General features: G+C 45.2%; 1 protein-coding gene across 2 annotated transcripts; it reads right to left on the bottom strand.

Annotated features, from left to right (window-relative positions):
- Nucleotides 1-20,036: 20,036 nt before the first annotated feature.
- lrrc73 (leucine rich repeat containing 73) lies at nt 20,037-192,642 on the bottom strand. Of its 2 annotated transcripts, XM_078542801.1 has the most exons (6): nt 192,286-192,642; nt 171,972-172,132; nt 167,892-168,014; nt 123,747-123,847; nt 52,235-52,424; nt 20,037-20,635 (listed from the first exon to the last, which is right to left on the bottom strand). In XM_078542801.1, the coding sequence occupies exons 1-6, from the start codon at nt 192,555-192,557 to the stop codon at nt 20,565-20,567; spliced, it is 918 nt and encodes a 305-aa protein (XP_078398927.1). In that variant the 5' UTR covers nt 192,558-192,642; the 3' UTR covers nt 20,037-20,564. The 2 variants fall into 2 exon arrangements, with proteins under 2 accessions (XP_078398927.1, XP_078398928.1); XM_078542802.1 differs by lacking the exon at nt 167,892-168,014.
- Nucleotides 192,643-243,793: the final 51,151 nt, after the last annotated feature.

Here is a 243,793-nt window from a genome sequence, read left to right as displayed (position 1 = left end):
GTCTGCATTTGTTTTAAATGTGCCAGAATGTTTTCAGTACATCTTGAGGTCACTCAACACTAACTCAACAACTGACTCAGGTTAATTACACTAGAGAATTTTAAAGAGTTTTCTTGTGATGAAGTGTTCACTTGCACCATTTTTTAATAGGCTGAAGATTCCAACTTTGCTCTTAAGTGTTTGTCAATTACCTGCATTCTCGCAGTGTCCTTTTTTTTTGGCCTCTGGGTATGCCTCTTCATACTGTCTAATGACACCCTCTGTAAGTTTTCACTTGCTGACCCTATGTGGAAACATCAGGGTGATTCGATTGACTGAGGCCTCTTTCAAATCAGGTGCTGAATAATAAATTACTGCCAGTAATCTGCTGTCAGTTAACCCCCATGACTAAAATACAAATCACCAGCTGTTAGATCAGGAAAGTACATAGCACATGCTGGAAGTCTGAGGCTAGCTGAAGTGGTTTAATAACTATGGAGTATACAGATGGAGTAATGTACACACTTATCTCCAGTTATCCACTAGAAAATCATTGAAGCTGGTTGTGCTTTTCTTAAGGGGCATGAATCACCACATACCATTGTATTCTTTGGTATGATGTATCTTTTGATGTCTAATTGTGATACATCCAGTAAAATATTTCTTTGTGTGAGAGTGTTGACTTTTCAGTGTTAACTTGTCATCATCATAACTCTCAATGTATAGTTATGGGCAAGATCTTAAAGCTTATTCATAGTCCTGCCAAGTAGCTTATAGCATTCAGTTCCATGATGTAACTGATATACATTTCTGGATTGAGTCTGAGATTAAACTGAGTGGGCAAAGTTTATATTTAATCCAAAACATGGGCTGTTTTTACTTTGTGTACAAAGAATAATCTTCTGTTGTGGAGTGAAAATCTTTGTGCAAAATTGGCCATAAACATCTCAAGCTGACCCTTACCTGATGGTTCAGCGATTATCCTAGTCAGCCATGTGCAGGAGCTCAGAGTTAATTTTGCTCATCAATCAATGGGCTGACTCTCAAGTGTTAGTGCTGTGGCATCAGCATTGTGTTTAGTAATCTGGGATGCAATGTTCCATTTTTCAAGATCTCTTCAGCTTCTCCAGGTTCACTTTTTCCTGCATGATTGTCAAAGCTTTACTAATAAAATTGACCAAGTGACTGTATTGATGCAAATACTTTGCACCTCGAACTCTACACACAGTGCAGTGATCCACATTTCCCTCGCCAGTTTGGAAGGCCCACTTCCTTCATGTTGACCGAGAATGGTCCTCTTTAAATTGCTTTGAAGTGTAGTGGTTCATTAGCTTCGAAGTAATGTTGATGTTTCGCATTGTAACTAAGTGAGGGACCAATATTCTGTTTGCACATCCACCTTCCTGGCTGAAGGAGGTTTTGCGGAGTTGAGAGCCCAGCAGGACTTAGTTTTCAGTTATACTGAAATTTTTATCGAATGTTGTGATTAACATTTGTCTATATATGCACCATTCAGAATTGTATGGAGAATGAAAATGAACATTTTTAGTGCTTCCGATCCATTTCTCAGTCATCTTTTAAGGACAATCTGAGTTGTAGAATTTTGTAGTGAGTTGCCCCTTTGTCTCTCTGTACAAGACTGTTAAACCTTTACTAATTTTATTTTCTCAATTTCTAAGACTGAACTGATGTATATTTTAAACAAAATAAACTATTTTAAAGTTAACTCTTCACTGCATCTGATTCTTTTTTATTTACAGCAAAATTTGTTGGAAATTATCTTTGAGATATTTGTGTACGCATTCTGCACTAGGACAATACTAAAACCACCCCAGAAATAATGGAGAATCAAGGGACTAGTGTAAATGAAGAACTGCAAGATATTAATACTAGTTAAAAAAAAAGTACGAGACAAATTAATTGAGCTTAAACTATATAAATCCTCTGGACCTAATGATCTACATCCCGGAGTGTTGAAAGAGGTAGCTGTAGAGATAGCAGATGCATTGGTGGTCACCTTTCAAAATTCTGTAGACTCTGGAATGGTTACTGCAGATTGGAAGGTGGCAAATGTAACCCCATTATTTAAGAACATATGAAATAGGAGCAGAAGTAAGCCATTCAGCCCCTTGAGCCTGCTCCACCATTCATTAAGATCATGGCTGATCTGTTTGTCTTTCGAGTTCTACATTCCCATCTATCCTGATAACCTTTGACTCCCTTGCCTAACAATATCTACAACAAAAACAGAATTACCTGGAAAAACTCAGCAGGTCTGGCAGCATCGGTGGAGAAGAAGAGATTCGACGTTTCGAGTCCACATGACCCTTCAACAGAACTATCTACCTCTGCCTTAAAAATATCCAATGACCCCACTTCCACTGCCTTCTGAGGCAGAGAGTTTCAAAGTTGCACAACCCACTGAGACAAGAAAATTCTCCTAATCTCTGTCCTATAAGGGTGACCCTTAATTTTAAAACAGCACCCCCTAGTTCTGAACTCACCCACAAGAGGAAACATCCTTTCCACATCCACTTTGTCAAGACCATTCAGGGTCTTATTTATTTCAATCAAGTTACCCCTCATTCTTCTAAATTCCAGCCTGTCCAAACTTTCTTCATAAGACAACCCACTCATTTCAGGTATCAATCTAGTAAACCTCCTCTGAATCGCCTCCAACATATTTATATCCTTCCTTAAATAAGGAGACCAAAACTGCACATAATATTCAAGATGCAGTCTCACCAATGTCCTGTAGAACTGAAGCAAAGAAGGGAGAGAGAAATTTAACTGCTTGACATCAGTAATAGGGAGAATGGTAGAATCTATAGGTACAGTAGGGGCTCACAAGGAGACTACGCCTGATTGAGGAGTTGGGAGTTTAGTTCATATTGTAAGCTCTGGTATGTTTTCTAAACTTTGAATATAGATTGTGTGACAGAGTCTAGAATTAACAAACTATAAGTGAGTTAAATAGCCTTGCTAAACAGAGCTGTCAGTTTTTTAAAAATTCATTCACAGGATTTGGGCTTTGCTGGCTCAGCCAACATTTACTGGTGGTGGTGAGCTGCCATCTTGAGCCACTGCAGTCCATATGGCGTAGGTACACTCAGTGCCATTGTCATTTGCAGTGCTGAGGTTGATGCCAGGTGGTCTGTCCAGTTTAACTTTTTTGAGACTTTGTATAGGGTTGATACAACTGAGGCCATTTAAGAGTCAACCAGACCAGGTTTCCTTCCCTAAAGGGACATTAGTGAGCCAGATGGGTTTTTAATTCCAGAGTTTTATTGAATTCAAATTCCACCATCTGCCATGGCGAGATTCAAACCTGAGTTGCTGGATTACTAGTCCAGCAATAATACCACTACGCCACCGCCTCCTACAGACAGTTATCTGTCAATCAGCTGAAATGAGTTGGTTCAATTGGTGTTAATTACTGTAGCAGGAAACTTAAGTAGATAGTAACTCATCAGAAGCTCTTTATAAGAGACTGTTCTTCAAACTGCACAGACAATAATGGGTGCGATGGGACAGGAGACAATGCTTGAGTATGGAGTTGGGAATTTGGGCAAAAGAGGTGCTCCATCTGATAGCTTTATCAGTCTGGAGTAGTTGGAACAAGACGAGGAGCTGATTAGTGAGTAAGTCTTCTTTCTAGTCTCCAGTTTATAGTAAATAGTTGAAAAGTAAGCATAAGGTATGGCAGGGCAGCTCAGCCATGTGGAATGCCCATCCTGTGGCATGTGGGGAGTCATGGACATTTCACATGGCTTTGTCAAGCACATGTGCAGGAGGTGTCATCAGCTGCAGAAACTTGAGGTCCAGGTTTTGGAAGTCGAGCGAAAGATGGAGTCACTGTGACACATCCACAATGCTGGGGACTAGGCAGATAGTACATTTAGGGAGGTAGTCACACTACAGGTTAGGAGCGTGCAGAGAGGGAAGGGGTGTCCACCAAAAAGACTAGGAGGACCAGGCAGGTAGCACAGGAATCCTCTGAGTCTATCTCACTCATGAACCAGTTTTCTATTTCCATTTTGGATGCCAGTGTCGTTTATATAAATGACAAATAATTGGGGATCCAGCACAGATCCCTGTGGTACACCACTGGACACTGGCTTCCAGTCACTAAAGCATCCTTCTGTCATCACCCTCTGCCTCCTACAACTAAGCCAATTTTGAATCCGCCTTATCAAATTACCCTGTATCCCATGTGCATTTGCCTTCTTTATAAGTCTCCCATGTGGGACCTTGTCAAAGGTTTTGTTGAAATCTGTATAAACTACATCAACTGCACTACCCTCATCTACACACCTGGTCACCTCCTCAAAAAATTCGCAACAAGGTAGACAAATTTACAGTGCAAATAGATGCAAATGGGCACAATGTGATTGCAATTGTAGAGACATGGCTTCAGGGTGGCCTAGGTTGGGAACTGAATATCCCAAGAGTACTCGATATTTAGGAAGGACAGGCAAAAAAGAAAAAGAGGTGGTGTGGCATTGTTAGCTAAGAATGAAATCAGTGCATTAGTGAGAGAGGGTATTGGCTCATAAAATCTAGATGTAGAATCAGTCTGGGTGGATCGAGGAAGCAACAAGAGGTGGGAGTTGTCAACAGGCCTCCAAACAGTAGTGGTAAAGTAAGGGATGGCATTAAACAGGAAATTAGAGGTGCATGTAATAAGTGTCTACAATAATCATGGGTGACTTTAATCTACACATAGACTGGGCAAACCAAATTAGCAATAATACTGAGGTGGATGAATTTTTGGAGTGTGTACGAGATTGTTTTTTAGACCAGTACGTCGAGGAACCAACTAGGGAACAGGCTACCCTAGATTTGGTATTGTGCAATGAGAAGGGGTTAATTAATAATCTTGTTGTGCAGGGTCCTGTAGGGAATAGTGATCATAACATGATAGAATTCTTCATTAGGATGGAAAGTGATTCGAAATTAGGGTCCTAAATCTAAACAAAGCAAATTATGAAGGTTTGAGGCGTGAGTTGGCTAAGATAGGTTGGAGAACTTCATTAAAACGCATGTTGGTGGATATAAGGAATTACAGACCGGTTAGCCTGACATCCGTAGTATGTAAAATGCTAGAGCCTATTGTAAAGGACGTGATAACTAGACACTTGGAAAATATCAACAGGAATCAACATGGATTTATGAAAGGAAAATCATGTTTGACAAACCAACTAGAGTTTTTTTGAGGACGTAACTAGCTGAATAGATAAGGGATGTGGTGTATTTTGATTTTCAGAAAGCTTTTGAAAAAGTCTCACGTAAGAGGTTAGTGTGTAAAATTAAAGCACATAAGACGGAGGTAATATATCAGCATGGATTGAGAATTGGGTGGCAGAAAGGAAAAGATAAGGAATAAATGGGTCTTTTTTGGAATGGCAGGCAGTGACTAGTGGGGTACCACAGCGATCAGTGCTTGGGCCCCAGCTATTCACAATATATATCAATGATTTGGATGAGGGAACCAGAAGTAATATTTACAAGTTTGCTGATGATGTGAAACTAGGTGGGACTAGGAGTGGCGAGGAGGATGTTAAGAAGCTTCAAAGTGCTTTAGACAAGGTGAGTGAGTGGGCAAATACATTGCAGATGCAGTATAATGTGGATAAGTGTGAAGTTATCCACTTAGGTAGGAAAAACAGAATGGCAGCGTATTATTTAAATGGTGATAGATTGAAAAATGTTGATGTAAAAAAGGACCTGGGTGTCCTTGTATACCAATCACTGAAAGCAAGCATGCAGGTGCAGCAAGCAGTTAAGAAGGCAAATGGTATGCTGGCCTTCGTTGTGAGAGGACCTGAGTAGAGGAGCAAGGATGTCTTACCGCAGCTGTACAGGGCTTTGGTGAGACCACACCTGGAGTATTGTGTGCAGTTTTGGTCTCCTTACCTAAGAAAGGATGTACTTGCCCCAGAGGGAGTACAGCGAAGGTTCACCAGACTGATTCCTGGGATGGCAGGATTGTCGTATACAGAGAGATTGGGCCAACTGGCCCTGTATTCACTGGAGTTCAGAAGAATGAAATGAAATATCATTGAAATATATAAAATTCTGACAGGGATGGACAGACTAGATGCAGGGATGATGTTTCCTCTGGTTGGAGGGTCCAGAACAAGGGGTCACAGTCTCAGGATACGGGGTAGGCCAATTAGATGAGGAGAAACTTCACTCAGAGAGTGGTGAACCTGTGGAATTCTCTGGGCAGAATATTACGTTCCATGGGTGGGAGGGCACCCAACCCGATTAGGTGTAAAATCTGGGTGGGAGGGCACCCCACCCGATTAGGTGTAAAATCGCGTGAGATGACATCAGGCGGGCATCCCAAAGTCATCGCGTACTCGCAATATTTCGCTCGGCGGGCACACACAAAAGTCGGAAGTGCGCCCGCTGACAATTAAGCGGGCAATTAAGCCCATTAGCGGTGCAATTGCCTCCAATTTTTCACGGCCCATCCAACCTTCCAGTTTGCAGATGGGCGAATCGGCCAGGCGGCCTTAACATTTTTCATCAAGCCTCATCCTAGGGCAGGATAAAATCTAGGTATATTTTCAGGTGCTTGATTGTGATGCATGGACATTGTTTTGCAGCTTTTTAAATCTTTATTTCACCATTTGAAAGTCTGCAGATCCCTGAGACAGCTGTCTACATTCAGGGAGCTCTCTTGGAACATTCGCCCGTGCCCACAGTGACATCATCGCCCACCTTCATCCTGACCCCCCACCCCTGCAGTGTTGAGCTTTTCAGCACACGTTTCACGCTGGTTGGCTGTTAATTGGCCAGCCAGTGTGAAATCACGGTCGGGGGCCGATTGCAATCAACAGTCGTATCATGGACGCTTCCGGGCCCACCGATCACGTGCGCCCACCAAAGGTAAAGTTCAGGCCTCTATCACAGAAGGCTGTGGAGGCCAAGTCACTGAATATATTTAGGAAGGAAATAGTGTTGTGAGGGTGGCCAAGTTCCTATTATCGAAACAGTTGATCTGCAGACGCTTCTTGGATGGAAACATTAAGTTTATTTACAATGTACTCAGCAGCACCTACATGTGTGTTTTCATCTCCAACTCCGTCTCTACACTGACTGCTGAGGTATCCTACGCTACTCTCCTATTGGTTACTACACATCATGTGATCTTCCTTAACAAGCATTATTCTTATCGGGACATTACACACTAAATAAAACTATAATTACTACACTCCTCCTCCTTTAACTTAGCTATAGTCCTCCTTCTTTAACACGGCTATACATATATTTACAAGCACAGGGGGAAGCGATGGTGTAGTAGTATTGTTCCTGGACTAGTAATCCAGAGACCCAGGGTAATGCTCTGGGGACCTGGGTTTGAATCCCGCCACAGCACTGGAATTAAAAAGTCTAATGATGGCCATGACAGCATTGTTGATTGTTGTAAAAACCCATCTGGTTCACTAATGCCTTTTAGGGAAGGAAATTTGTCATCCTTACCTGGTCTTACCTACCTACATGTGACTCCAGACCCACAGCAATGTAGTTGACTCTGAAATGGCCTAGCAAGCCACTCAGCCGTAACAAACCACTACAAAGTCACAAAAAAGAAATGAAACTGACAGACCACCCAGCATCGACCGAAGTACCAGAAACGACAATGGCAATCACAGCCTTGTCAGCCCTGCAAAGCCCTCCTCACTAACATCTGGGGGCTAGTGCCAACATTGGGAGAGCTGTCTCAAAGACTAGTCAAGCAACAACCTGACATAGTCATCCTCACAGAATCATACCTTACAGATAATGTCCCAGGAACCACCATCACCATCCCTAGGTATGTCCTGTCCCACCGGCAGGACAGGCCTAGCAGAGGTGGCAGCACAGTGGCAAACAGGAGGGAGTTGCCCTGGGAGTGCCCAACATTGACTGCAGACCCCATGAAGTGTCATGGCATCAGGTCAAACATGGGCAAGGAAACTTCCTGCTGATTACCATGTACTGTCTTCCCTCAGCTCATGAATCAGTGCTCCTCCATGTTGAACACCACTTGGAGGAAGCACTGAGGGTGGCAAAGGCACAGAATGTACACTGGGTGGGGACTTCATTGTCGATAAGACCATAAGACATAGGAGCAGAAATTAGGCCATTCGGCCCATCGAGTCTGCTCCGCCATTCAATCATGGCTGATAAGTTTCTCAACCCCATTCTCCCGCCTTCTCCCCGTAACCTTTGATCCCCTTACCAATCAAGAATCTATCTCAATGACCTGGCCTCCACAGCCTTCTGTGGCAATGAATTCCATAGATTCAACACTCTCTGGATAAAGAAGTTTCTCCTCATCTCTGTTCTAAAAGGTCTTCCCTTTACTCTGAGGCTGTGCCCTCAGGTCCTAGTCTCTCCTACTAATGGAAACATCTTCCCCACGTCCACTCAGTATTCTGTAAGTTTCAATCAGATCCCCCCTCATCCTTCTAAACTCCATCGAGTATAGACCCAGAGTCCTCAAACATTCCTCATATGTTAAGACTTTTATTCCTGGGATCGTTCTCGTGAACCTCCTCTGGACCCTCTCCAGGGCCAGCACATCCCTCCTGAGATACGAGGCCCAAAATTGCTCACAATATTTTAAATGTGGTCTGACCAGAGCCTTATAAAGCCTCAGCAGCACATCCCTTCTTTTATATTCTAGTCATCTTGAAATAAAGGCCAACATTGCATTTGCCCTCCTAACTACCGACTCAACCTGCAAGTTAACCCTAAGAGAATCCTGGACTAGGACTCCCAAGTCCCTTTGCACTCCAGATTTCTGAATTCTCTCCCCATTTAGAAAATAGTATATGCCTCTCTTCTTCCTACTAAAGTGCATGACCTCACACTTCCCCACGTTGTATTCCATCTGCCACTTCTTTGCCCATTCTCCTAACCTGTCCAAATCCTTCTGCAGCCTCCCCGCCTCCTCAATACTACCTGTCCCTCCACCTATCTTTGTATCATCTGCAAACTTAGCCAGGATGCCCTCAGTTCCTTCATCTAGATCATTAATGTATAAAGTCAAAAGTTGTAGTCCCAACACTGACCCCTGTGGAACTCCACTAGTCACCGGCCGCCATCCTGAGAAGGACCCCCTTATCCCCACTCTCTGCCTCCTGCCAGACAGCCAATCTTCTATCCATGCTAGTACCTTGCCTCTAACACCATGGGCTCTTTTCTTACTGAGCAGCCTCCTGTGCGGCACCTTGTCAAAGGCCTTCTGGAAGTCCAAGTAGATAACATCCATTGGCTCTCCTTTGTCTAACCTACTCATTACCTCCTCAAAGAATTCTAACAGATTTGTCAGGCATGACCTCCCCTTGATGAAACCGTGCTGACTTTGCCCTATTTTACCATGCACTTCCAAGTATTCTGAAATCTCATCCTTAATAATGGACTCTAAAATCTTACCAACAACCGAAGTCAGGCTAATCGGCCTGTAATTTCCCATCTTTTGCCTCACTCCCTTCTTAAACAGGGGGGTTACATTAGTGATTTTCCAGTCCTCTGGGACCCTCCCTGACTCCAGCGATTCCTGAAAGATCACCACTAACGCCTCCACTATCTCTTCAGCTATCTCCTTCAAAACTCTGGGGTGTAATCCATCTGGCCCAGGTGATTTATCCACCTTCAGACCTTTCAGTTTTCCTAGCACCTTCTCCTTGGTAATGGCCACCATACTCACCTCTGCCCCCCGACTCGCTTGAACTTTGGGGATGTTACTCGTGTCTTCCACCGTGAAGACTGAAGCAAAGTACCTATTCAGTTCCTCCGCCATTTCTTTGTTCCCCACTACTACTTCTCCAGCGTCATTTTCCAGCGGCCCAATGTCCACTTTTGCCTTTCTCTTACCCTTTATATATCTAAAAAAATTCTTGCAATCTTCTTTTATATTACTGGCTAGTTTACCCTCATATTTAATCTTCTCCCTCCTTATTTCTTTTTTAGTTGTCCTCTGTTGGTCTTTGTAGGCTTCCCAATCCCCTGGTTTCCCACTGCTCTTCGCCACATTGTATGCTTTCTCTTTAGCTTTTATGCTGTCCCTGACTTCCCTTGTCAGCCATGGTTGCCTCGTCCTCCCTTTAATATGCTTCTTCTTCCTAGGGATGAATTTTTGCTGTGTCTCCCAAATTACTCCCAGAAACTCCTGCCATTGCTGTTCCACTGTCCTTCCTGCTAGGCTCATCTTCCAGTCAATTCTGGCCAGCTCCTCCCTCATGCCTCTGTAGTTGCCTTTATTCAACTGTAATACCGTTACATCTGATTCCAGCTTTTTCCTCTCAAATTGCAGGGTAAATTCTATCATATTATGGCCACTTGCTCCTAAGGGTTCCTTCACCTTAAGCTCCCTTATCAAATTTGCCTCATTGCACATCACTAAATCTAGAATTGCCTGTTCCTTAGTGGACTCCACCACAAGCTGCTCCAAAAAGCCATCTCGTAGACATTCTACAAATTCCTTTTCTTGGGATCCACTACCAACCTGATTTTCCCAGTCTACCTGCATATTGAAATCCCCCATGATCACTGTAAACTTACCTTTCTTACACGCCTTTTCTATCTCCTGGTGTATCTTGTGCCCCACATCCTGACTACTGTTCGGAGGCCTGTACATAACTCCCATGATGGTTTTTTTACCTTTGCAGTTCCTCAACTCTACCCACACAGATTCTACATCATCTGACCCTACGTCATTTCTTGCTATCGATTTAATTTAATTTCTTACTAACAAAGCAACCCCACCCCCTCTGCCAACCAGCCTATCTTTTCGACAGGATGTATATCCTTGGATATTTAGCTCCCAGTCCTGATCCCCTTGCAGCCATGTCTCCGTGATGCCCACCACATCATACCTGCCAATTTCAATCTGCGCCACAAGCTCATTTACCTTATTTCATATACTGCGTGCATTCAGATACAACACCTTCAGTCCTGTATTTCCCGTCCCCTTTCTCATTGTCGTCCCTTTATCTGATGTGCTTGAAGTTAGATTCCTAGCCCTTTCCAAACACTCTGTCCTATTTTGTGTTCTGGGGACTTTAATAGCCTCTCCTGGTCTCTCCTTTCTTTTCAGTTTTTTCATAATTTTCCATGAAGTTGAATCCACCCCCCCACACGCTAACCTGCTGCTTTGTTTCCCATTAGTCATACTTCTTGGAGTTTTACCCTTCCCTCCCCCCCACCCCACTTTCTAGTTTAAAGTCCTGTTGACCACCCTATTTACCCTTTTCACTAGAACATTGGTCCCAGATCGGTTCAGGTGGAGACCATCCCAACGGTACAGATCCCTCCTGTTCCAATACTGATGCCAGTGCCCCACGAAATGGAACCTCTCTTTCCCGCACCACTCCTTTAGCCATGTATTTACTTCCCTTATTCTCGCGTCCCTATGCCAATTTGCATGTGGCTCAGGTAGTAATTCGGAGATTATAACCCTTGAAGACCTGTTCTTTAATTTAGTTCCTAGTTCCTGATAATCACCAAACAGGTCCTCTTTCCTAGTCATCCCTATGTTATTTGTCCCGACGTGGACCACAACAACTGGATCCTCCCCCTGCCTCTCCAATATCCTTTCAAGCCAGTCAGAGATATCCCTCGCCCTGGCACAGGGCAGGCAACATACCATGCAGGACTCTCGATCCTGCTTACCAAAAGTGGCTCGGTAGCACCACTCCTGACCGAGCTGGCCGAGTCCTAAATGACATCGTTGCTAAACCGGGTCTGGGGCAGGGGGCAAGGGAAAAACATACTTGACCTCATCCTCACCATCCTGCCTGCCGCAGATGCATCTGCCCCTGACAGTATCGATAGGAGTGACCACCGCATAGTCACTGTGGAGACGAAGTCCCACCTTCACATCGAGGATACCCTCCATTGTGTTGTGTGGCACTACCACCGTACTAAATGGGATGGATTTCAAACAGATCTAGCAACTCGAGACTGGGCATTCCTGAGGTGCTGTGGGGCATTGGCAGCAGTAGAATTGTATTCGAACACAATCTGGAATCTCATGGCCCAGCATATCCCCCACTCTACCATTACCATCAATCCAGGGGATCAACCCTGGTTCAATGAAGAGTGCAGGGGGACATGCCAGGAGCAGCAGCAGGCATACCTAAAAATGAAGTGTCAACCTGGTGAACTATAACACAGGACTACTAGCATGCCAATCACCATAAGCAGCAAGTGATAGACAGAGCTAAGTGATCTCACAACCAATGGATCAGATCTAAGCTCTGCAGTTCTGCCACATCCAGTCATGAATGGTGGTGGACAATTAAACAACTCACTGGAGGAGGGGGCTCCACAAATATCTCCATCCTCAATAATGGAGGAGCCCAGTACAGCAGTGCAAAAGATAAGGCTGAAGTATTTGCTACCATCTTGAGCCAGAAGTGCCGAGTGGATGATCCATCTCAGCCTCCTCTGGAGGTCCCCAGCATCACAGATGCCAGTCTTCAGCCAATTCGATTCACTCCGCATGAAAGCACTGGATACGGCAAAGGCTACGGGCCCTGACGATATTCCGGCAATAATACTGAAGACTTGTGCGCCAGAGCTTGCCGCGCCCCTAGCCAAGCTGTTCCAGTACAGCTGCAACTGCTACCAGGCATGTCCTGTACACAAAAAGCAGGACAAATCCAACTCGGCCAATTACCACCCCATCAGTCTACTCTCCATCATCAGTGAAGTAATGGAAGGGGTCATCATCAGTGCTATCAAGCAGCACTTGCTTAGCAATAACCTGCTCACTGATGCCCAGTTTGGGTTCCACCAGGGCCACTCAGCTCCTGACCTCATTACAGCCTTGGTTCAAAAGAGCTGAACTCCAGAGGTGAGGTGAAAGTGACTGCCTTGACATCAAGGCAGGATTTCACTGAGTGTGCCATCAAGGAGCCCTAGCAAAATTGGAGTCAATGGGAATCAGGGGGAAAACATTCCGCTGGTTGGTGTCATACCTAGCACAAAGGAAGATGGTTGTGGTTGTTGGAGGTCAGTCATTTCAGCTCCAGGAGATCACTGCAGGCGTTCCTCAGGGTAGTGTCCTCGGCCCAAACATCTTCAGCTGCTTCATCAATGATCTTCCTTCCATCATAAGGTCAGAAGTGGAGATGTTCAGCACCATTTGCGACTCCTCGGATACTGAAGCAGTCTATGTCCAAATGCAGCAAGACCTGGACAATATCCAGGCTTAGGCTGACAAGTGGCAAGTAACATTCGCACCACACAAGTGCCAGGCAATGACCATCTCCAACAAGAGAGAATCCAACCATTGCCCCTTGATGTTCAATGGCATTACCATCACTGAATCCCCCACTATCAACATCCTGGGGGTTACCATTGACCAGAAACTGAATTGGACTAGCCATATAAATACTGTGGCTACAAGAGCAGGTCAGAGGCTAGGAATCCTGCAATGAGTAACTCCTCTCTTGAGTCCCCAAAGCCTGTCTACCATCTACAAGGCACGAGTCAGGAGTTTGATGGAATGCTCCCCACTTGCCTGAGTGAGTGCAGCTCCCATAATACTGAAGAAGTTGGACATCATCCAGGACAAAGCAGTCCGCTTGATTGGCACCACATCCACAAACATTCACTCCCTCCACTACCGACACACAGTAGCAGCAGTGTGTACCATCTACAAGATCTACTACAGGAATTTACCAAGGCTCCTTAGACAGCACCTTTCAAATCCACGACAACTACCACCTAGAAGGACAAGGGCAGCAGAAAGATGAGAACACCACCGCCTGAAAGTTCCCCTCCAAGTCACTCACCACCCTGACTTGGAAATATATTGCCCTTCCTTCACTGTTGCTGGGTCAAAATCCTGGAACTCCATTCCTAACAGCACTGTGGGTGTACCTACACCACATGAACTGCAGCGGTTCAAGAAGGCAGCTCACCACCACCTTCTCCAGGGCAACTAGGGATGGGCAATAAATGCTGGCCCAGACAGCAAAGCCCACAAATCGTCAATTAAAAAAAAGAATAAAAAAACATATTTTTCAAGACAACACAATATTTACACTGTGTAAGGAGTTTACAAGTTCAGTCTTTCAGGTGGTTTCTTGATACGTGTCGAACATTGCAGCTCCATATCTTCAGATGCTTTGTCAGGAACCTCCTTTTCTGGAGTTGCCTGAACATCAGGTGCTTCGGTGGGCACTTGCAGTTCTGTATACTCAACTCCTACAGGAACATCAGACACGTCTGTCCTGGGTCGTAAATGCCGTGCTGTTATCGGAAACGACTACTTCTGGTAATCTGTGAATGGCAAAACTTTGACATAGTGTTTCAATTGTAGCGGTCGACATTGGTGACTTCACCTCATATGTCCAACCATTTTGTATGGGCATCGACAATGAGCTGAAACATTGTTCCCAGGAAAGGTCCAACGTAGACAATGTGTAACTGCACCCAGGGTCTACCTGGCCACTTCCAAGGGTGTAACAGAGCTGTTGCTGGCAACTTTTGCAGTTTCTGACATTGCACACAGTGCTTTACTAAACTGTCTATTTCGCCATCCATCCCAGGCCACCATATATAACTGTGTGCTATGGTTTTCATTCGGGAAATTCTTGGGAGTGCACTGTGTAGCTCAATTAAAAGTGGCTCCCTTCCCTTTGGTGGAACTATCACTCGTGCTCCCCACAATAAGATGCCATCCTAGCTGGTTATTTCATGTCTTCTTAAGTACGGTTTAATTTCATCCGATGCAGGCTGCTGTGCCCAAACATGCTGCACTTGTTCTCATACTTGAGATTGGACTGGGTCCCCACTTGTCCAGTCTCTCATCTGTTGAGCGCATACTGGCGAGGAACCAAAGAAATTTAACAGTAAAACAAGTTCCTGTGGAATTGGGACATGCTCATCATTTTCTTGTAAAGTCAAACAACTAAGTACATTGACATTTGCAATTTGATTGCCAGGCCTATGTACGAAAATGTATTTGTATGCTGCCAGAATTAAAGCCTATCGTTGTATTCTTGCTGAGGCTATGGGTGGTATCGCCCTGTCCTCACTAAATAATCCTAGCAATGGTTTGTGGCCTGAAATGATTGTAAAATGGCAGCCATGTACGTACTGGTGAAATTTCTTGACAAAGATGATGGACAGGCCTTTTTCTATCTGGGAGTATCCCTTTTCCCCTGTGGTGAGCGTTCTTGACACGTATCCTATTGACCGTTTTGTGCCATCGTCCATCCGATGAGAGAGTACTGCTCCCACTCCGTAGGGAGGTGCATCACATGTTAGCACCAATTTTTTCGCCTGGTCAGAATGCACTTTCAATTGTTTTACCTTTATGAAAGCTTCTTCCTGGGGCATCTCCCAAGACCAACGTTGGTTCTTTTTGAGTAGAGAATGCAGGGGGGCCAGCACTGTAGACAAATTGGATAAGAACTGCCCATAATAACTGATCATCCCTAGGAATGATTTGAGCTCTAAGATGTTCTTTGGTGTAGGTGCATCTCTGTGTAGTTCAATTAAAAGTGGCTCCCTTCTCTTTGGAGGAACTAAGGCTCTCACTTTCTCCTCAACCAGGTGGAGGCCCTGTGAATCTACCTGGTGACTCAAATAGATTACCTCCCTCGCCTGGAATGTGCACTTTTCTTGTTTTAGACACATTACAGCTTGCAAAAAATGTTTAAAGACTTCTTCTTTTGCCAAATGCTCTTTTTCAGTGAATCCTGTCACCAATATTGTCTAAATAGGCTACAACCTGGGGCAGTCCCTGCAGTAAGCTTTCCAGTGTTCTTTGAAAGATGGCGCAAGCTGAGGAGACACCGAAAGGCAATTGTGTATATTGGTACAACCCTTTGTGGGTATTAATTGTGACAAATTCCTGGGAGGCATTATCCAAATCTAGTTGTTGATAAGCATGACTTATGTCAAGCTTCGTGTAGGTGGTCCCTCTTGCCAGCTTGGCATACAGGTCTTCGATTTTTGGAATGGGGTGCCTTAGCTACTTTATTAACCGTGAATTTGTAGCATCCACAAATTTGGATGCTTTGGTCAGTTTAAGGATGGGGAATATGGGTGCTGCCCATTCTGAGAACTTCACAGGTTGTATAACACCCAGTTTTTCTAGTCTGTCCAGTTCAGTGTTGACTTTTTCCTTGCAGTGCATATGGCACTGGTCTCACCTTCTTGAAATGAGGGGTCACTTCCGGCTGCACATTAATCTTTGCCTGCAGGCCCTGGATTTTACCAAGTTTGTCGTTGAAGACGGTGGCATACTTTTGAAGTAGCTCTGGTAGCCCACTTGCTCTCAACTGGAAAATTTTAACCTATTCTAACTTAATCTCCTTCAACCAATTTTGCCCCAGGAGGCTTGGCCCTTCACCTGCTACCACCATCAAGAGTAGCTTCATAATGGAGAGTTGCTCTGCTTATGCCTTTTACTTGAATGTCTTCACCCGTGTATGTTTTGAGCTTGGCAGCTGTTTCTTCTAAACTTAATTGATGTTCACCATTATTCAGCTATCCGAAGGTATGTTCCCCAATTACTGTAGTAGAAGCTCCCGTGTCCACTTCCATTTTAACAGGTTTGCCATTTACTTTCAGTGTGACAAATATTGGTTCTGTCTTTCCAACTTTCAGATTAAACAATGAGTAAATATCTGAATTTGTCGTTTCAGGCTCTTCTACATTGTAGATTTTCATTGTGCTTCTTCTTTTGTTTACAAGCCTACTTGAATCTTTCCTTGCACTGCCTCATTATACGCCCATTTCTGTGACAATAGCAGCACTCAATTTTTTTAAACTGCCAATCGCTAAAAGACTGCTTGTTTCCATCTCTATTGAAATTATTCTTCAATTTCGCTGTTAAGTTATTTTTCTTTATTCTTCGGCTAGCAGGGGCTGTTTCCCACTTCTCAGCAGAGTCTTGCATTTTCACGCCCTTTTCGGCTGGGATTTCCCACCCGATGTGGAGGATGGTGCCATTTTGCGTGCCCTGTATGGCTCTTGAATCTCTTACTGTGCTTTCCATGGCCAATGCTATCTCTAGAACCTTCTTGAACTCCAAATTCACTTCGGACAATAATTTTTTCTGAATAGTGTCCTCATTTACACCACACACTAAACCACAGACTAAATGATCTCTGAGCATGTCAATTAGAGTCGTACCTAACTCACAATGTTCTGTTAGCTGCTTCAAATCTGCCACATAGCATGCAATTGTCTCATGTGGGGCTCTATTTTGCAAATTAAACCTGAACCTCTGCATTGTGACTGAGGGCTTTGGTTGATAGTGACCCTTCACAAGGTCCACCAATTCATTGAGATTTTTTGAATTTGGGTCACTGGGTGTCGTCAAACTTCGAATCAGGTTTATCTCCCACAAGTACTCAAGAGGACCACTCGCCCCTTCTCTTCCCCCGTAATCTTGTTCACTTGAAAAAAGAACGTGAGGCGTTCTATGTAATGAGACAATCATTTGTGGCTGGTTCAAAAGAATCAAGTCTCCCGAATTGTGGCATTTTTACAGGGGATAACTTATTCAATTCTAACAGAGCTTGCTACTTACAATCACTGGGCGAGGTACAGTGCCGATTTCTTTTCAACTTGATTTCTTCTGTTCAATCCTGTTTTATCCTTGTTGCCAGTTTGTTGTGAGGGCGGCCGAGTTGCTACTATTGATAGAGTTGATCTGAAGACACTGCTTGGGTGGAAACACTAAGTTTTTTATACAACGTACCCAGCAGCAACTACACATATGCTTTCAACTCCAACAACATCTCCACACTGACTTCTGAGGTAGCCCGGCTACACTCCTATTGGTTACTACAGATCATGTGTTCTTCCTTAACAAGCAATATTTTTAAAGGTACATTACACACTAAATAAAACCATAATTACTACAAATAGATAGATTTCTAGACTCTAAAGGCGTCAAAGGGCATGGGGAGAGAGCAGGAATATGGCGTTGAGATGGAGGGTCGCCATGATCATATTGAATGGCCGGAGCAGGCTCGAGAGGCCAAACGACCTATTCCTATTTTCCTATTTTCTATGTTTCTATGACAACATGACAGGTAAGGTTAGCTATGACAGAGCAACATTGGGACCCTTTGAGATCCGCCATGAAGTCAAACAGGTTTGTGTACTGGCACCAACACTCTTTGACATATTCTTTTCTTTGATGCTGTTGTATGCCTTGAAGTTATCTACAGTGGGTGTCTACTTACATACCGGAACTGACAAAAAGCCTCCCTTGGTTGCCTGAGATCAAAGACACAGGTGTGTCAAGTCCTTATAGAGTTCCTCTATGCTGTTGATGCTGCACTAGCATTCCATACTGAGGAACATCTGGACCAGCAAATGGACAGAATCTCTCACATCTGTAAAAAGTTTACTTTGACCATCAGCATCAGGAAGGCAAATGCCATGGTCTGGGATGTTGCCATTGCGCCATCTATCAGCATTGACAATGTAATGCTGGAGGGTGTTGATAGCTTCACATATCTTTGTCCACAATTGCCAGAAATCTGTCACTTAATGCTGAATTCAACTCATGCATCACAAAAACTATGCCCAATCTGAGTAAGAGAATGTAGAACAACAGCAACCTGACTAAGAACACCAAGCCTGCATCCTCAGCGCACCCCTGTACATTGATGAGGCCTGGATCCCTATGCTAGGAATGCAAAACATCTGAATAGTTTACACCTTCTCTGTCTCAGACGTATCCTCGGCATCTCTTGGCAGGACAAGATCACCAATTCGGAGGCCCTGGAGTGTTCTTATTCCATCAGCATACACTCATTGCCAAGCCAATGACAATGTGCTGACTCGGCCACATTCACCAGATGGATGAAGACCATATACCCTTCTGAATGCTCTGAACTGGCCACTGGGTCATGACCTGTTGGGCATCCATACCTCTACTACAAAGACACATGCAAGTAAGATATGAAGGTAGGGGACATTGACACTGGTGACTAGGAGACAGTCACTAATGTCTGTGACCTCTGGAGATTGGCTGTTTGGATGAGCATTGGAAGAGGTAAGCAGAAATGAAAAGCTCAGCTAGCCAGAGAAAACAACAAATCATACACCTTCTCAATCCACTATCTTCTTCTGCAGCCAAAAAGGCAGAGACTGCCATGCCAGAGTCTTAGAAGACAGAAGGCTGCCACAAAAAGATTGTGAATCAGGCAAGGCCTGTGTCATTTTGGCTGTTGTTCTTTTTCATTCTTGGCATGTAGGTTAGACCAGTATTTCTTGACCATCTCTCACTGACCTTGAGGAGGTGGTGGTGAGCCACATTCTTGAACTGCTACAATCCATGTGGTTTAGGCACATCCATATTTTGTTAGGGAGTTCAAGGATTTTGAACCAGTGGTGCTGAAGCAATGGTAATTTATTTGCAGTTAGATTGTGCGTGACTTGGAGGGGTCCTTCTCATCTGCCTGTGGCTGAGATCGCAAGTTTGAAAGGTGCTATCAAAAAAGCCATGGTGAGTTGCTGCAATGCATCTGGTAGATAGTACACCCTGCAGCCACATTGTGGATGGAGTCAATGTTTGAGATGGTGAATGGGGTTCCAATCAGAGAGGATAGTTCTATTCTGGCTGGTATTGAGCTTTTTGAGTGTTGCTGCAGTTACACTCATCCAGGCAAGTGGAGTGTTTCATCATGCTCCCGGCTTGTACTAAGGATTTGGGAGTTGAGGTGACTCACTCACTGCAGAATATCCAGCCTCTGACCTGCTGGAGTAACCACAGCATTAAAGTAGCTGGGCCACATGAATGGGTGCAGTTTTCATTGATGTGTGTCAAGTAGGGCCCAAAATACTCTAACTGGCACAGTACCTGCTTACTTACTCAGTGTTTGACTTCTGCAATGTGGGAGATGAAAATGTGGGAGATGAAAGTAATAAGCTGTGTTACAGTGGGAAGGAATTGTTTTCCCTTCTTGTTACGGCACTTTGTTTTCTTATCACTCCTGGCTCATCCTAAGCAGGCAGAGAGCAAGAATTAGGAGCTTCCTTTCGTTAATATAGTTAAAAAATATTTACTCACAAGACATCATGGAAACAAAACTTTATTGAGCATTTCTGACTTGCTTATTTCAGAGACAGCACAGCTATCAGACTGAGTAAAGACAACTAAGCTAAAGCCAGGCCCGTTATAATCTGTTTCATAGAGTCATTACAACACAGAGGAGCCCATTTGACTCATCAAGTTCAAGACATTCATTAATTAATGAATTAACAACTGCATTTACACAATGCCTTATCACATCAAAACTTGTCAGTGCTTTACACAGTTAATTACATTTTCAATGTGATGAATTGTTATAAGACTAATTAAATGTAAATAAATTCTTAAATAAACACCAGAAACGTAAAGTAGCATAATGTTACGTGATTGGAGGGTGCTTATTAAGTATTTGTAGGGTCACTGTCACATAGGGGTTATAGCACTAAATGATCCAAGTGGTGAGAAACCAAATTCAGTAAATTCCAACAGCAGCAGCCAAAGACATGGGTCAGTAGGAGCGCAATATAGCCCAAGTCAGTGGGTGTCCCTCAAGACATGGTTCATCAGTAGGCTGTCACATTTCTGTTTCTGCCAGCAAGGAATCTTCGAGTCCTGTTGACATGAGGATAGTCTGTGATCCTGAATCTGTCAAGAGAGAGGGTGCAGCAGTCAGAACCAAGTAAAACAGGACCTTAATCAAAATGGCACCTCTGACTTTTTGAAGAAGCTTGTTCTTTGAAGCAGCATGATGCTGGATAGGCTGCAAGCATTTCTCATGGCCGTTGTGACAGAGTGAAGGATCAGCAATGGAGAGAGTAGGAAACAGAGTGAAGGATCAGAGATAGAAAGAAGGTGAAATAGAGTGAAGGATCAGAAATAAAGAGAGAGGGAGAAACAGAGTGAATAATCAAATATAGAGAGGGAGAAACAGTGAAGGATCAGATGTAGGAAATAGAGATAAAGGAAAGAACAGAGTGAAGGATTACAGGGAGAGAAGGAAAAACAGAGTGAAGGATCACAGATAAAGGGCAAAACAGAGTGAGGAATCACAGAGAGATAGAGGGTGAACCCGAGTGAAGGATTAGAGAGAGGGAGAGAGAAACAGTGAACGGTCAGAAATGGAGGGAGGGGGAGAAACAGAGCGAAGGTTCAGATGTAGAACGAGGGAGAAAAAGTGAAGGATTAGAAAGAGTGAGAAACAGTGAAGGATCAGAAATAAAGAGAGAGGGAGAAACAGAATGATTAGACATCGTGGGAAAGGGGGAAAGAATGAAGGTTCAGAAATCGAGAGAGAAACAATGAAGCATCAGACATAGAGAGGGAGAAACAGTGAAGGATCAGAAATCGAGAGAGAGAGTGAAGGATCAGTTATAGAGAGGGAGAACCAGAATGAAAGATCAGATGTAAAGAAAGAGGGTGAAATAGAGTGAAGATTCACAGATAGGAAGTGGGAAGAACTGTGAAGCATCAGAGATAGAGAGAGAAACAGAGTGAGGATCATTGATAGAACAGAGCAAAGTATGAGAGAGAGAAAGAGTGTAGGATCAGAGATAGAGAGCATGAGAAAGAGAGATTGAAGGTTCAGACTTGGAGAGGAAGGGCAAAACTGAGTGAATGATCAGAGTTAGAGGGTGATACAGAATGAAGGTTCAGAGATAGACAGGGAAAGGAAGAAAACATGTGAAGCATCAGAGATGGAGAGAGAGAGAGAGATGGAGAAACAGAGTGAAGAATCAGAGGTAGACAGAGAGGGAGAAACAGCATTAAGGATCAGCGATAGAGAGGGAGTGTGAAACACGTTGAAGGATCAGATAGCGGGAGAGATAGAAACAAAGTGAAGGATCAGAGATAGGGAAAGTGAGGGAGTAACAGAGTGAAGGATCAGAGATGGACAGAGAGGAAGAAAAAGTGTGAAGCATCAGAAATAGAGAGTGGGGGAGAAACAGAGTGATGGATAAGAGATAGAATGAGGGGGAGAAACAGTGAAAGATCAGGGATAGATTGAGTTGGAGAAGCAGAGTGAAGGATCAAAGAGCAAGAGAGAGGGAGAGTGAAGGGTTCCAGAGATAGAGAGAGAGAAACAGAGTGAAGGATCAGATTGAGAGAGGGAGAAACAATGAAACATTGGAGATAGAGAGGGAGAAACAGATTGAAAGATCAGGTATATAACGGGACAAATAGAGTGAAGGATCAGATGTAGAGAGAAAGGGAGAAACCATGTGAAGGATCAGAGACAGAAAGAGGGAGAAACAGAGCGAATATGAGAAAGGGAAACAGAGTGTATGATCAGAGATAGAGCACGAGAGAGAGTGAAGTTTCAAATGTAGTGAGGATGAGGAAGAAACAGGGTGAATGATCAAGGAGATTGAGAGGGAGAAACAGAGTGATGATCAGAGATAGAGGGTGTTACAGAATGAAGGTTCAGAGATAGTCAGAGAGAGGAAGAAAACATGAAGCATCAGAGTTGGAGAGAGAGATGGAGAAACAGTGAAGAATCGGGAGAGAGGGAGAAGCAGAGTGAAGGATCAGAGAGAGAGAGAGAAATGAGTGAAGGATCAGATACAGAGAAAGAGGCAGAAACAGAGTGACGGATCAGAGATGGAGACAGAAACAGAGTCATGGATCAGAGATAGACAGAGAGAGGAAGACAAAATGTGAAGCATCAGCGATAGAGGGCAGAATTTTCCCAAATTTTCACTAAGTGCAGTAGTGGGTAGGTAAAACAATGTTTTCGCGCTGTATCATTCCAAACCTGCCTCAATATTTATGGACTCCTGGGAAACATGCCGGACTCTCATTTGCCCGCCCGTCATCATCCCGCCGCTGCATCACGCTGGACGCCATATTTAAAGTCCAAACGCATGCACACATCTCAGTGCTTCCAGATCATCACTGCTGCATGGAAGACATGACCCTGAAACCGAAGAAGACTGCAGCCCCCTGGTTTAATGACGGGTCTCTCAAGTGACTTTTGGATGCCATGGAGACCCCCCGGGATGTCCCGTACCCCTGCTCTGGCCGCAGGATGGGCAGCAATGTGACCAGTCTGGCTTGGGAGGCGGTGGCAGCGGTGGTCAGCACCAATGCCCTACAGAAGAGGGCAGCCACCCAGTGCCACAAAAGGATGAATGATCTCCTCCATTCCACCAGGGTAAGTCACTCTTTTCATCACTCTCAACGCACACACTCACAAACCCAGCACACATCCACAGGGCCCTCACTCACTGCCAGTTCAAGGGACATCACCATTCAGCCTCTCACACTCACCTCATACCATACCATCTGGCCCGGCAGGCATCCTGCTTACACTTTCTCCATCTCTATCCATGCAAGACAAGCTGGCACACAACAAGAGAGAGGTTGCAGACCGGTGGCGGAAAGCCCGAAATCAAGGTCCTCACGGACTTTGAAAACAGAGCCATCCAGCTGGCCGGCGAGGATCTGGAATGGTCCTGTGCTGACATTGAGGTCAGCGCTGCTCTACCAAGTGAAGATCCAGCAGTGCAACATCCATCAGACAACCATGCTGTGAGTGATGTGTCCTCTTTCACAGGCCACTGCCATGCAGTAATTATCTCCCCTTGCTTTCGCAGGTACATCTGCCAAACAGCTGACAGAGTCCATGGAACACGGCCTCCAATCAAGGCCCGAAGAAATCTCTGGAGGAATCTGGAGGCACCCTCCCTGAAGTCCCATCACAGCGCTCACCTACACCCTCCCCTAGTGCAGACGTTGGTGGGACCTAGCTTTAGAGTTGCCCCGGGATCACAATCTGGTGAGCACATCGCACTATCTGATCCACTGCAGGCCGCAGCAGGGACTTCCCAGGTGTCCACCACTTCAACGACTGATGGAGACCAGAAATTTGCTGAGTCCAAGTCAGATGATGAGCCTGTGGACTTGTTCATGTCACAGTTGCTGGAGCTACAAAGGCAAGCTTGGGAACATCAGGAAGGGATGTCCGCTGCATCCACAGATTGCGAGGCACGATGGAGGAGTCCATCCGCCTTCAGTCTGAGGTGATAGCGCTGGGATGCCAATGCACCGAGGTCAACACTGATAGGATGGCGGCCGCCATGGAGACCTTGGTCCAGGATTTAGCTCCTGCCCTGCTGCACGGGCTCAACTCCATCGCTGCTGCCATAGATGGCCTCCAACACTGTACACGCGAGAGGGGTGCAAGGCAGCTCGATCTCACTCCAGCTATTCCTGCTCTTCAAGGAGCCAGCTTGGGGCCCCTAGGCACCCATAGAGAGGAGGATCCGCAGGTGCACAATCTGGACCCATCCATCCAGGTGACTCCGAGAGTGTCCAGCCCATCTGAGCCCACTCTTCCTGTGACCTCAGCAGCTCTAGCTCCACAGGCCGAGGAGGGTGTCACTGCCACACAGAAGAACCTTGAAAGCAGGCCGGGGCTCTCCAAGTCTTGGCCCTCCAGAGGACACCCACCAAAGTCGTCACAGACATCACACCTCTGCTGCGGATGGCCTGGGAGCACCAAGACATAGCAGCAGGGTTAGGACAGTTAAGGAAAATTAGTTGCACAGCCTGGGCACGGGTGTTAATCACTTGTACATGCTGTTCACAATTGTTAATAAACTCCCAAGAATGTCTCCTTGCCCATGGCTGCATGGCTCCTTGTTCTAATGAGCAGTGTTCTTGTCATGCAGATGTGAAACCTTTCTGCACAATATAAAGGCAGGTATCTCAGTCCAGGGCCTCTTCCCTGTGCTCTGTGCAGCCTTCAGACCACAGTGACAGTCTAGCCTAACACTCCCTGGAAACATTACTGATGCCTGCACCTTGGAGGTGCTGGTCATTGCTGCCAGAATGTAATGGGCAGGCGACACAGAGTTCTCGCATTCTCTTGGTGTGCTCTCACTGTGCTCTCAGTACCTTTAAGGAGGGGGCTGGCCCCCATCTCTTCAGCATCTGTGACCGCTGATGCTGTGCTCCAGCTCCTGAAGGGCACAGGTGCTGAAGGTGGAGAAAGCATCAGATGCTTCTAAAGTTTCATGGCAGCACCTCTATGATATGACCCTGATCACAGAGTGCAAGCGAGCTACCCTCGGCCAGGCAGAAGTCAGACATACTCAGAGGCCATGTGAAGATTTATGGAGTGTCCTCAATGCATGTCGTCAACATCCTCCTGGAATCAAATGACTATTAGGACCTCCACCGCCTCTCCAAGACAGGGGCATTCTCACAGAGGATATTCACGCTGCCATAAGCCAGTCTGGAGTCAAACATTCACAAAAGCAATGGAACAAATGTGAGGAGCAATGGGGTCACCTCACTGCATGTCACCATCATCCTCCACAAATCTAGCAGCTATGAGGGCCTCCCAAGTGCATCTGCCTCGTCTTGCCAGTGCGAGGGCCTCATCACCATCATCGTCGCCTTCGAGGACCTCCTCAGCTTCATCCCCGTTGGCATCCTCCTCATTGAAGGAGACGTGCAGCTCCTCCACCTCCTCCTTAGCCAGCTCTCTCCCCATTGGAGTGCCAGATTGTAAAGGGCACAGCATATGACGACGATGCATGACATCCTGTGTGGACTGTATTGCAGGGCTCCACCAGACCAGTACAGGCACTGGAACTTCATCTTCAGCATCTCGATGGTCTGCTCCATCAAGTTGCGAGCTGCAGCATGAGCCTCATTATACCGTCGCTCTGCTGCAGCCTGAGGCCACTGCACGGGTGTCATCAGCCACAGGCTCTGCGGATAGCCCTCCCCCCTGAGGAGCCATCCCTGCAACCTTTGTGGACCCTGGAAGAGTCCAGGGATCTGTGACTAACTGAGGATGTAGGTGTCGTGCACACTCCCTGGAAACCATGTGTACATCTGCAGGATGCGTTTTTGGTGGTTGCACATCAGCTGCACATTCAGCAAATGGAAGCCCTTGTGGTTGATGTAGTCCACCATGTGTTGCGATGGAGATCTGAGCACCACATGAGTACAGTCAATCACACCCTGCACCTGTGGGAAACCTGAGATCTGGGCGAGTCCAATCGCTCTTACATCATGGCTGTCCTAGCCCTGGGCAATATGAACAAAGTTGTGTGCCCTCAAGAAGATGGCATCCATGACCTCATGGATGTGTTTTTTGGTGGAAGCTTGAGAGATCCTACAGAGGTCACCTGAAAGGAGCTACAGGCATAGAAATTGAGCGCTGTGGTCACTTTCACAGCCACTGGCCGTGAATGCTCTCCATGTCCCCATGGCGCTAAATCCTGCAGTAAATGGCAGATGTGGGCGTCCAGTTCCCTAGACATGCGCAATCTTCGGAGACAGAGGTTCTCAGTCATCTGCAGGAATGAAAGGTGGCACCTATAGACCCTGATGTCACTAGGCGTCGACCAGCTCACTGGTCCACTGTGGCTGTTGGGCGGCGTGTGTGGGAGCCCCAGCCGCCCCTTCTTCCTGACGTTGCTGTTCCTGCCTCTGTGTAGCCAGGAGCCTCAGTCGCACTCTCCTCCATCTTCTCTGCACTCTGTAGGCCATCAGGCATACAGCTAGTTCACCAGGCTCCATGATCCTGATGTACTCCTCCTGCAGATTGAAAGAGAGAGACACATGGGTTAGCAAGGGTGTACTAAGAACATGTCCTGGTTAAGTGTGACAGCCCCTTAACGCTTCCCAGAGAGTGCTGGCCACCACTTGAATGGCCAGAGATTAGTGCGCTGCAGGGCTGCCCTGTTAGCTTGAACCATGGAGGAGACTGGTCCAAACTTGAATGCTGATATTGCAAGAGGCTGTGAGTGCATCCAGCAGTGTCTGCTTCATGGCTAGCTTTAGCGAGGAGATTGTACAACGTGTGCAGTCCAACTGCTCTGCAGTCCACTAAAGTGCTTGTGAATTTGCAGCCTGTGCCTGGGTGGGGGGAAGCTCTGCAGAATTCTGTGGCACTTTAATGACTCCTCGTTGCTTGAGTGGCAGCTAAACTAGGAGCCCGACCCCAATCATATCAATGTGGCTGCGCCTGAACTGTCTGAGTTGCAGGGAAAAGGTCACTTTCTACAGGTTTCCCAAATGAGTGGCCACTTCTCTAACCCACCCTATCCCCCCCCAGCCTGATTTCTTGGGCGCTATATTCAACAGCAGGGCTGCCCTTACCCACCCACCCCACCACCAGTCACCTCAGAGGCAGGGCTGCCCTTAACCACCACCCCTTCCCTCCACCAGTCGCCTCAATGGCAAGGCTGTACTTGCAGCCTGCTCCCCCTCACCCTCATAAGTCACCTCCGAGGCAGGGGGACACTTGCTCCCTGCTTCCCCTTACCTTCAAAAGTCACCTCCGAGGCAGGGCTGCACTAAATCCCGACCATCCACCCCCCACCCACCCAGTCAACAGGCAACCCTAGCGACCTCTGCAGTACATTGCAGTGCACTCACCTCCAGTTCACCTAAAGTACAGGCCGCCAAGTGCACATCATTCATGTGCTGTTCTGAAACATGATGCGGACGGACAATCCAGTGGGAGTGCAAGAGCCTGGCGGGATGGCCTGATAATAATATGCTGATGTATAACAATAAGGTTCCTGCCGACCAATGGTGGAAAACGCGGCCCACCGTTGGTGGGCTGAGCGTACAATCGCGACCTGCCTCCCCGTCCTTGTGAAACTGATTGCACCATATTGTCCCCTCACACCACCTATCACGCCCACCACCAACGGGCACGGAAAATTCCACCCAGAGAAGGAGAAACAGAGTGATGGATCGGGGATAGATTGAGTTGGAGAAGCAGAGTGAAGGATAAGAGAGAAAGAGGGAGAAATAGAGTGAAGGATCAGAGATTGAGAGGGAGGAACAAAGAAGCATTGGAGATAGAGAGAGAGGCAGAACCAGAGTGAATGATCAGATATAGAGAGAGGGAGATCCAGGGTGAAGGATCAGAGATAGAGAGAAGGGTGGAAACCGTGTGAAGGATCAGATATGGAGGGAGAAACAGGGTGAAGAATCAGATTTAGAGAAAGAGGCAGAAACAGAGTGAAAGATCAGAGAGAGATTTAGAGGGAGCAGAGTGAAGATCAGGAATCACAGGTGATACAGAGTGAAGGTTCAGAGTTAGAAAGAGAACGAGAATAGTGTAAAGCATCAGAGATAGAGAGAGAGGGAGAAACAGAGTGAAGGATCCGAATGAGAGAGGGAAGAACAATGAAGCATTGGAGAGAGAGAGAGAGAGATAGAGGCAGAGACTGAGCAGAGATAGAGGGAGAACAAGAGTAAGGATCAGATGTAGAGAGAGGGAGAAAAACTGAGTGAAGGATCAGATATAGAGAGGGAGAAACAGCGTGATGGGTAGTGCTAGAGAGAGAAAAAAAGAGTGAAGAATCAGACATCGAGAGAGGGAGATACAGAGTGAAGGATTGAGATGAGGGGAGAGAGAGAGAGAGAGGGCGAAGGATCAGAGATAGTGAGGGAGAGAGAAACAGTGAAAGATCAGAGATCCAGAAAAAGGGAGAAACAGAGTGAAGGATCAGAGAGAGATTGAGAGGGAGAAACAGAATGAAGATCAGACATCGAGGGTGATACAGAGTGAAGGTTCAGAGTTAGAAAGAGAGAGGAAGAAAAAGTATGAAGCATCAGAGATAAAGAGAGGGAGAAACAGAGTGATGGATCAAGATAGAGAGGGAGAAACAGTGAAGGATTAGAGATAGAGAGAGAAAGAGAGTGAAGGGACATGTTTAGAGAGAAGGGGAGAAACAGAGGGAAGGATCACAGAGGGAGAGGGAGGAACAGAGGGAGGGATCACAGATGGAGAAAGAGGGAGAAAGAGAGGGTGGGATCACAGAGAGAGGGAGTGATGGATCATTGATAAAGAGCGAAACAGAGTGAAGAATCACATGAGGAGTGAGGGAGAAACATACTAAGGATCAGGTGCAGAGAAAGAAGCAGAAACAATGTGAAAGGTCATAGGTAGAGAGGGAGTGTGAAACAGAGTGAAGGATTAGAGGGAGGGAGAGAGAGAGAGAAAGACAGAGCGAAGGATCAGAGATAGACAAATGGTGAAGCATCGGAGATAGAGAAAAAGAGGGAGGGGGAGGGACAGAGTGAAGAATCAGGGATAGATTGAATGGGAGAAGCAGAGTGAAGGATTAGAGATGGAGAGAGAGAGAAACACAGTGAAGGATCAGAGATCGAGAAAGATGGAGAAACAGAGCGAAGGGTTAGAGAGAGAGCAAGAAACAGATTGTAGGATCGAAGATAGAGAGAGAGAGATTCAAGTTTCAGATGTAGAAAGAGGGAGAGAAACAGTGAAGGATCAGAGAGAGACTGAGAGGAAGAAACAGAGTGAAGATCAGGGACATAGGTCGATACAGAATGAAGGTTCAGAGATAGACAGGAAGAGGGAGAGGAGGTGTGAAGCATCAGAGATGGAGAGTCAGGGAGAAAGAAAGTGATCAATTAGAGATAGAGTCAGGAGGGGAAACAGAACGAAGGATCAGAGATAGAGGAAGAGGGAGAAACAAAGTGAAGGATCCAATATAGATTAAGTGGGAGAAGCAGAGTGAAGAATCAAAGAGAGAGAGAAAGAGTGAAGGATTGAGATAGAGGGAGAGAAATAGAATGAAGGATCAGAGTTACAGAGAGAGAGAAATAGAGTGACAGATCAGAGATACAGAGAAAGGGAGTGAAGGATCAGATGGAGAAAGGAGAAACAGTGAAGGATTGAGATAGAGGGAGAGAAATAGAATGAAGGATCAGAGGTACAGAGAGAGAGAAACAGAATGAAAGATTAGAAAAAGAGAGTGAAACAGAGCGAAGGATCAGATACAGAGAAAGAGGCAGAAACAGAGTGAAGGATCATAGAGAAGGATTATGAAATGGAGTGAAGGATTAGAGAGAGAGCAAGAAACATTGTAGGATCAGAGATAGAGAGAGAGTGAAGGTTCAGATGTAGAGAGAGGTGGAGAAACAGTGAAGGATCAGAGATAGATTGACAGGGAGAAACAGTGAAGATCAGAAATAGTGGATGATACAGAGTGAAGGTTCAGAGATAGAGAAGGGAGTAAACGTGTGAAGCATCAGAGATGGAAAGAGAGAGAGAAAAAGAGTAATGGATCAGATGGAGAAAGAGGGAGAAACACAGTGAAGGGTTAGAGAAAGTGGGAGAAGCACAGTGAAGGATTAGAGAGAGAGAGAGAGAAAAACAGTGTAGGATTGGAGGTAGACAGAGAGAGAAAAAGAAAGCATGAAGGTTCAGATGTAGAGAGGTGGAGAAAAAGAATAAAGGATCAGAGAGATTGTTTCACCCTCTCAGAGTGAAGGTCAGAGATAGAGGGTGATACAGAATGAAGGTTCAGAGATAGAGAGAGGGAGTAAACGTGCGCAGCATCAGAGATGGAGAGAGAGAAAGAAATAGAGTAATGGATCAGATGGAGAAAGAGGGAGAAACACAGTGAAGGATAGACACAGAGAAAAATGCAGAAATAGAGTGAAGGATCATAGTTAGAGAGGGATTGTGAAACAGAGTGAAGGATTAGAGAGGAGTGATAAAAACAGAGTAATGGATCAGAGATAGACAGAGAGGGGGAGAAAAAATGTGATGCAGAGAGAGTGGGAGAAACAGAATGAAGGATTAGAGATAGAAAGGGAGAAACAGAGTGAAGGATCAGAGATCAATGAAGAGGGAAAAACAGAGTGAAGGATCAGAGAGAGGGGAGAAACAGAGTGAAGGATCAGATACAGAGAAACAGGCAGAAACAGAGTAAAGGTGAGATGTAGAGAGGGAGCAGAGTGAAGGATCAGAGAGAGATTGAGAGTGAGAAACAGAGTGAAGATCAGAGAGAGGGAGATACAGAGTGAAAGTTCAGAGATTTTTTAAATTTGTTCAGGGGTTGTGGGCATCACTGTGGACAGCATTTATTGCCCATCCCTAATTGCCCTTGTTCAGAAGTCATTTAAGAGTCAACCACATTGCTGTGGGTCTGGAGTCACATGTAGGCCAGACTAGGTAAGGACGACAGATTTCCTCCCCAAAAGGACATTAGTGAACCAGATGATTTTTTTTTAAAAGAAGGAGAAACAGAGTGAAGGATCAGAGATCGATGAAGAGGGAAATACAAAGATGGAGATACAGAGTAAAGGCTTAGAGAGAGAGGGAGAAATAGAGTGAAGGATCAGACTTAGATAGTGAGAGAGAAAAACAGAGTGCAGAATCAAAGAGAGAGAGTCGGAGAAAGTGAGTGAAGGATCAGAGAAAGAGAGGGAGAAATAGAGTGGAGGATTGGAGATAGGGAGAGAGGGTGAAGAGTCAGATGTAGACAAAGAGGGAGAAATAGAGTGCAGGATGAGAGACTGAGAGAGGGAGAAACAGCGAAGCATCAGAGATAGAGGGAGAGGGAGAAACAGAGTGAAGGATCAGATGTAGAGAGAGGAAGAAACAGAATGAAGGATCAAAGATAGAGAAAGAAAAGCAGAGTGAAGGATCAGATGTAGAGAGGGAGAAAGAGAATGAAGGATCAAATGCAGAGAAAACAGGAGAAATAAAGTGGAAGATGAGAGATTGAGAGAGGGAGGAACAATGAAGCATTGGAGATAGAGAGTTAGAGAGAAGCAGAGTGAATGGGCAGAGATAGAGGGAAAACCAGAATGAAGGATCAGAGATAGAATGAGAGGGTGATACAGAATGAAGGATCAGAGATAGAGAGGGCGAAACAGAGTGAAGATCTGAGATAGAGAGGGTGAAACAGAGTGAAGATCAGAGATAGAGTGAGAGGGTGGTACAGAGTGAAGATCAGAGATAGAAAGGGTGATACAGAGTGAAGGATCAGAGATAGAGAGGGTGAAACAGAGTGAAGATCAGAGATAGAAAGGGTGAAACAGAGTGAATATCAGAGATAGAAAGGGTGATACAGAGTGAAGATCAGAGATGGAGAGGGTGAAACAGAGTGAAGGATCAGAGATAGAGAGGGTGAAACAGAGTGAAGGATCAGAGACAAAGGGCAATGAAGAGTGAGGGTTCTGAGATAGACAAAGAGAGGCAGATAAAGTGTGAAGCATCAGAGATAGAGAGAGAGGGGGAGAAACAGAGTAAAGGATCAGATATGGAGAGAGTAAGACACAGTATGAAGGATTAGAGATAGAGAGAGAGAAGCAGAGTGAAGGATTAGTAATAGAGAAGGAGAAAGAGAATGAAGGATCAGATGTAGAGAAAGAGGGAGAAATAGTGTGGAGGATCAGGGATTGAGAGAGGAAGGAACAATGATGCACTGGAGATAGAGGGGGGGTGGGGAAACAGAGTAAATGAGCAGAGATTGAGGGAGAACCAGAGTGATGGATCAGATGTAGAGAGAGGGAGAAACAGAGTGAAGAATCAGATACAGACAAAAAGGCAGAAATGGAGTGAAGGATCAGAGAGATTGAGAGGAAGAAACAGAGTGAAGGTCAGAGATAGAGTGCAATGCAGAGTGAAGGTCTCAAGATAGACAAAGAGAGGGAGAAAAAGTGTGAAGGACAGGGATGGGGAGAGAGCAAGCAACAGAGCGAAGGATCAGAGATAGAGTGAGAAAAACAGGGTGAAGGATCAGATGTAGAGAAAGAGGAAGGAATAGAGTGGAGGATCAGGGATTGAGAGAGGGAGGAACAATGATGCATTGGAGATAGAGGGAGAAACAGAGTGAATGGGCAGAGGTAAAGGGAGAACCAGAGTGAAGGATCAGATATAGAGAGGGACACACTGGGCGAAGGGTCAGATGTAGAGAGGAAGCAACAGAGTGAAGAATCAGAGATTGAGAGGGTGATACAGAGTGAAGGTTCAGAAATAGACTGCGGGGGAGAAAAAGCGTGAAGCATCTGAGATAGAGAGAGAGAGAAAAACAGAGTGAAGGATCACGGATACAGAGAGAGGGAGAAACAGATAGGGATATCACAGATGGAGAGAGAGGGAGAAAGAGAGGGAGGGAATCACAGACCGAGAGTGGTATGATATGGTAGGTGGCATTTGCCAGGCTGTCCAAATCCCAAAGGGAAACTTGGCCAGGCTATCACAACGATTTTCAATTTGCATTTATTACGAGAGGGTATGTACATTGAAGTCAGAAGTAAAGAGTCCGCTACCACCTTTGGAGATTTTAAGGGTTAAATTTAAACATGTTTTAACGAAAGAAAAGAAAAAAATTAACACACACAAGATTGCACATTGACTTTGTGTGCCCAAACATATTACAATGGAAATATGTAAGCTTTCGAGTATCACTTCTACCCTCTGTACCCGCCTTTCTGGCCTGAGGAGAAATTTCTTGAGAATTTCCACCTGCCCCTTTTCTTCCCTGAGTACCTGCCTTCCTTTCAACTTCCCACTCTATCCTTCTTCGATTTAAAAGGGTGACAAAAAAAGGGTTTGATCTATGGACTAGCCCATAATCATCAGCTGTCTCTGCTGCCTGCCTAGCTGTTTTAACCTTCTGTTCTTCTACATGAGTTTTAACTCCTGAAGGAAGTGAATCTTTAAATTCTTCCAAAAGAATTACTTCTCTAAGGGCTGCATATGTTGTCTCTACTTTTAATGCCCGTATCCATCGGTCAAAATTACTTTGTTTTACTTTCGAGCTTGAAAAGGGCATGGAAAGCGGCGAGGACTTCAGTTTGAGAAGGGCGCAGAGAACGAGAGAGACTTCAGTTTTAAATGGGCGCAGAGAGTGGAGGGACTTTAGTTTAGGTGCCTTGTTGGGAGTCAGAGCAGAGCAAAGCAGAGTGGACCTGCAGGAGGCATTGGGAGCTGAGCAGCTGTTTCACTGTTTCAGCTGCTGTGAGGCTGCAGTCTGGGAAAAAGAAAAAAAGCAACTGTGACGTCACAGGAAGTTAGTAAGTTGATTGGCCGGTAAGTGCTCAGTCTAAGGGACAGTGTGTGATAAAAACCAGCTTAGGACAGGCGAGTTCAGGTAGATTTATAAATAAAAAGAACTAAAACTTTAAAATAATAAACCAAAATTTGAAAACATTAAAATTAAAATCAAACAATAAAGATAAAAAAGTAATTTAAACAAACATCTAAAACGCACAACTTGTAGTTAAGAAGCATATAACCTTAAGTTGTCAGTGGTACTAGCATTCAATAAACACAGTAAATTGTAGCATACATAGGAAGAAAGTAATTAAAATAAATTAACTAAGTAACCTAAGTTAGAATGGCGGGACAGGTGTTATGTTGCAGCTGTGAGATGTGGGAACTTTTGGATGCCAAGGTGATCCATGACAAACACATCTGCAGGAAGTGTAAGCAGCTTGAGGAATTCCAGATCAGGATTATTGATCTGGAAGCCGAAATGCAGACACTGCGCAACTTAAGGGAGGGGGAGAAATACCTGGATACTTTGTTCCAGAAGACAGTCACACCTCTTAGAGCAGGGTCATCTGTTTTGGTCAGCAGTGAGGGACAGGTGGATGTGACTGTCAATGAAGCAGGTACTGAGACAGCAGGGGAGGAGCCTCAGGCTTTGCAATTATCAATCAGGTTTGAGGTGTTCACAACCTGTGTGAATGAAAGCGAAATCTGCAATGTGGATGAGCTGGCTGGCCATGGCACTGTGGTACAGGAAGCCATTCAAGCGGGGGGAGCAAAAAAGAATGCAGTGGTAGTAGGGGATAGTATAGTGAGGGTGATTGACACTGTTCTCTGCAGCAAAGAGCAAGAGCCCAGACGGCTATGTTGCCTGCCTGGCGCCAGGGTTTGGGGCATCTGATCAGGGCTGGACAGTAACATGCAGTGGGCGGGGAGGATCCAGTTGTTGTGGTCCATGTAGATACCAATGGTATAGGTAGAACTAGGTAAGAGGTTCTGCAAAGTCAGTATGAAGAGCTAGGTACCAAATTAAGAAGCAGAACCTCAAAGGTAATAATCTCTGGATTATTACCTGAGCCACGTGCAAATTGCCATAGGACAAATAAGATTAGAGAGACAAATGCGTGGCTCAAAGACTGGTGTGGGAGAAGTGAGTTCTGGTTTGTGGGGCACTGGCATCAGTACTGGGGAAAGTGGGAGCTGTACTATTGAGACAGTTTACACTTGAACATTGCTGGGACGAGCATCCTTGCAAATCGCATAACTAGGGAAGTAGAGAAACTTTAAACTAAACAAGAGGGATGAGGGATCAAGCTTGGGTAGAGGTAGCAATTCAAGGTGTCGAGTCAAGACAAGAGACCAAAATAGTAATATGAGAAATGAGAGTCAGAGAATGGCAGGAAGGGACAGAGAGAAAAAACCTAAGAATATTTCAACCGTCAAGACTAGATGTTACAAAGGGAACAAAAAGACAAAACTGAAAGCTCTCTATCTGAATGCACGTAGCATTCATAACAAAGTAAATAAATTGATAGTCCACAGTGAAGTAAATAAATATGATTTGCTAGCAATTATGGAGACGTGGCTGCAGGACGACAATGATTGGGTCCTTAATATTAATGGGTACACGACATTCAAGAATAGGAAGCTAGGTAAAGGTGGAGGGGTAGCACTGTTACTCAAAGAGGGCATTGGTACAATGGTTAGAGATGACCTTGGTTCAGAAGATCAGGATGTAGAATCGGTTTGCGTGGAGATGAGGAATAGTAGGGGAAAAAAGTCATTAGTGGGAGTGGTCTACAGGCCCCCCGAACAGTAGCCAAAGTGTAGGACAAAGTATTCAAGAGAAAATATTGTGTGTTTGTGATAAAGGGACAGCAATAATCATGGGTGATTTTAATCTACACATAAACTGGAAAAATCAGATTGGCAGTAGTAGCCTGGATGAAGAGTTCTTAGAATGCTTTCAAGATAGTTTCTTAGAGCAGCATGTTCTGGAACCAACCAGAGAGCAGGTTATATTAGATTTGGTATTGTGTAACGTGACAAGATTAATTAATGACCTCAGAGTAAAGGCAGCCCCAGGTGGGTAACATATGAGCAAGGATAGAAGATTGGCTGGCTGGCAGAGAGCATGCATAAATGGGTCCTTTTCCTTCTTTTTATTCATTCATGGGCTTCACTAGCTGGGCCAGCATTTATTACCCATCCCTAGTTGCCCTTGAGAAGTTGATGGTGAGCTGCCTTCTTGGACCACTGCAGTCCATGTGGTGTAGGTACTCTGTTAGGAAGGGTGTTCCAGGATTTTGACCCAGCGATAGCGAAGGAACGCCAATATATTTCCAAGTCAGGATGGTGAGTGATTTGGAGGTGAACTTCCAGGTGGTGGTGTTCCCATCTATCTGCTGCCCATGTCCTTCTAGGTGGTAGTGGTCGTGGGCTTGGAAGGTGTTGTCTCAGAAGCCTTAATGAATCCTTGGTGAATCCCTGTGGTGCATCTTGTAGATGGTACACACATCTTGTAGATGGTCAAGCTTCTTGAGTGTTGTGGGAGCTGCGCTCATCCACGCAAGTGGGAAGTATTCCATCACACTCCTGACTCGTGCCTTGTAGCTGGCAGACAGGCTTTGGGGAGTCAGGAGGTGAGTTATTCGCTGCAAGATTACTAGCCCCTGACCTGCTGTTGTAGCCACAGTATTTATATGGCTAGTTCAGTTCAGTTTCTGGTCAGTGGTAATACCCAGGGTGTTGATAGTGGGGGATTCAGGGATGTTAATGCCATTGAACATCAAGGGGTGATGGTTGGATTCTCTCTTGTTGAAGTTGATCATTGCCTGACACTTGTGTGGGACTGTTACTTGCCACTTGTCAGCCCAAGCCTGGATATTGTCCAGGGCTTGGTGCATTTGGACATGGACTGCTTCAGCATCCGAGGAGTCGCAAATGGTGCTGAACATTGTGCAATCATCAGCGAACATCCCCACTTCTGACCTTATGATGGAAGGAAGGTCATTGATGAAGCAGCTGAAGATGGTTCGGCTGAGTACGCTACCCTGAGGAACTCCTGCACTGATGTCCTGAAGCTGAGATGTCTGACCTCCAACAACCACGACGATCTTCCTTTGTGCAAGGTATGACTCCAACCAGCGGAGAGCTTTCCCCCTGGTTCCCATTGACTCCAATTTTGCCAGGGCTCCTTGATGCCACACTTGGCCAAATGCGGCCCTGATGTCAAAGGCAGTCACTCTCACCTCACCTTGGGAGTTCAGCTCCTTTGTCCATAATGAGGTCAGAAGCTAAGTGGCCCTGGCGGAACACAAACTGGGCATCAGTGAGCAGGTTGTTGTTAAGTAAGTGCCACTTGATAGCACTGGTGATGACCCCTTCTATTACTTTACTGATGATGGAGAGTCGGCTGATAGAGCAGTAATTGGCCGGGTTGGATTTGTCCTCCATTTTGTGTGCAAGATGTAGCTGGGCAATTTTCCACATAGCTGGGTAGATGCCTGTGGTATGGCTCTACTGGAACAGCTTGGCTAGGGGCGTGGCAAGTTCTGGAGCACAAGTCTCCAGTACAATTGCGGGAATAGTGTCAGGTCCCGTAGCTTTTGCAGTATCCAGTGCCTTCAGCTGTTTCTTGATATCACGTGGAGTGAATCGAATTGACTGAAGACTGGCATCTGTGATGCTGGGGACCTCTGGAGGAGGCTGAGATGGATCATCCACTAGGCACTTCTGGCTCAAGATTGTAGCAAATGCTTCAGCCTTATCTTTTGTACTGATGTGCCGGGCTCCTCCATCATTGAGGATGGGGATATTTGTGGACCCTCCTCCTCCAGTGAGTTGTTTAATTGTCCACCACCATTCATGACTGGATGTGACAGGACTGCAGAGCTTAGATCTGATCCGTTGGTTGTGGAATCGCTTAGTTCTGTCTATCACTTGCTGCTTATGCTGTTTGGCATGCAAGTGGTCCTGTGTTATAGCTTTGCCAGGTTGAGACCACATTTTTAGGTATGCTTGGTGCTGATCCTGGCATGCCCTCCTGCGTCCTTCATTGAACAAAGTTTGATCCCCTGTCTTAATGGTGATGGTAGAGTGGGGGATATGCCGGACCATGAGGTTACAGATTGTGTTCGAGTACAATTCTGTTGCTGCCGATGCCCCACATCGCCTCATGTATGCCCAGTCTCGTGTTGCTAGATCTGTTTGAAATCCATCCCATTTAGCACAGTGGTAGTGCCACACAACACGATGGAGGGTACACTCAATGTGAAGGCGGGACTGTGCGGTGGTCATCCTACCGATAGTGTCAGGGACAGATGCACCCGTGGCAGGCAGGATGGTGAGGATGACGTCAAGTATGTTTTTCCCTCACCCCCTGCCGCAGACCCAGTCTAGCAGCTATGTCATTTAGCACTCGGCCAGCTGTGGTGCTACTGAACCACTCTTGATAATGGATATTGAAGTCCCCCTCCCAGAGTACATTCTGTGCCCTTGCTACCCTCAGTGCTTCCTTCAAGTGGTGTTCAACATGGAGGAGCACTGATTCATCAGCTGACGGAGGGCGGTACGTGGTAATCAGCAGGAGGTTTCCTTGTCCATGTTTGACTTGATGCCATGAGACTTCATGGGGCCCGGAGTCAATTTTGAGGATTCCCACGGCAACTCCCTCCCGACTGTATACAACTGTGCTGCCACCTCTGCTGGGCCTGTCCTGCCGGTAGGACAGGACATACCCAGGGATGGTGATGGTGGTGTCTAGGACATTATCTGTAAGGCATGATTCCTTGAGGATGACTAAGTCAGGCTGTTGCTTGACTAGTTGTGAGACAGCTCTCCCAATGTTGGCACTAGCAGCCTGATGTTAGTAAGGAGGACTTTGCAGGGTCGACACGGCTGAGATTGTTGTTATCTTTTCCGGTACTTCGGTTGATGCTGGGTGGTCCGTCCGGTTTCATTCCTTTTTTGTGACTTTGTAGCGGTTTGTTACAACTGAGTGGCTTGCTAGGCCATTTCAGACAGCATTTAAGAGTCAACCACATTGCTGTGGGTCTCGAGTCACATGTAGGCCAGACCAGGTAAGGACGACAGATTTCCTTCCCTAAAGGGCATTAGTGAACCAGGCGGGATTTAACAACGATTGACAATGTTTTCATGGTCATCACTAGACTTTTAATTGCAGATTTTTATTGAATTCAAATTCCACCATCTGCCATGGCAGAGTTCGAACCTGGGTCCCCAGAGCACTATCCTGGGCCTCTGATCCAACGACAACACCACTATGACATCACCTCCCCATAATTGGCAGGATGTGATGAGTGGCGCCCACAGGAGTCTGTACTGGGGCCTCAACATTTTACGATTTACATCAATGACTTAGATGAGGGCAGTGAAGACATGCTAGCTAAATTTGCAAATGACACAAAGATAGGTAGGAAAGCATATTGTGAAGAGGACATGAGGAGGTTCCAGATGAATATAGATATGTTGAGTGAGTGAGCAAAGATCTGGAAAATGGAGTTTAATGTGGGAAAATGTGAAGTTGTTCACTTTGGCAGGAAGATCAAAAAAGCAGAGTATTACTTAAATGGAGAACGGCTGCATAATTCTGAAGTGCAGAGGGATCTAGGTGTTCTAGTGCATGAGTCACAAAAAGTTAACAAGCAGATGCAGCAAGTAATTAAGAAGGCAAATAGAATGCTATCCTTTATTACGAGAGGGATTGAACATAAAAGTAAGGATGTTATGCTTCAGTCATACAGTGCATTGGTGAGTCTGCGCCTCAAATAGTGTGTGCAGCTTTGGCCTCCTTGTTTAAGGAGGGATGTAAATGCCTTGGAGGAGGTTCAAAGGAGGTTTACTAGATTGATACCTGGAATGAGTGGGTTGTCTTATGAGGAAAGGTTGGACAGACTGGGCTTGTTTCCACTGGAGTTTAGAAGAGTGAGGGGCGATTTGATTGAAGGATACAAGATCCTGAACAGCCTTAACAAGGTGGACGTAGAAAGGATGTTTCCACTTGTGGGTGACTCCAGAACTAGGGGGTACTGTTTTAAAATTAGGGGTCGCCCTTTTAGGACAGAGATGAGGAGAATTTTTTTCTCTCAGAGGATTGTGCGACTTTGGAACTCTGCCTCAGAAGATGGCGGAGGCGGGGTCATTGAATATTTTTAAGGCAGAGGTAAATAGATTCTTGTTAAGCAAGGGAATCAAAGGTTATCAGGGGTAGATGGGAATGTGGAAATCGAAACACAATATCAGCCATTATCTGACTGAATGGCAGAGCAGGCTCAATGGTCTACTCCTGTTCCTATTTCTTATGTTCTTATGTTCTCAAACTCAATATATGTCTGTCCAGGCTGTTTCCTTATATTCCTAAATTTCTGCCTATACACCTCAGGAACCAGCTCAGATGCACCCAGAATAGCCTTTTTTACTGCATCATAATCCACAGATACTTCTTTTGACAGTGATGCATATACCTCATGAGCTCTACCTACCAACCTAGATTGCAAACGCAATGTCCAGATTTCTTGTGGCCATTTAATTTGCTTGGTTATCTTCTGAAACAAAATAAAGATTGCCTCTACATCCCTTTCCTCAAACTTCGGAAGAGCCTGTACAAATTTAAATATCTCCCCACTGGGTTTTGAGTTGAAGGTGGTTATTTCACCATCAGAACCTTCCTCAGCATCCAAGTTCTCTTTTTTAAGGTCCAGCTTTCAAAGCTGGTAATCTCTTTCTCTCTCTTTCCTCCATTGCTAACTTCTCCCTTTGAAGGCCAGGTTTTCATATTTCTATTTATCTTTCCTGTTTCCTTTCTCTCTCCTGCCTTTCTGCTTGCTCCCTTTGAATTTTTAAAAATATTCATTCATGGGATGTAGGCATCGCAGGCTAGGCCAACATTTATTGCCCATCCTTAATTGCCCTTGTTCGGAGGGCACTTAAGAGTAAACCACCTTGCTGTGGCTCTGGAGTCACAAGTAGGCCAGACGAGGTAAGGAGAGCAGATTTTCTTCCCTAAAGGATATTAGTGAACCAGATGAGTTTTTACAACAATCAACAATAATTTCATGGTCATCATTAGACTTCTAATTCCAGATTTTTATTGAATTCAAATTCCACCATCTGCCGTGGCAGGATTCAAACCCAGGTTCCCAGAGCATTATCCTGGGTCTCTTTTTTTTAATTCATTCACGGGATGTGGGCTTCACTGGCTGGGCCAGAATTTATTGCCATCCCTAGTTGCCCTGGAGAAGGTGGTGGTGAGCTGCCTTCTTGAACTGCTGCAGTCCATGTGGTGTAGGTACACCCAGTGCTGTTAGGAAGGGAGTTCCAGGATTTTGATCCAGCGATAGTGAAGGAACGGCGATATATTTCCAAGTCAGGATGGTGAGTGACTTGTAGGGGAACTTCCAGGCGGTGGTGTTCCCATCTATCTGCTGCCCTTGTCCTTCTAGATGGTAGTGGTCGTGGTTTGGAAGGTGCTGTCTAAGGAGATTTGGTGAATTCCTGCAGTGCACCTTGTAGATGGTCCACACTGCTGCTACTGTGCGTCGGTGGTGGAGGGAGTGAATGTTTGTGGATGTGGTGCCAATCATGTGGACTGCTTTGTCCTGGGCAGTGTCCAGCTTCTTCAGTGTTGTGGAGCTGCACTCATCCAGGCAAATGGGGAGTATTCCATTACATTCCTGACTTGTGACTTGCAGATTGTGGATAGGCTTTGGGGAGTCAGGAGGTGAGTTACTCCTTGCACGGTTCCTGGCCTCTGACCTGCTCTTGTAGATACAGTATTTATATGGCTAGCCCAGTTCAGTTTCTAGTCAATGGTAACCCCCAGGATGTTGATAGTGGGGGAATTCAGTGATGGTAATGCCATTGAACATCAAGGGGCGATGGTTGGATTCTCTCTTGTTGGAGATGATCATTGCCTGACCTTGTGTGGCGCAAATGTTACTTGCCACTTGTCAGCCCAAGCCTGGATATTGTCAGGGCTTGCTGCATTTGGACATGGACTGCTTCAGTATCTGAGGAGTCACGAATGGTGTTGAACATTGTGCAATCATCAGTGAATATCTCCACTTCTGACCTTATGATGGAAGGAAGGTCATTGATGAAGCAGCTGAAGATGGTTGGGCCTAGGACACTGTCCTGAGGAACTCCTGCAGTGATGTCCTAGAGCTGCGATGACTTACCTCTAACAACCACAACCATCTTCCTTTGTGCTAGGTATGACTCCAACCAGCGGAGAGTTTTCCTCCTGTTTCCCATTGACTCCAGTTTTGCTAGGGCTTCTTGATGCTAGACTTTGTCAAATGCTGTCTTGACGTCAAGGGCAGTAACTCTTACCTCAGCTTGGGAATTCAGATCTTTTGTCCATATTTGAACCAAGGCTGTAATGAGGTCAGGAGCTGAGTGGAACCCAAACTGGGCATCAGTGAGCAGGTTCTTGCTAAGCAAGTGCCGCCTGATAGCACTGTTGATGACCCCTACCACTGACGATGGAGAGTAGGCTGATGGGGCGGTAATTGGCTGGGTTGGATTTGTCATGCTTTTTCTGTACAGGACATACTTGGGCAATTTTCTATATAGCCGGGTAGATGCCAGTGTTGTAGCTGTACTGGAACAGCTTGGCTAGGTGCGCGGCATGTTCTGGAGCACAAGTCTTCAGTACTATTGCCAGGATATTGTCAGGGCCCATAGCCTTTGCAGTATCCAGTATCCTCAGCCGTTTCTTGATATCACGTAGAGTGAATTGAATTGGCTGAAGGCTGGCATCTATGATGCTGGGGACCTCTGGAGGAGGCCGAGATGGATCATCCACTCGGCACTTCTGGCTGAAGGTTCTTGTGTATCCTTCAGCCTTATCTTTTGCTTGTGTTGGGCTCCTCCATCATTGAGGATGGGGATATTTATGGAGCGTCCTCCTCCAGTGAGTTGTTTAATTGTCCACCATCATTCACAACTGGATGTGGCAGGACTGCAGAGCTTAGATCCAATCTGTTGGTTGTGGGATCACTTAGTTCTATCTATCACTTGCTGCTTATGCTGTTTGGCAAGTAGTCCTGTGCTTTAGTTTCACCAGGCTCAAACCTCATTTTTAGCTATGCCTGGTACTGCTCCTGGCATGTCCTCCTGCACTCTTCATTGAACCAGGGTTGATTCCCTGGCTTGGTGGCAATGGTAGAGTGGGGGATATGCCAGGTCCTGAGGTTACAGATTGTGTTTGAGTACAATCCTGCTGCTGCTGATGGCCCACAGCGCCTCATGGATGCCCAACTTTGAGTTGCTATCTCTGTTTGAAATCGGTCCCATTTAGCACGGTGGTAGTGCCACACAACATGATGGAGAGTATCCTTAATGGGAAGGCAGGACTTCGTCTCCACAATGACTGTGCATTGGTCACTCCTACCGACACTGTCATGGACAGATGCATCTGCGGCAGGTTCCCTCACCAACTTGTTGGTTCCCTCACCAACTGCCGCAGACCCAGTCTAGCAGCTGTGTAAGTTAGGACTAGCTAGCTCGTCAGAATTGGTGCTACTGAGCCACTCTTGGTGATGGACATTGAAGTCCCCTACCCAGAGTATGTTCTGCGCCCTTGCCACCCTCAGTGCTTCCTCCAAGTGATGTTCAGCATGGAGGAGCACTGATTCATCAGCTCAGAGAAGGCAGTACGTGGTAATCAGCAGAAGATTTCCTTGCCCGTGTTTGACCCGATGCCACGAGGCTTCATGGGGTCCGGAATCGATGTTAAGGACTCGCAGGGCAACTCCCTCCCCCAGACTGGACATTTGCCCTGATGCGTATATCTGTGGACAATGTCTATCACCCCCCCCACCCACCCCCCCACCCCCCCGACCTTAAAACCCCCCCTGCCCCCCCCGACCTTAAACCCCCCCCGACCTTAAAACCCCCGCCCCCCCCCGACCTTAAACACCACCCCCCCACCACCCCCCCCCGACCTTAAACCAGCTTATATTTCACCCCTCTCCTAACTTCACTCAGTTCTGCTGAAGGGTCATGAGGACTCGAAACGTCAACTCTTTTCTTCTCCGCCAATGCTGCCAGACCTGCTGAGTTTTTCCAGGTAATTTTGTTTTTGTTTTCCATCACCTAGAATGGCTCGGTTGCACCGCTACTGACCAAACTGGCCTAATCCTAAAGGACATAGCTGCTAGAATGGGTCTGCAGCAGGTGGTGAGGGAACCAAAAAGTGAGAACCAAAAAGAGGGAAAAATATACTTGACCTCATCCTCACCAACCTGCCTGCTGCAGATGCATCTGTCCATGACAGTATTGGTAGGAGTGACCACCGCACAGTCGTGGAGATGATATCTCAGCCTTCACATTGAGGATATGCTCCATCGTGTTGTGTGGCACTACCACCGTGCTAAATGGGATAGCTTTCGAACAGATCTAACAACTCAAGACTGGGAATACATGAGGTGCTGTGAGCCATCAGCAGCAGCAGGATTGTACTCAAACACAATCTGTAATCTCATGGCCCGGCATATCCCCTACTCTACCATAAGACCATAAGACATAGGAGCAGAAATTAGGCCATTCAGCCCATCGAGTCTGCTCCGCCATTCAATCATGGCTGATAAGTTTCTCAAACCCATTCTCCCGCCTTCTCCCCGTAACCTTTGATCCCCTTACCAATCAAGAACCTATCTATCTTGGTCTTAAATACACTCAATGACCTGGCTTCCACAGCCTTCTGTGGGAATGAATTCCATAGATTCACCACTGGCTAAAGAAGTTTCTCCTCATCTCTGTTCTAAAAGGTCTTCCCTTTACTCTGAGGCTGTGCCCTCGGGTCCTAGTCTCTCCTACTAATGGAAACATCTTCCCCACGTCCACTCTATCAGGCCTTTCAGTATTCTGTAAGTTTCAATCAGATCCCCCCCTCATCCTTCTAAACTCCATCGAGTATAGACCCAGAGTCCTCAAACGTTCCTCATATGTTAAGCCTTTCATTCCTGGGATCGTTCTCGTGAACCTCCTCTGGACCCTCTCCAGGGCCAGCACATCCTTCCTGAGATACGGGGCCCAAAATTGCTCACAATATTCTAAATGTGGTCTGACCATTACCATCAAGCCAGGAGATCAACGGATGGTTCAATGAAGAGTGCAGGAGGTCATGCCTGGAGCAACACCAGGCAGACCTGGTGTCAACCAGGTGAAGCTATAAAACAGGATAACTTGCGTGCCAAAGAACATAAACAGCAAGTGATAGATAGAGCTAAGCGATCCCACAACTAATGGATCAGATCTAAGCTCTGCAGTCCTGCCACATCCAGTCGTGAATGGTGGTGGGCAATTAAACAATTCACTGGAGAAGGAGGCTCCACAAATATCCCCATCCTCAATGATGGAGGAGCCCAGCACATCAGTGCCAAAGATAAGGCTGAAATATTTGCTACAATCTTCAGCTAGAAGCCCAGAGTGGATGATCCATCCCGGCCTCCTCCAGAGGCCCCCAGCATTACAGATGCCAATCTTCAGCCAATTCGATTCACTCTACATGATATGAAGAAACAGCTCTGAAGGCACTGGATAGTGCAAAGGCTAAGGACCTGACAATATTCCAGCAATAGTATTGAAAACTAGTGCTCCAGAACTTGTCAATCCCCTAGTCAAGCTGTTGCAATACAGCTACAACACTGGCATCTACCCAGCTATGTGGAAAATTGCCCAGGTATGCCCTGTCTACACAAAAAGCAGGACAAATTCAACCCAGCTGTTTACCACCCCATCGGTCTACTCTCGATCATCAGTAAAATGATGTTAGGGGTCATCAATAGTCCTATCAAGCGGCACTAGCTTAGCAATAACCTGCTCACTGATGCCCAGTTTGGGGTCCACCAGGGCCACTCATCTCCTGACATCATTACAGCCTTGGTTCAAACATGGGCAAAAAAGCTGAATTCCCAAGGTGAGGTGAGAGTGACTGCCCTTGACATCAAGGACGCATGTGACCTGAGTGTGACATCAAGGACCCCTAGCAAAACTGGAGTCAATGGGAATCAGTGGGACAACTCTCCACTGGTTGGAGTCATACCTAACACACAGGAAGATGGTTGTGGTTGTTGGAGGTCATTCATTTCAGCTCCAGGGCATCACTACAGGAGTTCCTCAGGGTAGTGTCCCATGCCCAACCATCTTCCAAGGGATGGTAGGGATGTTTACACTAGCATCAAAGTGATTTGAAGAAGCTATTGCAATCACACAAAGCTCTTTGTGGGAATAAGCTGGGGAGGACAAATATAGCTACACATGATGTAAATGTCGAGGATTCAGTTTCAAAATAGGAACATCCTTATACCTTAAGTCCAGCAAAATTATCACAAGTTAAGAAAGAAATTGAATTCATGCTTCAAAATTACGTCATTGAGTCTAGTTACGGTAACTGGAGTTTGCCTAGTCTGATGGTCCTGAACTTGGACAGAACACAAAGACTGTGTGTGGATTATCAAAAGGTAAATGCAGGGGCAAAAGCGGATTCATATCCCATGCCACAGATGGAAGATTGCATTGAGAAAGTGGGACAATCAAAGTTTATCACAAAGATTGACTTGCTGAGAGGATATTGGCAAGCACTGTTTTTGGAGAGAGCAAAGGAGATGTCAGCTTTTGTGATGCCAGATGGCCTATATCAGTTCAAAGTTATGCCATTTGGTATGAAAAATGCACCAGCAACATTTCAAAGTCTGACTAACATATAATTGCAGGACTGGAGAATTGTGTTGTTCATATTGACAACTTGATAGTTTTTAGTCAAACATGGGAGGAGCATTTACAACATCTGGAAGAACTGTTTAATCGACTGCAAGAAGCTAATTTGGTGGTGAACTTGGCTAAGAGTGAGCTTGCAAAAGCGCAAGTTACATATCTAGGTCATATCACTGGACATGGTGAGGTGGCTTTGAGAGCTGTGAAAGTCAAAGCCGAAGCCATTGTGAATTTCCCCATGCCTGCAAAAAAATGTGAAGTTTTGAGATTTCTGGGCATGAGTGGGTTTTACTGGAAGTTTGCATCAAATCTTAGCCAAGTGGTTGCTCCACTGACTGAACTATTAAAAAAGAACAAGAAGTTTCACTGGACACAGGAGTGTCAGAAGGCATCTGACAGTTTAAAAATTGTATTGACTATGATACCAGTTTGGCAGAGGCTAATTATGCCAAGCAGTTTAAGTTAGCAGTTGACACAAGTGGTGTGTGCATTGGTGCCGTACTGCTGCAAGAAGATGAAACTGGAATTGAGAAACCAATAGGGTATTTTTCACGAAAGCTGAATGTAAAACAGATAAGATATTCAACCATCGAAAAGGAGACTCTGGGTCTGGTGTTAGTGTTACAGGATTTTGAGGTTTATGTTGCAAGCAATTCATCAGAAGCAATTGTTTATACAGACCACAATGCTTTAAAATTTCTGGACAAATTTCGAGATCGAAGTGCAAGGCTGTTCAGATGGAATTTATTACTGCAACCATTTAATTTACAGATTATACATATGGCTGGATGAGAAAATCTAATTGCAGATGCATCGTTGAGAGTTTAAATCTTAAAAGGAAATTGGACATTTAAAGCTAGACTGAAATGACCTCTGTTGATACAAAGGATTTGTATGTATATATTGTCATGCTAATGCATGCATCTGGTAATGTAATAGTTAGGTTATATAGATAAGTATAATAAGTAGTGTAAGATGGGTTGAGAAAATTAAGCCGTCTTTTAAAATTATGACAGTTCATTTTTCCATAAGGATGGAGGTGTTATGAAAGTATAATAATTTTCATAATATTATTCTGGTTTATTGTAAAGTAGGTTTATGGGTGTGAGTGTAGCTGATTCTGTTTGTGTGATTTAATTACATTGGAGTCAGGTAGACTGCAAGCTTGAAATTATCAAAAGAAGTTAGGTGTAGAATGTACTTGGAATGCTCATGAGTAAATATGGATGGGGTCTTAAAGTGTAAGGTGTGAAGAGAATTTGCATTTTTAGGTAAGTGAAGGGGTTGTTTGGATTTCAAAAAGATGTTAGAATGTTTACAACTAGCCACATAAGCAAGGCTAAGTAGTATGTTTATTCTTCCAAAGGTTACTGACAATATTGGCAACGTGAAAGATTTTTATATTACAGGAAAGATAAAGTTCCAAAGACATATGGAACAATGGAATTTACATATTAAAGAGAGAGAAACATATATAAAGGAGAATGAAAGGCTATGTTGAGGGGTGGGACATGTCAGATCTAACAGGAATGCGTGAAACAGTCTTTGGGAAGCCTCCAGCCATGTCTGCATAAATCTGCTATGTCCAGTAACTAAAGTTGGAGAAAAGCTTTTGGGAATTCCGCTGTCAAGTGGGTACCATGGTAACTTGCTGGTTTTTTTAATTTAAAGATCTATTTTGGACTGTTGCCTTAAAGGGGGTATCTAATTGGGAGTCAGGTTAATTAGGAATTTTAGGATTTGTTTTAATATTAAGTAATTGTAGTTTTATGTATGCGCCTGAAATTTTTTCTTTTGTTAATAAATATTTTAATTTAATTTTTAAAATCATTGCTTCTGAATTCAGTGCACACATGTTCTCATAATAAATACAAATTGCAATGCCGTTGTGATAGCATGGCCAAGTTTCCCTTGTGAATTTGGTCCGGCGGGCAAACATCATTTGCCACGTCACAACAAGGATTAGAGAGAGAGAAGGAGAAACAGAGTAAAGGATCAGAGATAGAAAGATTAGGAGAAACAGAGTGAAGGATAGAGAAAGGGAGAAACTGAGTGATGGATCACAGGTATATATATATATATATATATATATATATAGAGAGAGAGAGAGAAAAACAGAGTTAAGAATCAGAGATGAAAGAGTGAAGGATCAGAGATCGAGAAAGAGGGAGAAACAGATTGAAGGATTAAAGATAGGGAGGGAGAAACAGAGTGATGGGTCAGAGATAGACGGCAAAACAGTGATGGATTAGGAGGAGAAGGATCTAAGATCAAGAGAGAGGGAGGTGCAGACTGAAGGATCAGAGATAGAGAGGGAGAAACAGAGTGAAGGATCAGAGATGGGGATAGGGGGAGAAACAGAGTGAAGAATCGTAGATAGAGAGAGGAGAAGCAGAGTGAACGATCAGAGATAGCATTTTAAACTTAAGTAAAGGCAATACGTGGGAATGAAAGCAGAGCTAGCTAAAGTGAGCTGGCAAATAAGGTTCAGGGATGCAGTGGCGGGCATTTAAATGGATACTTCAGAATACACATAATAGATACATTCCAACAAGAAAGAAAAATTCCAAGGGGACAACCCACTATCTGTGGTGAACAAAGACAGTATCAAACTTAAAGAAAAAGCATATAATTGTGCAAAGATGGGAGGTAGGTCAGAAGTTTAGACAGAATATAAAGAATGACAAAAGGATTAATAGGGAGGGAAAAATTAGAGCATGAGCAAAAGCTAGCTAGAAATAAAAAGATGGATAGTAAGATGTTCTACAGATACTTAAATCAGAAAAGAGTTAAAAAACTGAGTGCTGGACCTATAGAAAGTGAGTCTGAGGAATTGATAATGAAAAATAAAGAGATGGCAGATGAATTGAACAGATACTTTGCATTGGTCTTCACTATAGAGGATACAGGTAACAGCCCAGAAATAGCTGTAAATCAGGCAATGGAAGGGAGGGAGGACCTCAAGAAAATTACAATCACCAGGGATGTAGTATTAGCAAATTGTTGGAGCTGCAGACTGATGAATCCCAGGTCCGGATGGGCTTCATCTGAGGGTCTTAAAAGAAGTGGCTAGTGAGATAGTTGACGTGTTGGTTTCAATTTTCCAAAATTCCATAGATTTGGGGAAGGTTCCATTAGATTGGAAGACAGCAAATGTAACTCCATTATTCAAAAAGGGAGGGAGACGAAGGCAAAAACTATAGGCCAGTTAACTTAACATCTGTCATAGGGAAAATGTTGGAAGCTATCAGTAAAGATGTTATGATAAATTCAAGGCAATCAGGCCAAGTCAACATGATTTCGTAGAAGGAAAATCTTGCTTAACCAATTCATTGGAGTTCTTTGAAGGAGTCACATGTGCTGTGGATAAAGGAGGACGGGTGGATGTACTGTACTTAGATTTCCAGAAGGCATTTGCAAAGGTGCCGTATCAAAGTTATTGTGAAAAATAAAAGCTCATGGTGTAGCGGGGACATATTGGCATGGATAGAAGATTGGCTAGCTAACAGGAAACAGAGTAGGCATAAATGGGTCTTTTTCTGGTTGGCAGATGTAACGAGTGGTGTGCCACAGGGATCAGTGCTGGAGCCCCAACTTTTTACAATTTATATAGATGACTTGGATGAAGGAACCAGTATAATTGCTAAATTTGTTGATGACACAAAGATAGGTAGGAAAGTAAGCTGTGAAGAGGACATAAGGAGGCTACAAAGGGAATTAGATGGGTTAAGTGAGTGGGAAAAGATCTGGCAAATGGTATATAATGTGGGAAAATGTGAAATTGTCTAATTTTGGCAGCAAGAATAAAAAAGAAGCATATTATTAACTGTTGAGAGATTGCAGAGCTCTGAGATTTGGAGGCATCTGGGTGTCCTAAAGCATGAATCACAAAAGGCTAGTACGCAGGTACAGCAAGTAGTTAGGAAAGCTAATAGAATGTTATTATTTATTGAGAGGGGAATTGAATATAAAAGTAGGGAGGTTATGTTTCAGTTGTACAGGACATTGGTGAGACCACATCTGGGGTACTGTGTACAGTATTAGTCTCCTTATTTCAGGAAGGATGTAAAGCATTAGAAGCGTTTCAGAGAAGATTTACTAGACTAATACCTGGAATGAGTGGGATGCCTTATGAGGAAAGGTTAGACTGGCTAGGTTCGTATCTGCTGGAGTTTAGAAGAGTAAGAGGTGAGTGAATTGAAGCATATAAGATCATAAGGGGTCTTGACAGGATGGATGTGGAGAGGATGTTTCCTCTTGTGGGAGAACTTTAAACTAAGGGTCACTGCTTAAGAATAGGGGGTCGCTTATTTAAGACAGAGATGAGAAAAAAAATTCTCTCAGAGGGTCATGAGTCTTGGAACTCTCTTCCTCAAATGGCAGTGGAAGAATGTTTTCCAAGGCAGAGCTAGATAGATTGTTGATAAAAAATGGGGGAAAGGTTATTTGGGGTAGGTGGGAGGTTATAATCAGATCGGCCCTGATCTTATTGAATGGCCAAGCAGGCTCAAAGGGTCAAGTGGCCTACTCTTGCTCCTAATTTGGATGTTTGTATGTTCATACATTCATAGATAGAGAGAGATGGAGAAACAGAGTGAAGGATCAGAGATGGACAGCAGGAGAAACAGAGTTAAGGATCAGAGAGGAAGAAACGGAATGAAGGATCTAGATAGAGAGGGAGGGTGAAACAAAGTGAAGGATCAGAGTTACAGAGAGAGGGAGAAACAAAGATAAGCATCAGAGTTAGAGGGAGAGAGGGAGAAACAGAGAGCAGGATCAGAGATGCAGAGAGAGGGAGAAACAATGTGAAGGTTCAGAGATGGAGACCGAGGGAGAAAGAGTGAAGGTTTAGAGATTAAGAGAGCGAAAAACAGAGTGAAGGATCAGAGATAGAGGAAGAGGGAAACAGAATGAAGGATCAGAGATTGAGAGAGAGAGGAGATTGAGAGAGAGAGAAACAGAGTGAAGGGTCAGAGGTCAAGAAAGAGAGAGAAACAGAGTGAAGGATCAGGGATCAAGAAGGAAGGAGAAACAGAGTGAAGGATCAGAGATTGATAGTGTGGGAGAAACAAAATCAAAGATCAAGAGGGGGAAACACTGTGAAGGATCAGACAGAGTTGGATAGGGAGAAGCAGAATGAAGGCTCCGTGAGAGAGGGAGAAGGAGAAACAGAGTGAAGTATTAGAGATGGAGGTAGAAACTGAGTGAAGAATTATAGATAGAGTGAGATACAGAGTGAAGGATCAGAAATTGAGAGCGAGGGATAAATGGTAAAGGATCAATGATGGAGAGAGAGGGAGAAACAGAGTGAAGGGTCACAAAGACGAACAAGGTGACTGGAGAAAAGGATTTTCAGGAACACAAAGCATACCTGCTGAATTGCCAATATGAGTTTTAGACCAATAAAAAAGAATGACTGGTACTTATCTAGCACCTGACCATATCTCTCAGAAATATCCAAAAGCATTTTGCATTCAGCTAATTCATTGACTGTAATTCACATCCACCCCCTCCAGGATTCAAGTCAGTCCAATAACTTTTTTCCACCTATTAGAACCCACTCGCCTCCCTCTATTCATCCCAGATCCTGTGCCCCACTTCTGCTCCCCGCTAGTATGTTGTCAGAGATGTTCTTTGCAATGTATGACATAGAGTCTTTGGCCAATTTTGGTCCAACACCCACAATAGCTGAGACAAATTTAAATATAATTCCTCACTGCACTGAGAAATCCAGATTTCCTTCTCTCTTTCTGCATCTTCTTGCCCTTCATTCTCATTTTCCTCCTCTTCCTCTCCCTCAGACAACAGATCCGAGATTTGCTGTTGTAGTTCCAAGCTGATGTTGTTTTCTGATAGGATGAGAGTCCGCATGGAAGTGGGATAATTCTCCACCATGTCCAGAAATATCTGAGAGAGACAGAACAAATGCAGAATTATGGCACTGACCATTGGGCAGGGAGGGGAGGTCACTGCACAATATACCATAATATATCAGCCCAAGTTTATCATGGGCAGCATCCACTTTCATGTTACGATTCTATTAAGTACTTCCCAATGTATGGTTAGTATCACTAGGACTTACAGATTAGAAGATTTCAGTTGGTGCAACACATTAATTAATCGCAATGCTACTGAATCTAGTGTTGGTCCTCTGGAGAGTGAGTCTGGGGGATTGATAATAGAAAACAAAGAAATTGTGAAAGCATTGAACAGGTATTTTGTGTCTGTCTTCATGGTAGAGGACTTAGAAAACTGCCTTAGAAAATCAAGAGACGATAGGCAGGGATGAACTTAATAAAATCACCTTCACCAGGGAAAGGTTGCTAGGAAAACTATTAGACCTAAAAGCTGACAGGTCTCCAGGACCGGATGGGCTGCATTCTAGGGTCTTAAAGAAAGTGGTGACACAGATAGCAGATGCATTGGTTATAATCTTCCAAAATTCCTTAGATTCAGGAAAGGGTCCAGTGGATTGGAAAATAGCTAATGTAACATCTTTATTGAAGGAAAGAGGGAGGCAGGAAGCAGGAAGCTATAGGCCATTTATCCTAACATCTGTCATAGGGAAAGTGCTAGAATCCATTAGTAAGGAGGTTATAGCAGGATACTTAGAAAATCATAATGTGATCAGGCAGAGCCAACATGACTTTGTGAAAGGGAAATCATGTTTAACTAACCTGTTAGAGTTTTTTGACGAAGTAACATGCAAGGTCAATAAAGGGGAACTGGTAGATGGCATTTATACCACGTCAAAGGTTACTACACAAGTAAGAGCACATGGTGTAGGGGGTAACATATTAGCATGGATAATAGATTGGTTGGCTAACAGGAAGCAGAGAGTAGGGATAAATAGGTATTTTCCGGATTGGCAAGCTGTAATTAGTGGAGTGCTAGAGGGATCAGTGCTGGGTCCACAACTATTTACAATCCATATCAATGACTTGGATGAAGGGACAGAATGTATGGTAGCTAAATGTGTCGCTGACACCAAGATATCTCAGAAAGTAAGTTGTCAAGAGGACATAGAGAGTCTATAAAGGGATATAGACAGGTTAAATGGACGAAAATTTAGCAGATGGAGTACATGGTTGGTAGATGTGAACTTGTTCACTTTGGCAGGAAGAACAGAAAAGCAGTATACTATTTAAAAGGAGAAAGATTGCAGAACTTGGTGGAACAGAGGGATCTAAGTGCCCTGGTACATGGTCACATAAAGTTAGTTTGCAGCTGCAGCAAGTGATTAGGAAGGCAAAACATTTTTTGGTGTTTATTGCAAGAGGAATGGAATATTAAAGTAGGGAAGTTTTACTCCAGCTGTACAGGGTCTTGATGAGGCCACATCTGGAGTAGTGTATGCAGTTTTGGTCTCCTTATTTAAAAAAAGATATAATTGCTTTAGAAGCAGTTCAGATAAGGTTCACTGGACTCATTCCTGGGATGAAAGGGTTGTCTTATGAAGAAAGGTTAGGCCTATATCCATTGGAGTTTAGAAGAATGAGAGGTGATCTTGTTGAAACGTATAAGATCCTGAGGGGAATTGATAGGGTGGCCATCTGGAAGATGTTTCCTCTTGTGGGGGAGACTAAAACAAGGGGACATATTTAAAAATAAGAGGTCTCCCTTTTAAGACAGAGATGAGGAGAAACTTTTTCTCCCAAAGGGTCATTGATGTGTGGAATTCTCTTCCCCATAAAGTAGTGGAGGCTGGGTCTTTGAACTTACTTAATGCAGAATTGGACAGATTTTTGTTAGGCAAGGGGGTCAAGGGTTGTAGGGGGGGCAGACCGCAAAGTGGAGCTGAGACCGCAGCCAGATCAGCCATGATCTTATTGAATGGTGGAGCAGACTCGAAGGGCCAAATAGCCTACTCCTGCTCCTTTGTTCCTAATTCCTTCCTGTGCTGTCGAGATGTTGCCTGTTATTATCAAGACAGGATTGACACGCAAAAATATCTGGTGGAATCAGAGAAAAATATGGAAAGAAACAGATAGAAGAGAAAATAGAGAAACAGCAGAGAAAGAAGTAGAAAAGGAATGAGTTTAAGATGCAAAAGACTAAAAGTGCTCTCTTGTGACTCAAGTTGGATACACAGCAATAAATGACTATTGGTCAGTTTCTTCATTAATTCAAAGACCATCAAATGTAACATTTCTGTTGTATCATGAATTTTATAAGGCAGATTTACTGCAGAGTGTTTTGATTCAACAGGAATACAGTTAGTGCTCACTTAACATTTTCTTTGCATTCCTGAAAAGTGTAAATTTAAGTTAAAGAATATTAAATGAATCAGATTTTCTCATCACAACTAATGTAAAATGCTGTACTTAGGTTCTGTAGGACCTTTCTCATCAGAAAAAATATTAAAACATGCCCTGTTAGCTGAAATACTTTACACTGATAAATTCCTATCAGACCATAAGGCCATAAGACGTAGGAGCAGAAGCAGGCCATTTGGCCCACTGAGTCCGCTCCGCCATTCAATAAGATCATGGCTGATCTGATAATCCTCAGCTCCACTTTCCTGCCTTTTCCTCATAACCCTAATTCCCTTACTGATTAAAGATATGTCTATCTCAGCCTTGAATATACTTAATGGCCCAGCCTCTACATCCCTCTGCGATAAAGAATTCCACAGGTTCACTACCCTCTGAGACAAGAAATTCCTCCTCATCTCTGTTTTAAATGGGTGCTCCCTTACTCTGAGATTATTCTCTCTGGCCCTAGACTCTCCCACAAGGGGAAACAACCTCTCAGCATCTACTCTGTCAAGCCCCCTAGGAATCTTATATGTCTCAATAAGGTCGCCTCTCATTCTTTTAAACTCCAATGAGTACAGGCCCAATCTACTCAACCTCTCCTCATAAGAAAATCCATCCATCCCCAGAATCAACCTAGTGAACCTTCTCTGGATTGCCTCCAATGCCAGTATATCTTTCCTTAGATAAGGGGACCAAAACTGTTCACAGCATTCTAGGTGTGATCTAACTAATGCCTTGTATAGTTTTAGCAAGACTTTCTATTTTCATACTCCATTCCCTTTGAAATAAAGGCCAACATTACATTTGTCTTAACTATTACCTGCTGAACTTGTATGCTAGCTTTTAAGGATTCATGCATGAGGACCCCCAAATCTCTCTGTGCTGCAGCTTTCTCCAGTCTTTCTCCATTTAAATAATATTCAGCTCCTCTATTCTTCCTGCCAAAGTGCAAAACCTCACATTTTCCCATATTATATTCCATCTGCCATGTTTTTGCCCACTCACTTAACCTGTCTATATCCCTCTGTAGACTCTTTGGGCGGAATTTTCCGAGCCTGCTGGTGGTGGGCATGATAGGTGGCGTGTGCGGAAATATGGCGTGATCCACTTCACGAAGGCATGAAGGCAGGTTGTGATCTTGTGCTCAGCCTGCTGAAGGCGGGCCGTGTTTCCCGCCATCGGCTGGCAGGGAGCTAATTGTAATACATTAGCACATAATTAAAAGGTCATCCCGCCAGGCTCTTGGAACCCCGCCGTATCGTCCTTCCACATCGGCGGAAAGGACACTGATGTGTTTCACAACTGCACACAGGCGACAAGCACTTGGCGGCCTTCACTTTGGAGGAACTGAGGTGAGTGAGCAGCAGTGTTCACCATAGCTTGCCCCTTGTTTACAGGCCTAAGGGGCGCCAGGGGACGAGGGAAACTGATGCCCGGCCCTGCAGGCGACTGCTGAGGGGTGGGGGTGTCTGGGGAGCAAGTGCTGGCCAGCCTCAGAGGCAACTGCTGAGGGGTAGGGGGTGTCTGGGGGCAAGTGCTAGCCAGCCTCAGGGAGACTGATGAGGGGCGGGGGTTGTCTGGGGGCAGTGCTGGCCAGCCTTGGAGGCGACTGCTGAGGGGGGGTCAAGTGCTGCCCTGGCACTGCATCCCATGCACAGGCAATCGAGGTGGGGGTCAGCGTAAGCGATGGAAACGGCCTCACATTAGGGTCACTTGTATAAACTAACCAACCTCTGCAACTAAGACAGATCAGGTACAGCCACAGTGATATGATTGGGGTCAGGCTCCCAGCCTGCCTGCCCATGCAAGCATTGTGGAGGCACCAAAGGGCCACCAAGCACTCCATACCTTACCCCCCTCCGCCCCTCCACCCACCCCAGCACAGATTTCGAATCTGCCACCACTTTATTGCAGCACAGAGCAGATGCACACCTTATACAATCTCCTCGCCAACACTGGCCATGTAGCAGTCACTGCTGGAGGTGCTCACAGCCCCTTTCAATCTCAGCATCCTGGTTTGGGCCAGTGTCCCCCATGTCGCAGGTTGACAGGGCAGCCATGCAGCGCACTCATCTCTGGCCATCCGAGTGGTGATCAGCACTCTCTGGGGAACATTAAGGGGCGCTCACACAGGGCCAGGAAAGGTACTAAGTACAGCCATGATAACCACGTCTCTCTCTCTCTTTCATGCTGCAGGAGAACCACTTCAGGATCATAGATCCTGGTGACCTAGCTGTGCCTGATGGGTTACAGAGACCGTAGAAGACGGAGGAGAGACTGAGGCACCTGGCAATGCAAAGGCAGGAGCAGCAACCTCATGAAGAAAGGGCAGCAGGAGCTCCCACACACGCTGCCCAGGAGCGACAGTGAGCTGTGGCTGGTCAGAGCCTAGTGACGCCCAGGGGCTATAGACACCGCCTGCCATTCCTGCAGATGGCTGAGAACCAGTGTCACTGACGACTGTGTCTAGGGACCTGATGACTCACATCTGCCACTTACTGCAGGACTTGGCGCCAAGGGGACATGAAGGGCATCCAATGCCAGTGGCTGTGAAAGTGACCGTGGCGCTCAATTTCTATACCAGTGGCTCCTTTCAGGGCTCCACAGGTGTCCTCTATGGGATTTCACAATTCGCCACCCACAAATGCATCCATGAGGTCACAGATGCCATCTTCTCCATGGCACACAACTTTATGCATTTCACCCAAGACCAGGACAGCTAGGATGGAAGGGCCATTGGATTCGCCCTGATCTCGGGATTCCCACAGGTGCAGGGTGCGATTGACTGCACATACGTGGTGCTCAGGTCTCCATTGCTACACTCGGTGGACTTCATCAACCGTAAGGGCTTCCACTCACTGAGTGTGCAGCTGGTATGCGATCACCAGAAACGCAACCTGCAGGTATGCACACGGTTTCCAAGGAGTGTGCACGACAACTACACCCTGAGTCGCTCGCAGATCCCTGCAGTCTTTCAGGGCCCACAGAGGCTGCAGGGTTGGCTACTTGGGAACAAGGGCTACCCGCAGAGGCCATGGCTGATGACACCCGTGCAGCAGCCTCAGACTGCAGCAGATCGACGCTATAATGAGGCTCATGCAACAGCTCGCAACTTGGTGCAGCAGACCATTGGGATACTAAGGATGCAGTGCCTGGCCCGGTCTGGTGGAGCCCTGCAATACAGTCCGCAGAGGATGTCACGCATCGTCGTCATCTGCTGCGCCTTATACAACCTGGCGCTGCAACGGTGTGAGGAGCTGGCTGAGGAGCAGATGGAGAAGCTGCATGTCTCCTCCGATGAGGAGGATGCTGACGGGGATGTGGGTGAGGGGGTCCTCGGTTGTGACGATGACGGGGATGAAGCTCTCGCACTGGCTAGGTGAGGCAGGCGCACTTGGGACGCCCTCATAGCTACTAGATTTGTGGAGGATGATGACGACATGCAGTGAGGTGTCGACATAGATCCTCACATCACAGTTGTGAACATTTGACTCCTTTCTGGCTTATCTCAGTGTCAATACCCTCTGTGAGAATGCTCCTAATAGTCGCTCCATGGCTGGAGGATGATGACAACATGCAGTGAGGACACTCCATAGGCCTTCACATGGCCTCTGAGAATGTCTGACTCCTGTCTCACCGAGGGCAGCTCGCTTGCGCTCCATGATCAGGGCCATCTGAGAGACGCAGCCATGAAACTTTAGATGCATCTGATGCTGTGTCTGTTTTCAGCACCTCAAAACTTCAGGAGCTGGTGCACAACATCACTGGTCGCAGATGCTGGTGTGATGGGGTCCAGCCCCACCTTAAAGTGCTGAGAGCACATAAAGAGTATGAGAGAACTCTGTGGTGCTTGCCCACTGCATTCTGGCAGCAATGACCAGCACTGCTTAGGTGCAGGCATCAGTAATGTTTCCAGGGAGCGTGAGGCTAGACCATTACTGCGGTCTGAAGGTGGCACAGAGCACAGGGAAGAGGCCCTAGACTGAGACACCTGCCTTTTATCTTGTGCAGAAAGGTTTCATATCTGAGTGACAAGAACATTGCTCATCAGAACAAGGAGCCATAGGCAGGGAGACATTCTTGGGAGTTTATTGACAATAGTGAACATTATGTACAAGTGATTAACACCCGTGCCCAGATTGTGCAACTAATTCTCCTTAACTGTTCTAAACCTGCTGCTATGTCTTGGTGCTCCCCGGACATCCACAGCAGAGGTGGAGGCAGCCTACTGATTGTGATGCCCTGTCTATGATGACTTTGGCGGATGTCCTCTGGAGGACCAAGGCTTGAAGGGCCCCAGCCTGCTTTTGGGGTCCTGCTGTGTGGCAATGGCACCCTCCTCTGCTTGTGAAGCTGGATCTGTGGAGGTCACAGGAGGAGGGGAGTCAGATGGGCTGGTCACTCCCAGAGTCACCTAGGTGGAAAGCCCCAGAGCGTGCACCTGCTGAACCTCCTCCCAGTGGGTGCCCAAGGGCCCCTGGCTGACTCCGTGAGCGGAAGGGGTAGCTGGAGTGAGATCGAGCTGCCCAGCACCCAACTTGCATACACACTGTTGGAGGCCAAGTATGGCATCAGCGATGGAGCTAAGCCTGCGCAGTAGTGTAGAAGTGACGTCCTGGATCAAGGTCTCCATGGCGGCCGCCATCCTGCCGGTGTTGACCTTGGTGCGTTGCAATGCTATCAGCTCAGCCTGAAGATGGATGGACTCCTCCATTGTGCCTTGCAGTGTGAGGATTGCAGCGGACACCCCTTCCTGATGTTCCCAAGCTTGTCTTTGCTGCTCCAGAGGCTCGTCATCTGACTCAGACTCAGCAACATTCTGGCCTCCAGCAGTCCTCCAAGTGCTGGGGATGTGGAAAGTCCCAGCCTCCGCCTGCTGTGGATCAGAAAGTGCGATGTGCTCACCAGATTATGATCCTGAGGCTACTCTAAAGCTAGATCCTACCGAGGTGCGTGTCTCTGTGCTGGTGCATTGTGTGGATGAGCGCTGTGACGGGACTTCAGGGAGGGTGCCTTCAGGTTCCTTTTCGGAGGTTTCTTCGGAGCTTGCTTGGAGGCTCTGGGTCGTGAACTCCATCTGCTGCTTCTCAGGTGTGCCTGCGAAAGCAAAGGGAGATAATTCGTGCATGGCAGTGACCTGTGAAAGAGGACACATCACTCAGTATGGTTATCCGATGCATGTTGCACTGCTGGACCCTCACTTGGTAGAGCAGCACCAAGCTCACTGTCAGCACAGGACCGGTCCCAGTCATTGCTGTCCAGCTGGATGGCTCTGTTTTCAAATTCTGTGAGAACTTTAAATTCCAGCATCCCTCCACCTATCTGTGGTCTTTCCCTCCTGTTGTGAGCCAGTTTGTCCTGCATGGATAGAGATGGGGAGAGTGTATCAGGATGCTTACCAGGCCAGGTGATAAGTATGTCTGGCCTGTGTGGGTGGTGATTGGTCCCAAGGATGGGATGAGGACAGTGATGGTGTGTATGAATGGTGATATCCCTTGCACTGGCAGTGAGTGAGGGCCCTGTGGATGTTTGATAGGTTTGTGAGTGTGTGAGTGGGGAGTGATGAAAAGAGTGACTTACCCTGGCGGAATGGAGGAGATCATTCATCCTTTTGCGGCACTGGGTGGCTGTCCTCTTCTTAAGGGTGTTGGCATTGACCACTGCTGCCACTGTCTCCCAAACCGGGCTGGTGACATTGCTACCCAACCTGTGGCCAGTGTGGGGGTAGAACACATCCCGGCGGGCCTCCACGGCATTCAGCAGTCGCTTGAGGGACCCAGCGTTGAAGCGGGGGACTGCAGTCTTTTTGCCTTTTCTGGCCATGTCTCCCAGGCAGCAGTGGTGAGCTCGTGGCGATGAGAGCTTTGCTGGCAGCTGCCTTTTAAAGATGGCGGCTGGCGCAATGCAACAGTGGGGGTGATGGCGAACGGGCGCCTGCCATGGAAACGGCGTGTTTCGCGGGAGTGAATATATGATGAGGCCGGCTTGGGAAGAAAAGGTGTGAAAACCCACCATTTTCATCGGCAAGTAGGACTCCATTTTACCCGCCTGCTACCGTACTTAGTGCAATTCTGGCAAAATTCAGCCCTTTGTCACAATTCGCAAATTAAATAACTTATAAAATAAAATAAGTTTAAAAGAGAAAAGACATATGCTAACCCTTTCTACTTCACAGAATTGTTACAGCACAGAACGTGGTCATTTGGATTGTTGCGTCTGTGCCGTCTCACATAGGAGCAATTTATCTAGTGGCACTCCCATGCCTTCTCCTTACAGGCCTGCACATTCTTGCTTTTCATGAAATAATGCAATTCCTTCTGGAATGCCTTGATTGAATCTGCTTCCACCACACTCTTGGCCAGTGCATTCCAGATCCTAACCACTCGCTGCATGAAAAGGTTTTTTCCTCAGGTTGCTATTGCTTCTTTTGCCAATTACCTTAAATCTATGCCCTCTTGCTCTTGATCCTTCTAGGAACATTTTTCCTCATCAACTCTGTCCAGTACACTCATGATTTTGAACAGCTTTATCAAATCTCCTCTCAACCTTCTATTTTCCAAGAAAAACAGTCCCAATTTCTCCAATCTATTTATGCAATTAAAGTTCCGCTGCGGCCATTCTCGTGAATCTTTTCTGTACTCCCACTGATGCCTTCATATCTTTTCTAAAGTGTAGTGCCCAGAATTAGAAACAATACTCCAGTTGAGGCTGAACCAGTGTTTCATACAGGTTTAACATAATTTCTTTGCTTTTACACCCTATGTCCTTATTGATAAAGCCCAGGATGCCATATGCTTTGTTAACTGCTCTCTCAACCTGTCCTGCCACTGCTCTCTCAACCTGTCCTGCCCCCTTCAATCATTTATATGCATATACATCCAGCTCCCTCTGCTCCTGCAGCCTCTTTGGAATTGCACACTTTATTTTATATTGTCTCTCTATGTTCTTTCTGCCAAAATGAATCACTTTGCACTTCCCTGCATTAAATTTCATCTGCCACTGGTCTGCCCATTCCACCCACCTGTCAATGGCTTTTTGAAATTCTACACTATCCTCCGAACAGCTCACAATGTTTCCAAGTTTTGTATCATCCACAAATTTTGAAATTATGCCCCCTAGACCAAGGTTCAGGTCATTAATATATTTCAAGGAGAACAAGGGTCCCAATACCAATCCTCAGAGAACTTCATTATAAATCTTCCTCCTATACAAAAAACATCCACTAACCATTAGTCTCTGTTTTTTGTCACACTGCCAATTTCATATCCGTATTGCTACTGTCCCTTTTATTCCATGGGCTATAATTTTTCTCACAAGTCTGTTGTGTGGTACTGCATCAAATGTCTTTTGAATGTCCATTTATGCCACATCAACAGCATTACTCTCATCAACCCTCTTTGTTATCTCATCAAAAAACTCCAGAAAGTTAAACACGATTTTCCCAAAACAAATCAATGCTAACTTTCCTTAATTAACACGCATTTGTCCAAGTGACTATTAATTTTGTCCTGAATTATCGTTTCTAGAAGATTCCCCACCACCAAGATTAAACTGACTGGCCTGTATTGCTGGGCTTATCCTTATGCCCTTTTTTCAACAAGGGTGTAACATTTGGAGTTCTTCAGTCCTCTGGCACCACCCTGAGTCGAAAGAAGGCTGGAAAACAATGGCCAGTGCCTCCTCAATTTCCACCCTTGCTTCCCCTAGTATCCTCAGTGGATGCATCCCATCTGGTCCTGGTGCCTAACGATTTTAAGTACAGACAACCTATCAAATACCTCCTCCTTATCAATTTTAAACCCTTCAAATATCTGAATTACCTCCTCTTTCACCATTACCTGCACATCTTGTTCCTTGGTAAAGATATGCAAAGTATTCATTTGATACCTTCGCCATGCTCTCTGCCTCCAACTGTAAATCCCTTTTATTGGTCCCTAATCACCCCTACTCCTCCTTTTATTACAATTTTACAATTTATATGCCTATAGAAGACATTTGAATTTCCTTTTATATTAGCTGCTAGTCTCTTTTCATACTCTGTCTTTGCTTCTCTTATTTGCTTTTGCACTTACCCTCTGAACTTTCTATATTCAGCCTGGCTCTCGGTTGTATTATTGAAATGACATCTGTCATAATCACACTTTTTCTTTTCATCTTTATCTCTATTCCTTTTATAATACGGGGAACTCTGGATTTGTTTGCCCTGTTTTTCCACTTTGTGGGAATATACCTTGGCTGTGCCACAATTTCTCTTCACTAAAGGCAGCCCATTGTTCAGGTACTGTTCTGCCTGCCAACTTTTGATTCCAATTGATCTGGGCCAGATCTATTCTCACCCCATTGAAGTTAGCTTTCCCCAAGTTAATTATTCTTACTCTAGATTGTTCCTTGTCCTTTTCCGCCTCCTCCCGCTTGCCAGCCCTCCAGCTCACTGCCTTTCCTGTTCCTCCCACCTCCAGCTTGCTAACCTTCCAGCTCGCCACCTCCCCTGCTCGCCAACCCTCCCACTTGCCACCTCCCCTGTTCACCAACTCCCCCTCCCACTTGCCACCACTCCCACTCACTAACCCTGCAGATCACTGCCGATTGTGCTTGCCCAACCTCCTGCTCACCACACATCCTGCTCCCGACCCTATAGATAAAGGACAAGGAACAATCCCAGAGTAAGAATAATTAACTGGGGGAATGCCAACTTCAATACGGCGAGTCGGCAACATTGGCAAGAAGGAGGGTCAGCAGTCACTGTGGGGGCGGGGGGGAGGCTGGTCAGTGAGATGGAGAGTTGGGTCTTAGGAAAGGCCACTTCAAAGTGGCATCGATCAGGTCATGCAACCCTACGTCAGACTCGGCACAAATCAACGTTAAAACGAAACTCCCTACGTTAAACATGAATACTGGCGTTTGCAGATAATTGGCAATGACAAGCAATATTGTAACGTATTTGTGTGTCAGAGCTACTTAAATAATACATATTGAAACCACTTAAAATCAGCAGCTCAGGTGGTTTGTACTTGAGATGTTAACGTCTTTATTAACAAACAGCACGCATTTTTCGAACATTAACTGTTCTCGTGTAACCATTAACTTATCGTTCACAGACATTATGGGAACAGCCTGGTTCAAAAAGGTTTTGCATCATTCTTACAGTCCCTTTACTTTTTTTTTAACTGCACAACATTAAAATAGGGCAACTTAAAATGGGGCAATTTAAAACAGGGATTTCACTCTGTTGGACAACATAACATTGAGCCATAGCCTTATCCCAATGACGAGTGATGCAAATGTTTAAAATACTTTGTTTAAACTTCTCATTTTACTAACATTAAAAACGAAAGAGCATTTGAGCACCATTTGGCGGAGCTCTGTGAAAGTGCTCATATGCAAAAAATTGAATTATACAATTAAAGGTTAAATTCCAAAACCAATTAAAATGTATATGCCTGCAAAATAAGGATACTGCAGCTGTAACAGTTCCAATGAGATTGTAATGAGCACATTGCTGACATAAAAATGATTGTTGAAAATTCTGATACATGAAGAGCGAGTTGTCACTTATACGGAGATTGGTTACACATTCATTCAAAGATTGTGTTGTTATGGTAAACTGGTGAAGAATAATGAAGAGCACTAGAATTATGTGAAGGAAACAGACAACTACACTCAAGAGTGTAATCAACTCATGGAGAAAATGGCTTTGAAAAAAACTTTGAAAATCAAGATAAGGAAGAACAACAGACACATTTTGGTTGGGGAGGAGGGAGATGAAGGGAATGGACAGAATTGTAGGCTGACAAGGTGAATTTGTTAGTGGACAGCAGGATAAAAGGACTGATTTTGGTGGCATTTCAGGAAGTCTGCAGCAACCCTTTAACTTCTGCCTTTAACTGCAGTGTTAACTGCAGGAGGTGGAAAACCCCCATAGGACAGGCAGGTTAGTAATTTAAATGTGGTAAGTGCTCTTTGTCAACTTTTTAAACCCTGATTTCTGACTATAAAGGAGGGGGGAACTTAAAACATTGGGTGGGATTTTATGGCCCTGTTGGGGACAGGGATGTAAAATACAGCAAGCCATTCAAAATTCCATTGACTTCGGTGGGACTGTAATATCCTGCTAGCGTAAAATTCTGCCTAGTTAACTATGACTAGAGAAAAAGTACTAGGATGACTAATGGAACTAAAAGCTGACAAGTTCCCTGAATCCTAGGATCTTAAAAGAAGTGGCTGTGGCGATAGTGGATGCATTGTTTGTAACCTTCCAAAATTTCCTAAATTCCGGGAAGGTGCAGCAGATTGAAAACCCCCAAATTTAACACTCTATTCAAGAAAAGGGGGTGACAGAAAGCAGAATACTATGGCCAGAATTTTACGCGCTAGTAGTGGGCATGAGCCTGACCCAGAAGAATGTTAAATTTCGCAAGAGGCCGTTGGGCACGCGTCCTGACGTCATCGCGCACTCGCACAATATTTCAGTCGACAGGTGCACACAGGACTCGGAAGCGCATCTGCTGACAATTATTCAGCCACTTAAGGCAATTAAAATTGCAATTAAAGTCAATTTTACTTGTCTGTGCGATTTTGTGCTCATCACACGGGCAATATAGGCAGGCGGCCAACTTGTTTTTTCACTTTTCTCATCCAAAGGCGCGATGAAAGGGGAGCGGAGTATTGCCTGTGTGAGTTGTTAGTTCAGATGAGAGTTTGCTGTTGCTTGTTTGTTGAAATTTCAGACTTTTTCCTGTGGTTTCTTCTGAAATATTTGCTTTGTTAGCTTTGTTTTGAGGACCCTTTCGTTTTGTCAACTCTTTTGGACCATTTCTGCCAAGTGCAGCCTTCAGTGCACGGGATAGTGCCATCTGCATTTCAGCAGATGGGGATTGTGTACTCTGTGGGAGGACGTGCTCTGAGGAGGAAGAGAGGGGCAGAAGGGACGGGAGGTCAGCTGTCCGCAGGCAGCTCGCAGGCACAGACCTGTCGGAGGAGAGGTACTGGCACAGGGGGTGCAGGACCAGCAGGGAGAGCAAGGCAGAAGGGACCGCAGAAGACACCACTATTCTGCTGCCAGCTACCTCAACATGTCTGAGGTCCAGTGCCGCAGGAGGCTCCACCTCTCCGCCATGACATCAATATGCCAGATGATTGGTCCTGAGATCACCTCCAACTGTGTGGGTGGGCACCCAATGCCAGGGCTCTGAAGGTCACAGTAGGCCTCGATTTTTCTGCTTCTGGGTCATCCCAGAGGTCAGTGAGGGTCTGTATGGGGTGTCCCAATCAGGTGTCCACAGTTGTGTCAGGTTCATCACTGACGCTTTATTCAGACGGGTCCTCACATTCATTCATTACCGGACATACCAAGCCAATCAGGCTGAGCAAGCCAAAGGCTTCGCAGCTATTGCTGGGTTCCCCCACATTCAGGGTACCATAGACTGCACTCATGTGGCCATCAAGGTATCAGCAGGTCAGCCAGGTCCTTCGTGAATAGAACAGGTTACCACTCCATGAATGTGCAGATAGCATGCGACCATAAGACCCAGATTCTGAAAGTCTGTGCAAGGTACTCTGGCAGCTCCTATGATGCATATATCCTGTGACACTCCAAGGTGCCAAGGCTGTTCGTGGTTCCAGCTCAACTGGAAGGTTGGCTGTTGGGTGACAAAGGATATCCCTCAAAAGATGGCTCATGACGTCGCTCCAGCACCCAAGGACAGTGATGGAAGAGATATACAATAGGAGTCATGCCTCCACAAGGGCAGTGGTTGAGAGAACCATTGGGCTGCTGAAGATGAAGTTCCGCTGCCTGGACCGATCAGCGGGTGCCCTGCAATACCCTCCGAGTGCGTGTTACTTGACGTCGTCGTCTGTTGCGTTCAGCATAATTTGGCACTGGCAAGGGGGTACCCACTGGAGGATGAGGATAGCAAGGCAGCTCCACAGGCTTCAGAGGAAGACTCTACTAATGGGTGTGATGAGGAGCCTGGGCAGGCACAGGGTGAGGACATGGAGGCAGATTTATGGAATCTTCAGGGAGGCAGTGACACCAGGGAGGCTTTGATTCAACACATCTTCAGCTAGGCTGCCAAGTTATGGCTTTGCTTTCTTGGCAGGGGCACCGCCTCCTTCACACATTTCTGAGAAGGAAATCCCATGACCTGACCCCAATGTTGCCCCACAACCTCTGTAATAAAGTTTGCTGCCCCTGCCGCCCATCATAAGGTACTGATGAGGCCTGCACCTATGGAAAACAGGAAGGCACTCAGGGTATTGAAACAGAAACTAAATTTACATCTTTTCCAGAGTTGCAAAAAAGGAACATGGCATAGGGCGGAATTTTATGGCAGTGGGATTTTACATTCCCGCCGAAGTCAATGGTGTTTAGAATGGCTTGCTGCATTTTACAGCCTTGTCCCCACCATGAGGGGGATGTAAAATTCCAGCTATAATTTTGTTGCTACTGTCACACAACGGGGGACTGCAGCAGTTCAAGCAGGCAGCTCACCACCACCTTCTCAAGGGCAATTAAGGATGGGCAATAAATGCTGGCCTAACCAGTAATGCCCACATCCTGTTAATGGATAAAAAACAAAAACAATACATAACACTAATGAAATGAAAGAATGTCACCCATGCCCCCCCTCTGGCAGCGGCATTGGCGGCAGATTGCTGACTATGCTGTCCTATCGGCCTTGATGACCTTCGCAGTCATCCTCTGGCCGGGAGGATGCGACCAGCAACATGTCTGGGCACTCATCAGTCATCGCAGCCTTAAAAGATGCCACAGTCACTGGCAGAAAGGCAGAGAAGCTGCCGCTCTCATCCGGAGCACCGTGACAGGAGCCCACAGACATCTGTACCTCCCTGCTCATCAGTGATGGACAGGCACCTAGCAGAGTGACTAGGTGCCTCATCCATCTCACACTGGCAGCAGCCTCCTGAGGCCACTACCGATGTATGGGAGTGCAGGTCTGAGCACAACCCCAGGAACTCCTGATGCCCTGTATGGAGTATAGAAAAGAAGATTGGGGAGTTACAGGCGCAGATTGCCATGTGGAAATATGATGTTGTGGTGTTAACAGAGACCTGGTTCAAGGAAGGGCAGAACTGGGTGTTAAATATTCCCGGGTACAAGGTGTTCAGAACAGATGGAAAAGGAAGGAAAGGAGGAGGGGTGGTAGTATTGGTTAAGGAGAGCATTGCAGTGCTGGAGAAAGAGGATGTCCCAGAGGGTTCAAGGACAAAATCAATTTGGTTAGAGCTAGGGAACAAAAAGGGTGCAATTACATTGCTCAGTGTAGTCTGTAGACCACCAAGTAGTGGGAAGGACGTAGAAGAACAAATCTTCAGGGAAATTACAGAGAGATGCAGACATTATAGAGTAGTTATAAGGGGGGACTTTAATTACCCGAATGTAAACAAGGGCAGTGGTAGTGTAAAGGGCGGAGAGGGGCAAAAGTTCCTAGATTGTGCTCAGGAGAATTTTCTACAACAGTATGTGTCCAATCCACCCCACGAGAGTTGCACTTTGAGTGTCCTGCCATCCATTCTTAATTAGCATATTCTCTTAGATAATATCACCACCTTTAACACCTCTCTGTTCCTTTGTATGTGACATCTTTTGATTATCTGCTCCTATCACTGCTTGCTTGTCCCAACAACCACCCGCCCCCAACTTCTCTTCCCCACCCCCCCGACCTTAAACCAGCTTATATTTCACCCCTCTCCTAACTTCACTCAGTTCTGCTGAAGGGTCATGAGGACTCGAAACGTCAACTCTTTTCTTCTCCGCCGATGCTGCCAGACCTGCTGAGTTTTTCCAGGTAATTCTGTTTTTGTTAAGAAAAGACGCACTGTTGGACCTGGTTCTTGGAAATGAGGTGGGCCAAGTAGATCAAGTGTCAGAGGGGGAACATTTAGGAGACAGTGATCATTGTATTGTGCATTTTATGATGATGATAGAAAAGAATGATAGGCAAGCCAGAGTAAAAATAATTAACTGGACAAGAGCTGACTTCAATGGGGCAAGAACAGAGCTGGGCCAGATAAACTGGAACGAAAGATTGGCAGGAAAAACTGTAGCTCAACAATGAGCTACCTTCAAAAAAAAATTGGTTTGGGCACAGTCAAGGTGTATTTCATCAAAAGAGTTGGTGCAGGAGGGAGGGTTTTAGGTTCCTGGATCACTGGGACCGTTTCTGGGGAAGATGGGACATGTACAAGCGAGATGGTCTACATCTGAACCAGAGCGGGACTAACATCCTTGCGGGCATGTTTGCTCGTGCTGTTGGGAGGAGTTTAAACTAATTCGGCAGGGGGAGGGGACACAGAATGTTAGCACAATAAGGACACATCATAATACAGTAAAACAATCAAGTCAGAGGGAGTACAGCTGCAATAAGCTTCAAGGGGGTAAGGCAAGGCTGGATGGCCTCTACTTTAATGCCAGGAGTATTACAGGTAAAACGGATGAGTTAAGGGTGAGGATTGACACGTGGAATTGTGATATAGTAGCCATCACTGAGACGTGGTTGAGGGAAGGGCAGGATTGGCAGCTCAACATTCTGGGATATAGAATCTTCAGGTGAGACAGGGGAGAGGGTAACAGAGGAGGAGGCATTGCATTATTAGTTAAGGAGTCCGTTACTGCAGTAAGGCGAGGTGATATCTTTAAGGGGGCATCAAATGAAGCTTTGTGGGTAGAGCTTAGGAATAAAAAAGGGGCAACCACGTTATTAGGTGTTTATTATAGACCCCCAGATAGTCAACGGGAAATTGAGGAGCAAATATGTGCACAATTTGTGGAGGTGTGTAAAAACAATAACAATAGGGTAATGAAATTAGGCAATTTCAACTTTCCCAACATTAACTGGGATAGACATAGTGTTAAGGGCTTGGATGGAGTGGATTTCCTGAAATGTGTACAGGAGAACTTTTTAGGTCAATATGTAGAGGGTCCAACAAAGGACGGTGCATTGCTGGACCTAATTCTGGGGAATGAAGCCGGACAGGTGGCTGAGGTGGTGGTGGGTGAGCATTTTAGTGATAGCGACCACAACATGGTACAGTTTTATCAAGCTTCTGGGAGGGAGAGGAAGGTGTGAGGGCGGATTTGCAGGAGATGTCCGGACTCGGTTGAGGGCCCTGTCAACCACCATGGGTGGAAAACCTCGGTCAAGGAAGAAGGAAGACATGTCAGAGGAACTGTTTTTGAAAGTGGCATCATCAGAACAGATGCGATGGAGATGAAGAAACTTCACTTCCAATTTCCACCCCTCCATCATTTTCACATGGTCCATCTCTGACACTTCCCTTCCCTTCCTTGACCTCTCTATCTCAATTTCTGGTGATAGACTGTCCACCAATATTCATTATAAGCCTACCGACTCCCACACCTACCTTGACTACAGCTTCTCACACCCCGCTTCCTGTAAAGAGTCCATCCCGTTCTCTCAGTTTCTTCGCCTCCGTCGCATCTGTTCTGATGATGCCACTTTCAAAAACAGTTCCTCTGACATGTCTTCCTTCTTCCTTGACCGAGGTTTTCCACCCACGGTGGTTGACAGGGCCCTCAACTGTGTCCGGCCCATCTCCCACGCATCCGCCCTCACACCTTCCTCTCCCTCCCAGAACCATGATAGGGTCCCCCTTGTCCTCACTTATCACCCCACCAGCCTCCGCATTCAAAGGATCATCCTTCCGCCAACTCCAGCATGATGCCACCACCAAACACATCTTCCCTTCACCCACCCTGGCGGCATTCCATAGGGATCGCTCCGTCCTGGACACCCTGGTCCACTCCTCCATCATCTCCTACACCTCAACCTCCTCCCACGGCACCTTCCCATGCAACCGCAGAAGGTGCAACACCTGCCCCTTTACTTCCTCTCTCCACACCGTCCAAGGGCCCAAACACTCCTTTCAAGTGAAGCAGCATTTCACTTGCACTTCCCTCAATTTAGTCTACTGCATTCGCTGCTCCCAATGCGGTTTCCTCTACATTGGAGAGACCAAACGCAGACTGGGTGACTGCTTTGCGGAACACCTTCGGTCTGTCTGCAAGCATGACTCAGACCTCCCTGTCGCTTACCATTTCAACACTCCACCCTGTTCTCATGCCCACATGTCCATCCTTGGCCTGCTGCATTGTTCCAGTGAAGCTCAATGCAAACTGGAGGAACAGCACCTCATCTTCCAACTAGGCACTTTACAGCCTTCCGGACTGAATATTGAGTTCAACAATTTTAGATCATGAACTCTTTCCTCCATCCCCACCCACCTTTCCGATCCCCCTTTTTTCCAATAATTTATATAGATTTTTCTTTTCCCACCTATTTCCATTATTTTAAAATCTATTTCCATCCATTGTTTTATCTCTGCCTTTTAGCCTATTTCGATCCCTTCCCCACCCCACCCCCAATAACGCTATCTGTACCTTTGTTATCACATTCCTTAGATAATATCACCAGCTTCAACACCTCTTTGTCCCTTTGTCTATGACATCTTTTGGTTATCTCCACCTATCACTGGCCCTCTATCCAGCTCTACCTGTCCCACCCCCCTTAAACCACCTTATATTTCACCTCTTTTCTATTTTTCCTTAGTTCTGTTGTAAAGTCATACGGACTCGAAACGTTAACTGTGTTCCTCTCCGCAGATGCTGTCAGACCTGCTGAGTTTTTCCAGGTATTTTTGTTTTTGTTTTGGATTTCCAGCATGCGCAGTTTTTTGCTTTTATCTTATGGTACAGTTTAAGTTTGTTATGCACAAAGGAATAGACAAGTTGCAAAAAAATGTTTTGGATTGGGGGAGAGTGGATTTTAGTAAAATAAGGCAGCATCTGGCCAAGGGAGACTGGGAACAGTTACTTGTGGGGAAATCTACAGAGGAACAGTGGGGGGTGTTCAAAAAGGAAATGGGGAGGGTACAGGCTCAACATGTTCCCTCTAGGGTGTTAGGAAGGAGTAACAAGCCCAGAAAACCATGGATCACCAGAGATATTCAGGTTACGATGAGAAGGAAAAGAGAGGCTTTTAGCAGGTACAAGGGAAGCAAATCAGCAGAGGCATTAGTGGAGTGCAGAAAGTGCAGGGTGGAGCTTAAGAAAGCAATTAGGAGAGCAAAGAGGAGATATGAGAAAGCTCTGGCTGGTAAAAGTAGGGAAAATCCCAAGAAATTCTATAAGTATATCCATGGGAAGAGGATAACCAGGGAAAGAGTAGGGCCCATAAGGGACCAAGGGGGAAATCTATGGGTGGAGCCAGAGGACATCACTAGAGTGTTAAATGAATACTTCACGTCCGTCTTCATCCAAGAGAATGAGGATGAAGGTATTGAACTCGGGGGAGAGACTACGAGATTCTTGAGCAAATTGACATAGGGAGTGACAAGGTATTGGATGTATTGGCAGGCTTAAAAGTGGACAAATCTCCAGGTCCAGATGATTTGTGTCCCAGACTGCTGAGGGAGGTAAGGGAGGAGATCGCAGGGGCTCTGACTCGAATTTTGAATTCCTCTCTGGCCACGGGGGAGGTGCCAGAGGACTGGAGAACAGCTAATGTGGTTCCGCTATTTAAGAAGGGTTGTAGAGATAAGCCAAGGAACTACAGACCAGTGAGTCTCATGTCAGTGGTAGGGAAACTATTGAAGAAAATTCTGAAGGAGAGTATCTATCTCCACTTGGAGAGGCAAGGTTTGATCAGGGATAGTCAGCATGGCTTTGTCAGATGGAGGTCATGCCTAACAAATTTGATTGAATTTTTTGAGAAAGTGACCAGGTGTGTAGATGAGGGTTGTGCAGTTGATGTAGTTTATAAGGTTTTCAGCAAAGCCTTTGACAAGGTCCTACAGGAGAGACTTATAGAGAAGGCAAATGCACATGGGAAACAGGGTAATTTGATAAGGTGGATTCAAAATTGGCTTAGTTGTAGGAGACAGAGGGTGATGACAGAAGGATGCTTTAGTGACTGGAAGCGAGTGTCCAGTGGCGTACCACAGGGATCTGTGCTGGGTCCTCTATTATTTGTCATTTATATAAATGACATAGATGACTATGTGGGGGGCAGGATTAGTAAGTTTGCAGATGGCACAAAGATTGGCCGGGTGGTTAACAGTGAGGCTGAGTGTCTTGGGCTACAGGAAGATATAGACGGGATGGTCAAATGGGCAAATAAGTGGCAGATGGAATTTAACCCTGAAAAGTGTGAGGTGATACACTTTGGAAGGAGTAATTTGACAAGGAAGTATTCAATGAATGGCATGGCACTAGGAAGTTCTGAGGAACAAAGGGACCTTGGCATGTGTGTCCATAGATCTCTGAAGGTGGAAGGGCATGTTAGTGGGGTGGTGAAATAGGCATATGGGACACTTGCCTTTATCAATTGAGGCATAGATTACAAAAGTAGGGAGGTCATGTTGGAGTTGTATAGAACCTTGATGAGGCCACAGCTGGAGTACTGTGTGCAGTTCTGGTCACCACATTATAGGAAGGATGTGATTGCACTGGAAGGAGTGCAGAGGAGATTCACCAGGATGTTGCCTGGGATGAAACATTTAAGTTATGAAGAGAGGATAGACTTGTGTTGTTTTCGTTGGAGCAGACAAGACTGAGGGGCGACCTGATCGAGGTGTACAAGATTATGAGGAGCATGGACAGGGTGGATAGGGAGCAGCTGTTCCCCTTAGTTGAAGGGTCAGTCACAAGGGGACATAAGTTCAAGGTGAGGGGCAGGAGGTTTAGGGGGGATCTGAGGGAAAACTATTTTACCCAGAGGGTGGTGACAGACTGGAATGCGCTGCCTGGGAGGGTGGTGGAGGCGGGTTGCCTCGCACCCTTTAAAAAGTACCTGGATGAGCACTTGGCACGTCATAACATTCAAGGCTATGGGCCAACTGCTGGTAAGTGGGATTAGGTAGGTAGGTCAGGTGTTTCTCATGTGTCGATGCAGACTCGATGGGCCGAAGGGCCTCTTCTGCACTGTAATTCTCTAAAAAGGGGAAGGCAGGGCAAACAAATTCAGAGCTCCCTGGATGAAAAAGGAGATTGAAATTAAAATAAAGAAGAAAAAGTGCGCTTATGACAGGTGTCAGGTAGAAAATACAATTGAGAACTAAGAGGAATACAGAAGGTCCAGAAGGGAGGTGAAAAAGCGTATTAGAGAAGCGAAGAGGAAATATGAGAAAAGACTGGCAACCAACAAAAAGAGGAATCCCAAAATCTTCTATAGGCATATAAATATTAAAAGGGTGGTAAAAGGAAGAGTAGGGCCGATTAGGGACCTAAAAGGGAATTTACACGTGGACGAAGGGGCCATGGCTGAGGTATTAAATGAATATTTTACATCCGTCTTTACCAAGGAGGTAGATGTTACCCAAGCCATGGTGACAGATAAGGAAACTCTGTCACAGAATGGTTCAAAATTGATAAAGAGGAAGTGTTGAATAGACTGTCATTACTTAAAGTTGACAAGGCACTGGGACCGGTTGAGATGCATCCAAGGATATTGAAAGAAGCGAGAATAGAAATTGAAGGGGCGCTGGCCATAACCTTTCAGTCTTCCCTAGACTCAGGGGTGATGCCAGAGGACTGGAGAACTGCAAACATTACGCTCTTGTTTAAAAAAGGTTGTAAGGATAAGCCCAGCAATTACAGACCAGTCAGTTTAATTTCAGGGGTGGGCAAGATTCTAGAAACAATTATTCGGGATAGAATTAGTAGTCACATGGAAACATATGGGTTGATAAGGAAGAGTCTGCATTGATTTCTAAAGGGGAAGTCATGTTTTACTAACTTGCTGCAGGTTTTTTGAAGAAGTAACAGAAAAGGTCGATGAGGGTAATATTGTTGATGTATACATGGACTTTGAAAAGGCATTTGACACAATGCCACACAACAGACTTGTGAGAAAAGTTATTGCTCAGGGAATAAAAGGGACAGTAGCAACGGGGATACAAAATTGGCTGAAAAATAGGAAGTAGCGATTAATGGTCAATGGATATTTTTCAGACTGGAGGTCCCCAGGGGTTGGTATTGGGACCCCTGCTTTTCCTAATGTGTATTAATGATATTGGTGTGCAGGGGACAATTTCAAAGTTTGTGGATGATACGATGCTTGGGAGTGTTGTAAACTGCGAGGACAGTGTAGAACTTCAAAAGGGCATAGACAAGTTGGAGTGGGCAGATAGGTGGTAGATGAAGTTTGATGTGGAGAAGTGTGAGGTGATGCATTTTGGTAGGAAGAACATAGGCAGACAATATAAAATAAGGGTGAAATTTTGAAGAGGTGGCAGGACAGATGGAGAGAACAGTTAATAAAGCACATAGTATCCTGAGCTTTATTAATATGGGCATAGAGTACAAGAGCTAAGAGGTTATGCTGAATTTATGTAAGATGCTCATTAGAACTCAGCTGGAGTACAGTTCTGGGTGCCACGCTATAGGAAGGATGTGAACACATTGGAGAGAGTGCAGAAGAATTTACAAGAATGGTTCCAGAGATGAGAAACCTCAGCTATGAGGACATATTAGATAAGCTGGGACTGTTTTCTTTGGAGAGGAGAAGGCTGAGAGGAGACCTGATAGAAGTTTTCAAAATCATGAGAGGGCTGGACAGAGAAACTGTTCCCATTAATAAAAGGATCAAGAATGTGTGGGTGCAGATTTACAGTGATTTGCAAAAGAAGCAAATGTGATATGAGAAAAAACTTTTTCATACAATGAATGGTTCAGGTCTGGAATGCACTGCCTGGAAGTGTGGTGGAGGCAGGATCAATTGAGGCATTCAAGGGCATTAGATGATTATTTGAATAGAAACAAGGTGCAGGGGTACCGGGTAAAAGCAGGACAATGGCACGAGATCATAATGCTCAATTGGAGAGCTGGTGCAGACACGATGGGCCGAATGGCCTCCTTCTGTGCCATTAGGATTCTGTGATTCTATGATTCTGTGATGCTGTTCCTGGAGTTGCCTCTCCATGATAGTTGCCACTCTCTCAATGGAGGAGGCTACGTGCTCGGTGCTCAGGGTCAATGCAGTGCTCAAACTCCTCAAGGACTCCTCCATGACAGAGACCATGGCATGCAAACCCTCAGGGATCTCTGCCAGATCTTCCAGACATCCAGCATCTGCCTCCTGATGGATGACTCCAGGGGCTCATCATCTGCCTAGGGCTCAACATCGTCCTGGTCTCCAGCAGCCAGCAGTCCTCTGTCAGCTGGCACCCTGGGCAGTCTCTGCCTCTGCTAGCTCCTCATGTGAGTGTGCCGTGATCTCCCCACAGTGCACAACCATCTGAGCCGACGGACTACAGCCTACTGACGTGCTTGTATCTGAGCGAGAGAGGGTGTGATGTCGGTGGATCTGTGTGTGGCTCCTCCTCCAGTGTCAATTGAGGGCCCTCGGGGTCCTGGATGCCTCTAGACGATGGTGCATCTGAGGGAGGAAGACAATATGTCAGTGGTATCAATCATCACATATTCAATGTGCATGCTGGGTGGCCTGGTGAGACTATGGACAGCAGCATCATGGTGCCATTATTATTGCTGGATTATTGGGGACTCTTGATTAGAAGTTATCTTTTGAGATGAGAGGACCGTACATTGTTTGCAGTCTTTGCCTGCCCTGCATCTGTCCGTTGGACTCTTACCTTCTGAGATGCCTGCCTCTCTATGACCTGATGACCTTCGTGCACATTCGCACTCGTGCTCTAGGGCTTCCGTCTCACATTTGTTCAGGGTGAGCAGGTTGGCCACCCCACCACCCGTTCTTGTATGCTCAGTGGCATTATGGCTTCTCTTCTCCTGGACGGACAAAGGTCCATTCATTAGCCCATCCTCTACCTGCAACACCATACCGGGCTCACGCTCCCAACTGGGAAGCAGATGAAATGCCCCTCATATTTGCACACCTGACCCTTATATGCACCCAGGGCTATCGGTCTGATCTCCTAGCCTTAGCAGGCCTTCTGTTACTCAGAGCTTTACACCACTGAGTGCCACAGTGGATGGCCACCCTTCAAGATTTCTCCACACACTACCATGCTAAATTGGTACTCACCTTTCCCAAGCATGGAAGATCATTAAATGTTTTTGAGCTCATGGTGTTGGGGTGGTATATGAGCACTGAACCCAGCTGTGGTGCACCACATTGTTCCCGCTGACCTGGGGCGCCACCTCTGCCCAGACCTTCTTTGTTTGGTGGGGTGGTTTCCCCTTGCCACCCCACAGCATCAGGATGTCCCGACTGGCACTCTCTGCCTCCACAAGCATTCCTCCGAGGAACGGGGGGGCTGATAGCTCAGCTGCATTGCCCTCAAGCCTGGCATGTCCGGTGGGTGCTGAAGTCATATCTTCAGCTTAGATTTGGACAGCTCCCTGTTCCTTCTATGGAACTCCTGGCAGCTTTCAGGGCGCTGCCTCATCTATTTTAAAACTCCCCACCGGGTCCCCATTGGACTGGGCACCCACCATGCTCCCGACCCTGCTGGCAGTCTTCCCCCAATATGGGGATGCCTTTCACACTGGCAGGCCCTTAACTGGCCAGCCAATGTGAAATCGCGTTCTTCTGACGTTTGCGGGTGGAAGTGGCTTCTGGGCCCGCCGATCTCATGCGCACGACATGGGCAAAATTCAGGCCTATAGGTCAGTTAGTCTAAGATTTGTCATTGAGAAAATGCTGAAATCCATTAAAAAGAAAGTAGTAATAGAATATTAAGAAAATCATAGTATCATCAAGCAGGAACAACATGGTTTTATGAAAGGGAAATCATGTTTAATGCATTTATTAGAGTTCTTTAAGGATGTAACAAGCAGGGTGGATGAAGGGGAATGAATAGATGTGGGGCAGGATTATCCCCCTGTCGGGAGCGAAGTTGAAGTGAGGGCGCGCACAGGCGTGCCTTCGATCAGCGTCCCCGATTGGGGGTGCGGCGCCATTGGCCCACCCAGCATGATGTCCGCACGGAAGTGCTGAGTGCTCCCTGTGCGGGCGGAGGGGAATCCCTAAACCGAGAGTGCGCTCTTTCGCGCATGCGCATGAAAGAGCACACTCATCTCCTGAGGCTAAGTGCTGCCTCAGGAAGATTGGCTCTCATGTCAAAAGTATTAAAAACAGAAAAAAAAATTCCCTGACATGTCCCCTCATGTGACACTGTCACGAGTTGGGACATGTCTATCATTTTTTAAAAAACTTTTAACTAAATCTTTTAAAACCTACATGAAACTTCATCCCGCCCATGGATGAGGTTTCATGCATTTTCTAATTCCCGCCAGGGCTCCTGGCTTGCCCGCCAACCTCAATTGGCCAGTGACAGGTCGGCGGGCACTCAGCTGATTTTGCTGCGCCCCCGCCTACCGGAAAATTTACATGGAGCTCGGTGACGTTGGGAGTTCCGCCCGACATCACCGCTCATCATTTTACACGTCGGCGAGCGGGCCCCACTCCCCGCTCGCTGATGGGAAAATCCTGCCCGTGGTGTATTTGAATTTCCAAAAGATATGCATATGAGATAAAAGATAAGAGCTCATGGTGTCGGGGTGATATATTAGCATAGTAGCATAGGCAGAGGGATTGGCTAACTAATATGAAATAGAGAGTCGGGATGAATGGGTCATTTTCAGTTTGACAAACTAATTAGTGGGGTGTCACAAGAATCAGTGCTGGGGCCCCAAATATTTACAATCTATATTAATGACTTAGATGAAGGGACTGAGTACATTGTAGCCAAATTTACTTATGATACTAAGATAGGTGGGAAAGGAAGTAATAAAGAGGACACGAAGAGTTTGTAAATGAATATGTTAAGTAAATAGACAAAAAATTGACAGATGGGGTATAATGTGGGAAAATGTGAGGTTATCTGTTTTGGTAGTAAGAATAGAAAAGCAAAATACTATTTAAATGGAGAGAGGCTACTGAATGCTTTGGGACAGAGAGATCTGGGTGCCCTAGCACATGAATCAGAAAAAAGTTGGCATGTACGTACGGCAAGTAATTAGGAAGGCAAATGGAATGCTGGTCTTTATTGCAAGTGGAATAAAATATAAAAGGAGGGAAGTCTTGCTACAATTGTACTGGGTGAGACCACATCTAGAGTATTGCATATAGTTTTGGTCTCCTTATTTAAGGAGGGATAAATTTGCATTGGAGGCATTTCAGGGAAGGTGCACTAGGTTGATTCCTGGGATGAAAAAGTTTTCTTATGGAGAAAGATTGAGTGGGTTAGGCTGATACTCATTGGAGTTAGAAGAAAGTCTTTGGGAATGCAGCCATCATCCATTCAGCTCACATGGCCCGGCCAACAAAGTTGCCACTGATTCAAGAGGGTAAAGATCAGAGGTGAGCTGGCAAGATGGATACAGAATTGGCTTGGTCATAGAAGACAGAGGGTAGCAGTGAAAGGGTGCTTTCCTGAATGGAGAGCTGTGACTAGTGGTGTTCCGCAGGGATCAGTGCTGGGACCTTTGCTGTTTGTAGTATACGTAAATGATTTGGAGGAAAATGTAACTGGGCTAATTAGTAAGTTTGCAGACAACACTAAGGGTGGAGGAGTTGCAGATAGTGAAGAGGATTGTCAAAAGATACAACGGGATATAGATCGGTTGGAGATTTGGGCGGAGAAATGGCAGATAGAGTTTAATCTGGACAAATGTGAGGTAATGCATTTTGGAAGGTCTAATACAGGTAGGAATTATACAGTAAATGGCAGAACCCTTAAGTGCATCGACGGGCAGAGGGATCTGGGTGTACAGGTCCACAGGTTACTGAAAGTGGCAACGCAGGTGGATAAGGTAGTCAGGAAGGCATATGGCATGCTTGCCTTCATTGGCAGGGGTATTGAGTATAGAAGCTGAGAAGTCATGCTGCAGCTGTATAGAACCTTGGTTAGGCCACACTTGGAATATTGCATACAATTCTGGTCACCACATTACCAGAAGGATATGGAGGCATTGGAGAGGGTGCAGAGGAGGTTTACCAGGATGCTGCCTGGTCTGGAGGTTATTAGCTATGAGGAGAGGTTGGAGAAACTCGGATTGTTCTCACTAGAGCAACGGAGATTGAGGGGCGACTTGATAGAAGTTGAGTGGCATGGACAGAGTAGATAGTCAGAAGATTTTTCCCAGGGTGGAAGAGTCAATTACTAGGGGACATAGATTTAAGGTGAGAGGAGATAACTTTAGAGGAGATGTGCGGGGCAAGTTTTTTACGCAGAGGGTAGTGAGTGTCTGGAATTCGCTGCCAGAGGAGGTGGTGGAAGCAGGTACAATAGTGGTGTTTAAGAGGCAGCTTGACAAATACATGAATAGGATGGAAATAGAGGGATACGGACCCTGGAAGTGCAAAATGTTTTAGTTTGACAGGCAATATGATTGGCGCAGGCTTGGAGGGCCAAAGAGCCTGTTCCTGTGCTGTACTTTTCTTTGTTCTTTGTTCTCTTTGTTCTTTGCAAACAGGCTGTGTGATAGCCCCCGTATTATTAACAATCAATCTGACAGTGGCTATTCACCTCAGCAAAGATCAACTGCCCTCTGATGTTAGAATTAACTACCGTCTAGGTGGAAAACTCTTTAACCTCAGTTGCCTCCATGCCAAAATTAAATTGACAATAGAAATACACAATTTACAATTTGCAGTTGACTGAAGTGTCATTGCCCACTCTGCACCAGATTTGCAAGCTGCTCTTGATCTCTTCAATTTTGCATATAAGAGACTCGGCCTGTCCTTGAATGTTGCTAAAACAAAACTTATATACCAAGCCAGACCTGGTCAGTAAAACATTCCATCTCCATATACGTTGAAGGGGAGACTCTGGAATATGGTGAGCAATTCCCACACTATGGCAGCCACCTCTCTCAAAAGGCCATCATTGATGAAGAGATCAAACACTGGATCAGCTGTGCCAGCTCAGCCTTCTGCAAAGTATGGCAGCAAGTGTCTGATAACAAAGGCCACTGCAAGCCAACAAAAGTTCTACTGTACAGAGCAGTTGATGTCACCACACTCATGTACTGCAGTGAGACCTGGGCTGTGCATCAACAACACATAGGAGCACTAGAGAAATTCCATCAGCCATGCCTCCAGATTCAATGGGAGGACCGTAGAAAAAGCACTAGCATCCTTCTTGAAGCCATCTCCACAAGCATTCAGGAAAAACTCCTGCAAAATCAACTATGATGGACTGGTCACTGTGTCCAGATGGCCGAAAAGCGTCTCGCCTGCCAGGTCATGTCTTCTCAACTCTCAAATATGAACATACAAATTAGGAGCAGGAGTCGACCACTCGGCCCCTTGAGCCTGCTCCACCATTCAATAAGATCATGGCTGATCTGAATGTAAACTCAACCCCACATTCCTGCCTACCTCCAATAACCTTTCATCCCCTTGTTAATCAAGAATCTATCTAGCTCTGCCTTAAAAATAGTCAAAGACTCTGCTTCCGCCGCCTTTTGGCGAAGAGAGTTCCAAAAACTCACAACCCTCTGAGAAAAAAATTCTCCTCATCTCTGTCTTAAATGAGCTTCCCTTTATTTTCAAACAGTGACCCCTAGTTCTAGATTCTCCCACAATAGGAAATACCCTCTCCACATCCACCCTGTCAAGACCCCTCAGGATCTTAGAGGCTTCAATTAAGTCACCTCTCACTCTTCTAAATTCCAGTGGATACAAGCCTAACCTGTCCAGCCTTTCCTCATAAGACAACTCACCCATTCATGTTATTAGTCTAGTAAACCTGCTCTGAACTGCTTCTAATGCATTTACATCTTTCTTTAAATAAGGAGACACAGTACTCCAGATGTGATCTCACCAACGCTCTGTACAACTGAAGCATAACCTCCCTACTTTTGTAGTCAATTCCCCTCACAATAAATGATAACATTCTATTAACTTTCCTAATTACCTGCTGTACCTGTATACTAACCTTTTGTAATTCATGCACTAGGAAGCCCAGATCCCTCTGAATCTCAGAGCTCCTCAATCTTTTACCATATTGATAATAAGCTTCTTTTTTAGTCTTCCTGCCAAAATGAACAATTTCACATTTGACTACATGATACTCCATTTGCCAGATCTTTTCCCACTCACTTAACCTATCTATGTCACTTTGTAGTCTTCTTACGTCCTCTTCACAATTTACTTTCCTACCTATCTTTGTGCTGCCAGCAAATTTAGCAACCATTCCTTTGGTCCCTCCATCCAAGTCATTTGCATAAATTGTAAAAAGTTGAGACCCCAGCACTGATACCTGTGGCACTCCACTCCTCATATCCTGCCAATCATTTATGTCAACTTTCTGCTTCCTGTTAGCTAGCCAATCTTCTATCCATGTTAATATGTTCCAAGGGAGTTTCCAGCCCCCAATGTTCCAGGGGAGGATAAAGAAAACACAAAAACACTTGGAGTCTCTTCTTGAAATGCAGCAGCATTTACATTGATGACTGGGAGGAGCTTTCTATCAATTGTTCAAAATGGTGAGAACTATTCCATCAAGCTGCATCATGGGTTGAGTCCAAATGCCTTAATGAAGAGGCAGAGCAGTGGCAGAGAAGGAAGAAAAGGAAGCAAATCCTGCACTCTATATATCACTACCTTGTGGAACGTCCTGCCCATGTGTCCAAAGAACTGCAGCTCGAGAATTGACCTGTCCAGTCACATGAAGACCCACAGCGGAAGCTCATGACCCCAAATAGACATCATCCTCGAAATGAAGGATAGCCAATGACACCTGGTGCTGGGTGAAACATAATCTCAGTCTTTGAAACAATGATTTTGAGATGAAAGTGTTTGACAGTACTCAATAATTTGATTGCCATAGTATGGATGTCTTCCTTGCTGTCAGCAGCTAGAGTACAATCATACACGTACAGAAGCTCTCTGATTATAGACTCATAGATGTTTACAGCACAGAAGGAGGCCATTCTACCCATCATGTCTGCGCCGGTCAACAAAGATCTGACTACACTAATCCCATTTTCCAACACTTGGCCCATAGCCCTGGAGGCTATGGCAACGCAAGTGAATATCTAAATACTTCTTAAATGTTATGAGGGTTTCTGACTCAACCACCTTTTCAGGCAGTGAGTTCCAGACTCCCACCACCCTCTGGGTGAAAACGTTTCTCTTCAACTCCCTCAACTGTCTCTCTGACTTTAGTGGAGGCACACATATTGAAGAGCTGCAGGCATATCTCTGGTGGCTTCCTTAAGATTTTCAGAGATTGGATTGGGTAGCCTTGACACATTGTTGCTTTATGCCGCTGGTTTCCGTAATGATGGAATACTCCCCACTTACCTGGAGCATTGTTCCACAGACACAACACATCTAACCATTCAACCATGTAGTTTTTAAAAAATTCATTCACAGGATGTTGCCCTTGAGAAGGTGGTGGTGAGCTCCCTTCTTGAACCGCTGCAGACCATGTGGTGTAGGTACACACACACTGCTGTTAGGGAGTTCCAGGATTTTGACCCAGCAACAGTGAAGGAACAGTGATATATTTCCATGTCAGGATGGTGAGTGACTTGGAGGGGAACTTCCAGGTGGTGGTGTTCCCATCTATCCGCTGCTCTTATCCTTCTAGATGGTAGTGGTCGTGGGTTTAGAAGGTGCTGTCGAAGGAGCCTTGATGAATTCCTGCAGCGCTTCTTGCAGATGGTACACACTGGTGCTACTGTGTGTTGGTGGTGGAGGGAGTGAATGTTTATAGATATATTGCCAATCAATTGGGCTGCTTTGTCCTGGACGGTGTCAAGATTCTTGAGTATTGCGGGAGCTGCACTCATCCAGGTAAGTGGGGAGTATTCCATCACACTCCTGACTTGTGCCTTGTAGATGGTGGACAAGCTTTGGGGAGTCAGGAGGTGAGTTACTCGTCGCATGATTCCTAGCCCCTGACCTGCTCTTGTAGACACAGTATTTATACGGCTATCCCAGTTCAGTTTCTGGTCAATGGTAACCCCCAGGATGTTGATAGTAGGGGATTCAGTGTTGGTAATGCCATTGAACATCAAGGGGCAATAGTTGGATTGTCTCTTGTTGGAGATGGTGATTGCCTAACACTTGTGTGGCACAAATGTTACTTGCCACCTGGCAGCCCAAGCCTGGATATTGTCCAGGTCTTGCTGCATTTAGACATGGACTGCTTCAGTATCTGAGGAGTTGTGAATTGTGCTGACCATTGTGCAATCATCAGCGAACATCCCTTTGACCTTACGACGGAAGGAAGGTCATTGGTGAAGCAGCTGAAGATGGTTGGGCAGAGGAAACTACCCTGAGGAACTCCTGCAGTGATGTCCTGGAACTGAGATGACTGACCTCCAAAAACCACAACCATCTTCCTTTGTGCTGGGTATGACTCCGACCAGTGGAGAGTTTTCCACCTGATTCCCATTGACTTCAGCTTTTCCAGGGCTCCTTGATGACACTATCGGTCAAATGCTGCCTTCATGTCAAGGGCAGTCACTCTCACCTCACCTCGGGAGTTCAGCTCTTTTGTCTATGTTTGAACCAAGGCTGAAATGAGGTCAGGAGCTGAGTGGCCCTGGCGGAACCCAAATTGGGCATCAGTGAGCAGGTTATTGCTAAGCAAGTGGTGCTTGATAGCATTGTTGATGATTCCTTCCATTACTTTACTGATGATCGGGAGTAGACTGATGGGCTAGTAATTGGCCGGGTTGGATTTGTCCTGCTTTTTGTGTACAGGACATACTTGGGCAATTTTCCACATTGATGCGTAGATGCCAGTGTTTTAGCTGAACTGGAACAGCTTGGCTAGGTGCGCAAGTTCTGGAGCACACGTCTTCAGTAGGCACAGGACTTCGACAAGCTTGTCCGGACATCCTAGCTTAGAGAGCAAGTGCCATAGACTAGCTTGGCTTACACTTTCAAATGGTTTAGTTAGGTCTAGGAACAGTGTTATGATCCTTGGCCAGACCCCCAAGTATCAGTTAGGGACAAATAATGCTTTGTTTTAAGTAGACAAATTTTGGGATTCAAGACACTTGCTCAGTGAAAAAGCCCTCCTCGCAGGGTTTAAATCTCATTTCCTGAGATTCTGATCCCCTGGATTCCTGAGTATAACTCAAGCACCAATTCGCAAGTGCAACCTAAGATCTTCGGCCGTGCTGAACAAATTATTACTGCTCCAAAGAGGTACCTTTGCCCCATTGGTCCGCAGCGCAGAGTCACCAATCTTTGGCTGCGTTCTTTACTTAAAATCTGCTCCCTGCAGCCCTTTTCCTGTTTGGTGTCAGTTTCTCTGCTCCTTTCCTTTAACTAAACTGGGACCTTTTCCACTCCCTGGCCCCTCTCTGAAACTCTTCTTTTGGGATCTCTCCCTGTCCCTTCTCCCCTTTGAGGCCTCTCCATGTCCCCTCTCTCCGTTCCATGCCTGGAACTCTTCTTCACGATGAAGCTCCACTCCTGGTCACCTCACCTGAGGTTTCACACTGATTTCTTCTAGCACAGGCGCTCTGGGACTATAGGATGTGAAAATGCTGATCTGCGCATGTGCAGCCCATTCTCGGTCTGTGCATGTGCAAAAGCTCTGGGAACCATTGAGAATTGAATTTCTAGACCTCCGCTCTCAACATTAAGGTAAGTTTGACTTTCATAACAGCAGCATGTGTAGATCTTGATGTATCTCCCTGTACTTTTCTTGCAGTTTTTCTGATACAAACATCATCTCGGCTCTCCCACGGTTAGCACCAAAGCCATACTGTGATTCCTGAAGGACATCATCTATGAGGCTGTCTAGTAAACTGTTTAAAAATTCATTTACGGGATGTCAGCATCGCTGGCTAGGCCAGCATTTATTGTCCATCCCTAGCTGCCCTTAAGAAGGTGGTGGTGAGCCGCCTTCTTGAACTGCTGCAATCCCTGTGGCTGTAGGTACACCCACAGTGCTGTTAGGGAAGGAGTTCCAGGATTTTGACCCAGCGACAGTGAAGGGACAGCGATATATTTCCAAGTTAGGATGGTGAGTGGCTTGGAGGGGAACTTCCAGGTCATGGTGTTCCCATGCCTCTGTTACCCTTGTTCGATTAGGTAGAAGAGGTTGCTGGTTTGGAAGGTATTGCCGAAGGAGCCTTGGTGAGTTTCTGCGGTGCATCTTGTAGATGGTACACACTGCTAACACTGTGCGTCAGTTAGTGAATGTTTGTGGAAGGGGTGTCAATCAAGTGGGCTGCTTTGTCCTGGATGGTGTCAAGTTTCTTAAGTGTTTTTGGAGCTGCACTCATCCAGGAAAGTGGAGAATATTCCATCACACTTCTGACTTGTGACTTGTAGATGGTGGACAAGCTTTGGGGAGTCAGGGGGTGAGTTACTCACTGCAGGATTCCTAGCCTCTGACCTGCTCTTGTAACCACAGTATTTATATGGCTAATCCAATTCAGTTTCTGGCCAGTGGTAACCCCAGGATGTTGATAGTAGGGGATTCAGCGATGGTAATGCCATTGAATGTCAACGGGAGATGGTAGGATTTTCTGTTGCTGGAGATGGTCATTGCTTGGCACTTGTGTGACACGAATGTTACTTGCCACTTGCCAGCCCCAGCCTGGATATTGTCCAGGTCTTGCTGCATTTGGACATGGACTGCTTCAATATCTGATGGAACATTAGAAAGAGAGAAAGGAGTTAGGAAAGAGAGAGGGAATTGGAAAGAGGCAAATCAGGATGGCCTAGAGCAAACAGCTTGTACTTTTGATTTGGCAAGGGGTATTCACTTGGTAAATTTAGTGGGGAAGGAGTAGAAATGTACTTTGTGTCATTTGAGAAAGTTGCTACAAAACTGAAATGGCCTCAAGATGATTGGACTGCGCTCCTGTGGAATATTTTTGTCGGAAAGACTTTGGAGGTGAACTCATCTCTTTCAGAAGAACAATCACATGACTAATACAGACTAAAGAAAGAAGCCTACAGACAGAAATTTAGACTTTTGAAAAGAAAACAGGGACAAACCCTTCATGGAATTTGCTAGAGAGAAGGAAATGGTATCTGATAAGTAGTGTAGATCGATGAAGGTTGAACAACATAAGAACATGCGAATTAAGAGCAGGAGTAGGTCATTTGACCACTTGAGACTGCTCTGCCATTCAATAAGATCACGATTGATCTGATTGTGGCCTCAACTCCATTTTCCTTCCTATCTCCTTTGACTCCCTTGTCAATCAAGAATCTATCTAACTCTGCCTTAAAAATATTTAATGAACCAGCTTCCACCGCTCTCTGGAGAAGAGAGTTCCACAGGCCAACCACCCTGTGAGAGAAAAACATTCCCTCATCTCCATCTTAAATGGGAGACCCCTTATTTTTAAACTGTGTCCCCTAGTTCTAGTCTCTCCCATAAAGGGAAATATCCTTTCAGCATCCACCCTGTCAAGTCCCTTCAGGATTTGATATGTTTTAATGAGATCACCTCTCAATCTTCTAATTCCAATGGATATGCACAGCCTGTCCAGCCTTTCCTCGTAAGATAACCCTTTATCCCAGGAATCAGACAAGTGAACCTTCTCTGAGTTGCTTCTAATGCAATTATGTCCTTTCTTAAAAAAGGGGACCAAAGCTGTGTGCAGTACTTCAGATGTGGTCTTGTTGTAGCAATCTTTTTGCCACAGCTGTAGCAAAAAATCCCCACTTTTATATTCTATTCCCCTTGCAACGAACAACAACATTCCAATTGCCTTCCAAATCACTTGCTTTACCTCTATACTAACTTTTTGTGATTCAGGATTGTGATTTTGTGTACCAGGACACACAGATCCCTCTGTGCCTCGGAGTTCCACAATTTCTCCCCATTTAAATAATATGCTGCTTTTTTTAAATCTCCCTGCCAAAGTGGACAAGTTCACATTTTCCCACATTATACCCCATCTGCCAAATATTTTCCCATTCACTTAATCTATCTATATCCTTTTGCAGACTCCTTATATCCTCTTCACAATTTATTCTCCTACCTATCTTTGTGTCATCAGCAAATTTAGCAACCATATATTCAGTCCAGTCATCCAAGTTATTAATTTAGATTGTAATTAGTTGAGATCCCAGCACTGATGCCTGTGGCACTCTACTCATAATATCCTGCCAACTCAAAAATGACTCATTTATGCCTACTCTCCTGTTAGCTAACCAATCCTCTATCCACACTAATATGTTACCCCTACACCATGAGCTCTTATTTTGTGTGGTAACCTTTGATATGGCGCCTTGTGGAAATCTAAGTGCACCACATCCATGGGTTCTCCTTTATACACATTGCTTGTGACTTCCTTAAAAAACTCTAATATATCAGTCAAACATGATTTCACTATCACAAAACCACATTGACTTTGCCTGATTGTATTGAGATTTTAGTGCACCTCTATAATCCTTAATAATAATCTTCTGCGGCCCCTTCCGCCTTGGACTTCCCGTTGGCCCTGCGCCCCTTGCACCTCTCCTCCCAAAGGTGGCTCCCCTGGAGGCTGAATATGGATTCCTGGCCTCCTCCCCCTTCTGGCCCTCTCTTCCTCCTCAGAGGAGGTGCCTCCAGTTGAGAGCACAACTCCCATTCCCAGAGTAAGGGAAGGCTGCCTGAAACCTGCAAGGCCCCAAGAATTATATTTCCTCCAGAGTCCTGACCTGAAGTATAAAATTATGAGAGGCATAGATAGGGTAGACAAGAAGGAACTTTTCCCCTTGGTGGCGGGATCAATAACCAGGGGGCATAGATTTAAGGTAAGGGGCAGGAGGTTTAGAGGGGATGTGAGGAAGAATTTTTCACCCAGAGGGTGATGGGAATCTGGAACTCACTGCCTGAAAGGGTGGTAGAGGCAGAAACCCTCATAACATTTAAGAAGTATTTGGGTGTGCACTTGCAATGCCATGGCATACAAGGCCTAGTGCTGGAAAATGGGATCATAATAGTTAGGAAAACTATTTCACTCCTTTCAAGTGAAACAGCATTTCACTTGCACTTCCCTCAATTTAGTCTACTGCATTCGTTGCTCCCAATGCGGTTTCCTCTACATTGGAGAGACCAAACGCAGACTGGGTGACCGCTTTGCAGAACACCTTCGGTCTGCCCGCAAGCATGACCCACACCTCCCTGTCACTTGCCATTTCAACACTCCACCCTGCTCTCATGCCCACATGTCTGTCTTTGGCCTGCTGCATTGTTCCAGTGAAGCTCAACGCAAACTGGAGGAAGAGCACCTCATCTTCCAACTAGGCACTTTACAGCCTTCCAGACAGAATATTGAGTTCAACAATTTTAGATCATGAACTCTCTCCTCCATGCCCACCCCCTTTCTGATCCCCCCCCCTTTTTTTCCAATAATTTATATAGATTTTTCTTTTCCCACCTATTTCCATTATTTTAAAATGTATTTCCATCCATTGTTTTATCTCTACCTTTTAGCCTATTTCGATCCCTTCCCTTCACCCCACCCTACCCCCACTAGGGCTATCTGTACCTTGCTTGTCCTGCTTTCTACCCTTAATTAGCACATTCCTTAGATAATATCACCACCTTCAACACCTCTTTGTCCTTTTGTCTATGACATCTTTTGGTTATCTCCACCTATCACTGGCCCTCTATCCAGCTCTACCTGTCCCACCCCTCCCTTAAACCAGCTTATATTTCACCTCTTTTCTATTTTTCCTTAGTTCTGTTGAAGAGTCATACGGACTCGAAATGTTAACTGTGTTCCTCTCTGCAGATGCTGCCAGACCTGAGTTTTTCCAGGTATTTTTATTTTTGTTTGGGATTTCCAGCATCCGCAGTTTTTTGCTTTTATCATAATAGTTAGGTACTTGTTTGACCGACGCAGACTTGATGGGCTGAAGGGCCTTTTTCTGTGCTGTAGACCTCCATGACTCTATGTAGCCTGTTATTCCTGTCGAAGCAGCTCTGAAGAGAATTGAAGTTCTCCTGTTCACACAAGCAAGTAGCAGTAAGTTTAAAAAGTAAATTATCAACAACTCGTATTCGTGAGCCCACTCACCCCTCTTATCCTGCCCGTGGGTGAGGTTTTTAAAAATATGGCCTACCCGCCTGCCCCTTGCGCCCATGTGATGCACTGAAAATTGCACGGGCTGTGAAAAATTGCTGTGTATTACTGCCTCAAGGGTCTTAAGTGGCCCGTTAATTAATGGTGTGCGTGCTTCAGAAGTCATAGATCGCCTGCCCTCCGAAATACCACGGACGCATGCCCGATGTCATTGCACATCATTTTATGCGTCGGCGTATCAGGCCCGCCGCCGCACACTGTCAGCAAAATTCTGCCCCTGGACTGAGACACTTTATTATGTGCAGGAACCAAGGTTTCACATTTGGTGACAAGAACACTGCTCATCATAACAAGGAGCCATAGGCAAAGAAATATTCTTGGGAGTTTATTTACAATAGTGAACATTACGGACAAGTGATTAACACCAGTGCCCAGACTGTACAACTACATCTTCCTTACCTTCCTAACCCTGCCGCTACGTCTTGGTGCTCCCCTAACCTCCACAGCGGAGGTGGAAGCAGCCTGCTGACTGCTGCGGCCTGTCCACAATGACCTTGATGGGCGTCCGTTGGAGGGCACCAGCCTGCCTTTGGTCCTGCAGTGTGGCAGTGGCCCCCTCCTCGACTTATGGAGCTGGAGCTGCTGGGGTCACAGTCAGAGGGGATTCAGGCGGGCTGGACATTCCTGGGGTCACCTGGGTGGATGGCCCCGAAGTGTACACCTGCTCATCCTTCACCCTGTGGGTGGCTGAGGGTCCCTGGCTGACTCCTTGAGGAGAAGGGAAAGCTGGAGTGAGATTGAGCTACCTCTCAGCCCTCTCAACACACTGTTGCGAGCCAACTACGGCATCGGCGATGGAGATCAGTCCGCATAGCAATGCAGGACCAATGTCTTGGATCAAGGTCTCCATGGCAGCCGCCATTCTACTAGTGTTGACCTCTGAGTGTTAGCATGCTGGCACTATCATCTCAGACCGAAGGCAGACAGACTCCTCCATTGTGCCTTGCAATCTGAGGAGTGCAGCGGTCATCCCCTCCTGATGTTCCCGAGCTTGCCTTTGCAGCTCCAGAAACTGAGATATAACTGGGTCCAGAGACTCCTCACCTCACTCGGACTCAGCAGATTTCTGGCCCCCAGCAGTTCTCCGTGTGTGGGAAACCTGGTAAGTCCCTGCCGCCGCCTGCTGTGGATCAGACAGTGCAACGTGCTCACCAGATTGTGATCCCAAAGCTACTCTAAAGCTTGGTCTCTGCGCTGGTGGAGGTTGTGGATGAGCGCTGTGACACGTCTTCAATGAGGGTGTCATCAGATTCTCCCTACCGAGGTTTCTTCAGGGCTTGACTCGAGGACCTGAGTTGTGGACACCTTTGGCTGATTCCCAGCTGTGCCTGTGAAAGCATGGAGAGATAATTAGTACATGCAGGGCACTGCAGAACAGGGGAGCTCACTCACAGCATGGTTGCCTGATGGATCCTCACTTGATTGAGCACCGCCGACCTCACTGTCAGCACAGGAACAGTCCAGGTCCTCGCCGGCCAGCTGGATGACTCTATTTTCAAAGTCCGTGAGGATCTTGATGTCAGGCCCTCCTCCATCAGTCTGCAACCTCTCCCTTTTGTTATGTGCCAGCTTGAATACAGGTGGAGAGAATGTAAGCAGGATGCCTGTCAGTCCAGATAGCAAGGATGCCTGGCATGAGTGTGGGTGGTGACTAGTGCCATGGACGTGATGAGGACACAATCCGCAGGGCAGATGAAGGTGTGTGTGAGAGAGTGAATGGTGATGTCCCGTGAACTGGCAGTAAATGAGGTCCCTGTGGTTTGTGAGGGTGCGAGTTTGGAGTGATGAGAAGAGTGAATTACCCTGGTGAAACAGAGGAGATCATTCATCCTCTTTCAGCGCTGGGTGGCTATCTTCCCTTGCTGGGCATTGGTGTTGACCACTGCTGCCACTGCCTCCCATGCTAGATTTGTCACCTTGCTTGCTGGTCTTCGCCCAGAGTGGGAGTAGAGGACCTGGCAGAGGGCCTCCGCTGCAGCAAGTAGACGCTCGAGGGAGGCGTAGCTAAATTCGGAGGCAGCATATTTCCTCCCTTTGGCAGCCGTCAGTTCCCAGCAGCTTGCTAACCCTTGAAGAGTGCTAGCTCTGTGCGGGGGCAGCCTTTAAATATGGCGCCCAGTTACAGAAAGCCTGAGGTGATGGCGGGGCAGGCGAATCAGAGGCTGCCCCACCAGTGACCTGTCATGTTTCCCAGGAATGAGTTATTAATGAGACGGGATATGCCGGGAATGGGATGATATGGCGTAAAAAGTTGCCATTGTGGCCAGCGGGTAAAACATCCTTTTTCCCGCCTTTAGTGCAAATCTGGGATGATTCCACCCTATATGTAGATGTCTATAGATATTTACATATATCTCTTTGCAAAATCACCCATGATTATTACTGGACAAGATTCTGAGAACCTTAGGGAAGTGATTCTGGTAGGAGAATTTAAAAATAGTGTCCCTTTGAGAATGAGGTTCCACCTAGGCAATTAGAGTTTGTAAAATAAAGGATGCTGCAGAAATGGTAGATGATTACGAATTGACTCACAAGCATAGTAGTAACAGACCCCAGTTTGGAAACTCACAGAGAAACTGGTGAGATAGGGGGTTTGATAGTGAAAAGAAAGCTGATTCTGGTGAGAGAGATGGCAAAGATAAAGATGCAGGCACTTCTCAGGTTAGTAAAAGAGAATCTGGACACTATGTCTGATTCGAGGGGACTGACTTGTTATTTTTGTCATAAAAACGAACACAAGAGTTCAGAACAGGACTCAGTCAATCATCCCCTTGAGTTGCTCTAACATTTAATAGGTTCATGGCTAATCTGAATATGGCCTCAATTCCACCTTCCTTCCAACCTCTTAAACTCTTTGACTCCTGATCAAAAATCTGTCCAACTCAGCCTTGAATATATGTAATGACCCAGACTCCACTGCTCTCTGCGGAAGAGAATTCCACAGACAGGCTGTCTGAGAAAAAAAAATTCTCCTTAACTCAGTCTTAAATGGGAAGTCCCTAACTTTTAAATTGCGTCCCCTAGTTCTAGATTCCCACACAACAGGAAACCTACTTTTAGCACCACGCTGTCAAGTCAGGACCTTGTATGTTTCAATAAGTTCACCTTTCATTCTTTTAACTCCAATAGGTATAGACAAAACCTGCTCAATCTTTCGGCATAAGATGATCCCTTCATCTCAGGAATGAGTCAAGAGAATGTTGTCTGAACTACTTATAATGCAATTATATCCTTTCTTAAGTAAGGATACCAAAACAGCGCACAATATTCTGGGCGTGGTCTCACCAATGTCCTGTACAGCTGCCCTTCCCATCTTTTATACTCGATTCTCCTTGCAATAAACACCAACATTCCATTTGCCTCCCTAATCATCTGCTACATCTGCCTCCAATCTTTTGTGATTCATGTACCAGGACATGTAAATGCTGAATGTTGGGAGTAGAAAAGCAATTCTGTAACATTAATGATGTTGCACAGTGTCCCTCCAGAGAATACTGTCCGAGTGGGTAAAGCTTATGATAAGCGGATAGGTTCTGCTGAGTTTGCTGATGGAGTAAATCAGGGAATTATAAAATAATTTCTGACTAAGGGTGAAGTGTCCCCAGTTTTGACTGGTGAGGCAAGCAAGTCGGTCGTTATCTTCCGAGATACAGGAGCAACAGAGTCACTGATGGTGACAGGTGGGAAACCCGCTCCCAGAAGTTCACTAAATAAAAAAGTATTGATACAGGGTATTGTGGGAAATTGTTTATCTGTTTCTTTGTATAAGGTTATTTTAAAATATGACTATGTTAATAATCTTCTTACTGTGCGGGTTGTTCCTAATTTACCTACAGAAAAGATGGATTTCTTATTGGGAAATTACTGGGCTGGGGATATAGGGCTGGATTTTCATGGAGTCGGGAAGACTCCGCAGACCTTTAAAATTGGCGGAACCGACCTGGATCTGGAAGTCCTACCCTCATTTCCAACAGATCCTATTTGCGCTCGTAGGGGAAAGAGGGCAGGGCATGACTCATACAGGAAAGAAACCTGAATTCAGAGGGCATTTGAACTCATTGCTGAGTTCAAACTGACCCCATTTTTACTGTTGCAAGGCTTTATTCCATCGTCTGGGAGTCATAAATTTATGGAAGAGACGTAACTGCTCGTGAAGGGCGGCTAAGATATATAGAATTGTCAAGCTGTCAAGTTATTTAAATCCCAACGCCTTTAAATTTTTGGGAAAAAAGCTTGCTTGTATTAGTGAGAGTTAGGAAAAATCTGTTCTAGCAGTTACGATGGACTGGATTCTACATTGCTGAATCAGGTGCAATGCCCACCTATCAACAAAATCTTCAGTGTGATGACGCCAGTCTGCGATAATACAGAAGGTGCACGGGTGCCAAAATGAGCAACCTGCCAGCCATTTTTTACAAAAAACAAATTAAAGATCAATTCACTTTGTTAGCAAGGCAACTGACTCTGATTGTACCTGGCCCACTCCATTTTTCGCTAAGCATACAGGAAAAACACTGGGATGAGTCACACCAGGCCTGAGGAGGTGTTGCAAGCGCAGTTAAAAAGGCCTGTGAGTGGGACCATGGCTGCATTTAACAGCAAAGTCTTTCAGTGAAGGTGGGAGCATTTGCCGGTTTTTTACTTCATAGATTATTCTTTTTGAACATCCCATAAGAAGGATTGAGAGAGAAGGGGACCTACAGATTGGACTATGCTTGGTTTTTGGAGACAAGGGATACCCGCAGAAGAGAAGGCTCATGACCCTGGTGAGAAATCCACCATTTGTTTGTTCAAAACGAGATTTCAATGCTTGGACCATGCAGATTGCTCTCTGCAATATTCTTCAGCTCGTATCTCACTAGCCCTCATGGTTTGCTGCACCATGTACAATCTGATGCTCCAGAGAGGGGAGGCCCTGGCAGAGAATGAGGGTAATGCATTTGATGTGGTCTACATGGATTTTAGCAAGGCTTTTAATAAGGTTCCTGGTGGCAGACTGGTCAAGAAAGTAAGAGCCCATGGGATCCAAGGCAAAGTGGCACATTGGATCCAAAATTGGCTGAGAGGCAGGAAGCAGAGGGTTGTGGTAGAGGGTTGTTTCTGTAACTGGAAGTTTGTTTCTAGTGGGGTTCTGCAGGGCTCGTGGCTGGGGCCCTTGCTGTTTGTGTTGTACATAAATGATTTGGACTTAAAGATGTTTGATGGCCAGCACGGACATGATGGGCCGAATGGCCTGTTTCTGTGCTGTATAACTCTATGACTCTATGACTATGGTTGTAAATGTAGAGGGCATGATCAAGAAGTTCATGGATGACACGAAAGTTGGTAGGGTGGCAAATAGTGAGGAGGATAGCTGTAAATTGCAGGAGGATATCAATGGGGATATCCATTAGTAGAGGGGTCAAATGGGCAGAGCAGTGGCAAGGGGAGGCGGTGGCATAGTGGTATTGTCACTGGACTGGTGTTCCAGAGACCCAGGGTAATGCTCTGGGGACCTGCGTTCAAATCCCACCATGGCAGATGGTGAAATTTGAATTCATTAAAAAAGTCTGATGTTGACCATGCAATGATTGTTGCAAAAACCCATCTGGTTCACTAATATGAGACTCCAGACCCACAGCAATGTGGTTGACTCTTAACTGCCCTCTGAACAATTAGAGTTGGGCAATAAATGCTGGTCTAGCCAGTGATGCCTACATCCCATGAATTAATAAAAAAAATGGAATTCAACCTGGAAAAGTGCAAGGTAATGCACTTGGGCAGGGCTAACAAGGCAAGGGATTACACTATGAATGGTAGGACCCTGGAAAGTACTGAAGATCAGATGGACCTTGGTGTGCATATCCACAGATCCCTGAAGGTAGCAGGGCAGGTAGATAAGGTGGTTAAGAAGGCATATGGGATACTTGCCTTTAATAGCCAAGGCATAGAATACACAAGCTGGGATTGTTTTTCTTGGAGCAGTGAAGGTTGAGTGGGAATCTGATAGAGGCAAATAAGATTACGAGGGGCATAGATAGGGTGGATAGGATTGCGCTTTTTCCATTAGTAGAGGGGTCAATGACCAGGGGGCATAGATTAAAGGTAAGAGGTAGAAGGATACCACCACCTTCTCAAGGGCAACTAGGGATGGGCAAAAAATACTGGCCCAGCCAGCGAAGCCCACATCCCATGAATGAATTAAAAAAAGGTAAGAGGGGAGTTGAGGAGAAATTTTTCCCACCCAGAGGGTGGTGGGAGTCTGGAACTCACTGCCTGAAAGGGTGGTTGAGTCATAAACACTTGTAAAATTTAAGAAATATTTAGATATTCACTTGCGTTGCCATAGCCTCCAGAGCTTTGGGCCAAGCGCTTGAAAATGGGATTAGTGTAGTCAGATCTTTGTTGACCAGCATGGACACAATGGGCCGAATGGCCTCCTTCTGTGCTATAAATGTCTATGAGCCTATGAGGATGATCCAATGCAGCGAGCTGCATCCTCTGACAATGAGTCCCAGGACAAGTCTCAGGATGAGGAGGGGCAGTCAAGCCAGCCAGCTCCAGAAGCTGGTGTGCAACAAGCTTTGGATGACAGAGAGACACAGGGGCCTCTTCTAATATGAAGATTTAAAGTAGGTTTAGTCTGAGTGGCTCATTTTTCGGCTGGCATAGGTATTGATGGGCCAAGTGGCCTCTTTCTGTGCTGTAAACTGTCTATGATTTAACTAGTAATATGGAAATCACTATGATAACATCTTCTGCACTCACCTCTTCTTGGTATCTCCCACGCATCAACAACAGGACCATGTGCATGTGCCAGTGGTGAGGCACAAAATGAGGCTATTCAGAGGGGCCCACATGAGCATAAACTCTCTTGTCAACCAAAGTCTAAAGCATGAAACACAAATGAAGCAGGAGCATCAAATACACATAACACCATAATATAATGAATAATAGAGGCAGGATTTTTCAAAGAAAATACTGCAAAATCACCCTTGTGAACCCACGTGTGCCTAATGCGTTTTCTTAAATCTTTTCATGGTGCTCCCCCAGTCACCGCCAACCTGTCTAGGCTGCTGACCCTTATGCCCCTTTGCCTGAGATTATTTTTGTGGGCATCCTCAGGTTGGCTGAGCCTGCGAGAACTCCGGTGTGGTGGGGGTCTCCTGCAGAGTGGTAGGAGTCTCATCTATCAATGTGGCATTAGTGCCAATGGCAGAAGGGCAGAGGAGAGGCTGTCCCCATCAGGAGCACCCTGAGAGGTGCCCCTGATGGCAATAGCAGCTGCTCATCCGCCGATCTGGGGTCCATTTGGCTCTCCTTGCTTTCCTGAAAGGAACCAGGGCCTGGATGTGACCCTTCTTGCCCTGGCTCTGGACACTGGAGCTCAGCTACATGGAAATGGAGTCTGTACTGTGTCCGATCAGTGAACTGCTAGGTTTGACAGACGCCAGTTGCTCGATGGAGGAATCCACACATTCTGAACAATGGGCGATCGCAGTACTCTTGGCCTGAATGGACTCCTCCACTGTCCTTTTACGTAACCCCTCTGGAAGCTCTGCCACATCTCCACATACCTCACGCTACAGCATCTGCCACCTGACAGGTGACTTCAGAGGCTCATCATCAGCTTGGGGCTCTGCATCTGGGTTACCGAGTGCCAGAGCCCTGCATTAGCTCAGTCTCCAGAAACTGGCCTTGTGACTGTAATGTGATCTCACCAGTGTCTGGATCCCTTTCAGCCAAGTCACGCATACCCACTGAGGTGTGTATGTTTACGTTAGTGCTAGGTGCTGTGCAAGTATGTGACGGTGCATCTTCTGAGGCTCCCTCTTCCTCCTCAGAGGTTAATGGTCCATCCTCAGGGATGGTGGCTGCAGCTGCTGAGGTTTCACCTGTGGGGGAAACAAACAAGGATTATGAAGGGCACCATCATGATTTGATATGAATTCAGAGATACACGCTTCCTGCACACACATAAAAACACACATGCTCCTTTCAAAATTGAGACGCATGTTCCTCCCCAAATGCTCCAAGCCTCCAAAGTCAACCCATCACTGTTCTCTGCCCACCCTCTTCCTCAATTTAACCCCACTTTTCCTTCCGCATAATAATTCCAGGAGAGAGCTGTTAGGCTCTTGCAATCTCACTACTCCGGGGCCATTTTCCAGCCTCTCCACAACCAATGGTCCTACACCGTTGGTTGGTGGTCAACTGCAAGACCTCCTCCTCCCCAGGGGTCAAAATGGCCAAGTTTGACACTCCTTCTCTAGTCCTTGCCCTCTCATGGGCATTATGTACCCTATTTTCCTGCAAAGTAAAAGGGACATAGTGATGAATCTGCTGTGGAAAACTCTTGCTTTTATTTGTCTGCCCAACATGTCCATTGTTGGTGGCTGACATGTTGCAATGATCCTTGCAAACTAACAGACCTTGCACTTCAGAACACCTAACCCCCCACCCTCCTACCACCCCAGAATCTCCTGGTGCAATGCAACATGGCATGTCTGCATCATACCACCTTGGGTCAAATGACTTTCTTCTGTGCTCTAACAATGCTGTGATTCTGCAAGTGGCCCAGACACTAGGCAATTCTACATCACACTCCCACACCCTCCCATATAGGTCCATTTGCAAAATAGTTGTACACACACCCTTGTAGATTGTAAGAGGTCGTTCAACCTCATACAGCACTGCAAACAGGTCCTCTGGATGACTGCACAGCTGCTGACCTCTTATGCAACCTCCATCCAGGCTTGTTTGGTCTTGTGGGGGGGTCTCCTCTTCCCAATCCTATGCATGCTGATCACTGGAGGGGACTTACAGTGAGTCATCATCGAACCATGGGGCCATCCTTGGTCTGGGCCCCGTCATTTGCCCTTACTCCATTATTTCTACAGTTGAGGGTGTGAGAGTGCGACAAATCATCAGGTTGAGTTTCCTCCTATATGAAGAGACAAACATAGTTAAAGGGTAGAATATGAGCCTTTTACTGAACACCTCTTATTCTGAAGGGGAATGGGACAGGTGTGCTTGGGTGTTCTTTACTCACTGGCAAAGGTCCTGAAAGAGACACTTCTGGCACAATAGCCATCAAAATGGAAAGCATGCTCTTACAAGCTGCTGATCCAATACCTCAAAGGGCTTAACAATCTTCTTTCAATTCACTTCTTACAAAGGTGTATCTCTTCTGTAGCTGTCACCAAACCGTGCCAAGCAGCCTTTAAATGGGTGGCCATAACTGACTTCCGGTTCACAGCCTGACCCCTCTCCCATGAGACGTCCCACCATGGAGATTGGGCACAGAGCCCACCCTTCTCTCAGCTGGTTGGCTGCCTTCTCACCAGGCAGCCACGAATTGGCTGCAATACACTTTATTCAGCGTGATGAAACAGCAGAAGCAGGGATGAGAGGGTCATGCACTTCCAGGAGTACCTCCCTCACCCCGCCGTGTAGCATAAAATCCAGTCCAATTGCTGTTTGTTGACATTACCATAAGGGCTATCATTATAATTGATTAACTGCTTCCCACAACCTAGAATTATCCCAGCCAGGGGAATAGGGAGGAAGGGTGTGGGGGATCGTGTTGTAAGTTCACAGTTTGATTGACAGCTCAAAGAGGTTATTAAAAGATTAGCTGTCTGTGATTCTTTGATGTGGGGTTATGAAATAGAAAAGTAGCATATTATTTAAATGGGAGAGATTGCAGAAATCTGTGGTACAGAGGGATCTGGGTATCCTGGTACATGAATCAGGAGAAGTTAATATGTAGGTACAGCATGTGATTAGGAAGCCAAATGGAATGTTTTTATTGACTGCAACAGGAATGGAATATAAAGTAGGGATGTTTTGCTACAGTTGTACAGGGCATTGGTGAGACCATATCTGGAATACTTTGTACAATTTAGGTCTCCTTATTTGTGAAAGGATATAAATGTATTAGAAGCAGTTCTGAGAAAGCTCACTAGACTGAAACCTGATGGAGGGGGTTGTCTTATGAGGAAAGGTTGGGGAGGTGATGGCATAATGGCAGTCGCTGGACCAGTAATCCAGAGACCCAGGGTAATGCTCTGGGGACCCAGGTTGAACCCCGCCACGGCAGATGGTGGAATTTGAATTTTAAAAAAAAACCTGGAATTAAAAGTCTAATGATGGCCATGAAGCCAATTGTCGATTGTTGGAAAAACCTATCTGGTTCACTTCAGCTTAAGGAAATCAGCTGTCCTTACCTGGTCTGGCCTACATGTGACTCCAGACCCATAGCAATGTGATTGGTTCTTAACTGCCCTCTGAACAAGGGGAATAAATGGGCAATAAATGCTAGCCTAGCCATTGATGCCCACATCCCATGAGTGAATCAAAAAAAAGCTGGTCCTGTATCTATCGGAGTTTAGAAGATTGAGTGATGATTGGAGCCAGTCAGAGCAGCAGCGGGAGCGGAGTGGAGTGAACCTGGGGTTGAACAGCGCCACTGGAGCTTCTCAATAAAAGCCTGAGGGTCGAGGCCCAGATCAAGCTAGTCGGAGCAGCAGCTAACCCCAACAGGAACCCTGCCAGAATTCGAAAAAGCTGACGAAAGCCATGTCAGCGCAAAGCAGACAGCTGATTGCTAGGTAATGGGTAAGTTATTTTTCTCCATTTTAAAGCTACATTAAGGAAAGGTAAGAGCTCTAGCTCTTTTTTAAAGAAAGAAAGAAACATAAATAATTTTCTACTTGGCTTAAATTTAGGGTAAGAGTATTTTAACTAAAGGTATGGCAGGGGAGCTCAGTCCCGTGTGTTGCACGGCCTGCAGAATGTGGGAAGTCTTAGATGCTCCTGGCAGCCTGGATGACCATATCTGCAGGACCAGCTTGAGCACCAGGTTTCGAAGCTTAAGCGTCAGATGGAGGCACAGCAGTGCACCCACGAGGCTGAGAGTTACATGGATAGCACATTTTTAGATGTGGTCACCCTGCAGCTTAAGGAACTGCAATTAGAGAAGGAATGGGTGACCACCAGTCAGAAGAAGGGTGGCAGGCAGGTATTCAAAAAAGCCCCAGAGTGCATCTTACTCAAGAACAGTTGGAAAACGGTGAGAGTAATGGTTCCTCTGGAGAATAACAAGGGGGGAAGAGAAAGAGAGAAAGAGCAATGATGGTAGGAGACTCAATGGTGAGGGGTACAGACAACCTTTTTTGTGGCCGCAGACGTGACTCTAGGATGGTGTGTTGCCGCCCTGGGGCCAAGGTCAAGGATGTCACTGAATAGCTGCAGGGCATTCTGAAGGGGGAGGGCGAACAGTCAGAGATCACACTGATTCACACTGGTACCAATGACATAAGTAGAAAGAGGGATGAGGTCCTGCAACATGAATTTAAGGAGCTAGGCAACAGATTGAAAAGCAGGACCGCAAAGGTTGTAATCTCTGGATTACTCTCGGTGCCACGTGCTAGAGAGTATAAGAATAAGTGGATAGAAAAGATGAATGCATGGCTGAAGAGTTGGTGCAGGAGGGAGGACTTTAGATTCCTGGATCATTAGGTCCATTTCTGAGGAAGGTGGAACCTGTATAATTCCAACAGGTTGCACCTGAACCGGAACAGGACCAACATCCTTGAAGGGGTTTGCTAGTGCTATTGGTGGGGGTATAAACTAATTTGGCAAGGTGATGGGATGCAGAGTGGAAGTATAGTAGGGGGTGATGTACAGACAAATATAGAAGAAAAAGCAAGTCAATCTGGAAGGCAGTGTGCATATAGTCAAGTTAAGGCACAAGGGAACATGGCAAGGCTGGATGGCATTTATTTTAATGCATGGAGCCTTGCAAATAAGGCAGATGAGTTGAGGGTGTTGATTACACATGGGTATACGTTATCATTGCTATCACGGAGACATGGTTGAGGGAGGGGCAGAACTGGTGGCTCAATATTCCAGTGTATAGAATCTTCAGGTGAGACAGGAGGGGAGGGGGTGGTGTAAAAGAGGAGGTGGTTTTGCAATATTGATCAAGGAGTCAATTGCTGCAATAAGGAGGGATGATATCTTAGAAGGTTCCTCAAATGAGGCCATATGGGTAGAACTTGAAAACAAAAAGGGGGCAATCACATTGCTGGGAATGTACTATTGACCCCTAAATAGTCAGGGAGAGATAGAAGGGCAGATATGTAGGCAAATCTCAGATAAGTGCAAAAATAATAGGGTAATAATCATAGGGGATTTCAACTTCCCCAATATTAACTGGGGTAGACAAAGTGTGAAAGGCTTAGAGGGGGCGGAATTCTTAAAATGTATCCAGGAGAGCTTTTTAAGCCAGCATGTAGAAAGTCCTACAAGAGAGGGGGCGGTGCTGGACCTAGTTTTAGGGAACAAAGCCAGGCAAGAGGTAGAAGTGTCAGTGGGGGAGTATTCGGTGATAGTGACCATAACCCAGTAAGATTTAAGGTAGTTATGGAAAAGGCAAAGATAGACTGGAAATAAAGATTCTGAATTGGGGGAAGGACGATTTTAATATGATAAGACAGGGTCTAGCCAAAGTGGACAGGGAGCAGCTATTTATAGCAAAATCTACATCAGAGCAGTGGGAGTCATTCAAAAAGGAAATAGTGAGAGAGCAAGGCCAACATGTTCCTGTAGAGGTGAAGAGTAGGACCAACAAGTCTAGAGAACCCTGGGTGTCAAGGAATATACAGGATTGGATAAGGAGAAAAGGGGAAGCTTATGATAGATACCGAGGGCTCAAAACAGTGGAAGCCCTAGAGGAGTACAGAAGGTGCAGGGGGTTGCTTAAAAAAGAAATTAGGAGAGCGAAGAGGGGGCTTGAAAAAACACTGGTGGGTAAAATAAAGGAAAATCCAAAGGCGTCTTATAAGCATGTTGGGGCAATCTGTGTGAGGAGCCGGAAGACATAGGTGAGGTTTTAAATGAGTACTTTGCATCTGTATTCACTATAGAGAAGGATGATGTAGATCAGGGAGGGGTACTGTGATATACTTGAACAAATTAGCACTGAAAAGGAGGAGGTATTAGCAGTTTTAGAAGGCTTAAATGTAGATTAATCTCCAGGCCCAGATGAGATGTATCTCAGGCTTCTGTGGGAGGCAAGGGAGGAGATTACAGGGCCCCTGACATTAATTTTCAAATACTCTCTGGCTACAGGAGAGGTGCCAGAGGACCGGAGGACAGCTAATGTGGTACCATCATTCAAGAAGGGTGGTAGGGATAAACCAGGAACTATAGGCCAGTGAGTCTAACATCTGTGGTAGAGAAACTTGGAAAATATTCTGAGGGACAGAATTAATATCCACTTTGTGAGGCAAAGATTAATCAGGGACAGTCACCAAGGCTTTGTCATGGGGGAATCATGTCTAACAAATTTGATTGAATTTTTCGAGGAGGTGACTAGGTGTGTAGATGAGGGTAGTTCAGTTGATGTAGTCTACATGGACTTCAGTAAGGCTTTTGACAAGGTCTCACAAGGGAGATTGGTCAAGAAGGTAAGAGCCCATGGGATCCAGGGCAATTTGGCAAATTGGATCCAAAATTGGTTCATTGGCAGGAAGCAGAGACTGATGGTCGAAGATAGTTTTCGGGACTAGAAGCTTGTGTCCAGTGGTATACGGTTCGGTGCTGGGTCCCTTGCTTTTTTGTAGTGTACATTAATGATCTAAACATGAATGTAGGAGATATGAGCAGTAAGTTCACGGATGACACGAAAATTGGTGGTGTGGTAAATAGCGAGGAGGAAAGCCTTAGACTACAGGATGATATAGATGGGCTGGTGAGATGGGCAGAATAGTGACAAATGGAATTTAATCCTGAGAAGTGTCAGGTGATGCATTTTGGGAGGACTAACAAGGCAAGGCAGTACACGATGAATGGTAGGACCCTAGGAAGTTGAGAGGATCAGAGGAACCTTGGTGTGAATGTCCATAGATGCTTGAAGGCAGCAGGACAGGTAGATAAGGTGGTTAAGAAGGCATATAGGATACTTGTCTTTATTAGTCGAGGCACTAGGTGGTGTTTGGCCTGGAGGGTGTGATGGCAAAGGGTGGTGGTTGGAGACATGGGTTGCCATGAGTTGGCATGGGAACTGTAAGGGGCCATGGGGGGATTGGTTAGGGGCGTGGAGGCTATAAGGGGCCATTAAGAGGGTGGAGGGCATGAGTTGGCATTAAGTTGGCATGGAAGCTATAAGGGCCCATGGAGCGTGGGTCAGGGAACATGAGTTGGCATGGAAAGTATGAAGGGCCATAGGGGTGGCTGGCACCATGAGTTGGCATGGAAGGGACAATGGGGAAGTGATGGGGTGTGAGGGGTGAAGGCTAGAGGGCTTAATATTTAACAAAACACTGGCACAAGTCCCAGAGAACCAAGGTGGGGTTTTTAACCAGCCCGCATCAACACTGAGCAGTGCCTGTGGCCACCTCCAATCTGTACCCTGGGGAAGGCAGGCCAACCTCCATCTTGTACCCACCTACCTGGAGCAAAAATCATGTCATTCGGACCACTTTGTCCCAAAGTAGGTGCACCGAGCTGAGAAAATTCCCAACTTAAGTTTCCAGCCTTGGGAGCAAAAATCTGGCCCAAGGTATTGCTGTCTCCAGTGGTTTTGGGAAAGCCTGCCGAGCCTGCTGAAAGTGAAGTTTTGCAGGGAAGTTTGAGCACCTTGGAAAAAACAATTACTTTCTGTAAACCCCGATGTTAAGTTGATGTTCTGACTAGAGATATGTTGGAGGAGTGAAAAACACAGCCTGTTTATTTAAAAGGGACATCGGAGCCTCAAGCTTTCCCTAATTTTAAATTAAATTAATTTAGATTAAGGGTTGGGTTCTGACTTTCATACATTGTTAGTTGAATAGCCAAGTTATAAAGTGAGCAGACTGAAGTGGCAGTTATCTGTGAATCAGCTGAAAGTAGTTGCCCTCAATAGGCATTAATTACTATAGCAGAAAGCTGAGCTAGCTAGCGACTCATCGGAGGCTCTATAAAAGCAGAGATATTTTGAACAAGCATACAAAATGTGGTGTACGGACATGATACTACGTCTGAGTGAAATGTAGATTGAGTGAGGAGCTGGGAATTTGGTTCAGGTGGGAATTCAGTGCAGAAAAGGAAAGCAGTGCGCCCTTTTCTACTTTCTTCAGCCGCCAGTGGTTGATAGTTTCCTTCCTTTTCTCTAAGCTAGGTGAGTACAACTTGCTATTACTTTATCTATGTAAATTATTAATTAATTGACTAATTAAATCGAAAAAGTTGGACGGGAATGGCAGGGCTGCTGGTGTGCCGTGACAGCAGCATGTGGGAATCTGTGGAATGCATTGTAATCCCAGACAACCATATCTGCAGTAAGTGTCTGCAGTTTATGCAACTTTGGTTCTGAGTTGCTGACCTGGAGTCTGAGTTGAAGACATTGCAGGTCATCAGGGAGAGGCAGAGTTACCTGGACACTTTGTCCAGGAGGCAGTTATTCTCCTTAGGTTAGGCGGAACTTTACAGTTGGTTAATGGTCAGGGTGAGGAGGATGTGACTGCAAGTCAGGCAGTAAGGGGAACCAGCAGAGTGGATGGAGGGTAAAGGTCATGTTGTATACCTTTATTGAAGCTACAGCAATGTGTATTACCAGATTTCTTTTATAGTTAACATCTATAAGGGAGTGTTGCCTGAAGGTGTTTACTTGCGGGTCTGACCAAGTAAAGAGTCTTTTCGGGGAATGTTTTGTAAGACTAACCTTAATTGTGTGACTGTGATCTTGTGTGCTTAAGTTTTCTTTTATTCTTGTTAAAAAACTTGTACTTTTAATTGTTAAAATCCCAAAAGTGTCACTGAATCTCTCACTGCTGAGATTGGTAGGTCTTGACATAAAGGAGAATTAGTGGATGTGGTGTATTTGGATTTTCAGAAAGTTTTTGATAAAGTCCCACATAAGAAGTTAGTGTGCAAAATTAAGGCACATGGGATTGGGGGTAATACTTTGGTATGGATTGAGAATTGGTTAGCAGACAGGAAACAGAGAGTAGGAATAAATGGGTCTTTTTTGGAATGGCAGGCAGTGACTAGTGGGGTACCACAGGGATCAGTGCTTGGGCCCCAGCTATTCACAATATATATCAATGATTTGGATGAGGGAACCAAATGTAACTTTTCCAAGTTCGCTGATGATACAAAACTAGGTGGGAATGTGAGTGATGAGGAGGATGTTAAGAGGCGTCAAGGTGATTTAGACAAGTTGACTGAGTGGGCAAATACATGGCAGATGCAGTACAACGTGGATAAGTGTGAGTTATCCACTTCAGTAGGAAAAACAGAATGGCAGAGTATTATTTAAATGGTGATAGATTGGGAAATGTTGTTGTACAAAGGGACCTGGATGTCCGTGTCCACCTATCACTGAAAGCAAGCATGCAGGTGCAGCAAGTAATTGAGAAGGCAAATGGTATGTTAGCCTTCATTGCAAGGGCACTTGAGTACAAGAGCGAGTCTGTCTTAAGGCAGCTGTACAGGGCCTTGGTGAGACCACACCTTGAGTACTGTGTGCAGTTTGGTCTCCTTACCTAAGAAAGGATGTACTTGCCATAGAGGAAGTGCAGCAAAGGTTCATCAGATTAATTCCTGGTATGGCAGGATTGTCGTATGAGGAGAGATTGGGCTGACTAGGCCTGGATTCACTGGAGTTTAGAAGAATGAGAGGGGATTTAATTGAAATGTGTAAAATTCTGACAGAGCTGGACAGACTGGATGCAGGGATGATGTTTCCTCTGGCTGGATGTTCTAGAAGAAGAAGTCACAATCTCAGGATATGGGGTAGGCTATTTAGGACTGAGATGAAGAGAAACTTCCTCACTCAGAGGGTGGTGAACCTGTGGGCTGTGGAGGCCAAACCTCTAAAGGTATCAAAGGGTATGGGGAGAGAGTGGGAGTATGGCATTGAGATAGAGGATCAGCCATGATTATATTGAATGGCGATGAAGGCTCGAAGAGCCGAATGATCTATTCCTGCTTCCATTTTCTATGTTTCTATGTTTCTTCTCATTTTCAGAATACAAAAAAATGGGTATGGCCTATAGGCCAGGTTTTCCTCTGGGATTTGGTTTGCGCAACAATTAACACCTGCTGTGGTCATAATACATCATCCCCACCAACCTGCCTGCTGCAGATGCATCTGTCCATGACAGTATCGGTATCGGACCTCACAGTCCTTGTGGAGATGAAGTCCAGTCTTCTAATTGAGGTCAATCATCTTGTGTGGCATTACAACTAATTGGGATAGATTTTGAACAGATCTAACAACTCAAGAATGGGCATCCATGAGGCACTGTGGGCTATCATCAGCAGCAGAATTGCATTCAACCACAATCTGTAACCCTATGGCCCGGCATATCCTCCACTCTACCATTACCACCGAGCCAGGGGTTCAATGAAGAGTGCAGGAGGGCATGCCAGGAGCAACACCAGGCTTTTAAAAATAACCTTTTAAAAATAAATGTTAGTCTGTGGGTGTGTCTTAATTGAATTAAAGCCAGCTAGCCTGGGTGCTTTAATGTATACTAGGTTTGAGATGTAAGGCAGAGTGCATTTGCATTTTGTGGAATACAGCATTCAAGAAAGGGAGTGAAATCTGGCACCTAGCTAGCAGAGGCCAAGCAATGCTTATATTACTAATAAAATTGGTACTATGAAAGGGGTTTTATTAGAAGAGGGAAATTCAAAGGGGCTGGTGATACAATGAGAATTTACATTCAATGAGATGTGCTAGGTATATCAGATAGTAGTTTCATGTGTACAGGGCAGAGGCCATGCAAGATCAAAGCCTGTAAGCCTACCATTGTGCCTGCAAAGGAACCAAAGTGAAAGGAAACTCATTTTGAATTTGTAAGGTGAAAATGCTTTGCCTGGTGTCTGCTTAAAGTCTATAGCCTGAATTTTTCCTGCGTCGGACAGGCTCAGCGAGAGTGGGCGGGGGGGAACTGCCACCCATGATTGGGTCTGCACCACCATTTTATGCAGGCGAGCCAATTAAGGCTTGCCCAGCGTAATGCCCGTCTCTGGCATCAGCTTGAAGGGGCGGGCGGGTGCGGGAGCTCAAAGGCCACCGTGTCCAATGGCGACCTGGCGGCCTATTCAGGTAGCCACGTGAAGGATGCCATTGACTTTGTAGTACCATTGCGATGCAGAACATAGTTGTAGAACAGGGCAAGGGGAGGGCAGGCCGGCGGGGCAGACGGCCCTGAGGTTTTCTGACGAGTGTCTCGCTGCCCTCCTGGAGGAGGTGACAGCACGCCCGGATATCCTTGTCCCAAGGAATGGGAGGATGAGGCCCTCCTACCTCACAAAAAATGCCTGGGAGGTGGTGGCATCGAGGGTCAGCTCCCATGATGTAGCGAGGCGCACATGGGTGCAGTGCCGCAAGCACTTAAACGACCTCCTGCGATCGGGAAGGGTGAGTACCGTGTTGGCATGGGTCACTTAGCACAGCAATTAGGAGCGGTCCCCGCAACCCCCCGGACCTCAGAGTTCTTAGAGTGTGAGTGGCAAATGTCAATGAGGCAGCATTTGGGCAAGGGGGTGAGCCCTGGCTGCTTGGAATGAGTGTCTTGCGGCTCCATGGTCATGAATCGGCTGAGCCCTGCAAGGCTTTCCTCAGGTGGGGTTGGCCAGGCTGCAATGGCAATGCAGATACAGGGTGGATTAATCAATGCTCCTCTCTGCTTTCAGAAGAAGACAGCTCACAATAATGCTGAAAGGCTGTGAACTAGCGGAGGACTGCCCCACCTTCTAATCTTGACCAGATACGAGCAGGAGGCACTAGAGCTGGAGAGGCGCTATGTGCCTAGGTCAACCGGCCGGGTGAGATTGGGGTGCTACAGGGAGGTAAGAGTGCAGTGCAACCATTCCAACATCCACTATATTGGCATGAGCCCCGAACATAGAATTCCCACTAATAATGGAAAGATGAGGGCACCCTGATCCGGGTGCCAGGCATGCATAGTAACGGTGTAACGACTTCAACTAATGACATGTTCTTCCTCTCAGGCTCACAAGAAGACCCTCGGGGTCAAGAGCCTGAAGGTCCGCCGCTCACACCAGAGGATACAGAGGATACACCAGTGTCACACCCTCTCAGCCAGGCAGGCACCAGCGCAGGTACCAGCACCTCGCTCAGATTTAGATTGTTGGCTAGTATCTCGGCGCACAGCGGTGAGGCCACTTCACATCCGCCTGAGGTGCATGCGGATGCAGAGAGTGCCCACGGTGCCAGCAGACAGAGGACTGCTAGGGGCCAGGAACATGCTCAGTCAGATGATGTACCTCTGGGGTCGTCCCTGAGGCAGTGGATGTTGGAAGTGCAGCACAGTGTGTGGGGGGATCTGGCGGAGATACATGAGGGAATGTGTGCCATGGTCTCCATTGTGGAGGAGTCCGTGCAGAGCATGAGCAATGCAATGACCCTCATGGCCAAGCGCACTGCCTCCTCCATGGAGAGAGTGGCGAACCTCATGGAGAGGCTCCTCCAGGAGAACAATCAGGGCTTCCTGGGGATGCGCTCAGACCTGCAAGCCCTCACACCAGCAATAACCTCAGATGGTTACTGTCAGTGTGGGAGATGAATTGGGCACCCAGTATCCCAGCTAGGTGCCCAACCATCAATGGTGAGCAGGGAGGTCCAAAGCGACCTGACGTTGGTGCATGAGCTGCTTGTCATCTCTGCGGGCTCCTCCCAGGGCGCTCCAGATGAGGGCAGCAGCTCCTCTGCCCCTCTGCTAGTGACTGTGGCATCTGATGAGGCTGAGGCAACTTGGGAGATGCTAGCTGTGCCACTGGCTGCTCCCTCCCAGGCGGGGCAGCACACATTCCATATGCCAGAGAATGCCCGCCAAGGTCATCAAGGCCAACAGGACAGCAGGGTGAGCAGGCTGTCTCCAATGCCAGTGCCAGCGAGGGGGCAGCACCTAGATGTAGCACCTGTAAACACAAACATAAATCACCTTAGGCACAACACGGGCTTATCACTGGTGTTATTTTTTTGCCCCACATTTAAGTTCTTTCTAAGTAGGTGTGATGGAGATCACCTTTACATTTAATTTGAGTTATGTATGCCAGGCACCACACCAGTAAATGTGTTTGTTTTCAGCAAGCCTCTGGGTGCTTCATTAGTTGTGGAGGTGAGGGGTAACCCATGATGTTATGAGTGACTTGTTTGTCATGGAGCTTTATTGAAATGGCACATAGTGCATGTTGTTCACCAAGCAAATGTTCCTGTCAGGTATTGAATATTGAGCCTGCAGCCCTGGCATGTGCTGGTGTTTCATCTTTGGTAGGCTAGCTGAAGGACCATTGGATCAAAGCCTCTCAGGTGTCTCTGCCTCCCTGGAGGTTGCCCATGTCAGCATCTATCCCCTCAGTGTTCTCTGAAGCGTGCTCATCCTCAGACTCACTACTGGACTTAACGTCTGCAGCCAGAGCAGCTGCGTCAACATCTTCTTCCTCAACAGCGTCCCCGCTTTCCAGTGCCAGATTGTGGAGGGCGCAGCACGCAACCACTATCAGCGACACACAATCTGGGGGAGTATTGGAGTGCGCCCCCTGAATGGTCCAGGCATCGGAAGCGCATCTTGAGAAGACTGATGGTTCTCTCTACCACCGCCCTTGTGGAGGCATGGCTCCTATTGAACCACTGCTCGGCTTCTGTTCTTGGATGGCAGGGAGGTGTCATGAGCCACCTTTTGAGGGGGTAGCCCTTGTCGCCCAGCAGCCATCCACGCAGCTGGGCTGGAACACTGAAGAGCCTCGGCACCTGGGAGTGTCTCAGGATGTAAGCATCATGGGTGCTGCCTGGGCACCTTGAACAGACTTGCAGAATCTGCATCCTATGGTCACACACTAGCTGCACGTTCATGGAGTGGAATCCCTTCCTGTTGACGAAGACACCCGGCTCACCCGCTGGCACTTTGATGGCCACATGCATGCAGTTGATTGCACCCTGGATGTAGGAGAACCCAGCAATTGCTGCAGAGTCTCTGGCTCACTCTGCCTGGCTGGACTTGTCCATGATGTAGTGAATGAAAGTCAGTGCACGCCTGAACAGAACATCTGTCACCAACTTGACACAACTGGACAATTGGGAGACTCCACAAAGATCACCCACCGACCCCTGGAAAGAGCCAGAGGCATAGAAGTTGAGGGCCACCGTGACCTTCAGTGCCACTGGCATGGGGTGCCCATGCACACAGTTGGAGCTGATCTCAGGTCCAATCATCTGACAGATGGAGGTCACTGTCTCCCTTGCAAGGCGGAGCCTCCTTTGGCATTGCACCTCAGACATATTGAGGTAGCTGCATCGCCACCTGTAAACCCTGGCAGCAGGATAATGGCATCTTCTGTGGCCCCTTCCGCCTTGGACTTTCTGTTGGCCTTGCGCCCCTTATGCCTGCGCCTCTCCTCCCACAGGAGGCTCCCCTGGAGGCTGAATAGGGACGCCTGGCCTCCTCCCCCTTCTGGCCCTCTCTTCCTCCTCAGAGGAGATGCCTCCAGCGGAGACCACAATCCCCATTCCCAGGGTAAGGGAAGGCTGTCTGATACCTGGGGAAGGCCCCAAGTGTTATGACTCCTCCGGAGTCCTGGACTGAAGCCTCTTATTTCTGTAAAAGTAGCTCTGAAACGAAATGAAGTAGTCCTGTTCACACAAGCAAGCAGCAGTAAGTTATAATCTAAAATACTAGCAACTCCTATTAACAAGCCCATGCACCCCTCATCCCGCCCATTTTGAAAATGTGACCTACCCGCCTGCCTGTTGCGCCCATGCGACGCCCTGAAAATCTCATGGGCTGCGCAAAATTGAATTAAATTGGTACCTCAAGGCCTTAACTGGCCTGTTAATTAATGGCAGGCGTGCTTCCGTCCTCATAGCGCGCTAGCCTACCAAAATATCGCGATGGTGCACGGTGACGTTGGGATGCACGCTCGACGTCATCGCATGTCATTTTACGTTCAGGCTTGTTGGGCTCGCCGAATGTAAAATTCTGGCCTATGGGTTGCTGTTGCATTAGTGGAGATTAGTTTGGGAATTTATTAAAAGTTATGATAGTAGTAATTTGTAGCCATGTGTATATACTTAACTTATGTTAACAATTAACAAATTAACGAATTAACGAATGTCCCATGTAGCTTGATATGAAAGCCTCTCGAGAACTGGTGGTCTGATTCATGAATTTAGAGCTGCATCTCAAGCATATCACTTAAAATATACGTTATGACACTTGTTTAAATTTTCTCTCTGGGATTTTTTAATAACTCAGCTTTACCAGCTACTGGGTCATAACACCAAGTGATATCAAGGAATGGATGTAGGCACTGGATACTGCAAAGACAATGGATCCTGACAATATTCTGGCAATGGTACTGAAGACTTGTGCTCCAGAACTTGCCGCACCCCTAGCCAAGCTGTTCCAGTACAGCTACAACACTGGCATCTATCTGGCAATGTAGAAAATGGCCCAGGTATGTCCTGTACACAAAAAGCAGGACAAATCAAACCTGTCCAACTACCGACCCATCAGTCTACTCTCGATCATCAGTAAAGTATTGGAAGGGGACATCAACAGTGCTATCAAGCGACACTTGCCTAGCGATAACCTGCTCATTGATGTTCAGTTTGGGTTCCGCCAGGGCCACTCAGTTCGTGACCTCATTACAGCCTTGGTTCAAACATGGACTGAGGTAAGAGTGACTGACCTTGATATCAAAGCAGCATTTGGCCAAGTGTGGCATCAGGAAGCCCTAGCAAAACTGGAGTCAATTGGAATCGGTGGGGGGAAAACTCTCCACCGGTTGGAGTCATAATTAGCACAAAGGAAGATGGTTGTGGTTGCTGGAGGTCAATCATCTCAGTTCCAGGACATCACTGCAGGAGTTCCTCAGGGTAGTGTCCATAGTCCAAACATCTTCAGCTGCTTCATCAATGACCTTCCTTCCATCATAAGGTCAGAAGTGGGGATGTTCGCTGATGATTACACAATTTTCAGCACCATTCACAACTTCTCAGATACTGAAATAGTCCATGTCTAAATGCAGAAAGACCTGGACAATATCCAGGCTTGGGCTGACAAATGACAAATGACATTAATACCAAATAAGTGCCAAGCTATGACCATCTCCAACAAGAAAGAACCTAGCCATCGCCCCTTAACATTCAATGGCATTACCATCACTGAATGCCCCACTATCAACATCCTGGGGATTACCATTGACCAAAAACTGAACTAGATTAGCCATATAAATACAGTGACTACAAGAGCAGGTTAAAGGCTAGGAATCCTGCGACAAGTAACTCCCTGACTCCCCTAAGCATATCCTCCATCCACAAGGCACAAGTCAGGAGTGTGATGAAATACTCCCCACTTGCCTGGATGAGTGTAGCTCCACCAACACTCAAGAAGCTTGACACCATCCAGGAAAAAGCAGCCCACTTGATTGGCACCCCATCCACAAACATTCTCTCCCTCAACCACCGACACACTGTGGCAGCAGTATGTACCATCCCCAAGGTGGACTGTAGGAACTCACTAAAGTTCCATAGACAGCACCTTCCAAACCTACGACTGCTACCATCTAGAAGGACAAGGGCAGTAGACACTTGGGTAGGATTTTGCCCTCATTGGGTGGGCACAGCAGGCGTGTCCGGGAGCCACAGTGCCACGGTCTGCTGCCCGTAATTGGGCCCCAACTGCGATTTCATACTGGTTCGTCAACTAATAGCCAGCCAGTGTGAAATGCGTGCTGATAACATCAGTGCTGCCGGAGTAGAGGTGGGAGGATCACGAGCGCTGAAGTGTGCACGTGCGCCAGGGAGTGTGCACTGATAGCTCCCTGAAGCACGGAGCTGCCCCAGGAAGCTGAAGGATTTTAATATGAAAAATAAACTTCTTACATATGATATAAACATGCCCCCAAATGTGACTCAGTCACATGAAGAGGAACTTGTAAAAAAGGATGTTAATAAATTTCTTTTTTTTCAGTAACCATTGAAAACCTCATCCTGTCCACGGATGAGACTTTGTTAAAAATGCAAAGGCCGCCTGTCCTACTCGCCTGCCTGCCAACTGAACGGTTACGCTGGCAGCGTAAAATGATACTTAATTAATTACTTGAGGGCTGTGGTAGGCCTCTTAATTGTCGGTAGGCACGCTGCTACCTCTCGCATGCACTTGCTGACTGAAAGATCGTGAGAGTGCGCACTATTTCACTCCTGTTCAGATTGGGCACATACCTGCCCGCAGGATGAACGATCCTGCCCATGGGAACACCACCACCTGGAAGTTCCCCTCTAAGCCACTCACCAGCCTGACTTGGACATAGATCGCTGCTCCTTCACTGTTGCTGGGTCAAAATCCTGGAACTTCCTCCCTAACAGCACTGTGGGTGTACCTACAGAGAGACTGCAGCGGTTCAAGGAGGCAGCTCACCACCACCTTCTCAAGGGGAATTAGGGATGGGCCGTAAATGCTGGCCTAGCCAGAAATGCCTATATCCCATGAATCAATTTTAAAAAAGGCATTTGATATGGGGCCACATCAAAGGTTATTGCGGAAAACAAAAGCTCATTGTGAAGGGGGATATATATTTGCACGGATAGAAGATTGGCTGGCTAATAGGAAAAAGAGGGTAGACATAAATGGTGATTTTCTAATTGGCCAAGGTGTAATAAGTGTTGTGCCATGGGGATCAGTCCTGGGGCCTCAACTTTTTTCAATTTATATGAATGACTTGGAGGAAGGGATCGAAGGAATGATTGCTAAATTTGCTGACGGCACTAAGATAGGCAGGAAAGTAAATTGTGAAGAGGACTTGAGGAGGCTAAAAAGGGATATAGATAGGTTAAGTGAGCGGGCAAAGATCTTACAAATGGAGTATAATATGAGAAAAAGTGAAATTGTCCGCTTTGCAGGAAGAATAAAAAAAAACACATAATCTAAAAGGTGAGAAATTGCAAAGCTCTAAGATGCAGAGGGATCTGGGTATCCCAGTGCACACATTGTAAAATGTTTGTATGCATTACAGCTAGGAATTAGGAAAGCTAATAGAACGTTATCCTTTATTGACAGGAAAATTGAATACAAAAGTAGAGAGGTTATGCATGGGTTATACAGGGCATTGGTGAGGCCACATCTAGAGTACTGTGTACAATATTGGTTTCCTTATTTAAGGAAGAATGTAAGTGCGTTGCAAGTAGTTTGGAGGAGGTTTACTAGACTAATATCTGGAATAGACAGGTTGTCTTATGAGGAAAGGTTGGACATACTAGGCTTGTATCCGCTGGAATTTAGAAGAGTAAGATGTGACTTGATTCAGGGTCTTTATAGGGTGGATGTGGCAAGGATGTTTCCTCTTCCGGAAGAATCTAGAACTAGGGGTTACTGTTTAAAAATAAGGCGTTGCCCATTTAAGACAGAGATGAGGAGAATATTTTTCTCTCAGTGGGTCATCGGCCTTTGGAACTGTCTGCCTCAAAAGGTGGTTTAAACATTTTTGAGGCAGAGCCAGATAGATTTTTGATAAGCAAGGTGATGAAAGGTTATCGGGGGTCGGTGGGAATGTGGAATGGAGGTCACAATCAGGTCAGCCATGATCTTATTGAATGGCGGAGTAGGCTCAAAGGGCTGAATTGCTTACTCCTGCTCCTAATTCATATGTTCATATGTCAGCTAAGCAGGAAAAATCAATGACAGTTTGAGAAGTTGAAAAACAGGCCAAATTAAAAATGCAGAGAAAGCATGTGCGATATGTGGTAAAGCAAAGACAGTATTTCCACCTAATGATGAGAGGAAAGGCATGTTTTGATGGAAAATGGAAAAGTTAAGTCCAGTGTTAACACAACAGAGCTTCAGAAATGAATATTTGGTTTCGAACATAAATTAGAACTTCAGAAAGTAGAAATGGAAACTTTTACAAAAATGGAATTGGACAAAGCTCAAATTCATTGGAATAGGGAGAAACAGGGAAATTTAAGGAAAATTTGTGAACTGAATAAAAAGCACTTTCTGACTTACTTGGCTGAACATAAAAATTACCTCAATGAAGTTTTTAAAGCACTTCATGGCTCCCCAAAGCCTTTCCACCATCTACAGGGCACAAGTCAGGAATGTGATTGAATACTCTGCACTTGCCTGGATGAGAGCAGATCCAACAACATTGACACTCAAGAAGCTTGACACCATCCAATACAAAGCAGCCTGCTGATTAGCACCCCATCCACCACCTTCAACATGCACTCCTGCCACCCCCAACACACAGTGGCAGCAGTGTGTACCATCTACAAGATATACTGCAGAAACTCACAAAGGTTCCTTTGATAGCACCTTCCAAATCCATGACCTCTGCCACCTAGAAAGACAAGGCAGTAGATGCATGAGAACACCAGAAGACACAAAAATCATTTCAGGAATACTTGAAAATCAAGAGGTAAAAGGGAGGGAAGAACTTAAAACATTATTAAGGAGGTAATAGGAGGACACCCCCCTGTAAGTTCTCCTTCAAGCCACACATCATCCTAACTTGGAACCATATCGCCATTCCTTCACCGTCACAGATCAAAAATTGGAACTCTCTCCCTAACAGCACTATGGCTGTACCTACTTGTTACTTCATAAAAAACTTTTTAAAAAATCAGTCAAACATGATTTCCCTTTCAATAAACCATGTTGGCTCTGCCTGATTATCCTTCTATTTCCTCCTTAATAATGTTTTAAGTTCTTCCGTCCCTTTTACCTCTTGATTTTCAAGTATTCTTGGAATGTTTTTTGTGTCTTTTATGGTGGAGAGAGGCGCACAATGCCTGTTTAACGCTTCCACCATCTCTTTGTTTTCCATTATTAATCCCCAGTAGACTCATAAACTCATAGACGGTTACAGCACAGAAGGAGGCCCATAATGTCCACGCCAGTCAACAAAGATCTGACTACACTGATCCCATTTTCCAGCGCTTGGCCCATGGCCCTGGAGGCTATGGCAATGCAAGTGAATATCTCAGTCTCACCCTCCAAGGGACCAATGCTCATTTTAGTTACTCTTTCCCTTTAAAATCCTTATAGAAACACTCACTATCTGTTTTTATATTTCTAGCCATCTTTCTCTCATACTCTAATTTCTCCCTCATTATTTTATTTGTAATTCTTTGCTTGTTTCTAAAATCTGTCCAATCTTCTGACCTACTACTAATCTTCACAGTAATGAATGTTTTTTCTTTCAAATATTTTGCTTCTATCTTCACTATACAGGATACAAGAAACATTCCAGTAATAGCTGTAAATCAGGAGGTGGAGGGTAGATAGATTCTTGTTTAGCAAGGGAATCAAAGGATATCGGAGTGGTGGTGGGGGGCGGGGGGGTGGTGTTAGATGGGAATGTGGAACTCGAAACACAAACAGATCAGCCAAGATCTCTTGAATGGTGGAGCAGGCTTGAGGGCTGAATGGTCTACTTCTGCTCCTATTTCATATGTTCATATGTTTGTATCCTTAATTTCCTTAGCTAGTCACAGATAATAAATTCTTCTCATAGGGCAGAATTTTTCGTTTGCCGGTCGGGCGGGTGGCCGATTGCCACTGAAGAAATGGGCCGCACTGCCATTTTCCGCGGGCAGGCCAATTAAGGCCCACCCAGCAGGTTAGCGACTCCCATGTAGAACGGGAAAATAGTCGCGGGGGCGGGCGGCCTCAGACTGCCAGTTCCAATGGGGAACTGGCAGCCTGTTTAAAGAGTGGCCAGGCAGCCTGCTTGAGGCAGTGCACCATGGCCACTCGTGGGGAGAGGGAGGGAGGTGTGAGTGGAGAGCAGCATGAGCAGGAGGAGGGGGGCAGGCTGCAGGAGAGGCCACTGTGCCCCCCGATTTTCCGATGCATGCTTTGCTGTCCTTCTGCAAGAGGCAGGCATCCGTCGGCACCTTCTGTATCCGGAGGATGGGAGGAGGAGGACCCCCCATGTCACCAGCCAGGCGTGGGAGGAGGTGGGTGACGCTGTAAGAACCCATGATGATGTGCGGCGCACTGGCATCCAGTGCCGAAAAAGATTCAATAATTTGCTGCGCTCTGGAAGGGTGAATACCGTGTCTGTCTTGGCCATTTGACCCAGAAGGCAGCCTTAGCCTTTGACACCCCCCACCATGTCTTGCTGTCGTTACTGCATTGGGCATCTGTCGCACGCTGTGTGGGCAAATGGGTACTGACCATGCGTACACCAGCCTTAGTGGTTGAGGAGAAGAAGGGTTCTCCCCGCAGCATATGTTGGTCTTTGTGGCATTTGAGTAGATTGGGGGCAACCTGCGGGGGAGGCTGCATGACACATACTCAGAACTCCAACACATGTCATATTGATGGTAATGAGATGGTGCAAGGGGAGCCTCAAGGTGTTTTGGGTAAGTGCCATCTGCTGGCCTCGGCGCCGCACATCATCATGGGTTCTTACAGTGTCACCCACCTCCTCCCACGCCTGGCTGGTGACATGGGGGGGGTTCTCATGGCGCTAAGAGCCGTGTGATACTCAAAGTGATGGACGCCGAATGTGTCCAAGGTGGTCATTGGGGGAGGGGGTTGGGACCAGCCGTATTATCTTCTGGGGACTGACCACCAGTAGTGTGGACAGGAGCCAGTGAAGGCCTCAGATGGGCCACTGTGGTTGGGGTGTGGCGTACGCGTGCAGACTACATGAGCAAGCAGCCCCAATAAATCCTCCTTCTCTGTTTTGCAGGCAAAAACTCACCACAATGCCCGGGAGCACCAGAGGACTGGAGGTGGGCACGCCCTCCTGCAGTGCCTCATACCTTTTGAACAGCAGGCCATGGAGCTGGGCAGGAGTCAGGAGGCCAGGGCGGCCGCGGGCGGTGAGGCTGGGGTCCGGCGGGCAGGCATTTGAGGTCCACAGTCCAATCCACTCTGTCTGCCCACCATCCAAACCACTAATGGTTACTGCAATCATTAATGCTGAAACACAGCTCATTCACAGACTGAGACACTCTGACGTGTGGGTCATACAAAAGGGACCTTCGTCCCCTTGAGGAATCGCGTCTCCACCACCTTCCAAAGTCACCTTATCCCATTTGTGACCACTATCACCAAGGTCTAACATGTCATTGGATCGCTGCTGCACAGCCAAAGACTTATTTCATCTGAGGGGGTTTGGGACCTCCAGCGCCCTTTCAGCCAGTGCGCCCCACATTACTTTGTCCAAAAGGTCCTCAGCACCTCAGCTGTGAACATCATGGCACTCAACTTAGATAAATGCCACCACACACCACATTACTCATCCCTGCACCAAGGGGAAATGTTGCCTTCTGCCCACCTGGTCTATGCCCCTCCTTACGGAATGAAGGCCAATAATGTGACCTCTCAATCTCCTGCGATCAACGGCAAATGTCGCTAGTGTTTGCGATGTTTCTTCAGCCCCGCAACTATCCAAGCCAGAATGCATCCAGGTCAGGTACCTCTGCACTCTCCCCACTCCTATGGTACATAATATGTCATGTGGCATTCCTGAGGCCATCTGACCAGCTTGTCTGCATGTGCGATTAATGTTTGGGGCTCATCTTGACTCTTTTTCACCTCGCCAATGTTCTTCTCCTTAGGGTCTTGAAGGGGGAGGGACTTATGAGGCTGGGGGGGGAAAGGGATGAAAGGTTGAAGTGAATGCACGCTAAATGATGCACTGTCCTTGTTGTTAATTTCAGCATCACCACCAGAGCAACCCTCACCTCGACACCGCGGCCCCCCCTCCACACCTGAGGGCCAACAAGTGCAACTTGCAGCACATCATTTCAACCAGCCAGACACCAGTGCAGACACACACACCTCGGTGGGGACTTTACCATTGGCTAGTGTCCCGGGTCACAGTGGAGAGGGCACATCACGATCGCTGGAGGAGATGGTAGGGGCAGAGAGTGCCGATGGCTCCAGCAGCTGGAGGGCTGCAGGGGACAAGGCACATGCTGAGTCCAGCACTGATGACGTGCCTCTGGAGTTGTCCCCATTGCAGCAGCTGCAGGAAAGGCGGCAGGAAGTGTGTTTGTATCTGGCAGGGTTGCATGAGGGAATGGTTCAGTTGCTCTCTGCAATGGAGGAGTCCAGGCAGAGCGCACGTGAAGAATCCGCCCTCAGGGCAGAGCATCAGGATTCCTTCAATGAGATAAAAACAAAAAACTGCGGATGCTGGAAATCCAAAACAAAAACAGAATTACTTGGAAAAACTCAGCAGGTCTGGCAGCATCGGCAGAGAAGAAAAGAGTTGACGTTTCGAGTCCTCATGACCCTTCAACAGAACTTCAATGAGAGATTGGCGACTCTCATAGAGAGGGGCTTCCACCAAATGGATCAAAATATGATTGGGTTACGCTCTGACCGGCAAGCCCTCACAGCGGTTCTGGCCACAGGTGGTGTTTCCCATTGTGGGAGATGTTGTGGACACCAAGCGCCAGCACTCGGTGCCCATGCATCTGCGGTGAGCAGGGAGGTAGATTTGGACCTCATGTCGGTGCAGCAGCTGCGTGCCATTGCTGCGAGCTTCTCTCATGGTGCTCCGGATGAGGGCAGCAGCTCCTCCGCCCCTCTGCCAGTCAATGTTTCTTCTGTTGAGGCTGTTACAACTGGGGAGGTGCCAGTTCTGGAACTGGCTGCTCCCTCCCAGGCAGGGCCATCACAGGCTCCACGGGCCAGAGGACGCTGGTCAAGGTCATCGAGCCCAATAGGACAACAGAGTCAGCAGGCTGTCTCTCATGCCACTCCAAGTGATGGGGTGGCACCTAGACGTAGCACCCGAAAACGTAAGCATAAGGCACCTTAGGCACTCCACGGGTATGTCACTGGTGGTTTTGTGTTGGCCTTAGAATAAGGACCCATATTTTTGTGATCGCTAACAAGTGGTGTGTGTTTTTGTTTTGGACAAAATAATGTCCACCTTTGTTACCATGGCTGAGGGTCTTTTGTTTGTGGTGCATTTTTCTTTTTCACATATTTATCATGAGTGTTTGAGTGGACATTGATGTTTCTGTACTAAGCCTTTTTTTGCAGCTGAACAGGTGGAAGATGTGGCACCTAAGTGCCACATGTGGAAGTTCCAGGCAATGCTGTTCCTGCTGATCCATGCGTGTGGAGCTAGCTGAAGGTTCTTTGGATTAAATTGTCGCGGGTGTCCCTGCCTCCTTGGTGTAAATGCGGGTCGTCGTTCTGCCCCTCATCATCGCCCTGTGCTTCCTCATCCTCTGAGGCACTGCTGGATTCATCATGTGCAACCTCATCCAGAGCGTCAAGGTCTTCATCGTCAACTACATCCCCCCTTTCCAGCACAAGATTGTGCAGAGCGCAGCAGACTACCACTATCAGAGAGACGCGATCTGGGGGTTACTGGAGTGTACCCCCTGAGCGGTCCAGGCAACGGAAGCGCATCTTGAGAAGACCGATGGCTCTCCCCACCACAGCTCCTATTGTACCGATGCTCAGCTTCTGTTCTTGGACGGCATAGTGGCGTCATGAGCCACTTTTGCAGGGGATAGCCCTTGTCACCCAGCAGCCAACCATCCAGCAGAGCTGGAGCACTGAAGAGCCCCAGCACCTGGAAGTATCTGAGGATGTAGACGTCGTGGGAGCTGCCTGGATACCTTGCACAGACTTGTAAAATCTGCATCCTGTGATCACACACTATCTGCACGTTCATGGAGTGGAAACCCTTCCTGCTGACGAAGGCACCAGGTTCATCTGTTGGCGCCTTGATGAGCACATGTGTGCAGTCTATAGCACCCTGGACACGGGGGAAGCCAGCAATGGCCGCGAAGCCTCTGGCTCACTGTGCCTGACTTGCCTGGTCGCAGCGGAAGTGGATGAAGGTGGATACCCGTCTGAACAGAGCATCTGTAACCTGCTTGACACAAGTATGGACAGCTGATTGGGAGACACCACAAAGATCACCCACCGAGTCCTGGAAGGAGCCAGGGGCATAGAAGTGGAGGGCAACTGTGAGCTTCAGAGTCGCTGGCATGGGGTCACTCAGGGGAGATTTCAGGGCCAATCATCTGACAGATATAGTTGACTGTCTCCCTTGAGAGTCGGAGCCTCTTTCAGCACTGCACCTCAGTCATATTGAGGTAACTGCTTCACCACCTATATACTCTGGCAGCAGGATAGTGGCGTCTTCTGCAGCCCCTTGCACCTTGGACAACCTCTTGGCCCTGCGCCCCTTGTGCCTGCACCTGGCCTCCCAAAGGTGGCTACCCTGGAGGCTGATTGTCCTGTCCTGGCCTCCTCCTTATTCTATCCCTCCCTTCCTCCTCAGGGGAGCTGCCTCCAGTGGAGAGGTCAGAACCCATATCCCCAGACTAAATGGAGGCCTCCAGAAAGCTGCAGGCACAAGAAAGATTACTGTCTGCAGACTGGTTTCAAAGTACACAAGAAGCTCTTGGAAATCGATGAGAACTGCTAACAATCACACAGGCAAGTTTTAAACATTTTCAACAATTATAACTTTGTCAAAAACATGAACAACCCCTCTGAGTCCTCATATCCCGACATTGCAAAAGTTTTCTTAAATAATTTCCAACCGCCTTCCCGTTGGGCCCGTGCGCCGACCTGAAGTTCGCACGGGCCCCTCAAAATCGTACACAATTGGCAAGTTAAGGGGCTTAACGAGCCCTTCAATTAACGGCGGGCGAACTGATCGCCTGCCCACCAAAATATCGCGATGGCTTGCACGACGTCAGTGCGCATCATTTTATGCGCTGACGTGCGGGCTAGGCCATCTGCACGTCAGCTGGAAAATTCTGGCCATAGAGTCTTTCTTTCTCAATGGAATATATCTTTGCTGAGAGTTAATAAGTACCTGCTTAAATGTCTGCCGCTGTTCTAACCTGTTTTAACCTATTTTAACCTATTTTCCCAGTTCACTCTTGCAAACTCTGTCCTCATACCCTTCTAATTGCTTTTATTTATGTTTAAGACACTAGTCTTACACCCACACTTCTCACTCTCAAACTGAATGTGAAATTCTATCATGTTATTATCACTGCAGGCTAGAGACTCCTTTACTATGAGGTCATTAATTAACCCTGTCTCATTGCACATTACCAGATCTAAAACTGCTTGCTACAAAGACAGAAAATGCTGGAAAAACTCAGCAGGTCTGGCAGCATCTGTGGAAAGAGAAATAGAGTTAATGTTTCAAGTGCAATATGATTATTCTTCTGAAATCTTTCACTGTTGTCTCTAGGTTACCCTACTTCTGGAGTGCAAATTGTGCCTTCTAGAGTTACTAGAGGCATGTGAACCAAATTCCCAACTTCGCATTCCGCCTATGTCACACTCCAGCATAGTCTCTTTTCCTTGTGTCCCCTTCCTGTGAGCACAGAACATCCCTCTGACATCCCTGTGGAGCTCGTTTCTCCTTCCAAGCACCTTAGATGTGGCAACTCGCAGCAGGAAATCCATTTGTGTCAGTAAACATACAGGGGGAAAAAAATATATTTGCAAGGTTTGCACAAGGTTCATGAGAACCTAATTGCTGGCTGAATATTTTTAAGAAAAACTGGCCAAGAACAGCCCAAAAATGTTGAATGAATCATCTAAATTACTTACTTCTGTGTAGCTCAGTGTCAAGAATGTCCATTTATATCCTGAAAATTCAAAGTGGATTATAACCATTGTAATGATGAAAGTACTGTTATGTTACCATGTGCAAACTCCCACCTGTGTCAGATGAGAGCTTCTGACAGTTATCCTTTTGTCTACTGGAAAAAGGGCACGGTGTAAAACAAAAGGGTATAAAGTTAATGTTAATTGTCCTTGACCCCTTTTTCTATGCATAGAAAACACTCCTGATTTGGGCCTTGTAGATGGTGGGCAGGCTTTGGGGAGTTAGGACGTGAGTTACTCGCCGCAGAATTCCGAGCCTCTGACCTGCTCTTGTAGCCACAGTATTTATATGGCTAGTCCAGTTCAAGTGCCTGTATACCTGAGCAGACTGATTCGTGAGGCCAGTTCCCTCCAGGTCCACCACTTCCAGCGTCCGACTAGAAGCCACAGCGACTGCCAACATCCCAGCAATGTGATCACCTGCAGAAAGAAGAGCAGAAACTGGGTCAACTAGGGAATCAAGGGATGAAATACAATTGCTTGGATTTCGCAATCAGCAGTGAAGCGATGAGACTTACTGTTGCCTTGATAGCAATCTCTCTGGAATAATTTGAACCTGACACTGGCAAAGGGGACTTATAGGTCTTCAGCAACAGTGGTGTCATCACATAGGTAGCACCTAATTACATTGATGCATTCTCACAGACAAATGAGGAAGTAAAGTGCACTGAATTTTTCACTTTTCATTAAAATTTTCCAGACAGCACAATAAATGATTTGGTCATACACATGAGATTAAGCTAGAAGTTGAAATATCTTAAACAACTTTTTAAACTTTAAATTATTTAAAAAGTAAGGGTGGAATTTTCTATGCATGCTGGTATCGGGTGTGTTTCGTGTGTTTTGAGTGGACAATATGACGAGAAGGACAAAAATCGGTTTTACAGTGTCGTCAAATGGTGGGCCGAGTTTCCCACCATCGGACAACAGGAACCTCATTGAAATACATCTGCATATCATTATAAGGCCAGCCTGCTGGAATAAATCCCACCCCCCAACCCCGCTGGATCATCACACAGCATATACAAGCCCCGTGCACTTGACAAGCTGCACTTTGAGGGGAACTCAGAGGTGAGTGTACAGTAACATTGCACAGTGCTCACGAGGGTCACCTGTTGGACTTCAAGGTTGAGGCGAGTTGGTGGGGGCAAGGGCTGCCCTGCAGTTGAGGGATGTTGGAGCGGGAGCAAGGGCTGTTCTGCGGTTGAGGGATGTTGGAGCGGGGGCAAGGGCTGTTCTGCGGTTGAATGTAGAGCACAAGCACCTGTGGGGTTGTGGGGAGGGAAGTGGCCATGCATTAGGGAAACCTTGTATAAAGTGACCATTCCTCTGCAGCTCAGATAGTTCAGATGTAGCCACACTGACATGCGTGCAGTCGGGTCTCTAGGTTATCTGCACACTCAAACAACGCAGGGGCATCAAAGTGCACCAAGTGCTCCAGAGCTTTTCACCCTCAGACACAGACTGCAAATTAATGAGCATTTTAGTGGACTGCAGAACAGTTCGACGACTAGGCAAGTTGTACAATCTCTTTGCTAAAGCTGGCCGTTGAGCAATCATTGGTGAAGCGGCTCACAGCCCTTTGCAATGTCGTCGCTCAGGTTTGGACCAATCTACCCCATGGTACAAGCTAACAGTGCAGCCTTGCAGTGCGGGTCAGGAGAATGCCTGCAGCTGAGCTGAGAGCACAGCATGCAGCCCAATGGGCAAGGTTGCCAATCGGTCAGGCGGAGTGGGCGGGGTTTCAGGCAGCCATGCAGCACATTAAACTCTGGCCATCCAAGTGGTGGTCAGCACTCTTCTGGATGCATTAGGAGGCCTTCAGACTTAACCAATAAAGGTTCTTAGAACACCCAAGCTAACCCACTCATTTCTTTGTTTCATCCTTCAGGAGGAGTACTTCAGGAGTATGGAGCTTGGTGACCTAGCTATATGCCTCGTGGCATATAGAGAATGATGATGATGGAGAAGAGAGCGATTGAGGTGCCTGGCTGTGCAGAGGGAGGAGCAGCACCCTCAGGAAGAAGGGGCACTGGGGGTCCAGCACACGCAGCCGAATAGCCACAGCGAGCCATCGCTTGTCGGCTCCGAGCTAGATCCAGGGTCTATAGACACCGCCTTTCATTCCTGCAGATGACCAAGAACCAATGTTGCCAAAGACCCCACATGTCTAGGGAACTGGTCAGTCACATCTGCCAGCTACTGCTGAATTTGGCGCCACGGGTGCATGGAGGGCATCCACTGCCAGTGGCCATGAAATGACCACAGTGCTCAATTTCTATGCCAGTGGCACCTTTCAGGGCTCCACAGATGACCCCTGTAGGGATATCACAAGCCTCCAACCACAAATGCATCCATGAGGTCACGGATGCCATCTTTGCGAGGGCACACAACATCGACTGCACTCATGTGGTGCTCATATCTCTGTCGCAATAAGCAATCAACTATGTCAACCGCAAAGGCTTCCATTCACTGAATGTTCAGCTGGTGTGCGACCACCACAAACGCATCTGCAGGTCTGCACATGGTTTCCAGGGAGTATCCACAACTCCTTCATTCTCAGTTGGTCACAGATCCCTGACGTCTTCCAGGGTCCTCAGAGGTGGCAGGGATGGCTCCTCGGGAACAAGGATTACCCGCAGAGGATGTATCTGACGACACCCATGCGGCATTCTAGACTGCAGCCAAGTGAATTCGAAACTTTGTGGAGCAGACCATTGGGATGCTGAAAATGAGGTTCCAGTATCTGGACCAGTCTGGTGGAGCCCTGCAATATAGTCCACAGAGGGTGTTTTTTTTATTCATACATGGGATGTGGGCTTCGCTGGCTGGGCCAGCATTTCTATCCCATCCCTAATTGCCTTTGAGAAGGTGGAGGTGAGCTGCCTTCTTGAACAGCTGCAGTCCATGTGGTGTAGGTACACCCACAGTGCTGTTAGGAAGGGAGTTCCAGGATTTTGACCCAGCGACAGTGAAGGAACAGCGATATATTTCCAAGTCAGGATGGTGAGTGACTGGGAGGGGAACTTCCAGGTTGTGGTGTTCCCATCTATCTGCTGCCTTTATCCTTCTAGATGTAGTGGTCGTGGGTTTGGAAGATGCTGTCGAAGGAGACTTGGTGAATTCCTGCAGAGCTTCTTGTAGATGGTACACACTGCTGTTACTGTGCATCGGTGGAGGGAGTGAATATTTGTGGATGTGGTGCCAATCAAGCAGGTTGCTGTATCCTGGATGGTGTCAAGCTTCTTGGCTGTTGTGGAAGCAGCACTCACCCAGGCAAGTGGGGAGTATTCTATCACACTCCTGGGTTGTGCCATGTAGACGGTGGATAGGCTTTGGGGAGTAAGGAGGTGGGTTACTCATTGCACGATTCCTAGTCTCTGACCTGCTCTTGTAGCCACAGTATTTATATGGCTAGTCCAGTTCAGTCTCTGGTCAATGGTAGCTCCCAGGATGTTGATATTGGGGGATTCAGTGGTGGTAATGCCATTGAGCATCAAGGGGCAATGGTTGGACTCTCTCTTATTGGGGTTGGTCATTGCCTGGCACTTGTGTGGTACGAATGTTACTTGCCACTTGTCAGCCCAAGCCTGGATATTGTTCAGGTCTTGCTGCATTTGGACATGGACTGCTTCAGTATCTGAGGAGTTGCAAATGGTGCTGACCATTGTGCAGTCATTAGCAAACATTCCCACTTCTGACCTTACGATGGAAGGAAGGTCATTGATGAAGCAGCTGAAAATAGCTGGGCCTAGGACACTACCCTGAGGAACTCCTACGGTGATGCCCTGGAGCTGAGATGACTGAACTCTAACGACCATAGCCATCTTCCTTTGTGCTCGGTATGACTCCAACCAGCAGAGAGTTTTCTCCCTGATTGCCATAGACTCCAGTTTTGCAAGGGCTCCTTGATGCCACTTTCTGTCAAATGCAGCCTTGATGTCAAGGGCAGTCACTTTCACCTCAACCTCTGGAGTTCAGCTTTTTTGTCCATGTTTGAACCAAGGCTGTAATGAGGTCAGGAGCTGAGTGGCCCTGGCGGAACCCAAACTGGGCATCAGTGAGCAGGTTATTGCTGAGTAAGTGTCGCTTGATAGCACTGTTGATGACCCCTTCTATTACTTTACCGATGATGGAGAGTAGACTGATGGGGCGGTAATTGGCTCGGTTGGATTTGTCCTCCTTTTTGTGTACAGGACATACCTGGGCAATTTTCCATATAGCCGGGAAGATGCCAGTGTTGTAGCTGTACTGAAACAGCTTGGCTAGGGGCACGGCAAGTTCTGGAGCACAGGTCTTCAGTACTACTGCCGGAATGTTGTCAGGGCCCATAGCCTTTGCAGTATTCAGTGCCTTCAGCTGTTTCTTGATATCGCATGGAGTGAATCAAATTGGCTGAAGACTGGCATCTGTGATGCTGGGGACCTCCAGAGGAGGCTGAGATGGATCATCCACTAGGCACTTCTGGCACAACATTGTAGCAAATGCTTCAGGCTTAACTTTGGCACTGATGTTCTGGGCTCCTCCATCATTGAGGATTGGGATATTTGTGGAGCCTCTTTCTCCAGTGAGTTGTTTAATTGTCCACTATCATTCATGACTGGATGAGGCAGGACTGCAGAGCTTAGATCTGATCTGTTGGTTGTGGGATCGATTAACCCTGTCTATCACTTGCTGCTTATGCTGTTTGGCACGCAAGTAGTCCTGTGTTATAGCTTCACCAGGTTGACACCTCATTTTTAGGTATGCCTGGTGCTGTTCCTGGCATGCCCTCCTACACTCTTCATTGAGCCAGGTGTGAAAAGCTGGTTGATGGTAATGGTAGGGTGGGGGATATGGTAGGTTATGATAAAAAACAAAAAACTGCGGATGCTGGAAATCCAATACAAAAACAGAAACAGAAATACCTGGAAAAACTCAGCAGGTCTGGCAGCATCGGCGGAGAAGAGCACAGTTGATGTTTCAAGTCCTCTTGACCCTTCCGCCGATGCTGCCAGATCTGCTGAGTTTTTCCAGGTATTTCTGTTGGTGGGTTATGAGGTTACAGATTGTGTTTGAGTACAATTCTACTGCTGCTGATGGCCCACAGCGCCTCCTGGATGCCCAATTTTGGTTGGAGATGAGGAGTCACAAATAGCTCTGCCTTTGTCCATAGTTGGCTGTTGCAGACATCTTGTCTACTATCCTCTTTATTGGCTTGGCTGGAATGTTTATACAATGCAAGGAGTGTTACATTCCAAGGGTTCGATGTGTTAGCCTCTTTCCGTTTTTTAAAATTCCAGACCTAATATCATGTGATGAGTGGCAGCCATTTTATCAATGCAGCCATTTGTCCATTTTAAAATAAAAATAACAACTTTATAAAATAGCCAGGGTGACGTAGCTATATTTTCTCCTTCATGTCTTCTGATCATGACAACATCCAGGGCAATACGGCCTACTTTATTGGGACTCCATCCGCCAACTTCAACATTCACTCCCTCTGACAATGGTCGCAGTGTATACCCTCTACAAGGTGTACTGCAGCAACTCATCACAGCTCCTTCAACAACACCATCCAAACCCACGACCTCCACTTCCTAGAAAGACAAAGTCAGCAGATGCATAGGAATGCCACCACCTGCAAGTGCCCTCTAAGCCACATACCATCCTGACATGGAACTAGATTGTTGTTCCTTCACTGTCACTGGGTGAAAATCCTGAAACTCTCTTCCTAACAGCATTGTGGATTTACCTGCAGCACATGTACATCAGTGGTACAAGGAGGCGGCTTATCACCACTTTCTGAAGAACAATTAGTGATGGGCAATTATGCCTGGCCTAGCCAGCGACATCCACATCCTGTGAAAGAATACATTTTTAAAAAATTCAGTTCCCAGCCTGGTCACCTTGCAACCATGTGTCTGCAATGGCTATCGTATCATACTCATTTATTTCTGTCAAATCAACTCAAATGTTACAAATGCTGCATGCATTCTGATAAAGAGCCTTTAACTAAGTCTTTTTTTTTACCATTTTTTCATATTCTGACCCTATTGGCTGGTGCACTGTTATGTTTGTTGCAAATTAATGCTCTATCCCTTCCTGTCACACTTTGCTTATCATTCCCTGTATCACTACCTTGCATCATTGCCTTGTCCTTTCTCGTTAACTTTCTAAATCTCCCATCTACAAGATGCCGTGCAACAACTTACCAAGGCTCCTTCAACAGCACCATCCAACCCCACAACTTCTACCACCTAGAAAGACAAAGGCAGCAGATGCAGAGGGAGACCAACACCTGCAAGTTTCCTCTGTCATGAAAATGTGCTTCATGTGAAATAAGTATTTTTAATCCACCAGCTGGAAGCCTGAATTGTAATTTCAACACAGAGACTTTTTAAATGCAGAGACTAAAGGTGACTTGAGTTCGTAGCTATAGATGGCTACCCAATTTACATCCCTGTGTTATGACACAGCAGCTTGTAAAAGCTGAGTTATTTAAAATCCCAGAGGGAATCTTTAAACATCTGTCATAACCTATATTTTCAATTGGTATGTTTGAGTTGCAGCTCTAAGTTCAGGAATAAGACCACCAGTTCTCAAGAAGTTTTTATATCAAACTAAATGAGACATGTATTAATTTACAACAAATTAAACACATACGCATGGTTACAAATTACTGCTATCATAACTTTTAACAAATTCCCAAATTGATCTCCACTAAGGCAACAATAATCAATAGACTGAATCAGACACCAGGCAAAGCATTTTTCACCTTACGAATTCAAAATGAGGTTCCTTTCAATTTGGTTCCTTTGTAGGCTTACAGGCTTAGATCTTACACGCCTCCGACCTGCACACACAAAACTCCCTTCTGTTGTACCCAACCTTCCCCTTTGAATGTAACTTTTCATTATATCACCAGGCCCTTTGAACCCCTTTCATAGTATCAATTTTATTAGTAATATAAACACATTGCTTGGTGTCACCTAACTAGGTGCAAGATTTCACCCCCAGTCTTTGAATGCTCTATTTAAAAATGCAAATTGCCCCCATGTTTATCTAATTATCATTTTAAATCTACTTCTTTCTATGCATCAAAGTAACCAGACTACCCAGCTTTAATCCAATTAACACACACTCTATTAAAAAAAATTTTTCCAATAACATTATATACATTATGAGTGAACCACATATCCTGTCCCCATTATCATGACATCAAGGCTATCATCTGAGGTATTCAACTGATAGAGACAAACCACTAAGTCAAATCACTGGGACAATAAACCTTAGCTGAGAGGGGTCCCCAGACATGAACCATCGAGCTATTATATGAACGCTTTAAACACAATCACTTGAACATAGGACCATAGCTGTAAGAAGAGGATTCTAAAGTCGACCCTCCAGTAATCAGATTGGATAATACGGAGGTGCTTAAAATGTTAGATGTAATATTAAGCTATCTCCCAGAAAACTGTCAAGGTGACTTACAAAAGCCATTACAAACTCATGAATTGATTAGTGTGAATAGGCCAGGGAAAATGTCTTTGGCTATACATGATGTTAATGTAGGGGATGCATTACCCATAAAGCAACATCCTTACAAACTAAATCCAGAGAAGTTAGCCCGAGTGAGGGAAGAGATCAAGTTCATGATGGAAAATGACATTATTGAACTGCGTAACAGTAGCTGAGTTCACCTATTGTAATGGTACTGAAACCAGATCGGTCGCAGCTATTATGTATACATTATTGCAAAGTTAATGTGGTAACAAAGGCGGATTCGTATCTAATTCCACAGTTAGAAGACTGCATTAAAAGGTCTGTCCAGGCAATGTTAGTTACAAAAATTGATTTATTGATGGGATATTGGAAAGTTCCATTGACCCATATGGCCAAAGAAATATGAGTTTTTGTGACCCTAAATGGACTTTATTAATGCAAAGTCATGCCATCAAAATGAAAAATGCACCTGCAAGTTTTCAAAGCTTAAGCAACAAGGTCATTGAAGGGTTGGACAACTGTGTCAAAGATATTGATGATTTGGTTGTCCAAAACAAAAACAGAATTACCTGGAAAAACTCAGCAGGTCTGGCAGCATCGGCGGAGAAGAAATCAGTTAACGTTTCGAGCCTTCATGGCCCTTCGGCAGAACTGAAGCATAGTTAGAAGAAGGGAGAAATATAAATTGGTTTAAGGTGGGTGGGGTGGGGGGGAGAGACACACATTGAGGGTGTGGTGATTGTGGAGATGAGCAGATAATCAAAAGATGTCACAGACAAAAGGGTCAAAGAGGTGTCGAAGGTGGTGACATTTGTCTGAGAAAAGTGCTAATTAAGAATGGAAGACAGGATATTCAAAGTACAGCTCTAGTGGGGGTGGGGTGGAAAGACTAACAAGGTTTTAGTTTAGATTTAAAAATAATGGAAATAGGTGGGGAAAGAAGAATCTATATAAATTATTGAAAAAAAAAGGGGGGGGGAAGAAACGGGGTGGGGATGGGGGGAGGGGGAGTTTAAGATCTAAAATTGTTGAATTCAATATTCAGCCCGGAAGGCTGTAAAGTGCCTAGTCGGAAGATGAGGTGCTGTTCCTCCAGTTTGCGTTGGGCTTCACTGGAACAATGCAGCAAGCCAAGGACAGACATGTGGGCAAGAGAACAGGGTGGAGGGTTAAAATGGCAAGCGACAGGGAGGTTTGGGTCTTTCTTGCGGACAGACCGCAGGTGTTCCGCAAAACGGTCGCCCAGTTTGCGTTTGGTCTCTCCGATGTAGAGGAGACCGCATTGGGAGCAACGAATGCAGTAGACTAAGTTAGGGGAAATGCAAGTGAAATGCTGCTTCACTTGAAAGGAGTGTTTGGGCCCTTGGACGGTGAGGAGAGAGGAAGTGAAGGGGCAGGTGTTGCATCTTCTGCGTGGGCATGGGGAGGTGCCATAAGTGGGGGTTGAGGAGTAGGGGGTGATGGAGGAGTGGACCAGGGTGTCCCGGAGGGAACGATCCCTACGGAATGCCGTCAGGGGGGGTGAAGGGAAGATGTGTTTGGTGGTGGCATCATGCTGGAGTTGGCGGAAATGGCGGAGGATGATCCTTTGAATGCGGAGGCTGGTGGGGTGATAAGTGAGGACAAGGGGGACCCTATCATGTTTCTGGGAAGGAGGAGAAGGCGTGAGGGAGGATGTGCGGGATATGGGCCGGACACGGTTGAGGGCCCTGTCAACGACCGTGGATGGAAAACCTCGGTTAAGGAAGAAGGAGGACATGTCAGAGGAGCTGTTTTTGAAGGTAGCGTCATCAGAACACATGCGATGGAGGCGAAGGAACTGAGAGAATGGGATGGAGTCTTTACAAGAAGCGGGGTGTGAGGAGCTGTAGTCGAGGTAGCTGTGGGAGTCGGTAGGCTTGTAATGGATATTGAGCTTTCTTCCACGCACTCTCTCTCAATGACTCAGCTGTCAACAGTACACCAGTGCTTCACATCCCCATAGCAAAGAGTTACAGACCTTCAGTTGTCTCTTTGGAACTTCTGACTTCTCACAAGCCTTTATATCACTTTAACTCTGCTTCCTGCAACTTGAAACTTTAAGCTTGAAGCTTGGAGCCTCTCTCTGCCCCTCACTCTTTACTTAAAACAGGATCTTTTCCAGGTTCCCATTCTTCCTTTGACTAGGAGGTCTGCTTGGGATTTTCTCCTGTTCCACTCCCCTGGAGATGGGGACTTTCTTCTCTAGCTTCAGACTAGCTATCTGTCCCCTTTGTACCAGTCTCTCTCTGGCAGTTATTTTCAACCAACTTTAGCTTGGAACTGGCTATCTGAGCCTTCTAGGCTGCTTTTACCTGGCAGCTGTCTTCAAAACTGAACTGAAAACTGCTGTTTCTTTCTCTGTTTGTGTCGTGTGTGTGTGTGTATGTGTGTGTGGGTTGTGGGGGGCACCTCTCTGGATCTCTGCTGCTTGGCAAAAGCCCAGTATTTTTCTACTCTTGTTTGCTTAACTTCTCTTTAGGAGCCATAAAAGTCATTAGAAATGCAGGTACGTTTTAAAGTGAAATTAAAACTCAACTTGACCTTTTCTTAACACATAAATACAGAAATACAAATCAAACTTATACTTTAAAGCTAAAACTCATTCCTAACACACACAAATACAAATTTAACGTATTTAAACTATCTCTATTTTCTAACATATTCAACTGTGAAAAAAGTGACTTTGAATTCTATCACTGGCTTCTTGTCCCAACAACCACCCCCCCCACCACCCCCCACCCTTAAACCAGCTTATATTTCACTCCTTTCCTATTTTTACTCAGTTCTGTTGAAGGGTCATGAGGACTTGAAACGTCAACTGTGCTCTTCTCCGCCAATGCTGCCAGACCTGCTGAGTTTTTCCAGGTATTTCTGTTTCTGTTTTTGTTTTGAATTTGGTGTTGGTTCTACAACATTTTGAAATCTACATCTCTAATAACCCTGCAGAGACTATAAGGACCATAATCCTCTAAACTTTGTGGAAAAAATTCATGCCAAGAATCTGAGACAATTTCATTGGAGTTTAATGCTGCAATCATATAATTTGAAAATTATTCATGTAGCAGGAAGAGATAATATCCTAGAAGATGTTTTATCAAGAGTTTAAATGTGGAGGAACGTGAATGTTGTGATCAGAATAAACTTGTGTGAAATATAATTTTTATTGAAAAGTCAGATATACTTGTATATTTGATGTAAATATATTCGGTGGACTTTTCTGAACCCACTGGCAGCGGGTGTGATCAGTGGCATGCGCGGAAAATATGACAGGACCCACTTCACAATGGCGTGAAGGCAGGTTGCGATCTTCCGCTCAGCCTGCCAGCATTTCCCACCGTCGGTCGGCGGGGAGCTAATTGTATTACATTGGCATATAATTAAAAGGCCATTCCGCCAGGGTCTTGGAACCCTGCCGTATCATCCGTCCACACCAGCAGGCAAGAACGCTGACGTGTTTCACAACAGCACACAGGGGACGTCCACTTGGCGGTCTTCACTTTGGGGGAACTGAGGTGAGTGAGCAGTAGTGTTCTCCATAGCTTGCCTGTTGTTTGCAGGCCTCAGGGGCACCAGGGGGTGGGGAAAATTGAGGTGACATGATTGGGGTCAGGCTCCTAGCCTGCCAACCCATGCAAGCAACGCAGAGGTACCAAAGGTCCACCAAGCGCTCCATACCTTGCGCACCCTGACTTCCCCCAAGTCCTGCAACCCCCCCACCACGGTACAGACTTTGAGTCACAGAATCACACAGTGCAGAAGAGGCCCTTCGGCTCATCAAGTCTGCACTGACACGTGACAAACACCTGACGTACCTACCTAATCCCATTTACCAGCACTTGGCCCATAGCCTTGAATGTTATGACATGCCAAGTGCTCATCCAGGTACTTTTTAAAGGATGTGAGGCAACCCACCTCCACCACCCTCCCAGGCAGTGCATTTCAGACTGTCACTACCCTCTGGGTAAAAAAGTTTTTCCTCAGATCCCCCCTAAACCTCCTGCCCCTCACCTTGAACTTATGTCCCCTCGTGACTGGCCCTTCAACTAAGGGAACAGCTGCTCCCTATCCACCCTGTCCATGCCCCTCATAATCTTGTACACCTCGATCAGGTCGCTCCTCAGTCTTCTCTGCTCCAACTAAAAAAACCCAAGTCTATCCAACCTCTCTTCATAACTTAAATGTTTCATCTCAGGCAATATTCTGGTGAATCTTCTCTGCAACCCCTCCAGTGCAATCACATCCTTCCTATAATGTGGCGACCAGAACTGCACACAGGACTCCAGCTGTGGTCTCACCAAGGTTCTATACAATTCCAACATGACCTCCCTACTTTTGTAATCTTTGCCTCGATTGATAAAGGCAAGTATCCATATGCCTTTTTCACCACACCACTAACATGCCCCTCCGCCTTCAGAGATCTATGGACACACACGGCAAGGTCCCTTTGTTCCTCAGAACTTCCTAGTGTCATGACGTTCATTGAATACTTCCTTGTCAAATTACTCCTTCCAAAGTGTATCACCTCACACTTTCAGGGTTAAGTTCCATCTGCCACTTATCTACCCATTTGACCATCCCGTCTATATCTTCCTGTAGCCCAAGACACTCAACCTCACTGTTAACCACCCGGCCAATCTTTGTGTCATCTGCAAACTTACTAATCCTACCCCCCACATAGTTATCTATGTCGTTTATATAAATGACAAATAATAGGGGACCCAGCACAGATCCCTGTGGTACGCCACTGGACACCGGCTTCCAGTCACTAAAGCAGCATTCTGTCGTCACCCTCTGTCTCCTACAACTAAGCCAATTTTGAATCCACCTTATCAAATTACCCTGTATCCCATGTGCATTTGCCTTCTTTATAAGTCTCCCATGTGGGACCTTGTCAAAGGCTTTGCTGAAATCCATATAAACTACATCAACTGCACTACCCTCATCTACACACCTGGTCACCTCCTCAAAAAATTAAATCAAATTTGTCAGGCATGACCTCCCTCTGACAAAGCCATGCTGACTATCCCTGATCAAACCTTGCCTCTCCAAGTGGAGATAGATTCTCTCCTTCAGAATTTTCTCCAATAGTTTCCCTACCACTGATATGAGACTGATTGGCCTGTAGTTCCCTGGCTTCTCTCTACAACCCTTCTTAAATAGTAGAACCACATTAGCTGTTCTCCAGTCCTCTGGCACCTCCCCCCCGAGGCCAGAGAGGAATTAAAAATTTGGGTCAGAGCCCCTGCGATCTCCTCCCTGGCCTCCCTCAGCAGCCTGGGACACAAATCATCCGGATCTGGAGATTTGTCCACTTTTAAGCCTGCCAACACATCCAATACCTTGTCACTCCCTATATCAATTTGCTCAAGAACCTCACAGTCTCTCTCCCTGAGTTCCATACCTTCATCCTCATTCTCTTGGGTGAAGACGGACGTCACCACCATCACTTTATTGGACTGTGGAGCAGTTGGACTGCACACATTGTACAACCTCCTCACTGACAATGGCCGTGTAGCAGTCACTGCTGGAGGCGCTTACGGCTCCTTGCAATCTCAGCATCCTGATTTGGACCAGAGTTCGCCATGTCTCAACCATGCAACGCACTCATCTCTGGCCAGAGGGGTGACCAGCAGTATTCGGGAAGCATTAAGGGGCGCTCACACAGGGCCAGAAAAGGTGCTAAGTACAGCCATGATAACCACATCTCTCTCTCTTTCATGCTGCAGGAGGACCACGTTATGATCATGGTGACCTAGCTGTCTGCCTGATGGCCTACAGAGACGGTAGAAGACGAAGAAGAGGAGAGAGCGACTGAGGCAACTGGCTGCGTAAAGGCAGGAGCAGCAACCTCATCAAAAAGGGGCCGCAGGGGCTCCCGCACACTCTGCCCAGGAGTGACAGTGAGCTGTGGCTGGTCGACACCTAGCGACAACCAGGGTCTATAGACGCCGCCTGCCATTCCTGCAGATGACCAAGAACCAGTAGCACCGATGACTGTGCATGCCAAGGGACTTGATGGCTCACATCTGCCACTTACTGCAGGACTTGGTGCCAAGGGGACAGGGAGGGCATCCACTGCCAGTGGCTGTGAAAGTGACTGCGGCGCTCAATTTCTATGCCAGTGGCTCCTTTCAGGGCTCCACAGGTGACCTCCGCGGGATTTCACAATCCGCCACCCACAAATACATCCATGAGGTCACAGATGCCACCTTCTCCATGGCACACAACTTTGTGCATCTCATCTGGGACTGGGACAGCCAGGATGGAAGGGTCATTGGATTCGCCCTGATCTCGGGATAACCACAGGTGCAGGGTGCGATTGACTGCACTCATGTAGCGCTCAGGTCTCCATTGCTACACTCAGTGGACTTCATCAACTGCAAGAGCTTCCACTCACTGAATGTGCAGCTGGTATGCGGCCACCAGAAACGCATCCTGCAGGTATGCGCACGGTTTCCAGGGAGTGTGCACGACACCTACACCCTGAGTCACTCGCAGATCCCTGCAGTCTTCCAGGGTCCAAAGAGGCTGCAGGGTTGGCTTTTTGGGGACAAGGTTTACCCGCAGAGGCCATGGCTGATGACACTTGTGCGGCGGCCTCAGACTGCAGCAGATCGACGCTATAACGAGGCTCATGCAGCAGCTCGGAACTTGGTGCAGCAGACCATTGGGATGCTGAAGATGCGGTTCCGGTACCTGGACCAGTCTGGTGGAGCCCTGCAATACAGTCCGCAGAGGGTGTCACGCATTGTCGTCATCTGCTGTGCCCTTTACAACCTGGCACTGCACAGGGGTGAGGAACTGGCTGAGGAGGAAATGGAGGAGCTGCACGTCTCCTCCGATGAGGAGAACACTGAAGGAGATGAGGGTGAGGGGGTCCTTGGTGGTGACAACGATGGGGATGAGGCTCTCGCACTGGCTAGATGAGACAGGTGCACTCTGGAGGCCCTCATAGCTGCCATATTTGGGGAAGATGATGACGACATGCAGTGAGGTGTCCCGATAGATCCTCACATTGCAGTTGTGAACTTTTGACTCCTGTCTGGCTTATCGCAGCGACAATATCTTGTGAGAATGCTCCTGTCATGGAGATGCAGTGGAGGCCCTAATAGTTGTTCGATCGCAGGAGGATGATGACAACATGCAGTGAGGAAACTCCATAGATCTTCACATGGCCTCTGAGAATGTCTGACTCCTGTTTGGCTGAGGGCAGCTCACTTGCTCCATGATCAGGGCCATCTTAGAGGTACTGTGTCCGCCTTCAGCACCTCAGCCCTTCAGGAGCCGGTGCACAGCATCATTGTTCGCAGATGCGGTGTGATGGGGGCCAGCCCCACCTTAAAGGCGCTGAGAGTACACAAACAGTGTGAGATAACTCTGTGGCACCTGCCCACTACATTCTGGCAGCAATGACCAGCACTGCCGATGTGCAGGCATCAGTAATGTTTCCAGGGAGTGTGAGGCTGGACCATCACTGTGGTCTGAAGGCCACACAGAGCACAGGGAAGAGGCCCTAGACTGAGACACCTGCCTTTTATCTTGGGCAGAAAGGTTTTACATCTGAGTGACAAGAACACTGCTCATCAGAACAAGGAGCCATAGGCAGGGAGACATTCTTTGGAATTTATTGACAATAGTGAACATTATGTACAAGTGATTAAGACCTGTGCCCAGGCTGTGCAACTAATTCTCCTTAACTGTTCTAACCCTGCCACTACATCTTGGTCCTACCCGGACTGCCACATCTGAGGTGGAGGCAGCCTGCTGACTGTGACGCCCTGTCTATGACTTTGGCGGGTGTCCTCTGGACTGCCGAGACTTGGACGGCCCTGGCCCACTTACGGGGTCCTGCCGTGTGGCAGGGCACCATCCTCGGTCTGTGAGGCTGGATCTGCGGAGGTCACAAGAGGGGAGTCAGATAGACTGGTCACTCCCAGAGTCACCAGGGTGGAAGGCCCTGGAGAGTGCACCTGCTGATCCTCCTCCACATGGGTGTCCAAGGGCCCCTGGCTGACTCCATGAGTGGAAGGGGTAGCTGGAGTGAGATCGAGCTGCCCAGCACCCCTCTCACGTACACACTGTTGGCCAACTATTGCACCAGTAATGGAGTTAAGCCCGCGCAGCAGTGTAGGAGTAACATCCTGGACCATGGCGGCCACCATCCTGCCAGTGTTGACCTCGGTGCATTGCAATGCTGGCGTTATCACCTCGGCCTGAAGACGGACGGACTCCTTCATTGTGCCTTGCAATCTGAGAAGTGCCTCCCTTCCTGTTGCCTTTGCAGCTCCAACAACTGTTACATGACTGAGTCCAGAGGCTCGTCATTGGACCCGGATTCAGCAATGTTCTGGCCTTCAGCAATCCTCCACCTGCTGTGGATCAGAAAGCGTGATGTGCTCACCAGGTTGTGACCTCGAGGCTACTCTAAAGCTAGGTCCCACCGAGGTGTGTGTCTTTGCGCTGGTGAAGAGTGTGGGTGAGCGCTGTGACAGGACTTCAGAGAGGGTGCCTTCAGATTCGGCATCAGAGGTTTCTTCGGTGCTTGTTTGGAGGCTCTGGGTTATGGGCTCCATCGGCTGCTTCCCAGATATGCCTGCGAAAGCAAGGAGAGATAATTACTGCATGGAAGTGGCCTGTGAAAGAGGACACATCACTCACGGCATGGTTGTCTCATGGATGTTGCACTGCTGCATCCTCACTTGGTAGAGCAGCACCAGGCTCACCGTCACCACAGGACCGGTCCTGGTCATCGCCGGCCAGCTGGATGGCTCTATTTTCAAATTCTGTGAGAACTTTGAATTCCAGCATCCCTCCACCTGTCTGTGACCTTTCCCTCCTGTTGTGAACCAGTTTTTCCTGCATGGATAGAGATGGGGAGAGTTTATCAGGATGCCTGCCGGGCCAGATCATAAGTATGTCTGGCCTGTGTGGGTGGTGAGTGGTCCCATGGAATGGATGAGGACAATGACTGTGTGTGTGAAAGAGTTTTTTTTATTCATTCACAGGATGTGAGCTTTGTTGGCTGGACCAGCATTTATTGCCCATCCCTAGTTGCCCTTGAGAAGGTGGTGGTGAGCTGCCTTCTTGAACCGCTGCAGTCCACGTGGTGTAGGTACACCCACAGTGCTGTTAGGGAGGGAGTTCCAGGATTTTGACCCAGCGACAGTGAAGGAATGACGATATATTTCCAAGTCAGGATGGTGAGTTACTTAGAGGGGAACCTCTAGGTGGTGGTGTTCCCATCTATCTGCTGCCCTTGTCCTTCTAGGTGGTAGAGGTTGTGGGTTTGGCAGGTGCTGTCTAAGGAGCCTTGGTGAGTGGTGATGTGCCTTGCACTGGTAGTGAATGAGGGAGGACCCTGTAGGTGTGTGCTGGGTTTGTTAGTGTGCGAGTTGGGATTGATGAAAAGAGTGACTTACTTTTGCGGAATGGAGGAGATCATTCATCCTTTTGCGGCACTGGGTGACTCTCCTTCCCTGCAGGGCGTTCGCGCTGACCACTCCTGCCACCACCTCCCAAGTGGGTTAGTGACATTGCTACCCATCCTGCGGCCAGAGCAGGGGTAGAGCACATCCTGGCGGGCCTCCACGGCATCCAGTAGCCACTTAAAGGACCCATCGTTGAAGCAGGTGGCTGCAGTCTTTTTCCCTTTGCTGGCCATGTCCCCCAGGCAGCGGTGGTGAGCTGGTGGCGATGAACGCTTTGCTGGCGGCTGCCTTTTAAAGAAGACAGCCAGCATGATGTAACAGCGGGGTGATGGCGAGTGGGCGAATGAGAGCCCGCCTGCCATGGAAACAGCATGTTTTGGGGGAATGAATATATAATGAGGTGGGCTCGGGAAGATAAGGCGTGAAAACCCGCCATTTTTATTGGTGGGTAGGACTCCATTTTACCCGCCCTTAACCCCACTTAGTGCAATTCTGGGAAAATTCAGCCCATTGTTACTGCGAGGATAAGGTCTGTATAATTAAGATAGAGTTAGTTAAAAAGGGGATTGTTTAACAGAAAATGAAAATGCCTCTTAAGGATGCCATTTCATTTATTTTCTGCAGGAATGTGTTATGAACAATGCATAATTTTAAGTTGAATATATATATATATATATATATGTTTGTGACTTAAGAAAGGTAAAATGTTTTAGTTTCATTTAGGTTTTGTTTATGAATCTTGGTGCCTGGCTTTCTGCATAGACTTGTGACTAAAGGGTTTCGGGTCTTTTGGATTTGTTTGTATATATATATTTTTAATGAGGTTTTACAACCCCTGAAGTTAAAGAGATGGGCTAAAAGGGGTTAAAAGTTCAGTGATCCTGGAAAACAAAACACAAAGTAGAAAAGCTTTACTATTGCTTAGCAACTGTGATTCAGGGACACAGACACAGAAAAGACAGGAGTTGAGGGTGGAATTCAGTGTGTGTCACAGAGAGAAGGTAAGGATTTGAATCCCTCTGAGAAGAGAACTAGAAATCTAGTGGGACAGTAGTTAACTGAATAATCAGTTATGGGACTCAGTAAAGTGATCAGTTTAATGGAGCTGCTACTGAAGACTGAATTGAGGGAACTAATTTGTTTGCTCTACAGTTGAAGAAACAGTGAGTTTAGAGTGTGGTTTTTGGGCATCTCGAGGAGAGATATGAGTTGAGTGAGACACATTAAGTGAATGCTCAGGGATTCACAGGAAGAAAACCGTTTGCAACTGTGCCTGCCCCAAGCGAGAAGTCTTTGTGTCAAGCTAGTGGTAACTCTTCGCTGGTTTATGTCTCTGTAAAGATATTGCTGGGGTAAAGGAATAGTGAGAATTTGAATTGTTTTCTTGTGTTTGTATTGAGATCTTTCCAACCTTTTGTCTGGTCTAATATAGTTCACTTTTCTTGTTTAATAAATATTCTATTATTTGCATTAAAAATTCATCAGCAGATTCCTGTGAATTTGTTCAGTAACTTTCCTCAATGGTTTCTAAAACAAAATTAGGATCTATCAAGCCAGGTTTCACTTGAGGATCTGACTTGTCCAGTATTAACAGCAGCTGAGTTCGTAATAATTGGCAAGTGTATCCTTTTCAAAACAAAAATACCTGTTGTGGTCAAACAAGGAGAGAGAAAAGAGCAGAGGCATTGAGCACCTCTTGAATGCCTTTATTGAACCTGCTCCACCACATTCTCAGGCAGTGCATTCCAGTTCCCAACCATTTGCTGCATAAAAAAGGTTTTCCGCATGTCGCCATTGCTTCATTTGCCAATTGCCTTAAATCTGCGACCTCTCATTCTTGATCCTTCCACCAATGGGAATAGTTTTTACCTGTCTACTTTGTCCAGGCCCCTCATGATCTTGAATACCTGTATCAAATCTCCTCTCAACCTTCCCTTCTCCAAGGAAAACAGTCCCAAACTCTCCAATCTATCGAGCTCGCTGAAGTTCTTCATCCTTGAACCATCCTCATAATTTTTTTCTGCACTCTCTCAAATACTTTCACATCCTTCCTGCCAACTTCAATGACTCATACATTCAGGTACTTCTGTTCCTGCACCCTCTTTGGAATTGTATCCTTTATTTTATATTGTCTCTCTGTGTTCTACCTACCAAAATGAATCACTTCACAATTGTCTGCATTACATTGTATCTGCCACTTGTCTGCCCATCCATCTACCTACCTATATCTTTTTGAAGTTCTGCATTATCCTCCTCACAGTTCACAATGCTACCAAGGTTCGTATCATCTGCAAATTTTGAAATTGTGCCCTGTATACCAAGGTCTAGGTCATTAATATATATCAGGGAGAGCATGGGCCCTAACTCCAACCTCTGGGGAACTCCACTACAAACCTTCCTCCAGTTCAAAAAACTCTCATTCACTACTCCACTCTGTTTTCTGTCACTCAGCCAATTTCATATCAATGTTGCTGCTGTTCCTTTTATTACATAATCTATAAGTTTGCTCACAAATCTGTTGTGCAGCACTATATCAAATGCCCTTTGGAAGCCCATGTACAGCACATCAACAGCATTGCCCTCATCAATGCTCTGTTACCTCTTTGAAAAACTCCAGCAAGTTAGTTAAACACGATTTTCCTTAAACAAATTTGTGCTGGCTTTCCTGAAGTAACCTGCATTTTTCCATGTGACTACAGTAAACTTTGTGTTATTTGGCACTCTACCAACCAAAATTCTCTCATAATCAGAATTTCTGACATCTCAATATTTTTTTAAAAGCCGATCACTTTCAGTGTTCAGATAATGTTTCTTTAAAAAACTAAGAATAGATTGTCAATTTGCAGAAGTTGTTCTTAGGCATTACAATGAAATGATTAAATTATTGGATCAGTTTTGATTATACTGCTTGAACAAAGATGTACCACACTTTGTTTGGTAACCGGAGTAATGTAACTTCCCACTAACCGGCATTTTTGTTTCACTGGCATCACCCATTCCGCGAGCATGCCGGATAACAAAGATTTTACTGTATTCACTTTGTCCTGAATTATTGTTTGTAGAAGATTCTGTAAGAAATTGGGGTCTTCAATAAATGGATATTTTCTGCATTTTATGGGGTTAGCTTAGCAACATTGCTTCTCTCTCTGGAAAGAGAATTTCGAAACACTTTGACCTCTGAACAGTCTTCAGGAACAGCAAGGTCATTTAGTTCATGCTGCCATGTTGTCTGTACTTAAAGTTGATAAGGTACCAGGACCAGGTGAGATGCATCCATGGAAACTGAGGGTTTCATTCTTAGGAATGTCCCATTCCTAAGCTGGTAGAATGGTGCCTTCAGGACCCCCTTATCTATGCAATTGAAAGGACTAGGATATGACCCTCAGTTGGATGTAAGCTAAAAAGCCTCGAGTAGGATGACGAACAGGGGAGGTGGTAACTGCCTTGACAGTCTGGGGACCTGCCCTGTGTCCATTGGTCAGAATAGTTTGAATAGATGATTGACCCTAGGTAAGCTACCAGCCCCCAACAGAAGGGTATATTAACAAGTGCTCACGCACAGCGGCCAGGTGCAGGTGAGGCATATACTGCTGAGGTGCTGGGGGCTGAGGTGCTGGTGAGGTGGCAGTACTCATTGAGCAGCTGCCTTCTTCAGATGGAAGATGGACCAGAGGAGGAGGAGGAAGATTGAGAGATCGAGGGAAGAGTTTCCTAACGCTTCGACTAGAGAGCGGAATGCAGTTATCACAAGTTGTTACGTGTTATATACTTTTTTTTCTGTCTAATTAGTTAACGTATCATATCTAAACTGTTGTTTCTTAAGTTTAATGAAGACTGGAAAATTATGGCCAGTGCCTCCACAATTTCCACTCTCACTACCCTCAGTTTCCATGGATGCATCTCACCTGGTCCTGGTACCTTATCAACTTTAAGTACAGACAAACTATCCAATACCTGCTCCTTATCAATTTTAAATACTTAAAGTGTCTGAATTACTTCCTCTATCACCATAACCTTAAGAGCCTCATATCCTTGGTAAGGGCCAATTACTGCCCCATCAGTCTACTCTCAACCATCTGTAAATTGATGAAAGGGGTCATCAACAGTGCTATCAAGCGGCACTTAGTTAGGAATAACCTGCTCACTGATGCTCAATTTGGGTTCTGCCAGGATCACTCAGATTCTGATCTCATTACAGTCTTGATTCAAACATGGAAAAAGAGATGAACTCCAGAGGTGAGGTGAGAGTGACTGCCCTTGACCTCAAGGCAGCATTTGACCAAGAGTGGCATTAAGGAGCCCTAGCAAAACTGGAGTCAATGGGAATCAGGGGAAAACTCTCCAGCCTGCTCTGCCATTCAATAAGATCATGGCTGATCTGACTGTGGTCTCAACTGCACTCTCCTGTCTGCTCCCCATAACCTTTGACTTCCTGAGAGAAAAAATTCTTCTCTATCTCCATCTTAAAAGGGAGGCCCCTTAATTTTAAACTGTATTCCCTAGTTTTAGTCTCCCCATATAAAAGAAAACATCCTCTTATTATCCACCCTATCAAATCCCCTCAGGATCTTACATGTTTCAATAAGATCACCATTCGTTCTTTAAAACTTCAATGGGTAAAGTCCCAACCTGTTCAACCTTTCTTCATAATTTAGGTCCTTCATCCCAGATATCAGTCGAGTGAACCTTCCTTGAACTGCTTATAATGCAGTTATATCCTTTTTCAAATAATGTGGAATTCTCTTCCCAGAAAGCGGTGGAGGCTTGGTCATTCAATTTATTCAAGACGGAGTTAAACAGATTTTTGATAGACAAGGGAGTCAAGGGTAATGGGAACAGATAAGAAAGTGGAGTTGAGACCACAAACAGGTCAACTATGATCATATTGAATGGCGAAACAGGCTGAAAGTGCCAAATGGTATACTCCTGCTCCTCAGTCTTATGTTACACCAGCGTTTAAACAGTGAAACAATATTAGGATAAGTATCTGGGTAAGTAGTGCATAAGTAGCTCAGGGTTGGAGGCATTCTCGTCATGTCCTGGGTAATGCAAATACGCTCATCAGAAGTTTAAACTTCTCGGGCAATTATTGCGCAAGTATGCGCTTCAGGACATCCAGTGGGTCCTAAAGTGCACAGCGGCAGACTTCTCAACATTTGCCACTGTTGGCACTGAAAGATCTGACCCAATATGTTAAACTAATTTTCAGCATCAGGCTACTCCATAAGACCATACTCACCCCATACTTACTAGAAAATTGCTGTTCTCACCAAATTCCCAACTACCATACACGGTTAATGATGCACTCTTATTAATGGACACTCTGTGGAACCACTGTGCTTCAGCAGATACTGTAATTGTATGCACTATTTTGAGCCACGCACAAGTTACATCAATTCACATTCCAATCGCAAATACCATAATCAACTTCTCCATCATAACTATCCTTATCAACTTCCCAATCCCTATCTACCTTAAACAACTCCCTAATCCCAACTACCATAATCACTTCTCAATCACCAATTATATCTTTTCCACCCTCATCAATTTCCCAATTCCACTGCTCTCATCAGTTTCCTAATCCCAACCACCCCAATCAGTTTCTCAATCTCTATCCATTCTAATCAACTTTTCAATTGTCCTTACCTGCATCCCTATCCCAAATACCCTGATGAATTTCCTAATCCCCATCCACCCTAATTAACATCCCTATCCCAACTATTCTAATCAGTTTCTCAGTTCCAACTACCCTGATAAGCTTCCCAATCTCCATCCACCCAAATCAACTTCCCTGCCTCAACTACCCAGATCAGTTTTCCAACCTTAAATACGCTAATCATCTTCCCAATCCCAACTTCTCTAGTCCACTATTCTAATCAATATCCCAATCCTGTCTACTCCTTCCGCCTGCTCAAGAGAGCAGGTTGGTGCTAAGAGAGTAGAGTTAGCATACCAGAGGACAATGTTTTGTCGGGCAGAAAGGTCTCCCCTTATTTTTGACTGCTTTTGTTCTGATGCAATGCCAAATGTTGGCATTTAGCTTCTCTACAGCAATATATGCAACTGTACATTACTCTACATTAGGGAAATATGGCATAGTGGTAATGTCACTGGACGAGTAATCCAAAGGACTGGGCTAATGGGGACACAGCTTCACATCACACCACAACAGCTGATAGAATTTGAATTCAATTAATTAATAAATTCAATTGATTAATTTAAAAAATCTGGGAATCAAAGCTGGTCTCAGTAATGGTGACCATGAAACCATCATTGATTGTTGTAAAAACCCACCTGGTTCACTAATGTCCTTTAGGGAAGGAAATCTACCATCCTTACCCAGTCCGGCCTACATGTGGTTCCAGACTCACAGCAATGTGGTTGACTCTTAACTGCCTTTTCAGTTCAAGAAGAATAGGGATGGGCAATAAATGCTGGCCTGTCAGCGACGCCACATTTCATGAAAGAATTAAAAAAAATCAGTTTTTCTGAATAAAACTTTGAATTACATTTCTGTTTCTTAATTAATATTGAAGTACTGTCTTTGCGTCCTGTTTGTGGGTTAGAATTAATTTAGGCAAATACTAAGTGCTGCCCCAGAAACCTGCTGTTTGATGTCCCTCTCAGTTGCTAGGCTACATGATTTTTGGATGGTATGAGGAATATTCATTAGTTTAAAAATAGCCTGTTCACAAGCACAGATGCTCTTAGAGTAGATAAAGTATTATCGGATGAAGCTCACAAGATCCAGCTGAGTCCCACTCAAGCAATGGTCTCTGTGCTCTATTAATAGAACTTTAGTAATCTCGTGGAAAAAGTTTAGATTAAATCAATTTAAATAACTGCTGAAGCTGACCTTAATGACAACAGGATCAGTCAAGCAGTCAGATCCAAACCAGTAATCTAGCCAGTAATCTAGATTAAAATAAATTGTTAGTGCTGACATTATAATTAAACCTTTTAGGCAATGTTGACCCATTCAAAAACAACTTTGTTCTTTTATCAAATCAATGCAAATATTATCTTATGTGAAATGACAATAATACACACAGGCAGCTAGCTAATCATGAAGTCGTGATAAAATACTGCCCTAAAATACCAGAATCTTTAAAATATACTTCACCCAACTTCAATGGGAGATAACTGTAGAATTAGGGTGTTCAGGGTTGGAAGGGTTAATGTGTTGGACTGGAGAAACAGTGCCACCTTCATGATGATGTAAAAGAGAGACATATGACTGAATCGAGATGGAGAAATCTCATTGCTTAGACTGAGTTAACACCTTAGTAGTCTTGTATATCTGTAAATAGCTATGTTCATCCAATAAACCAGCTTTTGTTCAGACATATCCATGTCTCTGCAATTGTTCCTTAGCCAATCCCAAGCAACATTCAACATGGTAGCAGCTGTGAAGGACCCCAAATTTCCAAAAGCCAACTTAAAAAAAGTTTGCAAGTCTGACCTGAAAGAAGGCGCCAAAATTGAAGACTTTGATAAGACATTTGAAAATCTCCAAAACAGCTCCATAAAAGACATGGAAGCAGAAAGGCAGAGAGAAAATGAACTCTCAGCTTACTAAGAGCTGCACATTGCATGTGGTGGTCCGTGAAAAATCCCAATCCAGCACCAGTGTCAGAGAACCAGAGATCGAGGAAGGGTGAGCAATCCTTGAAAAGGGCTCAAAATCTTCAAATTAATAGCGCAGTAAGCAGGCAGCACTGGGAAAATTCCATTTTTAGTGAGCACTGGTTTTGATACACCTTGCAGTCCAGTTCTGAGGTCACATGGCAGCAATTGAAAAAAAAATTGACTGCTTAAACATGATTCCACAGCGGGAGGAAAGCTGTGAACAGGGTAAAATAATAACTTACAGGATTTAGTTTAAAAATTCTGCAAAGTTTAGGAACGATTACCAAAAAGGGTCAGCGACTGCAAAGGGATTCAGTGAAAAGCTGATCGGTGCAGGAAAGCTCCATTACTGCAACAGAAGTTTAAAAAGTCAAGGCAAACCTCCTAAAAGTTTAGAACAGCTATAGATTCCAAATTCTACTTGCCAGGCTAATTTGGGCATATGGAAGGGCCAGATCAAACACAGAATAAGGCACAATGCAGGATGGGATTTTTAGGATTCAGTATTGCATCCAGATTGAACAATAAGTCAATACATTATCATACTCTATTAGAGAAATTGCTGATGATGTGATAGCAAGACGAGGCATAAATGAAACATCTGACAAATTTGAAGAACTCTTAAAAGCTTTTGATAACTATTTTAATTTAAGGAGTAACAAGATATTAGAAAGGGCCAAGTTTAATCTGGAAACCAGGTGAACCAAAATGCCTTTATCAATGACCTGTATCGACTGGCTGAAGGTTGCGAATATGGTAATCTTAAAAACTGAACTGATACAAAGCTGCATCATAGTTGATGTTACCGATGACACCCTATCTGACCTACTTCAATCCAAAGAAGACTTAACTTTGGAGAAGGTGATACAGTTGGTGAGACAAACAGAGGTCCACAAACAAAACAGAGCCATTCTCAGAGGAGAAGACAAACTGTGGTTCAGAAAACTCCCAATGATGGTACAACTTATCAAAAAAATGTTAAAGACACTCCAGGGAGGAAGACACCTTATGGAACAAAAGCTCAGGACACCATTAAATTGTGGCAGCATTGTGCGCCAAAAAGCCCCACAGGTGCAAACATTGTCCTGCAAGAACTACAGAATACTCTCGTTATAAAAGGCTTGAAAGCTTTTTGGAAAAATGTGCAGAACTAAAACCTCTAGATAGACAGAGGATAATGAGAGAATCTTTTCACACAAGGCCATTAATGAAATTGAAGAATCTCAACAAGAAGAGAAACAACAATGTTTTCATAATCAGATCATTTTTTTTATTCCTTCACAGGATGTGGGTGTTGCTGGTTAGGCCAGTATTTATTGCCCATCCCTAATTGCCCTTGAGAAGGTGGTGGTGAGCTTTCTTCTTGAACAACTGCAGTCCATGTGGTGTAGGTACATCCACAGTGCTGTTTAGGGAGAGAGTTCCAGGATTTTGATTCAGCAACAGTGAAGGAACGGCGACATAGCCTAAGTCAGGATGGCATGTGGCTTGTAGGGGAACTTCCAGGTGATGGGGTTCCTATTGATCTGCTGCCCTTGTCCTTCCAGATGGTAAAGGTTAGGGTTTGGAGGTGCTGTCGAAGGAACCTTGGTGAGTTGCTGTAGTGCATCTTGTAGATGGTACACACTGCTGTCACTGTTCATTGGTGGTGGACGGAATGGATGTTGAAGGTGGTGGATGGGGTGCCATTCAAGTGGGCTGCTTTGACCTGGATGGTGTCAAGCTTCTTGAGTGTTGTTGGAACTGCATTTATCCAGGCAGGTGGGGTGTATTCCATCACACTCCTGACTTGTGCCTTGTAGATGATGTAGGTTTCAGGGAGTCAGGAGGTGAGTTACAGAGCCACAGAATTCCCAGCCTCTGACCTGCTCTTGTAGCCACAGTATTCATATGGCTGGTCCAGTTCAGTTTTTGGTCAATGGTAACCCCCAGAATATTGATAGTGGGGGATTCAGCGATGGTAATGCCATTGAATGTCAAGGGGAGGCTGTTGGATTCTCTCTTGTTAGAGATGGTCATTGCCTGGCACTTGTGTGGTGTGATTGTTACTTGCCACTTATCAGCCCAAACCTGAATGTTGTCCAGGTCTTGCTGCCTATGGGCACAGACTGCTTCAGCATCTATGGAGTCGCAAATGTTGCTGAACATTGTTCAATCATCACAAACACCCCACTTCTGACCTTATGATGGAGAGAAGGACATTGATGAAGCAGCTGAAGATGTTTGGGCCTAGGACACTACCCTGAGGAATTCCTGCAGTGATGTCCTGGAGCTGAGATGACTGACCTCCAATGACCAAAACCATCTTCCTTTGTGCTAGGTATGACTCCAACCAGCTTCTGCTGTTTGGCTTGCAAGTAGTTCTGTGTTGTAGCTTCACCAAGTTGATACCTCATTTTTAGGTAGGTCTGGTGCTGCTCCTGGCATGCCCTTCTGCTCTCTTCATTGAACCAGAGTTGATCCCCCGGCTTGATGGTAATGGTAGAATCGGGGCTATGCCGGGCCATGAGGTTACAGATTGTGGTTTATATAATACTGCTGCTACTGATAGCCCACAGTGTCTCATGGTTGCCCAGTCTTGAGTTGCTAGATCTATCCCATTTAGTATGGCGGTAGTGACAAATAACATAATGGAGGTATTCTTAATTTGAAGATGGGACTTCATCTCCACAAGGACTGTATGACGGTCACTCCTACCAATATCGTTATGGACAGATGCACTTGAGATAGATAGGTTGGTGAGGATGAGGTCAAGTCAGTTTTCCCCTCTTGTTGGTTCCTTCACCATGTGTTGCAGACCAAGTCTAGCAACTATGTCCTTCAGGACTTGGCCAGCTCAGTCAGTAGTGGTGCCATTGAGCTACATTTGGTGATGGACATGGTTGTTCCCCACCCAGTGTACATTCTGCACCCTTGCCATCCTCAGTGCTTCCTCCAAGTGGCATTCAACATGGAGGAGTACTGATTCATCAGCTGAGGAGGTGGGGGGGGTGCAGTAGGTGGTAATCAGCAGGATGTTTCCTTGTTCATAATTAACCTGATGCCATGTCATTTCATGGGGTCCAGAGTGGATGTTGAGAACTCCCAGGTCAACTCCTGTCTGACTGTAAACCACTGTACCTCCACCTCTGGTGTGTCTGTCCTTTACAGTGGGATAGGGCATACCCAGGGATGGTGGTGGTGGTGTCTAGGGCATTATTTGTAAGGTATGATTCCGTGAGTATGACTATCTCAGCCTGCGAAATAGATCTCCCAATTTTGGCACAAGATCCCAGATGTTAATAAGGAGGACTTTGCAGGGTTGAGTGGGCTGGGTATGCGCTTGTCGTTTTCAGTGCCTAAGTCGATACTGCATGATTCCATTCAGTTTAATTCCTTTTTGCAGCCTTTCTACCAGCTTGATACGACTGGGTGTCTTGTTAGGCCATATAAGAGGGCATTTAAGAGTCAACCATATTGCTGTGGGTCTGGAGTCACATGAGGACAGCAAATTTCCTTCCCCTAAAGGACATTTTTGAACAATTGACAATGGTTTCATGGTCACTATTACCAAGACTAGATTTTTAAAAAAACAAATTCTACATTTATTGCTTCACCACCTACTGTGGTAGGATTTGAACCAATATCCCCAGTACCTGAGTCTCTAGGTTATTAGTCTGGTGACATTACCACTACACCACCTCACCTTTTCTATTACACACACTAGGGTTATATTCCCTGGAATTAAGGCTCCTTAGCCAGCACTTTCCAAACCCACTACCATTGGCATCTAGAAGGACAAGGGCAGCAGACACATGGGAACACCACCGCCTGGAAGTTTCCCTCCAAGTCACTCAGCATCCTGACTTGGAAATATATTGCCGTTCCTTCACTGTCACAGGGTCAAAAACCCTGGAATTCCCTCCCTAGCAGCACTGTGGGTGTACCTACAGAGAGACTGCAGCAGTTCAAGAAGGCAGCTCACCATCACTTCCTCAAGGGCAATTAGTGATGGGCAATAAATGCTAGCCTAGCCAGTGACGCCCACATCCTGTAAATTAATCAAAAAAGTGAAGAGATGATTTGGTTAAAGTTTTCAAGATATTAAAGAGAGCTGATAAGGTAGATAGAAACTGTTTCTGCTGGTTGAAGCCTAGGACTGGGCGCATAGACTCAAATTTAGAGTTAGACATTTCAGAAGTTAAATAAGGAAACTCTTCTACACACAATATGGCTGAGGTTTGGAACTTTCATTTGTAAATGGCAATTGATGCTAGATCAGTTGTAAATTTAAATCTGAGATAGATAGATTTATGTTAATCAAAAGTATTATGGGATTTTGGACAGAGGCAGTTTATGGGGTTAGGTTAAATGCTTGAGGGGCTAATTGGCCTACTGCTGTTCCTATGTGACTTTTCTTAAATAGCAGAGTGACAGTTCCCAAATCAAGAGAACTGTGGAAGTCTACAATAAAAAGAAAATACTGGAAATACTCAGCAGGTCTGGCAGCCTCTGTGAAGAGAGATTAATGTTTCAGGTCTGTGACTTTTCATGATGAGAAGTGAGGAGGTGAGGACCATGAGTAAACTCGGGAATTAGCATGTTAGGTTTTTTATCCAACATTTAATTGCTATAGCCATGGCTGCAGGCCATCCAGTGGAGGGTTTCCTCCCCAACACTGATTGCCTGGCAGCTGTGGTCACAATGACCTTTTAAAATATCATAATATTTCCTTATGGTCTCCTGTCTGCCTCAACAGTGCCCACCTCTCCTGGTGGAGCTACTGGCAGGACATGGCTGCAATGTTTCCCATTAATCCTGCCAGTTCCCTGGTCTGCCCGCTGTCCTTATATGAATGGCACTTCATGAGGTGGCTTCTTAATTGGCTGCCTCCAGGGAGATCTCTATATTGCTCAAACAGCTGTCACCATTGGGGTTAGGACCTGCATTTATTATCAATGGCAAAATAATTTTAAGGATAGGCAGATCATAAAATCCTTATAGGAGGGAGGTGATGGTGTTGTGGTAGTGTCACTAGTCTGTTAGTTCAGAGGTCCAGGCTAATGGTCTAGTGATGTGGGTTTAACTACCACATTGGCATGTGTGGAATTAAATTCAATCAATTGAAAAATCTCAAAGTAATGGGAGCCATGAAATAATTGTTGATTGTTGTAAAAAAAAAGATCTGGTTCACTCATGATCTGTAAGAGAGTCAATGGTCAATGGTCATGGGGGAGGGGGGAAGTGGAGCTAAAGCCACAACTAGATTAGCAATGATCTTATTTCATGGCAAAACAGGCTCAAAGGGTCAAATGGCCTACTACCAGTCTGATTTCTAATGTTCTTATCTTGGGCTCAATAACTCAAAGTATTGAGTATAAAAGCAGGAAAGTTATGCTGAACTTTCATAAAAATATGGTTACACAACTGGAGTATTTTTTCTATCCCTTCCTGGGATGTAAGCATCGCTGGCAAGGACAGCATACATTGCCTATTCCTAATTGTCCTTGAGAAGGTGGTGGTGAGCCATTGCAGTCCATCTGCTGCAAGTACAGCCACAGAACTGTTAGGAAGGGAGTTCCAGGTTTTTCATCCAGCAATAGTGAAGGAATGATGAAAGAGTTCCAAGTCAGGATGGTGAGTGGCTTCCAGGGGAACTTGCAGGTGGTGGTGTCTCCATGCATCTGCTGCCCTTGTTCTTCCAGGTGGTAGAGGTTGTGGATTTAGAATATGCTGTCGCAGCAGCCTTGGTGAGTTGCTACAGTGCATCTTATATATGGTGCACACATTGTGCAGTATGGAGAGGGTGAATGTTTAAGATGGTGGATGGGTTGTTGATCAAGTGAGCTGCTTTCTTCTTGATGGTGCTGAGGTTCTTGAGTGTTGCTGGAGCTGCGCTCATCCAGGCAAGTGGAGAGTATTCCATCACACTCCTGACTTGCACCTTGTAGATGGTGGACAGGCTTTGGGGAGTCAGTAGGTGAGTTACTCACTGCAGAATTCCCAACTTCTGACTTGCTCTTGCAGACACAATATTTACATGGCTGGATCATTTTCTGATCATGGCTGGATAATTTTCTGATCAATGGTAACTCCCAGAGTGTTGATAGTGAAGGATCCAGCGATGATAATGTCTTTGGGTGACAAGGTGAAATTATCTCTTGTTGAAGATGGTCATCTCCTGCCCCTTGTGTGGTGTTACTTATCTCTTATGAGATCAAGTCTGAATGTTGTCCAGGTCTTGTTGCATGCAGGCACGGACCGCTTCAGTATCTGAGGAGAATGAGAATGGCACTGAACACCATGCAATCATCAGTGAACGTCCCCACCGCAATGAAGGAAGGAAGGTCACTGATGAAGCAGCTGCAGGTGGTTGGGTCTAGAAAACTGTCCTGACAAACTCCTGCAGCAATGTTCTAGGACTGAAATAATTGGCCTCCAACAACCGCAAACATTTTCTTTTATGCTAAGTATGACTGGGAGGTATAGTGGCACAGTGGTTAGTGTGTCTGCTTCTGATTTAGAAGCTTTGGGTTCAAGCCCTACTCCAGGCCTTGCTGGCCAAAGAAGGTGTGTTCATAATGTGGTCAAACAGGTTGAGTATCAACTTATAAATCCTTCCTTCATATGCCAACTTCCTAGTCAGCTGTGTGATGGAAAGAAATTGGAGTCTCTACCATCACTATCCATGGCTGAAGGCTACAATGTACATGTAAAAATGTATGTTGGGCTTCTTGGGGGGGTGCTGATTGGCTGCTGGGAATCAGATTGGGGTGGGGTAATGTCATTGGGCTAGTAATAACAACACATGCCAGAGGCCTGGGCTAATGTTCTGGGACATGGATTCAAATCCCACCATGGTAGTTGGTAGAATTTAAATTCAATTGATAAAAATCTGGAACTGAAAGCTAGTCTCAATAATGGTGGCCATGAAACTTGGTTGTTGTAAAATGGTTCACTAATGCCCTAAACAGTTAAGAATGTACATTATGCTACAAAATATGTAGCATGGGGTTTGATCCCTGATCCCTGGGGTGGATTTGGGATCTGTTGCCTCTATCCATGGTGGAGATCACAGTGTTGTGGGCCGAATCTACCATTGGGCAGAGAACTTGAAAAGAAGAAGGCCTGACCCCAAACAATGGAGAGTTTTCCCCTGATCCCCATTGATTTCAATTTTGTTAACGCTCTTTAAAACCACACTTGATCAACTGCTGCCTTGATGTCAAGGGCAGTCACTCTCGCCTCACCTCTTCACATGTTTGGACAAAGGCTGTGATGAGGCCAGGAGCTAAGTAGCCCCGGCAGAACCCAAACTGAGCAGTAGTGAGCAGGTTATTGCTGAGTCAGTGCCACTTGATAGCATTGTCAATGACACCTTCTATCACTTTGCTGATGATAGAGAATAGACTGATGGGCAGTAATTGGCCAGGTAGGATTTGTCCTGCTTTTTGTGGACAGGACATACCTGGGCAATTTTCTCAATTGGTAGTGCCAGTACTATAGCTGTGCTGGAACAGCTTGGTTGAGGCATGGTTAGTTCTGGTATACAAATCCTTAGTCCTACAGCTAGGATGTTGTCAGGGCCCACAGCCTTTGTTGTACCCAAAGCATTCAGCGCTTTCTTGATATCGCACAGAATCAACTGAATTGGCTGAAGACTGACATCTGTGATAATGAGGATCTTAGGAGGATGCCTAGATCATTGAGTGTGGCTACAGTCTTGTCTTTTGTACTGATTTGCTGGACTCTTCCATCATTGAGCATGGGGATGTTCACAGGGTATCTTCAACCTAGTTGTTTAATTGTCCACCACCATTCATGACTAGATATGGCAGGGATACAGAGCTCAGAACAGATCCATTTGTTGTGGGATCACTTAGCTCTGTCTATTGCTGCTTCCACTGTTTAGCATGCAGGTAGTCCCATGTTATAATTTCAACAGATTGGCACCTTATTTTTATGTATGCCTGGTGCTGCACTCCTGCACTTGTCATTGAACCAGGATTGATCCCTGGCTTGATGGTAATGATAGAGTGAGGGATGTGCCAGTTCATGAGGCTACAGGTTGTGATTGAATATAATTCTGCTGCTGCTGATGGTGCACACACCTCATGGATGCTGTATTGAGCTGCCAGATCTGTTCTGAATATATCCTATTTTGCAAGATGGTAGTACCAAACAACATGATGGAGGGTATCGAAAGTGTCAAAATGGAATTTTGTCTCCATAAGATTTGTGCAGTTATAACTCCTACCATATTGTCTAGGACAGATGCATCTACGATAGGTAGACTCATGAGGACAAGATCTAGCAGATTTTTACCTCTTGTTGGTTTTCTCACCACCTCTCGCAGGCCAAACCTGGTAGATATGTCCTTCAGGCCTCGGGCAACTCAGTCCCTAGTGATGCTGCTGAGCCTCTCTGGTGATGGACATAATAACATAAGAGCATAACAAATAGGAGCAGAAGTAGGCTATTCAGCCCCCTCGAGCCTGCTCTGCCATTCAATAAAATCATGGCTGACTTTCTGTGACCTGAATTCCACTTTCCTGCTTGCCCCCCATAACCCTTGACTCCCTTGTCAATAAAAAGTGTCTAACTCTGTCTCGAATATATTCAATGACCCAGTCTCCATTTCTCTCTGTGGAAGAGAACTCCAAACACTAACAACCCTCTGAGAGATGAACTTCCTCCTTATCGCTGTCTTAAATGGGAGACCCTAAGTTTTAAACTGTGCCCCCAAGTTCTAGATTACCCCACGAGGGAAACATCCTCTCAGCATTTATCTTGTCAAATACCCTGAGAATCAATAAGATCACCTTGCATTCTTCTAGGCTCCAACGAGTATATGCCCACACTGCTGAACCTTTCCTCATAATTCAAACACTTTATCTCAAGAATCAGCCTAGTGATTTTTTTCTGAACTGCTTCCAATGCAAATATGTCCCTCTAGGTGTGGTCTCAGCAATTCAGATGTAGCAAGACTTCCCTACTTTTATACTTCATCCTTCTTGCAATAACACCAACAACTAAGTCCCCCACCAAGAGTACATTCTGTGCCTTTGTTAACCTCAATTCTTCTTCCAAGTGATGTTCAACATGGAGGAGTACTGATTCATCAGTTGAGGGTGGGTGGTTGCCTAAGTTTGACCTGATACCATGAGCCTTCATGGAGTCCAGAGTCAATGTTCAGGACTCCCAGGGCCACACCCTCTTGACTGGTTCTGATTGTGCCACTATCTCTGGGGGGTCTGTCCTCCTGGTGGGGCAGGACATACCTAGAGATAGTGATGGGGGTGTCTGGGGTATTGGCTATAAGGTATGATTCAGTGAGTATGACTATGTCAGGTTGTTGCTTGACTAGTCTGTGAGACAGCTCTCCCAATTTTGGCATTAGACCCCAGCTATCTGTAGGGAGGACCTTGCAGGGTTTGCTAGGCAGGGTGTGCCTTTGTCACTTCTGGTTGTCTGCCTCATTTTATTCTAGTTTGACTTTTCTGTCACAGGTTGATAAGAGTTAACCATTGGACCTAGTTCTGGCCAGTTCTGGTCACCACACTTTAGGAAAGATTAAGGGTCCTTGACAAGGTGCACAGGACATTTGCCAGAATAGTTCCAGGGATGAGGGATTTTAGCTACAAGGTTAGGTTGGAGAAGCTGTGTTTCTTCTCCTTGGGGATAAGGAGATTGATGGGAAATTTGATGGAGGTGTACAGATTATGATAGCCTTAGATGAAGTAAATAAAGAAAAGTTGTTCCCATTAGAGAATGGCACAGAAAGGTGTAGGTGACACAGATTATGGTTTTGGGCAAGAGATCGATACTTTCAAAAGGAAATTGGATGGGCGCTTGAGGGAAATAAAGTTGCAAGACTACAGGGATATGAGGGTAGGGGAAGGGAATGGGACTGACCGGATTGCTCAACAGGGAGTTGGCATTGACCCAATAGGCCCATTCATGAGTTTGCATGGTATACAGTGAGTGATCTGATTAGCCATTATCCCACAGAATAGCTTCGATACGACCCTAATTCAGCATCAAGCATGGACAGTGAGCAAATGGTTCGGGGTCTATTTACAAGGTTTCTGATAAGGCTAGTCTTACAGTGGATGGAATTGTAGGAATCCCAACATGTATATTGACCAGTGAAGGTAGGCTTGCAGTAGAATGTACTAGAACCTACTAGCAGATTTCTCAACTAGCACATTGAGGAAATGGAGCTCATTTGACTTCTCCATTTCAAGGATGAACAGGATGAAGCCCATTAAGGTATGTAAGGAAGTTCTTACATGCAGCTGCAGATTAAAATATAGTAAACGTATCATCTATGTGTCAGAAGTATGCAAGGTGAAAGAAATTGGGGCCTTTAATAAGCAGGTATTTTCTTAGATTTTATGGGATTAGCTAAACAGCCTTGATTTTCTCTCTGGAAAGAGGATTTCTATACATTTTGACCTCTAAACAGTCTTAGTTCAGGCTGCCATGTTGACATTCCTAAGCTGATAGAATGGCATCTTGTGCACCCCTTTATCTGTGCAGTGCTCGTTGGGCACCTTCTTCAGATGGAGGATGGACCAGAGGAGGAGGAGGAAAATCAAGAGATCAAAGGAAGAGTTTCCTAACACTTTGACTTGACAGCGGAATGCAGTTATCACAAGCTGTTACAGGTTGTATATATTTTTTTCTGTCTAATTAGTTAATGTATCATATCTAATCTGTTGTTTCTCAATAAACTTAATAAACCATCTTAAAATTACTTATGACCAATCAACTGCCTATTTAGGTGTCTGTGGCCCCAAGCTCCAAAATCTTACAAAGGAGTTGGTGGTTACGTGTCATTCCATCGAAGATGCATTTCTCGTGGAAACCGACTAAGGTATTTGCAAGAGGCCTACAGCAGATCCCATGGCAACACCATCTATTTGGGCATACATAGTGTCGTTAAAACTGATCTCAACTGCGTGAGTTGCTGATTCATAAGTTCAATGAATACAGATTCAGATATTAGTGGTGCATCTAGGTCACCATGATATAGTAATGCGCTGCAAATGTCTCTGGTTCCTTCACTGGTGAATAGGTTAGCAACGTCGAACAGGAACATGGACACTGCATTGCTATTGATATACAATTACTGTATGGCCTTTGCAAAGGTGAGCAATGTGGTATATGAATTTCAGTGCTGGTGTGATGTGTACATAGGCCGCATGTCCCAATGATCGGTGGATCGTATCAAACAGCACATCACTTCAGCTGTTCACAACAAAGTACTTACTGACTGTACTCAACCAGCCTGTGCTTGCAAAAACTCAAAACATAGTGTCCAACATTAGATATGATTCTGTGATTGGACAACACAGGCTAAACAATCCTGTTATGCTAAGAATGACACTGAAAACCATTAAGATTTAAGATTATCAGTCGGGCTTGCCATTTGGTTCACTTATGCATGCTCGAAGCAGCATATATTCACACACAGAATCTGTTCTTTGCAGATAAAAGGAGCGTGTTTACACATTGCACCTTTTTTCAACTAAACATAAAGCTTATGGAACAGTCATTCCCTGGTTCATTCCCAAGTGAAATGCTTGACCAATCAGAGTTGACATGCCCAGTTTGAATTTGAACAAAGCTGGGCAGTTAACTGTTCCATGGCAATGCCTTCACCAATCAGAGTCCACTTGCCAACCAATCAACACTCTGTTCTCATGAATATAAATTGTTGTACCCCCATTACTGTTGGAATTTTTTTGCGAGCTATCCTGATGATTGCAAGATGAAAAGCTTTGATAGCATGTCTCTTTTTTTAACAATAACTTCAATTGGATGTGAAGGGATCCAACCAGAGTAAAATGGCATCAAAGACTGACAGGAAAAATTGTAATGGAACAACATGTGATTTAAGGGAGCAATGCTCAGGTACAGGTTAGGTACAATCTGTCATGAACATGTAGTTGCGATATTATGCATTTTGTAAAAATAAGGCTAAACTTCCTTTTCAAATGGATGCAAGACTTAAAGATGGCTGATTTGAGGAAAATGTCACCTGAATGTTTTTGCAACTGCAATGTTGTTGAGCTTCCAGAAGGCTCCGAGTGCATTCCAAGCAGACATACCCAGACATGAAAAGACTTTTAGAAATTCAATGAGTCAGCAAATAGACAATGGTTCTCCCTGGAGGTGTAAATAGCTCTTTCCTATCTCCTCACATCTGGGAGAATGGAAACTTTTAAGTTAAAAGGTTAACTACCTCAGCTAAAAAGATAATGGATGAGACCTTGCCCCAAGCTAACCCAATATCTAATATGGGAGCATAATACAACAATTTGGGACAGCAGCCATTTTAAGTTTTTGAACTGTATAAAGCCAGGTTGCAAACAGCTATTTTGGATGCAGAACCCCAGGAAGAACTCTGAGCGACAACTTCAGAGAGGGTTTTTGGCTGAGGGAGGACAAACAGGAAGGTATTAGAAAACGTTTTATTCATTCATGTGATGTGGGCGTCGCTGGCTAGACCAGCATTTATTGCCCATCCCTAAATGCCCTTGACAAGGTGGTGGTGAGCTGCCTTCTTGAACCATTGCAGTCCATGTGGTTTAGGTACAGCCAGAGTGCAGTTAGGGAGGGAGTTTCAGGATTTCAACCCGGCAATGGTGAAGGAACCATGATATATTTCCAAGTCAGGGTGGTGTGTGGCTTGGAGGGGAACTTCCAGGTGGTAGTGGTCTCATGTGTCCGCTGTCCTTGTCCTTCTAGATGGTAGCAGTCATGGGTTTGGAAGGTGCTGTTTAAGGAGCCTTGGTGAATTCCCTGCAGTGCATATTATAAATGGTGCACAACGCTGCTATTGTTGATCAGTGGTGGAGGGAGTGAATGTTTGTGGATAGGGTACCAATCAAATGGGCTGATTTGTCCTTGATGGTGTCAAGCTCCTTGAATGTTGTTAGAGCTGCACTCATCCAGGCAAGTGGAGAGTATTCGATCACACTCCTGTGGCTTGCAGATGGTGGACAGGCTTTTGGGAGTCAGGGGGTGAGTTACTCACCACAGGATTCCTAGCCTCTGACCTGCTCTTGTAGCCACAGTATTTATATGGTTAGTCCAGTTCGGTTTCTAATCAATGGTATCCCCCAGGATGTTGATAGTGGGGGATTTGGCGATGGTAATACAATTGAATGTCAAGGGGCGATAGTTAGTTTCTCTCTTCTTGGAGATGGTCATTGCCTGCCAGTAATGTGGCGCAAATGTTACTTGCCACTTGTCAGCCTAAGTCTGGATATTGCCTAGGTCTTGCTGTATTTGTACATGGACTGCTTCAGTATCTGAGGAGTTGCGAATGGTGCTGAACATTGTGCAATCATCAGCGAACATCCCCACTTCTGATCTTATGATGGAAGGAAGGTCATTGATGAAGCAGCTAAAGATGGTTGGGCCAAGGACACTACCCTGAGGAACTCCTGCAGAGATGACCTGGAACTGAGATAATTGACCTCCAACAACCACAACCATTTTCCTTTGTGCTAGGTATGACTCCAACCAGCGGAGAGACTTCATCCTGATTCCCATTGACTCCAGTTTTGCTAGGGCTCCTTGATGTCACACTTGGTCAAATGCTGCCTTGATGTCAAGGGCTGTCACTCTCACCTCACCCTACTCTTACCTTATTTTACTGATGATGGAGAGTAGACTGATGAGGTGGTAATTGGCCGGGTTGGATTTGTCCTGCTTTTCGTCAACAGGACAGACCTGGGCAATTTTCCACATTGCCAGGTGGATGCCAGCATTGTAGGTGTACTGGAACAGCTTGGCGAGGGGCGTGGCAAGTCCTGGAGCACAAGTCTTCAGTACTATTGCTGGAATGTTGGCAGGGCCTATAGCCTTTGCACTATCCAGTGCCTTCAGCCATTTCTTGATATCACATGGAGTGAATCAAATTTACTGAAGACCGGCATCTGTGATGCTGGGGACCTCCGGAGGAGGCTAACATGGATCATTCACTCGGCAGTTTGGTTTTTTGCGAATGCTTCAGCCTTATGTTTTGCATTAATGTGCTGGGCTCCCCCATCATTGAGGATGGAGATATTTGTGGATCCTCCTCCTCCAGTGAGTTGTCCACCACCATTCATGACTGGATGTGGCAGGACTGCAGAGCTTAGATCTGATCCATTGGTTGTAGAATCACTTAGCTCTATCTATCGCTTGTTGCTTATATTGTTTGGCATGTGTGTAGTTTCACCAGTTGTCACCTCATTTCTATATAGGTCTGGTGCTGCTTCTGACATGCACTCCTGTACTTTTTACTGAACCAGGGTTGGTCCCCTGGCTTGGTGGTAATGGCAGAGAGGGGGATATGCCGGGCTATGAGGTTACATATTGTGGTTGAATACAATTCTGTTTCTGCTGATGGCCCACAATGCCTCAAGGATCTCCAGTCTTGAGTTGCTAAATCTGTTTGAAATGTATCCCATTTAGCACAGTGGTAGTGCCGCATAACATGATGGAGGGTATCCTCAATATGAAGATGGGACTTCATTTCCACAAGCACCTACCGATATTGCCATGGACAGATGCATCTGCGGCAGGCAAGTTGTTGAGAATGAGGTCAAGTATGTTTTTCCCTCTTGTTGGTTCCCTCACCACCTGCCACAGACCCAGTCTATCAGCTATGTCATTTAGGAAATGGCCAGCTCAGTCAGTGGTGGTGCTACCGAGCTACTCTCGGTGATGGACATTGAAGACCCCCACCCAGAGTACATTCCATGCCCTGCCACACTCAGTGCTTCCTCCAAGTGGTGTTCAATATGAAGGAGTGCTCATTCATCAGCTGAGGGGGAGAGGGGGGGGGTTACTTCACTCAGAGGCTGCCTCTGCAGCATTTTCAAGATCTGCTGGCAGGACCAGGTTACAAATACGAAGTCCTGGGAACAGCCAACATCACCAACAGTGAGGCCACCGTCCTGCAAAGTCAACTGCGTTGGGTGGGTCAAATTGCAAGGATAGATGACAGTTGTCTGCCCAAGGTTGTGTTGTACGGACAGCTGACCATTGGTAAATGGAACAGAGGGACCCCACAAATGCTTCAAGGACTCCCTGAAGAAGTCCCTCTCTGAGTGCCACATTGACCATTGCCAATCGGAAACGCAGGCCATACATCACGATGCCTGGAGATGCCATGTCTAGAATGCCGCTGACACCTTTGAGACTGAGTGAAGGGCGAGCATGAAAAAGAAAAGGAGGAGAAGCATAGATCCAATTTCTCCAGTGGCGACTACACCTTCACCTGCACCCGCTGTGGGAAAATCTGCCAGGTAAGCCTGACAAGCCACCAGCGGACCTTCAACCAATACAACCTTCCAAAAATCTTCACCCACGAAGAAATGCCAAGAAGAAGACACCCTTTGTCCAGAATAACCCTGTCTGTCTGTGCCAGTCCAGGAGGATTCTATTTTTTTTGTGGGATTCAACCTATGCTTTCATGGCCTCAAATCAGTGTGCCTCATTCCCAGCCCCAGCTTCAGTGCTCCCGTTCATTTCCTTCCCTACTTTTATTTCCCAAAATTTTCTGAGAATTTGAGCCATGATCTTATTAAATGGTGGAGCAGGCTTGAGGGCTGAATGGCCTACTGCTGCTCCTTGTTTGTAAGTTCATATGTCGTGGAGTCATGTTAGTCAGTTACAGGTCAGGCTGAAGGCCAGAACCTTTGTTTCGCTTGACTGATATATCAATAAAAAGTTAATAAATATTGTATTATTGAATCATAGCATGCTTACAGCACAGAAAGAGACCATTCAGCCCACTCATGTCCATACCAGCTCCCTGCAAGAGATCAGAGTTCCACTTCTCTGTCCTTCCCATAACCCTGCAATTTTTTTCTCTTCAAATGCTCAGCTAATTCCATTCTGAAAGCCACAATTGAATCTGCCTCCACCACACTCTCAGGCAGTTTATTCCAGGTCCTAACCACTTGCTACCTTAAAAAAAAAAGATTTTTCTCATGTTGCCATTGCTTTTTTTGCCAATAACCTTACATCAGTGTCCTCTGGTTCTCAAGTCTTATGCCAATGGGAATAGATTCTCCCTATCTACATTGCCCAGTCCTCTAATGAGTTTGAACATCTCTATTGAATCTCCTCTTAGGGTCATAGAATTATTACGGCACAAAGAAGGTCATTTGGCCATCGAGTACATGCCACCGCTCTCTGTAGAACAATCCAATCAGCACCATTCTCTCACTTTACCCCATAGCCTAGTAAGTTCATTTCCCTCAATTGCCCATCCAATTTCCATTTAAAATCATTCATTGTCTCTGCTTCCACCATCTTGTAGGCAGCAAGTTCCAGGTCACTACACTTGCAGTGCAAAACATTTCTTCCTCACACTCCTTTGCATCTCCTCCTCAAAACCTTAAATCTGTGTCTCCTAGTCCTTGTACTATCAGCTAACGGGAACGGCTTTTCTTGTCTACATTATCTAAACCTGCCATAATCTTGTACACCCCCATCAAATCTCCTCTTTGCACCACAACCCCAATTTCTCCAACCTAACCTTTCAGCAAAATCCCTCATCCCTGAAACCATTCTGGTATACCTGCTTTGCACCATCTCAGGAACCCGCAAATCCTTCCTAAAATGTGGTGACCAGAACTGGACACAGTACTCTAGTTGTGGCCTAACTAGTGCTTCCTAAAGGTTCAGCATAACTTCCCTGCTTTTCTACCCATGAATGTCAAGATTGTTAGTAGTATATTAATTGTATTATTACTTTTAAGGATATACAGGTTGAGGGCATTGATTGATTAAGTGCCCCTATATCAAAATCTTTCATAATTTAAAAATCTTTATTAGGTCACCCATCAACCTTCTATTTTCATGAGAGAAAAGGCCCATCCTGTCAGTCCTTTCCTGATATATATACACCCATGCATTTCTGCTGTTATCCTTGTAAATATTCTTTGCATCTTCTTTAGTGCCTCTATATCCTTTTATAATATGGCGACCAGAAATGCATGCAGTTCTCTATGTGTGGTGTAACCAAGGTTGAGCATAACTTCCCTACTTTCAATTCCATCTTAGAAATAAAGCCTAGTGCTTGGTTTGCTTTTTTAAATGCCCCTGCTAACCTGTGGATAACTTTTAATGATTATTGTATTTGTACTCCAAGGTCCCTTTGTTCCTCTACCCCACCTAGACGCGTACCTTTAAAGTAATGTGTCCTCCCTATTCTTCCTGCCAACATGTAATACCTCACACTCATCTGCGTTGAACTTCATTTGCCATTTACCTCCTTTTAAAGAACCCAACCAATTTTTATTCCAATGATCTGCAGTCAGATTACCATTTTGGCAGTGAAGATGAAAAAGCTACCTCATTGTTTCAAAATATATAGAAATAAATACAAGCTACAATACTGGAATATGTCATTCAACCCAAATGGTCCATGTCAGCATTTATATTCCAGGTAAGTAAAGTGTCCTCATCACATTTATGTGGCATGTTCCCATATCCTTTCAAAACCTTTTTTCTTCATCCATCTATCTTGAATGCTGACTTTTTTTGGCTCAATCACAACCCTAATAATTAATTCAGTAACCTCACAAACTCGCTGCATGAAGACGTTTCTCCCAGCTTCTGTTCTAAATCCCTTATATTTAATCATGTATTTATGGCCTCTTGTTCATCAAAACCTCAACTACTGGAAACTGTCTGTTTCTATCTACTCCATACTCTGTTTTTAAAATGATAAAAGATCAAATTTCTCAAGTCTTTCTTCATTTTTGTATATCTAGATGCAGGCAGCATCCTCGTGAATTGGCATTGTACCCTCTAAAGTTTAACTTTTCTATTTAAAATTTTCTAATCTGAAGCCTTCAATTACTTTGAGTTTGTTTCCATTTCTCTGTGGTTTGCTGCAGCTGTGAGAAAAATGAAAGTCAGGTTGTCTGTCAATTGTGGGAAGAATGTCCCAATGTCGTTAAAAAAGGTTGCTAGACAAATGTGCCTGGCTTGCAATATATTTAATTCTGATTGTCAGTGATTTAGCAGGGTGGCAGAGCATCACAGAAAGTATTACACAAAAGATGTAGGTAGGAGTGTGAAGTGATTCATTTTGGTTGGAAGAACATGGAGACACAAGACAAAATAAAGTACAATTCTAAAGAGAGTGCAGGAGCAGAGGGACCTAGGTGTACACGTGCATGAGTCATTGAAGGTGACAGGACAGAGAGTAGTTAGGAAAGATGTGAAGGCATTAGAGAGAGTGCAGAAAAAAAAATCACACAAATGGTTCCAGGAATTAGGAACTTTAGTTACAACAATGGATTGGAGAGGTTGGGACTGTTTTCCTTGGAGAAAAGGTGGAGAGGAGATATGATAGAGGCATTCAAAATCATGAGGAGTCTGGACAGAGTGATAAGGAAAATCTCTTCCCATTGGTGACAGGATGGAGAATAAGAAAGCACAGATCTAAGATAATTGCCAAAAGAAGCAATGGTGACATGAGGAAAAATTTTTCCTTCAGCGAGTGGTTCGGTTTTGGAATGCACAGCCAGATAGTGTGGTGGATGCAGGTTCAATCGAAGTATTCAAGGGAGAGCCTCTTCTTCAGAAAAGGAAGAAGGTGCAGGGCCATGGGGAGAAGGCCAGGGAGAGATACTAATTGCTCCTATGGAGAGCAAGTGCAGACACAGTGGCCACCTTCTGTAACAATTCTGTGAGGGTGTGTAACAGGAAATCTTGGGAGAAGAAATTTGTTCAGGCGTTGCAGCTTCTGGTGACGCTATTCACACTTACATCACTTCCCCAGGGGTAGGCAGTGCCATGTGTTGCTGGATGTGTCACCCACATGACATTCTTCAATAATATCAATGAGCAACGTCATGTAGGCGACACAGGTAACAGCCTGTGGCAGTACCTGCCTCCAGGAATCGAATTAAATCTGCATAGTACCACTAGAAGCAGTGTTATTGAACAAATTTCTCCCTCCTTGATATCTTGCTGGTGTTTTGAGGACTGGATTCCATAACTGTCTATTATTTGGGGAATGACCACCCATCATTCTGTGTAAATAGTAAATGAGTGGCCTTTGTACTTTCTGTACATATTCTTTATCATTTATAAAGTTGATAATATACAGGGAGATACATAATTTGCAAGTAGATATTAGTTCTGGGAATTCAGTTACATTGTACTGTGTTGGATTTTGTAAAATTTCGGGGATATTGGAAATGGAGGTCCTCACGTTTGACAGCACTGCGACAGAGGTACTATCATTTGGAAACATGATGGTGTACTTTGGTTTGGCATCAATGTGGAGAGAGTTCACACTGTTAATCCTGGTGGACTTTCCAGATCATTCAAATTTCTTATTGTGTCTACACCAAGATCATTTGGTGAAAACCTGAGGCTCCAAGTATATCAGGAAAATTGCAAAGTCAACAAAAGAGTGCCCAGCCCAGGCTGAGTGCCAAATTGCCCAGCCACCTTCTGCCTCCCCTCAAAAGAATAATTTTTTTGCCCCTACAGGCCACTTTGTAAAACCAGCTTTGAACATCAGAGAAAATATTCTCACTGAGAGACAAGGAGATGAATGTGACTCTTGGTCAGTTTCACCTCTTGTCAATTGTCTCAGTGTCCAGGACATACAAGTCCTCTCTCCTGGGCTCCACCTTCAAAAAGCTACTGTGAGAAGTTCATTGAAATGCCAGGACAGCCCTCAGTCTAGTTCGGCTGCAATCTTACCAAAGTTGTAATGGGAATAAGATGGAACAGCCACACATTTTCCTATCCATAAGAACTAGTCCTGGAGATAAACAAATGACAAACCTAAATCAGTAGGAAAACTGAATAAATTCCAAAAGGCGATTCTCAGAGTTAATTTAAAGAATACTCTGGATTCATCGTCATCTGTGATTTCATATTCTCACCTAAAGGATTATAATCCAAGTTAAGGACACGGAGTTGAGAACTGTGGGCAACCGCAATCGCCAGACGTGCCCATCCCTTCACAGTGATAGCTGGGTTAGCACTCAGCGTCAGCTCTTTCAGACCTGAGAGAAAACAGAATCAGTATCAGAAGGTTTGATGGCTCCACACAAGTCACAATATGAGAAGAACAAAGACAAAACAAAACAATATACATATGAAACACATATACAAAAACAAAAGGTCCATCAGAGCAGTCTTCTACTCTCATAGTGACTTCTACACATCATCAACTCCATCTGCACTCACCAACCATCACCAGCTGCTTCATCAGTGACCTTTCCTCCGTCATAAGGTCAGAAGTGATGTTTGCTGATGATTACACAATGTTTAGCACCATTCGCAATTCCTAACACACTGAAGCAGTCCAAGCCCATATGGAGCAAGACCTGAACAATATTCAGGCTGGGGCTGATAAGTGGTAAGTACCATCAAGCCAGGGGATCAGCCCTGGTTCAATGAAGAGTGCAGGAGGGCATGCCAGGAGCAGCACCAGGCATACCTAAAAATGAGGTGTCAATCTGGTGAAGCTATAACACAGGACTACTTGCGTGTCAAACAGAATAAGCAGCAAGTGATAGATGGGGCTAAGCGATCCCACAACCAACGGATCACATCAAAGCTCTGCAGTCCTGCCACATCCAGTCGTAAATGGTAGTGGACAATTAAACAACTCACTGGAGGAGGATGCTCCACAAACATCCCCATCCTCAATGATGGAGGAGCCCACCGCATCAGTGCAAAAAATAAGGCTGAAGCATTTGCTACAATCTTCAGCCAAAAGTGTCGAGTGGATGATCCATCTTGGCTTCCTCTGGAGGTCCCCAGCATTACAGTTGCCATTCTTCAGCTAATTCAATACACTCCACATGATATCAAGAAACGGTTGAAGGCTATGGGCCCTGACAATATTCCGGCAATTGTACTGAAGACTTGTGCTCCAGAACTTGCCGTGCCTAGCCAAGCTGTTCCAGCATAGCTACAACACTGGCATCTACCCAGCTATGTGGAAAATTGCCCAGGTATGTCCTGTACACAAAAAGTAGGACAAATCCAACCTGGGTAATTACCGTCCCATCAGTCTACTCTCCATCATCAATAAAGTAACGGAAGGGGTCATCAACAGTGATATCAAACGGCACTTGCTTAGCAATAACCTGTTCACTGACGCCCAGTTTGGGTTCTGCCAGGGCCACTCAGCTCCTGACCTCATTACAGCCTTGATTCAAACATGACAAAAGAGCTGAACACCCGAGGGGAAGTGAGAGTGACTGCCCTTGATATTAAGGCAGCATTTGACAGATGTGGCATCAAGGAGCCCTAGCAAAACTGGAGCCAATGGGAATCAGGGGGAAAGCTCTCTGCTGTTCAGAGTCATACCTAGCACAAAGGAAGGTGGTTGGTGGTTGTTGGAGGTCAGTCATCTTAGTTCCAGGACATCACTGCAGGAGTTCTTCAGGGTAGTGTCCTCAGCCCAATCATCTTCTGCTGCTTCATCAATGAACTCCCTCCAACATAAGGTCAGAAGTGGGGATGTTCGCTGATGATTGCACAACATTCAGCACCATTCGCGACTCCTCAGATATGGAAGCAGTCTATATTCAAATGCAGCAAAACCTGGACAATATCCAGGCTTGGGTTGACAAGTGGCAAGTAACATTCACGCCGCACAAGTGTCAGGTAATGACCAGCTCCAACAAGAGAGAATCCAACCATCGTCCCTTGACATTCAGTTGCATTACCATCACTGAATGCCCCACTATCAACATCCTGGGAGTTACCATTGGCCAGAAACTGAACTGGACTAGCCACATAAATACTGTGGCTACAGAAGCAGGTCAGAGGCTCGGAATAGTGTGACAAGTAACCCACCTCCTGACTCCCCAAAGGCTGTCCACCATCTACAAGGCACAAATCAGGAGTGTGATGGAATACTCCCCACTTTCCTGGTTGAGTGCAGCTCCCACAACACTTAAGAAGCTTGACACTGTCCAGCACAAAGCAGCCTTCTTGATTGGCACCACATCCACAAACATAACCACGCTGTTTCTCTCACACTCTCACCCTGTAAATGACTGCGCTGTTTCTCTCTCACTTTAAATGGCCCTGTTGTTTCTCTCTCACTTTCACCCTGTAAATGACCACGCTGTTTCTCTTGCACTTTCACCCTGTAAATGACTGCGCTGTTTCTCTTGCACTCTCACCCTATAAAGCTCGGCCAAGCAGAGGGTTTATTTTTCTCTAAGGTTACTAATAGTATTAGCACCATGAAATGATTTATATTATGAGAAAGGTAAAATTCCAAAGACAAATGAGAACAATAGAATTTGCATTAAAAGGAGGAAACATGTATAAAGGAGAAGAGGCTATGTGTCAGAGAGGAAGGCATTGTAAGATCTACCTGAAGCATGAAAAGCCTCCAGTAGTTGTGCATTAAGCTGCTGTCTACAGAAACCAATGCTGGGAAAAGCCCCTTTGAATTCTACTGTCCTGGGTATTGTGATGATTTACCTGGATCTGTTTAAATCTATTTTTTTACTATTGCCTTAATAGGGGTGTAACTGGAAGCCAGATGAATTAGGGGTTTTAGGAGTTATTATATGAGTAATTTGTAGACTTATGTATGCACTTGAAATCTTTTCTTTTGTTAATAAATGTTTAATGTAGTTTTGTAAAAAATCTCTAGAGTCTTGGTAGATTTATTACTACTGAATTCAGGGCACGCCTCTAGAAATAAAATACAAATTTCAAAATCATTCTGACTGTGTGTTCAAGTTTCGCTCATGGATTTGATCTGCCTGGCACACATCTGTCGCATCGTAACACCAGTCAGTGTGATGGCATGCGCCTCAAAGTGAGTGAGAGACCTAATGTGGGCCGCTCCACCTTTGGTCCGGGACCATTCCTTACTGTTATGAGCCAGCATCTCCTGCATGAAAACAGATGGAGAAAGTCTGAGCAGGATGCACAGCACTGCATGGAATGTTTGTGTGGTGAGCGGAGCCATGAATGGGATGAGGACATGAGCACTAGAGGATATGAGCCTGATGAAGATGTGAGGGTGTGTGTGAGAGTTAGTGGTGTTGTCCCTTGAGCTGTGAGATCGCTGTAGATGTGTGATGGGTTTGTGAGTATGTGAGTTGAGAGCAATGAGGTGGTGGACTTACCCTGGTGGAATGGATGAGACCATTCATCTTCTTCCTGCACTGGATGGCTGACCTCCTCTGTGCTCCAGTGGCACTGACCACTGCTGCCACCGCCTCCCTGGCTAGATTGGTGACTCTGGTGGACCTCCTGTGGGGGTAGAAGACACCGAAGCAGGCTTCTAATGCGCCCAGGAGGCACACCAGAGAGGCGTCTCTAAATTTGGGAGCTGCCGTCTTCTTTGCTTTCAGGGCCATCTGTTGCCTGGAGCAGTCCTGGTCTGTAGACAAAAAGTAGACTGCGCTCTGGTGCACTTTAAATATGGCGCCCAGAGCAAGGAAGTGTTGAGGTCACGGCATGGCGGGCAAATCTGAGCCTGCCTGCCAGCGATCTGGCGTGTTTCCTGTGAATGTATTGTTAATGAGGTGAGATGCACTGGGGAGGGGACAATATGGCACAAAAACCTGCCATTGCGGCCAGCAGATAAAACGATCTTTTTCATGCCCGCTACTGCACTTTGTGCAAATCTGGGACGATTCCGCCCATTATCTTGCGGGATGGCTTTCATGTGCCCTATTTCAGCATCAAGCTCGCATGGTGAGCAAATGGCTCAGGCCCGATTTACAAGGTTTCTGATAAGGCCATTCAGAGTCCACTTGCCAACAATTAGCACTCTCTTCTTATGCAATATAAATTGTTGTTCGCTTTACATTTGGTATTCTTGTGAATTGTCCTGATGTGTGCAAGACAAAAAGCTTCGACAACATGTAAAATTTTTTGGCAAGTTCTGTACTCCAAATAACAATTTATAAGCATATGGACCTTCATCCCATAGCCAGTTGGGGTTATTCAGAACAAATGTCAAACATAATGCATACCTGACTTTGCTCCATCCGGTGGTAACAGTCCACAGATGAGATTCATTCCTTCATCTCCCAGAATACAGTCCCCAAGATCCAGTGATATTAGGGAGGGGTGTAGGGAAAGGACAGGGTTCAGTACAGCCAAGCCAGAATCAGTGAGGGGAGTGCCATGCAGACTACAGGGAGAAAAAATGTTACATACCATTAGGGCACAAGTTAAGTGGCATGGCAAACAACGCAAGTAACACAGAAAATTTCCATGTCTTATGCATCCAACAATGACAGAGTACTACTATTAGGAAACAAAAGCTGAAAATATCATAACAGGTCGTCAGAATCTGAAGAAAGAGGTTAAGGTATCAGGTGAGACTTAGCATTGAAACTGCCATTATATCGGGAGTGGAACACCCTGTCCAGGGCACAGCAAAGAATGAGTGAAAAGGCAAACAACAGGTAACAATAAAGAGTTTAAATCCGCTCACTTTGGACTTTAACTAAACTTGAAATGCTGGAAACATAGTGGAACCTGTTGTATAATGCAGACAAGTTATCTAGTCAGGAATAGAAATATAAAGTGCTGGAAATACATTTCGTGTCGAATATGACTCTTCTTGAGACACAGCTATACCTTTGTACTCCTTATTTATTGGGACCAATGACAGTATCCCAGAATTCTGCACCATCTGAGATTAGTCTAAGGACATTGCGCTTCTTCAGAAGAGTCATATTCAACACAAAACCTTAACTCCATCTGCTTCACAGATGCAGCCTTATCTCTAAGGAAAGCAGGCTTAACTTCTCCAAACTATCTTCATAACTGAAGTTCCTCATGCCTGGAACTATTTTCATTAATCTTTTCTAGACTCTCTCCAATGCCTTCAAATAATTCCTAAAGTGTAGCGTCCAGAAGTAGATACAATACTGCAGCTGAAGCCAAACTAGTGAACTATACAAGTTCAACATAGCCTTCTTGGTCTTGTACTCTATGCCCCTATTAATAAATCCCAGGATGCTGAATGCTTTATTAACCACTCTCTAAACCTGTCCTGCCACCCTCAATGACTTGTGCACATATACACCCAGGTTCCACTGCTTCTGTACCCCCTTAGCTGTACCCGCTATTTTATACTGACTCTCTATGTTCTTTCTACAAAAATGAATCATTTCACATTTCTGAGCATTGAACTTCATCTGCCACCCAGGGCCAGGGAGAGAAATTATGGTGCTTCTCCTTTTTCTGGGCCCTCAGGTGTGTCTGTGCAACAGAACTTTTAAAAGGCTAGAGGACATAGGCTGAATGGTTCACAATTGTATCTGGTTCGTGATCAGCAAGTCTGAAGATTCTGCTGATCGCTGCTTCTCACTACAATTTATTTTCAATATCTACTATGCAACAAAACTTTATCACGATATTTCAATACCACAAAAAAAACTCATAAAAAGCACAAAGATAGAGTGGGATAATAGGTAAGTTGAAAAAAGGACAAGATTGAAGTCAATGGGAAAGACTCTTGAGAATCATGTGCAGTGTAAACAGACTCACTATGAACCTGTTATGCATTCCTGTCCTGACAATCTCACCCCACAAAGCCTGCTCATAGTAAACTTTCATTAGCAATAAAATAACTTGAACTTCAGCCATGATTTCCCCCTTTGACTCAAAATAATTATGGATGACAAAGACCATCTAGCCCAGTTCATCACATCCATCCCAGATTGACATATGAACATAAGTATTAGGAGCAACAATAGGCCATTCGGCCCCTCGACCTTGCTTTGCCATTTGATAACATTGCCTACATTATACCAGTTATACAACTTAAAAGTATTTAATTGGCTGTAAAGTGATTTGGTACATTGTGAAAGGTGCTATATAAATATAGGTTTTGCCTTTCTTTCATTACACCTGCATGCAGCAAGCAGAGTGACTGTAGCAATGGTGAAATTGTAGGCCCAATGTTGTTTCTCTGAGGATAATTAATCACAGAGCAATGTTAGGAAAGAGGCTACAAAGAAATCACTACATTTACAAAGCAATTCAAATCTGTGGCTAATCCCAATGACCCCCTCTAGCCGCCCCCAACCACACCCTTCTAACATCCCGCAACCATCCCCTCTAACCTCCCCTAATTATCCCTTGAACAGCCCATTAACAACACTCAACCCTCCCCCCAAAATCCCCACCAACTGCATCTCAAAGGCCCCCCCAATTCCCCTCCAACCTCCCCCAATCCCCCAACCTCCCCCAAATCCCTCCAACCTCCTATTCAATATTCCCTAACAACCTCCTCTTCAACCCCCCTCCAACCTCCCCTCCAGCCCCCCTCCAACCTACCCCCAACCATCCACCAATGTCCCCCAAACCCTGGTAAACTTCCTCCCAACTCGCCATCCAACCTTCTTCCCCAACACCCCTCTCCAATCTTTCCACAAACCCCCATCCAACTTTCCCCCAACACCCCTCCAAATTTCCGCGATAACCTTTCACCCCTGTGCTTATCAAGAATCTATCTATTTCTGCCTTAAAAATATTCAAAGATGCTGCTTCAACTACCTTTTGAAGAAGAGAATTCCAAAATCTCACAGCCCCTTGAGAGAAAAAATCTTCCTCATCTCTGCCTTAAATGCACAACCCTTTATTTTGAAACAGTGACCCTGAGTTCTAGATTCTCCCATAAGAAGAAACATCCTTTCCACATCCATCCTGTCAAGCCCCCTCAGGATCTTACAACATTTCATTCAAGTCATCTTTCACTCTTCTAAACTCCAGCGGATACAAGCCTAGCCTGTCCAGCGTTTCCTCATAAGACAACCCTCACATTCAGGTATTAATCTAGTAAACCTTCTCTGAACCAGTTCCAATGCATCTTTCCTTAAATAAGATGACCAATACTGCACACGATACTCCAAATGTGGTCTCATTAATGCCCTGTATAACTGAAGCATAACCTCCCTACTTTTCTATTCAATTCCCCTTGCAATAAACAATAACATTCTATTAGTTTTGCTAATTACTTGGTGCATCTGCATACTAACCTTTTGCAATTCATGCACTAGGACATCCAGATCCCTTTGCATTTCAGAGCACTGCAATCTCTCACCATTTAGATAATATGGTTCTTTTTTCTTTGCCCTGCCAAAATGACAACCTCACATTTTCCCACATTATACTCCATTTGCCAGATCTTTTCCTACTCATCTAACCTACCTATATCCTTTTGCAGCCTCCTTATGTCCTCTTCGCAATCTATTTTTCTACCTATTTTTGTGTCATCAGCAAATTTAGCAACCATACCATTAGTCCCTTCATCCAAATCATTTATATCAATTGTAAAGAGTTGAGGCCCCAGAACTGATCCCTGTGACACACCACTCATCACATCCTGCCAACCAGAAAAAGACCCATTTATGCCTACCATCTCTTTCCTGTTAGCTAGCCAACCTTCTATCCATGCCAGTATGTTATCCCCTACGCCATGAACTTTTATTTTCCGTAATAACCTTTGATGAGGCACCTTATCAAATGCATTCTGTAAATCTAAGTACAGTGCATCCACTGGATCCTCTTTATCCACAGCACCTGTTACTTCTTCAAAGAATTCCAATAAATTGGTTAAACATGATTTCCTTTTCACAAAACCATGTTCACTCTGCCTGATTACCTTAAGTTTATCTAAGTGCCCTGTTATAGGTTTTTAATAATAGCTTCTAACATTTTCTCCATGACAGATGTTAAGCTAACTGGCCTATAGTTTTCTGCTTTCTGTCTCCATCCCTTTTTGAATAAGGAGTTACATTAGCTATTTTCCAACCTAATGGAACCTTTCCCGAATCTAGTGAATTTTGAAAAATTAAAACCAATGCATCAACTATCTCACTAGTCATTTCTTTTAAGATCCTAGGATAAAATCCATCAGGACCTGGGAACTTGCCAACCCGCAGTTTCAACAATTTGCTAAGTACTACTTCCCTGGTGATTGTAATTTTCCTGAGTTCCTCCCTCCCTTCCAATCCCTGACTTGCAGCCATTTCTAGAATATTACTTGTATCGCTATGGTGAAGACTGATGCAAAATGCCCATTCAATTCATCTGCCATCTCCTTATTTTTCACTAACTTCCCAGATTCATTTTCTATAGGACCAGCATTCACTTTATTAAGTCTTTTCTTTTTTAAATATCTATAGAAACTCTTATTATTTGTCTTTTAATTTCTAGCCAGCTTTCTCTCATACTTTAAGTTTTCCCTCCTTATTAATCTTTGTTATTTTTGCTGCTTTTTATATTTTGTCCAATCTTCTGACCTGCACCCATCTTTGCGTAATTATATGCTTTTTCTTTAAATTTGATACTATCCTTAACTTTCTTTAGTTAATCACAGATGGTGGGTCCTCCCTTTGGAATTCTTTTTTCTCGTTGGAATGTATCTATTCTCTGTATTCGGAAATATCCCCTTAAATGTCTGCCACTGCATCGCTATTGACCTATCCCTTAATCTAAATTGCCAGTTCACTTTTGCTAGCTCTGCTTTCATGCCCTCATAATTGCCCTTATTTAAGTTTAAAATACTAGTCTTAGGCCCACAGTTCTCTTCTTCAAAGTGAATACAAATTTCAATCATATTATGATCATTGTTATCTAGGGACACCTTCACTATGAGGTTATTAATTAATCCTATCACATTGCACAATTGGGTATAGCCTGCTCTCTGGTTGGCTCCAGGATATGCTGATCTAAGAAATTATTCCAAAAACAGTCTATGAATTTGTCATCTATGCTGCCTTTGCCCATCTGGTTATTCCAGTCTATTTGTAGATTAAAATCCCCTATGATAATCGCCGTACCTTTATGACAAGCTCCCACTATTTCTTCTTTGATACCCCGTCTTACCATGTGATTACTGTTAGGGGGCCTGTACACCACTCCCACAAGTAACATCTTACCTTTATCATTCCTCATCTCTACCCAAACCGCTTTTATATTCTGGTTTCCTGAACTTAGGTCAACCTCTCTACTGTGATAATGTCATATTTAATTAACAGAATCACTCTCCACCTTTTCCTGACTTCCTATCCTTCCTAAAAGTCACATACCCTTCAATATTCAGGTCCCAATCTATGCCAGCCTGCAGCCATGGCTCTGCAATGGCGATTAGATCATACTTATTAATCTCTATTTGCAGTATCAGTTCATCTGTTTTGTTTTGAATGCTATGTGCATTCAGATACAGAGCCTTGAGTTTTGTCTTTTTGTTATTTTTGTAACCTCTCGCCTTACCTGTTGATTTACTCTTAGGTTTATACTCTCTGTCCCTTCCTGTCACAGTCTATCATTTCCCACATTAATACCTTCCTCTCTTCCCTTGTCTCTACTCTTTGATATACCACATCTGCCCGCATTTGATCCCTTGACCCCACTATTTAGTTTTCAACCCTCCCTACTTCCCTAGTTATGCTGTTCACAAGAACACTTGACCCAGCATAATTCAGGTGCAGACCTTCCCAACAGAACAGCCCTCTACTTTCCCCAGTACTGGTGCCTATGCCCCACAAACCATATCCCACTTCTCCCACACCAGTCTTTGAGCCACGTATTCATCGCTCTAATTTTATGTACCCTATGCCAATTTGCACGTGGCTCAGGTAATAATCGAGAGGTTATAGCCTTTGAGGTTCTGTTTTCTAATTTAGTGCCTAGCTCCTCATATTCTCTATGCAGAACCTCTTTCCTAGTTCTACCTATGTCGTTGGTAACTACATGAACCACGATGATTGGATCCTCCCCTCCCACTACAAGTTCCTCTCCAGCCCTGAGCAGATGTCCCGAATCCTGGTACCGGGCAGGCAACACAGCCGTCTGGACTCTCGTTCTTGCTGCAGAGAACAGTGTCAACCCCCCTCACCATTGACCCCTGCTATACTCCTTTTTGCTCCCTCTCACTTGAACGGCTTCCTGTACCATGGTGTCATGGTCAGTTTGCTCATCCAGCTTCCATCCCCCACTTTCATCCAAACAAGCTGAATGAACCTGAAACCTATTGGATAATTGCAGAGGTTGACACTCCTGCACTCCTGCCCTCTGGGTCCCCTTACCTGCCTCACTCGCAAACACAACCTCCTGTCCCTGACCACTAACGAAATCAGAAGGCCCTATCCTAAATGGTGTGACTGCCTCCTGGTACAAAGCATCCAGGTAACTTTCCCCCTCCCTGATGTGCTAAGCATCTGCAGCTCAGCCTCTGGCTCAATGATTCTGAGCCGAAGCTCCTCGAGCTGTAAACACTTACTGTTGATGCATTTGTCCTGGATTACACCAGAATCCAGGAGCTCCCACATGCTGCAGCAGTTAACACATCACTTGTCCTGCCATCCTCAATCTATTTTAATTAATTACTTAAGTGTATTATTCACTTATTTATGTTGCTTTTTTATATATTTTATTAACTTTACCACCAGTTTGTATACTATTTTAAACCTTAGGACTGGAACAGACCTTAACAACTGACCAGATGCTCACCAAACAGCTAGCTCCTTTCCTCCAACACCACCCCACCCACGCTGCTGTCCCTTTTATTCCATGAGCTATAATTTTCTCACAAGTCCGTTGTGTGGTACTGTATCAAATGCCTTTTGGAAGTCCATGTATACATCACCAGCATTGTTATCATCAACCCTCTCTGTTACCTCTTCAAAAAACTCCAGCAAGTTAGTTAAACATGGTTTTCCCTTAAGAAATCCATGCTAGCTTTCCTTAATTAACCCACATTGTCCACGTGACTATTAACTTTGGCCGAAATAATTGTTTCTAGAAGTTTCACCAACACCGAAGTTAAACTGACTGGTCTGTAATTGCTGGGCTTATCCTTATGTCAGTTTTGGAACAAGTGTGTAATGTTTGCAATTCTCCAGTCCTCTGGCACCACCCCTGAGTCTAAAGAAGACTCAATAATTATGGCCAGTGTCTTTACAATTTTCACTCTCGCTTCTCGCAGTGTCTTTAGCTGCATCTCATCCGGTCCTGGTACCTTGGTAACTTTAAATACAGATAACCTATCCAATATCTCCTCCTTTTCAATTTTAACCCTTCTAGTGTCTGAATTACCTCCTCTTTTACCATGGCCTGGGTGGCATCAGCTTCCTTGGTAAAGGCAGATGCAAGGACGACTGTTTTAATGACTTAGAGTCGGGAGTGCAAGGCACCTTTTCAAAATTTGTAGATTATACTAAACTTGGAAGTATTGTGAACTGTGAGGAGATATTTTTCAAGAAGACATGGCTGGTGGAATGGGCAGACTGGGTTTGATGAAATTTAATGCAGGGAAATGTGAAGTGATACATTTTGGTAGGAAGAACCAGGAAAGGAAGTGGGCTGCATCTTCCGATGCCAACAGCAGCAAATATTGAGGCATCTGTTGTAAGGTGTTGGGTGTAGTTCAGTAGGTTATTAAGGTATTTGCAGTCTTAGATTGTTCAAGTATTTATTAACTACTGGAAACAAAGAAAGTAAGTCGTAAAGAGGACAAAGTGGCATAGGTTAAGTGAGTGGGCAAAGGTCTGGCAAATGGAATATAATGTGGGCAAGTGTGAAATTGTCCATTTTGGCAAGGAGAATAAAAATGAAGTATATTATCTAAATGGTGAGAGATTGCAGAGCTTTGAGATTGAGGGATCTAGGTGTCCTAATGCATGAATCACAAAAGGCTAGTATGCAGGTACAGCAAGTAATTAGGAAAGCTAATAGAGTGTTATCATTTATTGCAAGGGGAATTGAATACAAAAGTAGGGAGGTTATGCTTCAGTTGTACAGGGCACTGCTGAGACCACATTTGGAGTACTGTGTGCAGTATTGGTCTCCTATTTAAGGAAATATGTAAATGCATTAAGAGCAGTTCAGAAAAGATTTGCTAGACTAATACCAGGAATGGGTGGATTGTCTTATGAGGAAAGGTTGGATAGGTTAGGCTTGTATTCACTGGAGTTTAGAAGAGTAAGAGGTGACTTGATTGAAACCTTTAAGATCCTGAGGGGTCTTGACAGAATGGATGTTTCCTCTTGTGGGAGAATCTAGAACTAGTGGTCACAGTTTAAAGACAGAGATGAGATTTTTTTTTCTCTGAGGGTCATGAGTGTTTGGGACTCTTCCTCAAAAGGCAGTGGAAACAGAGTATTTGAATATTTTTAAGGCAGAGCTAGGTAGATTAACAAGACGGTGAAAAGTTCTCAAGGGTTCGCAGGTGATGATCTCATTGAACAGCGGAGCAGGCTTGAGGGGTCAAGTGGCCTTCTCCTGCTTCATGTTCATATGTATATTCTTCACCCTACCCTCATTGCTTACTTGGATGGAGAGTGTTCCAAAAAAAAACCTATTGGTCAGAACTATTATGCTGTTTTTCTCATTAAAACAATGGAGAGTCTGAACATCAAGGGGAGGCAGAGTGTAGTGGTACTGTCACTGGACTGGTAATCCAGGGTAATGCTCTGGGAACCTGGGTTCAAACCCCATTATGGCAGATGGCGGAATTTGAATTCAATAAAAATCTGGAATTAAAAGTCTAATGATGACCATGGAACCACTGCTGATTGTTGTTAAAAACCCAGCTTGTTCTCTAATGCCCTTTAGGGAAGGAAATCTGCTGTCCATACCTGGTCACCATACTAGTGATTCCAGGCCCACAGCAATGTGGTTGACTCTTAAATGCCCTCTGGATGAGGGAAATTAGGGATTGGCAATAAATGCTAGCCTAACCAGTGACATCCACATCCCATAAATAAATAAACTTTATACATAGGTACAGTAAAGGACCAAGCTAGAGCTGTCTCCATGCTTGCTTCTACACATGGATCTGTCCCAGGTGCAGGTCATGTGTTCTCTTACATCACTGTGTGGGCGGCACTGTACTTCATCTCATGTTAACCCTTTATGTGCCAGTCCCTAATACTACACCTCCCTCCAACATATTTACAAACTATCCCAGTTTACCCTATGTATTTACATCAGTACTGCAACACCATCCCACTGCACCCCCTACCCCACCCCCTCAAGTTGCTGTTTGTAGGTTCAGGAAGTCTGGAGGCCTTATAACTGTTCCATATCTTGTTCTCATTACTGTCGGAGGAGTGGTAGGCACGGTCGCTGCAGGTAAACTTTGTTGAGTTGAAGGTTGTTCTGGCATCTGGGTGTCTTTTCACCCTCTTTTTTCATTCTTAGTCATTGAATCAGTCTTTGTCAATTCCCAATTGTAGTGATATATGGTGGGTTGGTTTATCTGGCTTTCTTCTGGATGAACTTTAGGCTAGTCTATATAGTGTTTTTTCCCCTTCTCCCTTCGTGCGGCTCAACATGACAAACACAGGGATGGAAGATGGTAGTTCCTGTTGTGAGGGTGTGACTTGACAGTAAGGTCACCTTTGCATTTTTCTGTGCGCTGTGCTGCCGTAAATGAATGGCTGCAACTCGGTTTCAACATTGCAACATTGTTTGTGAGACTGTCGTGCTGCCTGAGGATTCCAGAGTCTGCTCTGTGATCTCAGGGTTTCTCTCTTCAACTGGTGTCGGAACCAGAGATTGAGGCTCTTCTCATTGCTGGTTCCTCTCTTGACTGTCATCTACTCAAGGTGTCATGGTAACCATCTGAGTGGTTGGCTGGTCCGACCAATGAGGGACTTCTGGCACCAGCACAACCCAGTCTGTAAAGAGAGAAGACAATTCAGAGCTGAATTCCCAGTTGAGAGAATATTTCTTGTTGGAGCTCCCAGGAACTTGAAGTTCTGTATAATTCACGACAGTGGTTGCCTTGACATCTTCAGCTGGTTTGAACAGATTCAGGGCTACACGGACATCTCTGCTCAAGAGGGAAAAAGACTGGTTACAGATGACATAAATCAGCTTGAAGATTTGTTTGCCGCCATACCTTAACGGTTCGAGAATCATGCTGGTCAGAAGGTGGATTCCTCCGGGTCCACAAAGTGGTGCGTCTGTTGTTCGTAACCAGAGGTCACTTAGCCATCGTTATTTGTCCAATAACACCATGACGCTGGTTCCTGTGTCCAACTTAAAGTTTGTGAGATGGCCATTAACTGAGATGTCTGCATTCCAGAAGCAAAACCCAGGATCTTTAACCTCACCTGAGAAGCATGGTTGTGTGTCCTCCTGGTGTGCTGTCTCGACTTTATGAACTCTCTTGGGATCTTCTATGCGCATAGCTTCCCGGAGTGTCCTATTCGGTTACATTGAATGCATTGGACTGAAATTGCCATTGTTCATGCCTGTGAGGTCGTTTTGCTCCACAGTGCTGGCAGGGTGGCTCTACTGGTTATTAGAATATTGCTACCCTTGGTCTGGGTTGTCCCTGTTTTTGAACTTTTCCATTAACTGGACAGTGGGGTTTACTTTGTGCCATGGTTTGCTTTCTCCCTTGACATGGATCTGTGCTGCAAATGGATTAACAGATTTCCCGACAATCTGGATAGCCTTCTCAAGGGTTAGATCTTCCTTCACTAGAAGCATGTCTGAGAGTGCATCCTCTGCCAGTCCTACAGCTATTCTATCCCTGATTAGCTCAGGCTTCTGGTCATTGTAATCGCAGCCTTCAGCCATTCTGTGCAGTTCATTAATGAAGGAGTTGACAGATTCTCATAGCTACTGGACACGTTTCATGCCCTTTCATGGGTTTTGTTACTTCTGAGGTTAGGATAAGTGTTGAACGATTTTAAAACTTCATCAGATTTTGCAGATGATCCATTGATTCCATGTCTAGCTATTAGTGTCAGCTATTGGGTCTATCGAATAAAGCAGTCTGTTAACTTGTTCAGCTTCTATCTTTTTATCCAGACCTGAAGCAACCATGTATCTAAGAACCCCCTTTCTCCAAAATCCCCAAATTTTTGATTGATCTGGGTCTTGGATAAGTCCAAATTGACTGGAAGAGTGGATTTCTGATGCATGTCTAAAATTTTTAAATTGCAGGTTCATCTTTAAGAGCTTTCTGAAAATCCAAGATGGCATCACCGTACGCTTCTGCACAAAAGGTTTTCACGTGCTTGGCAGTTTTGGTGTGCTCCTGCAGTAATAACATTAATGATCTCAGTGTTTAATCTTTTTCAACACTGGCTGCCTGTATCAACTGGTTAAAGTCTCCCTCACCTTAGCACAATGTTCTTGGGTCTTGGAAGCATCAAATCCCGTTGTTTGCTGGGTTTTTAAAGCTGGCTACTTAATTGCGGTTATTTTTAAATTAATTTTTTTTTCTTTGTTCAAAGCGAGCTCAGCTGTCACCAGTTCAGGTGCTGTCTTGGGGATTGGGTTTCTGGGACTGCAATTTAAACCACAATTTCTGGCCACTGCAGTATTTAACTTTTCAGGGCCTGTGTTGTCCAAGAATTTTAACTTTTTAACTCACCCCGCTTGGTCTACTGACTCTGCAAACTCTGGGTACTCTGGGTATTGAAGCTGGACTTCCACAGAATTAAATGGAGGCTTCTGCTTCAGTGAGGAGTTTAATTTCTGCCTTCAGCTTCCAAGTCTTTATCTGGAGCTTTTCTCTTGTGATTTCCTTCTGCGCCTTCGATTCTTCAGCTTCTCTTCAGCTCAGAATGTTTCTTTAAATTTTTCTTCAGTTTCCCAGGAGGTAAATTTCTTTGAGTCTGCAAGATTTTGAGATGTTTGATTTGCTGCCACCATGTTGTAAGGTGTAGTTCAATAGGTCTTAAGTTATTTATAGTCAGTTGTTCAACAGTAAGTATTTATTAACTACTAGAAACTATATATATAGGTACAGTAAAGGTCCAAGCTAAGAACTATTTCCATGCTTGCTTCTACACATGGCTCCAAGAACACTACACTGACCCGTAAGTGTGGGCCATGTGTTCATTTAGGGGAGGTGATGTTGTAGTGGTATTGCCGTTTGACTAGTAATCCAGAAACCCAGGGTAATGCTCGGGGACAAAAACAAAAGTAGCTGGAAAAACTCAGCAGGTCCGACAGCATCTGCGGAGAGGAATACAGTTAATGTTTGGAGTCCATATGACTCTTCATCAGAACTAAGGAAATATAGAAATGAGGTGAAATATAGGCTGTTTGAGGGGGGTGGAACAGGTAGAGCTGGATAGAGGGCCAGTGATAGGTGGGGGCAAAGAAGAGATTGCTAAAGATGTCATAGACAAAAGGACAAAGGGGTGTTGACGGTGGTGATATTAGCTAAGGAATGTGCTAATGGTGACATTAAGGGTAGAAAGCAGGATGAGGAAGTGACAGATAGCCCTGGTGGGGGTGGGGTGGTGGGAAGGGATCGAAATAGGCTAAAAGGTGGGATAAAACAATGGGTGGAAATAAATGTAAAAAAATAGAAATAGGTGGGAAAAGAAAAATATAGTAAAAAAAATATTTAAAAATATTAGAAAAAAGGGGGATCGGAAAGGGGGTGGGGATGGAGGAGAGAGTTCATGATCTGAAGTTGTTGAACTCAATGTTAAGTCCGGCAGGCTGTAAAGTGCCTGATCGGAAGATGAGGTGCTGTTCCTCCAATTTGCGTTGAGCTTCACTGGAACATTGCAGCAGGCCAAGGACAGACATGTGGACATGAGAGCAGGGTGGTATGTTGAAATGGCAAGCGTCAGGGAGGTCTGGGTCATGCTTGCGGACAGACCGAAGGTGTTCCGCAAAGCGGTCACCCAGCCTGCGTTTGGTCTCTACCCTTAATGTCACCATTAGCACATTCCTTAGCTAATATCACCACCGTCAACACCCCTTTGTCATTTTGTCTATGACACCTTTGGCAATCTCTTCTTTGCCTCTACCTATCACTGGCCCTCTATCCAGCTCTACCTGTCCCAACCCCCTCAAACAGCTTATATTTCACCTCATTTCTATATTCCCTCAGTTCTGATGAAGAGTCATACGGACTCCAAACGTTAACTGTATTCCTCTCTGCAGATGCTGTCAGACCTGCTGAGTTTTTCCAGCTATTTTTGTTTTTGTTTCAGATTTCCAGCATCCACAGTATTTTGCTTTTATCTTAATGCTCTGGGGACCCGGGTTTGAATCCTGCCACGGCAGATGGTGGATTTTGAATTCAATAAAAATCTGGTATTATAAGCCTAATGATGACCATGAAACCATTGCCAATTTTTGTAAAAGCCCATCTGGTTCACTAATGTCCTTTAGGGAAAGAAATCTGTCTCTAGCCAATATGTGACTCCAGACCCACAGCAATGTGGTTGACTCTGAAATGGCCTAGCAAGCCACTCAGTTGTATCAAACCGCTACAAAGTCACAAAAATGGAATGAAACTGGATGGACCACCCGGCATCGGCCTAGGCACCAGAAATAACAATGGCAAACTCAGCCCTGTCGACCCTGCAAAGTCCTCCTTACTAACAGCTTGATGCTAATGCTGTCTCACAGACTAGTCAAGCAACAGCTTCACAGAACCATATTTACAGATAATGCCCCAGACAACGCAATCACCATCCCTGCGTATGTCCTGTCCCACTGGCAGGACAGACCCAACAGAGGTGGTGGCACAGTGGTATACAGGCGGGAGAGAGTTGCCCTGGGACTCCTCAACATTGACTCTAGGCCCCATGAAGCCTCAAGGCATCAGGTCAAACATGGACAAGGGAGCCTCCTGCTGACTATCACGTACCGCCCTCCCTCAGCTGATGAATGTCGAACATCACCTGGAGGAAGCACTGAGGGTGACAAGGGCACAGAACGTAGTCTGGTTGGAGGACTCCAACGTCCATCACCAGGAGCAGCTCGATAGCACCACTACTGGCTGAGTCCTAAATGACATGGCCGCGAGGCTGGGTCTGCGGCAGGTGGTGAGGGAACCAACAAGAGGGAAAAACAAACTTGACCTCATTCTCACCAACCTGCCTGCCGCAGATGCATCTGTCCATGACAGTATTGGTAGGAGTTACCACCGCACAGTCCTTGTGGAGACAAAGTCTAGCCTTCACATTGAAGATACCCTCCATCGTGTTGTGTGGCACTACCACTGTGCTAAATGGGATAAATTTGAACAGATCTAGCAACTCAAAACTGGGCATCCATGAGGCGCTGTAGGCCATCATCAGCAGCAGAATTGTACTCAAACACAATCTGTAACCTCTTGGCCCAGCATATTCCCTACTCTATCATTACCATCAAGCCAGGGTTCAACCCTGGTTCAATGAAGAGTGCAGGAAGACATGCCAGGAACAGCACCAGGCATACCTAAAAATGAGGTGTCAACCTGGTGAAGCTATAACATTGGACTATTTGCGTGCCAAACAGCATGAGCAGCAAGTGATAGGCAGAACTAACCGATCCCACAACTAATGGATCAGATCTAAGCTCTGCAGTCCTGCCACACCCAGTCGTGAATGGTGGTGGACAATTAAACAATTCACTGGAGGAGGAAGCTCCACAGATATCCCCATCCTCAATGATGGAGGAGCCCAGCGCATCAGTGCAAAAGATAAGGCTGAAGCATTTGCTATTAGCTTTAGCCAGAAGTGCTGAGTGGATGACCCACCTCGGCCTCCTCCGGAGGTTCCCAGCATCACAGATGCCAGTCTTCAGGCAATTTGATTCACTCCACGTGATATCAAGAAATGGCTGAAGGCACTGGATGCTGAAAAAGCTATGGGCCCTGACAATATTCCGGCAATAGTACTGAAGACTTGTGCTCCAGCACTTGCCACACCCCTAGCCAAGCTGTTCCAATGCAGCTACAACACTGACATCTATGTGGGAAATTGCCCAGGTGTGTTCTGTACATAAAAGGCAGGACAAATCCAACCCAGTCAATTACCGCCCCATCAGTCTACTCTCCATCATAGTAAAGTAATGGAAGGGGTCATCAACAGTGCTATCAAGCGGCACTTGCTTAGCAACAACCTGCTCACTTAAGCCCAGTTTGGGTTCTGACAGGGCCACTCAGCTCCTGACCTCATTACAGCCTTGGTTCAAGAGCTGAACTCCCAAGGTGAGGTGAAAGTGATTGCCATTCACATCAAGGCTGCATTTGACAGAGTGTGGCATCAAGAGCCCTAGCAAAACTGGAGTCAATGAGAATCAGGGTGAAGTCATTCCGCAGTCTGGAGTCATACCTAACACAAAGGAAGATGGTTGTGGTTGTTGGAGGTCAGTCATCTCAGTTCCAGGACATTTCAGCAGGGGTTGCTCAGGGTAGTGTCCTAGGCCCAATCATCTTCAGCTGCTTCATCAATGGCCTTACTCCCATCATAAGGTTAGAAGTGGGGATGTTTGCTGATGATTGCACAATGTTCAGTACCATTCGCAACTCCTCAGATACTGAAGCAGTCCATGTCCAAATGCAGCAAGACCTGGACAATACCCAGGCTTGGGCTGACAAGTGGCAAGTAACATTCGTGCCACACAAGTGCCAGGCAGTGACCATCTCCAACAAGAGAGAATCTAACCATCGCCCCTTGACGTTCAATGGCATTATCATTGAATCCCCCACTGTCAACATCATTGGGGTTACCATTGACCAGAAACTGAACTAGACTAGCCACATAAATACTGTGGCTACAAGAGCAGGTCAGAGGCTAGGAATTGTGTGATGAATAACTCATCTCCTGACTCCCCAAAGTCTGTCCACCATCTACAAGGCACAAGTCAGGAGTGTGGTGGAAAACTCCCCACTTCCTTGGATGAGTGCAGCTCCCACAACATTCAAGAAGCTTGACATGGTCCAGGACAAAGCAGCCTGCTTGATTGGCACCACATCGACAAACATTCCTCCACCAACGATGCACAGTAGCAGCAGTGTGCAACATCTATAGGATGCACAGCAGAAATTCACCAAGGCTCCTTCAACAGCGCCTTCCAAACCCATCTAGAAGGGCAAGGGCAGCAGACACATGGGAACACCACCGCCTGGAAGTTCCCCTCGAAGTCACTCTCCATCCGGCTTGGAAATATGTTGCCGTTCCCTCACTGTCGGTGAGTCAAAATCCTGGAAATCTCTTCCTAACAGCATTGTGGGTGTACCTACACCACTTGGACTGCAGCGGTTCAAGAAGGCAGCTCACCACCACCTTCTCAACGGCAACTAGAGATGGACAATAAATGCTGGCCCAGACAGCAAAGCTCACATCCCGTGAATGAATAAAAAAAATACATCACTGTGTGGGTGATACTGTACTCAGTTCCATGTTAACCCTTTATGTGCCAGACCCTTATACTACAACATCCGTCACTGTTGGGCTTTGGAACTCATCGGAAGACCTGACCCAAGCACATGTGATGTAATTGCCCAGGAAGTGTAAATTTCCAATGGGCTGATTTACCCTACCTTGGATACTAAGAGAAGGTCTCCATCACTAAGCTCACTGTCAGAGACTTGGGCTAGATGTGCAATACTTACCCTTACACTTACCCTAGTATTGTGCCACTGTTTAATCTCTGGTATAAACAGTGATTAACAGTGTAACTCAATCCACCATCTCTTTATATACTCCTGTCATATCACCAACCCCCACTGACCCAGCTGCAACCCCCCATCCCTCTCCCCAGACTTGACTTCCCAACACCCAGACCTGACAACCTACTCCACTGACCTGATTACCCATCCTCCCTTGGCCGAGCTACCTACCCTTGACCCAATTACCCACTCCCCATGAACTGACCGCCCACCCCAGACTACTTCCCCCTGAACCGACTACCCGTCCCCACCCACCCATTCACCCAAACGCCCATTCACCCACTCACCCACTCCTCACCTACCCACTCACTCCGTTGAAACCCTTTAAGACCTTTAAAAATTTACCTGAACACAGCAGCTGATGCTGTAAAAAGTAAGTGTGCCCGTTGTGCTGCTCCTCTTCGCCAGTGCTCTCCATGGGTGGCTGTGCTGAAGCATCGCTGCTGCAGCCAGGACAGGAAGCCCCGGCCGCAAGGATGCAAATAGGTAGGGTTGCAATTATCTTCACAGTCTGTGGCATGTGCTTAGTGATTACTAGCAGTACTTGAGCATTTTCAAACTAGTTTCATTTTATTTTTAACTGTTGTCATGAAGAGATACTGATGTATATAATGTTATTGGAAATTATTTTGAATTTTACTTGTAGTAGGGTCTGTGTCTATGGGTGTGAGTGTGTGTGTTTTAACTGGATTAAAGCCAGCTAGTCTGGGTGCATTGATGTACAGTAGTTTTGAGATGTTAAACAGTATGGTGCATTTGCATTTTGTTGAATAAACCATTCAAAGACTGGGGTGAAACCTTGCACCTAGCTAGGAGACACCAAGCAATATGTTTATATTACTAATAAAAATTTGTACTATGAATGGGGTTTTATTGTTAGAAGAGGTGGAGTTCAAAGGGCCTACATGAGAATTTACATTCAAAGGGAAGGCTAGGTATGTACAGAAGAGTTTTGTGTGTGGAAGTCAGAGGCATGTAAGATCTAAGCCTGTAAGCCTACCATTATGTCTGCAAAGGAACAAATTTAAAGGGACCTCATTTTGAATTTGTAAGATAAAATGTGCTTTGCCTCGTGTCTGTTTAAAATCTATGGATTATTGTTACCTTGGGGAAGATTACCTGGGAGTGATTAATTTGGGGATTTGTTTAATAACTATTATGGTAGTAATTTGTAGATGTGTATGTGTTGAATACCTTGTAAAATTAATAAATGCTTAATTTATATAAAAAGCCTCTTGAGGATTCGTGGTTTTTATGCCTGAATTCCGAGATGCATCTCAAACATACCATTTGAAAATATAGGTTATGACAGTTGTTTAAAGTTTCCCTTTGGGATTTTAAATAACTCAGCCTTTACCAACTGCTGTATCACAACATTGTAATAAGACAACAAAGTCAAGGATTTTAACAAAGAACAAAGAAAAGTACAACACAGGAACAGGCCCTTCAGCCCTCCAAGCCTGCGCCGATCATATTGCCCGTCAGCTAAAACATTTTGCACTTCCAGGGTCTGTATCCCTCTATTCCCATCCTATTCATGTATTTGTCAAGCTGCCTCTTAAACACCACTATCGTACCTGCTTCCACCACCTCCTCTGGCAGCGAATTCCAGACACTCACTACCCTCTGCGTAAAAAACTTGCCCCGCACATCTCCTTTATAGTTTTCTCCTCTCACCTTAAATCTATGTCCCCCTAGTAATTGACTCTTCCACCCTAGAAAAAAGCTTCTGACTATCTACTCTGTCCATGCCACTCATAATTTTGTAAACTTCTATCAAGTCGCCCCTCAATCTCCGTTGCTCTAGTGAGAACAATCCGAGTTTCTCCAACCTCTCCTCATAGCTACTAACCTCCAGACCAGGCAGCATCCTGGTAAACCTCCTCTGCACCCTCTCCAATGCCTCCAGATCCTTCTGGTAATGTGGTGACCAGAATTGCACGCAATATTCCAAGTGTGGCCTCACCAAGGTTCTATACAGCTGTAGCATGACTTGCCAGCTTTTATACTCAATACCCCTGCCAATGAAGGCGAGCATGCCATATGTCTTCCTGACTACCTTATCCACCTGCGTTGCCGCTTTCAGTGACTCCACCTGCATTGCCACTTTCAGTGACCCTACGTTGCCACTTTCAGTGACCCTGCGTTGCCACTTTCAGTTAACATGTAGCTTCCTGCAGCCATTTCACATTATGAACATTTTTTAGTTAACTACTATATTGATTTTTTATTTAGAAACTAGTCAGAAACAAATGATTAAATAAGTAATGAGCCTCAATTAATCACAATTGAAGATTTAATAATTAATCAGTAATTATATGGAAAGACTGGATTTTTACTTTAAATTAATACTATATAAACATGTTTCTGGAAGATGCAGGGCTAGCTGAAATTGTTCAGGCAAAGGAAATTTTCCAATTTGTGATACACCATGGAACATCATGGTCTGCCAAGGTCTGGCTTAATAATAGAGCTTATTGTTCACAACTTGATCAAGATTACTAAGTAAGGAACTTTTGTCTTCCATAAACTGTCCTTTTGAACTGAGGTGTTATCACTATAAGATGTAATTAAAGGCCAATTAAATTGACCTAACAACAGCTAGAACTAATCAATGAGCTAATCGTAGCCTGACCTGACATAGCGTGATGTCCACTAAAAGGGATAAAAATGGTTTCCTGTGAAAGGCTATTGCTAGTCATGTGTACTGGAAGTACCTGAACAGATAAGATTCTGGTCAAGAATTATTGTCAAAGAGGTACTGAGGGTTAATGTTTCTTCAGCCTGATCGCCCAACATAAGCTGTAGAAATCTGTTTTGGACTGATCTCTTTTTCTTCTGTACTGAATTATTTACAATTGGAACTTTGTCTGCTTTGGAAAGATCACAATGTCAGTAGTGTATTCTGTATATTTGATTAAGAGGGCTTACTTGTACAAACCCTGCCCCCAAAAATTCAGTCCTAATTAATTCTATGTTTTAATTCTGTATCAATAAGATTCTTTTAAATATACTTTTTTTCCATCACCACCTGAGAGTCCCATCTTACCTTGTGGGACAAAAGTCTTGTTCTAGCCTGACTGAATTAAAACAAATCACTGGTAAATTGGGTTGATTGTAATTGGGCTTAAATATTTCTCTTTTTTAATACATCCATCCAAATTAGTATAGTCGATCACCCTAGCACCTCCAGTGACAGGAGATCTGGGCCAATATAAAAATAAATGATACAATTCTAAAAGGTGTGAAGGCTTTAGAAAGGATGCAAAAAAAGATTGACAGAAATGGTTCCAGGAATAAGGGGTTTCAGTTATGAGGCTAACTGGAAAACGTTGTTCTCCTTGGATAAGATAAGGTTGAGAGGAGATTTGCTGGAGGTGTTCAAATTGTGAAGGGTCTGGACAGAGTAGATACTGACAAACTATTCTCTTTGAAGGGGGTTCCAGAACCAGTGAACACAGGTTCAAGGTGATTGCCAAAAGAAGCAAAGACCATAGGAGGAAAAGGTTTTTTTTAAGCAAGTGGTTCGGATCTGGAAAGCACTGCCTGAAATGATGGTACAAGCACTTTAAACTGTGGCTTTCAAAAGGGAATTGGATAACTATCTGAAGAGAAAAAAACAACGCAGTGTTTTGGGGAAAGGGCGGGTGATTTCGAACAGAAGGATGCTCTTGCAAATATTCCGCATGGACAAGATGGACCGAGTAGCCTTTTTCTCTGCTGTAACGATTTTATGATTCTATGGGCCAATCAGCTGACTGCAGATGGTCAAGTCGACAGTGGGCCAGTCCGACAATGGCTCAATGACACGATGACTCAATTAATATAAATAAGATTTCCCCCAAAACGGGCTCAATTCCTCGCCTTCCAAAATTCGTGTCTGTAACCCCAATACTTACAAGAGGGAGTGGATGGACCTGTTGGATGCCAGTGCCTCTGCCAGCTGTTTAACTCGGTTGATGTTACTGACTACTCCGAGGTTGAGGTTGAGCTGTGCCAGGGACTGACAGTCCGCCACATGCCGGCTGATGCGGTGGAAATCGCGGTCTGAGACGTGACAGCCTCTCAGAGACAGCAGCCGCACCGAGTTCGCCCTCAGAGAGTCACAGATGTCTTTCACCTCCGCCGAGGAGAGTGTCTCTCCGGAGATCTGAATAGAGCCGGACAGCATCGCCCTCCTTCCGGAGCCTGTTCAGTGTTTGTGTCCCCGCCGCAATCAGCTGCCCGTTACTATGGACACCGCGTCTCCAGATGGCAAATTCATCGTCCGCCTTTCCCCCGCACCCCGCACCCCCCCGCCCCCAACCAAACAGACTAACACTTTTGTATTTTGCTTGCAACGGAAGTCAAATACAACGCAGAAAAGGGGATTCTCTCTACGTTTGAATTTCAAACCTTTTGCCGTTTTGAGGTCTCTTGGATCTGGTTTTCAGCAGCTTTTGGATACAGTGCAAATGGCAGAGCAATCGTCACAGTGACTGTAATCCTGCGCAGAAAACGCGATCACCTCAGCCAGTGCAGAAAAGAAATAGAGCGTTAACAAGATAACTGGAGTGGTCCTCATTTATTTATGATGTTTCTCATCCTAAGCATGTTGAAGACTGTTTTGCTATTATAGACAATGTTATTCATAAAATGATAAAATAAAACTTTTCTTTGAATTTGCTATGTGGTTATTTTGTTCATTACTGTAATATTTTCAAGATTTGGGGCGGAATTTTCCCAAATTTGCACTAAGTGCAGTAGCAGGTGGGTAAAATGGAGTCCTACCCACCGACGAAAATGACGGGTTTCCACACTGTATCTTCCAGAGCCCCCCCTCAATATTTATTCACTCCCGCGAAACACGCCGTTTCCATGGTGGGTGGACTCTCATTCACCCGCCTGCCATCACCCCCACTGTGCATCACGCTGGCCGCCATCTTTAAAAGGCAGCCGCCAGCAAAGCACTCATCGCCACGAGCTCACCACTGCTGCCTGGGAGACATGGCCAAAGAAGGAAAAAAGACTGCAGCCCCCGCTTCAACAACAGGTCCCTTGAGCGACTGCTGGATGCCGTGGAGGCCCGCCGGGATGTGTTCTACCCCAGCACTGGCCACAGGATGGGTAGCAAAGTCACCAACCTGGCTTCGGAGGTGGTGGCGCAAACGCCCTGCAGAGGAGTACAGCCACCCAGCGCTGCAAAAAGATGAATGATTTCCATTCCGCCAGTGTAAGTCATTCTTTTCATCACTCTCAGCTCATACACTCATAAACCCATCACACATCCACAGAGCCCTCACTCACTGCCAGTTCAAGCGACATCATCATTCACTCTTTCACACACGCCTACATTGTCCTCAGACTATCCATGGGAACACTCTCCACCCATACAGGCCAGGCATACTTATCAACTGGCCCAGCAGGCATCCTGATACATCCTCCCCATTTCTATCCATGCAGGGCAAACTGACACACAACAGGAGGGAAAGGTTGCAGACAGGTGGAGGAATGCCGGAGATCAAAGTTCTGACATAATTGGAAAATAGAGCCATCCAGCTGGCTGGTGATGACTGGGATTGGTCCTGTGTTGACGGTGAGGTCGGCGCTGCTCTATCAAGTGAGGATCCAGCAGTGCAACATCCATCAGACTACCATGCCGTAAGTGATGTGTCCTGTTGCACAGGCCACTGCCATGCACTAATTATCTCCCTTTGCTTTCGCAGGCACATCTGCCAAACAGCCAACAGTGTCCATTACCTAGGGTCTCTAATCAAGCCCCGAAGGGACCTCTCACACGGAATCTGAAGGCACCCTCCCTGAAGTCCCGTCACAGCGCTCACCCACACCTTCCACCAATGCAGACACACACCTCAGTGGAACCTAGCTTTAGGGTAGCTTTGGGATCACAATCTGGTGAGCACATTGCACTTTCTGATCCACTGCAGGCAGAGACAGGGACTTCCCAGGTCCCCAGCGCTCAGAGGACTGCAGGAGGCCAGAACGTTGCTGAGTCTGAGTCAGATGACAAGCCTCTGGACTCAGTCATGTCACAGTTGCTGGAGCTGCAAAGGCAAGCTAGGGAACATCAGGAAGGGATGTCCGCTGCACTCCTCAGATTGCAAGGCACGATGGAAAGTTCGTCCGTCTTCTGGCTGAGGTGACACGGCCAGCATTGCAACGCACTGAGGTGAACACTGGCAGGATGGCAGCCGCCATGGAGACCTTGGTCCAGGACATTACTCCTGCACTGCAGTGTGGGCTTAACTCCAGCGCTGATGCCATAGTTGGCCTCCAACAATGTGTACGCGAGAGGGTTGCTGGGCAGCTCGATCTCACTCCAGCTGCCCCTTCCGTTCACAGAGTCAGCTAGGGGCACTCAGGCACCCATATGGAGGAGGATCAGCAGGTGCACACGCCAGGGCCATCCACCCAGGTAACTCTGGGAGTGACCGGCTCATCCGAGTCCCCTCTTCCTGTGACCTCCGCAGCTCCAGCTTCACAGGTCAAGGAGGATGCTATTGTCACACAGCAGGACTCTGAAAGCAGGCCGGGGCCAACCAAATCTCGGCCCTCCAGAGGATGCCCGACAAAGTCAAATAGTCAGTAGGCTGCCTCCACTTCTGCTGTGGATGTCCGGGGAGCATCAGGACGTAACGGCAGGGTTAGGAAAGTTAAGCTAAATTAGTTGTACAGCCTGGGCACAGGTGTTGATCACTTGTACATACTGTTCACTATTGTCAATAAACTCCCAATAATGTCTCCCTGCCTGTGGCTTCTTTGAGCAGTTCTTATCACTCAGATGTGAAACCTTTCTGCACAAGATAAAAGGCAGCTGTCTCAGTCCAGGGCCTTTTCCTTGTGCTCTGTGCAGCCTTCAGACCACAGTGATGGTCTGGCCTCACACTCCCTGGAAACATTACTGATGGTCAGTGCTGGTTACTGCTGCCAGAATGTAGTGGGCAGGTGCCACAGAGTTCTTTCATTCTCTCTGTGTGCTCTCAGCACCTTTAAGTTGGGGCTGGCAGCATTATCACCAGCAATGTGCGACCAGTGATGTTGTGTACCAGCTCCTGAAGGGCTGAGGTGCTGAAGGTGGACACAGCATCAGATGCATCTAAAGTTTCATGGCTGCATCTCTGAGATGGCCCTGCTCACGGAGCACAAGCGAGCTGCCCTCAGCCAGTCAGGAGTCAAACATTCTCAGAGGCTATGTGAAGACCTATGGAGTGTCCTCACTGCATGTTGTCATTATCCTCCCACTATCAAGCAACTATTAGTGCCTCCACTGCATCTCCATGACAGGAACATTCTCACAGAGGGTATTGGCAATGCCATAAGCCAGACTGGAGTCAAATGTACACAACTGCGATGTGAGGATCTATGGGGACACCTCACTGCATGTCGTCATCATCCTCCACAAATCTGGCAGCTATGAGGGCGTCCAGAATGCGCCTGCCTCGTCTAGCAAGTGCTAGAGCCTCATCGCTGTCATCATCACCACTGAGGACCCCCTCACCCTCATCTCCATTGGCATCCTCCTCATCCGAGGAAACCTCCAGCTCCTCCATCTCTTCCTCAGCCAGCTCGTCTGCCTGTTGTAGTGCCAGGTTGTAAAGGGCGCAGCAGACAACAACGATGCGTGATACCCTCTGTGGACTGTATTGAAGCGCTCCACCAGACCGGTCCAGGCATCGGAATTGCATCTTCAGCATCCCGATGGTCTGCTCCACCAAGTTGCGAGCTGCTCCATGAGCCTCATTATAGCGTCGCTCTGCTGCAGTCTGAGGCTGCCGCATAGGTGTCATCAGCTACGGCCTCTGTGGGTAGCCCTTGTCACCAAGGAGCCAACCCTGCAGCCTCGGTGGACTCTAGGTGATTATTGGGATCTGTGAGCGACATTTTTAAAATTCATTCACAGGATGTGGGCTTTGCTGGCAGGGCCAGCACTTATTGCCCATCCCCAGTTTCCCTTGAGAAGGTGGTGATGAGCTGCCTTCTTGAACCACTGCAGTCCATGCAGTGTAGGTACACCCACAGTGCTGATAGGAAGGGAGTTCCAGGATTTTGAATTGGAGGGGAACTTCCAGGTGGTGGTGGTCACATCTACCTGCTGCCCTTGTCATCCTAGATGGTAGTGGTCATGGGTTTGGAAGATGCTGTTGAAGAAGCCTTGATAAATTCCTGCAGTGTATCTTGTAGATGGTACACACTGCTGCTACTGTGTGTCGGCGGTGGAGGGAGTGAATGTTTGTGGATGTGGTGCCAATCAGGTGGGCTGCTTTATCCTGAATGGTGTCAAGCTTCTTGAGTGTTGTGCGCAGTCATCAGTGACTCTGGTTCTCAGTCATCTGTAGAAATGGCAGGCAGCATCTATAGACCCTGGAGGTCGCTAGGCGCCGACCAGCTACGGCTCGCTGTTGCTCCTGGGTAGCGTGTGCGGAAGCCCCTGCTGCCCCTTCTTCATGAGTTTGCTGATCCTGCCTTTGAGCCTCAGTCGCTTTCTCCTCAGTCTTCTATGGTCTTTGTGGGCCATCGGGCATATAGCTAGTCACCTTGATCCATGATCCTGATGTGGTCCTCCTGCAGCATGAAAGAGAGAGAGTGACATGTGGTTATCATGGCTGTACTTAACACCTTTCCTGGTCCTGCGTGCCCAACCTTAACAATTCCCAGAGAGTGCTGGTCATTCCTCGGATGGCCAGAGATGAGTTCGCTCCATGGCTGCCCTGTCAGCCTGTGACATAGGGGAGACAGGTGCCAACCGGGATGCTCAGATTGCAAGGGGCTGTGAGCGCCTCCAACAGTGACTGCTACATGGCCAGCATTGGTGAGGAGATTGTACAATGTGTGCAGTCCAACTGCTCCATAGTCCAATTTAGTGGTGGCAGACTCGAAGTCTGTGCCGGGGGCAGTGGGGGGCAGTGAAGTATGGAGCACTTGGTGGCCCTATGATGCCTCTGCATGGCTTGCTTGGACAGGAAGGCTAGGAGCCTGACCCCAATCATATCATTGTGGCTGCACCTGATATGTTCTGTTGCAGAGGCATGGTCAGTTTATACTGGTATCCCTAATACGTGGCTATTTCCCTCGCTTACCCTGATGCCCACCTTGACTGCCTGTGCGCGGGATGCAGCGTCAGGGCAGGACTAGACATCCCCCCTGCCCCCCACCGACAACGATCGCCTCCGAGGCTGGTCAGCACTTGCCCCTGCACCCCCCACCACCCCCAGCGCCCCCCGCCACCATACCCCCCCCGAATCAAGCGGGTTCCAAGAGCCTGACATGATGGCCTTTTAATTATATGCCAATGTATTACAATTAACTCCCCGCCAACCGATGGCAGGAACCGAGGCCTGCCGTTGCTGTCATGAAGCAGGTCACGCCATATTTTCCACGCACGCTGCCTATCACGCCCACCACCAGCGGGCTCGGAAAATGCCGCCCCATAAATTAACCAACCAATATCATCGAACCACAAACATCTTCAAGCTACTGTGAAGAGATGCCATTTTATCTCATTACCAAGGCTGGAGGTTTCTGATCACCTGGGAGAATTCAATTATCTGTTAGCCGAGAAACATCATGCCTGCTGATCAACATAGGTTGATAGGTTGTAGCTCATGTGAAACTGTAGCTAGACCAATGTTACTCTCATCCACCAGTCAACAGTTAGCTTAACGTCTGTCATAGGGAAAATGTTAGAAACTTTAATTGAAGGCGTTATAGCAGGGCACAAGATAAATTCAAGGTAATCAGGCAGAGTCAACATGGTTTTGTGAAAGGGAAATCATGTTTAATCAATTTATTGGAGTTTTTTGAAGAAGTAACATATACTGTGGATAAAGGGGAAACTGATGGATGTACTGTACTTAGATTTCCAGAACTGCCATATCAAAGGCTGTTGCAGAAAATACAAGCTCACAGTGTAGGGGGTAACATATTGGCATGGATAGAAGATTGGCTAGCTAACAGGAAACAGAGGGTAGGCATAATTAGGTTATTATCTGGCTGGCAAGATGTAACAACTGGTGTGTTGGGGCTTCAACTTTTTACAATTTATATAAATGACTTGGATGAAGGGATCAAAGGTCTGGTTGCCAAATTTGCTGAGGACTCAAAGGTAGGAAGAAAAGTAAGTTGTGAAGAGGACATATGGAGACTAAAGGGATATAGATAGATTAAGTGAGTGGGCAAAGATCTGGAAAATAGAGTATAACATAGGAATGACGCCCCCACCCCCCTCCCCCCCCCCCACCCCCCGACCACCTGAACACCCCCCGACCCCCATCGCCCCATCCTACCCACCTACCTTACAAACCTAACTTCCCTGGCTTGAAAGTGGCTGGACCTTTAAAATTAGCTGTTTTCCGGCAGCTAGTGCCGTTAACGAGGGGGCATAGCTTCCTGCCCTCCGACTTTTCTGTCCTCAATTGAAAGCCTGAGGACATGCTGCTCTACACAGTTTTCACCTGCCCTGAGTTGGAAGGTTGGGTGATATTGAGGGGGTTCATTTTTTATTCATTTATGGGATGTGGGCAGAGCTGATTAGGCCAGCATTTATTGCCCATCCTAATTGCCCTTGAGAAGGTGGTGGTGAGCTGCATTCTTGAGCCCCTGCAGTCCATGTGGTGTGGGTAGATCACAGTGCTGTTAGGGAGGGAGTTTGGGATTTTGACCCAGCAGCAGTCAAGGGACGGCGATGTATGTCCAACTCAGGATGGTGAGTGGCTTGGAGGGGAACTTGCAGGTGGTGGTGTTCCCATATGTTTGCTGCCCTTGTCCTTCCGGATGGTAATGGTTGTGGGTCTGGAAGGTGCTGTCTAAGGAGCTTTGGGGAGTTCCTGCAGTGCATCTTGTAGATTTCATACACTGCTGACACTGTCCATCGGTGGTGGAGAGAGTGAATGTTTGTGGATGTGGTGCCAATCAAATGGGCTGCTTTGTCCTGGATAGTGTCAAGCTTCTTGAGTATTGTTGAAGCTGCACTCATCCAGGCAAGTTGAGAGTATTCCATCACACTCCTGGCTTGTGTCTTGTAGATGGTGATCAGGCTTTGGGGGGTCAGGAGGTGAGTTACTCGCCGCAGGATTCCGAGCCTCTGACCTGCTCTAGTAGTCACAGTATTTATATGGCTAGTCCAGTTCTGTATCTGATCAATGGTAACCCCCAGGATGTTGATGGAGGGGGATTCAGCGATGGTAATGCCATTGAATGAAGGGACAATGGTTAGATTCTCTCATGTTGGAGATGGTCATTGCCTGGCACTTGTGTGCCCCGAATGTTACTTGTCACTTGTTAGCCCTAGCCTGGGTAATGTCCAGGTCTTGCTGCATTTGGACATAGACCGCTTCAGTATCTGAGGAGTCACAAATGGTGCTGAACATTGTGCAATTATCAGCCAGTATCCTCACTTTTGATCTTATGGTAGAAGAAAGGTCATTGATGAAGCAGCTGAAGATGGTTAAGCCTAGAAGTCATGGAACTGAGATGATTGACATCCAACAATCACAACTACCTTCCTTTGTGCTAGGTATGACTCTAACCAGTGGAAAGTTTTCCCCCTGATTCCCATTGACTCCAGTTTTGCTGGGGCTCCTTGATGCCACACCCGGTCAAATGCTGCCTTGATGTCAAGGGCAGTCATTCTCATTTCACCTTGTGATTTCAGCTGTTTTGTCCATGTTCGAACCGTGGCTGTAATAAGGTCAGAAGCTGAGTGACCTTAGCAGAACCCAAACTGAGCATCAGTGAGTAGGTTATTGCCAAGCAAGTGCTGCTTAACAGCTCTGTTGATGACCCCTTCCACTACTTTACTAATGATCGAGAGTAGACTAATGGGGCAGTAATTGGCTGGGTTGAATTTGTCCTGCTTTTTATGTACGGGACATACCAGTCTTGTAGATGGATCTGGTGAGGGGAGATTTCAAAAATTAAACAGGATGGACAAGGCAATACAGCAGGGTAGTCATAGGTGTAATGATAACCAGAATGTGGCTGGAGGGGACAGAGCCTACAAACTTAAGATTGTACTAGCAGACAAGGCCAGAGTTTTCAAGAATGGTAAAAAGGCAAAATTAAAGGCTCTGTATCTGAATGCAAGCAGCATTCATTAAAAAAATGGATTAACTGATTGCACAAATAGAAATATGTATGACCTGATAGTTATTTCAGAGACATGGTTGCGTGGTGACAAAGGCTCAAACCTAATTTATCAAGGGTATTTGACATTTTGGAAGGATAGAAAGCTAGGTAAAGGTGGGGGATAGCTCTATTAATTAAGGTTAACATAATTGCAATAGGGAGAGATGACCTTTGTTCAGAAGACAAAGATGTAGGATCAGTTTGGGTAGAGATAAGAAATAGTAAAGGTAAGGAATCATTTGTGGTAGTAATTTATAGGCCCCTTACCAGTAGATACACTTTAGGGCAGAGTATACAGGAAAAAATTAATGGAGGCTTGTTAGAATGGCACTGCAATAATCGTGGGTGATTTTTATCTTCATATAGATTGGGCAGATTGGATTGGCAAAGATAGCTACGGAAATGAGTTCATAAAGTGCAGTCAGGTCAATTTCTGAGAGCAGTAAGTTCTAGTGCCAACCAGGGAGCAGGCTATTTTAGACCTGGTAATGTGCAATGAAACAGGATTAAGTAATGACCTCAAAGTAAAGGTGCTTCTGGGCAACAGTGTTGATAACATGTTAGAATTTCATATGCAGACTGAAGGTGGGTCTAAAACTAGTGTCTTAAACTTAGATAAAGACAATTTCAAAGGTATGAAGAAAGATTTGGCCAAAGGTCACTGGGAAAAAAAGTTTAAAAATAAGACCATAGAGGAGCAAAGGTAGACATTTAAGGAAATATTTCATACCTCTCAGCAAAGATATATTCCATTCATAACAAAAGATTCTGTGAGAAGGATGCACCATCCTTGGCTATCTAAGGAAGTTAAGGATAGTATTAAATTGAAATAAAAGTGTACAATACTGTGAAGATTAGTGGTAGGTCAAAAGATTGGACAAATTTTAGAAACCAGAAAAGAATAACAAAAACAATAGCGATAAGAGACGAATTGTTTAACTAGCAGAATAGATAAGGGGGAACCGGCGGATGTGGTATCTTTAGATTTTTGGAAAGCTTTTGATAAGGTCCTGCACAAGAGGTTAGTAAATAAAATTAGAGGACATGGGGTTGGGGAATATACTGACATGGATTGAGAACCGGTTAACAGACAGAAAATAGAGAGTAGGAATTAATTGGCCGTTTTCAGGTTGGAAGGCTGAGACTAGGGGGTACCACAAGGATCAGTGCTTGACCCCCAGCTATTCACAATCTAGATAAATGATTTGGATGTGGAGATTAAATGTAATATTTCCAAATTTGCAGATGACACAAAATTAGGTGGAAGTGAGAGTTGTCAGGTGGGTGCAAAGATACTTCATGGAGATCTGGAGAGGCTAAATGAGTGGACAAAAATTTGGCAGATGGAATACAATGTGGAGAAATGTGAGGTTATGCACTTTGGTAGAAAAACAAAAATACAGAGTGTTTCTTACATGGTGAAAGGATGGGAAGCGTTGAACTTCAAAGGGCCTTCGGTGTCCTTGTTCACAAGTCACTGAAAGCTAACTTGCAGGTAAAGCAAGCAACTCAGAAGGCAAATTGTATGTTGGCCTTTATTAAAAGAGGATCTGAGTTTAGGAGTAAAGATGCCCTACTGCAATTACATGGAGCCTTGGTGAGACTACATCTGGCAAATTGTGTATAGTTTTGGCCTCCTTCCTGAGAAAATATAAACTTGCCATAGAGGGAGTAGAGGGAGTGCAACAAATGTTCACCAAACTAAATCCTGGGATGGAGGGATTGTCCAATGAGGAAAGATTAAATAAACTGGGCTTTTATTAGAAGAATCAGAGGTGATCACATTCAAACATACAAAATTCTTATAGGGCTCAACAGGTTAGATGTAGGAAGGATGTTTCCCCTGGCAGGGGATCTAGAACCAGGGGACACAGTCTCAGAATAAGGGGCAGGCCATTTAGGACTGAAATGAGGAGGAATTTCTTCACTCAGAGGATGGTGAATCTATGGAATTCTCTGCCCTAGAGGGCTGTGGCAGCTTAATTGTTGAGTATGTTCAAGACTGAGATCGATAGATTTCTACATATTAAAAACATCAAGGGATAGGGGGATGGTTAGGAAAACGATGTTGGAAGAAGATCAGCATTGATCTCATTGAATGGTAAAGCAGGCTTGAAGGGCTGAATGGCCTATTCCTGCTCCTATTTCTTATGTTCTTTAAATTTGAGTATAAGAGAAAGCTAGTTAGAAATATTAGAACTGATAGTAAGAGTTTCTACAATATTTAAAATAGAAAAGAGTACCTAAAGTGAGTGATGGTCGCTTAGAGGATGAGACTGAGGAATTAATAATGAGAAACACGGAAATGGTAGAAGCGTTGAACAGTGCCTGTTTTCACTGTAGAAGACACCAAAAAACCCCAAGAACAGTTGAAAATCAAGAGGTAAGAGGAAGGGAGAAACTTAAAACAAGCACATACGCTCAGGAAAAGGCACTGGGAAAAATGTTAGAACTAAAGGTTGACAAGCTTTCATCCTAGGGTCTTAAAAGAAGTGTCTGCAAAGATAGCAGATGCATTGGTTGTGATCTTCCAAAATGCCTGAGATTCCGGAAAGATCCCAGCAGATTGGAAAATCTCAAATTTGACACGTCTATTCAAGAAAGGAGGGAGATAGAAAGCAGGAAACAATAGGTCAATTAGCCTAACATCTGTCATCAGGAAAATGCTAGAACCCATTATTAAGGAGGCAATCTATAAAATCATAATCCAATCAGGTAGATTCAACCTGATTTTTTGAATCATGGTTCAGAAAACCATGGTTTGTGAAAGGGAAATTGTGCTTGACTAATTTATTAGAAATTTTGAGGAAATAGCAAGCAAAGTGGATAAAGGAGAACTTTTGATGTAGTGTACCTGGATTTCCAAGAGGCATTCAATAAGATGCCACATTAAAGGTTACTTCACAAAATAAGAGCTCATGGTTTAAGGGGTGACATATTAGCATGGATAGAAGATTGGTTAGCTAACAGGGAACAGAGAGGTGGGATAAATGGGTAATTTTCGGGTCGAAAGCTGGAACAATTGGAGGGCCACAGGGAATTGTGCCATTTCCGTGTTTCCTCAACTACTTACAATCGATGGGCAGAATTTTCCGAGCCCGCTGGCAGCAGGCATGATAGGTGGCATGTGTGGAAAATAGCGTGACCTGCTTCACAACGGCGTGAAGGTAGGTCGTGATCGTCCGCTCAGCCCGCCAATGGCGGGCCCCATTTCCCACCATCGGTCAGCGGAGAGCTAATTGTAATAAATTAGCGTATAATTAAAAGGCCACCTCGCCAAGCTTTTGGAACCCCGCCGTATCTTCCGTCAACATTGGCGGGAAATTACGCCGATAAGTTTCACAACAGTATGCAGGTGATGTGGACTTGGCGGCCTTCACTTTGGGGTGTGAGCAGCAGCGTTCTCCACAGCTCACCCGTTGTTTACGGGCCTCAGGGGCATAGGGAGCAACTGATGCCTGGCCCCGGAGGCAAATGCTAAGGCGGAGGGCGGTGGGGTGGTGTCCGGAGGCAAGTGCTGGCCAGCCTCGGGAGGTGACTGCTGAGGGTTTGGGGGTGGTGGTGGGGGGAGGGGGGGTGGGGTCAAGTGCTGCCCTGGCACTGCATCCCGCACACATGCAATCGAGTTGGGGGTCAGGGTAAGCGAGGGGATTGGCCACACGTTAGGGACACCTGTATAAACTGACCATGCCTCTGAAACTAAGAGATCAGGCGCAGCCACAGTGATATGATTGGGGTCAGGCTCCTAGCCTGTCCACCCATGTAAACGATGCAGAGGCACCAAAGGGCCAAGCTCTTCAAACCTAACCCCACCCCCCCAATCCCTCAGCACAGACTTCGAGTCCGCCACCACCTTATTGGACCGCGGAGCAGTTGGACTGCACACCTTGTACAATCTCCTCACTGATGCTGGCCATATAGCAGTCACTGCTGGAGGTGCTCACAGCCCCTTGCAATTTCAGCACCCTGGGTTGGACCAGTGTCCCGCATGTTGCAGGTTGACAGGGCAACCATTCAGCGCACCCATCTCTGGCCATCCGAGGGGTGACCAGCACTCTCTGGGAAGCATTAAGGGGCTCTCACACAAGGCCAGGAAAGGTGCTAAGTACAGCCATGATAACCAAGTCTCTCTCTTTCATGCTGCAGGAGGACCACGTCAGGATCATGTTGTATGCCTGATGGCCTACAGAGACCGTAGAAGACAGGGGAGAGAGCGACTAAGGCATCTGGCTGCGCAAAGGCAGGAGCAGCAACCTCATCAAGAAGGGGCAGGAGGGGCTCCCGCACATGCTGCCCAGGAGTGACAGTGAGCCGTGGCTGTTCGGCGCCTAATGACACCCAGGGTCCACAGATGCTGCCTGCTGTTCCTGCAGTTGACTGAGAACCAGTGTCGCCGACGGCTGCACATGTCTGTGGACTTGGTGGCTCACATCTGCCAATTTCTACAGGACTTGGCACCAAGGGGACATGGAGGGCATCCACTGCCAGTGGCTGTGAAAGTGACTGTGATGCTCAATTTCTATGCCAGTGGCTCCATTCAGGGCTACACAGGTGACCTCTGTGGGATTTCACAATCCGCCACCCACAAACGCATCCATGAGGTCACGGATGCCATCTTCTCCATGGCACACAACTTTGTGCATTTCACCCAGGACCGGGGCAGCCAGGATGCAAGGACGATTGGATTCCCACAGGTGCAGGGTGCGATTGACAGCACTCACGTGGCACTCAGGACTCCATTGCTACACTCAGTGGACTTTGTCAACTGCAAGGGCTTCCACTCGCTGAATGTGCAGCTGGTATGCAACCACCAGAAACGCATCCTGCAGGTATGCACATGGTTTCCAAGGAGCGTGCATGATGCCTACATCCTGAGTCACTCAGATTCCTGCAGTCTTCCAGGGTCCACAGAGGCTGCAGGGTTGGCCCCTTCGTGACAAGGGCTACCCACAGAGGCCGTAGCTGATGACACCTGTGCGGCAGCCTCAGACTGCAGAAGATCGACGCTATAATGAGGCTCATGCAGCAGCTCGCAACTTGGTGCAGCAGACCATTGCGATACTAAGGATGCGGTTCCGGTGCCTGGACCGGTCTGTTGGAGCCCTGCAATACTGTCCACAGAGGGTGTCATGCATCATCGTTGTCTGCTGCGCCCTTCACAACCTGCAATGGGGAGATGAGCTGGCTGAGGAGGAGATGGAGGAGCTACTCGCGTCCTCCGATGAGGAGGATGCTGGCAGGGATGAGGGTGAGGGGGTCCTCGGTGGTGACGATGACAGGGATGAGGTTCACGGACTGGCTAGACGAGGCAAGTGCACTTGGGAGGGCTTGATAGCTGCCAGATTTGGGGAAGATGATGACGACATGCAGTGAGGTGTCCCCGTTGATCCTCACATTGCAGCTGTGAAAGTTTGACTCCAGTCTGGCTTATCGCAGCGCCAATATCTTGTGAGAATGCTCCTGTCATGATGCAGTGGAGGCATCAATAGTCGCTTCATCGCAGGAGGATGATGACAACATGCAGTGAGCACACTCCATAGATCCTCACATAGCCTCTGAGAATGTCTGACTACTGTCTGGCCGAGGACAGTTCGCTTGCGCTCTGTGATCCAGCCATCTCAGAGACGCAGCCATGAAACTTTAGATGCATCTGTTGCTGTGTCCACCTTCAGCATCTCAGCCCTTCAGGAGCTGGTGCACAACAACACCGGTCACAGATGCTGGTGTGATGGAGGCCAGCCCCACCTTATAGATGCTGAGAGCACACAGAGAATTTGAGAGAACTACATTCTGGCAGCAATGACCAGCACCGTCAAGGTGCAGGCATCAGTAATGTTTCCAGGGACTGTGAGGCTGGACCATCTGAAGGCCGCACAGAGCACAGGAAAGAGGCCCTGGACTGAGACAGCTGCCTTTTATCTTGTGCAGAAAAGTGTCACATCTGAGTGACAAGATCACTGCTCATCAGAGCAAGGAGCCACAGGCAGCAGAGCGACAATCTTAGGAATTTATTGACAATAGTGAACATTATGAAGTGATTAATACCTGTGGCCAGGCTGTGCAACTACTTTTACCTAACTGCCGGTAGGTTTTGGTGCTCCCCGGACATCCACAGCTGACTGTGATGCCCTCTGTCTGTGATGACTTTGGCGGGCGTCTTCTGGAGGGCCGAGACTTGGACAGCCCAGGCCTGCTTTCGGAATTCTGCTGTGTGGAAGTGGCACCCTTGTTGGCCTGTGAAGCTGGATCTGCAAAGGTCACAGGAAGATAGAATTCGGATTGGCCGGTCACATCCAGGGTCGCCTGGGTGGATGGCCCCAGAGTGTGTACCTGCTGATCCTCCTCCCTATGGGTGCCCAAGGGCCCATGGCTGACTCTATGAGCAGAAGCGGTAGCTGGAGTGAAATCGAGCTGCCCAGCACCTCTCTAACGTATACAGTGTTGGAGGCTAACTATGGCATCAGCGATAGAGTTTAGCCCATGCAGCAGTGCAGGAGTGACATCCTGGACCAAGGCATCCATGGTGGCTGCCATCCTGCCAGTGTTCACCTTGGAGCGTTGCAATGTCGGCACTATTACCTCAGCCTGAAGACAGATGGACTCCTCCATCATGCCTTGCAATCTGAGGAGTGCAGCAGACATCCCTTCCTGTTGTTTCCTAGCTTGCCTTTGCAGTTCCAGCAACTGTGACATGACCGAGTCTAGAGGCTTATCATCTGACTTGGACTCAGCAATGTTCTGGCCTCCAACAATCCTCCAAGTGCCGGGGGCCTGGGAAGTCCCTGCTTCTGCCTGCTGTGGATCAGAAAGTGCGATGTGCTCACCAGATTGTGATCCCAGAATCACACAGTGCAGAAGAGGCCCTTCAGCCCATCGAGTCTGCACTGACACGTGAGAAACACCTGACCTACCTACCTAATCCCATTTACCAGCACTTGGCCCATAGCCTTGAATGTTATGACATGCCAAGTGCTCATCCAGGTACTTTTTAAAGGATGTGAGGCAACCCACCTCCTCCACGCTCCCAGGCAGTGCATTCCAGACCGTCACCACCCTCTGGGTAAAAATGTTTTTCCTCACATCCCCCCTAAACCTCCTGCCCCTCACCTTGAACTTATGTCCCCTTGTAACTGACCCTTCAACTAAGGGGAACAGCTGCTCCCTATCTACCCTGTCCATGCCCCTCACAATCTTGTACACCTCGATCAGGTCGCCCCTCGGTCTTCTCTGCTCCAACGAAAAAAACCCAAGTCTATCCAACCTCTCTTCATAAACTTAAATGTTTCATCCCAGGCAACATCCTGGTGAATCTCCTCTGCACCCCCGCCAGTGCAATCACATCCTTCCTATAATGTGGCAACCAGAACTGCACATAGTACTCCTGCTGTGGCCTCACCAAGGTTCTATACAACTCCAACATGACCTCCCTACTTTTGTAATCTATGCGTCGATTGATAAAGGCAAGTGTCCCATATGCCTTTTTCACCACCCCACTAACATGTCCCTGTGCCTTCAGAGATCTATGGACACACACGGCAAGGTCCCTTTGTTCCTCAGAACTTCCTAGTGTCATGCCATTCATTGAATACTTCTTTGTCAAATTACTCCTTCCAAAGTGTATCATCTCACACTTCTCAGGATTAAATTCCATCTGTCACTTATCTGCCCATTTGACCATCCTGTCTATATCTTCCTGTAGCCCAAGACATTCAACCTCACTGTTAACCACCTGGCCAATCTTTGTGTCATCCGCTAACTTACTAATCCTACCCCCAACATAGTCATCTATGTCGTTTATATAAATGACAAATAATAGGGGACCCAGCACAGATCCCTGTGGTACGCCACTGGACACTGGCTTCCAGTCACTAAAGCAGCCTTCTGTCATCACCTTATGTCTCCTACAACTAAGCCAATTTTGAATCCACGAGGCTACTCTAAAGCTAGGTCCCACTGAGGTGTGTGTCCCTGTACAGGTGGAGGGTGTGGGTGAGTGCTGTGACGGGACTTCAGGGAGGGTGCCTTCAGATTCCTCTTCAGAAGTTTCTTCGGAGCTTTATTGGAGGCCCTGGGTCATGGGCTTTGTCGGCTGTTTGGCAGATATGCCTGCGAAAGCAAAGGGAGATAATTAGGGCATGGCAGTGGCCTGTGAAAGAGGACACATCACTCACGACATGGTTATCTGATGGATGTTGCACTGCTGGATCCTCACTTGGTAGAGCAGCGCCGACCTCACCATCAGCACAGGACCGGTCTCGGTCATCACCAGCCAGTTGTATGGCTCTGTTTTCGAATTTTGTCAGAACTTTGATTTCTGGAAGCCCTGCACCTGTCTGCGACCTTTCCCTCCTGTTGTGTGTCAGTTTATCCTGCATGGATAGAGATGGGGAGAGTGTATCAGGATGACTGCCGGGCCAGATGATAAGTATGCCTGGCCTGTGTGCGTGGTGAGTGGCCCCATGGACGGGATGAGGACAATGAGGACAGTGTGCATGAAGGAATGAATGGTGATGTCTCTTGCACTGACAGTGAGTGAGGGCCCAGTGGATGTGTGGTGGACTTGTGAGTGCATGAGTTGGGAATGATGAAAAGTGTGACTTACCCTGGCGAAATGGAAGAGACCATTCATCCTTTTGCTGCAGTCGTTGGCTGTCCTCCTCTGCAGGGCATTCACGCTGGCCACCACTGCCATTGCGTCCCAAGCTGGGTTGGTGACAATGCTGCGGCCAGGGCAGAGGTAGAGCAAATCCCGTTAGGCCTCCACGGCATCCAACAGCATTTCGAGGGACCTGTCATTGAAACGGAGGGCTATAATCGTTTTGCCTTTGTTGGCAATGTCTCCCAGACAGTAGTGGTGAGCTGGAGGCAATGAGTGCTTTGCTGGTGACTGCTTTTAAAGATTGCAGCCGGCGTGATGCAACTGCGGGGTGATGGCAAGTGGGAGAATGAGAGCCCACCCACCATGGAAACGGCATATTTCCCGGGAATGCATAAATAATGAGGCGGGCTTGGGAAGATCACAGAATCACACAGTGCAGAAGAGGCCCTTCGGCCCATCAAGTCTGCACCGACATGAGAAACATCTGATCTACCTACCTAATCCCATTTACCAGCACTTGGCCCATAGCCTTGAATGTTATGACGTGCCAAGTGCTCATCCAGGTACTTTTTAAAGGATGTGAGGCAACCCACCTCCACCACCCTCCCAGGCAGCACATTCCAGGCCATCACCATTCTCTGGGTAAAAAAGTTGTTCCTCACATCCCCCTAAACCTCCTGCCTCTCACCTTGAACTTGTGTCCCCTGGTGGCTGACCCTTAAACTAAGGGGAACAGCTGCTCCCTATCCACCCTGTCCATGCCCCTCAATCTTGTACACCTCGATCAGGTCACCCCTCAGTCTTTTCTGCTCCAACGAAAACAACACAAGTCTATCCAACCTCTCTTCATAACTTAAATGTTTCATCCCAGGCAACATCCTGGTGAATCTCCTCTGCACCCCCTCCAGTGCAATCACATCCTTCCTATAATGTGGCGTCCAGAACTGCACAGATACGGCGTGAAAACCCACCATTTTCACCAGCGTGTAGGACTCCATTTTACCCACCCGCTATTGCACTTCATGCAACTCTGGGAAAATTTTGCCCTATATCAATGGCTTTGATGAGGGGACCAATTGTATTATAGCTAAATTTGATGATGACACAAAGATAGGTAGGAAAGTAACTTGCTAAGAAAACAAAAGGATCTACAAAAAGATTTAGAAAGATTAAGCGAGTGGGCAAAACATTGGCAGACGGTGTATAATGTGGGAAAATATGAACTTGTACACTTTAGCAGGAAGAACAGAAAAGCAGTATATTATTTAAATGGAGAGAGATTGCAGAACTCTACAGAAGGATTGAGGTATCCTAGTACATGAATCACAGAAAGTTAGCATTGTAAGGGGAGCCAAATATAAACGTAGGGAAGTGTTGCTACAGCTGTACCACGTCTGGAGTACTGTGTATAATTTTGGTTTATTTATTTAAGAAATGATATAAAAGCAGTTCAGAGAAGGTTCACAAGACTGATTCCTGGGATAGAGGAATTAGCATTTGTGGAAATGTTAAGAGTTTGGGCCTATACCCATTAGCGTTTAGAAGAATGAGTGCTGATCCTATTGAAATATATAAGATCCTGATGGGATTTGACAGGATGGATAATGAGAGGGTGTTTCCCCCTTGTGGGAGAGTCAAGAACTGGGGGACATAGTTTAAAAATTAGGGATCTCCCATTTAAGATTGAGATGAGGAGAATTTTTTTTATCTCAGAAGGACATTTAGTTTTGGGAGTTCTGTCCCCCAGACAACAATGGAGGCTGGGTCATTGAATATATTCAAGGCTGAGTTAGCTTGATTTTTGATCAACAAGGCAGTGGAGGTTTAAGTTCTAGATTCATTGATTTGAGTCTCGTTCATGACTGATTAAAGGCTGCTCAGCTACACACCATGATTATGAGTCACAATACAGTTATTAAGCAGTACAAGTTAAACTGTGCGGGACTTAACGTAGGCAGGACTCTGGTCCTTCCCTCCTAGACAGTAAATTAAACCCAAAATACTGCAGATGCTGGAAATCTGAAATAAAAACAGAAAATGCTAGAAAAACTCAGCAGCTCTGACATCATCTTTGGAGAGAGAGAATCAGATTTAACTCTGCTTCAGATTTGTAGAGAAGGAAAAACGTGATGGGTTTTATACTGTTTAAGAGGGGGTGGAGCAGGTGGAGCAAAATAGAAAGTCTGAGATGGATGGACACACAGGAGAGATTTGACAAAGATGTTATGGACAGAAGCCAATTACCGCCCAATCAGTCTACTTGTGATCATCAGCAAAGTGATGGAAGGGTCATCAAAAATGCTATCATGCAGCACTTGCTTAGCAATAACCTGCTCACTAATGCTCAGTTTGGATTCCGCCAGGGTCACTCAGCTCCTGACCTCATTACAGCTTTGGTTCAAATATGGAGTTGAACTCCAGAGGTGAGGTGAGAGTGACTGCCCTTGACATCAAAGCAGCATTTTACTGAGTGTGGCATCAGGGAGCCCAGGCAAAACTGGAGTTCATGAATGGGAGTCAGGGAGAAAGCTCTCCACTGGTTGGAGTCATACCAAGCACAAAGGAAAATGATTGTGGTTGTTGGAGGTCAATCCTCTCAGTTCAGGACATCAGTGCAGGAGTTCTTCAGTGTAATATCCTAGGACCAATCATCTTCAGCTGCTTCATCAATCACCTTCCTTCCATCATAATGTCGGAAGTGGGGATCTTTGCTCATGATTGCACAATGCTTCGCAACATTTGCAACGCCTCTGATACTGAGGCAGTCCATGTCCAAATGCAGCAAGACCCGAACAATATCCAAGCTTGGGCTGACCAGTGACAAGTAACATTGGCACCACCCAAGTGCCAGGCAATGAACATCTCCAAAAAGAGAATCTAGCCATCGCCCCTTGACATTCAATGGCATTACCATTGCTGAATTGCCGACTATCAACATCCTGGGGGTTACCATTGACCAGAAACTGAGCTAGTCTAGCCATATAAATACTGTGGCTAGTAGAGCAGGTCAGATGCTCTGAATCCTGCAGCGAGTAATTCCCTGACTCCCCAAAGCCTGCCCACCATCTACAAGGCTCTCTCCACCACCGACAAACAGTGGCAGCAGTGTGTACCATCTACAAGATGCACTGCAGGAATTAACCAAGGCTCATTAGACAGCTGCTTCCAAACCAACGTCCACTACCATTTAGAAGGACAAGGGCAGCAGACACATGGGAACACCAACACCTGCAAATTCCCCTCCAAGCCACTCACATCCTGAAAATATATCGCCGTTCCCTCACTGTAGCTGGGTCAAAGTCCTGGAACTCCCTTCCTAACAGCCCTGTGGATGTACCTAACCACATGGACTGCAGTGGTTCAAGAAGGCAGCTCACCACCACCTTCTCAAGAGCAATTAGGGATGGGCAATAAATGCTGGCCTAGCCAGCGACACCCCCATCCCATAGGCTGAATCATCCCAAATTTGTACAAAGTGCTGTAGTGGGCAGGAAAAAGAGCTTTGTGGCTGCTGGCCGCAATGTTGGGTTTTCACGCCATATCATCCCAATCTCGCATCCTTAATCATGCATTCCCAGGAAACACAGCCGGTTGCTGGTGGGGCACCCTCTCTCATTTGCCCTGCCACCATCTCAGGCCTTCAGTAAACTGGGAGCTATATTTAAAGGCTGCCCCTGCAAAAGGCTAGCACTCTTTAAGAAGAACTGCTGGCTGCAACAGGGAGGAAACATGTTGCCCCCAGATTCAGTGACACTTCGAGCGTCTACTGGATTCAGTAGAAGCCCACCGCAATGTCCTCTATCCCCCCTCTCCGGTTTAAGGTAATCAAGCAAGGTCACCAATTCCTATATAGGTGACAGTGGCAGCAGTGGTCAGTACCAACGCCTTGCAAAAGAGGACAGCCACCCAGTGCGGAAAGAGGATGAATGATCTCCTCCATTCCATCAGGGTAAGTCACTCTTTTCAACACTCTCAACTCAGACATTAATAAACCCATCACACACCCACAGGGATCTCACTCACTGCCAATTCAAGGGACATCACCAATAAACTCTCTCACACACACCTTAATCTGCCCTGCGGATCGTGTCCTCCTCTGTCCATGTCACCACTGCGCTGTGGAGGATGTGGCTGAGCACTGTGATGGGTCTTCAATGAGGGTTTCAGATTCCTCTTCTGAGGTGTCTTCGGGGCTTGATTCGAGGACTTGGGTCGTGGACCCCTCGCTGTTTCTCAGATGTGCCTGTGAAAGCAAGGAGAGATAGTTAGTGCATGGCAGCGGCCTGTGAAACAGGACACATCACTCACAGCATGGTTGCCTGATGGACACACATGTCAGGCATACTTATCATTTGGCCTGCCAGGCATCCTGCTTACTCTCTCCATCTGCATTCATGCAGGACAAGCTGGCACATGAAAAAAAGGGAGAGGTCACAGACTGGTGGAGGAATACCTGAAATCAAGGTCCTCATGGACTTTAGAGTCATCCAGCTGGCTGGCAAAGATCCTGTGCTGACGGTGAGGTCAGCGGTGTTCAACCAAGTGAGTTATAATGGGGGACTTTAATTACTCGTACATAGACTGGGATAGTGGTAGTGTAAGGGGCAGTGAGGGACAAGTGTTCTTACATTGCATTCAGGAGAATTTCCTACAGCAGTATGTGTCTAGTCCAACAAGAAAGGAGGCACTGCTAGACTTGGTTCTTGGGAAAGAGGTGGGCCAAGTCGATCAAGTGACAGTGGAGGAACATTTAGGGGACAGTGATCTTGTATCATAAGGTTTAGGATGATGGTGGAAAATAACATTGGTCAATCCAGAGTAAGAATAACCAACTGGCAGAGAGCGGACTTCAATGGGGCAAGAACAGAGCTGGGCCAGATAGACTGGGACCAAAAGTTGGTGGGAAAACCGTAGCTGAACAATGGCCTACCTTCAAAGAGGAGATGGTTTGGGCACAGTCAAGGTATGTTCCCTCGAGGTGGGGGGGGGGGGCGGGGAAGGGTAGGACAAGGGTAGATCAGTCAATTTGATTTCATAGTAGGGAAACTTCTGGAAACCATAGTTCGGGACAAAATCAATAATCACTTAAACAAGTGCAGGATAATTAAGGAAAGCCTGCATGGATTCATTAGGGAAAATCATATTTAACTAACTTGCTGAAGGTTTTTGAGGAGGTTGAGAGGGCAATGTTGTTGATTGGATTTTCAAAAGGTATTTGATACAGTGCCACACAACAGACTTGTGAGCAAAATTCTAGCTCATTGAATAAAAGGGAAAGTAGGCAAGAAATTGGCTGAGTGACAGGAAATAGAGTAGTGATAAATGGTTGTTTTTTTCCAGATTGGAGGGAGGTCTGTAGTGGCATTCCCCAGGGGTCAGGGTTGGGGCCCTTGACCTTTACTCTTCCTGATATACATTAATGACCTAGTCTTTGGTGTTCAGAACATGATTTCAAAATTTGCAGATGATATGAAGATTGGAAACAATGTCAACTGTGATGAGGATGGTTATGAACTTCAAAAGGACATAGACATGCTGGTGGATTGGACAGGCAAGTGGCAGATGAAGTTCAATGCAACGAAGTGTGAGGTGATTCATTTTGACAGGGAGAATATAGAGAGACAGAAGAAAATAAAGGGAGAAACTCTAAAGAAGGTGCAAGAACAGAGGGACCTCGATGTATATGTACTTAAGTCATTAAAGATGGCAGGACACATTGAGAGCAGTTAATAAAGCAATTAGTCTCTTAAGCTTTATTAATAGGGGCATTGAGTACAAGAGTAAGGAGATCATGTTGAATTTGTGTAGGACACTAGCTAGGCCTCATCTGGACACCATACTTGAGGAAGGATGTGAAGGCATTGGAGAGAGTATGGGGGAGATTCACAAGAATGATTCCAGGGTTAAAGAACTGTAGCTACGAGGATAGATTGGAGAGGTTGGGATTGTTTACTTTGGAGAAAAGAATGCTGAGAGGAGACTTGATAGAGATATTCAAGATCCTGAGCTGCATGGACAGGGTAAACAGGGGGAACCTGTTCCCAATCAGGAGAGCATCAAGAACTAGAGGGCACAGATTCAAAATAACTGGCAAAAGGAGTAAAAGTGATGTGAGGAAAATTTTTTTCAGCCAGAGGGTGGTTGGAGTCTGGAACAAACTTCCTGAGACAGTGGTGGAGCAATTTTGATTGAGGTATTCAAAAGGGAATTAGATTGCTATCTGAAAAGAGAGTGAACAGAGTTATGGGGATAAGACAAGGGAGTGGGATTAGGTAGAATGCTCTTTCGGGGAGCCAGTGCCAGTGATGGGCCAAATGGTCTCCTTCTGCATTATAAAAATTCTGTGATTCACGACTCCTCAGATACTGAAGCAGTTCTTCTCCATATGCAGCACGCTGTGGACCATATTCAGGATTGGGCTGAAAGGTGGCAAGCAACATTCAAGTCACACAAATGTCAGGCAATGACTATTTCCAACAAGAGAGAATCTAACCACCTCCACTTGATATTCAATGGCATTACCATCTCTGAATCACCCACTATCAACTTCCTGAGGGTTACCGTTGATCAGAAACTTAACTGGATCAGCCACATAAAGACTGTGGCTATAAGACAGGTCAGAGGCTGGGAATTCTGCAGATAGTAACTCACCTTCTGACTCCCCAAAGCCTGTTCACCATCTACAAGGCACACGTCAGGAGTGTGATGGAATACTCTCCGCTTGCCTGGATGAGTGAACCTCTAATAACACTTAAGAAGCTTGACACCGTCCTGGACAAAGCAACCCACTTGATTAGCACCACATCCGCTCCCTCCACCACCAACGCACAGTAGCAGCAGTGTGTACCATCTACAAGATGCATTGCAACAACTCACCAAAGCTCCTTTGACAGCAACTTCCAAACCCATGACCTCTACCATCTAGAAAGATTAAGGCAGAAGATGCATTGGAACAGCACCACTTGCAAATTCCCCTCCAAGTCACACACCATCCTGACTTGCAGCTATACTGCCATTCCTTCACTGTCACTGGGTAAAGATCTTGGAACACCCTTCCTAACAGCACTGTGGGTGTACCTGCACCACATGGACTGCAGTGGTTCAAGGCAGCAGCACACTACCACCTTCTCAAGGGCAATTAAGGTTGAGCAATAAATGCTGGCCTAGCCAGCAATGCCCACATCCCATGAGCACACAGACAAAAGTTATAAAATTTTTAAGTTCATCAAATGTTAAATACATTTGGATGAATTAACCTATTTTTCCCCAAGAAGAATGGATTTTTTGTGTTTTTTTTCCTACAGGTAACTGCAAGTGCAACAAGTTTTCAGCAGCTTCAAGAATTTAAGAATATTTGTCACAGGATAGACATGGACTGAAGCCTTTGCCTTTTTAAAAGAATTTGGCTTTAACCCATTCAAGCCATTTTTTATTTCCTAAGGCAAAATGCTTGAGAACAGGAGATCTGATGTAAACACACTAAATGCTGACTATCAGATATTTCAAAACCACCAAGCCTGGGCATGAGAAATGTTGAATTTATTTTAATTCATATGAGTTGGTATTTTAAGAGTTGGTATTTGAGAAAATATTACCTGAAATTTAAAGGGATTCTAGGAAAACAATGGAAGTCACACACAGACAATCTCAGTGGTTTCTATGGATATGAAAAAGCACTTTCTTTTGAAGATGAATGAAACATTAAAGGGAATCTGTCAGCCCAACAACACTGTTATCTGAATTTGGAATAATTTTGAGATTTGAAAAGTGCAATGTAATTTAGCAAGTTACTTTTGGGAAAGTAAGATGACACCTAAGATAAAGAACAAACAAGTAAAACATGTTAATGCCTGGAATCAAAATAGAAATGATTGATTTCTTATTTAAAGGTATTATGAGAATATTTTATTGGGCTTCTCCGGGATTCATGAATGAGATAGAATGGTAACTAATGGGGTACATAAAATTGAATGAGAGAAAGTGATTGAGGGTAGAAGATAGAGACAGACAAAACACAGTACCACATGACAATTGGAATAACTCATCATGGATCAATTCAATAACTCATTGTGGATCAATTCAATGGAAAATATCAATCTGGTATTGATCTGTGCTTTAGCAAAGAAAAGCCGAGATCAGGCTAGTAAATTGATAACTTTGTCTTGTGATGTTTGTGCCTTTGTGTGAGGAACATACTTTTTTTAATTTTCTTTGTTTCTGTGGGATTGTGGTTTTAAAAAATGGACTGTGGCTTTAAAAACTACCATTGCTGCAGTTGAAAGATATATTCACTGGAACAGGATTAGGAATATGCAATGTTGCTATCTCCTGGAACAGAGTGTGCCAGGTTGAACAAAATGGTGCCAGAAAGGGGTTCTGAACTAAGGGGAACTGCCTAGCAACAATTTAATTGGCTCCTGATCAGGTGACCAAGGTTTTGTGCGATAGCAGTGAGCAAAGAGAACACACCTGAAACCTCTCTCTCCCATGTGCGTAAGATTCCAGTAAATCTACAGGCTAGCTTGCTGGTTTTTTTTCATATCTCTATAACCTGCTCTCTCTGAAAAAAACCTCTGTCAAGAGGAAAAGAGGAAAATCACCAATAGAGACATTGAAAAGCAACTTTTCAACCAATGAACTACAGACTGAAAGCGTTGGAAGACCATCTTGTATCATTAACAACAAACTTCAAGGAATTTGGGAAGACATCAGTCAAAATCAACCCATCTAATCCTGTAATCTGGATTGGTATTATTGAACTGTTTTATCGAATTGTTTTATCTCACCCTTAAAATCCATGTTTTGTATTCTTATGTGTGTGCATATAGGGGTTAAGAAGGGGTAGAGTTGAAGTGATAGAGTTAAAAGTTAGCAGTTCATATTTCTTTCTTTTGCCACTGTTTAAGGACAGTTTGTTTAATAAACAGTTATTTACTTGTTAAGTTTACAAACCTGGTGCTCGTATTCTGTTAACCTAAACTAAACAGTTAGATAGAATTGGGCAATTTGGTGGTCTAATCAAACTTTTCAGATTTGTTCCAGCTCGGGGAGCAGTGGGGCTTGATATTACAGTGCACTATCCCCAGGGAGTTGTGACAAAGTTTGGGGGCTCGAGTCCAGGATATTTTGGAACAAAAGACAGCAACAATTTGGGTGTACATTTAGTAAGTAATAAAAGCTAAAAGGAAACACCAGGTTTGTACTGTCAAAATAAGATGGCACTGGAAATTGCTAAAACTTTTCTGCAAGTGGAAGACATGTCCCTGACAATTTTACAAGGGATCCCAAAAGCCAGGTTAATCGAATTGGCAAGTAAATTAAGAGAAGGATTGCCAGCCAAAGCTAGGAAGGCAGAGATAATCAATGATATGGCACAGCAGTTAAAATTGAAAGGAATACCTGAGAGACTGAGTTCTCTAAGAGGTGATCCATTGGAATGCACTCAAATTCAGTTGCAAATGAAAAAAATTGTAACTAGATGCAACAGAAAGAGAAAGGGCATTCCAAAACAAACAGGCAGAAAGGCAGGAGAAAGAAAACAAGAAAGGGAATTAGAAATGGCGAGGTTAGTAAAGGAGGAGAGAGAAAAAGAGAGAGAGAGAGAGAATTCCAAGCAAGAGAGAAGGATAAAGAAAGGGAATACCAGCTTAAAACGCTGGCAGCTAGAAAAGAGACACCAGGCGATGAGGCAGGACTTATGTCCAGATCACAATCCAGTGGGGAGATGTTTAAATTTGTACAAGCTCTTCCAAAATTTGAAGAAGCTCTTCCAAAATTTGAGGAAAGAGATATTGAAGCATTCTTTATTTCATTTGAGAAGATAGCTGAACAAATGAACTGACTAAAGGAAAACTGGACGTTGCCCATGCAGAGCAAATTGACAGGTAGAGCACAGGAAATGTACGCCTTGCTGTCAGAGGAGGTTTCTAGGGATTATGATGTGAAAAAAGCCATTTTGAGTGCATATGAGTTGGCCCCTGAAGCATATAGAACCATAGAACCATAGAACACTACAGCACAGAAAACAGGCCATTCGGCCCTTCTAGTCTGTGCCGAAATATTATTCCGCTAGTCCCATTGACCTGCACCCAGTCCATAACCCTCCAGACCTCTCCCATCCATGTATCTATCCAATTTATTCTTAAAACTTAAGAGTGAGCCCGCATTTACCACGTCAGATGGCAGCTCGTTCCACACTCTCATCACTCTCTGAGTGAAGAAGTTCCCCCTAATCCTTTCCCCTTTCACCCTAAAGCCATGTTCTCTCGTGTTTATCTCTCCTAATCTAAGTGGAAAGAGCCTACTCGCATTTACTCTGTCTATACCCCTCATAATTTTGTAAACTTCTATCAAATCTCCCCTCATCCTTCTACGCTCCAAGGAATAAAGTCCTAACCTGTTTAATCTTTCCCTGTAACTCAACTCCTTAAGACCCAGCAACATCCTAGTAAATCTTCTCTGCACTCTTTCAGTCTTACTGATATCCTTCCTGTAGTTAGGCGACCAGAACTACACACAATACTCCAAAGTACTCACACACTGGGCTGCTGACAAACTGGGCCGCTCCTCTTCGGTTTCCCCTCCTTTTATTTTCAATCTCCGCGCTCTTTTTTAAAATGAACTCCCCTCGCTCTTTTTTAAAATGAACTCCCCTCGCTCTTTTTTAAAATGAACTCCCCTCGCTCTTTTTTAAAATGAACTCCCCTCGCTCTCCGCGCTCTTTTTTAAAATGAACTCCCCTCGCTCTTTTTTAAAATGAACTCCCCTCGCTCTCTGCGCTCTTTTCAAAATGAACTCCCCTCGCTCTCCGCGCTCTTTTCAAAATGGACTCCCCTCGCTCTCCGCGCTCTTTTCAAAATGGACTCCCTTCGCTCTCCGCGCTCTTTTTAAAAAAAAGACAAAAAAGTCAAAAATAGACAAAAGTTTCAAAACTTAAGGAAACAGCCTGGGCAAACTTTCGTTGAATATTTGAAAGGCTTAAGCAAAATAGTTTTGACAGGTGGATACAAGCATTAGGAATTCAAACTATCTATGAAGTTCTCAGAGAGACCATTCTCTTGGAAGAATTTAAAAACTCCTTACCTTCTGTAATAGGAACCCAAGTGGAAGACCAAAGGGTTGCAATTGCCAGACAGGCAGCAGTAATGGCTGACAATTATGAGCTGAGCCATAAAACCAAACCTTTTTTCCATCACCCCCACTAATTTGAAAAAGATAGAAAGTGGGGGAGTGAAAGGAAGGCAACTATCCAGGGTATAGAATGGATAGCTGGGAATATCTTGAGATCTCCTCCCCAGATCAGGAGGGAAGGTACTGAGGGCAGAGGTAAAACTTGAAGGCCCAAGTGTTCCCATTGTAATAAAGTGGGACACATTCATTCAGGATACTGGAAGTTGTGAGGGAAGCCCATAGGACTTATTGGAGTTCATAAAAATTAGTCCAAAAAGGGAACTCAAAAAGAAAATGCCACACATTAAATTGTAGCTTTAACCACAAATAAGGGTCTGGAGGTAAACACTGCTGTGAATGCAGGTGAAGTGAATACGGTAGATGAGAGATATAAAGAGTTTTTGTCTAAAGGGAAGATAACCCCTTTTTCATCAAATGATGCAGCTAAGCTCATAACTTCAAGGGACACAGGAGCTACTCAAACTCTTTTGCTGGAGAAGGACCTAGTTTTCCCTCGGGAGAATTCAATGAAAGCTAAAGTATTAGGAAACAGAATAAATGGAGAGTATATCCCGGTTCCATTGTACAAAGTGCAATTGGAGTGCGATTTGTTGTCTGGATCGGTGGTTGTAGGAGTGGTTAAGAAATTACCCATGGATGGAGTGGATCTACTCCTGGGGAATGATTTGATAGGAATGAAGGTTATAGCTTCGCCCATAATCACAGAAAGTTTGAAAGAGGCTAAAGAGACAGAACAGTTACAAGGACAGGTTCCTAGTATTTCCATCATGTGTGGTAACCAAAGCAATGGCTATATAAAGCCCATCGCTTGAAGTCATCGACTTTTAATGATATGCAGATGTGTTACAATGAGGTTCCCAACGACCGAAGGCAGGAAATGGGCCCCGCCATTGATGGGCAGAACAGACGATTACAAATTGGTTTCACGACATCTTGAAACCGGTTTTTGCCCTTCTCGCTGTATTGTCCACTCACGCTGCTGAACACACCCAATTTCAGAAGGCATGGAAAATTGCGCCCCCTGATCCATCAACTCACATGAATAGTTGGACTCCAGCCCAGAAATTAAGATTGAGCCTTAGTTATAATTTTAAAGACTACTAGTTAATTAGTAGTTTTATCACAGGATTGATTTTTCAACTTACATAAGGTAATATTAGATCTGTTCCTAAAGGGATTTTATGTTAAAAATTGATATAAAGCCTTCTTACATACCTAAAGCTAAAAATGCAGACATAAAGTGGCTGCAAAGAATGCATTTAAATCAGATTAGAAGAAAACTCAGAAACCAAAGTTTATACAAATATAAAAGTTGTGTGAAATGAGATAAAAACAAACAGATCGAATAGTTCATTAAGATGAAAGAAAAATACTGCGGATGCTAGAAATCTGACAAAAAACAGAAAATGCTGGGAAAACTCCTGCAGTTTTTCCAGCATTTTCTGTTTTTGAATAGTTCATTGTTCTATTATCAAAATTAATTATGTTATGACCCCAGCTGATGTTACTACTGGACAAATCAGATCCCAGGGTGGACCCGGCTTGATAGATCCTAACTTTTATTTTTTGTTTAGAAACATGGAGGGTAGCCATTGAACAGAATCAGAGGGCAGAATTTTACCCTGATGGGTGGGTGGGCCCCACCGGCTCGGCAGCGGGCGGGCAGCCGATTGCCGTTGCTGAAACGGGCCCCGCCGCCATTTTAAGTGGGCGGGGCAATTAAGGCCCACCCAGTGGGCCGCCTGATGGGAAGTGCTTGCGCTTCCTGTGCGGGGGAGGAGGGATTCCCCAACTGTCAGAGTGCGCTCTTTCGCGCATGTGTGCAAAAGAGCGCACATTTCCCTGAGGCAAAGTGCTGCCTCAGGGAGATCGCTGAAAGGCTGGCAAATATAAAAAAATAGAACAATAAAAAATTCATTAACATGTCCCCCTCATGTGAAAATGTCACACGAGATGGGACATGTTAATGAAATAAACAAAAACTTTATTAAACTTTTTTAAAATCGCTATCAAACCTCATCCTGCCACTGGATGAGGTTTGTAAAAAAATCACCTACCCGCCTGCCTGTTGGGCCCGTGCACCGAGCCGAAATTTGCACGGGCTCCTCAAAATCATCGACGATTGGCGAGTTAAGGGCCTTAATGAGCCCTTTAATTAATGGCGGGCGCGCATCCCGCTGCATAGCGCGCCCACCGAACGAAACATTGCGATGCCACGCACTGATGTTGGGACGCTCGTGCAACATTTTAAGCGCTGGCGTGCAGGCTCCACCACCCGCATGCCAGCCAGAAGATTCTGCCCAGAGAGTCTGCTGATGAACTTTTAACAAAAGAATAAGACATTTATTAAACAAGAAAAGACGAACTATATTACAATACTCCTTCACCTACATCTATAACTTTATAGATACATACAGATTTGTAAGCATGACACAAGTTACAAAAGCTGCCTTATATTCTAATATTCACAGTAGGTACACAGTCCATGTAAATTAATAGGCGACCTGTGGTCAGACACACCATAATCTGAAACCAAGTGACAGATGTCACCCCAAACAGCTACTATGGATCTCTCATCACTCCCCCCAGATGCTCGTGAGTCAATCGGCCTCATCGAACTCCATTTTTCACATGAGGGCTTCCAATCTCCACTCTCAAAGAACTCGCTTTGGAATCTTCGCCCAAATGATGCTTTCCCCAGATGTCTTCCCTGAGGATCCACCTCCAAAGGTTCAATCTCTCCTTCCAAAGTTCCTCTCTGCTAGATCGCCATATGCATTCAAGCTTTGCCTTCTGCACACTCTCTCTCAGATACTCTCTCAACAGAACATCACTGCTTCAAATGCCCACAGTAAGGAGTCACCGACCTTTTGCTGTCTCCTTGGATCTTCTGGCTTCTTGCAAGCCCACTTTGCTTTGATTCTGCTTCTTGCAGCTTTCTCTCCTGAATTCGGAGCTTTTTCCTTCTATTTCTTACTTTCAATTCCACTGAATAGGATCTGTTCCAGATTCCCTGTCACTTTGACTTCTTCTTGGGACCTCTCTCTTTTTCCTTTAGTTCCTGTTGCCTGCAGTTCTCTCTGCCAGTAGACTGCTGACAACTAGGTATCTCTCTTGAGATCCAGCACTCACTCGACATTCACTGTTACTTTCCCTTTAGAGCAACTCATCTAAGATTCTTAGACTTATTTTCCTTAGCAATCTGCTAGTATGCCCAATTGGAAAGACTGTCATGAAGCTATTAATGTATATAATATTTTGGAAAATATATATTTTTTAAAAATAGAGGTTTAGTTTGCAGGCATGTCTTAATTGGATTAAAGCCAGCTAGCCTGGGTGCTTTGATGTGTACTAGTTTTGATATGTAAGGGAGATAGCATGCATTTGCATTTTTTGAATAGAGCATTCAAGAGTGGGGATGAAAACTGATGCCTTTCTAGCAGCTACCAAGCAATATGCTTATATTACTAATAAAATTGGAACTATGAAAGGGGTTTCATTATTAAAAGGTGAAGTTCAAAGAGGCTTGTGAGACAATGAGAATTTGAATTCAATCAGTGGTGGTAGGTATAACTTCAGCAGTTTTTGGGTGTGCAGAGCAGAGGCAATGTGAGATCAAAAGGCAGCTGCAAGCCTCCAACTGGCTCCATAGTGAAATGAACCTCATTTTGAATTCATAAACGTGAAAATGCTTTGCCTGGTGTCTGGTTAAGTCTATGGGTTGCTGTTGCCTTAATGGAGATTAGTTTGGGAATTTGTTAAAAGTTATGATAGTAACTTGTAGCCATGTGTACATTAACCTGTGTAAATTAATAAAACATTTCATTTAGCTTAACTTAAAACTTTGAGAACTGCTTCCTGAATTTAGAGTCGCATCTCAAATATAACACTTAAAATGATAGGTTATGGCAGTTGTTTAAAGTTTCCTTCTGGGATTTTTAAATAACTCCGAAAACACCGAATAACCATTCCCCGTGCATTTTCTGGGTTTAAACGCCAACAGTCACCATTCCAGACATGCTTCTTGTTTCAAATTAGCAAGGGTTATAAGCATTTTCAGATCTCTTGTCATTAACCCTAGCTTTGTGTGGGAATCATCGTCTAATATTTGGTCGACCTCGAAATTCGGCCACCATTGAATCCTCTATCCTTTGTTTCACAGCATAGTTGGTCGCATTTGCTAAGAAAGTGGCAGGGAATGACTGTTTCCCTAGAATTTTTTTAGGGCAGCAGCCATTTGATCTAGGAGAGATTCTCTCCTCCAGAACTGAACCCATTAGTGCTATAAGATTATCAACGTGGGAAATGCGAGCACAGTCCAGTAATTTAAATGCCAATACTGATTCCAAAATTTCAAGTTCAAATCTCTGTAGTCTCCTGTACCATTTATCAAAATGCATGATATATTCTTCCATGGACTGATTGCCTGATTTCCTAAACCTACCAAAGATCGTCCAAGCTTCATACACTTCCAATAACCCATCCATTTTGTAAAACTTATTCAAAAATTGTAACAGAAGGTTCAATCCCTCTTCATGATCCGAATCATCCACTTTCCACTGTGAAAATACCTTGCATCTTATCTTACTTTTGGCTGGTAATGATAACGCCAAAGCCATACCTTGCTTCTTCCGGGGTATGGAAGTAACCCGGGTCCACATTTCAACTTCAGCCTTCCATTGCTGATAAGGTTCAGAGTCATAAAAAATTGGTGGATCGTCAAAGCTTGCGATTTTGCACCGTCCTGCCACCATTCCACAACGTAAATTGTCAGCAACAGTACACTTCTTTTCCCTGAGGGTTGAGACAAAGATCTTCATATACGGCAATCAGTTAGCAAGGCTTAAAGTTCATCCTCTGCGACCATGTTATTCACAATAAGAGGTTGTGGTGGAAGAATTAATCCAGGCTGGTCTTTTGGTTCAAGCTGGTTTATTTTCAAGACAACTCCTCAGTGCTACTGACTTCCAAGTAGCTTCCACACGAAGTGTTCCAGCTGTATTTTTTAATTCTATTTAGATGGGATAATCAATGCCCATCGCCTGTTTAACTAGCAATTGTCTTTAACAAGGTGATTGCCATATTGACATCTTGTAGATTGTACACACTGCTGCTACTGTGCGTCGGTGGTGGTGGGAGTGAATGTTTGTGGATGCGGTGCCAATGGGCTGCTCTGTCCTGGACGGTGTCAAGCTTCTTGAGTGTTGTGGGAGCTGTACTCATCCAGGCAAGTGGGGAGTATTCCATCATACTCCTGACTTGTGCCTTGTAGGTGGTGGACAGGCTTTGGGAAGTCAGGAGGTGGGCTACTCGTCACATGATTCCTAGTCTCTGACCTGCTCTTGCAGCCACAGTATTTATATAGCTAGTCTAGTTCAGTTTCTGGTCAATTGCATGCTGTAATTATGTTGAACTTGACAAAAGATTTCAATTTGCAATGTCATGCATTTTGTTTATTTAAAAAAGGGTATTAATGTAGTTAAACCCTTTAAAATAACTATTGATTCATCTACTAAGGTCTTCAAAAATTTATTGAAGTCCACTATCTTAAAATAATCTGTTGCTGGCTTGTCTAATTCATTGTCAGTATAACAACATATAAAGAGATTACTGTCAAGGAATCACATATTACTTTTAAGATGTCTTCCTTTGGCCCTGTTAGCTTGGTCAGTAAGTTTAATCTCAGAATGATCGATTTTTACTAAACATCACCATCTAAGACACATCTAACCCCAGAAATTCTTCACAGTGAAAGTATTACTTGAGATCCTCTCTCTAGTGCAAGCTAGGTGAATCTTCCAGTCTTGTTTTAACTCCTCATAAATTTGGTCTTTTCAATCCAAGCATGAACATCAACCTGCATTCTGGCACGGTGAACCATAGAGACTTTCAGCCTCTAGCTGCTCTCTTTCCTGGACCCTGGCAGACTAACCAGTCTGTGACATTCAGTGAAATTTTAGGAAGCCTGTAACCCAATATCACAATGGCTTTCTCTGTACCCTTCCCATCTTGAAGCCCATTACATTGGTAATGTGAATCACATGGGCCTTGTATCTAGGTAGAGATGCTGATTAGCTATCCATGAAAGCCTAACTCTCTTTCATCTTGAACTAAGTGAACAGTTTAAAGCAGAACTGTTTACAACTTGACATTTTCAACATGTTTCTGGGGCATGGGGACTCACAGTCTTTCCGTTGTTAGCATATCTCCAAGTTTAAATGCCTTCTTCCCAGTAAAACAATCTGAATCCCCATAAATCTCTAACAATGAAACCACCCAGGTTTGCTGTCAGGCATGTTTCAGAAAAGCTCACATGACCCCTTTATTTTACCTCACATTAAAGACACAGTCTCACAACATATAAATTTTATAAACCTCATAATTGTAACACTGACCCCCCCCCTTCCCCTCCCCTCACCTCACCTCACCACACCACACCACACCATACCCCCACCCGATATTTCGATGAATGCCAAAGTATTAGTTTAGGGATCAACAAAAGCTATTTACCCATGCCCCTTTATAGGGTTGATTTAAAATGTGACATAATTACAAGTCCCGTAATTGTTGGTGTTGTTCCTAATTTGCCTATTGAAGGTATGGATTTTATATTAGGAAATGATTTGGCTGAGTATTAGGTTTTGCCTTCTGCAGGGATTTTGAGGAAGCTCATTGAGGCTGTTGAAACTGAAATTATACAGGAATAGCTAGGTGACATGAAAGACTCAATTATGTTCTACAAATCTGCTGTGAGAACTAATGTTTCAACTAAAGATGTCCAAAGACTCAGAAACTCAGTCTACTAATTTTTAAATGACATGGAAGCAGCAGGCTGAAAAGAAAATGTTAGTGGCAATTGGAGGTGAGTTAAGTCATCTGAATTAAAAATGCAGGAAAACCATGAACAAGGTGTGGCAAAGCAGATAGCAACAGTGCTCATAGCTAATGATGAAACAAAGGAAAGGAGTGCTTTGAAGGAGAGTGGAAAAGTTGAATCCTGTACTGATTTTATAGCATTACGAGGAAGAATACACGTTCATGAACAAAAATTAAAACTTCAAAATGAAGAGGAAATTGATCTTGCTAGAATGGAATTAAACAAAGCTCAAACTCAATGGGAGGATAAAAAGCAAAAGAGATTTTAAAAATTGTGAACTAAATAAAAAGCTTTTGTTAATCAAGCTTTCTTAGCTGAACATTGACATTACCTTAACAAAGTTTGTAAAGCAGCTAAAGGTAATTTTACTCAACAGAAATGTGAAATGCTTGCACAAAAGGGGGCAGTGTTAAACCGGCATCTCCTGGAAAAGAAAGCCAAATGATTGAAGCATGGAAAATAACTTAAAAGTTAAAAATGATCCTTTTGTTTGGACTGGTGAAGGCTTAGAGTGGTGTCCCCTAGGGTTAGTACAAAGACAACTGCTTTTCTTGATGCATATTAATTACTTAGACTCGGGTGTACAGGGTACAATTTCAAACTTTGTAAATAATGCAAGCTTCGGAAGTATTGTTAACTGTGAGGAGTATAGTGAAAGATTTCAAGATAGACAGGCTGGTGGAATTGGCAGACACCCAGCAGATTAAATTTAACGTAGAGAAGTATGAAGTGATACAACTTAGTTTGAAGAATGAGGAGAGGCAATATAAGGGTTCAATTCTAAAGGCAGTGCAGGAACAGAGACCTGGGGCTACAGGAGAACAAATTGTTAGGTGGCAGGACAGTTGAGAAAGTAGATAAAAAATGGACATGAGATTCTGGACTTTATAAATAGGGGCATAGTGTACAAAAGCTTTTGGTGAACCTTCACAAAACACTGGTGAGGCCTCAACTAGATTGTGTCCAATTGCAGGTAATACACTTTAAAGAGATATGAAGGCTTTAAAGGGAGTTCAGAAAAAGATATACAAGAATGATTTTAGGGATGAAGGACTTCAATTTTGAGGATTGGAGAATGTGGGGTTGTTATCTTTAGAGAAGGTTGACAGGAGATTTGATAGAGATGTTCAGAATCATGAGAGGTTTGGAGAAAATAGATAGAGAGAATCTGTTCCCGTTAGAGGAAGGGTTGAGAACTAGGAAACACTGAATTTAAGGTGAATGTCAAAAGAACCAAATGCGACCTGAGAGAAAACTTTTTCTCTCAGCGGGTGGTTAGGGCCTGGAACGTACAGCGTGGTGTTGGCAGCTACAGTAAAGCATTTCAACAGAGAATTGGTTAATAATCTGAAGAGAAAAGATTCTATGACCTTCAAAGTAAGAGCTTTCGTCTTTCATTGTTTCTTCCAGTGAGATTCCAGGTTTCTATTCCCTGTGGAAATAATCTTTCACTGGATACCCAACCTAGGTTTCACTCACTCTTGGGCAATGTTCACACTCACCAATTGCTGATGCTGCTTCTGTTTCTGAGGGAAATGCTGGACCCCATGTCCGCCCCATTCCCCAGACTCCCTCACTTTCCCCTGTTTAAACCCAGACCCCTGGTCTCCCTCTCAACTGCCCAAGCCTAAATGTCCTGACCTATCCCAAAATATTCTAGTCCCCCCTCTCTGCTAGAGCCTTCATCTACTCTGATTTCTCCTCTCCTCAAGCTCCCATCCACTTCTCTACCACGGGGTAGATGGTGGTGTAATGGTTATGTTACTGGACTAGTAATACAGATGGCCAGTGGCAGGTGAATTTAAATTCAATAAATAAATCTGAGTCATAGGGTTATACAGCACAGTGTCCGTGCTGCCATCAAGCACCTATTATAATCCCATTTTCCAGCACTTGGCTCGTGGTCCTGTATGCTATGGTGTTTCAAGTGCTCATCTAAATACTTCCTAAATGTTGTGAGGGTTTCTGCCTCTGCCACCCCCTCAGGCAGTGTGTTCCAGATTCCAACCACCCTCTGAGTGAAAACACTTTCCTCAAATCCCATCTATAAACTCCTGCTACTTACCTTAAATCTATGCCCCCTGGTTATTGACGCCTCCGCTAAGGGAAATGTTTCTTCCTGTCTACCCTATCTATGCCTCTCATACTTTGTTTACCTCTATCTGGTATCCCAAAATGCATCACTTCACACTTTTCAGGATTAAATTCCATTTGCCACCGCTCTGCCCGTCTTACCAGCCCATCTATATCATCCTGTAATCTAAGGCTTTCCTCCTCACTGTTTACGATACCGCTAATTTTTGTGTCGTCTGCGAACTTACCGATCACAGGTCTTGTCTCAGTACTGGTGACCATGACAACTATGTTGTAAAAACCCATCTGGTTCATTAGTGTCAATTAGGGAAGGGAATCTGCCATCATTACCTGGTCTGGCCTACATTTGGCTCCAGAGCCACAGCAATGTGGTTGACTCTTAATTGCCCTCTGAAGTGGTCTGACAAGCAGTTCAAGGGCAAGTAGGGATGGGCAACAAATGCTAGCCTTGTCAGTGATGTCCACATCCCATGAAAGAATAAAGAACAAAAAACTGCCAGTGTTTTCAGTCACCCCAAAGCAATGACTTGCTTTGGCAATGGGGTTGACATCACCAAGCAAGAGACAGCTATTGTGTCATGTCAGGTGGTCTGACCATTGTGATCATATTCTGGCTGTGGCCTGTTGCAGTTCCAATCTTCTCAAAGTTTGCTAGCAGCAGTGCCCAGGAGATTCACATCATATTTTCAGGAGACCCTGGTACAACCTTGGCGGTGTAAGGGCTGTGTATAGGTCTGATTTTAACTCTGTGCAGGTGAAACGGTTTCCAGTGAATTAAAATGCCGGCCCTAGAAAATGAAGGGCGAATGGTCGTGACCTTGTCTTATATATGTTGTTGAAGGGACCTTGATAATAGAACAATGGCTTCCTCCTGTGCCCTGCCATTGGATGACTTTATGGGAGACCATTCCCATTTCGCCTCCTAACCCACACAGGACTGTTTTATGGTCACCACCCGATTCACGAAGCTCTTCTCTGTCCACAGGAGATGCCGCTGGTTCCAGAACTTTCGGCTACAACCCGCGAGCCCCCCTGACGTCAGCACACGGCCGTTAAATTCCGTTAACGGTTGAAAAAGGTGCCTGAGCGGCGCTTGGTTTGTTCTTCACTTTCGGCTGCGAGTGGCTGTCTTTTTAAGAAAGTGAAGATCCAGGAGACGAAACTCATTAGAAATTTACTGCGATTTTTTCGTGTATAGGTGAAAGGATTTTTATAACTGTTTGAAAGTTCGGAGGGCGCGAGAAATTGCTCGCGTTTCCTTCCTTTGCTGACGCTAATATTTTGAGGCAAGTTTTTTGTTTACTACCTGAAGAAATATCAAGTGAGTATTCGTGTGGCTATTAGACATTTGAATAATACTGATTTGCTATTGCAAATTCTGCACTCCCTATAACGAACTTTTGAACTTTGTGCACAGACACAGCCAGAGCCCCAAATGTTGATTTTTCTTTGGAAATAAAGCTATGACTGGAGAGCAGCGGTCGCTCGCCAAACCTGTAGGATTTCCCTGGAATCTCCAGGGATTTAAAAAAACCTACGATTCTGCAATGGAGGAGGAGGCAATAAAACGATTTTTAAAAAAAGTTATTTACTACTAATAGAATATTGGAGATGGTGAGTTGGGAGAAAAGCTGATTGAAAGTGAAGTGAAGTTGGATATTGGGATCGCTTTACTTTCCAATTATAAAATGTGAAGAGGCCGCTCAGTAGAGCGCATATCTCTGTTGCAGTGTGTTAAACTCAATGTTATTTCAATTACACAGCTCTTCGTTGAAGCGTTTTGAACCCTGCCTGGTTGATGTTTGGTAACTACAAAGGTGAAAAATCTTATTAGCTGCCATCCCACTGAGGAGGCTTTCAATTTGCATCCAACAACCTGCTCTGAAAACTCTGCTCACATTTTGCCAAATGTGACAAGTTACACCACAGCAGCTGAGATAATTAACAACATTCTAAAATAACATATTTAAAAAAGCCTCAACATATTCTTCAAAAAGGTCAATTTGTCATATCTCCCAAGGTTACTGGATCTTCATTCTTGCCAAAAACATATCAGTTTTTCCTTAGACCATATCCTATCCGAGTTTTAGTGAAATCTTTACATTAGTTTTTGAGATATATTGTTTACTCCAAAACCCTTGGAGCTGATCGCATATTGGTATTCAGGTATTTTCGGATCTACTGTATATGCGGTAGGCTGAGCATTATAATAGCCTAAGCCTAGTCTAGCTATAGGCTATAAATACTAGGTTATTTCTCCATTTACTACCTCTCACACACCCTACTGCTTACCTATTAACACTCATTACATCTGTACTATAACGTACAAATTAATTGCATAGCTGTCCAAAGAAACATTCGGATGTTGGATGTGTTCAATTTTCAAATGTACGGATAAAGGATATTCGACCTGTAATATTTCCAAGTTGGCGGTTGACACAAAGCTAGTTGGGAAGCTGTGTTGTGAGGAAGATGTAAAGCGGCTTCAAGGGGATTTGGATAGACTTAGTGAATGGGCAAGAACATGGCAAATGGTGGGGGAGAACATATTGTCATTGATAGAAGTTTGGCTAGCTAACAGGCAACAGAGTTGGCATAAATGGGTCATTTTCTGGTTGGCAGGATGTGATGAGTGTGTGCCACAGGGATCAGTGCTGGGGCCTCAACTTTTTATGATTTGTATAAATGATTTGGATGAAGGGACTGAAGGAATGGTTGCTAAATTTGCTGATGACACAAAGGTAGGAAAGTAAATTGTGAAGAGGACATAAGGAGGCTACAGAGTGACATAGTTTAAGTGAGAGGGCAAAGATCTGGCAAATGTAGCTTAATGTGGGCAAATGTGAAATCGTTCATTTTGGCAGGAAGAATAAAAAAGAAGCTTATTATCAAAATGGTGAGAGTATGCAGAGTCTGAGATTCAGAGGGATCTGTGTGTCCTCATGCATGAATCACAAAAGGTTAGTATACAGGTACAGCAAATAATTAGGAAAGCTAATTGAATGCTATCATTTATTGTGAGGGGAATTGATTACCAAAGTAGGGATGTTATGCTTCAGTTGTACAGGACATTGGTGAGACCACATCTAGAATATCGTGTACAGTACTGCTCTCCTTATTTAAAGATATAAATGCATTAAAAGCAGTTTAGAGAACGTTTACTAGACTAATACCAGGAATGGGGGGGTTGTCTTATGAGAAAAGGCTGGACAGGTTAGGCTTTTGTCCACTGGAATTTAGAAGAGTAAGGGGCAACTTAATTGAAACCTTTAAGATCCTGAGGGGTTTTGAGAGGGTGGATTTGGAGAGGATGTTTCCACTTGTGGGAATCTCGAGCTAGGGGGTCACTTTAAAATATAAGGGTCGCTTGTTTAAGACAGATGGGGAGAAATTTTTCCTGAGTTGTGAGCCTTTGGGACTCTATTTCTCAAAAGGTGGTGGTAGCAGAGTCTTTGAATATTTTTAAGGCAGAGCTAGATAGATTCTTGAATAACAAGGGGGTAAAAGGTTATTGGGGGTTGGCAGGAATGTGGGTTGAGGTTACATTCAGATGAACCATGATCTTGTTGAATGGTGGAGTAGGCTCGAGGGGCCAAGTGGCCTACTCCTGTTCTTAGTTCTTATGTTCATATGGTGGCGAGGGAGTTTCAGGATTTCGACTCAGTGACATTGTGGCAACTGGGATATTGTTCCAAGTCAGGATGGTGAGTGACTTGGAGGGGAACTTGCAGGTGGTGATGCTCCCATGCATTTGTCCTTCAAGATGGTAAAGTTCAGAGTTTGCTAGATGCTGTTAAAGGAGGCTTGTTGAGTTTTGCAGTGCATTTTGTAGATGTACACATGGCAGCCACTGTGCCGATGGTAGAGGGAGTGAATGGCAGTTAAGGTGCCAGTGGGCTGTTGAGCTTCTTGTCTGTTTTTTGGATCTGTGCTTATCCAAGCAGTGGATAATATTCTATCACACTCCTGCCTTATGCCTTGAAGATTGTGCACAGACTTTGGGAAATCAGGAGGTAAATTGCTTGCTGTAGAATTCCCAGCCTGTGACCTGCTTTTGTAGCCACCATTATTTATGACGTAGTTGTAACCCCAGGATGTTGATGGTGGATGATTCAGCGATGGCAATGCTGTTGAATGTTATGGCGAGATGATTAGATCCTCACTTGTTGGGAGATGCTCATTGCTTGGCACTTTAGTGGCAAGGATTTTACTTGCCACTTGTCAGCCCAAGTCTGAATGCTGTCCAGGTCTTGCTGAATATTTAAGGAGTTGCAAATGGTATTGGGCACTGTGCAATTAATAGCAAGCAATCCCGCTTCTGACCTTGTGTTAAAGGTTAGATTATTGATGAAACAGCTGAAGATGAGTGTGACTTGGACACTACCTTGAGGAACTCATGTCGTGATGTCCTGGGACTGAGATGATTGATCTCCCATAACCACAACCATCATCCTTTGTGCTTGGTAGGATTCCAACCAGTGGAGAGTTTTTCCTCTGATTCACGCTGACTTCAATTTTATTACGTTTCCTTGATGCTACAGTTAGTTAAATGCTGTTTTGGTGTCACCTTGTAGCCATTTGGTGTAGCCATTGTCACCTTGCCTCTAGAATGCAGCTCTTTTGTCCCAAGTTTGGATCAAGGCTGTACAGTAATGAGATCTGGAGCAGAGTGGTCCTGGCTGAGCCGAAACTGGTGCACAGGTTTGCTGCTGAGTAAGTGTTGCTTGATATCACTGCTTTGCTGATAGTTGAAACTAGACTAGGGCAGTAATTTGATAGATTGGATTTGACCTGTTCTTTGTGTAAGTTACTAGGGTGTCAACTATCCCAAATCTTGCAAACACCACTTGAAATTCTTTTGCCACACCACTCAGAGTAACAGAAGTGAGGTTGGCTACTTCTGTAATTGTGCCACACATTAGTAGGGTAGGGTATGGCCATGTAACTCGCAAAGGTCATCCCCAATAACCTTTGCCCAAAATCTAGATACAATTCCATGGTTCCTTACTTGGAGAACTCCTATGAGCTAAACAAATATCCCACTTTGATATGTATTGCTTAAGTTCTGTTGATGTTGTCAGCCGATAGAGGCTGTCACAAAGTCTGCAAATATAACCCTCTATGCAGATAGGTGTTGAATGAGGTACTGAAATCACCCCTTTCCACAATGCTATTGGTAGCACAAGTTGTTGTCCTTTTCATATTAAATTCCCTTGTGTATTTAGTTAATTCTGATAGCCAAAGTAAAGGAGTAGGTATTTAGGTAACTCTGACTTGATGCCAGGCCAGCCTTACCAAATAAACTAAACCAAGTCATTTCTTGATTTCAGAAATTTCTGGATTATAGAATGATGTTAGAATGCCTAATCACAAGTGTGAAACATAAAACAGTGATAAAACATAATAAAGCAGTAATAAAAATTGTTTTTTTCTCTCCAAATACTGTACCTTCCACGTGCTCGAATAGTTGAGTTGCGAGTATGCGAGTTGCTTGGGTCTGCTCAAAAATATTCCAACAATTGGTTTTTCTGAACAATAGATTTCTGGACTGGAGAGGTTATAGTGTAATAACAATTGCAATTGTTTCTGAACTGGATCATTTCGCTGTAGCATAATTAAGTTGTTACCAGCATGAATCTCCAACTGGGAGTGATTCTTCCAGCTCATGTTAAGCATTAATGTTTGGCAAGTATACTGTGTGTTTACTAGGACCATCTTTTCCCCATATAAGACACTCGAAACAAAATGTTTGAAATTTTGATAGCATTCTTTGAAGTCTCTTAAGTGCATTGTTTTGTGGTTTATGCACAATTGATTAATGGATGATGACCTGTTTCAAAAGTCAGTACGTTTTGACCATGGATATTAAGATTCACAGAAGTCTACTGACTTGTCGAATCTGATTTGGTATTCTCCCTCAACTTGCCACAGTTGATGCCTGAATACCAGAGCATGTTTCAGCAATAAATTTTAACTGGCTTGTAATCATTGATTGTATATACCATTACTCCAGTAGATGGTATACTAATCATATCGTTATCATTAAATGTTCATGTCCATGCAGGCCTTCCTACACAGCAGAGGCCTAATAGAGGCCTTGATTTCTGTTTTATTCATTCACAGGATGTTGGCTTCGCTGGCTGGCATTTATTGCCCATCCCTAGTTGCCCTTGAGAAGGTGGTGGTGAGCTGCCTTCTTGAGTAGCTACTGAACAGAGGCACAGGGATCAGATTTTTGCCCACTCGCTCAACCTATCTATATCCGTCTGCAACCTCCTTATGTCCTCTTCACAGCCTACTTCCTACCTATCTTTGTGATGTATGCAAATTTAGCTACCATGCCTTTGCTCCCCTCATCTAAGTCATTCATATAAATTTTTAAAAATTGAGGCCCCACCACAGACCACTGCAGAACTCCACTCGTCACATCTTGCCAATCAGAAAAAGACCTATATATGCAAATGCTCTGTTTTCTGTCAGCCATCTATCCATGCTAATATGTTAAACCCTATACCATGAGCTTTTATTTTCCACAATGACCTTTGATGTGATACCTTATCAAATGCCTTCTGTAAATCCAAATACAGTATATCTACAGGCTCTCATTTATCCACAGCACATGTTACTCCTTCAAAGAATGTCAATACATTGTTTAAACATGATTTCCCTTTCACAAAACCATGCTGACTCTTCCCATTTACCTTAGAAAGACTCAAGTGCCCAGCTATAACCTCCTCAATGATCGATTGTAAGACCTTCGCCATGACAGACTTGAATAGGGGGGTTATATTTGCTACTTTCCAGTCTGATGAAACTTTTCCAGAATCTAGCTGTTAGGAAAATTAGATAGATTAACTAAGTTATATTTGTATTTGTGGTATTAGGAATGACCTTTAGCTTTAAGTTTGATTTGTATTTCTGTATCTGTGTGTTAAGAAAAGTCAAATGGAATTTTAGTTTCAGTTTAAAAATGTGCTTGCATTTTTAATGAGGAGTTTTACGACTCCTATTAAGTAAAGGTAAACATACAAGAGTAGAAGGAATGGAATGTTGCCAAGCAACAGAGGAGCCAGAGAGGCAGGTCCCTCCTGCAGAGACACACAGAAGAAGAGAAACAGCAGTTTGTTTTGGAAGCTGTTGGAGTTCAGTTAGCTTGAAGACAGCTGTGAAGGCAGCAACCTAGAAGGGACAGATAGCCAGCCCCAAGCTAAAGAAACTACTCCAAAAATACTGGGGAGTGAAACAGGAGAAAGTCCCAAGATGACCTTTTAGCCAAAGAGAAGGACAGGAACCTGGAAAAGGTCCTATTAAGAGTGAGGGGCAGAAAGAAAGGCTCCAAGCTTCAGATTTAAAGAGACAAAAGTTGCAAAAAGCAGATTTAAAGCAAGAACAGCTTGCAAGAGGCCAAAAGGTCCAAAGAGACAACTGTAGGTCTGTAACTCTGTTATGGGCATGTGAAGCATTGGTGTACTGTTGACGACTGAGTTGGTGAGAGAATGTGTGTGGAAGACAGCTTGAATGCATATGGTGACCCAGGGGAGTGGAACATCGGAAGGAGTGTTCGAAACCCTGAAAATACACAAAGAGAAAAATCAATAACGTAACTTGATAAATTTACTATGATGGGTTATAAAAACAAATGGTATTATGGTAGACTATGGAATAACACAGGCAAGTTTGGGCCTGCTTGCTCTACTGGCTAAACTGGATTAAAATGGAAATGAATATAAACAGTTGCAACTAATCACAGCAGCCTCCAGTTTTCTATTGGATGTTTTTGTACTGTTCTTCAGTAGTAACTAATCGTACATTAGTGAACTCTTGCGGAAGGCGTCTGTGAGAAAGTGCCAATTTGGGAGAAGATTTCAAGGCGAGTTCTTGGAGAGTGGAGTTTGGAAACCCTCAAGTGAAGGACAGAATTCAGTGAGACTGATTGGTTCACAGTGTGACAAGCGTCTGGGGGAAGTTGAGGAGAGATCCATAGCATCTGGTTGAGGTGGCATCTGTCACTTTGTTTCAGAGTGTGGTGTGCCAGACTACAGATTGCCAATTAGCTTACATGGCCTGTGTACTTACTGTGAACATTAGAGTATAAGATAGCTTTTGTAACTTACAAATTATCCTTACAAATCTGTATATATCTGTAAAGGTATAGTTGTGGGTGAAGGAGTATTGTAATATAGTTCATCTTTTCTTGTTTAACAAATGTTTTATGCTTTTGTTAAAAGTTCATTAACTGACTCAGGTGACTGTCCAGTAGCCCCCGCTCCACGTATCTAAACAAACAAATAAAAGTTAGGATCTATCAAGCTGGGTTCCACCCTGGGATAGAGCTTGTCCAATGGTAATCTCAGTTGGGGATCATAACAATACCTGGAATGAGTGGTCCTCTTATGAGCAAAGGTTGGACAGATTGGGCTTGTTTCCGCTGAAGTTTAGAAGAGTGAGGGGTGACTTGATTGAAACATACAAGATCCTGAACATTCTTGACAAGGTAGATGTGGAAAGGGTGTTTCCTCTTGTGGATGAGTCCAGAAGTAGGAGGCACTGTTTTAAAATTAGGTGTTGCCCTTTTAGGACAGAGATGAGGATAATTTTTTTGAGAGTTGTGTAGCTTTGGAATTCTCTGCCTTCGAAGGTGGGGAGGAGGGGTCATTGAATATTTTTCAGGTGGAGGTAGATAGATGCTTGCTAGACAATGGAATCAAAGGTCATCGGAGGTAGATGGGAATGTGGAATTTGAAACACAAACCGATAAGTCATGATCTTATTGAAAGATGGAGCAGGTTCAAGGGGCCAAAAGGCCTACTTCTGCTCCTATTTTGTATGTTCGTATGTTCATCTGGGAGGGGGCTCAATATAAAGATATCGCTTCTAGGTTTGAAGATGGAAATTGGGTGCAAAGGCATATCAGCACCAGACTGCCCTCCCTAAGTGGGAGGAATTACATTTCATTATGCATGTATCGGTATGAAATTTTGGGTAGTTGCCAGACCACAGTCTTTCTCAGATAGGGGTGGGTGGTAAATGCTGGCCTTGCCAACAAGACCCATGTCCCATGTACAAAGAAAATAGTGGTGTTATGGAACAGGTAGTGTAGGTGAGCAAGCTTTGGGGTGCTGGTGAACCAGATTTTATGCAAGTTAGGATACGGCAACAGAGTTTTTGATGAGTTCATTTAGAAGAGATTAGAATAATCAGGTCTAGAGGTAACAACAAACAAAAATACGTATAGTGCCCTTCATGTCCACTGGATGTCTCCAAAGTGCTTTGCTACCAAGTAGTTGCTTTTAAAATGTATTCACTATTGTAATGTAGGAAAGTCATGGATGAGGATTTTGGCAGCTGTCGTGAAGCAGGTCCCGTCATATTTTCTGTGCGCGCCACCTATCACGCTCACCACTAGCGGGCTTGGAAAATTCCGCCCAAGTTTGCAAATGGTCAGGTTCAGCCTCAGACAGCAATGAGGGTGGGAGAATGGAGTTGATGGCTAAGGGTTGGGAATCCATGGCAGGGATTGAAGACAATGGATTAAAAACAGAAAATGCTGTAATAATGTCTGATCTAGCAGCATCTATGGAGAAAGAAATAGAGTTAATGGGCTAGATTTTCATGGAGTTGTGTAGATTCAAAGAACTTTAAAATTGGAAGACAGGACCTGAACCCGGAAGTCCAGTCTCACTAGTAGGGGAAAGGGTATGGAGCGTGAAGTGCTCAGGCATGAATTACAAATCTGCAGGGCCATTTAAACCCAATATTTCCCCAGGAATGGAATGTACTGAACCCACATATTTTGTTCCACAATTTTTTTTTGGAGAGGTAAATACTTGAAGGGTGGGTAGGTTATGTTGAACTGTCAAGTTATTTAAATGACTAGCCCTTTAAAAATTGAAGAAATGTTGCCTGTCTGGGAGAGTGAAAAAAAATCTTATTTACCGGTTTCAATAGCTGCTTGCTGACAAACCCTAAATTCTATCATGATAGCATTATTACCGCTTGACTGCTTTCCACAATCTATCATTATCACGGCGGTGGGGGAACTGTAAGTTCACAGTTTGAATAACTGCTCAAAGAAGTCATTGCAGGGTTAGCTGTCTTTGAATTGGAGTTATGAATACAAATGCTTGTTTTTGTAAAGGATTAAGTACTTCAGTAGAATTAAATGTATTGAATGAGCTTTCATGAATGGACTGTTTTTTATATAGTAAACTTTATAATAGCTATTTAGACTTTTCTATTTGATCTCAGCATGTCTCCTGACGCCTGCCTAAAGTGGATACAGGGTCAGTTGGCATGTAGGGTGTGAAGGAAAAGGGTGGTGGGGTGGGGGGCATAGGTTGGCATGAGTTGGCACTAAGATGGCATAGGTGCTATAGCAGGCTGTAGGGATGAGAGAGAGTCATTGGTTGGCACTAAGTTTGCAAATGGGCTATACGGGGCCATTGGGGATGGGGCGTGGGTTGGTATGGAGGGTATGGGGGCTATTGCGGATGAGTGGGGCATGAGTTGGCATGGGTGAGGCAGGTGGACTGGGTGGGGAAGGTGAGGAGTTAAGGTTGGAGCTCTCAATATATAGCAAAACAACTGGGATGAAGAGAACCCTCGAGAACTGAGGCAGGTCATTTAATCAGACATCCTCAACATGTGGCTGCCCTTGTGGTCACCTCTGATCACCATCCTGAGGAGTCAGGTCCAACTCCATTCTGCCCTCTTGTCCCTGGAGTAAAAGATCATGCCATTTGGGCCAATTTTTCCCATGGTGGGTGTGGCATGCTGGGAAATTTCCCAACCTGAGCTACCCACCTCGGGACTGAAAATCAGGCACTGTTTTTCATCTTAATGACATCACAGCGTAGAAACGTGGAGCAGGAGTAGGCCACTCAGCCCCTCAAGCCTGTTCCGCCATTCCATAAGATCATGGCTGGGCTGATCTGACCTGCCTACCCCGATAACCTTTCACCCGCTTGTTAATCAAGAATCTATCGAGCTCTGCCTTAAAAATATTCCAGGACCCTGCTTCCACTGCCTCTTGAGGAAGAGAGTTCCAAAGACTCACGATCCTCCTGAGAGAAAAAAAATTTACCTCATCTCTGTCTTAGATGAGCAACCCCCTATTTTTAAACAGTGATCCCCAGTTCCAGATTCTCCCACAAGAGGAAACATCCTCTCCACGCCCACTCTGTCAAGATCCCTCAGGATCTTGAAGGTTTCAATCAAGTCACCTCTTACTCTTCTAAATTCCAGTGAATACAAGCATAACCTGTCCAACCTTCCTCATAAGACAACATGCCCATCCTGGTATTAATGTTGTAAATCTTCTGTGAACTGTCTCTAATGCATTTACATCTTTCCTTAAATAAGGAGACCAATACTGTACACAGTACTCTAGATGTGGTCTCACCAATGCCCTTTACAACTGAAGCCTAACCTCCTGATTTTTGTACTCAATTCCCCTCACAATAAATGATAACATTCTGTTAGCTTTCCTAATTACTTGATGTACATGCATACTAGCCTTTTGTGATTCATGCACTATGATGCCCAGATCCCTATGAATTTCAGAGCTCTGCAATCTTTCACTATTTAGATAATAAGCTTTTTTATTTTTTCTGCCAAAATGGACAATTTCACATTTGCCCACATTATACTCCATTTGCATTTCTGCAACAACCGATGCCCATCTAGGGAATTAAGTTCGTAGGGTGATTTGGGAGCAATTGCATTGTGGGATGAGGGAAGCAGAAGCCCATGGTGGGAAACCTATAGTATTCTTACAGAGCTTGGGAGAGCACTCCTTGTCCACAAGAATTCCATACAAAAATTACTTTTTCAAACTTGCATTTCCCTTTTATAGTCACTCTGTGGACTCCTGCCACAGTTCTTCCACCGTTCATTCTTTGAGAAAACTGACAAATCTCTTAATTCCTTACTGACTTTGAACAGGTTCAAAAATATTTTTATATCCAAGTTCAGCTGTTTTCCTTTTGTGTGCAAATTTTTATGATATGCCATAATCACTGCTGTCTTCCATTCAGCAATCTTCCAAAGATCGATGCAGTCCATGACAGTGAGATTTGCCGTGACTAGATAATTAGATGAAGCCCAGAAAAATGCAATGAGTTTGGCAGTTCCTAATAATTGTATGTGAGAAGTTCACAGCCCATTGGACCTTCAGACTTCACACCCAGACCATAAGGTTTTTCCTGAGGTCAGCCAACTGCTTTCTATGTAGCCGATTGAGCAAACTAGTTTCTAATTAAGACAGATGTAGAGAATAAAAAAAGAATACTGTTTTATCAGGCGACCTACACTTTTAGGTTTTTGTGTTTAGTCATTGTCATGATTTTTCAAACTGAGCATTGCATTGAAGACTTTAGGCTCATTCACATTTATAAATATATGTACAATTTGTGCATTGAGTTATTTTTCATTCTAGCTTAGTGGATAAGAATTTCTTGACCACCTGAAACAAAGTGACATGAAATTTCATCTTTTGTGGAATTTTTTAGCTTTGAAAAATGAGTCGCCGCGGTGATTCAGGACAAGAAGGTATCTTTCCAAAAGTTAGTGGATCGAGTCTCTTTGATTCATTTGCTTCTAATCCAGAGAAAAAAATTGGCAAATTTCGCAGAAGCACTATTGGGATGCTGGCCTTGCAGGAGACTATAAAAGAAAAACAGGTAACCCTTTAATTAGCAGTAAGCATTCATAGAATGATACAGCTTAGAAGGAGCCCACTTGGCCCATGGTGCTTGTGCTAGCTCTTTGGTAGAGCTATCCAATTAATCTCAGACCTTTGCTCTTTCTCCGTTGCCACTTTTTTTCTCTTTAATTATTTATCGCATTCCCTATTGACTAATAAACAATAAAGCTCTGTGTTTAAAAGAAATCCTCAGGTCTCTCTGGTTCTTTTGCTAATGGCCTAAATCTGTGTTTTTTGGTTAACGACCCTTCTGACCCAGAATCAGTACCCCCTTATTTAATGTATCAAAACCATTCATCGTTGTGAACATTTCTATTAAATCTGCTTTTATTTTTCTCTGCTCTAAGGACAGTTTCTCCAGTCATTCAACATAAATAAGTCTTTTATTTCTGGTACCATTGTAGTAAATCTCCTCTCCACCCGTGCCAAAGTCTTGATGTCCTTCCAAAAGTGTGGTGCCCAAAATACTATAGCGGAGGCCTAACCAGTTCTAATAGAAGTTCCTTGCTTTTGTCCTCTATTTCTTGATTAATGAAGCAAGGATTCCTTAAGGGAAGAATTGTACGGTTGGCGATTGGGGGCCCACTCGCCGACATGTAAAATGATGCGTGGTGACATGTGCCTCAGGGAGATTTTTGCACTCCTTCACGCACATGCATGAAAGGGCACAGGCCCCGACTCAGGGCATTCCCCCCCTCCCCCCCCCCGTCCGCACAGGGAGCACACAGCTCTTGCCAGCCCCCGCACAACCCTCCTGATGGGGGGAAGGTTCAGCCCTATGTGTTTTTTAACAGCCTTTTCAATTTGTCTTCATGTACATTCCAAAGTGTCTCTGTTTCTGCATCATTTAGTTCATGGTGTCGCTTCTTCTTACTTTGAAGATGTATAATTTCACATGACTCCGCGTTGAATTTTATCTGCTATGTGCCTGCTCACTTGTACTAACATAGCAAAACAAGCATTGATCCGAATACTGAACACTGTGGAACACAACTGTATAATTGGGAATGGTAGCGCTGTTGTAATATTACTAGTAATACCAGACAAATGCTGGACTCATAATTCAAACCCTACAATTGCTCTGGCAATTTAAATTAAATTAAGTAAATATGAAATCAAAAGCTAGTCTCATGAAGTGACCAGCTGTTTGTAAAAACTTATCTGGTTCACTACTTAAATTGGGAGAGCAGCACCCTGACAAAATCAATCTAACAGAATAAACCTTACAGCTAAAATCCCAGACTCTTCGATCACCATTCCTAGATCTGTCCCAGCAGGATGGATCAATCAGAAGTAGTGATGCAGTGCTGTAGTTCAGGAGGGAGTACCCTGGAAGTTCTCAACTTTATCTTGGAACCCATGATGTGCCATGGAATTATGTCAAAAATGGACAAGAAAACATCCTGCTGACCGCCTACCACCCTCTGTCACCGGATGAATCAGTACTTTTCCATTTTGAACATAATTTGGAAAAAGCACTGAGGGTAACAAGGGCACAGATGCACTTTGGGTTGGGACAATTCAATGCCCATCACCAAGAGCACCTCAGTAGCACAACTAGGGACTGAATTGGCCAAATTCTGAAGGGCATACCTGCCAGACTGGGCCTACGGCAGGTGGTGAGAGAACCAACAAGAAGGAAAAACTTATGACTTCATCCTCACCAGCCTACCTGTCATAGAATTGTATTCCACCACAATTTATAACTTCATGACCTAGCATATCCTTCACTCTACCATTACCATCAATCAGGGAATCAACCCTGATTGAATGAGAAATGTAGGAGAGCATAGCAGTAGCAGCAGTAGGCATATCTAAAAC

The sequence above is a fragment of the Cetorhinus maximus genome, chromosome 5 (assembly GCF_964194155.1).
Source record: "Cetorhinus maximus chromosome 5, sCetMax3.hap1.1, whole genome shotgun sequence".
NCBI lineage: Eukaryota > Metazoa > Chordata > Chondrichthyes > Lamniformes > Cetorhinidae > Cetorhinus > Cetorhinus maximus.
The sequence above is the reverse complement of the archived record's forward strand: the minus strand, read 5'-3'. Positions and strand labels throughout refer to the sequence as shown.

Bases quoted from the DNA above. Each gene is read 5' to 3' on its own strand.
- lrrc73 (XM_078542801.1), bottom strand. From the start codon at position 192,557: ATGCTGTCCGGCTCTATTCAGATCTCCGGAGAGACACTCTCCTCGGCG. The intron at 168,015-171,971 runs GTATGCATTATG...GTTTTCTCTCAG, and splicing joins ACCGGATGGAGCAAAGTCAG to GTCTGAAAGAGCTGACGCTG. The intron at 20,636-52,234 runs GTGAGGAATTAT...CTCTCTTGACAG, and splicing joins AATCTGGATTTCTCAGTGCA to ATTCAGGATCACAGACTATC.